The following is a 288,358-nucleotide window of genomic DNA, read 5'->3' as shown; positions in this document are numbered from 1 at the left end:
TTTACACAAAATTAATTTATCTTAATTTGAAGATGCATTTTATCTAGTCACTGCACTGACAATAGTGTATCTCGATTATCAAATGAAGCAACAAACCATCATTAACCATCCCACAATATAAATAAACATAACACTATAACAGGTCTTTCATGTTAATAAAAATGATTGAATGGCTGTTCACACCAAGAACTATAGTTATAAAGATAGTCCTAGCTATAATCATAAATACATGTTCTGTTCTGTTTCTATACAAGTTCTGTTATTATTAGTGCACTGCAGTTGTGTCATCTGCTACTTTAAATGTTCACAGTTGAATTCTGATTGGCTGTTTTTAACAAAAAAACATTCTGAAAGTTATTGATATCGTTCTTCTATGTCGTTATTTTTATAGTTGTGGTGTAGACTTACTTCTCACAGAATTAGAACGATTATTAAAACTTTATAGTTATCGTCTTTGGTGTGAATGGCGATCAATTCAGTCCTAATCATCCACCCATGCAGTTTCAGTTAATACAACAAAAATGTCTCATGTAGTCTCAAAACAAATTAAGTAAACTTCAATTTGGCATGTTTTATAAAAGTCATTTAACTAAGTACATTGAATAAGCAGCAAATTAGCTGGTTTTAAAGTATTTTCTCCAGCACTGAATGATATTTAGTGAGATCAGCTGAAGAGCAGTCAGAAGCGGAGGCTTTGAATCTCTGTTTAAAGTTCTGATTAGATGACTCGGAAGTCAATCTGTTTTAGTCACTAACACGCTGTATCTTTGGAGACCAAGGTCACTTTCTACTGTATTAATTCCTAGTGTGAAAATAAGAGCTATTCAGACACAGAAACACGTCCTACGTCTTTTTATTTATGATTTTTTTTTCAGGGTTACTGAACAGACACGCTCATTGAAGGACAGGCCGATAAGCTGTCACCACGTTTTTCAGGAGCTCGCTGCGTCAAACATGCCACATGACAGGATAAAGTGTGCGCTTTGCTTCTTTTACTTCCTTCCCAGCTAACAGGGAACATTCTCACAACTTTGGATAATATCCTGGCAAGGTTCTCTCAAATTATGACCAAACATTCTTCCAATAATGTTCATAAAAAGTTTGTTCAGAGCTATCTGGCTTATGTTCTCAAAATGATTAAACGTCTCACAAAACATTATTTATACATCAATCATGGAACATTTTTTACTTGTTTCAGAATGTTCAGTCGAAATCCAAAAGTGACATTCCATACTGTTTCATACTGTTCCATTCTGAAATAACTTATTTCTTAATTCATTTCTTAATTCTTAATGCATTGCTTAATGAACGTTTTGAATGTTCAGAGAATATTCTGAAATAACGTTTTCATAATTTAATGAACATTAGCAAAATATTTATAAAAATAGCAGCTCCTTCCTTTCAGCTTGTTTGAATGCTGAGAAATAATTCAGATCAGAATCCGCTTCTTCTCCTACAGACCTGATCTGAGATCAGCTTTGAGATTGTCGTTGACATGCTTCACATATCGGTTCGGATCTCAGATCAGCGTTTATAACAGGCAGAGCTCTCTGGGTCTCATAAGCAGCATGGAGCCGTTGTATATGCGCATGGATGCTGAAAGCTTTCTGGCGTTTCCGGAAGGAGGACAAAAGCGTTCCACTCCAACGCAGCAGGACTGGGTGCCCGCGGTTCAAGGAGAACATGACGGGGGACAATGACTGGCGCGCGTCTTCAGGTTCATATTTCTGAGGATAGCTGCGTGTAAAGCCAATCCTATAAGGCACTAAAACACAAATGACACTGATTGGACCTGATTGCATTTCACAAATCTCCTTGTATGATTGTTTCCTGCATCCTCACCTTTCATTAACTAATGCAGAAATGCAAAGAAAATGATTCCGTGTAATATTTTTTTTTCTTGTGAAACATTAAAGGAGAAAATTATATACAGTACTGCTGGAAAGTTTGTGAACCCTTTAGAATTTTCTATATTTCTGCGTAAATATGACCCAAAACATAATCAGATTTTTGCACAAGTCCTGAAAGTAGACAAAGAGAACCCAATCAAACAAATGAGACAAAAATATTTTCTTTGTCATTTATTTATTCAGGAAAATGATCCAATATTGCATATCTGTGAGTGGCAAAAGTATGTAAATCTCTTGGATTAGCAGTTCATTTAAAGGTGAAATTAGAGTCCATCTGTGCAGAGGTGTTTTCAGTCGGTGCAATGACTATCAAATGTCAGTACGTGACCTGTTTTATTCAAAGAACAGGGATCTATCAAAGTCTGATCATGTTTGTGGAAGTGAATCATGTCACAAACAAAGGAGATCACTAAGGACCTCAGAAAAAGAGTTGATGTTGCTCATCAGGCTAGAAAAGGTTACAAAACAATCTCTAAAGAGTTTGGACTCCACAAATCCACAGTCAGACAGATTGTGTACAAATGGAGGAAATTCAAGACCACTGTTACCTTCCAGAGAAGTGGTCAACCAAGAAAGATCACAACGTGTAATAGTCTGCGAGGTTGCAAAAGTTCCCAGGGTAACTTCTAAGCAACTAAAGGCCTTTCTCACATTGGCTAATGTTAATGTTCATGAGCCCACCATCAGGAGAACGCTGAGAAACCATGGTGTGCATGACAGAGCTGCAAGAAGAAAGCCACTGTTCTCCAAAAAGAAAATTGCTTGCTAAAGATCATGTGGACAAGCCAGAGGACTATTGGAGAAAGGTTTAATGGATGGATGAAACCAACATAGAACTTATTGGTTTAAATGAGAAGCTATTATGTTCGGAGAAAAGAACACACTGCCATCTTTGGCAGGCTGTCCAATTCTAAAGGAAAACGTCAGGACATCTGTTTAAGTACAGAGTCTCAAGAGAATGTGGGTCATGCAGCAAGACAACAACCCCAAGCACACAAGTCATTCTACAAAAGAATGGTTAAAGAAGAACAAAGTTAATGTTTTGGAATGGCTGAGTCAAAGTCCAGACCTTAATCCAATTTTTTTATTATTATTTGATATATTAATCTCTATTACCACTGAATCTAGATCTGTCTCTGTCAGAAGGAGATGCATTAATGAGAACACTAGTGTGCTATTTATGAAGGCTATATCTTTAACACCACACATTTCTGCAGACACTGTTGGATTCTCCTGGATTCATTTAACTCAAAAGTTAAGAATGTTATTAATGATATTGCTCTGGTAAAGGTCAGCAAAAAGACTGGCAGACAAAAATCATCTTGGAGAAAATAAACAGCAGTTCAGACTATGAAAAGACAATGCAGAAAAGCTGAGTGGATGTGGCGGAAGACAAAACTTGAAATTCACTATAGCATCTATAAAGACAGCCTTCATGCTTTCAATGTGGAACTAGACACAGCTAGACAGACCTTCTTCTCAAACTTTATAAACAGTAACTGAAACAACACTTGCAATCTTTTTGCTACTGTTGAGAGACTAACAAACCCCCAAAGTCAGATTCCTAGTGAAATACTCTCCGACAGCAAATGCAATGAGTTTGCTTCCTTCTTTTCTGAGAAGATCAATAATATCAGAAAGGAGATTGGTACGTCTTCTAGTCATGCAGAGGTCACACAGCTTCGACCGCAATTTAAAAAAGAAGTGACTATGTCTGTTTTTGAAGCAATTGATAGCAAACTTTTGGAAGAAATAGTACAGCACCTTAAATCGTCAACCTGCTATCTTGACACACTTCCCACATCTTTTTTCAAAAGTGTGCTTAACTGTTTGGAAGCAGATCTCTTAGAAGTGGTGAACACCTCACTTCTTTCTGGGACTTTTGCAAAATTCCTGAAAACTGCAGTTGTTAAGCCCCTTCTAAAAAAGCGCAATCTTGATAACACCATATTGAGCAGCTATAGACCAATATCAAATCTTCCTTTCGTAGGTAAGATTATTGAAAAGGTAGTTTTTAATCAGCTGAACAACTACTTAAACTCAAATGGATACCTGGACAATTTTAAATCTGGTTTCCGAGCGCATCACAGCACAGAGACAGCACTCATTAAGATAATAAATAATATTCGCTTTAATTCTGATTCTGGCAAAATATCAGTGCTGGTACTAGATCTTAGTGCTGCGTTTGACACTGTCGATCATAACATACTTCTAGAGAGACTGGAAAACTGGGTTGGGCTCTTTGGGATGGTACTCAAATGATTCAGGTCATACTTAGAAGGGAGAGGTTATGATGTGAGTATAGGAGAGCATAAGTCTAAGTGGACATCCATGGCATGCGGAGTCCCACAAGGCTCAATTCTTGCACCGCTCTTGTTTAGCCTGTACATGCTCCCACTAAGTCAAATAATGAGAAAGAACCAAATCGCCTATCACAGCTATGCAGATGATACCCAGATTTACCTAGCCTTATCTCCAAATGACTACAGCCTCATTGATTCCCTCTGCCAATGCATTGATGAAATTAACAGTTGGATGTGCCAGAACTTTTTTCAGTTAAACAAGGAGAAAACTGAAGTCATTGCATTTGGAAACAAAGGTGAAGTTCTCAAGGTGAATGCATACCTTGACTCTAGGGGTCAATCAACTAAAAATCAAGTCAAAAATCTTGGTGTGATTCTGGAGACAGACCTTAGTTTTAGTAGTCATATCAAAGCAGTAACTAAATCAGCATACTATCATCTCAAAAACATTGCAAGAATTAGATGTTTTGTTTCCAGTCAAGACTTGGAGAAACTTGTTCATGCCTTTATCACCAGCAGGGTGGATTATTGTAATGGTCTCCTTCCAAAGAAGACCATTAGACAGCTGCAGCTCATCCAGAACACTGCTGCCAGGATTCTGACTAGAACCGGAACATCTGAGCATATCACACCAGTCCTCAGGTCCTTACACTGGCTTCCAGTTACATTTAGGATTGATTTTAAAGTACTTTTACTCGTTTATAAATCACTCAATGGCCTAGGATCTAAATACATTGCAGATATGCTCACATATAAACCTAACAGACCATTCAGATCATTAGGATTGAGTCAGTTAGAAATACCAAGGGTTCACACAAAACAAGGGGAGTCCGCTTTTAGCTCTTATGCCGCCCGCAGTTGGAACCAGCTTCCAGAAGAGATCAGATGTGCTAAAACATTAGCCACATTTAAATCCAGACTCAAAACTCATCTGTTTAGCTGTGCATTTATTGAATGAGCACTGTGCTACGTCCCAACTGACTGCACTGTATTTTATGTATAATCATTTTTGATTCTTAACTGTTTTTAATTCATTTTAAATCAATTTTTATATAATTTCCTTGTTTTTATTGTTGCGATTATTTTTTTAATGACTATTGGAACCTCAGCCGAGGTGGTACTAAAAAAAGTACCAGGTACTGTACCCAGTGGAAAACCCCCCAAAAGTGAGCTGTACTGAACCGTACCGTACCGTACCGTACCATGCAGTGTAAAAGCGTCATTTCACTACCTTTTATGTAAAGCACTTTGAATTACCACTGTGTATGAAATGTGCTATATAAATAAACTTGCCTTGCCTAAAATGTTGTGGAAGGACCTAAGCAAGCAGTTCATAGGAGGAAACCCACCATCATCACAGAGTTTAAGTGGTTCTGCACTAAGGAATGGGCTAAAACTCCTACATGTTATTGTGCAGGACTGATTAGCATTTACAAGAAACTTTACCTTCAGTTACTGCAGCAAAAGGGAGTCACACCAGATACTGAAAGCAAAAATTCACATACTTTTGCAGCGCAGAGATATGTAACACTGGATCACTTTTCTCAATAAAATATTTTTCTCTCACTTGTTTGATTCGGTTCTCTTTGTTTACTTTCAGGACTTATATGAAAATCTGATGATGTTTTGGGTCATATTTATGCAGAAATATAGAAAATTCTAAAGGGCTCACAAACTTTCAAGCAGCACTGTATATGAACAATATCACACGAGTAACAGTGCAATATGGCTGTAATCACAGCTTGCCGATGTACAGCCATATCGCACGGCCACGAGTGTGATGTTGCATTTATACAACAGTTTGATGGCACAAGTGTGTAAATAGTTGACAGTTTAACAGCTGAGCCCAAGCCTCCATTACTAATTTGAAAAACATCACTTTAGAACTAGTAACGAAGGAACGTTGAGATGTTTCATTGAAAGCTTATTGTATTACTGTATAAAAAGCTCAATGTATTAAAGTATTATGAGAGAGAGAGAGCGATTGACTGAGCAAGTGTGATTACCTGAATCTTATACAACATTAATTCTTGAGCTCAATCTCATATTCACAATAAAACATTAGTTTGAATGTCCTCTGAGGAAAGCGATATCTTTGTTGTACTATCCTTTCATCTGTTAAGGGAGATTTCAGTGCATTTGTTGGCTGCATCTTACAAGGTGTTGCTGAAAATACAACCCTGTTTCAGTCTCTTTCAATATAAAAGTCTTTACTGTTGACTCCAAAAAAAACAGTCTCTTGTCACCTTCTAATGGTGGAATAATGTAACTAATCACCATCACGAACACACACACCTTTTTCCAATACTAAATACTATTATTAAATACTACCTTTATTTATATCAAAATTATTTATTGAATAAAAATATTTAATAAACAACAACAACAACCATCATAAAAGTTGCTAGGCAATTCAGTCGAAAGAACGAAGGCAGTAGTCTGATATCATTCAAGTTACATAACATATAATGTGATGAGATGTTGCCCTCAGACAAAACTATTTGCTCTTGAACAAATGATAGATTGAGTTTGTTGTTCATATCACAAATCTTCCTTGGTATAGGATGCACTTATCATTTATATATTTTAAAGATGCAGTAAACTATTTCTGACAAATACTCGATATTTAAAATGACCAAAACAAACATGCCCCTACCCAAAAAGATCACACCCGCGACTTGATAGACCCGCCATAAATTCACAAACACGGATGCAACAGGCACCTCCCCGTTATTAGTAGACACGCCCCTTACTTTTGATTGAATAAGTGTGTTCTGGTGCTTGGTCCGATCCACGCACCAAGATTTTTAGATCCAGACATTTCAAATTTTGCTAGTTTCTCCAAAATCCCGCCCTCTAAAGTCATGTCACACAATGATTGACAGTCACACCCCATTTCTGACTGGCTAATAATAGTGCGGGTAATTAAATTTTTGTTGTTTACGAAGCCTAAAGCAGTCACAGAGATAGGTATGAGTTCTCTAAATGTTTTTCTTTTTTTCCCACTGATATCTGTCAGGCATTAGCAACACTTTTTTGTGATATTGAAGAATCCCACGCAAATGTGTCTTTTAATTCAGAACTAGAGCGTCTAAGTAGGCGTATCACGTGTTTTTACGGTGAAAAAAGACGCCTTTTGCTTCTGCAAAAAAAGTTGTACATTCAAAATAGCTTTTTTTTCAACTAGAAAGTGAAGCTCTGTCTGGACCCTCTTGTGATGTGAAAAAGAAAAAGATTGATGTATAAAAACAAACAAAAAAATCTTTTGCTGGGTGAAATGGTCAGCAGTGCTTTTCAGTAGATTTTTATTTGTACACGAGTTACATCACATCTCTCTGAAGCTCATGTTCGTGACAGACTCACAAAGTGCAGTTCTGTGTTCAGACAGAAGGAGGCGCCAGGCACCGGTCACCGTTAATCACAGGGCAACAGACAATACCCAAGACAATACCGAGCAGCACCGCCCACAGTCAGATAATCATGTGAATATGTAAATTAGCCTGGAATTTAATCTGGCGTTATATTAATTGAGTTATCGTGAAGCCTAGCCTGTTAGTTGTGCTATTGCTTTATTAATACTCAGAGTCATAGTTTGTTACATTCCTAACCAGTTTTACAAGCATTTTTAATTCTAGTACACTTTCTCTCCTTTTCTCTTTTTATCTATTTCTAGTGCTGTATAATAGTAAAAATAAATAAAATAAAAAAGGGTGCAAATGGACAATCCTAATGCAATATATATATATATATATATATATATATATATATATATATATATATATATATATATATATATATATATAAACATAAACATAATAAATATATATATATATATATATATATATATATTGTATAATAATTTTTATTTAATGAAAACTGTTAATCTAAAATAATAGTAATAAATAAAATAAATAATAATAATGTATTTCTTGCAACAGCACAAATGTTTTATTTATTTATTTATTTATAGGGACATGCAACCCCATAATTGGCTAAATGATGTGATTTGGGCTGATTAGTTGTAGGTGTCACAGGTTTATGAGAATCTTGAAAAAGCTTTCTTTGGTGAAGGAGAAATGACTTATTGTATGTGAAAGCACAACATGAGCACGTGTTTATAATGACCTTAATGTATTGACAAATGTGTATGGTTACTGAGAGAGGGATTCTGGGTAAAAGATTATCTTTTGTTTTATTCTCTCTTTTGAATCTAGTCAGAGCTTGAAGGAGAGCTGCCTCTTTTTCAGTGTTCATTTGAAGATCTCTGCTCTTTGTTTCTTCTCATGCTTCATAAGAGCTTTCCATTCAGTGCTCTCATCCTTCCCTACCTGAGGCTCAGCTGCTATATTAATCCATTTCAATACCCAAACTACGTGTATATACGTCATACGTTCATGAGTCTGTCCAGCTCCAGCTCCAGAGTGGGTTGTTTTTTCCCCCATTTTGTTAAATACATATTAAACTGTGGTTCAATACATGACACAAATGTTTAGCTGATCAAACTGTACAAAAAAAAAAAAACCTTAAAAATCATAATTTATTTATGGTGACTTTATTAAAATATGTAACACTGTAAAAATGATTTTTCAAAGTTGTACATAAAACAAGGATTAATGAAGTACATTTTAAAAGAAAACATATCATTTCAGTCTTTCTACTTCAAAATTCCAAACATTTAAAATTTCAAAATGTAAGTAAAATTAATATTTTTGAATTCCTGAGCGAAAATAGTTTCTACACCAAATTTGCAGTCCATTTCCAGTCCATTTTTAATTTGTAAATATCTTTGTTACCATATGTTATATATATATATATATATATATATATATATTAGTGGGCAATTAATATAGCAGATCTGCTTTTTACCTTTCCAAAGATGAACACAAGCATGTTATTGTGAAGCTGCTTGTGTGCTTTTTCATTTATATTTGTGAAAAAAATAAAAATATGCCGGCCTTCATGTTGCCGTGGCAACGTGAGGCGACATGATGCATTGTGCGGTGTGTAAAAGTAAGAGAATGACAGAGAAAGAGGAGAAAGAGAGGCATGTGAGTCATAAAATACTGTGACCCTGAAACTTGAACAAAAAAATAAAATAAAATAAAATCTGCCTACAGTAAGAAAGAACCAAGGCTATGGAGGGTCAAGAGCAAGCTGCAGTCAAAATGACCTAAAATACAGACAATGGCCATTGATGGTGTTCGGTTAACTAGATGGTGAGTCACAGAGAAATGTAATCAAATTGCTGAAATGCCTGAAGTGTTTCAGTGTAATTTCTAAACGTGAGGAGGAGAGGCAGAATTTAATGATTTGAGAGCAGCGCGCTTGTGATTTGATCTTCAGCCGTCTTGTTGTTGTCACGTCTCAAAGAGGCCTTTTAGCCTGAAACTATCACTGGCATTGAGTGGGCAGCAATTAAAGCTGTAAACTCTTGAGCTCGGCCCTGTGGTGTTTGAATTCAATTACATAGTTGTTTATTGAAAGACATTCTATTCTTTCTGTCCATTCTCCAGCTTTGTGCTTTGGAGAAATGGAGAAATCAATGGAATTGATTTAATTCTTTTGTCTCGCATAAGAATTGCAGAGTGATTTTACCTAAATAATGGTGTTTTTGACTCTTCACACTAAATTACAGAGAAAAAAAGACTCTTTTCTTTGTAGAAGCTATTGATGTCTGTATAAATGACCTAAAATCATATTTCAGTCTTTCTTAAGCTAATCGCCGGTTGAGTCTTGACTAATCTATATATTAATTTGTTCAACTACAAATGACACCCATAGCAAGCCTTTTAGCAAAACTTTGAATGAGAAATGTCATAAAATTTGCTGAATTTGAGACTAAATAAAATAATAATAAAAAGAATCCACTGACAAAAATTGCAGTTATTAAGGGTTTTTTTAATGCTTTGAAACTAAAATAATTTTTTAAATAAATAAAAAATAAAATTAATAAAATAAAATTGAATGAAAACACATTTTTATAAATAACAACATAAAATAAATCACATCAGATTTAGAAACATATATAAAATTAATGTTTTAATTGATATACTTTTTTTATTTTATATAATTCTATAACTCCCATTTTTCCAAATATTGATGATGACAATGATGACTTTAAAAAAAAATAGGTTAACAGATATGCAAAAGGCTATACACACACACACACACACCATCATCTCAATAAATTAGAATGTCGTGGAAAAGTTCCTTTATTTCAATAATTAAACTCAAATTGTGAAACTCGTGTATTAAATAAATTCAGTGCACACAGACTGAAGTAGTTTAAGTCTTTGGTTCTTTTAATTGTGATGATTTTGGCTCACATTTAACAAAAACCCACCAATTCACTATCTCAACAAATTAGAATATGGTGACATGCCAATCAGCTAATCAACTCAAAACACCTGCAAAGGTTTCCTGAGCCTTCAAAATGGTCTCTCAGTTTGGTTCACTAGGCTACACAATCATGGGGAAGACTGCTGATCTGACAGTTGTCCAGAAGACAATCATTGACACCCTTCACAAGGAGGGTAAGCCACAAACATTCAGTGCCAAAGAAGCTGGCTGTTCACAGAGTGCTGTATCCAAGCATGTTAACAGAAAGTTGAGTAGAAGGAAAAAGTGTGGAAGAAAAACATGCACAACCAACCGAGAGAACCACAGTCTTATAAGGATTGTCAAGCAAAATCGATTCAAGAATTTGGATGAACTTCACAAGGAATGGACTGAGGCTGGGGTCAAAGCATCAAGAGTCACCACACACAGACGTGTCGAGGAATTTGGCTACAGTTGTCGTATTCCTCTTGTTAAGCCACTCCTGAACCACAGACAACGTCAGAGGCGTCTTGCCTGGGCTAAGGAGAAGAAGAACTGGACTGTTGCCCAGTGGTCCAAAGTCCTCTTTTCAGATGAGAGCAAGTTTTGTATTTCATTTGGAAACCAAGGTCCTAGAGTCTGGAGGAAGGGTGGAGAAGCCTTCAGTGTTTCCACAGTCTGTGATGATTTGGGGTGAAATGTCATCTGCTGGTGTTGGTCCATTGTGTTTTTTGAAAACCAAAGTCACTGCACCCGTTTACCAAGACATTTTGGAGCACTTCATGCTTCCTTCTGCTGACCAGCTTTTTGAAGATGCTGATTTCATTTTCCAGCAGGATTTGGCACCTGCCCACACTGCCAAAAGCACCAAAAGTTGGTTAAATGACCATGGTGTTGGTGTGCTTGACTGGCCAGCAAACTCACCAGACCTGAGAATCTATGTGGTATTGTCAAGAGGAAAACGAGAAACAAGAGACCAAAAAATGCAGATGAGCTGAAGGCCACTGTCAAAGAAACCTGGGCTTCCATACCACCTCAGCAGTGCCACAAACTGATCACCTCCATGCCACGCCGAATTGAGGCAGTAATTAAAGCAAAAGGAGCCCCTACCAAGTATTGAGTACATATACAGTAAATGAGCATACTTTCCAGAAGGCACACAATTCACTAAAAATATATATATTTTTATTGGTCTTATGAAGTATTCTAATTTGTTGAGATAGTGAATTGGTGGGTTTTTGTTAAATGTGAGCCAAAATCATCACAATTAAAAGAACCAAAGACTTAAACTACTTCAGTCTGTGTGCATTGAATTTATTTAATATACAAGTTTCACAGTTTGAGTTGAATTACTGAAATAAATGAACTTTTCCACAACATTCTAATTTATTGAGATGCACCTGTATATGCATGTATACTTGATTCAATAGGTTGATTGGATCAAGTAGTATGAATAAACACATATTGTGATGGAACAAATACAACAAAAACAAAGAAGCAGATACTGAGGAACAAAGCAACATAAACTGCATAAAGAAGCAGCCCCCTGATGTTGTCACGGTCTGTCCGTGCGTGCGGGAACATGCTGTACCGCACGTGCCTCCCTCCCTCTCCTCACGTGCAGACCCACGCCGCAGAGGACCGCAGAGCACCGCGTAACAACTCCCACCGATCGAGACGCTGTCCTTACATTTTTTCATCAGTTTATGTTTGCTGAATTTCACCCGCATCAATGTTTAATTCAGCGCAAATATGCCACTTCATTCCCCCACCCCAAAGGAGGAGTGCATGGGATCTCCCTACTTTGCATATTAATTACTGAATGATGCTGGGTGTTTTTATTATTTAATTAATTTGCTACTTTTGTTAGCTACATTTAATATACAGGAATGTAAATATAAAGGTGAAATAAGCCCTTTTTTTTTCTTTTTCTTTTTTTTTTTTTTTTAAAGACAGAAGTTCCCAAAATAATTATTGAAAAATACGACACCTGTGAAATGTGACTAATTGCAAACATCTGAATGTAGGCCTATTTATTTAACTTTATTTCTAGCTTTTTATTTTACATTATTATTATTATTATTATTAGCCTGTTATTATTATGCATTTTGTTTATTATATTGTAGGCTACTTCCTGGCTTGTAATTTTTTCGAATCAATAATAGCCTAAATGACACCACTGATTTATCTAATAGAAAAAAGGGCCCCATATGAATGTATAATTTAATAAAATTGTGGCTTAAATAACTTTTACCACATATTTGTTACGTTTATGGCCCGTTTTGGTTTTGTGTTCCTCATTTGTTGCCATGGTTTTTGATTAATCACTCCAAATTTATCATTTAGTCCTCATTTAGTTTAGTAGCTACTTATAGTCCCTTGTTTTGTTTGTTCAATGTCCTGTCTTAATGTATTATTGTTTGGAAACGTTGTTTCGATCTTGCTCTTTGTTATTAAAATCCATTTCCTTGAATTCCCGCGTCGTGTGTCCTCTTAAGAAGCACGTTCCGTTACAATATTAACGGTATTGTTCTTAACACACAAACAACATATAGTAGCCTATAGAAATCTAATTTAATTATGGTTTAAAAAAATACTTTTACAACATAGTATTACAGGTTTTGTTCTTAACACATAAAAAACATAGTAACTTACTATAGTAACTTTTATTTACCCCCCCCCCCCCCCCCTTAAAAAAAATAAATAAAAATACGAGTTTGTTCCCCATACTTATAGGCTATTATAGCTTTTATTGGACAAAATTTGATTTTATTTGATTTTATCCAGATGTCAGCCCATTTACAATCACACCCGCTCCCCTTATTAAAATGCTGTACAATTCTATAAATAAAAAACTATTATATATGACATCGCTATCAAATGAGTGTGACTTATTTTGTTGTCAGAAAACTTATGTGACCGTGGACCACAAAACCAGACATAAGGGAGAATGTTTTTGAAACTGAGATTTAAAATACATCTTCTGAAAACTGAATAAATAAGCTTTCCATTGTTAGGATATCACAATATTTGGCTGAGATACAACTATTTGAAGATCTGGAAGCTGAGGGTTTCCAAAAAAATCTAAATATTTTGAAAATCGCCTTTAAAGTTGTCCAGATGAAGTTCTTAGCCATGCATATTAGGCTACTAAACCAAAAGTGTTCTTATATTTACGGTGGGAAATGTACAAAATATCTTCATGGAACATGATCTTTACTTAATATCCTAATGATTTGTGGCATAAAAGAAAAATCGATCATTTTGACCCATACAGTGTATTTTTGGCTACTGTTACAATATACCTGTGTTACATGACTGTATTTGTGGTCCAGGTTCACACTTGGCTCGTGCATGATGGAAGGATTAACTTCTTACGAAATTTATAAATATTGGGGGGGGGAGAGATGGAAAAAAACCCCACCCTAAATATTATTACATTTTGTATTCGTATATTTAAATACACATTGTGCGAATAAATCGCTTAAATGGTGTTTAAACTAGGGAAAAAAGCTTAAAAATAGGTCGCATTTGTGACACGCCTCCCCCGTCTTATGAATGAAATGGAACAGGCCGCTGTTGCCACGCCCCCTCCGCGCTCTCTCCAGTTGATGTTATTATTGTTTATGTCAGTCAGATACGTTTGATGGAGGAAGTGACAAAAAACACCCAAACAAACCTGTCGAGTTTCCCCAAAAGCGACAACTCCCGCAGCTTTTCAGGGACGTTATGAAAAATAGGATTATTGCCCCGAAACATATGTTAACACAGGGGGTAATAAACTCATGGAGCTGCGCAACGGCACACAGGGGAGATTAACGCGCCTCCGGCGGAGCTGCAAGCGAGCCAAGCCGCCTAGCGCCAGCATGAGACGGGATGCCAGTAAAGTTCTGCGCCCGCTGCCTGTGGAGACCAACGAGGATGATGAGGAGCTCATGGAGGAGGAGGACTGTTTCTCCACGGGATTCCTCAAGCGTGACAGTCTCCATCCCGCGATGTTCCTCAAGACGCCCAGGTATAGCTTGATCCGGGAGGTGGGTCGCGGGAGCTACGGTGTGGTGTACGAGGCCATCGCCCGCAGGTCCGGAGCTCGGTTGGCGGTGAAGAAGCTCCGCTGCGACGCGCCAGAGAAAGTGGAGCTGGCGCTGGCGGAGTTCTGGGCCCTGGCGAGCCTGGAGAAGAAGCACGAGAATGTGGTGCAACTGGAGGAGTGCGTGCTGCAAAAAAACGGGATGGCACAGAAAATGAGCCATGGGAACAAACGAAACAAGCAGTATTTGAGATTAGTGGAAACTTCACTCAAAGGTAAAGAACCGTAGAGCGTTTGCATTGAACGCATAAGTTATGATGTGAACTGATATTGATCGATATCTGATTTATTTTTCTGTGTCAAAGTGGATTGTTTTGTGTTGTAGTACGTATGCATTCTGAGATGCATAAAAAGCAATGCAACTTTGTAAACATGATAAATTGCACGATTTTAATGTAACGCATGCATGTTATTGTGCATCTTAAATGCATGTCATTAAACGTGCACTAAGTAGGAAGAGAAGGCTTTCTGTGCGTGAGGGAACATCATGTTCTAGCGCCCATCATGCATTAACCCCTTCACTCCCATATAGGCCAGTTTGGATGTTCACCTCTGCTAGTCTTTGTTTGCAGTTTTTAAAGTTTGAGTCACTTTTTCCAGTAGATTTAATAATATTGTCATTTTCGTGTCATTTGTTGGCTTGTTGTTAAAATCAGATTAGATTAAACTCTACTGTCATTGAGCAGAATACAAGTACTTTTGAAGACATTTTTAAGTCATTGCAATCTCAGAAGTTCAATTTGAGCTCATTAGGTGTTTAAGAGTGGTGCATAACTTCAAAATGGAAATTGGAAATATAAATTTTTATTGGTTGTTAAAATTGGATTACTTTGTATTGTAGTAGGCCTGGAAATCATATTTTTTTCTGCTATTTCCATGCACATGTGAACCCTGAATATAGTTTTGACATGAATTATTTACACATACTGCAGTCTGACATGCCGTACTCAATCAAAAATGGTTTTAAATGGGATTTGTGAATATATTCACAAAAAAGAAATATATTCACACAATGTGTATAATTTTTCAAATGGCACGTTGGCATTTTGTGGTTTGTTGTGTAGAGGTTGCGTGTTTGTGGTGTCGTGTGAGTGCTATATTTGTGGTTGTGCTCAGCAGTAGCAGGATCTATTTTGTGCTGACTGCTGTTATGTAAGTGTCACCATTTAGTGGCCTCGGCCACAATGGAAAAACTAATCCACACGCGACAGGCTTGTTTAGAAATGATTCGAATATAAATGTTTTTGCTGATGCATTTTGGGTTGTTTAATGTTGTTCTACAAATATATGTTTGTATGAGTTTGGGAATTTCAGAATTTCAGGCCAGTTTTTTGTGTTTGTGATCAGTAGGTCATTTGGCTAATAAACACAAACACCACTTAGTTTTTCACAAGAATTCCTTTTTTTATTGCCAGCCAAACTCTTTGACCTAAAATATTTCTTCTTGATCACTGTTTGCAATTTGAGTCACTTTTGCTTTATTTTTCTAGTAGATTTATTAATATACTGTCATTGTGCAGAGTTGATGTACAGACATTTACAGGATCAAGATTCATTTTTAAATCATTGCATCAAAAAAACAACAAAAAAAATGTTACAGGGTGGTGCATTAACTCTGCAGTATGAAATGTCCAAATTTTTCCATGAATTTGTAAGATTTTGTTTATTACAGACCAGTCATTCTGCATTTGTGACCTGTAATCATACAGTAGGTCATTTTTGCCAGTAAACATATTTACAGCTCACTACTTTGCCAGTCAAACCCCTTTAACCTAAAATATTTACTTGAAGTACCCCCTGAAAGTTTATAATATTTTAATAATTTTACAACACATTCACATGTTCAGAGTTCATTAAGGATTAATTTTTTAGTCATTGCAAAAAACAAAAAAACAACAACAATTTTAGCAACAATTTTAGCAAATATTTATTTTTATAGAGTGGTACATAAATAGAAAAATATAAATTGGCAATGATTTTTAAAAGATTTTATTACTTCATATAATTTTTTTTTTTTTTTTGAGTCCTGGAAATTGTCATTTTTAAAATTCCCCAAAATGTCGATGGTCATGTGAACCCTGAACATAGTTTTGACATGAAGTATTGCATTTTTTAAAGATTTAATTTTTATAACAGAACAAACTAATTAAAGTATTTATTGATTTGTAATTGTTTTATTTTGATCGTTTGTTTTTATTTAAAATAAATAAATAATTTAAATTATTTATTACCTTTTCTTCAGTTCTCTGGGGCTTTTTTGTCCATGCTTTTTGTTAATGCTTCCTAATACAATTGTAATTTTTCCTGTGGGTTTTTAATTTTTGTCTTAAATGTATATGGCGACAAATGTCAAAATGTTTAATAACCCCAGTTGGAAGTTTGCAGCTTCATGACCTACATATGCTTTTTTTAGGATTATGGGAGATGCGCGTTCCCTAGTGTTTATACGTTTTTACAGCATTTGTATGGGTCAGAGTCCACCTGTTCTCCATGCATTTTCCTAACTCTTGTTTCCTGAAGTTAAGCTATGTTCGTTATCACAGAACGCAGACAGATTATCAGGGTTTACTCTCATACAGTGCTCTTTGGAAAGCCTCCAAACGTGCCGCTCAGCGGAAATCTGTGTTCAGCTAAAGTCTGATGTGTTTGGTGTTTTGATAGCCTGTCTGAGTTGGCTAAACCAACACTTTAGTTCTAAGGCTCAGAGTATGAACAGTAAAGCTGCTGTAGTTTGAACAGGACTGGGTTTAATCAAACACAACCATGTCTGCTTGTTAATGAGTCCGAAACAGCGGCTTATCAGTTATATAGTTATAGCCATTTCATCTGACTCAGCACAAATAACTCAATGAAGCACATGAGAAGATTATGGAGTGGGTTTGATCTGCCACCAGTGGTTTACACTAACCTCAAATGCTAGTTCTAACTAGGGTTATTAAAGTTAATTAAGAATAAAGCCATAAAAAAATCATTACTTGAAATAAACTACAATATATATATATATTTCAAATTTAACTGTCCTACTTGCCAAGGCAGCATTACTCACTTTTATTTAGTTTAACTTGATATACTAAAATAACTAAAACTGAAATAAAAATAAAAAATACAAATTACACAGACATAAAAAAAAAAAAAAAAACTAATTGAGATATAAAAACACACAACACAATTACTAAAACTTTAAGTAAAATTAAAAGGAATAAGGATAATATAAAAAATGTAATCAAAATACAGTAATAAATAATAAAATAGTTAAATATAAAAATAAATAAAAATATACTTAATAAAAACTATAGTACAGTGATATTAAAATAACACTGGTTCTGACATTTTCCTTTTAACAAAAATGGATCAATTGGAAAACATTGTTGTCCTCCGATATAAAAAAAATATAATAAAAATAAGTAATAAGTTGGGTTTTTACATTTAAAAAAGCCAAGAGTACCAAAAAATAAAACATATTAGATGCTATATGTTGGATGCTATTATTAACCATATTTATTTTTTTATACACATTTCTAATCTTATTTTAAATGATAAATTGGTGCACATTATTGTCTTTGTAATCTTTGTTCCGTCTCGGAAACTGCTTTCAATTTTGACTAACATAATAATTGACTGACTGATAATAATCAGAAATGTTTCTTGAGCAACAAATCAGCATATTAAAATGATTTCTGAAGGATGATGTGACACTGAAGACTGGAGTAATGATGCTGAAAATTCAGCTTTGATCGCAGGAATAAATTACATTTTACAATATATTCAAATGGAAAACAGTTATTTTAAATTGTAATTATATTTCACAATATTACTGATTTTACTGCATTTTTAATCAAATAAATGCAGCCTTGGTGAGCAGAAGAGTCGCTAACCACATTCTACTATCATTTCAGGTGAACGTATCTTGGGTTACCCAGAGGAACCATGTTATCTTTGGTTTGTTATGGAGTTCTGCGACGGCGGTGACCTCAACCAGTATATCCTCTCGCGGCGGCCTGATCCTCGGACCAACCGTAGTTTCATGAAGCAGATGACCAGCGCTGTGGCCTTCCTCCATAAAAACAACATCGTTCACCGGGACCTCAAACCAGACAACATTCTCATCTCGCAGAAATCCGGCGATCCAGTCATCAAGGTCGCCGACTTCGGCCTCAGCAAGGTTTGTGCGGGACTCAGCTGCATGGAGAGCGAAGGCAACAACCAGGTGAACAAAAACATGGTGAACATTAACAAATTCTGGCTGTCGTCAGCGTGTGGCTCCGACTTCTACATGGCGCCGGAGGTGTGGGAGGGCCACTACACCGCCAAAGCAGACATTTTCGCACTCGGCATCATCATTTGGGCCATGATCGAGCGGATCACTTTCATCGACGCCGAGTCCAAGCGAGAGCTCCTCGGCACGTACATCCGCCAGGGGACCGAGATCGTCCCGGTGGGCGAGGCCCTGCTGGAGAACCCAAAGATGGTCCTGAACATCCCACAGAAGACGCGGAGCATCATGTCTGAAGGCATCAAGCGGCTTCTGCAGGACATGTTGGCGGTCAACCCGCAGGACCGGCCTGACGCATCTCAGTTGGAGGTTAGAATGGACCAAGTCACATGTGCGGCGTAAGCTGAACCCATTGGCCGAAACGAGCACGCAAATTTTTCAGGTGGGTTGCAATTTCTTGGTTTCTTTTAGATGCTGTATTCACCATTTTTGTTCACCTCAGACCAAAATCTTCAAGAGTAGCAGTCAAGAGTGCAGTTTAGATCAGAGTTCGCTTTAACTGAAAATACTCCGTCATTGACAGAATTTTTTTTAGCAGTGACGGAAAAATCTGAAGGCCGTCCGTCACTTTGACAGATTACACTGAGGGTGATCTTTTGTAATTTGTAACTGTAATTCTCACCCCTGTCCAGTCGGTGGCGAGTGCGCTAAAGTGAGGCAGCAGAGCGTGGGAACATCAGCTCCAGAACAAAAATAAAACTGTCATGAGTCTTTTGCTATGTGTTTGATTACACACAGGCGAGTACCCACTAGTAAAGAGAAAGCTCTTTGCGCTGCCGCTTCGCTTGATCTGAGATGTCTACAGCGATCTATCAAGCCACATTAAAGAGCGCCAAAACGGTTTATATTTCTTGAATATCCTAAATCTGAGACTTTGTTTAATATCAAAAGTATCAACGCACAAAACGTAGCCTATTGTGATTTACTGAATGAGAACAGCATTGATTGGACTTAAGAATTGATATTGGCTCATAAAAATGAGAATTTTATTAAAAATTTTATTAAAAATTTTTTGTTTTACCCATCCATAGCATATTTTGTTGTTTTTAGTGGCCTCTATTGTCACTGCTGTGTGCGGTGTTGAACATCTCTGTTCACCCGTTCTCTTCATAAATAAATAAATGCATAAGCCTTTATGATCGTCCTGTAGCTTCATTATTAAAAATGAAAATGTGAACAAAAATACTAGCAATTAAATGTGTTGTTATAATTAAAATATGAAAATTAAAATGGCAGGTAATAATAGATTATGACTGAATTTTTATGACCCTGTCCGTCAAAACGTTAAAGTCTAACGCAACCTCTGGTTTAGATCCAATAATACATTAAAACAAGTCCTCTTGGGTTGTTGAAATGCATTAAGCATATACAGTGCTGATGTGATGATATATTCTCATATATATATATAGTAATTTCATGTCAAATCAAACAAATTTCAGAAACTTCCCTGACTCATATTTTTAGTTTTGCTAATATTTTTTCTGAAGACAAACATGAATAGTGATAAAAGCCAACATATTTAATGTCATAGATGTATATTTACTAGAGTAATCCACTATTTTGTAGAGAAACACCAAAATGACAAATTTCACCTGCGATTTGGAAACAAATTACATTGGGAAAAACTTTAGAAAGATGGCAGAATCATTATTTTATATTTACACAGAGATCGGTAGGTCTATTAGTAAAATTAGTTTACTTTATCAATCTTTGTTGCATTATATGCCAATGGTGATGGTTCAAAAATGGGGAAAAAGCACTTTTTAAGTTTTATTTTATTTTTTTTACACCAAAGTTTGCATGGCTGTAACTCACAAAGTATTAAATATATCTTAATATCCTTTTAGATTTTGCTTTTTAACAAACTTTTATTTTGGTATCCTTATTTTTAAGGTCCTATATGGTTCAGTTCCAGAGATATTGGCATCTCAATATGGCTCTAAGAGTAAATTGTTCAATTGTACACGTATTCATTGGTCAAAAACCAAATGTGGGTCACATTGCATACAGTTGATACTTATTGTATTTAAAGAGGAATATCTGAAGAACAAATAATATTGAAACTAGAAATGTATCTTGTTTCTCTCTATCAAAACAATTGCATAGAAAAATAGGTCCACAAATTATGTCATGTCTTCAGCACTCTATTGGCAGCCTTTAGTTCCGTAAATTTATTTATGTGTTAAAGTACTCTAAGGTGCCAAATTGATTTGAATCCAAGCTAGGCCGATCTTGAATTCTGATGATGAGTTCTTCTACTATTCAAGAATTTCTCATCGTTCCTGCTGCTTTGTATTTCTCGGATCAAACGCATGTATTTGGCCTCAGGGGCAGCATGTACCCTGCGAGGCCGCCGTGCCCTACCCATCGCTCAACTCACAGGCCTGTTTAGTTTTCTGACGCCACACCCTGAGCTCCATGAGTGATCTGATTAACAAGATCCGACACCTTTTTAGCAGCAGAGTGCACTCAGCCAGAGGCGATAGCGTCAGAGTTTAATACACGACATACTCCCAACCAGGTGCTGCATGTTTTGGCTAGGAACCAAAGGTTATACAACATCAGTTTATTGCATTCTTTTATGGGTTTTGCATTGGATGGGATTCAACTGAATAGGCCACGGGAAATTAATTGCATTTTAGAAGCTACTTTAGCTTTTGTATGTAAATAATACTGAAGCTCTGTTTATACAGGTTTAATTTAACACTTTTTTTAAGTAAATATATTCACACTTTTATATTTCACACAGTAATTCACGCCACGATGATATAAATATAATCTGTAATATTATGTAAATGTTTCATATTAATAATATTTAATTTCACCATTTTTATAATGTGTTTTATATATATATATATATATATGTATTTATTTATTTATTTTTCATGTTGTAATATTATAAATTTGCTAAATCAGTAATAATTAGTATCAGTAAATCTGTAAAATAATTTTGGTAAATCAGCAATATTTACGCTTCAGTATTAATTATAGCTGTATGTTTGTCCTCTTATTAAAATTTAGGGCTGTCAGACATTTATACATTTTAATTAAATTAAATAATATATGAATATTTTGATTAATCAAAATGTAGTATCCATATATATCATGGTTTTTAAAATATTTATATTTTATAATATTTCAATATTTTTTATTTAAAGTTTAAATATATTTAAATAAAACAAAATATAATACATTATTGTGGCAAGTAATTCACTGAATGGACAAAGTGCCACTCTAAGTCTATATATATATATATTGTGACGGAGGAGCCAACGACAGACACAGTGGGTGTGGCGTCAGGCCTCGGAGAGGCTTTTATTAACAAAATAAAGTGTCCAGGGAAGAAGTGTCCAAAATAAACAGGGGGTCTGGTGTCCTCGTGGTGCTGCGGGGCTTGTGCAGAGGGCAGTGTTCCAAGGAAGGGTCAGGAAGGCGGAGTCCGGCGGCCGCCTGGCGCTCCCACTCGGGTCAGGCGCGAGGCGGCGGCTTCATCACAGCGGCGGCTCTTACCGTCGTCCACGGCCTTTGGCAGGACTTATGCGGCCCGACATCCTGGTCCGGCGGCCGTGTCTGGTGCGGCTTTCGTCCGGACCGCGGGTTCGGCAGCTCACGTCTTCGGTGGCGCGATGTCCCTCGCACCCTTCCTGGACCCACGAGGTCACCAGCGTGCATGCGGGGAAGAGACCGGTCTCTCGAGGAGGCGCTGGGCATTTAACAGCGGTGATGAGGCTTCATTCAGTCCAGCTGTGCCTCATCACCGCCGCCAGCCAGCGTTGATCCGCCCCTCCTCTCATCCACCCACTCCAGTCGGGAGCCTGGTGAAGGCGGCGAATAAGGGGCGGGGTGGTGATGATAATGAGGGGAGGGCCACTGATCCGTCACATTCCCCAGCGACATCCCATCATCGGTCGCCGCCGCAGGAGTGCTACCTTCCTCAACCAGGCTCCATACGGTCGGAGTGGGCGGGGCAGGATTCCTCTCGGCGATCCTCCCTCTCGCACCCTTCCTGGACCCACGAGGTCACCAGCGTGCATGCGGGGAAGAGACCGGTCTCTCGAGGAGGCGCTGGGCATTTAACAGCGGCGGTGATGAGGCTTCATTCAGTCAGCTGTGCCTCATCACACGCCGCCAGCCAGCGTTGATCCGCCCCTCCTCTCATCCACCCACTCCAGTCGGGAGCCTGGTGAAGGCGGCGAATAAGGGACGGGGTGGTGATGATAATGAGGGGAGGGCCACTGATCCGTCACATTATATATATATATTGACTCCTTATGTTGCGAAACCAGGTGCTTCATGTTTTGGGTATAAGAACCAATTGTTATACAACATCAGTAATACAGGAATGGCGTTCCGCAGAGTTTATTGCATTCTTTTAAGGATTTTGCATTGGATGAGATTCAACTGAAAAGGCCAGAGGAAATTAAATGTATTTTAGAAGCGGCTTTATAGCACAATTTTAATCAAAACTCGCTGGGTTGGTGTCCCGAGGCGAGAACATACAAAAACAATGACTCGCTCAGACTAGCACGCATCTCCAGTGAAATGCAGTGACGGCGGCTTATTTGATGTCAGATGGGTTGAGCGTCGTGTGCACGGGCCGTATATACGTGACTCATGCGTCATTCTTTCAGCGAGCATATAGAGCAGTTATGCAACCCGCCTGGGTCCAAACCCTCCCTCCTCTCCCGGACGGCCTGAATGGAAGCAGCCATCCGTCAAAACAAGCTGGCTGGGAGTGAGCCGCGAGTCTGGCTGTTTGTCTCACAGGGGGCGTTTTAGGGGGTATTTTTGCGTATTGACACCCCGAGCGCTTTTCGTTCCCTTAGACTTTTAGCCTGGGACGAGGAGCTGATTGCAGCTGTGCCCAGAAGCCCTCCCTGACCCCACACAACAGCCTGTGAGACTCTTGAGTTGTCTCTGCTCACGTTCAGAACATTTTGTTCTTTGCCTGCCAGCCTGCAGCACCTCAATTGCTACTGTTTATATACTGCATATGCTGCATCTGTGTTACTGAGTACAGTACTCACATCGGAGGATCATAAATGTGCTGAATCGTTTAAATCTACAAATAAAATAAAAACATTTGAAATATAGCACTAATGATATTGTTTCTCCTTTTTTAATAAAATAATCACACTTTCAGTAATTTACACCACAAGAATGAAAATACATATTATGTGTAAGAGTATGTCAATTATATTCCTCCTTATCAATAATAATGTTTTATAATGTTTCCTAATTGTGTAATTAATTTGATCTATTTTAACTTTCATTTTAATACTTTGTTTGTTTATTTATATATTTTAGCGTTATTCTTAATACTTTTATTTTTAATATTTTTATTTATTTTTTACACCAAAGTTTGCATGGCTGTAACTCACAAAGTGCCACTCTAAGTCTATATATATATATATTGTGACGGAGGAGCCAACGACAGACACAGTGGGTGTGGCGTCAGGCCTCGGAGAGGCTTTTATTAACAAAATAAAGTGTCCAGGGAAGAAGTGTCCAAAATAAACAGGGGGTCTGGTGTCCTCGTGGTGCTGCGGGGCTTGTGCAGAGGGCAGTGTTCCAAGGAAGGGTCAGGAAGGCGGAGTCCGGCGGCCGCCTGGCGCTCCCACTCGGGTCAGGCGCGGGCGGCGGCTTCATCACAGCGGCGGCTCTTACGTCGTCCACGGCCTTTGGCAGGACTTATGCGGCCCGACATCCTGGTCCGGCGGCCGTGTCTGGTGCGGCTTTCGTCCGGACCGCGGGTTCGGCAGCTCACGTCTTCGGTGGCGCGATGTCCCTCGCACCCTTCCTGGACCCACGAGGTCACCAGCGTGCATGCGGGGAAGAGACCGGTCTCTCGAGGAGGCGCTGGGCATTTAACAGCGGTGATGAGGCTTCATTCAGTCCAGCTGTGCCTCATCACCGCCGCCAGCCAGCGTTGATCCGCCCCTCCTCTCATCCACCCACTCCAGTCGGGAGCCTGGTGAAGGCGGCGAATAAGGGGCGGGGTGGTGATGATAATGAGGGGAGGGCCACTGATCCGTCACATTCCCCAGCGACATCCCATCATCGGTCGCCGCCGCAGGAGTGCTACCTTCCTCAACCAGGCTCCATACGGTCGGAGTGGGCGGGGCAGGGATTCCTCTCGGCGATCCTCCCTCTGCGGAACAGGGACAGAGAAACCGGTATTAGTCGACAGCCTCAACCAACCACAGGGTAAGATGACAAGTGGGAAGCGTCACTTACCCCTTTGGTGGTTGGGAGGCCGTCTCCGTCGTTTCTCCGTCCCAGCGCTTCTCCACGAACTTCTGCGGGCGAGAGGGATGGCGTCTTCAGGTGTTGCCCAACTGCGCTGTCTAGGCTCCGCCTTGCCGCATTCTCCACCACTGTGACGGGAGGAGCCAGCGACAGACACAGTGGGTGTGGCGTCAGGCCTCGGAGGCTTTTATTAACAAAATAAAGTGTCCAGGGAAGAAGTGTCCAAAATAAACAGGGGGTCTGGTGTCCTCGTGGTGCTGCGGGGCTTGTGCAGGAGGCAGTGTTCCAAGGAAGGGTCCAGGAAGGCGGAGTCCGGCGGCCGCCTGGCGCTCCCACTCGGGTCAGGCGCGGGCGGCGGCTTCATCACAGCGGCGGCTCTTACCGTCGTCCACGGCCTTTGGCAGGACTTATGCGGCCCGACATCCTGGTCCGGCGGCCGTGTCTGGTGCGGCTTTCGTCCGGACCGCGGGTTCGGCAGCTCACGTCTTCGGTGGCGCGATGTCCCTCGCACCCTTCCTGGACCCACGAGGTCACCAGCGTGCATGCGGGGAAGAGACCGGTCTCTCGAGGAGGCGCTGGGCATTTAACAGCGGTGATGAGGCTTCATTCAGTCCAGCTGTGCCTCATCACACGCCGCCAGCCAGCGTTGATCCGCCCCTCCTCTCATCCACCCACTCCAGTCGGGAGCCTGGTGAAGGCGGCGAATAAGGGACGGGGTGGTGATGATAATGAGGGGAGGGCCACTGATCCGTCACATTCCCCAGCGACATCCCATCATCGGTCGCCGCTTCCTCAACCAGGCTCCATACGGTCGGAGTGGGCGGGGCAGGGATTCCTCTCGGCGATCCTCCCTCTCGCACCGCGCGGAACAGGGACAGAGAAACCGGTATTAGTCGACAGCCTCAACCAACCACAGGGTAAGATGACAAGTGGGAAGCGTCACTTACCCCTTTGGTGGTTGGGAGGCCGTCTCCGTCGTTTCTCCGTCCCAGCGCTTCTCCACGAACTTCTGCGGGCGAGAGGGATGGCGTCTTCAGGTGTTGCCCAACTGCGCTGTCTAGGCTCCGCCTTGCCGCATTCTCCACCACTGTGACGGGAGGAGCCAGCGACAGACACAGTGGGTGTGGCGTCAGGCCTCGGAGAGGCTTTTATTAACAAAATAAAGTGTCCAGGGAAGAAGTGTCCAAAATAAACAGGGGGTCTGGTGTCCTCGTGGTGCTGCGGGGCTTGTGCAGGAGGCAGTGTTCCAAGGAAGGGTCCAGGAAGGCGGAGTCCGGCGGCCGCCTGGCGCTCCCACTCGGGTCAGGCGCGGGCGGCGGCTTCATCACAGCGGCGGCTCTTACCGTCGTCCACGGCCTTTGGCAGGACTTGCGGCCCGACATCCTGGTCCGGCGGCCGTGTCTGGTGCGGCTTTCGTCCGGACCGCGGGTTCGGCAGCTCACGTCTTCGGTGGCGCGATGTCCCTCGCACCCTTCCTGGACCCACGAGGTCACCAGCGTGCATGCGGGGAAGAGACCGGTCTCTCGAGGAGGCGCTGGGCATTTAACAGCGGTGATGAGGCTTCATTCAGTCCAGCTGTGCCTCATCACACGCCGCCAGCCAGCGTTGATCCGCCCCTCCTCTCATCCACCCACTCCAGTCGGGAGCCTGGTGAAGGCGGCGAATAAGGGGCGGGGTGGTGATGATAATGAGGGGAGGGCCACTGATCCGTCACATTATATATATATATATATATATATATATATATATTGACTCCTTATGTTGCGAAACCAGGTGCTTCATGTTTTGGGTATAAGAACCAATTGTTATACAACATCAGTAATACAGGAATGGCGTTCCCGCAGAGTTTATTGCATTCTTTTAAGGATTTTGCATTGGATGAGATTCAACTGAAAAGGCCAGAGGAAATTAAATGTATTTTAGAAGAGGCTTTATAGCACAATTTTAATCAAAACTCGCTGGGTTGGTGTCCCGAGGCGAGAACATACAAAAACAATGACTCGCTCAGACTAGCACGCATCTCCAGTGAAATGCAGTGACGGCGGCTTATTTGATGTCAGATGGGTTGAGCGTCGTGTGCACGGGCCGTATATACGTGACTCATGCGTCATTCTTTCAGCGAGCATATAGAGCAGTTATGCAACCGCCTGGGTCCAAACCCTCCCTCCTCTCCCGGACGGCCTGAATGGAAGCAGCCATCCGTCAAAACAAGCTGGCTGGGAGTGAGCCGCGAGTCTGGCTGTTTGTCTCACAGGGGCGTTTTAGGGGTATTTTGCGTATTGACACCCCGAGCGCTTTTCGTTCCCTTAGACTTTTAGCCTGGGACGAGGAGCTGATTGCAGCTGTGCCCAGAAGCCCTCCCTGACCCCACACAACAGCCTGTGAGACTCTTGAGTTGTCTCTGCTCACGTTCAGAACATTTTGTTCTTTGCCTGCCAGCCTGCAGCACCTCAATTGCTACTGTTTATATACTGCATATGCTGCATCTGTGTTACTGAGTACAGTACTCACATCGGAGGATCATAAATGTGCTGAATCGTTTAAATCTACAAATAAAATAAAAACATTTGAAATATAGCACTAATGATATTGTTTCTCCTTTTTAATAAAATAATCACACTTTCAGTAATTTACACCACAAGAATGAAAATACATATTATGTGTAAGAGTATGTCAATTATATTCCTCCTTATCAATAATAATGTTTTATAATGTTTCCTAATTGTGTAATTAATTTGATCTATTTTAACTTTCATTTTAATACTTTGTTTGTTTATTTATATATTTTAGCGTTATTCTTAATACTTTTATTTTTAATATTTTATTTTATTGAACTACTACTAATAATAATAATTAACTAGTTAACTAATTAGTTAACTAATAACTAATAATAATAATTTTAATACTATTTAATAACTTAATAACACTAATTCACACTACATTAATGAAATGTACATGTAATGTTACATTAATGTGTGATGTTTCATAATTTTATATAATTATTTTATTAATTGTTATTTATTTGTAATTTTATTATCTTTATTATTTTATTTATTTATTGTTTCATATGTAATGTTATTTTTATGATACTTTTTAATGTTTTATAATATTAATAATCTTTATTGTTTCTTTTTATTTATTTATGTATTTAATGTATTATTATTATTATTATTTAGCTTATATTATTATTAATTTATTTATTATGTTAATACCATTTATTTATATTTAAATGTATTATTTTGAAAAAAAAAATCTCTATCTAAATATTTGCAAAGTAAAGCCTTAAATGAAGATAATTCAAATACATTACATTATTGTGGCAAGTAAATCACTGAATGGATAAAGTGGTTTTAGAAGTCAGTATTCCCAGACACAACTATTTCTGTGCTCAGATCATTCACAGACACCAAATTCAAATTCAAATTCAAATTCAAGTTTATTTCTAAAGCACTGAATAAAACAACAAGGTTGACCATAGTGCTGTACAAACAGTAACACAATGAACAGGAGACAACATTTAAAAGGGATCATATCCATCTAAATGAATAATATAGCAGAGACCTTAAAACAATCATAATACATTTTAAATAAGATCAGAAAAACCATATATAACACTAGCAACCTTCGCACTTATCTTAGATCGAACGCTATCATAAAAAGGTATGTTTTTAAATGGCTCTTAAACTGACCAAGTGTCGGTACATCCCTAATATAAAGCTGCAAGCTGTTCCATAATTTAGGGGCGGCGACCGCAAACGCACGATCCCCTCTAGATTACCAATATCTGTCAGATTTTAACAGAGCATTTGTCTCTTTTCAAAGCTCATTTCTTGTTGAAGCTCATAAAAGCAAGCATTGTTTGTTTGCGTTGTGGAGATTCAGGGTCCGTTGGAAAAGCTGGGGCTGGTTTAGGAGTGTTTTCCAGGATTGTTGGGGAGGAGCGAATGTTTATAGACTGTTATGTAAGCAGGAATAACATTTAGCTGATAATTGTAGAAAAGCATGCTGTTTTTCCATTTATTTAGCACACTTTTCCGATCAGAGGCTGCTTTTTTCCTTTTAAACTGTTGTGAAAAGTCTTTTTTTTTTTTTTTTTTTGGTTTAATCTATCATATTAAGTTAATGTATAAAATTTCATTTTATTTCAAGAAAAAAAAAAAACATTTCATACTATTAAATTAAAGGCCTAATATAAGATGTGAAACTAAAAATCTGTATCAAATATATATATATATATATATATATATATATATATATATATATATATATATATATATATATATATAATTATTTGTGACATTTTAAATATTATTTTTATATATTTCTTTTTAAATTATTTATTTATTTAATTGTATTATGTTTCATACTTTTAAAACATATTTTAATGTATTTGCATTATTATTATTTTATTAATATTTTATTTATAGTTATTTTTAAAACTATTTAAGAACTATGTAATTGACACCACAATGTAGTGGGTAACATTATGTAAATGATATTCATTCATATCAATAATGGTTTAGAATGTTTCATAATTTCATGTATATATTTTTCTATTCATTTATTTTTTTAAGTAAATAATACATTTAATGCTTAATTTTTTATTTAATTATTATTTCACATTAAATTATGGGGAGTAGAAAGACTGAGGACGTAATTTCTTGTAAAATGTATAATTTTTTTATAATATATATTTTTTCAGTGTATCAACTTCTGTGTGAAAACTGTACACCGATTCTTTTCAGTGTGTCTCAGAATACAGGCTAAAGGTGTCTATTTACCCAATTTTGTTTATGTAGTCCTTTTGTGAAAAATCTCACTGTAAAGTACATTTGATCAGGTCAAACTCAGAAAAACAATTGGACAGACGGCATTATTGATTGCTTGCAGCCATAGTTGGCTGGGGATGAAATCGGATCTGATGCAGGAACAGCTTGGACGACACCATGTTGCATCAGTAAATCATCTACTGGCCAGCTGTCCGACACATGGACGTGCGATTACAAATACAACAGAACAACAAGCCATGCAGTCTGTGATTATAGTGCGCTTGAGTAGAATATCTAAATTAGAAATATCATAGTCTCCATCAGAGAAACACTCTCAGGTTTGTTCTGTGGTGAAGAAGAAGTTTCCACGTGATGTTTGGAAGGAAGCCCACATGTACTTTACCACAGCTGCTGACTCAGATCACACATCCGTCAACACCTCCATGTTATTGTGTTCAGCTCAGATATCAGCTGTCTGCTGAACCGCTGCGATCAATAACCACAGTTCACCTCTGTCTGAATTCTAAATTATGACACAATTCAAAATTATGAGATGCCAAGTAATACCAAGTCATTTTAGTCATAATTATGACTAAAAGCCACAGTTATGAGATATGAAAGTATGAAATAAAAAGCCAAAATAATGAGATGCTAAGTAATAATTATGGTCTAAAAAGTAGAAATGATCACATAAAAAGTTAAAATTATGGGATAAATATGAAAAGTCATAATTATGACATAAAAAGGTGAAATAATGAGATACTAGATGATAAATACAAGTTAAAAAATACTATTTTTGACTTAATTGAAATTATGATGCTAAGTAATAATTACAACTTGACATAAAAAGCCAAAATAGTGAGATACTAAGTAATGATTTTGGCCTAAAAAGTAGAAATTATGACATGAAAAGTTACAATGCAATTATGATAAAGGAGATAAAAGGCCACATAATTATGACATAAAAAGTCAAATTTATGAGATACCAAATAATAATTACTTGAAATAAAAGATTTTGACTGAAAGGGTTAAATTATGATAAAGTCAAAATTATGACATAAATCAAAATTGAGATGCTAAGTAATAATTACAATCTAAAAAGTCATAATTATGACAAAAAGTCATAGTTATGAGATGTGAAAGTCATAATTAAGACAAGTAGCAATTATGAGATATGGAGGTCATAATTATGACATCTTATGAGATTGTAAGTAATAATTGCAACCAAATTATGACATACAAATTTAAAATTATGAGATAGAAAGTCAATTATGAGATATAAAATGCATAATTGTGAGATAAAAATATGAAATTGTGTGATTACTAAATAATACTTGCAAACAATTTGGTACATTTATTAAGTTGAAGTTATGGGATACTATGAAATAATTGCACCCTAAAAAGTCATAGTTATTAGATAAAGTCAAAATTATGACATTACATGACATTAAACTATTCCGACTTTTTATCTCCTAATTTCTACTTTTTCTGTCATAATTTAGGTTTTTTGTGTTAGAATTATGACTTGGTATGCCATAATTTCATTTTTGTTTTTTCATCATAATTTCATTCACCAAAGCAGGTTTGATATTTGATGAAAATGAGAGTATGGTTGAGTAACCGTTTTGTTTTTCTCTCTCTACAGGTTTGCCCAGCGATGGAAATGAAAAGGGACAGCGGATCCAGGAACTGTGAATTTCATTTTGTGACCGTTTCCAAAAAGCAGAAGTGAAATTAAATGACTTGATATCTATATTTAAACCCCCTCACAAGGAAATGCTATTTTATTAACACGCTCATTTTCTACTCCAGATCCTCATGCAAGTCTTCCAAACTGACCGTGCGTTTTCCTGCTCAGATCTCACCAGCAATGTTTTCACGTCCCTCTCGTGCTCTGCTGTGATTGTGCTGTTGTTTTGGACCAGATTTAGACACACACGTTGCACTATGTCCTCAAACAAACATATCCCGTCTGCACCTCTGTGAAAACTACCTAACGTTTACCAGACAGTACAGATGTAAATAGTTAGATGTTCGTAATGCAGCACTAGGATCGAGCGAATGTTGTTCAATGCTCTAAAATATTCACAGAACAACAGAGAAGGAAGTTATTATAAAACTCACAATCACATACTGTGAACGATATAATGTGAATGACTGGGTGCATAGTGACCCGTCTCTCCTGTAGGTGTGAATGTTTCTGACCCTAAAAACAGCACCTCTTTAAAAAAAAAAAAAAAACACACACACACCCTTTGTGCCTTATTTTTACATTTTTAGAAAGTGTTTGGATTGGTTCTCATTTTAAATTTAAATTTTTTTTTATTTGAAATGTCACCATTTTGGTTTAAGATTACAGTTCTCTCAAGCATTATATATATATATATATATATTTATAATATTCCTTTGACAAGATCCTGTGATGCATTTACAAGTTTTGTCAAATAACTTAATTTTCTTTAGTCCAAATCATCCCATTTTTAGCCACTTTGTCTAGATATAGATCGGGTATAAACAAAAAGCAGACTATTATTTGCACCAATGCCGTTGAACAGGAGATTATTTGATTTTCTATGCAGGCTCGACTGTTGACGTTGTGTAAATATTAATTTGGTGAGGGATCAAATGAGTTTTGTTGTCGTTAGCCTTGGTTTTCATCTGACTTCACATTGTTGTAGCAAAATGTCTGATTTCCTTTTGGCTCTTCACATCAAAAAAAGCTTTAAAACGGGCGTTACATTCACATTGTCTGGAGTGTTTTGGTTCGGTTGGAATGGACCAGTTTGAATTGTTTGAAATGTAGCGCCTCACATCGTGTGATTCCAAACGGAATGTTGCATGATTCTGTTTCTATGGGTGCCGTTGAGTCACTGTAGCTTGAATTCTCTTCAGTTCTGTTTGACCCAAACACACTACCACATACTTTAGAGCTCTGCCAGATCTCAGATACAGACCTTTGTGAAAAAAAATGTCTTCAGTATTTGCTTTAAATTTAAAGATGCATGTTAATTGTACTCACATTCAAGGTTGAAAGAATAGTTTTGCCGAAAATGTACTCACTTTCAGGCCATCCAAGATATAGATGAGTTTGTTTCTTCATCTAGCATTGCATCACTCTCTCAGCAGTAGATCTTCTGCAGTGAATGGGTGCCGTCAGACTGGAGTGGTGTGGATTATTGTGATGTTTTTATCAGCTGTTTGGACTCTCATTCTGACGGCACCCATTCACTGCAGAGCATTTCTCCAAATCTGTTCCCATGAAGAAACAAGCTCATCTACTGTACATCTGGAAAGGTCGATTTTTAAGGTGAACTACTTAAAATACCTACATAAAAGGTCGCAATTAGAAGCTAGTCACTATTTTTTCCTGTGAACTGGACATTTGTACCAGGTAAAGCCAGCGAGAAATAGTTTTCCTTCTGTTAGTTAGAAATCATTTCTATTCAGTGTTTTGGTTTACATACTCAGTGTTTCTACCTCACTTTTCCTCACTATCGTGCGTCGCATTTAGTTCGAACTTATGCCGTTCGCATCTTTTCAGTGGCAGTACTTTTATCCGTAGCATCTCAAACAGACTTTGCATTTCACTGTTATGTTGGTTTTTGTATTAACAAGTTGCAGAGCAATCTTCATTTATTATAGTAAAAGTAAATGTCTTTGCATTTATCGCACGTGATCTCTTTATTGATGGATATAGTTCCTGATATACCTCCTCTTTAGTGTTTCTTCAGGTTTCTTCACGAGGGAACTTCTAGTTGTTCTTTTAACAAGACAAAATCCATAGGAAGTTGATGTTTTTCAAAGAACGTTCGAGGTCTGAAGTTGTTAGGATTCTACCAAAAAACCTCATCGACTCGCAGTAACGTCATGTTTCTTGTCCCTCAGGTGTTCACTGAAAAATGTTTGCAGGTCAAACAAACGCGGCGACCGTTTAACAGTCCATTTTCTCTCAGAATACTAACCTAACCAGAGATACGCACATTGACTAATCACTACAGACACAGAAACCAAACTCTTATCTTTCTACTGAATTGTTTTCTTTCTGTCCGACTTTCACAGATTATTTTGAGATTACAGAGGTTTTATATTGTACAAATGTCTTCTTGTTAATATTGAACTGGGTTTGGTTTATGATGCTATGAGCCATTTGATGTTTTTGCAAAGCAATCTTTCTTAAATGTATGTAGCCTCTTGTTTTGTTGAAATAAAGAAATAGAAGTAAATATTGTTGTCTTGATTGTTGTGTATTATGAGGTTTTGCTTTATTGTCGCAGTTATGTCTTTTTATTCTATAATGACTAATTTGAGTTGACTTTATTTCTACTTTAATTAGACTTATCTGACAATTATTATATTTGTTTGTCATACTTTCTACATTTTATGCTGTAATTATGACTTTTTATCTCCTAATTTCTATGCAATTACCACTTTTATTAATCTCATAAGGACGATCATAATTTTGACTGTTTATCTGTATAGTTCTAATTTTTATTTGGCTTTTTAATCTGATATTTATTACTTCATATGTCATAATTTCTGCTTTTATCTTCTAATTTCTATTTATGTTATAATTACGACTTTTTATCTCATTAGGACTATCATAATTTTGCCTGTTGATCTATATTTCAAATTTTTATTTGACTTCTTATCTCATAATTATGACTTCATATACAGTATCATAATTTTTTACTTTTTATCGCCTAATTGCTATTTATATCACAATTTTGACTTTTATCGATTGTCATAATTTGACTTTTTAACTCTATTTCTGCATTTTATTTGACTTTTTATCTATTTTTGTTGTAATTTTAAGTTTTTATATAATTGACTTAATGTCATTAATTTTTTACTTTTTATCTCCTAATTTTATCTCCTCCTGCTTTTCATGATATAATTTCAATTTTGTCATAATTTTGAATTTTTATGTCCTAAATTCTACTTTTATGTCAGAATTTCGAATTTGTGTATCATAATATCATAATTTTAATCTCCTAATTTCTGCTTTTTCCCATTTGGTCTGCTTTTTATGTCATAACTTTGACTTTTGATCTCCTTTTCTACTTTTTGCCATAATTTAGACTTTTTACCTCAGTTATGGCTGTCGTAATTTTGACTTTTTTTATCTTTTTAATTTCTACTGTTTGTATCTCCCAATTTCTAATTTATTTCAGTCATTATTTTACATTTTCATGTTACTGTGATGATTTTGAACTTAATTTATGAAATAAATATTTCTATCTTGATTATTGTCAGTTTTGCTGTGTTAGGCCTGCTATTGCTTCACAATGTTAGCCATAATTATAATTACCCATTTGGTCACGTTTGGCACATTCGAAAATATAATCACTTTTAAAATTGCTGTTGGATTTAAGGTTGGCTTGACTTCTCATAAACATGTCACAGGAGATGTGTCAAACTTCCCAGCCTTTGTTTTTCACCGTTGGCCTGTATAAACACGTCTAATCACCAACGCAAATACTTGCACAGCATGCCGTGAGTTTGCGGTGAGCTCCTGTTGAAGACGTGACTGACTGAGACACCGTGACAGTGTCCTCACGTAACGATCACAGGACATGAGCAGAGTGAAAGGTGCTGTTTAAGGGTCTGTTAAAGGAGGTCAGTAGTGCTCGATGGATCATAATCTATTGTAATCAGTTTTGCGGTGACGGCTCAAGCACATGTAAACGCATTAGAGGTCAGTCGTGTAATGAAGTCGAGCATTCGTCCTTTAGCATTCATAACAGTTATTCAGCTGCTGCAGGTACTGCCTCAACTATACTGTAATGGTTTTTATTTATTTATTGTCAGAATACAACATTTTGGATGCTTTTTGGCAACATAATGCCACAGTTATGGAATGTTAACCAATTCTGCAATGAGAAGGAAAGAAAGAAACATACAAAAAACCCTAACAAATGAACAAATCAGCAAACAAAGATTTTGTAATTTCATATTTTTTTTTGCAAATAATTTACAGACATTAAAATGATTCTACTGTTTATTTTATTATACAATTTGTATGAATTTTTTAAAAAAGTTAAATGTTTACAAATTTTGTGTTTATATGATAATATAAACAAAATTATTTTCTAAAATTACTTTGACGAAACATTTCTGTTGAAAGCATGTTTTAAAAGAAAGAAAAGTTTTGTATAATTTCATATTATAAACAATTGTTAAATATATTTTCATGCACATTTTCATGCTCATTACAATGTTTCTATTCTCTCTTTTAGATCATATTTTACAAAACACAAACATATATTAGATATTTTGTGTAATTATATGATTTAAAAATCATTTTCACAAATCATTTCTGTTTAGATCATATTCTATACATTTATTCATACATAATTTCATATTTCATTTTTAACTTTCACAAATAATAGATCATTATACAACTTAATTTTAATATGAGAATACTTATGTATCATCTATATACATACACATTTGAAATTTTTATATACAATTTTCACAATATATATCTAAATTTCAAATTTGTATATACTTACAATTCTTCTACACTGTTTAGATCAGCTTTTTAATGTTATTCGTCTGGTTACAATGGGTTTGCATAGTTTAAGATGAAAAGTCTGAAATTAATGGACAAATAATCTGTACAGAAAATTAAAGACAAATGCTGGACACTGGACATTAGTTTTATTTTTAATAGTGTCTGTTTTTATCTGGATGCTTTTAAAATGCTATGAAATGTTTGAGCGTCAGAGGATTTGTAGACACTGAGCAGGTAAACACAAAAATCTTGAGCACGCTAAAGAGGAAGCGTGTTGTTTTTTCATGCCACATGCTCTAATCAGCAAAGACAGGAAGTGTTAGAGAGCTGCTGTGATTGGATGGTATTATTACCATGACGACTGCAGCACATCAGGACAGATGATGACCAGCGTGAATCAAACACTCGTCACTCTTGTCTTTCAGGGTCACGCTGCCCTCAGACACTCAGTGTTATTTATGCTCTTCAGGAGGTTTATTCGATGTTTCTGATGTTCAATTAAGGAATTCAAATGATAAATTAAAAAAAGATATTGACATATTTCTCATTAAATACACAATTTTGATTCAATTACACTACAGTTCTTATGTTTTTTAAAGAAGTCTCTTCTGCCTAGGCTATATTTTTTAAATTAAAAATACAGTAAATTCAGTAAAATTGTGAAATATTATTGCAATTCAAAATAGCTGTTTTCTATGTGAATATATTGTAAAATATATTTTATTTCTGTGATCAAAACTGAATTTTCAGAATCATTACTCCATCTTCAGTGTCACATGATCCTTCAGAAATCACTCTAATATGCTGATTTGCTGCTCAAGAAATATTTAGGATTATTATCAATGTTGAAAAAAGTACTGTTTCATATTTTTGTGGAACTGTGACGCTTTATTTTTCATGATTCTTATATAGAAAGTTCTAAAGGACAGCATTTATTTGAAATAGAAATCTTTGTAACATTATAAATGTCTTGATTGTCACTTTTGTTCAATTTATTACATGCTTGCTGAATTCGCTACAAAGTTATTTAAATGTTCATATACACTGGGGAAAATAATTATTTGATCCCCTGCTGATTTTGTAAGTTTGCCCACTTGAAAAACAGAGAGAAGGGTTTATCATTTTTATGGTAGCTGAAATTACGAGTATCTTCTTAAAGTGACAGGACCACATGTGCACATAATAACCAATCTCTGGGAGCCCAAATTCCTGCTGGTCGGTAGGGGATCAAATACTTATTTGACTTACTAAAATGTAAATATTTTTCTAACATTTGTATGCTGCTTTTTTCTGGATTTTTGGTTTGATATTCTGTCTCTATCAGTTAAAATAAACCTACCATAAAAATGATAAACCCTTCTTTTTTTTTTAAGTGGGCAAACTTACAAAATCAGCAGGGGATCAAATAATTATTTTCCCCGCTGTAGGCCCAGACGCAGAAACAGACTTTGATGGGGGTTTACATGGAAAATTTATTGTGATGTGATGCTAAATAATAAATTAGTATATGAGTTTATAAACACATTTATGGTTTGATGTCGATGAAGTATTACTTGAGCTGGTGCAAAAAGTCAGTAAAACAGAAGATGAAACGAACATATTAGATGATAAATGTGCTTCATCAGATGAACATCATCTTGTTGATGAGCGTGACTCTTTTGTTGTGTTATTCATCACTGAGATCCTCCGCGCTCTTCATTATCCAGCCAAATGTCAAATTAATTGGCGCTCATTGAAGATGGGGAAGGTTCATGTGAATCATTATCATGCGTGCATTATGAAGAAGCGGGAGAATCAGACTGTGAATGTAATTAATCTTATTGAGTTTAATAAATACCTCGGGAGACCCTTTGTATTCATTGTGAGTTAAGGACTACCGCGAGAAAGAGATGGAGAAGGTGGAGGAGACAGACTTTCTTCTCATGTCACCGTCACAAAGGACTCCATCAACACATCACGAAAATACTGTTTTTGTGCTTCTCTGTGACTAAAAGGACCAGCATTGATCTCGCTTATGGACGGACGTGGTTTGAAATGCACAAACAGCCGAATAAACAAACATCGGGCCAGCCTCCCTGCTAATGAAGCTGTGGAGCAGGACAGACAGACTTCAGGCCTGATCTCTCATGTTGAGTCACAAAAGAGCCGAAGCTTTGAGAGGCGCCAGAAGAGCGCAGAGCTGAAAAGGTAAAAAACTAATGGACGACACTTTATTGTCTGCAGCCTTTTCAGTCTGAGACACGCTGTGAGTCGGTGATAAAGGAGATCCATTAAAAAGTCGAAATTTCATTTGAACATCTATGTTTGAATTATATGTGTCTTTAGAACATATATTATATTATTATATGATGATTAATTGTGTGTGTGTGTGTGTGCATGTATGTATATTAATAGTTAGATATTAATAATATAATAATTACTCTTTATATAACATTAGTGGTTATTAATGTAATATATATATAAAATATTTTATGTAATATTTTGATGTATTTATATATATATATGTATATGAACATCTATTACAATGCATACAAACAAATTAAAATAAATAATACAATTATTACTTAAAAATTAATTGTTTTTAATTAATTTATAATATTAAACTTGATAGAATTGATTTAAAAATTAAATGAAACATAACCATATATATATATATATATACACACACACACACACACACACACACAGCCGTTCAAAAGTTTGGGATCAGTAACATTTGTAAGGTTTTTTTTTTTTTTAAAGAAGTCTCTTCTGCACATCAAGGCAGCAATTATTTGTCAAAATAAAAATAAAAATAAAAATAATGGCTTTCTATTTTAATATACTTTAAAATATAATTTATTCCTGTGATGCGCAGCTGAATTTTCTGAATCATTACTCCAGTCTTCAGTGTCACATGACCTTTCAGAAATCATTCTGATATGCTGATTTATTATCAATGTTTTGCTGCTTAATATTTTCTGGAGCCTGTGATTCTTTTGAACGGCACTCTATGTGTGTGTATATATATATATATATATATATATATATATACAAACTGTGTGCAGAATTATTAGGCAAGTTGATATTCTGGTCATATTTTTTTTCCAAGAACATTTTACCAATTACAAACCACATCAATCTTAGTAACTACTATCAATTTTGTATTTAATCATTTATAAGTGATATATAATTGCCCATGAAGGCTGAAAGTTAAAAACTCCTTATTTCAGGTGTGCAGAATTATTAGGCAGGTTTTCTTTTACAGATAAAATGAGCCAAAAATGAGATTGAACTCAAGAATAAAAGTAAAACAATTATTAAATGCCCATGAGAAGGATGCAATACTAATGCAATAATAGAATTAGCAAAGTTAAGGCATGACCATTGGGCAGCGAAATGCTCATTGGGTCAGCACGGTCAGAAAAAACAGGTGGAGAGGAAAAGACACATTAACTGCAAAAGAATTAAGAATTAAGGTGAGAAACAGAATCTGGCAGTAAGTTTTAGGAGCTCATTTTTAATCAATCCTGCAAGACAGACTTTTCAGGATAGGAGATGAACTAAAATCAGCTCCCAAAACTTACTGCCAGATTCTGGAAGATAAATTCCTCAAACTGTGGTACAAGAGGATGTGATGCTGGTCCTTCAAGAGTCACTCACAACTTATCTGTCCATAAAGCCTATACAAAATCAGTCTTCATGTATTTCACAACACTTCAGCATGTTATTCTTATTAAGTGAGGACCATTTTAAATAATTTTTTACCCAAGCAAAGTCTCTGAGGACCTGACACCTTGTAATTCTGGAGACTCCAGGAAGGTTGCAGTTCTGGAAAATGATGGTGCTGGAGACTAAATGGTTCCTGATGGTTTCTCACCTAATTCTTCACCTTAATTCTTAATTCTTTTGCAGTTAATGTGTCTTTTCTTCTCCACCTGTTTTTTCTGACCATGCTGACCTAATGAGCATTTCGCTGCCCAATGGTCATGCCTTAACTTTGCTAATTCTATTATTGCATTAGTATTACATCCTTCTCATGGGCATATAACCAGTATAACATTTTGTTGTTGTTAATGATACTGTACATTTACACCTGAGACACTTGAATAAAAAAAAAAATGCAGCAACTGATGCATTATGATGGTTTTAACCTAAAAAACATGCTGCAAAGTTTGTATCATTAATGTCCTTCAGTATTTACTTGTGTCCGGAAATAAAATATGAAATACACTCTAAATGAAAACTAGTGAAAAAAGTATGAAACCCAACAGAACAACCTGAAACAAAACTGTATCTGATTAATAACTAGTAATCTTGGTGTTCAAGATGACTTTGACTTGTACAAAGACCTGAATTAAACTTGCCAAACACATCTGCTGCTTCAACAAGAGCGTGAATGAGCAGAGACCAGCATGAGAGGGATGCAGAAAGGAAAACGTGAGAGATGAGGATGAGAAGAGAAGAGAGAATGCTCTTCTCTGACAGAAATGAGACAGTAATGGTCATTTTCTGGTCGTGACCTGACAGACACAGACAGACAGAGACGAGTGGGACACCATGTCCCAGAACAGTTTGTGTCGGCTGACAGATCTGACCCACTTCTACAATCCCAACTCGTCTGTCTCAGCTGGCACGTGACCTCGGCCCTGCGCTTCATAAAAACACAATTTTTTCATATATGGAATTGATTTTCATATATATATATATATAGCTGAGAGATACTGTATTTTGATGTAAATTATCACATACTTAAATGTTTTTCTTTCAGGTTTCAGGTCTAAATGCTTATATACAACGTGAAATATCAGTTACAACCAATTATGAAAAATATGAAAATAAATTTCAAAAAAAGTAATAAAAAAATTAATAAAATGCGAGTAATTGAAATGGATGGGTTTAAAATAATGATTATGTAAAATAAATGAATAATAATAAGCAAACAAATGTAATATTTCATGTCCAAAATTGATTTATATTCATTTAGAAATGTTTTGAATGTTGTGGCATCATTTCCATAAGAATGGACAGTTTTGCTCCCAATAAAGCTTTCTAAAACATTATTTAAATTGTTTCCAATGAGACAAAATTAACATTGACAAACCTGGGATTCATTTTTTTTTTTTTTGTCAATTAAAAAAAAAAAATAACTATGAAATGAACCTTTGCAAAATGTAGGAGTTTGGTATATTATTTCAACAGTGAGATTAGAAAGAATTTATAAAAATGACAATTGTTTTATATTCATGTTCACTGTTCAGCACTGTTAGTAGCCAATATAGAGTGTGAAAAGTATATTTATTATTCTACATTTTATAAATGTTCACTTAACCAAAACTATACTTAAAAAAAAAAATCATCCACAAAACTTGCTTACATATTTGTATCATCACAAATGCATGGAATGCACAGCAGTGTTTTTCACTAAAAGGTGATGACCTAACACTGCAGGACCCAGGTATCCCACTGACTGGCTCTTCCGATCCGTTTCCTCACGGCTCCTGACGGGGTTAATCCTGTTTTCTGGGAACAGCTAATCTGTTCTTGGCCCAGAGGAAAGTGACACAGCACAAAGTCAAATCAGACCACAAATACTCGTCTATAGACGCTGTGGGAAATACCATGTGTCATGCATGCAGAAGTGGCCCCCAAAAGTAGCTATTTGACACTTAAAGCAGCAATATAACCACTAGATGACGCATGAGAGCAGCGCATCTCACACCAAAACAAACTCTCAACATATCGAGAAAACGGGAAATACAATGAAACTGAGGTACTGTCACAGTTGACCTATCGGTAAGCCCCGCCCCCTTTGTTACGGTCGCTCCCTCGGACAAACAAACGGAGTTGCTAACTGTCTTACAAAGTGTGAAAACCTTGTCCCACGGTGTTTTTGCACAATTTTGGACACAGAAGGCCACCAAATGGGAATTAAATATTCCATGGAGGGATTTATAAAATATTTAAAAATAAATACGGCGGGTAACTCGAAGGAGGGTTTACAGATCACAATGCGAGCGGGAGAAGTCTCAGATTAAGGTCGGTCATCACGATCGCGGATGACGACATTCAGGATCAACACGATTCATGTATTAAATTAATGTACATTTAACCAGTTTAATATGGAGAGGCACTGAAATGCAGACCGTTGTTTATGCGTTTTTGACCTACACTGTACAAGACGCGAGAACAGTCCACTATTTAGGTTTGTATATTAACATGGACTCACTAACTTTAACGTTAGCTAGTTTTAGCCAGAGATACCTTGCTAAAGCACAAGATAACATTAACGTTCTGCTTGAGCAGATGAAAATTGTAACTTAATGAGTGTATGACAACCAGAAAAAGAACGTTTTTGTCTTCATTTGTATTGGGGTTGAATACTTTGTGACACTTTTGCTTGGATTCAGGAAATGTAATAAAATAAATTATATTGCCCATCCTCTCAGGATACCTGGAATCAGTGTTACAAGTACCCCAGGCACATCATTTTTCCATTTTTGAAGCATAAACCCCATAAAACCAATGCGATCTTCGGCTCTTCCAATGTTTCTCTATGGCGCTGAAACCTACAGATGTCAGAGTTCCACTCCCAGTGCAACTGATACTCAACTGTCATTGGCTAGTCTGTGTTCAGGGGAGGGGCTTACCGATAGGTCTGGTGTGAGTAGTGGCTGATGACTGTGGAGCTGTGACTGTGGTGACAGAGACTCCCTGACATTACCTCCCCCTCCCGGAAGGCACGTCCCGCGCCATAACATATCCACTGGGGGGGGGCCTGGAGGCTGGTCGGAGACACGGGAGGCCTCCAGGGTGGATCAGGGAGCTCGGGAGGCCATGGAGGCACGGTATGTGGAGGTTCTTGGCGTGGGGTGAGCTGGGGAGACGTGGCGCATTCCAGTGGGGGCTGGATGATGAGACTTAGAAGTTTCCTTTATTTCTTCTACTTCAAACTTGGAACAGTTGAGGAAAAGGACTAGATTGATCAGCTTGATCAGGAAAAAAAAAAAAAGACGGGAAGATCGCAGCGGATCGTCTCGTCATCCAACCCCAGCTGGAAGCACGCACCTAGAGTGGCATCATGCCAGCTCACCTGGTTGGAGAGCTCGAGAAAATCCTCCACATATCACTCCAACCTCTGACTGCCCTGCCACAAACCCCACAACGCGTCCTCAGCTGCAGTCATCCTTCAGGTCTGGTCTTCTGTCACAATTCAAGGCAGGAGACAAGGGGTTAATGCAAACACAGGTGGGTTTATTGAATGAGTTGCAGAGTGAGACGGAGGTAACGTTGAGGAGGTGAGTAGAAACACTTTGGGCAGTTCTTGGGTTCTTATCTGAGATGGCTGATGGTGTGTCCTTTGCAGGGAGATTCAGGATCATGCTGGAGTCGAGGAGATCAGGATCGGTGGAGCAAACAGCTAAACCATAGGAGAGAGACTGGTATGGTTCAGGATAGTGAACAGTAGATGATCTGTGACTGTGATTGAGTGGAGCGTGACTTTATATGTGGCTTGATTGTAGATGGCAGGTGCAGGTGATCACAATACAGGTGAGTGTGATCTGGTGTGAGTGGTGGCTGATGACTGTGGTGACTGTGGAGACTCCCTGACAGATACATTTGGCATTTGTAAATAATATAAAGTAATATAACGCCCAGCTAAAGTAGTTCCAGGCTGGTCTTCACCGTATTTCATGTATGTATCACTTTGCCAAATGATTTCAGTTATTTCAAAGGTCCTTGAAGCCTAAAACAGCAAAATCACCAAAACCCACAACGACACTGACCAAGCTAATAAAAACAAGATAAAAACGATAAATTAGTTCCATGTTTTTGCCACAAAATTACTCTGCTTTGCATTGTGGATTCATCTCTTCCTCGGTTGTGCATTATTTTCTAATAATTCAATGGCCCGTCATCAATTATTCATTATTTATATAAAAATGCATAAATATATAAAATGCATAAATGTAAATGCTCAGATGCAGAAACCCTGGATATAATGACATTCATAAATGTTTAAGCATGGTTCCAAAATGTTTTGGCCCAGTTTTTTGGATACAAACATGTGCAGATACTTGAAACAACAGATGGAGGCGGATGAGCTCAACACAGCTGTATTTCACATCATGTGGGAGAAAGTTTGGTAACACTTTACTTAAAGCCTTTACGTATAATGCATTATTAAAAGGTGTAATGCATTATAATTATTCATAATGTGCATTGTAATACATTATATCTTGTTGTAAATAATTATAATCAAATTTAAAATGCATAGTGTAAAAATGAATTGACAAGTGTTATAATGTATTAACTGTGGTTACAATTATTCATGAGATCATACAGTGCATTATAAGGTGCATTATGTGGCATAATTAATGCATTTAAAATACTTTTATAATGCATTATACAGTACGTAAAGGCTTTAAGTAAATTGTTCACTAACCTTACGGATGCTGAAAACTTGTGATGATAAAGGTCACCAATGTCCTTCAGAGACCTGTCTGTAAAGACCTTTGACCCTCTGATATATTTATATCTCATAAAAGAGCCCTTTGCATGCTGGCAAATTTTTGTTTTCGCTTGCATTGATGTTCTTTGTCATCCAGATATTTATGTTATTCCAAGTTTAAAGAGCATTTAGACCCAGAGGAGTCTGATGTGGGTAAACAAAAAGTGGCACACAGTAAAATATCGTTGCTGCACGATGACAGAGCGCCTGCAAGGTGTTGTGGTGGGATGTGGGAGTCGTTCCCACTCTGCGCCGGTGGCACCAGCACACAGCCGCCCACTAAGAGTCATGGCAGAGGCCAGATCTCCATCGCTCTGTGCTCAGTGCTTCGAGGGACATGAGCAGGTTAAAAACACTGTAGGAGGAGTGAAGGCTCTACAGCAGGGGTGACTGCTATTATAACCCTCGGACACCCAGCAGTGCACTGTGTAGTGGGCATGAGTTTATTTTTGTTAATACCTCTGATAACGTGTTATGACATGCTCTGTTGGTTTCAGGTCCTGGTGTATGTTCATGATTTACTCATCTCTCGACTTTTGGCTGTGGGTATATCAGGTACTGCTCTTTCCTGGCTCTCTTCATATCTATATGACAGGCAGTTTTACATTTCTTCTCGGGATTTCAGATCCCCTACTGCCCCCCTGAAACAAGGTGTCCCCCAGGGTTCCGTTCTTGGGCCTTTGTTGTTTATTATTTATATTTTACCACTGGGTCAGATACAACAGTGTCATGGCTTTAGCTATCATTTTTATGCTGATGACATTTAAATCTACACGTCATGCAGGCCTTCCCTATCCACCCAAATCGACAAAATGTCTGTTTGCGTGCAGGATATCAAAACTTGGCTTAACTCTAACTCTAGTCTAGATCATCATTATTGGTACTCCATCACTTACCACCAAAGTTCCCGCTGACTTTACTTGCGATATTACTGGCACTTTACTATAATTGCTCCATCTAGTATCGTTAGAAATCTCTGTGTTATGTTTGACCCATCTCACGTTTCAGTCTCATATTAACTCTTATGAGTTTTCATAAGAGTTTTCATTTTTTCACTTATGACGAATTGTCCAGCTCCATCCTTTCATAAGTACCAATGATGCAGAAACTCTCATTCACGCTTTTGTTTCATCTTGTCTCGATTACTGTAATGCCTTTTTCATTGGCTTGCCAGCTACCTCTATTGCTAGATTACAGTATATTCAAAACTCAGCCGCTCGTATTCTCACTCGCACCAAGTGTTCAGCCCACATCACCCCTATTCTAGCTGATCTGCACTGGCTACCAGTGGCCTATTGTATCAAGTTTAAAATTATCCTGCTTACTTTTAAAGCTTTGAATGGTCTGGCTCCTTACTATCTTTGCAATCTGCTCCTCCCCTATTCTCCACCACGTTCATTGTGGTCCTCTGATTCTCGCCTTCTCACCATCCCTCGATATCACCTCTCTTCCATGGGGGGCAGATAGTTCAGTGTTGTTGCCCCTAAATTATGGAACTCTCTACCCAGATCACTCTGTCTTGCCAATAGCCTGTCTGAATTCAAATCGCTGCTCAAAACTCACTTGTTTTCAGAATGTTATCTTTCTTAATTAACTTCTGTTTATTCTGTCTTATGTTGTATATTACTCTTTGGATTTCTGATGTTCTTTTCTTTCTGTTTACTGTTTGATGTTTTCCTCCCATTTTGGATGTTTATTGTAAAGTGTTCTTGAGCTCTGGAAAGGCGCTATATAAATAAAACGTATTATTATTATTATGAGGATATCTTGGGTTTTTTTCTGTCACACCAAATAATATATGATAAGACTGCTAATTAAGTTATTTTAATTTACATGAATTTGTACGAATACTAATATATAGGGAGAGAGAGAGAGAGAGAGAGAGCTGGGTAGTAACTGATTACATGTAATCTGGATTACGTAATCAGATTACAAAAATTAAGTACTTGTAATTAGAGTAAATTACATTTTAAAATGCTCGTAATCAGACTACAGTTACTTTTTTATGAATTACATGATTACATATTATTCACACAATAGCAATTTGGTCCCACTTTATATTAGATGGCCTTAACTACTATGTACTTACATTTGAATTAATCATTTGGTACAATGCACTTATTGTGTACATACATGTTTTTACATTGTACTTAAATTTTTAAAAATACCTATATGTAATTACATCTGTAATTAATTTCTGTAATTACATTTATAATTACACTGTTGACCCATCCCTTACACCTTAACACACCCTTAAACCTACCCAAACCACCAAACCTGTCCCTAACCTTACCCATATCCCACCTCAATAGCAGCAAAAGTGTTTTGCAATACAATATGAACAGAATAAGTACATTGTACTTATTTTTTGATGTAAGTACATAGAGGTTAAGGCCACCTAATATAAAGTGTGACCCAATAAATTATTCACAATTCATTGATTCTCCCTAATTTATTTTTATTCATCTTTTTAAATTTTCCTTTCTAAAATAGCCTACCGATTATATACATATTACATATGTATATATAGTCCAGTTTTGTGGACATTCACACAAAGATCAGTCATTAGTCAGGTGGCGACAGCATTTGAACACTGGATTTACAAAAATCATTTCAGGTTTAAGAAGGGTTTCAACATTGCATCAACTACTGATGAACACATTCATTTTTATTTGAATTATTACTCTGTAGGTTTTTTTAACCATGTATTATTAATTATAACTAATTAAAATGCACATATTCACGTTATTACATAGTTACATGTAATGCAAGCATTCCAAAACTTTTTTGTCATCTAAACCTTATTCACCAAATATATTTGCTTTAAGTACCCCTGATATAAAAAAAAAAAAAAAAAGTTTCAATAATTAAGCATCACATTTGAATGCTCACGGTTTCTTTGATGTTGATTAATGATCACATGGAATGCAGGTAAATAAAAATATTTAATCTTTTTTAGTAAGTTTTTTTATTTAAAACAAAGACTATAGAAATGCAAAGACAGTTCACTCCTATACTTATGAATGGGAGAAACTGCAATATGGAGGAATAATCCCGCCTTCTAAATGAAAGAGCCAAATTTCCCATAGAAACCTGACTAGACCAGCCAATGCATATGCACAGTAAGCACGTTATGACTCCGCATGTGCATTGGCTGGTCTAGCCTGAAAAATAAGCTTTTTAAACGCTATTTGAGCATATGAAACAACATTCATGGGGCAATACATTTCAGATTTTTGTTGCTGATTTGACATATAATTTAATTGTGAGTTCAGCGAGTAGTTTTTGAGATTTCAGGATTCCCCCATTCATTAAGATCGGTCTTGTACGAGCTGCCCGGAGGTGTTGCAAATATGGCCACCGAGTGAAGAGACTTTCCTCGAAAGAGAGTTTGTTTTAAAATGATTTATTGTCATTTAAATTTTTTATGATTTAATTAATTGTCAGCTTTTCATTAAACTCACAACCCCCCTGCAGTTCCTTTACAAACCTTAGTTTGGGAAACCTTGATGTAATATTATGTTTAATGCACTTCATGTTGTAAATTACAATGAATGGAACACATTTTCTTACTCTTGCACTTAGCAATGCATATTACTAATCAAAAATGACGTTTTGATATATTTACAGTAGTAAATTTACAAAATATCTTCATGGAATATGATCTTTACTTAATATACTAATGATGTTTGGCATAAAAGAAAATCAATAATTTTGACCCATACAGTGTATTTTTGGCTGATACAAATATACCCCAGCAACTTAAGACTGGTTTTGTGGTCCAGGGTCACATTTATAAATAAATTATTACATTTAAACATAATATAATTAATAAGATTATATACAGGTGCATCTCAATGAATTAGAATGTCGTGGAAAAGTTCATTTATTTCAGTAATTCAACTCAAATTGTGAAACTCGTGTATTAAATAAATTCAGTGCACACAGACTGAAGTACACTCTCAGAATAAAGGTACAAAAGCTGTCACTGGGGCGGTACCTTTTCAAAATGTACACTTTTGTACCTATTAGGTTCAAATATGTACACTTTAAGTACTAATATGTACTTACCAAAATGGACCCTTTAGTTACAAACATGTACCTTTTGAAAAAGTACCGCCCCAGTGACAGCTTTTGTACCTTTATTTCTGAGAGTGTAGTTTAAGTCTTTGGTTCTTTTAATTGTGATGATTTTGGCTCACATTTAACAAAAACCCACCAATTCACTCTCTCAACAAATTAGAATACTTCATAAGATCAATAAAAAAAACATTTTTAGTGAACTGTTGGCCTTCTGGAAAGTATGTTCATTTACTGTATATGTACTTATTACTTGGTAGGGGCTCCTTTTGCTTTAATTACTGCCTCAATTCGGCATGGCATGGAGGTGATCAGTTTGTGGCACTGCTGAAGTGGTATGGAAGCCCAGGTTTCTTTGACAGTGGCCTTGTTTCTCATTTTCCTCTTGACAGGTCTGGTGAGTTTGCTGGCCAGTCAAGCACACCAACACCATGGTCATTTAACCAAATTTTGGTGCTTTTGGCAGTGTGGGCAGGTGCCAAATCCTGCTGGAAAATGAAATCAGCATCTTTAAAAAGCTGGTCAGCAGAAGGAAGCATGAAGTGCTCCAAAATTTATTGGTAAACGGGTGCAGTGACTTTGGTTTTCAAAAAACACAATGGACCAACACCAGCAGATGACATTGCACCCCAAATCATCACAGACTGTGGAAACACTGAAGGCTTCTCCACCCTTCCTCCAGACTCTAGGACCTTGGTTTCCAAATGAAATACAAAACTTGCTCTCCTCTGAAGAGAGGACTTTGGACCACTGGTCAACAGTCCAGTTCTTCTTCTCCTTAGCCCAGGTAAGACGCCTCTGATGTTGTCTGTGGTTCAGGAGTGCCTTAACAAGAGGAATACGACAACTGTAGCCAAATTCCTTGACACGTCTGTGTGTGGTGGCTCTTGATGCTTTGACCCCAGCCTCAGTCCATTCCTTGTGAAGTTCATCCAAATTCTTGAATGGATTTTACTTGACAATCCTCATAAGGCTGCAGTTCTCTCGGTTGGTTGTGCATCTTTTTCTTCCACACTTTTTCCTTCTACTCAACTTTCTGTTAACATGCTTGGATACAGCACTCTGTGAACAGCCAGCTTCTTTGGCACTGGATGTTTGTGGTTTACCCTCCTTGTGAAGGTTGTCAATGATTGTCTTCTGGACAACTGTCAGATCAGCAGTCTTCCCCATGATTGTGTAGCCTAGTGAACCAAACTGAGAGACCATTTTGAAGGCTCAGGAAACCTTTGCAGGTGTTTTGAGTTGATTAGCTGATTGACATGTACTGTAACTATATTCTAATTTGTTGGGATAGTGAATTGGTGGGTTTTTGTTAAATGTGAGCCAAAATCATCACAATTAAAAGAACCAAAGACTTAAACTACTTCAGTCTGTGTGCATTGAATTTATTTAATTCACGAGTTTCACAATTTTAGTTGAATTACTGAAATAAATGAACTTTTCCACGACATATGTATATACAGTCATGGCCAAAAATATCGGCACCCTTGGTAAATATGATCAAAGAAGGCTGTGAAAATTAATCTGCATTGTTAATCCTTTTGATCTTTTATTTAACAAATTCACAAAAATCTAACCTTTCATTGGATAAGAAGAATTTAAAATGGGGGGAAGTATCATTATGAAATAAATGTTTTTCTCAAATACACGTTGGACACAATTATTGGCACCCCTAGAAATTCTTAAAATATCTCTGAAGTATATTCCCATTCATATTCACAATTCTGAGCACTCCAGGGTGATTATGAACATAAAATTATCCAGCCATGGCTTCCTGTTTCACAGAAATATAAATAGGAGGGAAAACAAAGCCCACATTTCCTTAATCATCCATCACAATGAAAAAACAAAACAAAGAATATATTTCTGATGTGCAGCAAAAGATAACTGAGCTTCACAAATTAGTGAAGTGGCTTTAAGAAAAGAGCTAGAGCAGTGAAAATTCCCATTTCCACCATCAGGGCAATAATTACAAATTTCCAATCAACATAAAATGTTACGAAACTGCCTGCAAGAGGACGTGTGTCTATATTGTCCTCATGCATGGTGAGAAGGAGAGTTTGGCTAAAGTGGCTAAAGATTCTCCAAGGACCACAGCTGGAGAATTGCAGAAAATAGTTGAGTCTCGGGGTCAGAAAACATAAAAAAAAAAAAATGGTCAAACGGCACCTACATCACCACATGTTGTTTGGGAGGGTTTCAAGAAAAATTCTCTTAGCTCATCTAAAAACAAACTTCAGCACATTCAGTCATCAGACAAATGAACTTCAAATGGGACTGGCTTCTATGGTCAGATGAAACTAACAAATGAGCTTTTTAGCAGCAAACACTCAAGATGGGTTTGGTGAACACAGGGATAAAAAGTACCCCATGTGTACAATGAAATACACTGCTGTATTTTTGATGTTGTAGGCCTATATTTCTGCTGGAGGTCCTGGACAACTTGTTTAGACACATCGCATCATGGATTCTATCAAACACCAATAGATAAAAAATCAATAAGTGACTGACTCTGTTAGGAATCTTATAATGGGCCATGTTTGGATCTTCCAACCGTACAATAATCCAAACACAAACCTCAAAAACAACACAAAAATGGGTCACTGATCACAAAACCAAGCTTCTGCTGACCATTCCAGTCCTCTGACCTGAACCCTATGGAAAATGAGTGAACTGAAGAGAAGCACCACCAACATGGAGCTGTGAATCTAAAGGGTCTGGAGTGATTCTGGATGAAGGAATGGTCTCTGATCTCTTGTCAGGTGTCTCTAACCTCATCAGGCATTATAGGAGAACATTTAGAGCTGTTAAACTGGCAAATGGAGGTTTCAAAAAGTATTGAATAAAAGGGTGCTGTTAATTGTGGCCAATGTGTATTAGAGAAAAACATTTATTTCATAATGATATTTTCCACCATTTTAAATTCTTATTATCCAATGAAAGGTTAGATTTTTGTGAATTTTTCAAATAAAAGATCAAAAGGATTAACAATGCAGAATAATTTTCACAGCCTTCTTTGATCATATTTACCAAGAGTGCTGATATTTTTGGCCATGACTGTATATATATATATATAATTATTCAAATGTATATCTTTATTTTACTTTACATTACTAAAATTGTAAATTATGTAACATTATATAAATACAAAAAAATAAATGCATCTCTCAAAAAAGATGAAAAGAACAAATGTCAAATAAAGGCACAAATTATTAAACAATTTACATATTCTGTGTTGATATATTGTTGTATTATATGACATAATGCACACACACACACACACACACACACACACATATATATATATATATATATAATATGATTTAACATATAATATATTATAATATTTAATGTATTAATATAAATTATATAAATATTGTAGAAATATCATATTAATAAGAAAGAAGAAGAAGAAGAAGAAAAATAAGAAGAGTCAAACATACAAATAACTTGCAAGAAAACTTTGGTTCTTTTTTCAGGTTTGCCTTTTGGTTAAAGAACACGAGCACGATTTGATCCTGAACTGCAGAGGAACGGACGCGCGCGCCCCCCAGCGGATCACCGACTGAAACGAGCAGCACAACAGCCGTGAATCACGGGAATACTTATGCAGGGCTGTGTAGTGCCTCATCCAGGGGCGGATCTACCGGGGTGGCCATAAGTAAAACCTTGCTACTCCTAATTTAGCCCAGTATAAAATATAAATGTAATAATTACATATATATGATGACCCCCGATAAAACATTTCAAGTTTCAAGTTGCCAGATTAGATTAAATATATTGCTATCAATATATAGAAGACATATTTGTTTCATTTGTCTTTTTCAAGATATTTATTATAAAAATTCTAGACATTTATTTACTATTGTGGCATGAATAATAAAACAAACACTTAAACTGCAAGCATAGGCTAATTGTAGAAATACATGAGAAAAGTGAAAAGAGCCTAGAGATAAAGGTTTCAGATAAAGTTTTGAGCTGCATATCATATCTTCACATTCTTTTGAAATTGACACCCTAGGAAATCTGATCCCGAAGTCCTGATCTGAATCAAATGATTTACGAACCCGCTCTGAAGTCCCGATCTGAATACTGATTCACAAACCATTATTCAGATCTGAATCAAAAGCTTTACGATACGAGCTCCGAAGTCCCGATCTGAATCAAAAGATTTGCAAACCAGCTCCAAAGTTCCAATCTAAATCAAATAATTCACTATATGTCTTTGCAGTGATCTGAATCAAAAGATTTTCAAATCTAAAAATGCTTTTAAGTTCCACTCTGAATCAAAAGATTCGGGAAGCATGCTCCGAAGTCCCGATCTAAATAAAATGATTCATGAACCCAAAGTTCCAATTTAAATCAAATGATTCACGATGCCTGCTTTGAAGTTCAAATCTGGATCAAAAGATTTGTGAACCTGCTCCGAAGTTTCAATTTGAATCAAATGACTCAGGATACGTGCTTTGAAGTCTGGATCTAAATCAAAAGATTTGCGAATCTTGCTCTGAAGTTTCCATCTAACTCAATGATTCGCGAACATGATCCGAAGTTCCAATCTAAATCAAATGATTCACCCATCACTAGGGCCTATGTGTTTTTAAAATCATTACAAGTGATGTTGAAATTTGAAAGTGGCTCTTTTGAACTGTTTTTTTGCTGGTGAATCGCTTGAAATGAATGATGGAAGTCACGAGTTTGAAGCAATCGGAGTACTTCCAACGTAAATGACTCACTCCAATGTTTCCGCTTTCCGCTTCTTGTTTATACTACAGGTCAGTACTACTACTGGCTTAGCTCGCTAGTTTTATGAGATTCCTTTAAATAAGCGAGGAAAAAATATGATGTTGTTTACAAATAAAACATCCATATTTCCATTCCGAAGATAACTGTTTTCCACAGAAACATCCAACACAAAACTATGCAAATATTCAGGTGAGATAACCGGTTTTCTGATAACTTGCAAAACACTCCCTGCTGAAAAAACAAACAAACAATAGAGTTATTGGGCTTCTATTGTTTTTTTTTTTTTGTTTGTTTGTTTTTTTAGCAGGGACTCTAAATACGTGTTTGATGGAAACATTGTGCATTATGATCGAGGTTGTAGCTTAATTATATCTGAAATAGTTTGACCTCTGCAATTCAGTTAAGTTGATAGAGATTTATATGCATACATTTCAATATGTTTTTTATCATTAACTCGGCACATCCAGGCTTTATGTGTGATGCATCTTCAGTCAATATGTTTGACAATATATTTGATGCACATAGTCTTGTCTCAACCAGTAGCCTACAATCTGTAAAGAAACGAGCACATTGCTGGAGTCTGAAGGCATATTTATGACACTGGATTAAAGTTCATTCTATGTAGAAATGACCAGAGGAAGAACTAGCTGGTGGTTTTTATGACTGCATCAATTGTTTGCATCTGTTGTCGCTGTACAATGTAATGGCTTTTCACTAAAGTGCTGTTAACATTTGTCTTGAGGAGCGCCAGAGCTCTTGATTTAATATCTGTGTGGATTTTCAGCCCTGGAGATCCTCAGCGTTCATAGTCTGAGGAAGACTCTCTCCGCTGGGGATCAAGTTGTTTATTTCTCAAATAAGATGCGGGACCTGGAGATCTCGGTCATTTTACGACTGTAAAGATTTTTGACTAAAACAAAAACACACACAGCCTGTGCAAATGAAGTACTTGCTGCAAGGCATGCTATTTCAACACACACAAAAAGATTAAAATGTATTATGATAACAGATATAACATAATATAATTTAATTTAACATCATAATGTAATATAATAATTGAATTACTTTATTTTTTCTTCTATAATTTTAATATAATATAATAATTATAATAATATAATGTAATGTAATAATTATGTTTTTTTCTATGTATAATATAATAATATATGATATAACATAATTTACATGAATTTAGTTTAATATAATGATAAAATGTAAATATGTTGTTTTAAAAACATTTTTTACATATCAAAAAGTAAGACTATTATGGAACAGGTTGTTATTATATTAAAACATTTTAAATTAATTAAATGTAACAATAACAAATAGAATGGAATAGAATAATAATACAAAAAAAATTAATCTGAAACTGAAAAATAATGTAATTGCAAGAAAACTTTGGTTCTTATTTCAGCTTTTCCTTTTTGGTTAAAGAAAAGGAGCACAATTGTGATCTACGTGAAACTGACACAAATGAATAACTAACCACAAATGAACAGGTTATTTGCATGCATACACAAACTGATTAACATATAATATAACTAATAGATGATTTCATGGGGACAAAGCAGAGACCTGAGACCGTGAATCTGTGTATCTCTTCATGTCTTTGTTCTCTGGTTCTCTGGCATGTTTTAGTGTGAGTATTAATGCCATTGAAGTTTAATTCCTGTCTTTGGTGATGAGTAAAGAGATTCATAAAAAAAAAAAAATACATTAATTAACACACACAGGGTCTGCCGTGCATCATTAGAGGACACACAAGACTAAAAACTCTTCCCAATGTCAGCCGAAGGCAAAATCAGTGAGCAGCGGATCTGAGCCAGCATTTCAATTCCAGAGTCACATTGTCTTCAATAAAAGCTATTAGCATCACAGACCTTTACAACGCTGTGAACTGAAGCTCTCAAAGACAAAAATCTCTTTTTGTCTCAGATTAGTAATGACGTCGTTCAGTGTAAAATCTTCAGCCGTTCTTGAATTTGTAGGGTTTTGATTTATTTGCTCTGTGGGACACACACACACACACACACATATATATATATAGAACGTATAATTTTAAAATTTGTAATCTTTCAAAGGTTACTGCTGAACTATGTATAAATGTGTAAATAATAACCATTTTTATTCATTAAATTATAAGTTATACATTATATATATATATATATATATATATATATGTATGTATTATACATTGTCATGAATCCGGTCTATGAACTTCCGTTCACTCACCACCAGAGGTCACTCTCTCATCACATGGACTCTTGCACCACACTGTTGTTGCACTTCACCAGACTACATTTCCCATCATCCATTGCACTGACGACACACACAGCTGATTGCACTGATCACACCTTCTCACCTGAGAACTATCGCACAATCACACACTCTATATAAACATTGGACTTCCGGTCACAGTTTGCTGAGTATTGATCTGCGTATCCCCTAGTGTTAGCTGTGATATGGAACATGTTTGTTGTTTTCTAGTCTGTGTTCCCTGTATTTACCCGTCTCACCATTTGGATTCCGTTCATGCCTCACCTGGATTATCTCTCTGTCTTGCCTTGTTGGATATTGTTCGCTGATCATCAACCCACACTTGTCCTAGGATTACTCTGTGTCTTGCCCTTGCCATACCTGCTTGCCATTGTTTGACCCTGCCTGTGTTTTGACCATGCCTTTGTTTAATAAAGCTTTGCACATGGATCTGCACGTTTCACGTCTCATTGGCAACGTTACATGCATATATAGTGCCTTGAAAAGGTTTTTGTCCCCTTCCTGTTTTTTTGCATATTTGTCACACTTAAGATTCAGATCATCAGACAAATTTTAATATTACACAAAGATATTGCAGGTAAATACAAAATGCAGTTTTTAAATGATGATTTAATTTATTAAGGGAAAAAAGCTGTCCAAACCTACCTACCGTGAAAAAAGTAATGTTAAATCATGAAAGAACTGTGATTAACCACATTATTTTAGAAAGATGAGTTAAATTTCACTAGCCAAACCCAGGCCTGATTACTGCCAGATCTGTTGAATCAAGAAATCACTTAAATAGAACCTGTCTGACAAAGTGAAGCATGCTTAAAGAGCAACACATTATGCTGCAATCTAAAGAAATTCAAGAACAGATGAGAAACAAAATAGTTGACATGTATCAGTCTGGAAAGGGTTATAAAGCCATTTCTAAGTCTTTGGGACTCCAGCAAACCATGGTCAGAGCCATTATCCACAAATGGAGAAAACTTGGAACAGTGGTGAACCTTCCCAGGAGTGGCCGGCCTACCAAAATTACTCCAAGAGCACAAAGACGACTCATCCAGGAGGTCATAAAATAACCCAGAACAACATCTAAAGAGCTGCAGGCCTCACTTGCCTCAATTAAGGTCAGTGTTCATGATTCAACAATAAGAAAGAGACTAGACAAAAACAGCATCCATGGGAGAGTTCCAAGGCAAAAGATATTGCTGACCAAAAACAACACAAAGGCTCGTCTCACATTTGCCAAAAAAAAAATCTTGATTATCTCCAAGACTTTTGGGCAAATATTCTGTTGATTGAGACAAAAATTGAACTTTGTAGAAGGTGTGTGTCCCGTTACATCTGGCGTAAAACCAACACAGCATTTTATAAAAAGAACATCATACCAGCAGTCAAACCTGGTGATGGTAGTGTGATGGTCTGAGGCTGCTTTGCAGCTTCAGGACCTGGATGACTTTCCATAATCGATGGAACCAGAAATTCTGCACTCTATCAGAAAATCCTGAAGGAGAATGTCCGGCCATCAGTTTGTGACCTCAAGCTCAAGCGCACTTGGGTTATGCAGCAGGACAATGATCCCAAACACAGCAGCAAGTCCACCTCTGCATGTCTCAAGAAAAACAAAATTAAGGTTTTGGAGTGGCCAAATCAAAGTCTGGACTTAAATCCGATTGAGATGCTGTGGCATGACCTTAAACAGTCCATTCATGCTCGAAAACCCTCCAATGTTGGGCCAAAATTCCTCCACAGCGATGTGAAAGACTCATTGCCGCTTGATTGCAGTTGTTGGTGCAAAGGGTGGCACAAGCATTTATTAGATTTAGGGGGCAATTACTTTTTCATGTAGGGCCAGGCAGGTTTGGACAGATTTTTTACCTTAATAAATGAAATCATAATTTCAAAACTGCATTTTGTATTTACTCAGGTTATCTTTGTGTAATATTAAAATTTATCTGAAGTGTGCCAAATATGCATAAAATGTAAAAAAAAAAAAACAGGAAGGGGGCAAAAACCTTTTCACGGCACTGTATATGTACACACACACACACACACAATTATGCAAATTGATATTCTGATCATGTTTGTTTCTAAACACATTTTACCAATTCCAAACCACGTCAATCTTAATAACTACTATTAATTTTGTATTTAATCATTTATAAGTGATATAGAATTGTCCATGAAGGCTGGAAGTGAAAAAAACCCTCCTTATATTCAGGTTATTAAGCAGGTTTACTTTATAGATAAAATTGAGCCAAAAAGAGATTAACCTCAGACTGAAAAGTAAAAAATTATTAAATGCCCACAAGAAGGATGCAATAATAATGCAATACTAGAATTTGCAACGTTAAGGCATGACCATTGGGCAGTGAAATGCTTTTTGGGTAAGAAAAAAAAAAAAAACTTGGAGAAGAAAAGGCACACGTTCACTGCAAAAGAAATAAGAATTAAGGTGAAGAATTAGGTGTGACACCATTTATTATTTTAATAGTGACTCATTGAGGCAGCACAACAACTCTATAATATATTATTTCAAAAAGTTGGCCTCATAAAGAACACATTATTCCTGTCATGTGTGCAACAGATTTCAGCTTTATGAAAACAGAGTGACCTTTCAGTGGTTTTATTATTATCTTATCGTTGAATGTCCAGCAATCATCTGAGCATTGGAGGTAAAGATCACTGAACTGGATATTTCTCAGTGGCTGATTTGCAGGTTTGATGAGTTCTCTGTCTTCATTCTCTGTGTGTAATCCAGCACCGGAGCGATGGGATGCTCCTCAGATGTGTGGGTGTTTGTCAAGCAGGCTTACGCCGCTCATGACGGATGTGTTGGTTTGCAGGACAAGGTAAAGCTCTCCGGCCCGCTGGAACACAATAATCCTGCAGTTTTAGACCGAGGCTTCATCATGATGAGGACCATCAATCTGAACATCAGGCCTGCAGAGACCTTGCGGAGACACCACTGCATCAAACACTGAGACCATGGGAATGTGTGAGAGACAGCCAAAGATGTGAGTGAGTGTGTTTTCTTAAACTTATAAGGGAAAAATATTAATAATAAGAACGGAAGCTTGTCAGTAAAAAGTTGTAAGCCAAGAACCAAACCCATCAGCCCTGAGATAAATTCACAAGTGAATCTCAAAGTTTAGGAAAGTTTAAATAATTAAATTAATAAATAAAAAGCAATAACAAACAAACCATCTCAATCAAATAATTTTAAATACATAAATGTAAATAATAAATGAATATAAAAATTAAAATAAGTTAATAAATACATTTTAAATATTTAAAAGAAATAATAAAAAATTTCTATCTATCTATCTATCTATCTATCTATCTATCTATCTATCTATCTATCTATCTATCAATATGTATAGTTATGTCAAATTATGTATAATATATTTTTAATATTTTGTAATCTTTGAAAGGTTGATTGAATATGTATTTATTTATAAATAAAAAGTAATAATAAACAAATGACCCATCTTAATCTAAAATAATTTAAAATAAATAAATGTAAATAATAATGTAATATAAAAATGAAAATAAGTGAATAAATAAATTTAAAATATTTAAAATAAAATATTAAATCTTTTTCACATTACAAGTAAATGCATTTAATATACAATGTAATTTAATTTAAATAACTAATTTTAAACATTTAAAACAAATAAATAAATTTAAATAATACATAATAAATCTTAAATAACCTTAAATAAATCATTTTAAATAATTAAATAAGCATTCATTAATTTGATATAAATTTGTAAATCTAATATAAATACAATAATAAATATAAATATTTACATTTATATAATACCTAGCATTAAAATATTTAAATGATGACTGATTAATATTATTAATAATAATTATATAATATATTAATAATATAAATATAAATAAATAATTTTAAACATATGACTGATTAATATTATTAATAATAATTATATAATATATTAATAATATAAATATAAATAAATAATTTTAAACAAATAAATATATTTTTTTTTAAATTGTATTAGTATATACTGTATTGTCTGCTCTTAATAAAACGCCAGGTATCTCGACTGAGACTTTTTCCTTCAGATCCTCTACAAAAAAGAAGGCACGACATGAACCCTGTTTGCTTTTACAATTAAGCTTGTTTGTTATGTCCTGCGTCAGAAAGCCGAGTGAACGTCACTCTCGGGACAGATTAACACGACACACGACGAGCAGAAAGTTCAAGTGCTGTTTGCTTCGGTGAGTGAATATCCCATCTGATGGATCTGATCTGGCCGCACAGATGAACTGTGAGATGTTGACATTTGCTTTGTGCTTTATGTAAATGTTAATCATTCCTGCTGAACAGTGTTGATATTATGAGGAGATTCTAGTGCTGGAGTATTTGGACAAGTGTTTTAATCCTATTACGCTGAATGAATAGAAATGAATCATTTTTGAGGCCCTTGACTTGAACACGTCAATACAGCATCTTCAGATTTGCATTTATGTTTTTTATTTATTTGTAAGTGTTAGTATCATTAAGAGAGTAATGTTTTTGTAATTTTAGTAGTTTTTATGTGTGTTTTTATATCTATATAAATATTTTATAGTTATTCTATATTATGTTTTTTATTTTTTATTTCAGGTTTAGTTTTAGTTATTTTGAATGAGATGTTTTTTTTTTTAGTATTTCATGATATTTTAGTTAACATTTATTATATTTCAATAATGATTTTATTTTATTTGTTTTTTTAATGGGTTTAATTTCAGTTTCAGTTTTAGGTATCTATAATAACCCCGATGGGCTGTGTGTATATATAATATAATATAATATAATATAATATAATATAATATAATATAATATAATATAATATAATATAATATAATATATAATATAATATAATATAATATAATATAATATAATATAATATAATATAATATAATATAATAAAGCTAGCAAATAATTAAAAATATTTAAAAAATAAAGCATTTTTAATTTATATGTTGCTCGCAAAATTAATAATTTTGTCAGAAAATAAAGAAAAAAAATCTATCATTAATAAAATGTCTGCTTTTTGTCATACATTGGTGTAGTTACAGCATCTACCAGCAGGGTAAACTAGACGATGTTAACCAGATAAACCTCAAGTTAATACTGTTGAACTTAAAATCGTATTAATTCTCATAACATAAGGTTTACAGCTGTATTAAACGTGTTGTGATGTATTTCCTGTTGAAACAGGAGGCCGAGGTATGACATCAAGGGGTTTTCCTTTTTTAAAATTGCCAAAGGCCTTTAGTTTACACACAGACCAGCAAAACTACCTTTAACAACACGTGCCATCACCAGCTTCACATAAAACTGCAGACCTGCAAGAATCTGAGGATAAGGATGATGAAGATGAACGTGAAACTGTCTTTGGTGCGTACAATCGGAGTCGAACCAAGATGGCTGCCAGTAATAAAGAGGCGCGCGATTTTCTATGCTAATGCTTGTTAACATTTTAACAGAAGACAACGGTACACAATCTAGAGTAAAATGCTATTTTGGTCTGTTTTCATCACTTTTTAAATGTGTTTATGTACTTAAACTGAATATATAGGACTTCAAAGCTAGACATAAAAGCCAAACTCCCATTTTATCTGGTTTTATTGGTCGTTGAACATACACTTATTGAGTCCATTAAAAACAATGCGATGTCAACAGATTTATTGAGTTACACTGCCATCTAGTGATGTCTGTTGTGTCCAACAGCTTTATAATCTGTGATTTATTATTGATGCAGATGATCAATAACTATATCTTCCATCACAACTGCAAACAAGTGTGCATAGAAGTTCTCACAGCAAAGATAAGGACAATAGTATACATTAACCGTAATCTATATTTATGAAAATGACCAACATAGGTCATTTTAAAATTTTCTAATGCATAAAACATAATCCAGTAAAACAAACAACAACAACAAAACATTCCAGTTCATTCAGGTGTTTCCATCCCAGTTTTTAGCATCACGTTTATATGAAGAGTTTGTACTTTAACACAATATAAATGACATTTAGCTTGCATATAAAAAGATATGTCATGTTTATGAACTTCACTGAGAGTATAGTCTACAGTATGTCTTTTTCTTAAATTGTTAATTACAACAAACGCTATACTGTAAATCTGGTAAAAAGCATGATTGTCATGCAAAAGCTTTATGCCTGCTGCATCAAACGCTCCAAAAAAGCAAATCATGAACATAATCTGCAGTGAAATAATCGTCCTTACTGTAAACTTGAGAAGACATTGAGATGAATAGATGATCAAAAACTGGCTATTTGCATGTGATTATCTTAAAACTTCTGAAAAAGGTTTTATTTCACTACAGAGGCCTACGAAGCTGGTTAAATTCAAAGAAAACCATCTAATGTTTTGATTCAGTTTTAATTTGTTAATGTGATGTATATTTGTCAATCATGAATAAATGAAACATATAACAAAAAGGTAAAATTTTCACACTCCAAAATTGTGGCATGGTTTGTAATTCAATATTTGCATCAATTTTTTACATTTAAATAATAATATTTTCAAAACACATTTATTTAAATTGTTTAAAATGAGTTTAAATCTGTTTATCGTGAAAACAATGACATTTATACAGTCAAAAGGTATGAACATTGTTCTAGTATGGAATAATTAGTTAAAATTGGATTAAAACAAATTGGATTTATTGATGATAGATAAATAAACCTGGTTGAAATCAGAATATGACAAATATGCATCACATTAAGTTGTTCATGAATGTTCATTTATGCTAAATCTGTAGTTTGTGTTAAAACTAATCCAAATGCAAATTTAATACAGCCCAATTTTTTATATGTAATTCAAATGCATAAATCCTAAATTTAGGTCTTATATATAATTTTTTTTTTTCTTCCATGTGAATAATAATGCCATCGCAACCTTAATTCAAGTATTTGGTTATAATGAGTCAGAAGTTTTATAAAAGACACAAATTTACATCGCAAACTCTGTTGTATGTCACTATAAGACATGCACAAATCCTACCAATGTCAAGATATGAGATGAATGATGTTTGCGAAAAAAGATATTTACACTCATTTGGCCTAATCCACAAAAACCTGTTCATTTATCTGTTAAGCCTCTCTGAGACCCGTGTAGACGTCAAAGAAAGTGTCAGAAATTAGGGCTCAGGGAAAAGCGCTTCTGAAAGTGTCAAAATGCCCGAGACATGTTGGTAGTGAATTGTTTTTGTCTTTTTTTTCAAAGTTAAAAGCTGTGTTGTTGTAAGAAACAAATCCATCAATTAAGATGTTTTTAACTTGAAGCATCACTTACAAGTCCAAAATACAAGTCCATAATAACCTTTCCTCCAGTGAAAAAGTTCATCCCCTGTCAAAATCCACACACATATTTGTTTAAAACAGTCCTTGGTCTGTGCACTTTTCTCTCCCAATTCAGACAAGAAGACTGGAGAAAGCGATATTATGGAAGTTAAAATGTCTTAATGATGGATTTGTTTCTTACAAACACACAGCTTTTTGCTTCACAAGATGTTAACTGATGGACTGGAGTGGTGTGGATTATTGTGATGTTTTTATCAGCTGTTTGGACTCTCATTCTGACGGCACCCATTCACTGCAGAGCATCCGTTGGCGAGTAAGTGATGCAATGCTACATTTCTCCTAAATCTGTTGAAGAAACAAACTCATCTACATTTTGGATGGACTTAGGGTGAATACATTTTCAGCAAATTTTCATTTTTAGGTGAACTTTTCCTTAAAAGGAATGTTTTGTGCCTCTCATCAGGTTCTCATCCACTTCAAACCTTCACAAAACAAGAGCCGCCAGCAGCCAGACCAGCATCACAAGAGAAGCAGAGACGCTTTCCGTCTTGGATCCATGGCTCCCTTTACTTTCCATGTCTCTCTCAATTTTAACGTGCACTTGAGTTGGCTCTTCAGGAGCAGCGAAGGGCTCTGTCGTCATTCGTGGAAGCTCAGGTAAGACAGTCGGAGCTTCGGTGTCGTCTGACTCGGGCTTCTCAGATGAATTAAAGAGATTCTCAGCCACTGTGTGGAAGAGAGAGTTTTCAGAGAAGGGTGTACAATAAAAATAGTCGTAGTTTAGTTTTTAATTTGATCTCATGTTGGATCTCAATTGATAAAGTCTTCACATTACCGCACATGTTGACCTCGCACAATGATAGATTATCTGGACACTTTGAGCATGGCTCTCCAGACTCATATGGCTTTTGTTCCTCAAAATTTCCTCTGTAATGAAGGAAAACTAATTTTGATCAGTTTCTCAAGATAAAAAAATATTAAATATACTTAAACAGCTAAAAATCAAGATGAAAACTGACGTTATATTTATTATTTTGTTACTTCAATTCATGTTATTTAGGAACCAGGGTTCTCACATTTTAGAAATCCTGGATATAATAAAGAATTTTTAAAAGTGAGATTTCTAGACTTAGAAAAATTATAAAGATTATACATTTTTAAGTTATGTCAAGCTCTAAATTAAAATAATTGAATTTTATTTTGCTGAGACAATAGCATTTGTGAGTTCAAATATTTGCCTCACATAAGCACATCACATAACAACAAGCAAGCAGAAAAAAACATGTGAATTCATTACTGAACCCTGAAGAACATTCAGTTCTTGAATCTTCCGAAATAAAATGTAATTATTTTGATTTTTAATATAATTGATTATAATTTTAGTTTGGTTATTTTGATGATTTTATATTTATTTTTATTATTAAATGTATTTTTAATAATTATTTTGATTTTAATATATTTTAAAATAATTATTATGACTACTTAATATTTACTTTTAATGTAATTTATTTTTATTTAATTATTTAAATATATTATCACTCCAATAGTTTCTGTAAATAAAAGTTTGACAACAAGCAGTTAATCAGAAATGTCTTGAATAATGGGGGACCTTGGAGTCAAAAAGTTTGAGACACTGCTTTAGATGGTTTTAAAGATGTATTTCATTATTAGCTGATTGTGCGGACTGTTGGATTTACAGTATTTGTATATGAGCCCATATGATGCTAAGTTGCATCTTATAACACAATAAATACTGTATAACTGTCCAGGTTGTGTTATAGAGTGAGGCAATGTTCAGTGTGGGTTTTTCAAATGCACTTACGAAGGGAAGTAATCACAGACAAGAAGAGTGGCCTTCTCAAAATCCAGACCCTCCAGAGTGTTGCAGAAATGAGTAGCACAGCCGATTCTTTTGCTGTCTGCCCAGACCATCTGTACAGCAGCAGAGAAACACATCATCACATCTGCATATTCATGCTGTGAAACCAGTCAAACACACAGCGAACGGAAACAGTGTTCACCTGAGTGTAATGGCCACACATTTTGTCTTCAGGACAGTTATTGGTTTCAAAGTCATAATCCATATGCTCTCCAAACCTGTGTGTGCAAAGGAATGAGTTGCAGATCTGCTTATAGATAATATTTCTGCATATGACAGATTTTTTATTTCTCATTTATGTTTTTGTGAAGGTATTTGTCATACCAGTCCAGCATTGCTTTGGTTGCATTAAATGGTCCAGTGCCTACAAAGAGGTTTTCTCCCATGCTGAGTTCCTCAAGTTGAGGGTTGTGATCCCAGATACATTTTGCAGCGTATGCTTCTGCCACCACACGCAGCGTCTCGTCCCACACCTCAAACGACACAAACAGGTTTGTTGATATTTCATTTTAAGGTTTTAAACTTTTAATTAAACCATTTAGAAGATTTTTGATTTTTTATATAAATCAGTCATTGAGTGAATCTTGCAATGCTTGGTCATATTTCACCCTAATATTCAAAGACGAAAAAAATATATTTTACATGTTTAATAAAATATTTTAGGAAATTGTAAATAAAACAAGTGTTATTGGAATATGTTTAACAAAAAAATACAATTTTAGTCTTTCAATTTCAAAACTGAATGTAAATTCAAAGCCAAGTTTTATTTTTTTTTATATAGTAGAATTATTATTTTACATAATTGTAGTTATTGTGATTAGGTAAAATGATCATTTTAATTAATATTTAATTAATTAAAAAATTAGTATCATAATATTTCACATGAGTATTAGAGCATTAAATATAATGCAAACAAAAAGCCTTGTTTTCACTTCCACAATGTAAGAAATGATAATTGTAATACTAAAGTATTTATATTGTAGTGTAAAGTATTTTTGTACTGTAAAGTATTTTATTTTTATGGTAGTGTTTGTTCTAGTTCCTTTAATTTATGAAGGAATGAATGAATAAACAAGCTTTGTTTTCTTTATGCAAAATAACTTTTTCTTTTCATTTTTAAATTTGCATTAAAATATAATGCAAACAAAAAGTAATGTTCTCAGTACCATAATGCAAAATATAATAAATGTAATAGTTTTGTTTGTTGCACTGCCTTTCATTTATGCTGGAATAAATAAATAAAACATATATACATAAGCAAGATTTTTTTAATCTTCATGCAAGACCTTGTTTTTCATTTCATTTTACAGTGAAATATGACCCAGACATGTTGTTTGTGCATTCCAACACATTGTTGTGTAAATGTAAGTGAACAAAATATGTTTCACAAGAGGATCAGAGGCTATTCCACTTTAAATCTTAGTTGTGTTCTGAATTTCACCTACAACACAAACCGTAAGAGACCGTAAGACCGGACGACCACATGGGGCTTTATTAAAACACTCACACTCAGCACAACATTCTTGCGGTTTCATATAACGTTCACATTCCTCAGCATGTCTCACACACACACACACACGTTGCGCAACAGTATCATTGCATCCACACACCCAAACACACTCCATCCAGTTAAACTCAAGCCGCTTCATGACTTCTGTTTAAAAAGTCCCTCTTTATCAGATAAAGGATAGTCTCATGCATTATAATACCAGCTTTGTGCTGCTGTGATTCTTGCATTCACATGGTAAAGAGGTATGTTTCACACAGAAACACTGTTTAAAGGGACAGTTCACCCAAAAATGAAAACTGTCAGAATTTACTCAAGTTGTTCCAAACCTGTATGAATCTCTTTCTTCTGCTGAAAAAAAATAAAAAATAAAAAAAAAATAAACGAGAGAGAGAGAGAGAGAGAAAAAAATGTTTTGAAGAATATTGATAACTAAACAATTTCTGGTCCACATTGATTTCCATAGTATTTTTTTCCATGCTATGGAAGTCAATAGCTACCAGCAACTGTTTGGCAACATTCTTCAAAACATCTTCTTTTGTGTTCAGCAAAAGAAAGAAGATTTGGAACAACTTGAGGGCGAGTAGATGATGACACAATTTTCATTTTTGAGTGAACTGTCCCTTTAAAGGAGACTAGATAATGAGCGAGAAGTTTTCATTTGGTAAACTATAATCATCATTACAGTATTACTTTGATTCCCTTGTGTTTCAAAAGGGATTGCGCCATGAATATGCACGATGACTCAATTACCATGGATATTAATGTGATAATTATTGTTTATAGCAGTAATGAGACAGTGAAAGATGTAATTCCAGTGATTGATGGCAGATGATGAGATGCTCTGACCTCGTAACTCACATGCAGCACACAAACAAGTGTGCAAAACCAGTAATAAAAACATTAACAGCCCTCGTGAGATGAGGGATCAGACACAGACTTCACACGCATGTGGATGGGAAAGATGTTTTCTATATATCATGTAACATTCAAAAGTTTGGAGTTTTGTTTTTTTGTTTTTTAATAAACTAACGCATTTATTCAGCAAGGATGCTGAATAAGTGATCAAAAGTGACAGTAAAGACATAATGTTACAAAAGATTTTTTTTTCTTTCTATTTATCAAAGAATCCTAAAAAAGTATCAAGGTTTCCACAAAAATATGAAGCAGCACAACAGAATTGTTTCTTAAGCAGCAAATCAGAATATTAGAATGATTTCTGAAGGATCACGTGTTACATTACATTACATTTACATTTTAAAATATATTCAAATAGAAATCAGTTATTTTGAATTATAATATTTTTTCACAATATTACAGTTTTTACTGTATTTTTAATCAAATAATTGCAGCTTTGGTGCAAGAGACTTAATTATTTTTTTTATTTTTATTTTTTAAAATCTTACCAGCCCCAAACTTCTGAATGGCACTGTAAAATAATTCATAGAATTTCTAGATCTAACTTCTTTTTTAATCTATGAAGGTTCACCTAAAGTAAAATGTTTGAATTCTGAAGAATATCCAATGCTGTCAAACTCCAAAACAGACACAAAAACTCAAAGATTCAGCAAGATTCCTTTCATTTTAAGTTCCACAGAAGAAAGAAAATCTTACCTGCTTGGAGTGACATGAGTGCCCTTAAATAATGACAACATTTGCATTTTTGCATATACTTTTCCTTTAACTAAGACGTCTTATTCAGTAGCTCAGAAATCTTACACCAGAAATCTAAAGCCGAATGTGTTGTGTTTCTCCAGTCAGGTGCATCTCTTACCACTTTCTGCATGAAGGCGGCTCTGGGCTGAACCTTAGAGCGAAGCTCATTGTGCAAGTCAATGATAGTTGATTTCTCCTGCTCAGTCAGCTGACCGGCGGCTAAACTCAGAATGACCCAGAGCCTGGTGCTCCAGAGGGCCACGTTCCAATACATACTGCCTCTACTCCCTGAGGAGCCTAAATAAGCCATCGGTGGTTGGATGAAACCTCTGGGCTGCTCTCAGGTCTGTCACTCGCTGTCCTTAACGTCTTCAGTGTCTGTCTCTGAGAGGGAGAGAAAGTTAATACAGGACTCACTCTGCACTCCCACCCTCTCGACTCTGTATTTAAGCCGCCCATGGTCGTATTACACATCTCACACACACATAAACTTACTCATTTTTCTTACCTCACCAGAAATCTTCACACAGCTCATTGCTAGCCATCTGAAAAGTCAAGCAAGGATCTCTAAAACACCAAAGATTTCAGATAATATGTGTTTTAGTCACTAGGCATGTCATACCCGTTCTGCTTGAGGAATGCTTGCAATAACAGGGATTTGATTTGACCTGTTTGTATTATCCATGCAGATCTTGGTCTCATTTCCTCAGTGCCAGGCTCTGCTGTCTCCAGCTGGGATTCACCCTTATATTCAGCCCATGCACACTACAGAGGGTCCCTCCCTGCTTCCGGTTACACAAATCCAGCTTTGGTTTACTGTAAGTGACGCCAGTGGAATTCTTTACCGCCTTTCTGGCTTAGAGGATCATTTGATTGGAATGATAAGGTCTGAATTATTGAAAATTATTAAAAATTATAAGCTGCTTTGGTTGCCCTACTTCTCAAGTTACAATATTTCAAGATTTTTTTCTGTAGAAAATTATTTAGATTAGAATGAGAGTGGTGTTTTTTCTTGTGCAAAAATCATCAGTACTAGAGTCCTGTGGGTGGTTGCTAGTGGATTCCTACGTGATTTCTGGGGTGTTGCTAAGGTGCCATGGTGTTCTGGGTGGTTGCCAGGGAGTTGCTGTGTGGTTTCTGGGGTGTTGCTAGGGTGTTCTGGATGATGGCTAGGGAGCTGTTACTGTGTTCTGGGTAGTTGTTGGGGTGTTGCTACAGTAAGTTGTTGCTAGGGTGTTGTGGGTGATTGCTAGGGACTTGCTGTGTGGTTTTTAGGGTGTACTGGATGATTGCTTGGGAGCAGTTACTGTGTTCTGGGTTGTTGCTGGGGTTTTGCTACAGTAGGATGTAGCTAGGGTGTTGTGGGTGGTTGCTAGGGAGTTTCTGTGTGGTTTCTGGGGTGTTGCTAGGGTGTTCTGGATGATGGCTAGGGAGCTGTTACTGTGTTCTGGGTAGTTGTTGGGGTGTTGCTACAGTAAGTTGTTGCTAGGGTGTTGTGGGTGATTGCTAGGGACTTGCTGTGTGGTTTTTAGGGTGTACTGGATGATTGCTTGGGAGCAGTTACTGTGTTCTGGGTTGTTGCTGGGGTTTTGCTACAGTAGGATGTAGCTAGGGTGTTGTGGGTGGTTGCTAGGGAGTTTCTGTGTGGTTACTAGGGTGTTCTGGATGATGGCTAGGGGGCTGTTACCATGTTCTGGGTGGTTGCTGAGGTATTGTTACAGTAGGTGGTAGTGTTGTCAAAAGACCCGGTACTTCGGTACCAAGTCGGTACTAAAAAAATTAAAACGTCACGGTACCAAGTTTCTTTAAGTACCGGTGGTACCGGTGGTACCGAGTACCCGGTCAACCCGGTTCTTGCTGCGCTATCTGAAAGGTGTGCAGATGCGCTCTCTTCATAAAAGGACTGAGACAGGGCGACCTCAAAAGGAGGAAACACAACAAAACACTTTAAAGACCGACACCTGGATCAAATGAAAGAGTTCAAGCAGGTAAGTTTCAATTTAATATTTAGATCTTCTGTTATGATTATTATTCCATATTTTAATTTGAATGTTGGGTTGAAATAAACATTGCCGTTATAGTGGAGTTAATCGTTAGCATAAGCACGGCTAACGCTAATACAATGAGCATTAGAATGAAGTTTCTTTATTAACTTAATGCTCCTATAACTTTTATTAGGGTAATAAATAAAAAAAACAAGAGGACATGATGGTATTTACTATTTTTGCACACCAGAGGCTTTTAAATGAATTGTGAATCTAAAATGTGTGTGTTAGAGAATGTACAAATGGTTAACAGTGTTATGTCAAACCAGTCCATCAGGAAAGCAGTTCTGGGCTTTTTTATTTTTAATTTTTTTATAGCTAACTTAGTTGTTATTCTTGGCTGGGTAACTCTAGCAGGTTTTGAAATTAAATATGTACACAGTTTGGATTAAAAGAAAGTACAGTCAAATGTTATCTCCTGTATAGACTTTACAATAAGATACCATTCATTGACATGACTTCATGTTATTATCTATCAGCAAATTACAGTGACTGAACAATACATTTTTACATTAATGAATGTTTTTGAATGTTATTTAATTAAAACACTTGCTCATTCATGTTTGTTCATTGTTCATTAAATAATTTTAACAGATGGAACTTTTGATTTTATGTATTAGTAAATTTTGAAATTAACCCTAAGAAGAATAATTGCTATATAACTGTTGTTTATTGATAGGTCATGTTATCTAACAAATGGAATCTTATTGTAAAGTGTTTTTAATACTACAGTTTCCTTCTATTTGATATACACTTGCCTTAAAATATATATAATCTTATCTAAATTTATCATAAAAGTCGAAGTTAATCTAATGTTGCATTTGGTCAGACTCAGCCCATTTCTTTACTTAAGTATATTATATTTTCCTTTTACAGCTGCAGGCTGAGGAAGATCATGAAGCACCAACAAACCCTAAAACAGACAACAGTGTACCATTGTTTTTTAGCGGCAGCAGAAATATGACAAACTTTTGGGTGAAACTTGTTTAACTTTTTTCATACTTTTATTACTTGTGGAAAAACCTGAAACAATTTTAAATAAGCATAAAAATGGCATTGATTTTTGTACAGTTTATTTTTGTTTAACTTTATTAATAAAAATAATGTTTTTTTTAATTAGAATGTTTTTGTGTTTTGGTTTGGTACCGAGACCTGTGGATTTTCACTGGTATTGGTACCGAATACTGAAATTTTGGTACCGTGACAACACTAGTAGGTGGTTGCTAGGATGTTGTGGGTGGTTAGAGTTGCTATGTGATTGCTAGGGTGTATTGGATGATTTCTACGGGGCTGTTACTGTGTTTTGGATGGTTGCTGGGGTGTTGCTACAGTAAGTTTGTTGCTAGGGTGTTGTGGGTGGTTGCTAGGATGTACTGGATGATTGCTAGGAGGCTGTTACTGTGTTCTGGGTGGTTGCTGGAGTGTTGCTTGGGTGTTGTGGGTGGTTGCTAGTGAGTTGCTATGTGGTTGCTACGGTGTTCTGTATGATTGCTAGGGGACTGTTACTGTATTCTGGGTAGTTGCTGGGGTGTTGCTACAGTAAGCTGTTGCTATAGTGTTGTGGGTGGTTGCCAGGGAGTTGCTATGTGGTTGCTAGGGTGTACTGGATGATTGCTAGGGGCTGTTACTGTGTTCTGGGTGGTTGCCAGGGAGTTGCTATGTGGTTGCTAGGGTGTTCAGCATGATTGCTAGGGGCTTTGACTGTGTTCTGGGTGGTTGTTGTGGTGGTGCTACAGTAGGTTGTTGCTAGGGTGTTGTGGGTGGTTGCTAGGGAGTTGACATGTGGTTGCTAACGTATTCTGGGGGATTAATAGTTGGTTTATGAGGTCTTCTGCTGGTTACTGGAGTGTTACTAGGGCGTTTCTTGGATGTTGGGGTGTTGCTATGTTCTCTGTGGTTTCCAGGTAGTTGCTCTGTGGTTGGTTGGTGGGGTGTTCTGGGAGGTCGCTATATGATTTCTGACATGTTTCGAGTTGTTGCTATGCTGTTGCTGTGTTGTTGCTATGTATTTCTAAGTGATTGCTACAGGATTGTTGAGTGGTTTCTAGAGTGTTCTGGGTGGTTGCCAGTGAGTTGCTGTGTGGTCGCAATGTGGTACCTTCAGTAGGCGGGTGCTACGATGTTCTGGATGATTCTTAGGCTGTTGCTAAGCTGTTGCTGGGTGTTCTAATTGGTTGCTGGGGTGTTGCTAGGTGGTTTTTAGGGTGTTCTGGATAGCTCTTAGGCCATTGCTAAGCTGTTGCTAGGATGTTGTAAGTGGTTGCTAGGTTGTTACTAGGGTGCTCTTAGTAGGATGTTCTAAATGATCGCTAAGGGATTGCTGAGTGGTTTCTAGAGTATTCTAACTGGTGGTTGCCAGTGAGTTACTATGTGGTCACTAGGTGGTACCTTAATGTCAACAACAAAGCTTGTTAGGAGAAGCTTTAGTGATAATGTCCTTACAATTATGGGGTTTTCTCACTAGCTATGTTTCCATCAACCTGTTTTTATGCGAATTTTGAAGTATCGCATCAGAAACGAGTGATAGAAATGCCAAATTAAAAAAAAAAAAAAAAAATCCTTAATTCGCAAAAAAAAAAAAAAAAATTATGCTCACTTGAGGTTGTTTTTGAGGTTTTGTTTTTCTTGTGCGAAAAACTGTTAATGTGAATAATGGGAGATGGAATGGCATTTGCCTAATAAATTCCTCCATGCACATCAAAAAAGTCATGCGGCATAACCTGAGTAACCAGCGGACCAATCTTGTTTTGGTCATTCTGAAATGCCTGAGTAAAGTCTGTCGTCAAATTATTATTGGCTCCCAGAACACGACTTACACGACTGTGTTCCTGAACAGCAGGCATCCACCTCCGAAAGCAATGACCGCATTCATTGTTTCATCTGCTCAGTCTGTGGCACAAGTCATTTATTATATATGACAGTTCTTATGTTCAGTGGCTTCTCTCACTTTTCTTAGTGATATTTAGTGCCAGTTTATCAGGAATCGTAAATGTTTTATGCAGTATACTTGCGCACAAGTTAAATTCACAACTTTGGATGAAAACCCAGATAATGACACATAGATGTGAGTCTTTTATTGTTTTGAGTGACTGGCATCTACATGTCAGGGAACTCATTTTCACATACCTGTCAGTCTCCTGGATGATTATATATAACGTGTCCTGTGTGAATGAGCTGACAGATTGTGTATAAACTAAACAAAATCCTTCTTTTATCAGTTTCAGTAGTAATTCACTTGTGTGTGGCTCTCCAGTGATCCGTTCATGTGAGTTGTACTATAAAGTTTGTATTACTGGTTTTGAAGTGGTGTTGAACTGGTTTATTTCTCTCTGTTGTAGGGCGTTGTTCAAAGGCGTGGACACTTTTGCTGTTCAGATTGTGATTTCCAGCAGCCAGATGTACAGGCATAGCAACTCCAGACTCCAAACACCATAACACTGCACATGTGTGCGGCTCACAGTCAATGACGTGTTGCAGCACTGTTCAAAAATGCACCAGAATCCCCTTGTTTTCATCTGTTTGGGTTCTGATCCTATTTTGTGTTTTAAAAATAATTTCACTTGTCATTCAACTCTAAGGGACAATAATGTTATTGAAAATCTCCAAATGGGTTACTTGGAAATAAAAGAACTGCTGTGTTCTGGATTTGATTAAAAATCTGTTAAATATACGCTCTGCCAATCTGTGACAACAACACATGCTCATATATATATATATATATATATATATATATATATATATATACAGTCATGGCCAAAAATATCGGCACCCTTGGTAAATATGATCAAAGAAGGATGTGAAAATTGATCTGCATTGTTAATCCTTTTGATCTTTTATTTAAAAAAATCACAAAAATCTAACCTTTCATTGGATAATAAGAATTTAAAATGGGGGGAAAATCATTATGAAATAAATGTTTTTTCTCAAATACACGTTGGACACAATTATTGGCACCCCTAGAAATTCTTATGAGTAAAAGATCTCTGAAGTATATTCCCATTCATATTCACAATTTTGAGCACTCCAGGGTGATTATGAACATGAAATTATCCAGCCATGGCTTCCTGTTTCACAGAAATATAAATAGGAGGGAAAACAAAGCCCAAATTCCCTTAATCAACATAAAATGTTACGAAACTGCCTGGAAGAGGACGTGTGTCTATATCGTCCTAATGCTCGGTGAGGAGGAGAGTCTGAGTGGCTAAAGACTCTCCAAGGACCACAGCTGGAGAATTGCAGAAAATAGTTGAGTCTCGGGGTCAGAAAACCTTAAAAAAAAATGGTCAAACAGCACCTACATCACCACATGTTGTTTGGGAGGGTTTCAAGAAAAATTCTCCTCGCTCATCCAAAAACAAACTCCAGCATATTCAGTTATCAGACACGACAGGAACTTCACATGGGACTGGCTTCTATGGTCAGATGAAACTAAAAAATGAGCTTTTTAGCAGCAAACACTCAAGATGGGTTTGGTGAACACAGGGATAAAAAGTACCCCATGTGTACAATGAAATATACTGCTGTATTTTTGATGTTGTGGGCCTATATTTCTGCTGGAGGTCCTGTACAACTTGTCTAGACACATGGCATCATGGATTCTATCAAATACCAATAGATAAAAAATCAATAAGTGACTGACTCTGTTAGAAATCTTATAATGGGCCATGTTTGGATCTTCCAACCGTACAATAATCCAAACACAAACCTCAAAAACAAAACAAAAATGGGTCACTGAGCACAAAACCAAGCTTCTGCTGACCATTCCAGTCCTCTGACCTGAACCCTATAGAACATGAGTGAACTGAAGAGAAGAAGCACCATCATGGAGCTGTGAATCTAAAGGGTCTGGAGTGATTCTGGATGAAGGAATGGTCTCTGATCTCTTGTCAGGTGTTCTCTAACCTCATCAGGCATTATAGGAGAAAAGCAGATTAATTTTCACAGCCTTCTTTGATCATATTTACCAAGGGTGCCAATATTTTTGGCCATGACTGTATATATATATATACTTATATTATGACATATTCAATGGTGGGTGATTTGTTTAATGGACAGAGATGCTTAGAGATGAGAAAACAAACTCGAGCAAAACACGAGCAAAACTCATCCAAACCACAGCTGAAACTCTGCTTTGTTTTTCCCAGATGTATATCACTCTTCCATGTGTTTGCTCATCCAAGTGGATCTTGAGAGACCCTGAGATCATGTGTGGAGTGAATTAATGCATTTAATGTTCAAAGGAGTAGAACAGTATGTATCAGCTGCTTGTAAAAAAAAAAAGGTGAATTCATTTTGATTATAATAATATTATATTATATATAATATTAATTATATTAAATATATGATTTAAAATAATTAGATAAAATATACAAATTTGAAATATAATTAGAATAGTAATTTGATGAACGATTTTAAGGAGTATGTTACTTACATTTTATATTATTTTAATCTATATATATTTTTTATATTATTTTATTATAAAATAATAAAAACAATATCTTCATATATGTGTGCGTGCATATAGATAAAATACTAATAAATAATATACATATTAAGTAATATATGCAGTTTATTTATTTATATTATACTGATATCACTGGTTTTATTTAAATAAAGATACAAAATGTTGACATATATCAAATGAACTGAACATTTTTTCTAATCAAATTATGAAAAGCTATTTCATTTTAATGTATATTTTAAATGTTCCAGTTAAATTGGAATATAATATAAAATTATATTTTCATATTTATAAGGTATTTACAATTATATTCACCTTGTTATATTCACTTTCATAAGGTGACATTTGTATTTTTTTTATTTTACCATTATTTTAAAATCATTAATATTTTAGCCTACTTTTAAAAAGTCCAAAAAGGAGAAAAAAAGGAAAAAAGTAAGGTTATCATTATCATATAAACCCAAATTTGTCTAGTACTTTCTAGTGTTATTTAAGAAATGTACAAACAAATAAACAAACAAACAATTTTTCTAGAATTTTTTGTTCTTTCAAATCAAACATAGAAAAGTTCCCTTGATAGCAGAATCACCCCGACATGAATTAGATGTGATCTGTTTACTAAACCACGTCAGAGCTAGACGTCTTTAAATGAAAGTGATTCTCATGGGTGGAGAGTGTTTTACCCAGCATCCCTCACTCATGAATCACATATTACATAAGTATGTCTTTAAACGACTTCACAAATGATGTTAAATGATCTCATGCACATGCACAATGTACATTTCATGTCAGATGACTTCACAGGTCATTGCCTGCTATTAAAAATGTCTGTCTAACATTATTTAACACATTCTGGTGTATTAACATTCAAACTGTGTTACAGAACTATTGTTATTGTGAATCTGGGAATGTTGCTTGTGCTGTAAGTGTAGAAATGTCCGAGAGCAGTTCCAGATGTGTTGGGAGGGGCGGTGGACGTCTCTCTGGGGCCTCCGTGATTTCAGCAGCTGCCCGTCCCGCCCTGAATATCCACCCTTCAACAGCCTGTAGTTTTTTTTTTAGTTGTTAAAAACTGGCATGATCTACAGTACTGTTTCACACTTTAAATTATATTCCAATGTTTTTAATTTTAAATATCCAATATATATTCTTTTGTAAAATATATTTATGTTTTATTTTATTTTAAATGGCAAAACAGTATATATTGTTAAAAATGAGGGTGTGAAGTATTTGAACATTGTCAAATGTGCACTGAAAAATTTTTTCCAGTTAAAATATCAAAAATCTTTTGAAACAAGATGCATTCACTTGGGAAGTAACACTGCACTAAGACATTAAATCTGAATTCATTCAAGTGTATTTACACTGTAAAAAAAAAAAAAGAAAAAAAAGTTCAGCCAACTTAAAATTTTAAGGCAACCAGGTTCAGCAGATTTATGAGTTTTCTCAACTTTTATACAACAACAATTTGAGAATCTCCCACAAAAATAAGTTGAGCAAACTCAAAAATCTGCTGAAGCTGGTTGCCTTAAAACGTTAAGTTGGCTCAACTGTTTTTTATTTTATTTTTTACAGTGATTTCTTCTCTTATAAAAATGCATTTCATCATATTCAAGAGTGTTGCTTCTCAAGTAAATTGATCTTGTTTTTATTTATTATTTATTACTGTAAAGTTAAAAACTCATTAAGTCTTTTTATGTTTATTGTTAGCCATTTCATCAGTATAATTTAAGACACTGACATTTCGTTATCTACTGTATGCAATGAAAATCAAAAACATTTTTAAGTGTTACTTAAGTGTCTAAATAAATAAAAGTTGTGTCAGCATCTTGTAAAATACATAAATACATACATAAATACATAAATGCATCTTGTCTAAATACATAAAAGTTGTGTCAGCATCTTGTAAAATGTTTACATGATAATTGTTAATCTAAACAATTGTCTATTGTCTCAACTGAATAATTGTTTTGACAATATATTTTTTGAAATATGATATTAAATATGATATATATTTGCAGTTTTACTGTATGTTACATTTTTATATTAATTTATTTACATTTCTATAAATGATGAATAGTTTAGCACTATCAGCCTACTTTAAAAATAATAGTTTAGGTAAAGATAGTTCAATTTAAAAAAAAAAAAAAAAAACATACAGAAAAAAAATCAGCCTACTATGCAGCTAATGATCTCCGCTGGAAATGTCCAATCTAATATTTTTGAAACAATGATTTACTGAGATATTCTTCATGCTGCTTTAATTTTATTCTTTCATTTCTTTCCCTCTAGATGTCCCTGTTGGGCTCATGGACTAAAAGGACTTGATGGCTTCAAACCCTGATCTTTACCATCCGTCTCAATGGCAGTTGATTCAGGAACCCCATGAATATGTGATCTGAAATCTGTCATCTTCACTCATTTGGAGCTTTTTTTTTTTTTCAGTTGCTTGAGTCGTAAGAGGGGGTGATGTTTAAAGAAGCTTGGTGCATTTCTAATGTAGTTGTTTCTCCTTTAACTGTGACTAATTAGAAACCCACTCTGATGAATCTGAATCTTTCTGATATTTGTGACTGTGTTTGTGCTTCGGTTTTAGCTGAATGACATTAACTTGCTACAGGTGAGTATATTAAGTTCATGTGTTGACGAAACACTAAAAACACAGCAGGCGGTGGGATTAAGCCACAGTTGGTGAGAGTGGATTGAGAGAAGTTAATTCAGGCTAATCTTTGCCCTTGGAAATGTAAGAGAAGAGTGTTGGGGTTAATCATGTTAGGAACGGTCTGACAAGAGATGTGCTCAATGAAAACACAGCAAAACAGTGTGAAGGATCCACGACGAATCACTGGACTGTACTTCCTTTTCTGATGGCAAACTCAATCCAAACACACCAGCAGTACATTTTTAAACATGATTTTATTTGTGGTTTGTGATTCATATTCATATTTTTATACCATCACAGGACAGTTTATTCAAGTCATGTCAGCACATTTTATGTCATTAATAATATTTTCCATATGAGCTTAAAGTTCTTGCATTTTTCAATAGCACAAAAGGACATTTAAAGGGAACCATCCTTTAATTGTCTGATCTTGTCCTTTGCTTTTTATCTGTGATGAAAACGATAGTGAGGTCACCTACTGTTACATCTATCTTTGATCTCCCTCTCATTGATCTCAGCTTATGCACATCATTTTTGAGTAGCATTTGTGGATCATTTTGTCAATTGTCATTCAAAAACAACTGAGGTGAATAAGCTCAGATCAACGAGGCCCACAATCAATCAGTTGCAAACATAAATACAAAACCTGTGCTAATTGAAAGAAAACAAGTTGACAAGAAGATTGAATCCAAGATTTGGTTAAAAAAAAATGTAATAAAAAATAGCATAATGAGAAATTGATAAGCAATTTTTGTAGGCTGGTCATTTTTGACTGAGAAACCACAGGTGTAACAAGGTGAGAAATAATCCAAATAAATATTAAAAGAATTTTGGATAGTCAACTTTTGAGCAGAGTCTGAAGGTTTTAGTCCACTGTGATAACATTAACTAACATTTTTGGGAAAAAGAAAATCCTCTCCAGGTCAAAATGACCAGAACACAACGTGAGGGTTAAGAAACTGACAAATAACATGATTGTTACAGTCAAAGCATTGCAAATGTTGTATAATGGTTATTTCCAGCACCTTCACACTTCAACAAAGAACCAGCCAAGAACTATTTCTGTCTGATATAACGTGAATTCTGATTACACCCAGAACCCAGGCAGGTTTACATTGATTACATACCATAAACGTTATAACCATAACCAAGTCAATGAATGACCAGGTGGAATGTCATCGGTAAACAAAAGCCATGAGCTAATTTCTCAGAGTTTTACTTTTGTTTGCTTTTGGTAATAGGGGACATTGCTAAATATCTGGCCTACCAATACCCTCAAAGAAAAGTAGGCCTACATTTGTTCAGTGATATGAAATGAAATGTATCTTATTCTACAGGTGATAAAACATGAATCACGAATCTGACGGTTAAGGGTGTTAGGGTAGAAGTCATCTGGTCTTTTAACAGCTTGTACAAGTTAAAGCTCGTTCACACCAAAAACGATAACTAATGCACGGTAAATTTCTGTTTATCGGGCACCGCAGTTTTGTCTCCTGCCGCAGTGTAAACAGCTTTAGATATTATTATGGCAGTTTTTGGGAGTGCTTGAAACTACTTTCTTTGCTCTCTTTTTGTACAATGAAAGTGTGTTAGGCTAATTAGTAACTTACAATGTTTTTATTAAATTCACATTAAATACAAAGTCAGTCGTATTAAAAGTATTTTATGGTATGACACCCATATCTGGTAAAGATGGGCTTTTATGTGTAGTTAATAGATTACAGTGCTACTTTGCCCATCACCCATTATAGATCAACTAACATAATCTATAAAGGTGCAAAATGCATTTATTTACACACATTTGAGAATTGAGATTTCATGATTTATTTTGGGGATATATTGAATAAAAATATTAATAAAATAATAATAATAATAATAAACCCCCTTCTGAAAAAACAACAGACACCATTACACAATTAGTAATGGTTTTACTTGTTATAATTGTTGTATTGTTTTTACTGGAAACTGTAATGGACCCTGTTGGTCTCTGCTGGTAACTGGTTGCCTTCTATTGGTGGCTTGTTAAAACCAACAAATCCTAATGGAATATGTCCCAAAACACACTAAAAAAACATTTTTTAATGGTTAAAAATGGTTTTGATGGTTTGTAATGGTATTTGTAGTGGAAACCATAAACATTTTCTGTGATGGTTTTATTGTTTTCTTTATGTTTTTTTTTTATTTTTTATTATCATTATTTTTTTCTTCTCAGTACGGACATAAGCCTATATCAGTTATTCAGTGGTATTGTGGCTGTTGTGTGTCACATGACAAGCATGAGAGCACCCCCCCACCCCTTCACTCATGCCCCCTCAAAAATAATGAGCGCATAATGCCTCTGACACTACAATACAAAATGATTTGTCAAATAATTGAAACAGGATGAAACATTCATTTTAGATGAAATTGTTATAGATTACTTCTAGAGATTGCTGTGATACATGACATGGTGAAAAATGACTGAATGAATAATACTTAAAGTAGGTTTAGATAACTTTTAAAATTGTGCCCCCTAAAAGTACAAGTGGCCCCCGTCTGGCCCCCAGTTACTGTGGTCTAGAACCACCCCTGTCGAGTGAAGGGATTTGTGGAAACTATGGTTCCTAATTATTGTGATCCAACATTTAGGCCGTGATTTTGCCAAGTAAGACATGTTCCTGTAATGTTGATCCAGGATCAACATTACTGTCTAAAAATATAGACTTAACCCAATCCCTACCCCTAAACCTAACCCTACCCATAATTTACTCCTAAAATCAGAGGGAAATGATAGCTGATTAACAATAACCCTGATCGTAAGCCTAAAACAGATATTTCCTGAAAAGTTATCTCTCAATTCTGACTGGTTGATTGGAATGTTGTTCCTGGATCAACAAGGATGTTGATCCAGGAACATGTTGTACTTACATTTCAGGTGAAGGATAATCCATAAAACCTCTGAGACTGTGTTATGATCTATATGACCTTATTATTTTTATTGTGAGTATTAGGCTTATAATTATTGCTGATCACTGTTGGTGTGATATGATATTGTAATATTTACCATTATATAATCAGAGGAGTATAGAAAAGTTTATGAAAGTGTCACTCCACAATACAATAGCAAAATATATAAATATGTATAGTAATTTTATGTTACATTAATCAGAGTGCTTGGACCCATTGTGCCAGCTGTCTCTTTAATATCGCGTGGTTTATATACATGTTGCTGCTGATTGGGCTGACATTTTTGACACACCCACCAAACAAGAGAAAACTTATCTCAAACCCCATTGCACACCGTTTCCAGGAAACATGTCTTCAACCCGGAAACCGTAGCAAAACATTACGCACCAGTTTGAGCTTGAACGTGCCCTAATGATTTGTGATCTGTGCTCTATAGTACCGATCTGAATAATAATTTGCGACAGTCATTTCAGATTGAGACTTTATTGGAGTCAAGTCAAGTCAAGTCATCTTTATTTATATAGCGCTTTTAACAATACAGATTGTGTCAAAGCACTTAACAGTATCAAATTAGAGGATAGAGTGTCAGTAATGTACAGGTGCTGGTCATATAATTAGAATATCATCAAAAAGTTGATTTATTTCACTAATTCCATTCAAAAAGTGAAACTTGTATATTATATTTATTCATTACACACAGACTGATATATTTCAAATGTTTATTTCTTTTAATTTTGATGATTAGAGCTTACAGCTCATGAAAGTCAAAAATCAGTATCTCAAAATATTAGAATATTACTTAAGACCAATACAAAGAAAGGATTTTTAGAAATCTTGGCCAACTGTATGAAAATGAAAAGTATAAGCATGTACAGCACTCAATACTTAGTTGGGGCTCCTTTTGCCTGAATTACTGCAGCAATGCGGCGTGGCATGGAGTCGATCAGTCTGTGGCACTGCTCAGGTGTTATGAGAGCCCAGGTTGCTCTGATAGTGGCCTTCAGCTCATCTGCATTGTTGGGTCTGGTGTCTCTCATCTTCCTCTTGACAATACCCCATAGATTCTCTATGGGGTTCAGGTCAGGCGAGTTTGCTGGCCAATCAAGCACACCAACACCATGGTCATTGAACCAGCTTTTGGTACCTTTGGCAGTGTGGGCAGGTGCCAAGTCCTGCTGGAAAATGAAATCATCATCTCCATAAAGCTTGTCAACAGAAGGAAGCATGAAGTGCTCTAAAATTTCCTGGTAGATGGCTGCGTTGACTGTGGACTTCAGAAAACACAGTGGACCAACACCAGCAGATGACATGGCAGCCCAAATCATCACTGACGGTGGAAACTTCACACTGGACTTCAAGCAACATGGATTCTGTGCCTCTCCACTCTTCCTTCAGACTCTGGGACCTTGATTTCCAAATGAAGTGTAAAATTTACTTTCATCTGAAAAGAGGACTTTGGACCACTGAGCAACAGTCCAGTTCTTTTTCTCCACAGCCCAGGTAAGATGCTTCTGACGTTGTCTCTGGTTCAGAAGTGGCTTGGTAGCCCTTTTCCTGAAGACGCCTGAGCGTGGTGACTCTTGATGCACTGACTCCAGCTTCAGTTCTCTCCTTGTGAAGCTCTCACAAGTGTTTGAATCGGCTTTGCTTGACTGTATTCTCAAGCTTGCGGTCATCCCTGTTGCTTGTGCACCTTTTCCTACCCAAATTCTTCCTTCCAGTCAACTTTGCATTTAATATGCTTTGATAAAGCACTCTGTAAACAGCCACACCTTTCAGTAATGACCTTCTGTGACTTACCCTCTTTGTGGAGGGTGTCAATGTTCGTCTTCTGGATCATTGCCAAGTCAGCAGTCTTCCCCATTATTGTGGTTTCAAAGAACAAGAGATACCCATAATTTATACTGTAGGGATGGTCATTTATTCAAACTCAAATGCAAATATTCTAATATTTTGAGATACTGATTTTTGACTTTCATGAGCTATAAGCTCTAATCATCAAAATTAAAAGAAATAAACATTTGAAATATATCAGTCTGTGTGTAATGAATGAATATAATATACAAGTTTCACTTTTTGAATGAAATTAGTGAAATAAATAAACTTTTTAATGATATTCTAATTATATGACAAGCACCTGTATAATGATAAGATTAAACACTCAATTTTCTCAATTTTCAGTTAAAGGCATTTCATTATTGAATTCAGAGATGTCATTGTCTAGCTCAGTTTAGTTTAAATAGTATCTGTGCAACTAAATCGACGATAATCGCTAGAAATGAAGTGTCCCCAACTGAGCAAGCCAGAGGCGACAGCGGCAAGGAACCAAAACTCCCTCTGAGACAGAATGGAGAAAAAAACCTTGAGAGAAACCAGGCTCAGTCGGGGGGCCAGTTCTCCTCTGACCAGACGAAACCTGCAGTTCAATTCCAACCGCAGCCATGTCAGATTGTGTAAAGGGCTTATCTTATCATTATTTGAAGTTTTTCAAAACATTTTTTGTTTTGTTTTTTGCTTGTTAATCGAGTTTGAATTTGAATGAGCAGTTCTAGCCGCTCTAAATGACTCACTCAGTTGAATCGGTTTGTCTGTTCCTGTTGAACGTTCATGTGAGCTAACTGGTTTACTGCTAACTAGTGAAACACTTTAATATGACGAGCCGCACCTTAAATACCCCTGCTAAAAAAAACAAAACAATAGAAGCCCAATAGAAACATCACAGAAATTCTAATGGTTTCCATTAAAATACCATTATAAACCATTAGCTTTTTCCAGTAAAACCATTACAAAATTCCTTTTTGTAGTGTGTTTTGGGCATTTTTCCAATAGGATTTAACATCCCACCAATAAAATCGTTCATGTTGTGAACGGCCCTTTACTTGCTTTTCATTTCTCAATACTTATTAAGGTGAATCTTAGATTTATATGTTTACTTATCATGTTTTTATATCACCAGTGGAAGTTTTGTTTAGAAAAGATGGTTTCTACTCTATTGTAAAGTCAAAATAGCCTACTGAATATAATATAGCTGGCATACGATCACTTTAAGATTAGATACGTTTTTTTATTTTCGCTATGACAGCTGGACGTTATTAGTTGAGTAAACATGAAACGTGATGAGGTTATGTGACAACAATGTATGTTTAGTATTGTGGCATTCTGCATATTGTTTTACATATTGTTATAAGCCTACATACTGTTATATATAGTTTCTACTGTGCAGCAAGCTAATATTTCATTCTGAACTGCAGTGTTTACTGTAATCTGATGATTATAGTCTGTCTCCGGCGTTCAGCCAATCAGCTGCGGCTCTGTGTGTAACGCATGCTCTGATTGGCTGAGAGCGCTGCGCTGGTGAAGAAACTCACACGCTCTGTGTGTTAGTTTAGAACTGAGAGTCCCGCAGGTGAGCGACTGCAATTCCTGACGAACAGGTAAGACTTTATCTGCCTTTTGATGGATCTTTGACGCGATTTTCAGACTCTTGTAACGACATTATGTTTCATACGCGTTAATAATCACATAATAAGGCTGAAATCGTAAAGTCAACAGATTATTGTAGTGTAAATGTAGGTAACAGGTTTCCTGTACAGTAAGTAGTAGTATTTCGTGTCTGCTATCATGGCAGGAGCCTGTGTGACAGATGTTAAATCCCTCCTCTTCACATACCCTTTAAAGACGATGTTATTTTTATGCATAATGTGTTCGTTACTTTTCAAAATTAAATGTAGAATTTAACTGAATTCAGTCATTTAACTGGCCAGTATATATATATATATATATATATATATATATATATATATATATATATATATATATATTTTTTTTTTTTTTTTTTAAATATTGTTTACAAATAACAAATTAATATTGAAATTACTACTAAATAATTGATTTGCAAGAAATTACAAAATTTACTTGTATACTTGTGTGTGTGTGTGTGTGTGTGTGTGTATATATACATACACACATATATATATATATATATATATATATATATATATATATATATATATACATATATACACTTGCTGGAAAGCAATTGCATATGGTGCAAAACATTCTTCTAGGATTATCAGAAGTCATTTTTGCAGTATATGTTTAATTAGTTTGATGAAGTTGAAAGCATGTTTTTTGTGGTTTTATTTAGTGTTCAGTGTTCAGTGCACTTGACACCTAAACAGCCGAGGGCTGGTCATAAATCCTTCATGGGCGAATTGTTCAGATATGAATGATGTATAGAGTGTATTGAATTATTCAAACAGAGAGGTTTGCTGCTTTAATGTGTACTTTGCAGATGGATGTGGACTATGTGTGTTTATTCTCTGTAAATGATTTGCCAGGAGCAGCAGATGACTGGCCTTCATGTCACAGGCCAAATAGTCTACATTTTTGTCACATTATGCTTGATGACCTTTGTTTAACTAGTGCAGTTGTCTGTGGCGATGGTCAATTATACCGGTCAGCATCATTAAACTAAAATATATGAGCACAGAATGCTGCTATTGTCCAATGCGAATAGATTATTCCAGAGAGCAGTGTGATATAAAGTTAGAAAATATTTTCCGTACACCTTGAATATTCTGAATGTACATGTTAATCTTTTTCAAACATGTTTATTTTGGTACAAAGTATTTCTTCCAAGTATCTTGATCATTGTTCAGAAATTAAATCAGAAATAGAAAACTCATTATCACAAGTAATGCAAGTAAAACGTTTTTGACCTCATCATCCTTTAATCAATTTCACATTCTCTGGCATATTTTTCAATAAATAAATGTAAACAAATGTGGAAATTTGGTGGTTCTACTTAAAAATACATAATTCATAAAACACAAAAATATCAAGTAATTGAAATGAGGGTTATTGTAGTTAACTAAACCCACAAATAAAACCACAAAACAATTTAAGTTACTTTAGTTCATCTCATTATCAAAGCAACATTTCTCATTTTCATTTTGTTTATATTGATGTACTAAAATAACTAAAACTGACACTAAAAAATGATTACATCATAGACATATTTTAAAAAGGAAAGAATGAAAAAAAAGACAAAAACAACAAAATTACTAAAATACTAATTCAAAATTATACTAAAATAACCCTGATTGAAATTGTAATTGTTTAATATATACTGGAAACAAAGAAACAAATTATTAATACAATTATTTAACATTTCATGAATAAAAAATAATAAAGAAATAGTATATCAAATAGTATGAATGAATTTCTTTGTATTCTTATGTTCATTTTATGTTATCGTTGAACTTTAATCAGTTTCACATTCTCCGGCGTATCTCATCCACATCACAAGCTGATGCTGACGTTACATTTGCTTGTTTTTTTTTTTTTTTTTTATGATGATCAAATATCAAGCTTTCAATTAAATGAAACAAAAGCAGATATCTGGTGGCTTCACTTTGACATTGATGTCCTGGTTCCTATTCTAGGTCTATTTTAAGCCACCACTCCCTCGAATAAACAGAAAACATGAAGACATTCATTTTATGAAAACAATAGCATGTGTGGGCTCAAGGGCAAGAGCAACGATACACCGTAGAACCTGATTGCTATTTCAAAGCTTCATTGAGCTCAGTTGCACATCAGATCTGATTTCACCTGCTTGCATTCTAGTCATAGTCAAACCACCCTGAAGCCAAAAGGCGAAGTGATTTCGTTAATACTGCATGAATCCAGTGAGCAGCTGGAATCTGCAGCAGATCCATCAGGCGCAGTTGCATTCCTGGGCAGACGCAGCTTTTCTAGGTGTTGGCCGAAGCCATCGCCTTCTTCGTTGCGTTGTTTCTCTCACAGAGTCACGGAGAGGTGTGTGTTTGTAATTACCTCACCTCAGCGAGGCACAGCACCTGAAATATGCTGAATGACTTGAAAACTTTGGCGCTAACAATGGCTGGCATTCACACTTGTTCACATTTCTCCAGGCAGTACTGTCGTCTGTGTTTTTCTGACTCTCTCGATATGTTCATTTTGTTTTTACATGTGGGCTCTGTTGTAGATTGACTAGGGGGACGTTCACATATTTTTACCATTTAAAAGTTTGGGGTCAGATTTTCCTTTTTTAAAAGAAAGCAATTAATACTTTTATTCAGCAAGGACACATTGAATTGATCAAAATGGGCATTTATGATGATTTATTTATGATTATTATGGTTTCTGTTTCAAATAAATGAAGCATCATAACTTTTTTCGGTATTGATGATAATCAGAAATGTTTCTTGAGCTGCAAATCAGCATATTAGAATGATTTCTGAAGGATCACGTGACACTGAAGAGTAATGATGCTGAAAATACAGATTTTATCAAAGAAAACAATTACATTTTAAAATTTATTAAAATAGAAAACAGTTATTTTAAATTGTAAAACTATTTCATAATACAGTTTTTACTGCATTTTTGATCAAATAAATGCAGCCTTGGTGAGCAGAAGAGACTTTTTTAAAAAATACCAAAAATGTATTATATTTTTATTATTGGTCTTTGTAAAAGTTCAGTAGACAAATTTGAATATTGTAATGCATTATGTTTAAAAAAAAAAAATTAATTCATAAAAAAATATATATATATATATATTACATAAAATAATTCATGATTAATTAAAAATACTTTAACCCAAACTTTGTCATGCAGTATGTATTTTTGTGTTATGTAATTATTTTTAAATATATATTTTTTTAAAGTTGATTGATTGAAGGTGTGCTATTTATGATGTATTTTTTGATTATATAATTCTTTTTAAATTTAGTTTTAATTTTTAAAAATGGTTGGTTGAAATTGCTAAATTGTATGTATATCCATTTTGTTCACCAAGATCTTAGCAAAGCACCTGCGATTCCCTAAAATGCTTCTAGGTTTCATTTGGTGATTATTTCACCCATAGATTAAATTCAGCTTTAGATTTCACCTTCAGCAGTTTCATTCTGAAATCAAACATTTTTCATCAATAATATCAGTAATCTGGGCACATTGTGCTCTCTGGGCGTAGGCTTTGAACTCTTTCATTTGGTGTGCTTTTATTTTGATTTGCTCATCTCAACAGGTGTGTCAGACATGCTTATATTCTTTCATGTCACACTGAGCTTGTGTAAAGGGTGGATGCAGATATTTACTGAACGTCTAGTCATCTGTGCTTAGACATTCATTGATGAACTAATCGATTTGCAGCCTGTGCAAACCAACATTTTGCATGCAAAAAGTGCAAATCATTGTGAGGGTCACCAAAAATGGGTCACGGGTCTGTCCTGATGGGTCATGGCCAGCAGGGACAAACAATGCTGCAAATCTGGTTAGCAAAGAAATAGGCTTCCCACATCTGATCCCAAAAGCTGTGTGTATTTTGTGATTTAAATTAATCCATTATTCAGTAGAGTCTATTAAATTTATATAGATGCAAACCAGGGTTATTATAGTTAACTAAAATGAAACTAATATTACAACTTTTTATAAATGTTTTAATTAAAAAATTATATTTTGTTACTTTCAGAAATGAAATAAAATACATTTACTGAATTATTTTATGATTTTATTTCAGCTAGGCTACATTTCTTATTTTAATTTAGTTTAATTTGATATATAAATAACTAAAACTGAAAGAAAAAAAATTATATGGACATATTAAAAAAAGGAAATAAATGAATAATGTAATAAGATAACCCGAATGAAGAAAAAAAAACCTCAGATATACTTAAAATTCATGTAAACTAATAAAAATTATACAAAAAAACAAAACAAAATTACTACAACTTTAAAAATAAAACAAATTCAAAATTTTAATAAAAACTGTAGCATCTCAATGATACTGATGCAAACATAGGGTCATCTCCAAAAACCATGAACAAAACTGTGCAAAATGAACCTTTACTTGACCCAGACTACTTTTAGTTTGTTGGCTTCTGAGTCTGTGCTAAACTCATATCTCATACATATCTGAACAGTGTGGCGTCAACAGTGTGACTTCAGTCATTTTTACCAAGATTATCATGATAGAGATGTTATCAGATGGGGAATACCGTTGTACTTTGAAATACACCATGCTATGATTAGCATATTCGTATAGTATATGAAACTAAGTTCTTCAAACTAAATCATCACGGTAGTGTCCAAAATACCATGTCCATCATATATTATCTGATCAAAGATCATATATATATATATATATATATATATATATATATTTATTTTATTTTATTTTATTTTAATTTTTTTAATTATTATTGTTGTTGCTTAATCTGGTTATTTGGTTATTTATGTTTATATATATATATTATAGGTCCTCTATTTTCCATCATTAAATAAGCTCCTTAAAGACCTGCACCAGTAACTCCTCCAATGTGCAATGCCAAAAAGTGACACCTGGCCCGGGGGCGTTTCCACTGAATCAGTGTCTGGGATGGACAGTGCAGGAAGCTGTGATAGTGTTCTCAGCATCAACTCTGGATTTGTGAGTATGACGCCATTCATTCATTTCCCAGAACATTAAAGGAACAGTGCACCCAAAACAAACACCGATTCACCATGTAATTACAAACCTGCTATTGCGGGTTTTTTTTTTTTTCATGGAACATGAGGAAATCTTTAAGAAGATTTTTTCCATGCAAAGACAGTTCATAGTTATCCTATCTGTTAAGCTCCAAAAACATTAGAAAAGTATCATAAAAATACTGCATTGTGTTTGGGCTTGATACAAGATTAAGTAAAATTTTCACTTTTGGGTGAACCATTCCTTTATCCAACATTCGATTTTTCAAACTCTTCTCTTTATGGAGTTAAAAAAAAATATATATATTTTTTTAATCAGTACTGCTTAAAAGAGGAACAAGGAAACATGGTGGGATTTTTATCTTCTATAAAAATACATCATAAATTACACACTTTCAATCTATCAACTTTAAAACGTTTTTATTTTATTAAATTAAATAATTAAAAATAATTACATAACAAAAATACATCATATATAACCAATTTTGGGTTAAAGTATTTTTAATCGATTATGAATTATTTTACATTACATTTTTGTTGGAATGTTTTCTTTTTATTATTGAATGAATTTTAAGTATATCAAAGTTTTTTTAGAGCACAATGCATTGCAATATTCAAGTACATTTGTCTAATGAATGTTTACAAACACCAATGATAAAATTACACTAGATTTGTATTTCTGCTCACCAAGGCTGCATTTATTTGATTAAAAATGCAGTAAAAACAGCAATATTGTGAAATATTATTACTTTAAAACGGCTGTTTGAAAACGTAATTTATTCCTGTGATCAAATCTGAATTTTCAGCATCATTACTCCAGTCTTCAGTGTCACATGATCCTTCAGAAATCATTCTAATATGTTGATTTGCTGCTCAAGAAACATTTCTGATTATTATCAATGCTGAAAACAGTTGTGCTGCTCTATATTTTTGTGGAAACTTTGATAAAGCACATTTTTAATGATTCTTTAATGAATGTAAAGTTTAAAACAGCAGCATTTATGTGAAACTGCAATATTTTATGGGGTTATAAATGTCTTTGTCATGTTTTATCAATTTAATTCAACTTTGCTGAATAAAAGTATCGATTTATTTTAAAAAGCACACTTTTCTTTGTGTGATAGAGTGATGATAGTCTGGAGCACCTTTCCGCTGAGGAGAGAGCCTGTCTCATGTTCCTGGAGGAAACCATTGAGTCTCTGGAGGTAGAAGATGACAGCGGTTTGTCTAACGATGAGCCTGATCGCACATCTAATGGCCCGAAAGGAAAAACTGCTCAGCGGACGTCCATCTACCAGAACAGATCTGAGGGTAAGCAAGTAACAGAATACATGAAAGCACCTTTAAAGATGGTCTGTGTGAGTAATGGCTCATAAATGTTCTCCTTCAGAGCTATCAGCCCACGAGGATCCAAACAAAGTGATTGGAAGAGATCACAAACCATCTCCGAAGTACCTTGTGCCAACTCCATTACTCCTTGCCAGTGGGAATGCCAAGATAGTCAGCAAACCAATAGAAATGTCTCCCAAAGAAGCACCTGTGGCTTTTATTGATGCACCTGATGGGTTTAGATCAAGCCCTGACCTTCAACAACCTAGACGGACAGTTCCAGAAGAAGTTACTTCAAAAGTAGCAACTTCCAAACCAAGCACTGGACAATCAATTGATGTGGTGGACTTGCCACCAACTTTCATACCCAAACCTCCAGTTAAAACAAGCTTGCCAAGTGACTCGAAAGCCAAAGATGGTGCACCTAAGAGTTTGGGTGTCAAGTCTCAGCCGAAGCAGGAGAAAGTTTCCTCAGAGGTGCCGCTGGAGTTCATTCCTCCACCCTCAGACTTCATGGATGAACCAGCGGAGAAGATAAGCCTCGCTTATTCGCCGACACCTCCGGTTTACGACGAGCCACCAGAATGGATTCCCGAACTCCCCAAAATGGAGCCCGGTGAATCCATCAAGCCAACGAAGATGACCAAATCAGACTCAGAATGTACATCAAGCGAGCCATTATCCCACAATGTGATTGAAAACCTACGCAAAAAGGCCTCCTTGAAGAAAGCACCTCACTTGACGCCGTTAATGGTTGCGCAACAGTCGGTGGCGGACAACCCGATGACGCCTTCGCCATCTTCAGAACACAGTCCTGCTGCGCTGAAAGAGTACGGTGATCCCAAAAGCCCACCGGCAGTGGCGCCCAAACCCAAGAAGCTCCCATCGAATATCATCCTCAAAAGCCACAAGGACCCAGGGACCACGCATTCATTACTTCCTCAAACCGAACGTGCTCAGATGGATCCACAAAAAATCCGAATGGAGGCTTTGAAAAAATTAGGCCTGCTGAAGAACGAAGAGACTGATACAGGGCACAGCGTGTCTCCTTCTCCTTCTCATTCGCCAACGTTCAAAGCTAAAACTCGTCCTCAGTCATTTTGTAACCCAACAGAACCCGTTCAGGAGCCATCCATACTTTCCAAAAGCCCCGTACCAGATGACGTGCATCTACTAGCAGACACAGTAAAGCACCAAGATGAAAAAAGGCAGGAAGATTTGCTTAAAAAGCAACTGACAAGATCCTACGAGATCAAAACGGCGTCTCTGGAGCGCACCAGGTCTCGAACGGCCGCTGACCCTGCGCTACAGATGACAAACCCTGAAAGGACCCAAGTTGAGTTGTCGCCAGGTCAGTTACGAAAGAGCAGAGCTCGACCTCCTTCTGCAGGGAGCGCAAAGGACTTTGGCATTGGCCATCAGGTTGAAGATGCAACCAAATCGCTCCAAGCTGCTGCAGTTCAGCCAGGAAACGACGGGCAAAAGTTGCCTCGCTCCGGAATAAGCGTGATGATCTCTCCGCACGGTAAAAATGGAGAGAACCGAAGGGAAGCCTTGAAGAAACTGGGATTACTGAGGGACTAATGGATGGTGCTACTGGCCTTTCAATTTATTCTGGAACATTAGCATTGAAAGGACGAATGCTGATAATATGGACTTTAACATCGTTTGTGATGCTTTTGGTTTCGGCTTGGTGGTCGATTTGCATCTTTAGGTACCTGCTTAATTAAGTAATAGACACAACGTGATATATGCACTTTCTTCTAAATTGTTTTGGTAAGGCTACTTGCATTTTCTGCTCTATTATCACTCACTGAGACAGTGTTGGGCGTGACACATTGCAAGTATCTCAAGTTACGTAATCAGATTATTTTTTTCATGTAACTAGTAAAGTAACAAATTACTTTTAAAGTTACAAAGAATATCTGAGTTACTTTTTCAAATAAGCAAAAGTTACTTTGATTTCCCATTTATTCACTGATACCTCTCCTGTCTCCATGTTGAGAGAAATTGGGAGAAAGTTGCTGAGACACATTCCTCAGCCCAAGGCTTATTCATTTCACTTTTGCTGTTGACAGTTGACAAAAATAACTAATGCATTAATGTATTACTTTCAACAGAAAGTACCTAAATAATGCAATTAGTTACTCTTTTGTGGAGTAATGCCATATTGTAATGCATTACTTTTAAAAGTAACTTTCCCCAACACTGCTGAGATGACACGAAGTTATCATGCTATTCTTCTGGAATGATCATTTATTAGCAAAATATCCCACCATTTGCTTATTTTATCTTGCTTTACACTTTCATAGTGTTGCAGTATAGTACCATGGTATTTTAACTGCTCCACATGACTATAATATATGCATCCTTGTTTTTGAATCCCTGACCGTAAATGGCATTTTCATTTTGAGAGTTATTTTCGTATAATATATTTTGGTATATTTAGAAAACAAATTTTGCCATATGGCTAACAAAGCTCTGTTTTTGCTGGACAAACAAGTTTTTTTTTTCTTTTTCAGTGTTGATTTGAAGACGTTTTCAAATTGATCCCAATAAAGTAGACGTAGCCTAAGAAAAGAAAATGTAAATGGATAATATTTTTCCATATCTTTAAGATAATTATGGTTTCCAGATCACTTTCACTTTTTGCGCAATGTAAAATGTAATGTTGCAGTATTTTCCTCAGGAAAAAAAGAGAAAGAAACAAGATTCCCACAAGGTGAATATTTCGTTAGCCTATTATAGATTCAGATGATATGTTGGCTCAAATCTCATCTCATTTCACATTTCTTTATTAAAAAGTGCAATTTCCATGATTTTAATGACTTATGAATAAAATAGGCTTATTCTTGTAAAATAACATGCTCTGCAGAAATATTAACACATGCCTGTAAATAAATTCATGTATTTATGAGGGATTCTTAATAAAGATTTGGACTACACTGAGGAGTTCAATCATCTAGATTTTGGAGAAGTTCTGTGAATATAATTCAAAATAAATTGATGTAAGCGGTTGGAAAATAGTATCTTGTTTGTATCCGTGAAACATTTTGAGTCAGAGTTCATTGTCCTAGTGTGTGACGCACGAATAGCGATCCATGTTTTTCTTGTCAACAGAGTCTTGCTGACTGAGGTAACATTCTGAGAGTTCCTTTCATAACATCAGCTGCTTCTATCAGACGAAGCGGGACCTCGTCCAACCTGATCTGAAGCAGCAGGGCTATGTGATCTGGGGTTAATGACCTGCTTTTCTTTGTCAGCAACCATTTGAGCCTGAAGCTGGGCTGATCAAGTTTTCAGCTCATTTACCTGCTTCTACAAGCGTAAGGATATCATTTATCATTTGAACAGGTGCAGGAGTTTGTATGCAGTTTGGCTTACAAAATATCATAACTACAATAGCACATCAAGGGCGATCAACAAATACTCAGAACAATACAGTACGATACAAAGCACTAAGGAACAAATTATAAAAGTTTAGAGTCGTCAAAAGTTATGTCAGGCTCTGGAATGACTGGACGTGCCTTTGAGAGTGAAAGCACGTCAGTAGAATTTGAATCCCATTTGACATGAGAACAGATAAAAACATACCTGAGATGTTTTGTGTGCTTGTGCTTTAACTAAGCCGAGAGACTAGATCTACTAGTGATGATTTAATTATTTATTAATTCACTCAAAGTTGTTATCGTTTAGCACAAGTTCTAATGTGATCATAGACGGCCATTAAAAAAAAAACTATTCTACTATCCTGAAAATAAACACACATGACTATAGCCTCTTAAACCTATGACGCCCTCTAGTGGAAATGTTTATTAAAATATTCATGTGCACAAAAAATATGGCTACTGGTTAAATTTTCATAAATGAACAAAACCAACATAGTTCTTGAACTTTTTGAAACTTAAATTTGTAATATTAATTAATTCGCTTTTTTTTTTTTTTTTTTATGTCAGAGTAAGTGTTTCTAGTTCCTAGTATGCTTTGTATGGGACTTGATCATCAGCATAACGTTTTTTGAGTAAACAAAAGATGTTAGACTTCAATGTTCAGTGTTGTTGGTGGTGACTTTATGTTGGTGTTTTTATCAAGGCTACATGAAAAACTAACATTTGGAGCTTTAATCAGTGAATTATATTGGATTGATATGTCACTACGTATACTCATATCACAGAATACATTTACTAAAAATTAAGTTGTATTTAGCTTGTTAAGATGCTAAGCTATTAATTACAGTAAGTAAAGAATTGTTTGAGATGATGATTGTATTGAGTTTAATTCAGTTAGGACAGAGCTGAAGTGTTTTCCTGTCTAATATGTTTTTCATCTAATATTTGTATTTCATTTAAGCTTTATTTCAAATAACAGTTTTTAATAGTTTTATTATTAGTTTTATTTGACAGTAACCATGTAGGATACAGTATTTTCAATTTTCATGTTAGTTTGTTTTAGGTTTATTTGCTATGCTTTTGCAGTTTTTATTTAAGTTTTAGTAATTTTAATACATCAACTTATTAATTTCAGTTATTTGACAAAGCACATTTTCTCATTTTTAAAATGTGTAACTAATTTTAGTTTACATTTTTCAAAACATTATTTTGATTTCAGTTTTAGTAATTTAATATTTCAGTAATGTCATTATTGTTTTCACAAATTTTTATTTTAGTTTAAGTTTAAGTCATTTCTAATATGTACTTTTGTCATTCTTAATAAGTGTTTTTAGTGTTTGAAATTGAACTCATATTTCAAGACATTTCTCATTTTAATTGTAACTTTTCATCAAATATTCATATTTTACTTAGCATACTATTTCTGCCATGAAAAAACTAGTACTCTATTCCAAATTCAGCCCATGTATGGAAAATGTGCATACTTTGATTATGTACCATAATCATTTTGAAAATTCGAATCATTTAATATGACAGTGGTATCAACACAGCAGGTGGCCGCAGACCCTGTGGAGAATGTAAATCAGTGTAAATCACTATAGCGCTGTTGTATAGACAGGGATGATAACCAAAGGTTGCAGGTTCAAACCCCCCAAAGACTGGTTTGTGAGCTATCATCATTGTGCCCTTGAACGGGACATCTCAGGTTACTCCAGTGGAATCGTCCTCGCAAAGTGAACTGTAAGTCACTTCAGATAAAAGCCTCAGCTAAATGAGTAAGCAGTAATTAAAGAGCCGCAGGAGGTCCAGATGGTCAGTTTCTAGGGGTCAGAGCTGTTTGCGGTCTCTTTAATGATGGATGAAGGGAGAGCAACATGCTTTTTTGGGTCTTTGGTGTTCAGTACACTGAAAAAAATAATAATAATTTTGTAGTTTTTACAAAATAATTTTGGCAGCTGTGGTTGCCAGAATCATTTTGTAAAAAATACAGAAAAACTGTACATTTTACAGTATAAAACTGTAATTTACAAACAAGAAAATTTGAATGTAAACCAGTATATTCAACAACGCACACTACTATTAAAATCTGTTTTGTACCTTTAACATACAACCGCTATAATAATGAAGGTGGTAAAAGAGAAAGCCACATGAAGAATCAAAGCTCATCACAAGTAGCTTCGCCACAAGCAGAAGTATATACTAATATATAGAAGGTGCACGGAGTCATTCATGCAAACACAAAACACCATCATGGTAACACACGATACTTAAATAATGCAATACACTTTCATTATACTACGGGGCCGTTGAATGCTTGAATCTGATTGGCTGCCGAACGTTCTAAGGTGTGCAATTATTTTCAGGGAAACGCACGGTGGACGTAGTTCCAGGCAGCTCTTGACCGCATTACATGACCATATCACTTCGCCAAATGATTTCTGTTATTTCATAGGTCTTACAACAGCAAAATAGCCAACACCCATAACAACACTGGCCAAATAAATAAATATAGTAAACAATATGACAAAAACGACAGATCATTTCCATGTTTTTGCCACAAAATTACCCTTTATTATGTACGGAAAGCACATACTCTATCTCTCCCACTCTCTCTCCCTCACAGACCGCACACACATAACACTTACAGTTTGCACACACACTAACATACATCGCGCTAATGTTGTTAGCGCTACTCTGACGATTTTATCAGTAAACAACTTAAAAACTACATGATTTCTCACAAGCGAGGTAACAACAACGGCGCTGTTCGTGAACAAAAGGAACTAAGTTTCACTATAACTAGAGACATTGCTGCCGAACACTATTGAGAGATGCACAGAGGTAATCTCTCTCTCTGGGTGTGTCTCAAACGGAAGGCTGGATCCTACCGAGGCTGCGTCCTTCCTAGTTCAGTCCTTCAGAGTCTTGTAGGCTAGACTTCTCCTCAGCATATAAACGCTAGAATGAGACGCTCTAGTAAGTGCGCGTGGCTACGTCACATATGTTCCCGCCCTTACCGCCAGGGCACAAAAACACTAATAAAACTTAGTTTTGGAAAAAAACCTTTGTATTACAAATCTTTATATTATTTGGCTTTCTATTAATGCAATACAATGAAAACCGCCATCTATGATCTCCCTGTGGCATAAATTATTGGCAGTTTAGCTTTTAGTAAGTAATTTACACCAAAACAAAAGATAACATCTATCCTTTCATGCCCGAAAACATTATTTTTGTCTTAGATTTCATAATAAATTCAGACAAGCTCAGTACTGACTCGTTTTTCGTCAGTTTATTTTCATGAAATGGAATGGGTACAAAGGATTGTGGGTGATTGAAGGTTGCGGAAGTTACATTCCATGCATCCTTCAAATTCAGCTGAAAGAAGGACGCGAAACGAAGGCTGTCTTCCAAGGATCCTTCCGACTGAGATGGCCTTCAGCGACGTTTGATGACGTGGCAGCCGAGATATGCAACCTTTGTAGGATGCAGCCTTCCATTTGAGAAACACCCTCTCTCTCTCTCTCTCTCTCTCTCTCTCTCTCTCTCTCATAACTTAGTTATTAACTGTATTAACTGCATTAGTCTGTTATTAACGGCTCAAGCCTACGTTACTAGGTTTAAAATGACGTTTTGGAATTAGCAACAGAGGCGTTGGATGAGATGCAGAAGAAATAATCCTACTCACAATAGTGATTTAAGTAGAAATACTGGACGAATGCCTTGAAATATATCATCTGATCGATGTCTTGAGGTGTGGCAACCGTAGTATAAGCGGAATAATTGATTTCGGTCCGTTGAATTATTAGAAAAATAATGCACACCCGAGGTGTAAGGGCCACTCCGCTTCGTGACTGCATCACCACCTCAGGTGTGCATTATTTTTCTAATAATCCAACGGCCCGTCGTCAATTATTCCTTACTTAAACAACAGAAGATGTAACATAAAGCCCAAATGTACATAACTGATAACAAAAACTATTAAAAAAACATGATTATTTAAACAAAATACTTTAAAATGTGGAGTGTCACGCAGGGAATTCTGGGAATATCAGTTTACAGTTTTTGACTGTAAATTTTACATTGATTTGTTATTTTTTACTTCTAAAAACTGTACAATTAACAGCATTTTACTGTAAAATTACATGGAATGTCTGGTTAGATCTTTTACAGTTTTTTCCTGTATATAGTACGAGAACTTACTGTTATCCTATGAATAGTTTTTTTCCCGTAGCGTTTTTACCAAATTGTACAGTTAAAATTACTTATTTTTTACAGTGTAACTAAACAGCAGAACAGACCATAATCTACCTGGAGAAAGCTGTTAGCAATCCCATTCATCTTAAAAGGTACTATGTAGAATTCAGTTACACAGTTACACATAAGCGCCTGCTCTGCTCCATACAGCCAGGGTTGCCAGGTCTGCGTGACAAAACTAGGCCAATGGCCAGTCAAAAATGGCCCAAAGTATAGCACAATGACCATATCCCAATGGCCCTATACAGTCACTACGCAAGTTGCATATAGGTCCCAGCCAATTACACAAGGCCCTTCCTCCTTCTAGCAGTCTGTTGGATAGAAGAGGAAAAATAGGAAAGAAAGTGAGCAAGATAAGGGTAAGTGATGGATTTTAAAAAGATGATGTTGAAATGGCAGTTGCTGCATCGTGTTTCGATTTGTGTGTCGATTTAATTTGGCATTTCATGAGTGTTTGAGGACGATATGCCAGTGTAACAACAGTGTCCGTGTTATCGTGAACATCTTCATTCAGAGTTGATCTAGACAAGTATATGGAAACTATCCAAAGTTCTGTTAATCCTAAAACAGTGAAAACTGCATCTCTATGTTCATCCTATGTGTCCTCTTAAGGTGTACATTTATTACATTTTTTGTTAACCTGTCAACACATCCCTTATGAAAATGAACCATGGTTTTACTACAAAAACAAAAAACACTGTGGTTATCACCAGGGCAGTCATGGCCTAAGAGAGTCGAACTTGCAACCTGAAGGTCACAGGTTCGAGTCTCAGGTCCAGCAGGAATTGTCGGTGGGGGGAGTGAATGACCAGTGCTCTCTTCTACCCTCAATACCAAGACTGAGGTGAGACTCTTGAGCAAGCCACCGAACCCCCAATATGGCAATATGGCTGCCCACTGCTCCAGGTGCGTGAAAAATAGAGTGTGTGGACATGGATGGGTTAAATGCAGAGCACAAATTATGAGTATGTGTCACCATACTTGGCCACACTTCACTTTATTTTATTTCTTTATTTTTTTAACTGTTAAACCATGGGTAACAAAAATGAACCATGGTTTTGCTACACTAACCATAGTTTAACCATGGTATTTGTAGTAAAACTGTGGTTATACAAATGGTAGATAATCAATACATCAGGGAAAAAACAAACAAACAAAAAAACATTTTTTTTTTTACTATATAGTTTACTATACATAATAAAATCGTGGTTAATTGTTTTAAGTGATTTGTATCTGTGCTATACTTTCTTTTTTCTGCATTTTTATAGCTACAGGGCCGCTGCTGGCCAAATGGGTGCCCTAAGCAGAATTATATTGTTGTGCCCCCTCCGTCAAATATTATGCAAGTAAAAAAAAAAAAAAAAAAAAAACCTACTACGGGTCAAAATAGAACATAGTAAATACATTGTAATTAAATTATATTATTTACAAATTACAATTGTAGCTCTAGACAGTTACCTATGGCTCTTTATTTTTCATTTTATTTAATTTAATTTATTAATAGGCTACAATTGTATGATTGATTTTATAGTCTCAAGCATTCAGAAATCACGCAAAAGAAAATTAAGCAGTTTTACTACGATAAAACCATGGTTCATTTTTGTAAGGGTTGTGATGTCCACAAGTTTTTGTTGAAGAAATTATAGAGGCTGTAGCATTTCTATCGCAAAAAAGTGGATTAAGTGGATATTTGAATTAGCCTAAGTGTTTGGTCAATAGCCTATTAAACAAGGATTGTCCTGTAAGTTTAACAGCAGCTATTACCAGGCCTTTGGCACCCTTTACAGGCATTTGTAATAATATGTAATGTACATAAAATGTTTATTTTGTATTACATTATGTATTTTAACAGTGTTATTCAATAAAACCATATAATTATTAATTAACCAATCATTATTGCCTCATTGTTTTTATATAATGCATTTTAAGTAATTTTAAAGGCTGTTGTTGGCTTAGGTCTGTTTTTATAACCACAACAAATATTATCCTAATACTTCTTTGTAAACTATTATTTGCAGTAACAAAACCATGGTTAATTTGTGGTTACCATTGCTACAAGAACCATGATTTTTGGTTTTATTCGTAGTAAAACCATGGCTAATTTTCGTAAGGAACATGGAGAGAATATTAGATGTGTTGTTGGCAGAGGCGGACAAAGTACACAACTCCATTACTTGATTGACAGATACTGCTGGTCAAATATTACTCCACAAGTAAAAGTTGTAATGACAGATTTTTAACTAAGTAAAAGTACAGAAGTACTTGCTTTTAAAAGTACTTAAGTACCAAAAGTAAAGTTCCTTTTTTATGTCAATGTACTGTTTTATTATTGTTGTTATGTAATGCTTGCAATACCTCTGAAGCAACTTACAATACATTACACCCACTGAATACATTGACTAGCTTGTTGCATCTTTGGAATAAAGAGCTTTTAGAATGTTAAAAACCTATGGAGGAAAGAAAAAACTAAACAAAAAAATTAACACCCCTACCCACCCCCACAAAAGCAGGATGGTAGTGATCTCACAGATCTGACAGTGTGTGCACACATCTATGTGTAGCCATTCATCCTCATTTGAACAGAGTGGACAGTGAAATTGCTGTAAATACAGAGTGATAAGGAAGAAGAAAAAAATCAAACCTGTTTTAAAACCCAGCAACACAACTAGCTGTATAACTTTACAACAGCAACACTGCTTTAACAGAAAAGCAAAACAGCAAGACTTATTTGACATCAAAACAAAAATGCTGTCTAATCGCTCTCGCAGTACTTTGATGTCACACACAGAACGGTCTGCGCAGTGCTGCTTCAAGTCCAACACCTTGTGTTTTATTAGGAGGCGCTCAACAGTTCTTCTGTGGCTTCATAGGTGATATTTTCACGTACACAGTTTAGCAAAATCAGACAATATTGTGTTAATATATACCACAATATTAGCTTATTATTGAATTGTTGTAAATAAATATCACATTTGAAGTTAAAGTCATACGTTTCCAGAAAACATAACACTCAAGTAAAGTACATATACTCAAAAAGTGTACAATACTCAAGTAAATGTACTTAGTTACTGTCCGCCTCTGGTTGTTGGTGTTAAATTATTACTGACATTAAAACACGTTATTAACATCAACAGCCAAAAAAGTTTCACAGGACTATAAATGTACCTGAAAGTGATGCACGGCCCGGGCTTCATCTTTTTTTTTTCTTGGCGCTGGATTGCTGATGTCTTTTCAGGGGTATGGTTGTCCATCAATTATTACTTTATTTATTTATTTTTTTAATGTTTTATAATGATATATATATATATATATATATATATATATGTTCATGTTTAGATTTTTATTGATGTATATGTACATGTTAATATTAATATAGAACAGAATTTTTTTTGAGCAACTGGGATGGTGCCCCCCTGGGAGTTGGTGTCCTACGCAAACTGCGTACTCTTCGTATAGGGAGCAGCGGTACTGTGTAGCATAATGTTTTGTACTGTTTAATAAAAAAGAAAGAAAGAAAGAAAGAAAGAAAGAAAAAAGATTGGCGATCCGTACTCCAAAGTACCGATCTGAATCAAATGATTCGCACTCCACGCTCCGAGGTCCAGGGTTGAAGTTCAGCCCCGACAAAATGCTTTTTAACGTAAACGGTGGTGCGTTGAACACCCTTTTCTGATGACGCAAGAGAAGGCTATGACTATGGCAGCTGAGAAGGCCATTCTTTGTGTTCTTGAAGAATTTTCGGAGCCTGATGAAATCTGTATAAATACGTGTTTAATACTGCACAATACGCTCAATGTTACAGTCACTGCCCTTGCCGTTCAGAATAAAAGAGAACATCCCAATCGAGTGAAGGGATTTGTGGAAACTGTGGTTCCTAATTATTGTGATCCAACATTTGCCTCGCATTTCAGGATGAAAATACAAACATTTCAGGTGAAGGATTATCTATATATGACCTTATTATTTTTATTGTGAGTATTAGGCTTATCATTATTGCTGATCACTGTTGTTGTGCTATGATATTGTAATATTTACCATTATATAACCAGAGGAGTATAGAAAAGTTTATGAAAGTGTCACTCCACAATACAATAGCAAAATATATAAATATGTATAGTATTTTTATGTTACAGTAATCAGTGACTAGCATTAGACTAGCAGAAGACATTGCAATTACTTCATGATATTTAGACAGACTTAAAGAAGTTCCAGATCTATACTTGTGCTCTTATTACTTCAGTTATTTTGTCTTTAATGTAAATAAACATGTGCAAACAATATACTTGCTCTTGTGAATTTATTTTGATGTTAATTACATTTACTTACAAATTTCCACTGCATATAGCAGTATGTGCATCAGTGTGTTTACAACAGCCATAGAAAGATTTGTATCAGCTTATTTACAGCATCATAAGGATGTCGAAACTTCTACCATAGATATTATTTTTATGTAAAGCATTAATTACCATTGTATATGAAATTTGGTAGGCTAGCCTATATAAATAAACTATCCTTGCAATCATAAAAATATAAACAACTACATCATGTTTATGCTACTGTTACTATAAAACTCTTACGACAAACAATGTCTTCTAATATCTTCAATTGTTGCGTATACCGAGCTGCAGCGGACACATTTATAAACGACTTTACTTGGACTCATTGTGCGAGCTATCTTTAATACCGCGTGGTTGGTTTATATACGTCAGGGTTCCTCAAATCTTTCCCTGGAGGGCCAATCTGCTGCAGAGTTCAGCTCCATCCCTGATCCTGTGATTTCCTAATGATCTTGAAGACTCTGATTAGCATGCTCAGGTGTGTTTGATTAGGGTTACAGCTAAACTCTGCAGGAGTGGGCCAGATTTGAGGATGCCTGATATACATGTTGCTGCTGATTGGGCTGACATTTTTGACACACCCACCAAACAAGAGAAAACGTATCTCAAACCCCGTTGCACACCGTTTCCAGGAAACATGTTGTTCAACCTGGAAAGCGTAGCAAAACATTGCGAACCGGTTTGACATGCGCCTGATCTGCGTAATGATTCATTAACCATATTTTCAGATTGGAGCACATATCACGAATCTTTCAATTCTCGAATCGACTTTGAAGTTTAATTCATTGAGATGCACCTGTATACATGCTTTTTTTAAAACATTTCAAGCGATGCCGAAAATCTAAATTGAATGGCTCTTTTGAACTGGTTTTGCTGGTGAATCGCTTGAAATGAATGATGGAAGTCGCGATTCGAGTTTGATTTTGAAGCAATCCGAGCGGTTCCAACGTAAATGACTCAATTGAATCGGTTTGTCTGTTCCTCCACGTTTTGCTCCTTTAGCCGTGTTTATACAACACTGTCAGTACTACTACTGGCCTAGCTCGCTATTTTTTTTTTTTTAGATTAATTGAAAAAAGCAAAAAAGTATGTTTGCAAATAACATCCATATTTCCATTCCAAAGAAGACATCCAACACAAATCTATGAACATATTCAGGCAAGGTAAACGATTTACTGCTAACTAGTGAAAATGCATGTGACCTCAAAATCCATGTTAGATCAGGGGTCACCAGACACGGTCCTGGAGTGCTGGTGTCCTGCAGAGTTTAGCTTCAACCCTAATCAAACACACCTGAAGCAGCTAATCAGTGTCTCACTAGGTATACTTGAAACTTCCAGGGAGTTGCGTTGAGGCAAGTTGGAGCTAAACTCTGCAGGACACCGGCCCTCCAGGATCAAGTTTGGTGACCCCTGTGTTAGATGAAATCATTGTGCATAGAAAAACCGCACACTCTTATTTTTAGTGTTGTTTTTTATCTTGTGGATTCCAGCTGGTTGCTTTGTACATTTGTTTAACACAAGTTAAAGAGGGTGAACTTTATCATTCAACTGAACTGTGCATATGTTTTAAACACTTTGGCTACCTTATGTTACGCACATGTATTAAATGAATCACTCTTAAAAGGGATGTGTTAAAAACAACACAACTCACGAGTCTAGTTAAGTACAACAAATTTTGTGTTACTTTTAACACAACCAATGTGTTATTCCTGCTAATTTCTACACACTGGTGTGTTATAGTTACACAATTTGTGTCAATTATGTACACAAAATGACACAAAATGTGTTAAAATAGTCAACACCAAAAATGAAGCGTACAGTTTTCTAGTGTATTTACTTTAACTTCTCAGGTAATATCAATGGTATGACCTATTTCAACAACAGTGATTACACATATATTTAATTGTTTCATCAAAATTATTGCTAGGGACAATTTTGTAGTCGCTGGATATTGGTCTCGAGCATCCCTACTAAATTCTATGCCCTTGATTTATTGAAATGCTTCAACTGAGTAGCTTTTTGCACATTTTTATTCCATTAAAGTATTTTATTCAGCCTAATTAGCAGAAGAAGAGAGCAGTCTGCAAAAGTAAGTACTTGGGCCTGCTTTAATACTCCTCCTTCACATCTGCTGCAAAAGAGGAAGCAACAAATTTGAAGAGAATGTCTTTTATTGCGACATCCTAGAGCGCTTTAACCACAGAGACCCGGGCCACACATCTGGATGAAGATGGTGAATCAGAGCCGCAGGATGGCGCGGTGTTACGCGTCCGGCTACCATCATGATCTCCTCAAACCCACATTACTGCGGCTTTCAACAACAAAGTTACGAAACCTTTGAGGCTTACCAGCAACCTCTTTAATGACCTCCCAGAAGAGCTCGCGCTAATAATGACATTTTCAGATATTTGGACATTTCTACTAAGAGACTGGACAATTAGGACAGATTCATAGCTGATTTATTTGGGCTTTTCTGTTTGTTTGTTGATATGGAAATGGAGACAGTGTCCCGGGGGGAATAATAGTTTGCATATTTTATTCAGAGTCAATGATAGTCTGCGTCAACAAAATTCCAACAAAATACTTTTCATGTGAGTGCATGCATTACCTACAAATTTTAATAACAGTGAAATTGTGCAAATAGTTTCATTTATATATATATATATATATATATATATATGTGTGTGTGTGTGTGTGTGTGTGTGTGTGTGTGTGTGTGTGTAATATTCATTACTTGACATTAACTGAAATAAAATTTAAAAGTGGTGTACTAAAATGGAAATAAAAATGAATAAAAACTATACTGACACTTAAAAAATAATTAAAATTATAATAAAATAACACTGGAAAATTATACATACACACACACACACACACATATATAGATATAGATATATGTAGAGATATAACCGAAAATCTATTGAATGTTAACTGAAGTAACAAAGTATTAAAAAAATGAATGTGACATACTAAAATAACTAAAATGAAGATAAAAATTAAATTAGACCATTAACAACACCAAAAACTAACAAAAATTATAAACACACAACTAAATTATTAAAATTTGAACTTGCTGAATTTTAAGTTGAAATGAAATTTCAAGATATTTTAAGTTGAAATGAAATTTCAAGACATTTTTAGCTGAAATGAAAATTGAAAAAGTACAAATAAATTCAAAATAGTACTATATTATTGGCAAAAACTAAAAAACACCAAAAAAACAAACGTCATATATAATATAATGCTTTTCTGTGATTTAAATTTGATGTGTTATTTTATCAAATAGCCCTGATTATTTTGTATGATGAAATGAATGGAAAATGGTGTAGTTGTGTCATCTACCAGCAGGGGCGCAATGCTGAAGCTACTCAGCTAAACCACCTTAGGGTTAGCTGATGTCTGTTTGGCTATCATATCCTTGGAGGGCATGGCTTTTGAAAAAAAATGGGGTGTGGTTTAATGCAATGGCTTCTTTGGGAAGTTAGCATTATGGCTAACTCCTCGTAGCTGCTTTTGTAAAAGCCATTAAATCTCACAAGAAGAAGAAGCTGCTTTTGTATTTAATAGTTCAAGGCCTGAGGAGAGACGTTTTGGCATGTACATGTACTAGAAAAACACCAGGTGGAGTGATGTCATGGGATTATTTTCATATTACGCCCGTATGATCTGTGTAGGCCCAAGTGCCTCATCCTGCAGGTAGGCCGAGACCTCATGAGAACCTGCTTACACGAGCTGATTACCAGAGCAATCAGCGCAGATAATCTGCTGAGCTCATATCTTCAGCAATTACCCTCACAGCTACTCCATACGAACACAGATTAAACCCAATCACCACAAAACAGCCCTAAGCGCCCAACACCGTTACCAGCAGGCTGTTTGTATATGCTTCCTTCGGTTTAGTGGCACATTTGAGCCCCTTCAGACATAAATCTGTCTCCTATGAGCTGGAGCTGATTCATTGTGTCTTCTAAGGGAGCATCTCATTGAAATTGAACCTAAGTGATTGTGTTAATATTTCGAATTAGATTTTATTTTTATATTTTTTTGTCTTCACTTTAATTTTTGTAAAATTGTGTTTTTGTTATTATTATTAGTTTTTTTAAACATGCGTACATAAGATTTTATTTTTTTTTTTTGTATGCCTACATTTTTTATTTTTATGTATTAGTTTTAGGTCATTAAGTTTGTTATTTCACTACTTAAACTAAACAAAAATGAGAAATGCTGCCTTGTAAGCTTATTTCAGTCGCCAGTTTTATATATTTTATTTTATATTAGTTAACGCTAAGTAACAAACAAAGTTTTGTTTATGGTTTTAAATTTAGTGTTAATACCAACATTAATAATCATATTTGACTTAAAATTTATTTGCCATTAGTGTTGCATAGCTAATATTTTATGTCTGTTGTTAATTGAATTAAACTTTAACAAATATTTATTTTGTTTTATTAATGTTTTTTTTTTTTTTTTTTTTACTGAACACATTGGATTCTGACACGGACTTGTCTGTAAATAATATGTGATGTAATATATCAAATTATTAATTAAAATAAACATTTTATTAAAATATTTTTCAATTGTTTAATACTATTCTTATCTTTATCCTATCTATTATGCAATTTGCATAACAACCTGAATTTATTTGGGTTGGAAAAAAAACTGACATGCATTTTGCAGTATTTTCATGTCATCTGTGTTATAATGCCAGCTGCACTCGAGCTGATTTTAGAGTCTAGGATGCATTAAAATGCTGTTTAGGTAGGCGGCTCACCAGGTTCTGGAACAGTGCCTTAATCTTGGTCAGATATTGTTTAATTACGTCCAAAGAGGTTTCCACCTGATCTCCTCAGCCCTGATTGTGATAGCAGACCATGTCGTGACTAAACTCCGGCCAAAACACGTCACATTATCTGATCAAAAAACAAACCCACATCCCTACATCATACCTGTGTCTCCAAACTCTGACCTCCAACTGATTTATTGTGGTTTAAATCCTGAATAAGTTTTAAAAGAATTCATATGGACATATATAGGCTTATTTTGTTTAGTTTTTTATCCTTTTGAGAGCTTAACAGTGTGGTCACACATGAACTGCCACACAGTAAAAAATAAATAAATAAAGGATTATAGAAGTACTAGAAAATACCTTTTCAATTGTTCTACTTCAAAATATCAAGTTTAACTCAGTGTTACTCGCAATTGAATGTTTTTGTCAGTGTAATTATTACACAAGTGAAATAGCTACTTATGATTTTATATGTAGTTAAATTGCTTTAAGTATGTATTTAATGTTTTATATTTGTTTATTATTATTATACAAAATTAATACATTTATTCTGAAAGGATGTTAAATTGATAAAAAGTCTGTAAAGACTTACTTTGCTAAAAAAAAAAAAAAAACTTATATTTGTAACTTATTTTTAACTTATTTTAACTTATTTTTCATTATTATATTAAGCAGCACCACTGTTTCCAACAATGATCATAAATCAGCATATTCGAATGATTTCTGAAGGATCATGTGACGCTGGAGTAATCATACTGAAATTTCAGCTTTGCTTCACAGGAATGCATTACATTTGAAAGTATATTAAAATAGAAATCCGGTATTTTGAAATAAATGCAGTCTTGATGAGCATAAAAGACTTCTAACAAAAACTTTTGTGTTCTAATGAAGTTTTGTTTGGCGCTTTTGAGAGCTTGAACAGATATGTTCACTATGAAGTACCAGCACTGAAACTTTGCAAGGACAGATTGTTCATCTTCATGTCATTTCCATCTGATGCTGTATGCTGTGCTGCTCCTCTCCACCTCTAGATGTCCCCAGAGCGCACCTGGACTTTCCATCAGGGTTCATAAATCTGCCTGATACTTTCCGCAATCTTCGAAATCTGTTTCTCCTTTGAAAGATTAAAGTCAGATGAGTCAAGCCCTTCAGAAGCCCATCGAGCAGATAAAGAGGGAATTGTGTCTCTCTCTGAGATGCAGCGAGACTGCGCTCGGTTTAGTCTAATCGCATGACTCAGACTCTAGTGTACTCAAGCACTGTGTGGGCAAATCCAGGTTGATGAAGCTTACAAGACAATCAAAATATCCTGCCTGATGTTACAAAACATCTGTCCGCTGGGTGGTCCAATCGACTTGTGTGACTAATGGGAAAATATGTGATAGAGACCTACAGAAGAGTCTACAAATCTGAAAATGTGTTCTTTTCTAATTTATTGTAAAATGTTTAGTTACAGTAACAATATGAGTTAGAATTTGAATATAAAGATTTGCGATGTTATAAAAAGTGCAAAAAAAAAAAAAAAGTGCAAAAAAAAAATGTCTACAAAATATAGAAATTTATGATTTATTTTATTTTTTTGTTAATAAAGAAATTAATACTTTTATTCAGCAAGGGTGCATTACACTGAACAAAAGTGAGAGCACAGACATTTATAATGTTACAAAATATTTCTATAAACCTTAATGCTGTTCTTTCGAACTTTCTATTCATAAAAGTATCCTGGAAAAACAAAATATCAGTTTCCACAAAACATATGAAGCAGCACAACTGTTTTCAACATTGATAATAATCAGAAATGTTTCTTGAGCAGCAAATCAGCATATTAGAATGATTTCTGAAGGATCATGTGACACTGAAGACTGCAGTAATGATGCTGAAAACTGTAATAAATTACACTTTAAAATATATTACAATAGAAAATGCTATTCTAAACCTTAATAATATTTAACTTTTTTTTTCATCGAATAAGTGCAGCCTTAGAGCATTTGCAAAAATAAATAAATAAAAATTTGTACTGTTTCTGAATGGGTGTGTGTGCGCGCATAACATAAATTGATATGAGCAGCATATTTAATATTCTACATTTTATCATCTTTTCTTTGTATTAACTCATTTAGAAGTTTATATTGCACCTGACCAACTAATACTAACACCTACCTATTCTTAAAAAAAAAAAAAACTAGCTACATGTAGCCTACTGTGCTGGCCTAACTGAGACTTGTCATGGCACTTGTATACTGCTGCACTCTCGATGGTCTGATTGCTTCTATTGTTCTCATTTGTATATCGCTTTGGATAAAAGCGTCTGCTAAATGATTAAATGTAAATGTAAAATGTAAATATTGGTAAAAACCTGCGGTCCTATTTATTGCTTTACTCAAACATATTTGTCAAAAGCTAAACGTACTAGCTTTAAAAGACTCATATTAGCATCATATCATCAGTTTTCCACAATAGCATGCATAGTATCTAAATTAAGCATGCTTTTACCAAATTTCAAGATGAATGTGTCCTGTGAGGACCAGAATATAGATTCAGTGTTGAAGGGAAGGTGTTTGAAAGCTTTGCACCGTGACCCAGTTCTCGCATTCAGGTTCACAACGTGGACAATATTACAGTGCAGAAAGCTGAAGTCGTGCGAATCAAGCACCGAGCAGTTCGTTTCAAAAAGGCGAAGCATAAAAACTAAACAGTAACTTCGGCGAGCGTGGTATAATGATGGAGCAGGGACAGGCCGAAGCTTGCCTCCATCTGCCTTTGTTGAACTGTACTGGGGCTTGACAGCAGGAGGAAGTTTGGAGAAAAACTGGAGCTGAATGTTTAATGACAGCATGGAATCTGTTATTCGGAGGACTGACCTCAAGTTATAACATGAGAGCCAGAGGAATGTCCCGAACAATTATCTGGTGATATTGAGTCTATTGTGATTTCATTTCGCTTTGTTTGGATGTGTGAATAATGAGGCCGACTTTCTCCGGGACAAAAGCTGCGGTAAATTCCCTGTTATGAAACCGGCAGAAAGGCCAAAGGTAAACGCGAGTTGCAATCGCACCAGATGTCTGAAGTCGTGAAGGACCCTTCAGACAACGGTGACTAAGTTTCCGAGAAAACTCCATCCAGAAGTTTCATTTTCCATCGTTCTTTTGGAGGTTTAAGCATGAAGTCACACCTCTGGCATGCTTTTTAATTGTTGCAGGGGTTAATTGTCCTGTGTAGAAAACCCTGAATCATTTTAGTGCTTGAACAGGCCTGTTCTGACACGATTATTCTGGCTGCCTACGATCTTTCAGTACGTGGGATGCGGTGCGCGAGGAGCTGGAAAGCAAATGCCTTCGGGATGCGAGTCTGCGAGACGGATCGACACAGCCGAAGTATGTAAACCGAGGATCAATTATCAGTTGCTCGACGTGTCTCGGCTGCACATGCTTTCAGGAGTTTGTGGCGAGATGAGAGGGAATCCATGAAATGCACGTGGCTCCCGGAGTGTCTGACCTCTGTTGCCCCACGGAAGCCGTTTCCATGGCAACCCCCCACTCACCCGCGATCCGTCCCGCTGCTGATTGTGAATTCCTGCAAGGTCAGAAAGAGAGAAACTCGTCTGTGCACTTGGTGAAGCGAAATGTGCTGCCGTTCATTCGAGAAACTGCAGTGATATGAAGGAATGGTTTACTCACCCTCAGGCCATTCAAAATGTGGAAGAGTCTGTTTCTTCATCAGATTTGGAGAAATGTAGCATTCTAACACTTGCTCTCCAAATGGCTCCTCTGTGAATGGGTGCCGTCAGAATGACAGCTAATAAAAACATCACAATAATCCACAAGTAATCCACACCACTCCAGTCCATCAGTTAACGGCTTGTGAAGAGAAAAGCTGCTGTAAAAAACAAATCCATTATTGCAACATTTGTATTAGTCATACTCCACTATATGCTTTTTCTAATGAAAAGTCGTCTTGTCTGAATCAGCAGAGAAATATTCACAGATCAAGCACCGTTTACAAGAAAAGCTTTTAAAAATGTTATATTATAAAATATTTATTTTTTAGCCATATTTTAGCCAGAAGCAACAGTTTAAAGTTAAAACGCCTGATGGATTTTGGCTTCACAAGATGTTAACTGATGGACTGGAGTGGTGTGGATTATTGTGATGTTTTTATCAGCTGTTTGGACTCTCATTCTGACGGCACCCATTCACTGCAGAGCATCCATTTGTGAGCAAGTGATGGAATGCTACATTTCTCCAAATCTGATGAAGAAACAAACTCATCTGCATTTTTTTTTGGGGGGTGAACTATTCCTTTAAAAATACCTTGCCTCCCAATTTGTTATTAAACCCCAGGTATGTTTAATCATTAAAACTAAACAACTTAAATTAATATAGGTAATATGCTAAACTTAATATAATGCAGGTAAATGAGCTAGTAAAAAGATTTGCTTTTGTCTGCAGCCAAATTTGAGCTTTTCAAGTTTGATAGTCTTTGACAGTATATTAAACTTAAAATAAATAACTTTAGGCAAAATTTATAATAATCTTAACTGACTGTATGATGTTGTAGAAATTATTTTTTTATTTAACGGTTCTTTAATGCATGAACACATTCACAGCATGATAATATCTGGATGAATAACAACCCTTTAGAAATAAACATGCAATAATTACGCCATTTATTTTCATATGCAGCCAAAAGCGTGTTTTCCGATTGTTAGTACACTGTAAAAAGTGATAAGTTGACTTAACTTTAAAAAATTGAGGAAACCCGTTGCCTTAAAATTATTAAGTAAATTATAATAAAAAAAGGTTAAGTGAGCTTGACAATTCACTTAACTTTTTTTTAATTATTATTTACTTTATTTTAAGGCAACGGATTTCCTCAATTTTTTTAAGTTAAGTCAACTTATCACTTTTTACAGTGTAGACTATAAGAAGTTGCTATTTTAGTTTTACAATTTCTTGTGTTTTTACATGTTAAATAATTATCAAAAACATTAACCGCAATTTATTATTTCTAGAACTTTTCGTTTATTTTAGGTTTACCAATAAAGAACCATTGACTAACACTTAGAGAAAGGAGAGAGAGAGCAACGGGCTGTTGTGTCTGTCTCTCCTCCCCTTCCCTCTCTCTCTCTCTCTCTCTCTCTCTGTGTGTGTCTCTGTCTGTGTCTCCTGCAGGACTGAAGATCATGAGCACTCAACTCGACCGTGTTTCTCCTCCTGATCTCCGCGCACGCAATCTCCGCAAGACCAAGAAATAAAACACACACACACACACATACACTCTCTCCCTCTTTCTCTCTCGCTCTCTCTCTCATTCAACAGACGCTCCGTTTCCAGCGCCGGGAATAAAGCTTCATCCACGCTCGGACTCAAAGTCTCGCAGTTGTCCGCTTTTATTTCATTTGCTCTCTGTGAAGGTTCAAGGTGTTTAACATGATGTTCATGTCTGTTCTGATGCGCGCTGGCTTTGGATTATTCAGCGTCGCTCTGATCGCCTTTGTCCAGCAGCCAGCCGGCGCTTCTGCCAGCAGAAACCCGCAAGGTAAGTTTCCCTTTCACCCTCCACATGAAATGTACCTTTTGGCTGAGGAACGACTCCGGGAAAAATAACTGTTTGATGATTTGTGCTCAGTAAGAATAACTTATGGGACGCAGTTTCTCCCCAAACAGCGCTGAAGTAGACTTAAACGGGTATTTTTAACATCTTTGACTGTTTATGCTGTGCAGGTGTATTTATTATAACGTGTGGAGAATTTATTTGCTCATTGACAGCAATAATGATGCACCAAACTGTAAAATATACCGCACTTTTATTACTTTTGCTAGATGTTTAAGAAACAGTCCTTTTAACGTCACAGTCTGTCTTTTTGCTCATTGCGCATGCATGGTGTCAAATGTTTGGAAAAATTAAGATATTTAGCTGTTAGGTGTTGTCAACCTTTGGAAAAGTGTCTAGAATTGCTCTAAAATGAAATGATTTAGAGTTCAGTCTGGATGTATTGTAGATGGGTCCCATTTTAAAATGGGGTTTTCACAGAAATGCCATAGAATAACCATTTTTGGTTCCTCAAAGAACTTTTTAGTGAACTGTTCTTAAAAAAAAAAAAAAAAAAAACATCATAAAGAACATTTTAATATTCTAAGGAACCTTTTGTGCAATGGAAAGATCCCATGGAGGTTCTACGATCAATGATAATAAGGAGCCGTTATTTTTAATTGAATGGATCATTCTAGAGTGAAAGGGCAGGGCCCGGTCGCAGCTCCTAAAGCTAAGACAACTCTTAACTCTAAGTTATAATGATAAACAAATGATCACTAAAGGTTTTCTTAACTTAAGGGGTTTGTCGCAGTCGTCTGCAGATCTTTCAAGCACCTGTAGAGTAAAGCAGTTTAGAGTTCACAGGGTCGTGCACTGCTCGAACACCTCTAGAATGATGCCATCTAGTATCCAAATGAGGCATCTCTAGAGTTTATATTTAGAGTTTATAGAGTTATTGCCATATATTATATTACATAATTTCTGACTGTTGTGTTTTGTTATGACATAGAGATGCTAAACCAGATGACTTTAGAAGTCTAAATATGTTCCAAACTCATAAAACTCAAATTCCTGGCACTTTTATTTCCCATGCACATCTAAAATAAAAGTTTGAATTGATTGATATAGATTCTATTAATTAGAACTCGCATAGGAATTAAATTACTGTGTGTTAAAATGTGTTTTCAAAGAACAGACAGCAATGCGATATGCTTGTTTGTAGGCAGGTTAATCATGTAACAATTATGCAACATTTGGCTGTCAGAACAGAATACCTTCTTAAAAAATAAAGGTTATTTGTTGGCATTGATGGTTCCATGAAGAACCTTTAACATCCATGAAGTTTTCCATTCCACAAAAGGTTCTTTCTAGTGGGGGAAAAAAAAAGATAATTAAAATCCATTTTTAAAAATAAAGCTTCCAAAATGGTGATACCTTGGAAGAACCATTTTGGTTCCCCAGAGAACCCTTCATTGAACATTTTGATTATCTAAAGAACCTTTTTCCCACTGTAGACTCTTAAAAATTTAGGTTCTTTATTGACATGTATGGTTCCATGAAGAACATTTAACATCCATGGAACTTTTCCATTGCACAAAAGGTACTTTAGATTATTAAAATGTTCTTCACACTAAGAAAAAAAAAATGTTTATTTTAAGAACTGTTCACTGAAAGGTTCTTTTGGGAACCCAAAATAGTTTTATATTTAAGAGTGCAAAAAAACCTTTTGTGCAATGAAAAGTTACTTTGAATGTTCAAGGTTCTTCATGGAACCATAAATGCCAGTAAATAATCTTTTTATTTTTTAAAATGGTTCTTTTAAGAACTCTTCACTGAAAGGTTCTTTAAGGAACCAAAATGTTTCTTCCAAAACTCCCTTTTGGAATTCTTACTTTAAAAAAACAAAACAAAATGATGGCACCTTTCCATTGCGAAACATGTTCTTTTTAATGGTAAAAGTTTCTATATGTTATTAAACTAGACTAAGAAAAAATAAATGTTCATTCAATGGTTCTTTAAGGAACCCAAAATGGTTCTTCTATGGCATTACTGTGCAAACTCCCCTTTGGAGCCTTTATTTTTAAGAGTGTAGAACCAAACCAGCATCTAAGAGGCGATGAGCAGCTCTGAATTGAGGTGTTTTAGGGTCTCTAGAACACCTTTAGAATGAAGACATCTCGAGTCCAGAGGGGCAGAGCTCTAGATCCCAGCTGAGCCCTCATTCACCTCCATTCCCCATCACTCACCAACATGCTCTCCGTACAAACAAACGTCAACAAATGGCGACTCCTGGGGCTCGGTCCATGCCGACCACATGTTGCTCAGTTCCATATGTGGAAAACAGTCTCATGGAGGCCATTTAAAGGTATTTAGCACCATAAAGTCAAGTATTTGACGTTCACCTGTGACTCTGAAAGCGCGCACTGAACCTCTGGGTATTTAGCAAGCTCTTGCACGAGGAGCAGAGGAATAGATGTTACGTTTGGAGGTCACGGCTAATGGATTGTTACGCAAGCATGATGCATTGATGTCAGCGGCCGCTCGTGTACTCATGTGCACGTCTGGTATGTGTGCATTTACGTTTGGTGATGCTCAAAAGGTTTCCTTTTCCTGTCGCGCTGACAGGACGGCTGAGAGAAAGAGACAGAGAAGGGGAGCGGGAGGGAGGGGGTTGGGGGTTGTTTTGCATCTTGGGTGGTCTGTTTCCCATTGTGGGAAAACTCAATATTTACATTTTGTAATTAGAACTACTTTCACTCTTTCATTTTCCACAACAAGGATTTACGCACATCTTACAGGGAAAGGTGGCAGCGTCGGGCCTAATGACCTGCACCTGTTCGTCACTGCGGGACGGGACGGGACGGTCAGGTCAGCGCTGGATACGTGTGTGTGTGTGTGTGTGTGTTTGAGATGATGTTGTGGAGAGAATGGTGATGTGGGTTTGGTGTCGTTTATGAAGGTTCTTCTGTGTTTTGAGTCTTGTGCTCCAGTTGTGATGGCAGAGTCATCGTAATCTGAAATCTGTCATAACAGAGTAGTTTCTTTCGCTGTTTCTTTTGTCCTTTTTTCGTCTGTCACATTTATTTGCTTTTAATTTCTTTTTTCTTCATTGTTTTTGTTGTTGTTGTTATTTGTTCATTTTTCTTTCTTAGTTTGCTCTTTCTTTTGCTTTTTGTCTTTTTCTGAAACTGTCGTTCATTTATTGTTTTGTTCTTTCTTTCATATTCATTTTTTGCTTTCTTTTTTGCTCTTTTGCTGTCTTTCACTCTTTTGCATTCTCGCTCTTTCTCTCATTCTTTCATACTTTTATGCTTTCATGCTTTTTTTGCTCTTGCTTTCTTTCATTCTTTCTGTTTCTTTCACTCTTTTGCTTTTTTGCTCTTTCATGCTTTCTCTCTTTCTTTCTTTACTTTGTTTTGTGCTTTCTTTCACTTTGACTTTAGGTTGGTCTTTCATTCTCTCCTGTCAATTTTATTCTTCGCTTCTTTCTTTTTTTTTTTTATTTTAATGTTATTTCTTTTTATTGTTGCACTCTCCTTTTAATTTTTTCCCCTGTATGTTCATTCTTTCTTAATTTGTCCGTTTGCCAGTGCCCTTTCATTCTTCCAGTCTTTTTCATTTGTTCCCTGTGTTGTCCTTAGTCCTCTTTCTGTTGTTTTGTCACACTTTCATTCACTTGTTGGTTCTGTCTCCATTCATTATTTGTGTAATTAGGTACAGTTAGTTGTTGCAGTGTTTATTAATCTTAAAACACAGTTGTGCATTGTTAGTTCATGATAGCTCAGGTTCATTTCTTAAAATGAACAGATCTAACTTTTGCTTTTAATAATGTATTAGTAAATGTTAAAATTAGCTTAATTAGTTCATGTTAATGTATTTAATGTTAAGAAATGGAAAGATAGTTCTTTATTTTCATCCAGTGTTTCTTTCTGTCTTAATTACAGTTGAGTTGTTTCTGTCTGGAGCGTTTTGTCTGTCAAACGCATCAGTAGCATATAAAACAGACAGTGAGTGATTAAAGGGTGCCGTTTTTGTCAGGTCAGTATTTATTAAACGCAGATGTTCGCCATGAGCGTCTTTGTCCTTCATCAGCGTCGCCATAATTGCAGGTTACCAGCACCGTGAAATGTTCATAATTCCTTTATAATAATCATAATTCAGAGTAAATGGGATAAGGAGGCTTTTAAAAACCCATGTGTAATAAATGACTTGGTGTAAAAAAAAAAAAAATCCTGATGTTCTCGAGGTACAGAAGGAGAGCAGCTCGGTTTTGCTTTTTCCTCTCCTGGCCCAGAGCTGCTGGCTAACAGCGCCAAGGCAACCGGCGGTGAGGATGTGACATGCCGCAGCGGTGTGTGTGTTGATGTAACCTCTAGTCCGTCTCCCCGTTCACCCCGAGGCAAAACCCCTGCCGGGCAGACCCTGCTGGACAACTCCAGTGTGGGAAATACACATTTCCCTTGAATAGCGGGAGCTGAGAAGGAGGGGAGAGCAGCGGAGGCCTGCCGGGGAGGGGTGGCGTGACAGAGGTTTGGGGGTTTGTTTGCTTTGTGTTGCCTTTCACTCAATGAAGTTGGAGTATTCTTTTGTGAGTCTGGAGCAATGGCCTTGTCAGAGGCGGGGACAGATGATCTCTCAGCGCTTCGATTTAGAGAATATCTGGAATCGAACAACCTTGTACGAAGGAAAAGTTGTGAATGAGATCTTTTTAGTAAATATATTGCTGCTACAAACATGCTGTGAGATTAAATGGAGATTAAAGAGTTTTTGCTTAAGTTTCATGCCTCTCAGATAAAGACCCCATATGTGTCTCCTTAAGATTTTAGAGGAAATTTTAATGACTCAACTGTGCTTATATTTGTCTAAATGTAATTTCAGTGTAAACTTTGAGTAGTTTTTATTAAATTATTCCTAAACAAATGATCTGAGCATGCATTTAAAAAAAAAAAAAAAAAAAAACTAAACAAAATAAAACATTGAGATCTGATTAACTTTGTAAATATTTCTTCTAGACTCCCAATATATTAAATGGAAAGAAAATGATGAATTTTGAGTTTCATGCTTCTCAGATGTTTCTCTTGAGGGCAAAAGGCCTTCATATGTATCTCCTTTTGAGTTTCAGAGAACATTTAATGTCTCAAACTGCTCAGATTTGCCAAAATCTAAACACAGAGGTGTTATTACCAAGAACTTCAAATGTTTATCATTAAATTCTCACAAAAACAGATGATCTAAGCATGCATTTGGACTGAAAAACACTGTGATCTCTATAATATCTCAATTGTTTCTTCAAGACTGCCATGAGATTAAATGGAGATAAAAATGTGGAGACTCGAGTTTCATGCTTCTCAGATGTTTCTCTTGAGAAAAATACTTCACAATGTATCTCCCTAAGATTTTCAGAGGACTTTTAATGTCTTAAACCGTGCTCTGATTTGCAAAGACATCAAAATCGATGATCAAACGTCATTTCAATGTGAATTTTGTATATTTAACATCAATTTCTCCAAAAAAAACAAAAAACAAATGATCTGAGCATGTATTTGGACAGTAAAAACACTGAGGTCTCTGTAATATTTCAGCCGTTTCTTCTAGACTGCCATTGCAAATGGAGGGAAAAATGAAGAATTTTAAGTTTAATGCTTCTCAGATGTTCCTCTAGAGAATTTCAGTAATGAAATTAAATTGACAGCAAATGAAAACATTTTCTGCTTCTCAAATTTTCCTCCTGAGAAAGATCTCAGTATTTCTCATTAAAACATCTGAGCAGCTATCATCATTCATATTTATATCTCTTCATTTTTATGACACAATTTTTTACTTCTTTCTTTCAGAGGCATCTCAAGTTAATGCTTTTAGTTAATAATAACTATTCCATTAAGTCTCCTGTGCAATGACAGAGGAACCTGTCAAAACAAATCCCCACTTGAAGAAATGAGAATTTGGTGGCTGTTGTAAGGTATTTTATATATAGCTGTCCTGTTCTACGTTTATATTTCATGCATGTAGATGGATGTTTCTCCAGTCGTTTTGTTATTTAAAGGTTTCTCTCTGTTCTTATCTTGGTGTACGTCTTTCTCACAAATGTCTCGCTTTCTCTCCATTTAACCCACAATCCAGAAAATCTCTCACCAGTTTTCCTCTTTTATTTTTGTCCCAAAGTGGAGTGCGCATTTTTGAGGCAGGAGTTGAAGCATTTATAGTCGGCCACATGGCGAAATATGTTTACTGTTCAGTCGGATTCTAAGTGTACAAAACCCATATGAGTTTGCCACTCTGAGAGTTTTGTGAAGTTTTTATAGATAAGATGGATAATACATGTTATAACTTGGAGAAAAAAAATCACCATGTTTTCTGTCAAGGTCTTCCTATGAGTTTTCAATGGGGTTGAGTAAAATAATGCTCTATAACATAAATTACATGCACCCATACTGCAGTATGTTTGTAATACTGTAAGTAACTACATAAGAATGTTTGGTGTGCGAGTGTGTGCGGTTTATGTTGTTCAACAAAACGTCCAAGTAGTCAAATTATATTTACCACAGACCTTATTTTACTCATGAATTGAAAAACCCCATTATAAAAACCCATAGGAAAATCTCAAGGGAATCCATGTCGAATTAGTCCTCTGGGTTTTAAAGTCCTGACATGGCATTAGGAAAGCGAAGCTTGTAGGTTTGATTGCCAGGGAATGCATGAATTGATAAAATGTTGAGTGCAATACAAGTACCTTGCATAAATGTAAATATATTTTGATGTACTCCATGGTACAGAATGATTACCATATTCAAAACATGGTATCGCCATTTTAATAAATCTAGCAAAAGCATAATTCACAATATATTTTCTAAAATATCTTTATTCTCTTAAATCCCTATTTTAAAATCCCCTCTCTCAAATCAGGCTGTTCTGAGATTCCTGTCAGAATGATGTAATTCTGTACAGGCCCCTCCCTCGATAGTTGATTGACAAGGACGTCTTACCTTAGACCCGCCCTGAGTGAGCTGATTGCTGTCTGCCATCGTGTCGACTCCGGTGCAGGGAAGACAAGAATGTCTCCGATTAAGCGATTGAGGTGTTTTGTTGTTGGATGTAATAATGAATATAGCAGTCGTCATTTACTCCCGACATCTGAGCCACTGCAGACACAGAGGATTAACGTTACTTTCATTTTTGAAGGGAATGCACTGATCCCGATCTTCCTAAATGCGTCCATGTTCGCACGAATCATTCGTGATCCAGCTTCATCTACAGAAGAAGGTAAAAAGGGTGTTTTTTACACTACCATTGAGAAATCTTAACCAAAGTATGTTATAGACTTTTCATTAAGACCCTAAAGAATCAAATCAACTTGTGGAAAATGGGCATCCGATGACCCCTTTAATATCTTACGCAATATAGTTTTAAATGTTTATTTTTAGATGTTTAGATATTTCTTAGTGAAAAACAAGACAAAATAATAACTTAAAAGAACAGTTCACCTTGAAATGACTATTTGCTGACAATGCATTCACCTTCAGGCCATCCAAGATGTAGATGAGTTTGTTTTTTCATGGGAACAGATTTGGAGAAATTTTGCATTTCATCTCTTGCTCACCAATGGATCCTCTGCAGTGAATGAGTGCCATTACAATTAGGGTTGGGCCAATAGATGATGCCATCCTCCATAGACATCACGATGTTGATCATCACGATTGACATCGTGCCCCCCATACCCCCCGCAATCCGCCGCATCCCAAGACCATGTTCAGGAAAAAAATGTGTACTACAGAACCCCTGAAGGGAATAAATACGAGATGGGAGGAAGATATATATTTCAATGGCCTACTTTCTCTCGCTGTTATATAATTGGGTAATTATACTGCATATGCATTCCAGGCATTAGGGAGCCGCTATTATGCCTGGCACTGAAACTGCTTTTGAATGCACAATCGCCTTTTAGTTTCACTTTCACTTTCGAGATTCACGATCGCACGTACTCTGTACTATGGAGTGACAGTACTTGCCACACATTTTACAAGATTATATGTTTGTCAGTGGTGCTCAGGATCTGCAAATCATTCGCCATTGTCCTCAGTCATCTCTCCTTACTCTGTTTATGTGGTAAGTGAAATTGTATGTATCGTAATGTAACAGGCAATCGTTATTTGTTTTCCGTGCCTTTCTGAATACGGATTCATGGATTCACCGCCTAACTTAATGTCTTGAGAAGCCAAAATTGTGTTTGTAAGAAACAAATCCATCAAGTTTTTAGGAGTCATAATCCATAATATTGCTTTCTCCAGTGAAAAAGTCATCTGGTCTGAATCATGAAAGAAATATGCACAGATCAAGCACCATCTACAAGTAAAAACATTCAAAAACACAAATGTTTAAAGTTAAAATGTCTTAATGATGGATTTGTTTCTCACAAACATGAAGCTTTTCACTTCATAAGACATTAACTGATAGACCGGAGTGGTGTGGATTATTGTGATGTTTTTATCAGTTGTTTGGACTCTCATTCTGAAGGCACCCATTCACTGCAGAGCATCCATTGCTGAGCAAGTGATGTAATGCTGCATTTCTCCAAATCTGATGAAGAAACAAACTTATCTACATCTCGGTTGGGCTGATGGTGAGTAGACTGTCAGCAAGTTTTCATTTTTGGGTTAACTATTCCTTTAAGAAACTATATCATGAAGAGCTAAGGGTTTATATCTTAAAATGAAAGGCAGTTGGAGTGGAACAGCTTTTCTGTATAATTTAATTGTTGGTGACTGTTAGCAGGCAAGAGTGGCAGTAAGGGCTGATTTTTGCTCTCTTTCTCTCATCGCAGGCATCGTTAGGAGGCAGAAGGAAAGCAAACATGCCTCAGCTAATTAGCGGGTTGGGCTGGAGGTATATACATAGCCTGTGTGCGCTTTACGCTCTAACGTACAATTACTAAGCCAGAAGTGACACTGCTGGGTTTAGATCATTAGGAGTTTACACTGATGGTGCGGTCAGCTTCAGAGGAAGTGTGGAGACCACATCTGTAGGTGTTAGCGAGAGCGCGTGAATGCCTTCCTAGTTAAACGTGTGAATGTCACATGAAGAGGGAGGAAATACATCTTAATTGAAGGCTTTAATGGGGAAATCGGTGTTGGATTAATGCATTAAATGACCGTGTTTTGTGTTTTTAACACTGTGTCCTTATTCTTTTTAGGAGTTCAATTTAGGAATGTTATTTATGAAATACAGCATGATAATCTGAAAGTGTTTGACAAAACCCGTCAGTGTTGTACCTTGTGCTTTCCCAAATACTCACATGCATGTGTAAAATCCAGAGTGTCTTAGAGAGGTGTCTATTTTAAGCGTGTCAGTGGCAAGGGTGGAGTTGACACGAGGCATAGGTGAAGGCCTCGTAAACATATGAACGGAATTTGTATTTATGCTAAATAATGTACACTTGAAACGTGCAATTTCAGTGAAATTGCACACTTGAACTTTAAAAAAAATAAATAAATACTAGGGCTAGGTGTCACAAGTACAGTATAGAGTGCAAAAGAGATAATGTATTTTTGTAGGCCAAAACCCAGAAACGAGCATTTTTGCTCTCTGGTTTTTTGAATGGGTCTTTGGTTAAATGCTTGAAATAAGGTCTATGGTGGACACAAGCTTAAGATACTTTAAACATTTTGTTCTATGACATAAAATACATTAGTAAAACCTCCTTAAAACTTTACTTGTCTTGAAAAATGCATTAGTGTCTAAATGGTACTATAGAGGTTGTCAGTGACATTAAACTTCATCATGTTGAACAGGTAAACTCATCTACTCACTAGCCGCTTTCACAGCCTGTTTGTTTGTAATCGCACTCTTGCAAACTATTCCAACTCAAACTTTAAGGGAAAATGTTTTTAAATTAAGACTGAAAGAGCCTATAATGATGGTGATGTTGAAGTCATGTGACTGTGCTGTAGTTAGTTTATAGTCTACATTTTTACTTCTGGCAATTGCATTTAGGCTTCAGCTGTGTTGATTTTATCATATTGTTGAAGATTATCATGATGAACAAAATGTGTAAGAATCGTACACTTGTCGTTCACAGAGCTTTTTTTCTGCAGTAATCCAAAAGCCAATGGAATAATCCAATTGGATTTTTATCGATGGAACCAGGCAGGGTGATGTTAATGTTCGGGTTGGAATACAAAAATAAAAATCACTGCATAATTAGTCATAGACCAATCAGTCAGGTTGACCCATAACCTATTGGTTGTTTAAAATGGAGACTAATTGCTATTTTAAGCTTTTAAAAGGCTCGGTTTGAGAGGTTGTTAGCTTTCTTCACATATATGACCCTGGAGAAAGACATTGTTTGAATCACTTGCAGGTCACCTGGACACTATACAGTAGGTTTGAGTATTTTCAGTGTATTTTATAGGGTTTCAGTTGAAATGGCTTAATAAAGAAAAGCTCAGATCTTTTATTTTAGGTAAAGACCTCATGGGAATCTCATGGGAAAACAATTATTTTGTGTTTTTGTATGAAAAGGTTTAATGACGATTTTGAAGTAGTTATGGCCACTAAACTTTGTCCAGTCACTGCAGGTGTGGCAGAAAGTTAATTCTGGATCCTTCCTGTAAGAGTATCGTGAGAGAGGCTTCACATCTGCTGAAACAGATGGCAGAGAGCTAGTTGAGAAACTTGATGTTGAGATGATCTGACCACAGCTTCTAGACCAAAGTGAGAGAACAACCTGAGTCCGCAGCCGCTCTCTTCACCCTACAGGAGAGATGTTCAAATATAGATATTTTATACTATATATGAGTATGAATTCCTATTATGAGTATGAAATCAGACTGTATGGAGCCTTTGATGATAAGAGTAGCTGAAGTCATCTGAGAGTCGGGTAAAATTAAGTTTAAGTGATGCTGAAGAGAGTGAATGGACCTGTGTCTGTCTGTCTAGTTATCGAGTAATTATGTGAAATAAGCAGTTTTGTGTCTTATTTGCTTTGGTCAAATTGCATTATATACACTACTATTCAAAAGTTGTTGTTTTTTTTTTGTTTGTTTTTTAAGTCTCACCAGGGCTGTATTTATTTGTTTAAAAATAGAGTAAAAACAGGAATTTTGTGAAATATTTTTGCTATTTAAAATCTTTTTTTTTTTTCTATTAGAACATATTTTAAAAATGTAATTTATTCCTGTGACGTAAAGCTGAATTTTCAGCATCATTACTCCAGTCTTCAGTGTCACATGATCCTTCAGAAATCATTCTAATATGCTGATGTGCTGCTCATTTCTGATGATCAATGCTGAAAGCTGCTTGATATTTTTGTGGAAACCATGAAGCATTTTATTTTTCAGGATTCTCTAATGAATATGAAGCTCAAAATAACTGCATTTATTTGAAACGGCAAAACTTTTGTAACATCATGAATGTCTCTACTGTCGCTTTTGATCAATTTAATACATCCTTGCTGAATTAAAAATTAATTTATTTTTTAAAAACCTTACAGACAATTGAACAGTAGTGTGTGTGTGCTCACTCTTCATTAAAAACAATGCATTGAAACTGAAATGGTGCGCTATTCAGTTACAAGGCTGTCAGTACATTGCATGCTGCTGAGAATGACCACTTCAGTTCTGTTTAGTCTCATAAAAATATCAAATCTATTCTTAAAAACTAGCAAACTACTGCAAGATTGAGTAGCATCTACCATATGTGCATAATATATGCAGGTAATACACAGTTCAAAGTAGCAGAAGTGTGGAAAGTAATGTGTTTTGGTTGTCAAAATCTTTAAGCCGTGAACAGAATTAAAAAGGCGTTCACCTTGTCTCAACATCCCGGCCTGATTGGCTTCATTTTGCGGTGTACATAAACTCCCAGCCGGAACTAGTCACAACCCTGAACGGATTTAAGTGAAAGTGACTGTGGATAAGAAACCCAGCCTCATTCTCTTTAATTAGGCTTTCTTGCCTGCAATGGATGGCCGTGTCCTCAGCCGAGCCGTCAGAGCCGTGCTGGAATCTGAATTGTCGTGGGTGTCCGTCAGGTAACGGCGCTGTTTGCACAGAGGTGTTTGAGATAATCCGACTCCTGTTAAGAAAACACAAGCAGGGCCGCCGGAGCAAAGCAGTGACGTGAGGCACCGAGTGGGATTATACCACAGCAATGTCAGACATGAGGAGAATCTATATTTAACAAGATTTTCATATATATTCCTGTTGAGACTTTTTCTTATTCCTTGAACGTCAACATTTCTAGAAGTGGCAGCACAATGGCTTGTTGTATTCATTTTAATTCTGTTGGTCTGCAACACATTGTTCCCGCTCAAGGGAATTAATTCTTTTCATGAGACTTCCTTCCATTTGTTGTGGCGTGTTTATCGATATCAGGACTCAGATGCCGAGGGCTGAGCAGCCACAATGTCAGTATAAAAACCTCTGACTCACATTTTCCTTCATGACATTGAATTAATGCCATCTCCGTTCCCGAGAACACGCAAACCATGCAAACCATGCACACATAGGACAGAAGTCCTGCGTTTTGAATTTCTTTTTTGCATTATTTGTAACTGATAGTGGTTGGTTGTTTTTGCAGTTGAACACTTGCAATGTTTTATTGAATTAAGGAATGAATGTTACCAGTTGATTTGTTGATGTAGACAGTAAATCGTAATCACTGATTATTTGCTGAGGACATGGCGTACATTTGTACAATGAACGATTTAGTCATTGGGTTTTTTGAATGGGTTTTTGGTTTTTATTGAACACAAGCGTAAGATACTTGCACGTTTTATTCTACAACACAAAATACATCAGTAAAAATCCCTTGAGATTTTTAAAAAAAGCTTTATTAGTCTTTAACAAATGTGGTTGCTAGGAAGTGTCTAAAGTAATCCAAAAGCCAGTGGAAAAATCCTACTGAGTTTTTGTCGAGGGAACCAGGGTGATGGAAGGTGATTGTCAAATTTATCAAATTATGTTAATGTATTATATACAGTGCCATTCATTAGCTGGGATCAGTAAGACTTTTAATGTTTTTTTGTTTTGTTTTTTTAAAGAAGTTTCTTATGCTCATCAAGGCTGCATTTATTTGATCAAAATACAGAAAAAAACTGTAATTTTGTGAAATATTATTGCAATTTAAAAAAAAGTTTTCTATTTTAATATTCTCTAAAATATCATTTATTCCTGTGATCAAAGCTGAATTTTCAGCATCATTACTCCAGTCTTCAGTGTCACATGATCCTTCAGAAATCATTCTAATATGCTGATTTATTATCAACAGTTGTGCTGCTTAATATTTTTTGGTACCTGTTATACTTTTTTTTCTGGATACCCTGATAAAGAAAAAGTTCAAAATGGAAATTTTGTGTTACAATATACACTACTATTGAAAGGTTTGGAGTCAGTATTTTTTTTTCTTTTTTTTTTTTGTAAGAAATTAATACTTTTATTCAGCAAGGATGTGGTAAATGGATAAAAAGTGATAGTAACGACTTATATTGTTAGAAAAGATTCCTATTTTGAATAAATGCTGTTCTTTTTAATTTTTTATTCATCAAAGAATCAAAAACAAAAAGTATCACAGGTTCCAAAAAATATTAATCAGCACAAAATTTTCAACACCGATAATAAGTCAGCATATTAGAATGATTTCTGAAGGATCATGTGACAATGAAGTCTGGATTAATGGCTGATGAAAATTCAGCGCTGTGTCACAGAATTAAATTATGTTTTAAAGTATATTAAAATAAGAAACCAATATCAGAAATTGCAATAATTTTTTTTTTCTGTATTTTTGATCAAATAAATACAGCCTTGATGAGCATTAAAAACATTACAAATCTTACTGATCTCAAACTTTTGAACGGCAGTGTATGTGTATATTAACTTAACACTATACTATTATATATTATATTAGCTTGTGTTTCCATAAACAATAAAGGTAGTAGATGTACTGTAAAGTCAAAGCAATATTCATCCACAATGGCTGACAAGCTCATTTTTATCTCGTCTTTCTCTCTTTTTCACCTCATTTGTACTGTAAGCATCAGTGAATGCACACAAGCATGGAGTCTGGATTCTTCCCGCTGACCTCGACCTCTCCAAGAGCACATTTATTTATTGGGTCGTAATATAAACAGCATGCCTCAGATTACGTCCACAGTGTAGCTCTTCTGGGATCCAGAAGTCTTTTGAGTGTACCCACTTTTTTTTTAGGCCAGATGGAGCTGAAAACTGAGACCTTTGGAAAGAGATTCAGTGATGGCCTGTTGATGGTGCAAAGCATTTTGGGAAGGTCAAAGCTTAAAATATCCTACTTTAGTTTAAATAAACTCAGCTAGTTTAGCTTCTTCAGTTCGGTACTGGGAATAACGAGTATCAGATGATAACACAATGGTACTATTTGACACAGAATACCATAATTGAAGGTTTTCAAAACAGTACTTTGTATCATTATTGTATTGCCACTCTAGGAAGGAATTGATGTAACCAAATTTGAGTTTAATAAAATTGACTGCATCCTCATTCAAGGAAATACATAAATGTAAGCACATGTTGGTTGTTTACGTAACTCTGCATCAGTAAAACTGATCAGAATTGATATGAAACTTCAAACAGACTTGTTGTGTTTTGGAAAATTCTACTAACTAAATTGATCAGCATGACACTGTTTTTATTTGAATTAGGCCTGGATATTGACACAGATTTCACAAATCAATTTGATTCCAATTTCGATTCTTTTGGATATACATCAGGTACGGTGCTTATCCATTTTTTAACTAATGCTGTAAACTGTTAGTTTATATGGGGAAAACTGTAAGTTGGTACAAAATTAAAGGGTAATATTAATCTTAACAGTCCAAATATTATTTTTTTTAGCTATAATAATGAACACTCAAATATTACAGACATTTAAATAACACACAAATCACTTTTTTAAATCAATTTTATAATAAGAAAATTGTTTCTACTCCAGTTTGTTGTTGAAATATAAACATTTAAACAGTGGTTTGTGGCTGTAACGTGTTTTTGTGACATAGCTCTGCTGACAAAAAAACAATAGAAACCATCACAAATTCTAATGGTTTCCTCAACAAATGCCATTACAACCATCAACTTTTAACCATTAAAGCCATTAAAAAATGTTTTCCTGTAGTGTGTTTTGGGACATAGTCCATTAGGATTTATTTGTTTTAACAAGCCACCAATAGAAGGTGACCAGTTAGCAGTAGAGACCAACAGGGTCCATTACAGTTTCCAGTAAAACCAGTACAAGTCCCATTATAACCAGTAAAACTATTACAAATTCTGTGATGGTTTCTTTAGTTTTTTTTTTTTTTTTTCCAGCAGGTAGGCTATTTATTCAAACATATAAGAAACATGACATGACTAACATGTTAACTAAAAATATGATAATGGATACGCAGTGCATATATTTATCAAAATCCTCCTTTCTATAGTATTTTTTTCTAGCTAGCTATTGAGTTTATGGTCATTGAATGTCTTTCCGGAGGTAAACGTGACGCTACGACATATTGTTTACAAGACGATTTATTGACAACATTTTCCGCATTTGAAACGGATTGAGTGATTACATGAGACACGATACATTTCAGTAAGCTGCGCTTTCTCTTTCGACATACCTTCCGATGTTCATTCATGTGTATTTCTTGATATTACTAATGGTAAATCGCAAGAGATGATCGGGTCACGTGAGCTCCGTGCTGCCGCTTGAACTGAATCACCTACAGTGATCAGTCATGGAACATCAAATGGCGCCAAAACGGTATTTATTGTTTGAATTTTGTCAAAACAATTGACAGAATTTGAAAGCTCAGAATTTGTTTCATATCAAAAAATAACAAAACACAAAGCCTATTGCAACTGGACAGCAGGCACTACAAATAATGTTCAGTGGAGTTTTGTTCACGCATCAACTGAAAACGTATTGCGTATTTATTATCATTTGTTGGTCTATCAAACATTTTTTAAAGAAAGGGTTAGGAGTAAACATTAAACCACCTCTATCTATCTATCTATTGTTCTGTCTATCTATCGTTCTGTCTATCATTCTATTTATCATTCTGTTTATCTATCTATCGTTCTATCGTTCTATCTATCGTTCTATCTATCTATCTGTCGGCCATTGTTTATAGGTATGTGAAGAAGGGACAGGAAGTGATGCATGAGGATCACGCATTAACTTTATGGTCTGCACCTCTGACTTACAGACCTCATTTTTACAAGATGTTTGTTTAGAAGACAAATCAACATCGTTGAACATCTTTAAAACTACTACATCGTCCAAATGCATATCTTATTAGTTCATCGTGTTAGGGCAATTCAGATGGCCAACGCAAAACAGCACAATGCAGACAATGTTGTTGCCGGACAGCAAGATGGATGTGTGTGTTTGTGTGTGCATCTCAGCGAGTGTGTGTTTGTGTGAGTCTGTTTACAGACTGCATGTGTTTACATTCCGGGGAGCCGGTCCAAGCTTCAGAGACTGCAGTAAATGAATGAAAGGAAATGCTTTATTCTGCTCGGTAATGGAAAAACACTCCACGAATTCAGCTGTGGTGAAAATGAAGCTGTCGTCTGCCAGCTCGCACCAAGATGGCACGATGTTCCCCTGACGCCATGAGAGGAGATCCTGGGAAAGGCCGGGAAACTCTTACTAATCTAGTTAAATGTGTCCTGTGTTCTGACTCCATAGGCGGCGTTTTAAGGCATCATTACTGCTAACAGAGATCATTCTCAAAATGTTGCGCTTGGTTTTCTCAAAGTTATGAACCTACAAATTGACTATACATTAACGTTCAACATTAATAGAACATTAAATGTTGGCATTGTTTATGCATCGTTCATAGAACATTTATTCCTAAAGCGTTTTAGTTGGTTTTTTTTAAATGTTACTACTTGTTTTGGAATGTTTAGAGAACATTCAAAAGTAACGTTCCCAATATGCAATATGATTTGCAGTTTGATCAAATGGAATGTTCCCTTAACATTCTCAAAACCAAGAAAAAAACGGGTGTTGTGAATGTTTTCTAACTTAAGGGGAACGCTAGTAAAACATTTATTCTTCAGTATCAAAGATTTTTTCTGTTTTATCCAAATTCTAATGATCTCATTAAAAAAGAAATTAAAAATGACAGTTTAACTACACAAAAAGACTATTTCATCCAATATCTGTGTGTTCTATATATGTATTATGTCTATAGAGTATTTCAATTTTAGCTTAGCAACATCTAAAACAAAAAGGAGTAAAGTGTTGACAAAAAGTAGTTTAAAATAATTTAATAGTAAATATTGTATGCTTATTAGAATACTGCGATACTGAATATGAATTAAAAGTTACTTTTAAACAATATTTGTGTGTTTTACGTATTGTTGGTTATTAGAGTACTGCAATTTTTGCTTAGCAAAATTGAATGTCAAATTCTATTGGAATCAAGTGTTGGTTTGAATATAGACAGTATTTAAATAAGTAAGTGAATGAATCACTGATTAGATTGAATTGAATACGTTTAGTTTGCATATGGGCAGAAATTGTGAAATTGTTGGATGCTCACATCTTCACTCGCTTTCTTAGCGCATCTTACCTGTCGAAATCATATGTTAAGAGCTGAACATTTATTATGGATCTATAACAAACTTTAGTTTGCTTTTGCATTCTCTTTCACCCTGCGAGAATACTCTGATGGTCTTCTGCATGCACTTTTCTTGTATGCATTGTATTATCCGATGGATTATTAGATTCATACAGTGGAGGATTTTATGCACACATTATTTGCATGTCTTTTTGTACAATTCAACAAAATCAAGTGCAGACTATTTTCTCATTGCATATCCTGTTTCACTCAGAAATACATACGATGTGGAAGTGAAATTGTTTGTGAGCTGGGTTCAAGTGTAGCTGAAAGGACTGATGCCTGTCGACACGCCTCGACTCATATACTCTCACCTCTCAATTCTTTCAGATCAAAGACAGTCACGTGACTCTATTCCAGCCGAGCTTTTGCACTCTGTGATCCACTCAGTTTGTCTGGATGCAGTGCTGCACCTCTGATGGAAACATCCTCTGGCTCCTTCAGACATGGACTCTTTTCATGTCTGGGTTTTGGCATTGCTCGTCGTTGTCTGTCAGATGAGCCTCGAGGCCCGTGAGATAGTGATCAGTGATTTTGTCAAAGATGGCGTTCTTCAGACACTTGGAGATTGTCAAAAGAAAGTCAGACTTTTGTTGCCTGAGCACGCATTAAACATCAAAGGTATGATGAAGTGATAAATGCTCTCAGTTTATGTTATTAGTATGATGCCACGGCTTATGAATGAACTGAAGAAACCACAGGAATTTTGTTCTGAACAATGATGTGCAGCCTTACAATACTAAAAATATAGACATTTTATTTCAATTGCAATTGGTTATTAATGTACATTTTTATTTGTTTGTGCATCTAAAGCTTAAATACATAACCTGAATACATCTGCAATGCAGAATGCAAACTTTAAAAGTGACTATTTTAGCCAATATTTACATATTCTATTTATTTAGTACTTGTTAATGTCAAATTCCGCTGGAATTAACGGATGTTATCTTAGAAAGCAGCTGCCTGTATAGGCAGTATTTAGGTAAATGAATGAATCAGGTTAATGAGTTATATGCGTTAGTCTACATTCATTAGGAAGCATATTTGTTCTAGAATGGTATTAAAAATATAAACAATTTATTGAATTGCTCTTGTTAACTTCCAATCATTATACAACTTTAATATATATTTATGCATTCAAGACTTTAATGCCTAGCATAAATGCTTCTGCAATGTGAGATGCAAACTATGGTGATGTTAAATATTATTATAATCTCAGTGCTTCAGTTTGCTCTCAAATAGAGGTCAATTTGCCGTAAAAGCTTGATGGTACTTGGAAAGCCTTAAGAGTCCAAGAACAACTGTTTGAGAACAAGATATCACCTTGATATCAGATTTCAGCTGTCCTTGAAGTCATTGCAGTTACTTTTTAAGAAAAACGTATTCACGTCAGCAGCTCAACAATTTATTTGAGGCACACTTTGATTTTACAAGTCATATTTGAGACCCTCACAAGTTATGTGCAGGCTGTATCAAAATGTTGACTTCCTGAAGACCTCCTGAAATTAAAATTGGCATTAATTTGGTCTTTGAGGTCATTTCTAGGGCACTCCTAAAAATTTAACTTTTTGCAAATGTGCACATGTAAAATAATGATAAAAAACTAACATTTTAGTTACTAAAGTCCACATTGCTCATTTTCATTTAGTTTAACTTGATGTACAAAAATAACTCAAACTGAAAAGCATTAAAAATGTAGACATGTTTAAAAAAAAAAAAAAAAAGATGAAATCCCAAATAATTACTAAAACTTTAAAATGAAAGTGGAAGATTTAAAAATAAAAACCAATGTAAAATATTAATAAAAAACTAGTATTTCAAAGTGCAACGCAGGGTTAATACAGTTGATGGAAACTAAAACCATAAAAATCATTTTCATTACTTGAAATAAAATAAGTAAAATAAAATAAAGCAAATGAAAAAATACAAATACCAAGTTACCAAGTCCACATTGCTCATTTTCATTTAGGTTAACTTAATGCACAAAAATAACTTAAACTAAAACTGAAATGCAAAAAGATATTTTAAAAATAAAAATGACAAAGTGCAACTAAAATTAATCAAAACTTTAAAATGAAAATGGTAATAAAAGATATAAAAATAAAAACTATAATAGTATTTCAATACTAAAACAACATTAGCTCAAACAAAATATTATTTTTTTAAAAAAATAAATAAATAAATAAAATTAAAAATAAATAAATAAATAGAAATCAGTAATTCAAAAATACACTGTAAAAAAAAAAAAGGCTTAAAAATCTTATGTATAATTCAATGTTGGTGTTTGGTGTTTCTTTGTAATTTATGAAATATAGTAGTAGTTTTAAAGTAAAAATCTTTTTCAAAGTAAATCCTTCAACATTTTAATGCAACGTGCAAAAAATCATTATACTAGATGCTTCACCAGAAACCAGTTGTGTGAAATACTGTGCAAGTGAGATACATCCGTCCCAAATTCCTTATTTAAATAACTAATGTAGCAAACTATTTCATGGGGTCTTTCATAACCGAATGTTCTTGGAGTTCGACTCGATGTCGTTTAACAAGTTGAGCTCCGTCTGGAACCGTCTGAGTTATTCCACAGCGGGCCAATGGCACTGGGTGCAGTTTTATGAGGTGCTGAAAAGACGACAACCTTTAGCAGGTCTTCTGCCAGCCCTGAACCTCCACCCGACCGACTCGTCTGTTAGCAAACTGCTTTCATTCTGACTGAAAACCTTGATCACAACCCGCACTGGAGCTTTGCCTGTCTGTGATTGAAGGTTATGAACCGTCACATCAGCATCACGTCATTTGCGCTTTGCATGCAATGCAACATTTTCTCTGTGCGTGTGATTTCTTTGAACCAGATTCCCATTGACTGGTTTTGGTTTTGTCTACTTAGTCTGTCTAGACTAGTCTTAGATGACTAAACAATATGTGTGCCACATCTTTGGGTTTCTGTTGCAAAATCTTTATGGAGCACCTCGATGGAATGAACTGGAGATTTATGTGGTTTTCAGTACAATGTGCTGATAAAGTGGTACAATTGGATATTATTCTTGTATGGGCTGGAATGAACTGAGACATTGCAAAGCATTTTTCTCTCCCATTTTTTTGCATTTGAAAGTGCTTACAATGTGACGCACACTGGAAAAAGTGGTGTACGCTGAAATGTTTTAAAAACAAAATTCACTCAAAAGAATGAAAAAAGAAACGGCAAGTAACACGTTGAATTAAACATGAAATTTTGAAATGGAGAAACAGTAATAGTATTTTCTTGTACTCCAATAATATTTGTTTTATTTATAAGTTTATTTAACGTTTTATTTAAATTTCACAAATAATTACAAAGAAATGGCGAAATTTTGAAGTAGAAAGACTGAAATAGTATGTTCTTTTATTTTCTTGCCCTTGGATGGCATTTATTTATTGACTGATTGGCTAATTGATTGAGTTTTATTTTTCAAATATTTTATATATTTAATTTAATTTAATTTTTATATTTGTTTTATTGCATTATTTTATTTATTTATTTATTTATTGGGGGATTTTATTTTAATTTAATTGTGTATATTATTGCATTTTTTAATTTTTTGCTCATTTAATTTGTTTGTATACTTGTATATGATTTGTATATTTTGTATATATATATATATATATATATATATATAAAGATCACTGGAGTTCATTTTACAATCAAATAAAATAAAATGGTAAAATCTTTATTATATATATATATATATATATATATATATAATAATAATAAATAAAATGGTAAAATCTTTAATATATAAAAGATTTTACCATTTTATTTTATTTTATTGTAAAATGAACTCCAGTGATCTTTTTTTAATTCAGAAATTAATAATAATAATAATAATAATAAAATAAATAGTTTTTTTTTAGTTATTTTGTATACGTTATTTAGTTATTTACCTAAAACAAAGTTATTTTGACAAACATTGAGGCTCAAGTTTCTCCAAACGTGTATGAGTTTCTTCTGTTGAACACAAAATAAGATATTTTGAAGAATGTTGGTAACCAAACTATTGACGCTAGCCATTGAGAAAAAATGCTATGGAAGTCAATGGGTACCAGCAACTCTTTGATGACCAACATTCTTCAAAATATCATCAGAAGAAAGGAACTCATACACGTTCGGAACAACTTGAGGGTGATTGGGTAAAATGATGACACATTTTATTTTGGGGTGTACTGTCCCTTTAAGTGAAGGGTCAACTGCACTGCAATTTGGGCAGTTCATAAACTCTGAGCTTTAAATGAGTGTGGTTGTTGTTTGAAGATAGCCACCATCACTCAGCGCTTACAGTAGCGCTCACTAAGGACGCCGGGCACAAATAGAAGCAGGCGATATTTCCTTTACGAGCTGTTCGCAGGACAAACACTGGGTTCCTTCATTAGACGTAGGCGATCTGGAAAGAGACGGCGGGGGGAGGATGCTAAATTCTGCTCTAATGTTGACGTCTGCATTTCATCAACACCCTTTTTTCTTTCGTCCCGTCTGTGCGTCGCCTAATAGCCCATGAGATGAAGACTTTGTGCTGGCTTTGCATGTGACGGCCTGCCAGCTCGCACAACCAACACCTCTCTCTCTCTCTCTCTCTCTCTCAAAAGCGATTAAACATCGCTGGGCCACATGCTAATGGATGTTTGGCCAGAAACGAGAGGTTGTCTCGCCGCTACTGTATCTGGCTTTCCACCAGCACATCAGATTGCCTGCCAAACTTGTGAGGGCAAAGTTAGACCCACTTGCTGGAATAATATTGATTTAGTTGGAGGAACTACCTGAGAGTGAGTGTGAAGTGGTCGGGATGCTTTTGGATTTTGCTCTGCAAGATTTGGATCGCTTCTTCTGAATATATTACTGCATACATTAGTACAGTATTACTGGCAGTTTATCAGGTGTTGTCGAACAGGTTCACTGGTTTTGCTGCACCATCTCCGGCCCATAGCGCCCTCTGTGGAGAAATGTTGATGCAATACATTTATTCTATTTTTCCATATATATTTTATTTTATTTGTTTTGATTTAATTTCATAATTTGTTTTAAATATAATTTTTCCCACTGTTTATTTGATTTTAAAACAAATTTTTAATATTTCATTTTTTATCATTTCATGTTAAAATTATATTTTATTTTGTTTGATTTTAATAGATTTTTAAGGAAGCAATTTTTTTAATTTGATTTGATATTTTTTAAATATTTTTATATTACTTTTTACTTTTTATTTTATTTTATTTTATTTTTATTATTTTCTTTCAATATTTTACTTAATATATTTTTCTATTTTAATTTTCATTTTGTTATCTTATTTCATATTTTTATTTCATTTGATTTAGATGTTTATTTTTATATTTTGTTAAATTTATTTTATTTGGTTTGTTTTATATATTTTATTTGATTTGCATTATTTTATTTTTTAAAGATTGTATTGTATTATATTAGATTTTTTTAAGATTTGAATTTTTTATTTTATTTTATTTTCCAGTTCAATATAAATGTATACTGATTATTTACATTGATTTGCATGTTGAATTAGCAGAATGAGAAAATGCAGAGCTTAGAGTTTGAACTTAATATATCACAGGACTCTTATGACATGGACTTCTAAATAATCACCTAGCAAATACCTAGAACACCCTAGCAACGCCCTGCCATCCACCCACAACACACTAACATTGTTTTGGCAATTTTTGCAAAGGCAAAATTTAGTATATAAATATTTTTTTATTTTAATTCTTTTAAAAAATTTCATTAAGTTTGTTTGCTGAAAATTTTATTTTTGTCAGGGTTTGACTCGGCACTCAGGCATCAGGGTTTGACTCGGTTACACGACCTTGTTGCTCTCGCTGGTGGATGCCGTTACTTCATCTACACCGTTTTCCATTCGCAAACATTATTCTGATGATTGGATTGAAACCAGCATGAATGCAACTAATATAGTATAGCTCAAACAGTCAAGCATACAGCTAGCAATGCCAAGGTCATGATTTCAATTCCCAGAGAATGCATAAAGTAAAAAAAAAAAGGATTAGCTTGTATGCAATGTTAGTCACTTTGATGAAAGCATTGCAAATGCATAAATGTAAAAAGCAGTATTTTATTACATTAGTAATTGTTTTACCAGTTTCCATTTTTTTGGGTGGTTTTTTTTTTAGGCTCACAAGTGTATGAAATGAAAATTTTCCCTCTGAAATATTGTGCATGAGTTATGTGGGCCATTTTATTATACATTAATGGTGCTCTCTTTTGTGGTAATTTGCAAACACCATTCACACTCACGCACTCTCTCTCTCTCGTTTGATTTTTGGTTATTTGTTTGTAAATGTATGTTGTGAATAATTTCTATTTTTGAACCATTAAATTGTTTTAAATAAAAGTAAAAGTAAAAAAAAAATCTCTCTCTCTCTCTCTCTCTCTCTCTATATATATATAATTACAAAATAGGTGTTATTATTAATATTTTGCATGAGCTTTTATATTTATGTTTTTGTTAAATCACAAGATTCTCACAATATTTTTGTATAATATTGTATTTTCATTTCAGCTTTATTTCAGTTAATGAACACTAGGCTGTTAAATGTGTGCTATTTTAGTAGCTTTCATTTTTTTTGTTTTCATTTTAATTTTAGTTTTAGTACTATAACTTAATTCAGTTAAACTTATTTTATTTCAGTTACTTCCCAATGCAACATTTCTAAACAGTTTTTTTTTTCATCTAATATTAATACTTTATATTTCAGCTTTATTTCAGTTAACAAAAACAAGGCTCTTATGTGTGAAATGGAATTTTCCCTTCTGTCTTTAACATTACAGATCCAGATTTCAGGATAATCCAGGATAACATGCTAGCATGCTACTAGATATGTTAAAGATATGGGAGAAACAGAAGTAGTAATATGTTAATATCTTCAGCCAATCAGCATCAGCTTTGTCATGACATCATGCAGCTCTAGAGTGATCAGTCACATGGTATTTACAGCTCATGTGATTGGCTAATGAGAGCCAGCTGAGAAACTGCTATAGAGAATGGTAATGTTAACAGTTAAACAAAGAAAAAAACACGTGCCGAGTCGAATCCTCAGATGGGTTGCTAGTAGAAACAGACTCTCACAAACAGAGAGTTGAGTTACATAGAAAGATTACAGCAGCCGTGAATACTTTATTGAGGATTCTTAAAGGTTTATGTTTCTAGGTCAACAGGCAGGAAAGTATTCATGAAGTCACTTTCATTCTAGCCAAAGTAATAAAGACATTTTATGTTCTGCCGGAGCACATAAATCTCTCTGAAGTGTGGGGAGATAATGTGGATCTTCAGAACGTTTGACATGTTTGGAGATGTTTTTGACATTGAGTTTGGTTTTCTTGTGATGGAGTAGCTGAATCTGAACACACACAAAAAAATCAGCAAATATTATTCAAACATATTCGGCTCTTTAAAGGGATAGTTCATCCCAAAAATGAAAATTGACTTTACTTTTTCTTTTTTCTTTTTTGTGCAGCACAAAAAGTGAAACTTCTGATTGCTTTGTGTGAGGAATCAGTCTGACGGATCAGTCAGATTCATTAACAGATCACTCAGTCATGAACCACATTAACTGACTCTTTTAAAAGATCAAAAAAAAAAAAAAGAATTATTAATGAATCTAACTTCTCTTTAACTCCCGTAAACATCTAGAGGGGTATGAAGGTTTTCCAGTGAATAATAACTTACATTTTGGTCTGCTTGTCACATAGTTTTATCATATGGCTTTAGAAGACTTTATATTATATGGTTATATGGATCACTTTTATGAGAAAATGAATGTGCTTTTCTGTCATTTTGAAAACTCATTAACTTTAATTTTCTTTAAAAAAGAAAAAAAGCAAACAGAATCTTCTTTAAAACTTATTTTTATACTTTTATGGTATTTATTTATTTATTTTTTCAATTGGAAATTTCATTTTAATTGTCTTTTAATCATTTTTATTATTATAATTTTTTTTTTTAAATACTTCTATTTAGCTTTAATTTATATTTTATTTCAGTTTTAGTTTTAGTAATGTTTGTACAAATTTTCAGTTAGTGCCAGAACAACATTTCTCATTTTCTCTGAAGTTTTTAGTTTAAGTTTTTCATCTAACATTTATATTTTACTTTGTTTCGGCTTTTTCAATTAACAGAAACAGTATTTCATAGTTTTGGTTTTAGTTACCACTTAACAGCACTGCTTGATTTCAGCTTTTTCAATTTATAAAAACTTTTTAGTTTCAGGGTATGTTTACATGACAGTGATGTACTAAAAATGGAAAAGTTTTGCATACAATGACAATGTTGTGAAAATTATCCCTGTTAAACATGGATCTGCGAAAACCACTAAAAACTTTGTATTATGCATGCCAGGCCAGCAGTTGGCGATACCACTTTGTAAGGAAGCACTGTGTACCTATGAACTCAACATGTAATATGCATGCGCAAGATGTCACTATTTTCACAAATTCCCGTTTTCGTAGTTTACACAGATATGATAACATTATTGTTATCAAAAACTTGAACTTTGAAAGCCTTTTTTTTTTTTTGCAGTTTGCATTTTCAAGCCCCCAAATTGCCACTGCTGAACAGCCAAAATGAATAAAAAATGTTCCATTTTTAGTTAAAAATGGTGTCGTGGAAACAACCATTTAACACTGCTTTAAAAATTCTCTGTTTGTGTTCTATGGAAGCAAGAATAAGTTACACAGGGTTTGAACAAACATAAATGGTGAGTAAATAAAGGCAAACTTTTCATTAGCCCTTTAAAAATCCCCTCAACCTACATTTTCCCTTTATATCCATCAGTGCAATCAGTGTCTCTTGTTTTAATCTCAGCCTCAGTGTTGTTTCCAATTTGAAGCACAAAAGAAAGAACAAAACAGCAAGAAAAATAATTTGGCATCTCTTAAAATATGCCTCCCTCCCTTCTCTTCCAGAGGTTCTGTAAACTCATAGACAGATTAAAAGTGACATGTTTATTTTCTCTGTAAAATAGCATTTGGGTTTACAACCACCCGAGCACTTTGGGTTCATGGTGATTGATTTAGCAGTAATAAGGAGTCTGTTTCGCCCATTTTATTACATGAGAAATTGTTTTCTTTCTTCTGGGACTGAATGGAGACGCTGATTGTTTTTGCCGTGCGAGCGTGATTGCAGCTAATTGGTCTCTTTGGTTCTGATGTGCGACCGTGATTGTGGGTAATGGGTCTGATTGGCTCTGTTGTAAAAGTGCGATTGTGGTCAATGAATCTGATTGATTGTGATTGGCTAGAGTTTTCACAGGAGCCAGAGTTTGCCTCTGCTGGTAGAGTTTGTAACTACACCATGTTGGACTAACTTGACCAAGCTAACCAGCTGGTAATCTCATTAGTTCTGTTGTATAAAATGGCTAATTAATCTGATTGTCTGTATTACATAAGCACGATTATGACTAATGAATCTGATTGGATTGTGGGTAATTGGTTTGCATGTGGAATTCAGTTGCATTTTTTCTTTGAAATCATTAAGCAGTTTCCAGCCTTCCTCCTTTAAACAAATACTTCTTATTTTCCAGCTATAGTATAGTAGGGTTGAATTGGTCTGACCTTTGTGTTAAAGCCTGTTTTCTCATTTACTAAAGTGTAAAGACTCATCGTTCTTTCGCACTGAACTTTAGCCATGGCTAAATGAACATTTCCCAATAAAAGAACTTTTATTGGCATTCATTTTATCAAACCAAGCAGTATTGTTAAACTGCAAGTGGTTTTTCCATGTTTTTAAGTACATTTTAAGATCTGATCCTATATCAGTCCATCTTTTAGTAGGAATAGTTCACCTAAAAACAAAAAAAGCAGAAACATGCACTTTTCTAAGCATGCCTTTTCCAATGAGAAGACAAATTTATGCTGTTATCCAAAACCTTCTGCAAAACTTGTATTTGCATCAGTGCTGAGATGAAGAAAATGGTGTGTCCAAGTGGCTTGCCATATTTGATGTTGTTGATGCCAAATTGCATCGATCCATGCATGTGTCGTTACTGGACTGAATTGAAAAAAAATACCTTTTAGTACTTTGAATAATGGATTAATGTCTTTAATTTCAGTCTGTTCCTCACACGAAGGTATGGAAGCCCATTTCCTCCACAAAAAAAAAAACAAACAAACAAACAAAAATTTAAATTAAACAATTTGGGCTTTTTTTCTTGCAATTGCGAGTCTACATCTTGGAATTCTGACTTCCAAGATGTGCAATTGTGAGTTATAAAGTTTTTCTGGCAAATGTGAGTTTGTATCTCGCGCTTCTGACTTTTTCCCCACAAATCTGACTTATTTTCTTCAATTCTGAGAAAAAAATTGCAATTTAGACTTCTCATAATTTTGAGTTTATATCTCGCAATTCTGACTTCATAACACGATTGCGACATTATATTGCACGATTCTGAGAAAAAAGTCAGAATTATGAAATAAAAAGTCGCAATTACCTTTTTTATTCTGTATTCAGTGGCGGTAACAGGCTCTCATACAAAACTCTCATATAGATTAAAAAGGCTTGAAATATTGTGCTTAAGTCATATAGACTGCTTTGAGGGTTTATTTAGAAGCTTGTGGGAATTATGAGAAGTCATTGCACGTAAAAATTGTGTGAAGATGCATCTAAATTCATCTTTTTGTGTTATGTAGAAGTTAGAAAGCCATTTAGAATGACTTGAAGTCGAGTAAATGATGACAGAAATTAAATTTTGGGTCTTCATGACTGGGCATTCAGACAAATGGGTTTCTGACTTTAAATGTTGTTGAATGCATCATTTTCCCTCCTTTCACTGGCCTCAGCGTGAGATCTGATGAATGGTGTGTTTTATAGTGTTAGGGCTCTTAAGAAAAAGGACCAATTCGTCGTCTTTTCTCCGCAGCGGGGACACTTCAGTAATGAACAAGCACTTTGGGTGCCATACTAAACTCCTAAAAGCTTTGTACTGTAAACAGCATGAGAGTAATTTAATGGCTAATGCCACCATAAAGAACGTCCACCGCTTTCATGCAGCATCAGCAGAGAGACTCCTGCATTTGTAATGAAGTAGTGAAGGACGTCTGTGGATTCTAGAGTGAAAACTAAGGTTTCAGCTTCATTAGATGTCGGTTCGAGTGTTGGCTGACAAGTGTTCAAATGAAACGTTTGCCATTTCTTACCAGCAGCATTGAGGAGACTCTGTGGAAACTGGCTCGGAATTGCTGGAGCTCTAACCCTGTAATAAGCTTTAGTCTCCTGCTTTGATGGGCATCTGTTTCCTCACAGCAGTGAGACAGAACTGTACTGTGAAGACAGATTTCACTGTTCAAACTGTGTGGAATCACAACCGAGGCCAAACAGTTTTGTAGTTATTTTGATTTTGCACAACACACCCTCATGTTCAACACATACTTGCCAAAGAGCTCTTAGAATTTACTGCATAATTTGATTTATGGCTGGGCTGTTTGACTTGGGCCTGTAAGAAACCACTTAATTACCACCCAGAGCTCCCTAGCAACCACTCAGAACACCTTAGCAACTGCATAGCAATGCCTTGGCAACCACTCAGAACACCTTAACAACTGCATAACAATACTCTGGCAAATGTCTAAAAAAGTTTAGCAATTGCATAGCAATGCCATGGAAACCATCCAAAATACCTTAGTAAATGCACGAAAAGTCTCTGGCTACCACCGAAAACGTATAGCAATGTCCTACATAGCTACGTCCTGGACACCTTAGCAACTGCATAGTAATTCCCTGGCAACCACTCTAAGCATTAAATCAAATGCATAGTAACGCCCCGATAATCATCCCAAACACCTTATCAACTGCAATTTAACTCCCTGCCAACCAATCGAAACACCTTAGCAGTGCCCTGGAAACAATTTAAAACACCTTAGTAACTGCATGGCAACACCCTGGCAAGCATCCAGAACATCTTAACAATTGCATAGCAACACCTTGGCAACCACTCAAAACACCTTAGCAACTGCATATCAAAGCCCTGGCAACCAGTCAGAACACCTTAGCAACTGCATAACAGTGCCCTGGCAACCATTCAGAGCATCTTAGAAACTACACAGCAACACCTTGGCAACCATTCAGAACATCTTAGAAACTGCACAGCAACACCTGGCAACCACTCAAAACACCTTTGTAGCTCCCTGGAAACCACTCTAAACACTTTAGCAACTGCATAGCAACACCCTGGCAACCATTCAGAGCATCTTAGAAACTGCATAACAGCACCCTGGAAACCACTCCAAGCATTTTAGCTACAGCACAGCAACACCTGGTTAACCACCCAAAACACCTTAACAATTGCATAGCAACACCCTCGCAACCATTAAAAACTTGTTGGAGTAACCATGACAACCTCATTGACCTTTATCAGGACAGAATGTGTTTTGTTGTCAGGCTAAAGCGATACGCAGCAGCAGCTCGACTGCAGGAAATGCCAGAGCGCTGCTGAAGGATCCTAATGTTGAGTTTGGCTTCGGTCCCAGAGGTCACAGCAATATGAGATGCTGAAGGCCTCACAATTACGTCTGAACTGGGATCAGCTCTGCCCGTTTGTCGGCTCTCTTCCTCTGACCAGGTTATGGATGGAATTGTGAAATGCGTTTGCTCTGCCATGCTGGATCAGCAGCTTTTCGCTTGACTGTTTCTATTTACTCGCCCGAGGCGAAAACATGTGTCGGTTTTTCTCCAAATAGCAACTCGAAGACTCTTGATTTCCTTTTTCTCAGCAGATGTGGACGAGTGTGCAGAGGCCCTGGACAGCTGCAGTATGGATGCCATCTGTCAGAACACCCTCAAGTCATACAAATGCATCTGCAAATCAGGATACAAAGGCGACGGGAAGCACTGTGAAGGTGAGAAACACTTACTGAGAGATGAAGATGCAAAAACATGCATGACAAATGAGGTCAGAATACAAATGCTTGATTGCTGTAACTGAATTACTTTTCTCTTGAAAAAATAAGGGATTACTAATTTTTTTGTAATTTAATTACAGTTACTTCTTATGTAATTGCATTAAATACAGTATAGACTATAGAACAATTCTATATAAAACTAGTGAATTTATCATTGAAATTTAACGTCTAATGCTAAAATCAGGGTTTGAAATTAACCAGGGCTTGTGGCAAAAATGCCACAAAAATGAACAAAAATGCCCCATAAGTTGAAGATAAAGGTAATATGATAATTACAATAAATCTATTACAGCTGTTGCGATAAAAATGAAACACAAAAAGTGTTAATTAATTACATTTAGAACTGTGCATGTGCATCAAATTGTTTTCTTTTTTACAGCGTTGAGTCTTCTAACCAATCACACGTGTTTCTGTTGAGCTTATGAATGCGATGGCCAATCACAGGCGTTTAGATTAGTCAACGCTGAAAATGCCGGAGTTTTGTTTGAGTGCTTGCTCGTGAATTGTCATCATAAACAACAAAGTGCAGAAAAGATGTTAGATTCAGTGATTATAACGTTAGTTAACTTGCGTTAGATTGTCATATTTGTCTGTGTAGCTAGAATGTGATGTGCAGACGTTTAACGTTGTATATGTATTCTATTAACAAACATTAATAATCATTATTATAATATCAAGAGCAACAATCAATAACAATGTTTTTTTGTCACAATATTACAGCCTTATTAGTTCTGTATTCTGATTGATTGAAGTAATTGGTTAAATTTAAGTAGCTGACATTAAACAGAGATGCAATACAATATCTAAATATTCTTAAATCAAGATACATTTACCTGAGAATCAAAATAACGTCACGGGTTACTTATGTAACACATGTTCTCTGAGTAGGGAACGAGGCGCTGCGTAGTTTACGCAATGGGAACACCCCCAGGTGTGACAATTGTCTAAAGCCCTTATAGAATCACGCCAATTCATTGGTTGATGGCGTGAGATACCGCCCCTACATCACACGTGTTTGACATAGCTCGCGCCATCTTACCCCTCAGATTTTCCTGTCGAAGAAGCAGGTCAACAGCAAGAGGTGCTTGGCAGTGGACGCAGCATCTCGTTCCCTACTCGGAGAACATGGGTTACGTAAGTAACCCAAGACGTTCTCTTTCATAGGTTCACTCAACGTTGCGTAGCTTATGCAATGGGAACGATATACCACACATGCCAAGCTAACGCGCTACCAGGTCTGGCCCATTACAGACCAGAACACTAAAAAACAAATCACAGCTGGCTCAAACAGAAAGAACCTGGGAGCCAGGAGCCGTGTTCACATCAAGGTAATAGAACCTGACAAAAGTATGGGGAGAGGACCAACCTGCTGCCATACAAATGTCCTCCAGGGGTACTCCTCTAAACAAAGCTTGGGAGGAGGCCACCCCCCTGGTGGAATGAGCTCTGATGTCTAGAGGTGAAAGCAGACCGCGCACCTCGTAGGCCAACGAAATAGTATGAAGATCATCGCCCTCACTCGAAGAGGAGGGAGAGAAAGCCTGCAACACTACCACCTGTGAACGAAAAGATGTAGAGAGAACTTTGGGAACATAACCAGGTCTAGGTCTTAAGAATGCCTTGACCAGACCAGGAGCAAACTCAGTGCAGGACTCGCTGACAGACAGAGCCTGCAAATCCCCACATGCTTAACAGAGGCCAACGCCAACAAAAGAGTAAACTTTAGTGTCAGAATCCTCTCGGATTCTAGAGCTGACTCTAGAGGTTCAAAAGGAGGCTCCAGCAACCCCTTCAGGACAACAGAAACTAGGAGGACGAACCGGCCTCAAGCACTTAACCCCACGCATAAAGGAGGAGACCAAACGATGTCTACCCAGCAGGACATCGTCCGAGTCCCTTCGAGCAGCAATAGCCGCAACGTAGACTCTCAGGGTGGTAGCGGCCGCTCCAGCCGAAAACCTATCTTGTAGGAACTCCAGCACTGAACCAACTGGGCAGTTAACTGGGTCCACAGCATGAGCCGAACACCAGGATTCGAAAACCCTCCATTTGGAGAAATAGAGTCTCCTATTGGAAAGGGCCCTGGCACTATTAATGGTCTCACGGACTCCATCTGAGAGATCAAAGGCTATGGGTGACCTCTGATCGGCCATACCCACAACTTCCAGATCTCTGGAAGTGTGTGCCAAATTCTACCCTGGAGCTAACACAGCAGGTCTCTCCTGATTGGAATCTCCCACGGATCGCCCTCCAGAAGGGAGACCAACTCCGAGAACCACGTCTGGGAAGGCCAGAACGGGGCTACTAGGAGAATGCTGACTCCACACGTCTTCACCCTGCACAAGACTGCTGGGATGAGCTTGACCGGAGGGAAAGCATACAGTTTCATGTCCAGCCAGGATTGTGCTAGCGCATCTATCCCCAGAGGGGTAGGGTGAGAGAGGGAGAACCAAAGGGGACATTGGGTCGACTCCTGAGACGCAAAGAGGTCCACCTCTGCCGTGCCGAATCGTTCCCAAATCTGAGCCACCGTGTGGTGATTCAGCATCCATTCCCCTGACCTGAGTTTCTGTCTCGACAGAAAGTCCGCCGCTAGGTTCAGGACCCCTGTGACATGGACCGCTCTCAGGGACAAAAATTTGTCCTGTGCCCAAAGAAGGAGTTGGCGCGCATGCCTGTTTAGGGTGCGCGACCGTGAGCCCCCCTGGCGACTGATGTGAGAGACCACCGCCATGTTGTCCGTCCTGACAGTGACATAAGTGTGCGCCAGGAATGGAACAAAGTGAATGAGAGCCAGATGAACCGCTCTCAACTCCAGGCTGTTTATGTGCCAGGCGAGGTACTTGCCCAACCAGACACCACAAGCCGGCCTTCCCTCGAAGACTGCCCCCCACCCTGAGAGGGAAGCAACCCCCATTTCCACTCCTCTCCGGAGAAAATTGGGGTCCCGCCACACTAAGATGGCATGGAGACAGACACCTGACACTCTTAGTAGGCGGAGGGATGGCCAAGAGGGGCGAATACCCATGGACTTCATCCACCAGAAGAGCGGTCTCATATGGAGCAGCCCCAAGGGAAGAACCAGGGAAGCCGCTGCCATGAGGCCTAAGAGCCTGCGACACAGGTCCAGTGACACGCGGCGACCCAGCCTGAAGCGGACCGAGCACAATTGGATGCTTTCAACCCGAGCAGGGGCCAGATGGGCCTGCATCGAGGTCGAGTCCAAACAGACCCCCAAAAATGTGGTCTGCTGGGCTGGAGCGAGCATGCTCTTCTGGCCATTCAGCCGGAAGCCAAGCGCATGAAGGTGGAGAAGGAGAGAGTCCCTGTGACCAATCACCTGCTCCCTGGAACTGGCTAAACTGAGCCAATCGTCCAGGTAGTTGAGGATTCGGATCCCCTGAGGGGAGAGCCTTGTATTGGTAAGCCTTTCCCCCAAAGGCGAACCTGAGGAACTTCCCGTGTCTCTGAACCACCTGAATGTGGAAGTAGGCATCCTTCAAGTCGACAGTGACGGACCAGTCCCCCTCTTGGACTTGGGAAAGAATGTGTCAACATCCTGAATTTCCCTCTGTAGAGGGAGTAATTCAGCCTGTGCAGATCTAGTATAGGATGCAGACCCCATCCTTCTTCGGGACTAGAAAGTACCGGCTGAAGAAGCTGCGGTTTAGGTCCGAAGAGGGGACCTCCTCTATAGCCCCTTTGAGCAGAAGAGAGGAGACTTTCTGTTGTAGGACAGAAGCCTCGTCGGTGCTGTTCACAGCAGTAAGAAGAACCCCGTTGAAACGTGAGGGTTGCAAGCAAATTGGAGTGTGTAACCGAACTGGATCGTACGAAAAATCCAGGGCGACACTCCCGGCAGGTAACTCCAGGCATGGAGGAAGGCCAACAAAGGTAGCTGAGTGGAACAGTTCAAGGTATTACCAACACGGGGTCCCCGCTCTGAACGTCCCCCTGAAGGGGCCGTAAAGGCAAGGGCAGGAGATACTGACGCCGGCACCAAACCTGCCATACTGCGCCCAATCGCCCGCGCTGTATGTTTAGTAGCGAGAAAACTCGACGAGAGAATTCACGCGGTGACACCCAGGCAATGGAGGGAGAGAAAGTGAAAACCGCTCACTCTCCATAGCCTTGATCTCCGCATCCGAACTCCAGGCCACGGCTTCACGGAGGGAGGAGACCTCTGGAGCGGTGTGGCGGGGGAGAACGGCAGATTCTCGATGAAAAACCGTGAGTCTAGCGCACAAGGTTTTTAGAGTAAAATTCTCGCTGTACTTGCAGTTAGAAATGCCAAAGATAGCGTCTCGTGCATGAGCCAGGCCCATACATCTGACGCACTTACCGTGCTGGTCGTCACTTGCAATGAGACGGGAGCACTGTGGCTGGCACCGACTAAAGTCCATTGCACTCACCGTTAGGAGAAGAATAATTCCACACATGCGGTCGCTGAAGTGGAAAGAATCCAAGACTAAAACGTCGCCGAGAAATGGGCCAGAAAAAGGATAAGGGCTTCAGACTATCGTCACACCTGGGGGTGTTCCAATTGCGTAAGCTACGCAGCGTTGAGTGAACCTGAAGCGAAATGAAGTGAAGTGATGAAAAAATAGGGGTAAGGAAAATAAACTTAATTTAAAAGGGAAAACAAGTGTGTTTTTCTTACATCTTGTCATTTTTGCAGCATTAATATGCAAAAACCAGCAACAGGCATTATAAACTAACAATAGACATAATAAAATTAAATACAATTTCCAAGCTACCCATTTTAAAATCTCTCTTTTCCAAGCACAAATCTAGCCAAACTTGAGGTTTAAACCATAAGAAAACAATTTGCCATTAGGGAAAGATAAATAAATGTGATTCAAATCTTAATAGCTAATGCTTCTCAAATATATTTATCTTGTTTAAGCATGGTCAGATATTTTTTCTTGGAAACAAGACAGGATTACTGATTAAGAAACGGTTGTTTTTGCCATGTAGTCTATAATAAGATCACTCTGGTCGATACTCTGTGTGTGTGTGTGTTCAGAATCTTCAAGGTCTTCTTCTCCATGTCTTATTTCTGCAGTTCCTTGGCTTCATTTTCAGACTTACCTGAGGGAAGGGAAATAGGTGTTCAAATGCAAGATTAAAAAGATGACAGACTCAATTCTTTACCCTTTGGACGTTAAATAGAGCATGAAATATCTTACACGTTACCAATAACTTGGACTTGGCCTGGTAATTACAGCACAGTCCCAATCACATCAATGCAGGGCCAGAAATTCATTTTTCTATTTCTGGAATTGATTTTAAGGGTAATTTTTACCTTCATGAGGGAAATGTTTGTAATTACCTCATTAAAAGTGTCTTTGTTGTCTTTTATGTCAAATAATTACAGGGGTCATGAACTGAAAAAACTGAATTCCCTTGATCTTTTAGCATATAAGAGGTCATTTTTAAGAACTCAAGTTTTAGAACTCAAAACGTTCTCATTTGTCTAAAAACAGTTTATATTGAAGGCAGTTTGCTGAAACGACAGTTTGTGGAATGTTCCACTCTATAATGTAATAGTGTGGATAAGTGCCGCCTCTGCAGAAATAGATCAATGCCTGCTTTTACATCGATGCCTGTTTAGCCCCGCCCACCGATTCTACATCGCTGCCTGTTTAGCCCCACCCACTGATTCTACATTGCTGCCTGTTTAGCCCTGCCCACCGTTTTGCGCATGTAGCATTTACAAGAGAGGTGAACGCACAGGTCTATGCAGAAATCAAACGATAAAGATTCTCCGAAGACAACGAGACGCTGTCCAGTGCCAAGTTGTGGAAAAAAAACCGTTTGCATTGCCTTCCTTCTGATCCCAACGTTAGGAAAGTGTGAAAATACTCTGGACTGTCGCCTGTAAAATTTTATCAACAACAGCAATCTTTACACAGCAACAAACTGAAACATCTGACATGCCATCATGTTTATTTACACCGACTGTTTAATTGCAGTTTAAAGGCGGCATACGTGTATTTACACAACAATTGCATAATGTATAAAGCCTACAGTAAAAATATAAATTGTTATAAATTATAAATATATAAATTATTAAATAAAACAGGAATTTATTACACGGTAACTGCAATATTTAAAAAAAACAAATACATTTTTAATTGCATAGTAATAATGACTGTTAATGTTAATTATTAGAAAATATACTGTAACAATGCTTTTGTGAAACAGCATGTCATATTCTGGCTACACAGACAAGACAAACTAAGAACTGTTTATGAATTCATTTAATGCATTTTACGAATTAGAAAAGACAAAAGCCTTCCAAAGGCATAGTAATACATAGTTAAATAACCCACTGAATGATAATTAAAATACAAATTAATGAACTGAAATGTTGAGAAAACACTGCTTAAAACCCAGTGTTGAAATGCTGTGTGGCCTCTCAATTTTCGGTGTAATTATAGCCACCTGACTAGTGACTGGTCTTTGTGTGAATATCCACAAAACTGGAAGACTTTCTGAATTTATATAAGCAGTAGGCTATTTTAGTAATTTAAATGATGAAAATGAAGAATTAAAGATAATAAATACATTTCTATTACTGTATGTTGATATGTATTCATTAAAAAAGTAACTGTAGTCTGATTACAAGTATTTTAAATGTAATCAAATTACAAGAACTTAATTTTTGGAATCTGATTACGTAATCCAGATTACATGTAATCAATTACTACCCAGCTCTATATATTGTATACAGAAAGGGACCAAAGATTATTTGCTATCATCTATCTAGCAAGAGTTTAAGCACTCTCAAAAAAACTTGTTATAATCACTGAAGCTGTCTTGTATATCTTACTTGCATCGTACGTTCATCATTGCGTTCATTGGACATTTTGTTTCTTTAGGACAGTTAGTTCATCAGTGTCAGTGGCTCTCAGCACACAGATGCTACACTAACTATACTGGACAAAGATGTGGTCATGTCTTGTTTTCTCGTGGCCGTTTGCCTTTAGGGGAAGTTTTTGCAGCTCAATTGTATTTGGAGAAGTGTATGCTGCTTTTGGACCCACTTAGCCAATGTGATCCTTTCTGGATACAAACATCGTAAGCCCAGGCAAAACATTGGAAAGTGAATGCGTTTTGGAATGTTTGCGCTGCGTTAAAACGGCACTCCTGACTGAACCGGGATCAGTGGCGTAAAGCCCTTGATATGGTGCGGAAACACAAATGTGCGCTGGGGAGATATGAGCATCGCTGTTCAAATATACTTCACCACGTGCAAAAAGACAAGCAGCAGAACCGGATCCTAATCCTCTGAAAGCTATTGCAAAACTCTTGATAGCTATTTGCTACAAATAACGTGGGTTTGGGGTAAATAACAGGCCTGAGCCTTGAGAAAGCAGCGCTCGCCTGTTTGGCTGGTCACACTTCTTAACTAGCTTAACCAGCAAGGGTTTTATTTCTTTATTTCTTTTTATATTTATATTTAGGCACAGTTTATAGATCTTCAAAACTAATTTCATGCATTTACGCATAAAGCTTTAGATCAAAAGGTTTTTAAGATCACAAGGAACATAAATGCGGTCGAATATGTTAACAACTTTTGACTGGTTGTGTATACTTGTATGTAAATATAATAATAATGTAATTAGATACAAAATGCATTTTTGCTTTTAGCTCATTTGCAGTCCTGTTAAATTGTCATGTGGTGTGATTAATAAATTTTTCACATTTTCATCATACAAATAATTGCATTTTGTCTCTCAATCAAAAATGCATGAAAATATTATACAAGATATCATATATATGCTAGTTTATAATATTCATATTTTAATGGGATATTTTTGCTTACCATTTCCTGCTTTTGGCTTAGTTGTTCTGCGGTGTGACAAATGAATTTTTCACACATATTCATATTCAATATACAAATATTCCATTTGGTTTTAGAAGTTTGTATTAGAATTATAAAATCATACATAAAATATTTTATTAAAATATTTTATAATATTATATAATAGTGTATATATATATATATATACACTATTCTTATCTTACATAATAGTTTTAAGGTCACAATCACTTGCTTCTAGTTTATTTGCAGGTTGCTTAAATTAATGTACATTAATTTATCATACTGCAGGACAATGTACAAATATTCAATTTTGTCTCTTAATAAAATGTAAAAAATAATAGTATAAATTAAAAATATATATAAATAAAAAAATTATAATATTATATCTTATTTTATCTTTTATTTTAGAATACTTGAACGTCATGCTTTTAGCTTATTTGGATTACATTTTAATTGTCCTATGACAAATGAATATTACACACATATTCAGTGTATAAATATTGCATTTTGTCTGTCAATAATAAAAACCCGCACACAAATATTATACAAGATATATATATATATACTATTTTATAATATCATATAATATTTTAATAAAATATTGTAAGGTCATCATTACTTACTTTTAGCTTATGTGCAGTTTGTTTAAATTTTCATGTGGTGTGACAAATGAAGTTTGCATACAAATAATGCATTTTATCTTAAATTATTACAAAATAATAAACTTCATCTTATATGAAGTATATCACTGATGGACGCTGTTGTCTAAGTTATGTCAACCCTAAACCAGCCTTAATCAATTGTTGGTGTTTTCAGCAAAGTCCATCCATGCATACAGTTCTAGATGTTTTCAGGTTCATTTTGCATCGTTCAATCAATATGTCCACAGTAAAGTCCATCATCCGAGTCTTAATAGGCTATTTATTATGTCTCTTGGATGCAGAATGAACGTTTATTCCACATCTGCAGTCTCCTCAGCTTGAAACGAATGACCCGTAAACAATACGACCATAATGAATAGTGCAAAACGCTTTTTTCCTCCACTTCTCGAAATTGCCTGTGCCGTAGATCGCTCGGCCTCATATGGAGACGCATTAGCCGAGGTAAAATAGTTTGTAATTCGACGGAGTGAAGCTGGCGCAGAACCGAAATAAAAAGCAAAAGTGCAAAGACTTTGTACTGTGTTGGAGGTGGGATAAAAAGCATTCAGGAATAAAGACAAATAAAGCGCTGTACTCCAGACAGCGAGCGTCTCTCTCCATACTCACTGAGCCCAGACGACTACAAAGCAGAGCAGAGGAGTCTGGGTAATTAGTGCTCAATTGGGCGTCAAATGAGAGGGGATGGCCTGCGTCCCCCTCCACAGACATCCACTTCTCTCTCCGGCTCAGAGATGTTTATTCAGCTGCTCTCGCCATCCAAACATGAGGCATAATTCACTATAATCATCGCAGTTACTGGCACACAGAAGCTCATATTGAGCTAGATAAATTAATTAGGAACAAATTAAAGATGTTTGAGCAGATGCATTTTAAATGGGTGATATTCTACTCTTTTTGAAATCAACTTAAAATGTTAGTCAAGGTTTCATCAGCAAAAAAGGATTTTCAAGGACCTCAGAAATAAACAGTCTGTTTTGGTACTGTACCTTTAAGATTATGTAAATGACCTCTGTTGTTGTTGGCTAAACTCCTCACAAAAGTTATTGAATACTTATTAGCTGTTGATATGCAAAAGTGCATATCTATCTATCTCTCTCTGTCTGTCTGTCTGCAACCCGATCTCATGAAATTGAGTATAATATTACGTCAAATAAAAATGAAAACTCGTGGTATTGATACGCAAAAATGGACTTTTGCATGTATATGCTATGCGATGGGTATGATTAGGGTTGTGGGGTAGATGTGTATTATATGCATGCGAAAACTGCGTTTTATATGCATAGTCGTATCATATATACACCAAAGTCCATATTTGCGTATCAATACCACGAGTTTTCGTTTTTATTTGGCGTACTATTTATATGCATTTTCATGAGACCTCGTCTGTCTGTCTGTGCATAGCTATGCATAGATTTAGACATTTGTCACACTGCAGGACAATCTAAGCAGACTGCAAATAAGCTAAAATTGTGCTAAATATTCTTAAAATGTTGTATACAGTAATATAAAATTGTGTGTGTTACGGTGTTTTACCAAAAAGTGCACGAAGGAGGAGTGTAAACCAAAACAGTGTCTTTCCAATCAGAGATAATCCAGGAGCGAGGGGTAGCAAAACACAATGATCAAATAATAGCAGACAAAGTTCATAGGGCCAGGGTGGAGTCGATGGAGGAAGGAGCCAGGGAGGAGCCCGGAGCAGGAGGAGCCAGGTGGCAATCCAGAGGCCAGCCAGGATGGCAGCCCACAACGGAGTTGACGGCGGGAGGTGGAGACCCAGGTGGAACGGAGCAGATGGAGAGCCGGGGCGAAACTGAGGATCTGGAGGGCCGAGGCAGAGCTGAAGGCTCAGGCAACTGAGGCGGGGATCCGAAAGGCCGCGGTGGAGCCGGTGCGACTGAGGATGAAGGTGGAGCTGGAGGAAAGTAGGAGCCTGACAGAGCCGGAGGGATGGAGTGACGAGGCAAAGCCAGAGGAGTGGAGTCCCGTGGCGGCGGATGGTCGACGACTGACCAAGGCGGAGCCGGAGGGACGAGGGAGCCCGGTGAAGCCAGTGGGATGACGGGCAACGGTGGAGACGAGGGAGCTAGGAGCCGAGGCGGAGCCGACGGGTCGGAGGACCGAAGTGTAGTCCAAGGCTCGGAGGCTGGAAATGGAGACAGGGGATCCGCAAGTCTGGGCGGAGCTGGAGAAGTCCCGAGGCGGCGGAACAGAGCGCATGGCAGGCACTGACTGAGGGTGAGCTGAGGGACTGACAGGCATCAGCGGAGATGGAGGCGAGGAACTAGCTGGTTTGAGAGGAGGCGGGAGAGGGAGGCTGGGAGGGAACACAGGAGGACTTGAGCTGAACGGAAACAGCAGAGACACAGGAGATTCAGGGCTGGACGGAACCAGCGGAGACGCAGGAGATTCAGGGCTGTACGGAACCAGCGGAGACGCAGGAGATTCAGGAGCACAGGTTAGTACTTCTCCAAACCAGACTATCAGGTCCATCTGGAAGATGTCCATTAGTTCCTCTTTATAACTCCCAGAAACCAGATGCAGCTCACCCTGTGTGGGCGGAGCTTCACTCCAAGCCCTCGTGCACCACCAAAACTCCCTCGAAGACGGACGATGTTGCCGGCTCACGCACTTGGTCAGAGGATGGTTGAGGCTCAGTCGCAGCGGGCTCAGGCTCTCCATCTGCAGTGGGCTCAGGCAGTATCTGCGTATAGCGGGGTGACGGCTGGCTGGTATGTGGTTCGGAGTGGGGCTGGAGATATCCTCATCTGAGGGGCTGGCGGAGAAGTCCATTATTCTCCAGCACCCACTCCACACAAGCGGCGAAATCCTCTTTGGGACCGTTCGCTGGCAGGTGTGCCTTACACCGCTCGCTCAAGCTGGAGATGTAGAAAACACAGAGTGAGCGGTCCGGGAAGTTGGTAAAGCACACCAGATCGAGAAAGTCCCTGGTATGGTCCTCCAGCGAACGGTCCATCTGCTCCAGGCACAGGAGTTGGACGGCTGACAAGGCCATTCCGGGAGAGGAAACAAAAAAAAATGTAATAAAAAAAATAAATAGAAAGAAAAACGCCGCTTAAAAAAATAATTCACTTTTTAGGTCTGCTATTCTGTTACGGTGTTTTACCAAAAAGCGCACAGAGGAGTGTAAACCAAAACAGAATTAAAAATATAAAAAATATTACAATTTAAATTGTATTAAATATTATATTAATAAATAAATGTATAATCTGATTATATTTGTGTACATGAATATTTAAATGTATACACACCAGCATTCAAAAGTTTGTAGTTGATTTTGTTAATGTTTTTGAAAGAGTCTCTTATGCTCACCAAAGCTAAATTTATTTGGTTAAAAATTCAGTGAAATCAGTTAAATTGTGAAATATTATTACAATTTAAAATAACTGTTTTCTCTGTGAATTTATTGTAAAATGTGATTTATTCCTGTGATTAAATCTGAGTTTTCAGCATCATTACTCCAGTCTTCAGTGTCACATGATCCTTCAGAAATCATTCTAAAATGCTAATTTGCTGCTCAAGAAACATTTCTGATTATTATCAATGTTGAAAACAGTTGTGCCACTTCGTATTTTTTTGGAAAGCGAGATACATTTACTTTTCAGGATTCTTTGCTGAATAGAAAGTTCAAAAGAACAACATTTATTTGAAATATAAATCTTTTGTAACATTATAAATGCCTTTACTGTCACTTTTGATCAATTTTATGCAGCCTTCCTTAATAAAAGTATGAAGACCCCAAAACCTTTGGCTTCAAAAGAGCAACAATTATCCATGATATATGCTCTTTAACATTTAATGTGATTGTTCTTGCAGATATCGATGAGTGTGCCAGTGAATATAATGGAGGATGCGTTCACGAGTGCATCAACATCCCTGGAAACTACAGATGTACGTGCTACGACGGCTTTCGCTTGGCCCACGACGGACACAACTGCCTGGGTAAGCCATCGCTGCTTTACATATGGAACAAACATATAAAGTGTGTGTGATGATCTGCGTCCTCTCAGGACTTCATTCCACTCAAGACAAACAAACATTATTGCTGGAACCCAACTTATAACGGTTGATAGTCAGGCGTGCCTAATCAAGCTCCGCTCAGAACGCGTCACTCTGTCCTCCGAGTCAAAACCAAGCGGTTTGTGTGGTTAACCGATAGAAGAGGGCGATAAATCTGTCAGATTTGGGCTGTGACTGCTGAGCACACAGTTCTGTGGTATTAATTGTATTTTCAGACTGCGTGAGCTCACGTTTTTGACATTCGGTGGCTCTTATGCCCAGCCGTTCCAGGTCAGTTGAGTCAATCTGAGGGGAATGTGTGTGTACGGGGCGTTTGTGTGGGAGATTTACATCGGGTTGCAGTCTTATACTGACCTCGGCGCTTTAACTCAAAACAGATGTCCGGCACATCGAACAATCGGCCCAATAAAGTCATGAAATTACTGCTTTGCTGTGATCGGTGGCTTTTCTCGGAGTGTTTGTGTGGGTTATGTGGGTTTTACTCGCACCGCACGGTGCAGAGCACTGCTATTTCAGACCTTCATAGACATATAAAGATCCCATCTGCCATTTTTTAAAACACATTTTCGAATATTGAGGTTTTCTCTGGCAGAGCTCGAAGCAATCTGATTATTATCTGAATGACAGTTGAATTCGAAAACCAACTCCAATTTTGATCATTTTTATTCTCAAAATGCAAAAAGACTAAATTAATGATGCAATTATTAATGTTTTGTCACAAAAATGTGAACATTTAAAATGGTATAATATAGTTTAGAATTTATTTTTGTATTTTATTTTTGGGAATAAATTGGCATGATTTGTTTGATAACTTTATAAAAATAAATATTAATATTAAATTTATATTTGGGACAAATATTAAATATGCTAAAGGGCAATTTGGGATAATTTAGATCATTAAGGCTCATTAAAATTACTAGTCAATGAATGTTACATTTAATCACATATATAAATGAACTTCAAGTATTGAAGTATTGATTAGTATTGAAAATATATACTGAAAATAAATATTTCTAGAAATATGAATAGAATTATTAAATATAATATTATAAAGTGACATTTGCAATACAGTATTTTAGTATTTTACACATATAGTCATTTTTTCCCTGACAGTACCCTATATGTTGTGTTAATGATAACATGCTTTTCCAGTAATAAATATTGAAAATATATATATTGCATACTCAGATTGCTCTGAATTGCTCTTGCTTCATCTCGTCACACACACGACCGTTTTGTTCCAACCCATTTAGCGTGAGTCTCATGTTTAGCCGTGGATGGTTTGCGCAGCTGTATGGATGAGCTGTACCGCTGTACGCGCCTCTGATCGTCTATATCTGCTCTTTTGATTTCCCAGCCTGTCTGTTATCTCTCATACACCCTTCACTAACTCTTTTGTAACTCTGCGTTCTGTTCTTCACAAATGAACGCTTTACACAGATGAACTGTGGCTAAAATAAACAACCCACTTCTGCAGTAACTTTAATCTATCGACTCCCATCTCTCTCCTCCTTCCGAGGTTTCTTTAGGATACTAAGTAACTTTTGCTCCAAGGTTAGTGTGTTCTTGGTTTGAAGGCTAAAAATAACAGGTCGCTTTGTTTCCATGGTGTTTTCAGTGGGAAGGAAAGTCAAAAGTCTTGTAATCTATGCAGAAAAGACACTTTTGTGTGGACTTCGCTTTATTCGTGAGGGTTTGGATCTTATTTTTGCTTCCCTTTAGAGCTCAGATTGTAAATGACATTTGAACTTGCTCTTTGCTCACATTTCTAATTATTATTCAATAAAACAATTGTACGCTACTGTATGTACTTGATTTGAGTATTTGTCTTGTTTTCAGTCGGTAACGGAGTGATGTTATGGGGAATGCTGATGAATGAAGACAGTGTTGATTTTGTCTGTTTATTTCATGCGATCAGTGCGCAGGTTGTGTCTGTATGGAGCTTTTAACATTGATTTACAGAAACTGTGAGAAACAGCTGGCTGATTGCAGTGCTTTTATTGATGTTCCTCCTGTTTTTCTTCAACTCAAACAGCCTCTATTCAAGCTTTCTGTAGATCATTTTAGCCTTGGCTGTGCTTGCTGTACTTTTTTTTTTTTTTTTTTTTAAAGATATTATATGATTAGATTTTGAAAATCTCCCACTCAGGGTTTGTTTATGCTAAGCATTTAAAATTTGATAATGGGATATTGAATTGCAATTGTTCTTCTTATCATGTATTTTACTAGCTTATTTTATGTTTTAGCTAAAAATGACATATTTTGACATTAATATTTATTAAATAGAGTTTATTTGTTAATTTAAATTTATTTTGGTGGGTAAACAATGGGACACAAATTCAAAATTATTCATCAAATTAAAACTGCATAATATTTGCATATTTAATTGCGATTCAATTATTTTCACTGTAAAACCTGAACGCTTGAATGTAAATTATAATAATATAAAAATGTATTTTTAATAATAATATATACATTATATTTATATATATTTACACATTTCTGTATTTTCATAATATGTATCTTCTTAACAATTTTCAAAAATCTAGTTTTTCATTGTGCATTTCAATTAATCTCAATCAAACTGCAGCTGGGTTACTGCACTGTGTGTGTGTGTGTGTGTGTATGTATGTGTGTGTGTGTGTGTGTGTGTGTGTGTGTGTGTGTGTGTGTGTGTGTGTGTGTGTGTGTGTGAAATAGAAAGCCTATATAATTAAATATACAAAGCATTAGATAGATAGATAGATAGATAGATAGATAGATAGGTAGATAGGTGCAAAAATAAAATTCTCCAAAGTATCTTAAATAGAAAGCCATAAATACAAGTACTGCTGGAAGATTGGGAAATAACCTCATAAACTGATTTTGAGTGATTGATCGTCTTGAACATTCAGCGAGTTGCAGAGGAGGGAAAGAGTGAGAAAGGGGGAAGGAATAGAGGACGAGGAATAAGAGAAGGAAAGAGAGGGAAAGAGAGGGAGAGAGAGGTAATTCTTCAGCACAGGAATCCTCTCAGGAGATTTTTTAAGAAATGTTTTAAGTGCAAATAGCATGAGCTCTGCTCCGGGTTTCACCAGAATCCTGTTCCTTTTCCAAATATTTGCTTTGGACGCGAGCCGCGATCTGCGCAGAACACATGTCGCTAACGCCGTCCGCTGACCGGCACAGCTTCACCAAACTCAGCGGCGGCAGGAAATCAGGGGTTTGTTTATGCTGCGGGAGCAAGGTGTTTGGGGTTTGAAGCGCGAGGCTCTCGCACATGCAAAGATACTAAAGCAAGCTCTGTGCAAACAGACCGCCGTTACCATAAATGCTTTCCAAATGCTTAGAGCCGACAGATACGTTAGTAGTGAATGTGGATGCTTTTGATGCTCAATTTCACTCGGTGTTCTGAAATGTCAATACACAATTTATAATGCAATGCAAGTGCGCATTTCATTCTTAGCATTGCTAAATTGCTTTCTGTTTTCTTTCATGTCAACTACTAATATTGAGCATATTTGTTTCCTTAAAAAATAAGATAATAACTGAACAGATTTCTGATCAAATTAATTACATGACATCCTGTTTAATTAATCTATTAATCATTTGTTTATTTTGTATTCATGATGATTTGTTATTAATTTTATATCAATTTATTATTAGTAGTAGTATTAGCAGTAGTAGTAAGTTGAATTTAATCATTTAATCTATTTATTCACCAGACTCACACACACGCACACAGATATTGATATATATCTCGTGAATAAATAAATACACTGTTTTTTTGCTCCTCCCAAATATTCAGTGTTTAAAATGTACTGATACAATTTCACGTTATGACAATGCATTTTCTTTGCATGCTTGCATGGAATACATTTCTGGCCTTTGTAATTTTTATATGTTTGGTAGCCACGCCCACAATAACATCGGATTGGTTCAAAATCCTGCATGTTTCCATTATTTCATACGGTATTTTCACTTTCAGCAAGGACAGAATTTGATGCTGATAACTTCGTCGCAATTGTCCAATGGTGGGAATGTGAGTCTGACTTTGAGTGAGTGTGTGTGTGTGTGTGTGTGTGTGTGTGAGAGAGAGAGAGAGAGAGAGAGAGAGTGAACATGAGTGCTGGGAAATGGTTATATTCCCCCCTCGGCTCGGCTGAAAATGGCCTAGATTGGAAACTCTATCCCAAGGCCTCAGTGCATTGGACAAATAGACAGAAAATTAGTTTCGCATGAGGGTTTATTAAGCGTGAGCTTGTGTATACAGCAGCCTGACTCTGATGAGACGTTATCTGAAAAGAGATCAGGTTGCAGTCTCATCCTCAGAGAGGCAGACGACACACAGACACGTCTCGAATGAGAACAAACACTCACACATTTGTCAGTTTGACGGCTTGTGCCCTCATAGGACAGAGTTTTAGTGTTAAGTGGGTTAAACTCGACTCAACACCTGCTGTTAGCGATACTAAAGTCTCTCATCATGCGTTAGACAGTGTGTGCGTCTCATCGGCTTGAAATCAGCAACCATTTATGTTACGTACAGTATGTTTCAACCTCAATCATGTCACATGCCTGCAGCATCTTCTCAATGTCCAAGTTTCTGTTCATATTTATATATATATTATTATAGTATGATAATATTAAAATAATTGTACATTGTATTGTATTATATTTTATTGTTTGTTTGTTTTCTAATCAATTTTACATTTTATTTTATTTATTTATTTATTTATTTACAGAAAAAAACATTTTTACAGTTTTGCAATAATAACTGCTTTTTATTTATTTAGTATTTTGAATAATTTATTGTTTATTATTATTATTATTGATTTTTATTTCAGTAAATGTATTTATGCACTAAACAATTCCATGTATTATTGTTTATATTATATATGTTTGTTTGTTTTCTATTTATTATTATTTTTATTATTATTAGAGTTGATTTTATTTATTTATTTATTGGAAAAAGGCAGAAGGAATTTTTGAGAAACATTTTTAAAAATAATATTATTATTTATAATTTAAAATAATTTTATATCGTATTGTATTATATTTATTTATTTATTATTTATTTATTATCTTCAAAAATGAAGATTTTTTATTTGTGTAAATTATCCTTTACAAAAAAAAACAAAAAAACATGGTAATTACAGTATAGTTTCCTAAAACACTATACAGATACTGTTACCACAATAAGACTGCTATAGCCTAGTATCAACCACCAATGTCATCGAAAAATAAAACAAAATGAAAGGAGGATTCAGCAGAGTCTGACATTATTTAAAGAAAATCCAGGATTCATTTATTATGATTTTACAGTACTAACTAATATTTTGGTGATATCATAGTAACCACGGTACAGTTTTAAAATAGGCTTAAAATCTGCATCAATCAAAGACAGACTAATCTCTGACTCAAATAATTCAGATGTCATGTTGATTTAGGATCAGTCTGAGTTCAGGAAAGGGCCCTGATGTCATTTAACAGCATACTGCAGGTTGAAATGTATTGGCTTTTAATCAGCCGTTGAATGATCAGTTTGTGTAATGATCCATAAATCCCAAAAGACGATGAGTCTATCAACACAAGCGGCTTTGTTTTTCTATCATGGTGAGACTTTGCATTGACTTCTAATTTTTTATTCTGAGCTAATAATATGTTCTGTCCCCTAACCCTCATGCTAAGCTCCCTGCAAGTGTGCGTTTTAAGACATTATTTAGTATTTCTGGTCATTATTTAGAGACTGGCAGAATGAGAGACTGCATGAAATCACCAAGATGTGCTGATTAATGATCTAACGGCGTCTGTTTCTGAGGCTAGTCACATATCAACATCACAAAAGGACATCAGAGCTGTGAAAATGTAGCTGTGGACTGTTTAGATTGAGGAAGAAAACAAACAGCGGGAACGGGAGGTTCAGATTCATGAGGTTATGCCCTGTAATTCGCTTTTTATTAAGGTGTTGTGCACAAAAGTGACCATTTTTCACTCTACCTTCTATATGCAAATGAACTGTCTTATGATTGGCTGCTCCCTTTGTATGCGAAATGAGTAACAACACAATCAAATTTGTAGTTGTGATGATTTCAGAACAAGCCATTTTTGCAGTTTCGTTTCAATAAATGTTTTGTATTGTTAAAATTTAAATATTAGTTACTGTATACGTCAGTTTTTTTTATTTTTATTTTTTTTATAAGAAATTAATACTTTTATACACCAAGGATACATTACATTGATCAAAATTGACAGTAAAGACATAATGTTACAAATAATTTTATTCCAAATAAATACTGTTCTTTTGAAATTTCCAGGGTTGAAAAAAATATTCAAACAGCAAAAAAACGTAAAGCCAGAATTGCGAGATGTAAGATATAAAGTCTAAATTATAATATAAAGTCAGAATTGTGAGACGTCAAGTCACAATTTTGAGATGTAAAGTCTAAATTATGATATAAAGTCAGAATTGCGAGACAAAAAGTGAGAATTGCGAGATGTGAAGTCAGAATTTTGAGATGTAAAGTCTAAATTATAATATAAAGTCAGAATTGCGAGACGTAAAGTCAGAATTGCGAGACAAAAAGTAAGAATTGCAAGACGTAAAGTCTAAATTATAATATAAAGTCAGAATTGCGAGATGTAAAGTCAGAATTACGAGACAAAAAGTAAGAATTGCAAGACGTAAAGTCTAAATTATAATATAAAGTCAGAATTATGCGAGACAAAAAGTGAGAATTGCGAGATGTGAAGTCAGAATTTTGAGATGTAAAGTCTAAATTATAATATAAAGTCAGAATTGCGAGACGTAAAGTCAGAATTGCGAGACAAAAAGTAAGAATTGCAAGACGTAAAGTCTAAATTATAATATAAAGTCAGAATTGCGAGACGTAAAGTCAGAATTACGAGACAAAAAGTAAGAATTGCAAGACGTAAAGTCTAAATTATAATATAAAGTGAGAATTGCGAGACAAAAAGTGAGAATTGCGAGATGTAAGATATAAAGTCTAAATTATAATATAAAGTCAGAATTGTGAGATGTAAAGTCAGAATCACAAGACATTAAATCTAAATTGCGATGAATAAAGTCAGAATTGCGAGATGAATTTGTGAGATTAAAAGTTGCAATCACTGTACCTTTTTTATCCCATGGCAGAAACAAGCTTCCATACATTAGAGACTTCTTTCAGAACCAAATCATACAACCCTAAACTTTGAATGGTAGCGGTATTGTATAGATATGTACATATTATTAGGCATACTTGTAATCCCACAGTTCTAATAATATGGCTATATTTGTACTCATCTGTTTATCTGTGTCTCCGTCAGATGTTGACGAGTGCGCGGAAGGAAACGGCGGATGCCAGCAGGTCTGTGTTAACATGATGGGGAGTTATGAGTGCCGGTGCCGCGACGGATTTCTCCTGTCCGACAACCAGCACACCTGCATCCAGAGACCCAAAGGTGAGCGCCTGATCACAGCACGCCGCTAACATGCTACTCTTACTGTCTCTGCAGGATATAGTATGTATACTGGGCACAGTATGTGGATTTTTAACCACATAATAGATTTGTTTATTGTGCAGTATAATTCAGAGGACACTGCTGGATATTTCATAATGCAATGTGCTCAACTTGATGAATGATCTGGAAAGTGTTTAACATCTCTATTTTGACTCATTCATTGATTGGAATATGAAAACTTCAGAACTTAACTTTTATATTATAATCAAAACAATATTACATTTAAACAATTTAATATGCCAATGTACAACAACAACTATTTATTATATTTGCAATATTAAATAACTGGATACCACTTATAGTCAATGAGGCCATGTGACAACCAGTGATATTTTAATATTATTTATATACTATTATGGTATTTATTAATATTTTGAGTCAACTTTTATTTTTATGTAAGTTTTTTTTTTTTTTTTTTTTTACACGTTTTGTCTTTTGTCCTTTTTATTGTAAATATTTATATTTTTTTATATCCTTTTTTTAATTTAGGTTTTAGTATTTAAATCTACTTTATTTCCACTATTAAAGATTGATTGATTGATTTGATTGGTTGATTGATGGATGGATGGATGGATGGATTTTGGAAATACGAGAATAATTATTTATATATATATATATATATGTATATGTGTGTGTGTGTGTATATATATAGTGTATATATATGTTATTTGATTGGAATATAAAAATGTAGATCTTTCTACACAAAATTAAATCAAATTTGCTATTTACTAACTATTTACTGTGCTTAATTAAATAACTGGATGCCACTCATATGCAATGTGATGGGGTCATATGACAATCAGTGATATTTTAGTATTATTTTTATATTATTATAGTATTTATTAATATTTTGAGTTTACTTTTTATTTTATGTTGCATTTTTTTAAAGTGTAGTTTTGTTTTGTTTTTTTTAGTAAATTCTTGTGATTTTATAATTTTTATTATAAATATTTATATATTTTTTATAGGGATGACCCCAAATAGTCGACGATTCGATGCTTCCATAGAAGGAGCCTGATTCGACTCCCAATCTCACAGTCGAATATTTGCGTGGTGTTATGATCATGCCATTTTGGCAATATGGGGGGGCTCAAATGTCTGATTTCTCATAGAACTACCGGTTTTCTCCGAATAAGTTAATATAATACTATTGTTGAATGAGCACTATTGAAATACTATTGTTTCACTTGCTATTTTCGAAAGAATAGTAGTCTATACGCAGTATTTACTGCATAGTACTCAGTTAGTAATAGGAACGTGTTTCATTCTGAACGCAGTAGTTATTTCTGTGCCGTTTACACCGTGATTTAACAATGTCAGCGGAACAGTGGAGTTCTCTTCAAAGCCCAATCTCAGGAGATGCTTTTGGCCGACTGAACTCGTCATTGTTTGCATTTCATAAGCACACTGTTATTTGAGTCGTGGACCGTATGTTTCATTTATTGTTTCTTTTATTGTCTTTTTTTTTTTCCCATGTTGGAAAGAGTTTGATAAATACCATCATAATCCCTCATATTTCATGTTAATATTAGTTTTATTGCTACCAGATTAAAACCTCTTGGACTGAGAGGTTCAGGCAGCATAAATCCACAAACGCTTCGATGTGGAAACGCTGTACACTTCTGTTTGTGATCGGCTGCAGATCTGTTTGCCATTACGTTATTGTTGCTTCAGATATCTGCGGTTTAGGAAGAGACGATGTTGGACAAGCCGACAGCGAGAGTGACGTAACTCATCGTCCCAGTGCGATGAGGGATTGACGGATAGCATGTGTAGACGACAACACATGAGATGAGAGGAATCGGGTTTCTCCTGCTTTTCATGAATCTTGTACACCGCTGATTTATTTCGCATTAAAGCAGGGTTTTAAGTTTAGAGTTAATAATTGGTGCTCATTCAAAGATTCAATTAGATTTTAACATGACATCAGAATGGTTCCTATTTGCTTTTGCTTTTGGTCTTTTTATGCAAAAGATTGTTATTATTTGGCAAAATCTAATTATTTTATGATTGGGTTCCTTCTTCAATGTATGCGGTCTAATAATCAATTAAATGATAAATATATGAAATGAAAATTATTTCACCATGAACAAATGCAAATGTGTTGTTAAATTAAATATTAATATTACTGATATTTTTACTTTTATTATTAATGTTACTGAAATTAATACTATTTAATATTATTATTTTTTTTATAATATTAATAAAAAACTTGAATGTTAAATGTTTTGTGACCATTAACCTACATTAGAGAACCGTAAACATGCAAATATGTTCTTTGAAATATTGATATTATTGAATATTAATATTACTGAAATATTAACTTTTAAATATTACTTCATTTTAATACTATTTAAAATTAATATTACTTTTAATATATTTTTTAATTTACATTTTTTTAAAACTGTTTTTAAGGAAATCAAGCACATTTTAAAATAAAATCAATCAAAATAAAACACTTACTAAAATTATTAATGATGTTTTAATTGTTTAACTATGTGTCATGTGACCATTGACCAACATTAGAGAGCCGTAAACATGGAATATTAATTTAATAATTTAATGTTACTTAACTTTTTAATATTAATATTACTTCATTTTATTCATATTTATTTAATATATTTATAATATTAATAAAAATCTTTATTATCTTCTCTTTTGACTGTCATTATTTAACTAATGACTGTTTTATGTTAATATAGTATTTAATAACTGACTTTTTAATTTGAGTTCATTTTTAGTAGATTTGCCTTCATTTTCTATTGTAAATTTATATTTTTATTAATATTATTTTTGTTACATTTCAGTAATTTTATTTTTTTATTTTTTTACAATAAAAGTTATTTAAAATTTTTAATTGTTTACCTGCATGTCATATATTACCATTTATTTAAATTAGAGAACTGTGAACATGCAAATGTGTTCTTTAAATTTTTTAAATATGAATATTATTCAATATTATCACTGAAATATCAACTTTTAAAAATATTAATATTACTTATTAATTTAATATGAATAAATATAATTTTTTTAAATCGTTAAAAAAAAGTTTGAACACTATATAATTCCTACATGAATTGTTTATTTAATTCAAAGATATTTACATAAATTCGTAAATGCTTTAACCTCAGATGTTGGAAGGAAATACATTGGTTGCTATAAGTCCATGTCTAGTTTCTCGCTCATGCTCATTATGTCAGTGATCTTTGTGCTTTGCAGCACAGATGAAATCCAGACGTTTAGTTGCATGTTTGTTTTGACTAGTCACTGTGACTCAGTCGATACCTGCGATGTCTGGTTGTCTTCACAAACACTTTCTTAAACAAGCGCTGCAGTCTCTCAGATGGACGCAGAGCCGGTGGAGAGTGAAGCAGGAGGAAATGAAGCGGTTTTCCGCCCGAGGCTGAGCACTCATTTCATGGGAAGTGCTTTCTAATCAAACAGGCGAGCGCTGGAGAAGAGGGTTGTGCTGCAGGATTGGGGTCTGTTGTGTCACAGACAGCAGGGGAATGCGTCCTGCAGCTTTTGTTGTGGCTGTCAAAGGTCGTGAGTCCAATCAAACTCATCTGAACTCCACCTTCAGCCTCACGTCTTGCTCAGCATCCACTGCAAACTCTCAAAATACCTTTCCTGTGAAAATGTCACACTGCAGAAGTAAAATGCCCGACCCGTTGTGTTGATTTTAATTCCCATCAGTTTTGGATTTGTCAGAAATACCTGTGACATTCTTTTGAAAACTTAGTGGCATTTTCTCATTTAGGGTTGTGAATTTGATTACTTGATGTGCAGTATTTTGCTATGTCACTTTCTAGTCTCTGAGGGCGTTTGCTTTGACATTTATGACATTTATGCCTTTGCTGAAATGTAACTTCTTTCCGAGGCATTTTCTATGTTGATAGCATTTTGTGCATGTAATTTCACTGGGAAGCAAACCTGTAGTAATTAATAGTCATAATGTTTTAATGTAACCATTAACCAACATTAGAGAACATGCAAATAAATTGTTAAATGATTGAAACATTAATATTATTCAATATTAATATTGCACATATATTAACTTTTTAATATTAACATTACTTAATATTATTTTAATATTTGTATAATATTAATAAAAACCTTTAAAGGAAATCAGTCGTTTAATATTAATTTGACTTAATTTAATATGAATTAATATTAATATTTGAATGTTTGTATGATGTTAATAAACACAACTATTTTAATTGTTACCTACATAATGACTGTTTGTTTTTGATTTTGCTTTGACTGTTTGTTACTTTAATTCCTAATATATAAATGTTTCTTTAATTCAAACATTTTTATTAAAAAAAGAAAAAAGATTAATGATCACCATTAGAGAACTATTAACATTCAAACCTGTTGTTAAATTATTATTATTATTAAATATTATTGGAACATTGAACATTTTTAAATATTAATATTTCTTAATAATGATAACGTTTTTATATTTATTTAATAATATTAATATTTAATCACTAAACAATTCCTATATAATTTGTATTTAATTCAAAAATGTTTGCAATTCAAATAGTCTACTGTGTGAAAGAACAGAAAGCACACTTCTTTTATTTAAAACGTTACATTTTATGTTAAAATAAGTTAAGTAAATAAATATGAATTAACAAATAAATAATTTATATGAATAAATATACTAAAACATACTAATTTGTGAGAATATGTTTAAAAACAGTTTTCGTTTTAAAAACCGTTTATTTGTGAGAAGTATTAATAGTGTGTGTGCGTGTTTTAAGGTTGAATCAAAAGTCCAGTTAGGCTCAATATATCCTTCATCAAATCTATACGCAGAATTTGAGCTGAATATAAGGGTTAAGTGTAGTGTGTAGAGTGATTGTGGTAGTCTGTCAGCTCTGATGGGTTTAGTTAGTAATGCATCACAGTCGCGGTTACGAGTCTCACTGCGCTACCCGTTTTCCTCACTTTCTCACACCTGCACAGTACAAATAGCTTTTAAAGTTCATGAATGTCAGCCCATGTGTTTTGTGTTGCAGTGCTCTGGAAAATGTTTACTTAGTAATAAAAGACTGCTTCCTTCGTCTTAAAGTGTCGTTTGTTTGAGACTCAGGTGACGCAGAGGCTCTCGCTGGACGGATGACTTACATGAGTATTAACACACACACACACACACACACACACACACAGACACACAGCTCTGGACTATGCTGTTTAGTGGATGTTTTTCCAGCGTAGCAGGAATGTGAAGAGATTCAGAGACATTTTGTGCTCAATTTATGCTTTTTGGAGATTTCATGTTGATGTTAAGTCACATATTTACACGCTGATTAAAACGTCTGTGCATTTGCAATGTGAAACAGCATTTGTGGCATATTTAACTTCTGTAATGTGATGTTTTTTGAGTAAAAAAAAAAGTATTCATTGGTGTTTTGAATGGAGAGGAGAGGGTGAGGGCTCTGATATAGTGATGCAAGCTGGCATAATTTGTCCTGCATTGTTTGAACTACACATAAGATCCTTCAAACAATGTGTGTTGTTGAGAGATGTACTTTCACCTTTGTAAGTAATACAATTTATGATTTTGAACATTAATGAACATTTAACCCAATGGACTTGCATTGAAGAAGAGACCTGGGCCATAAAATTATTGCATTTTGCCAAATGTCTTGCACAAAAATGTCTGGTTTTATTGTGTTCAATTTCTGGCATGAAACGACAAGGGGCAATTAATGCAAAAGCAAAAAATCTTGAAATCTGATTAAGGTGATTCAAGCAATTGTATTTTTTATAATAATAATAATAATAAGAATTATTATTATTATTATTATTATTACTATTGTTGTTGTTGTTGTTGTTATTATTAGTATTAGTAGTAGTAGTAGTAGTAATATTACTTACAACTTATAAAATAAATGAATATATATTTTCAATTTACAAATTAAATTTAAAACTGAAGTTATTATTTTTAGTAATATAATTAATGTATATAATATCAATTAGTAAATCATATATTAGCATAATATTAATAATTTGCATATTTCACACTTTCAGATTTAATATTATTATAGCATCAAATAATTTTAAATTATGACATTGGTTTCCAACAATAATGAAAGATAAGTGAGATAAAATGCCTATAGTGTTGCTTTCTTTTTCGTAGTTTCATAGTTAGAAAGTGCACTACAAATACTTTTAATATCATTTTAATAACTATAGTAATACAATTATTAATACTACAATTCATAGTTTTAGTAATAATTGTATTACTTATACTAATTTATTTTATATTGCTCTTATTTGTTTTTATTTTATTTTGATATAATTTTTATATATGTATTTATTTTGTTTTGTTTTATGTTATTATTTATTTTATATGTACAATTTTAGTTATTATATAATTTATTCATACATTTTTGTTTTATTTGTCTATAGTTTTTAAACTGTAAGTCTCTTTTTTTCACCCCCAAAGTCAGTGAGTAAATAATTGTAATCTCACTATAAACCAAAATGACCATGATTTTTGGCATAATCAAGCATGTCTGATGCACGTGCAATGTTTATACACATAGCCAATTTGATAGAAACCCCGGAGAGCGTTTGCGAGGAAAACATGTCTAATCTGGTCATTCCGATCACAAGTATCCCAGCGACGCGAGCTGGAGTTCACATTATTACGAAACCATGCAAGGATTGTTTCTAGAACGCATTCTGCACATAAATAAATGCATAATTGCTCGGCATCAAAGGTGCTCGTCACATGCAATTACAGCATTTCCAGGATTCCGTGCTGAAGGCCTGCAATGACCTGAACCTCAGTCCAGCCGCTGGAAACCTTAGACTGTTAAAGTTTAGCTCGATCCCTGAGGTGTCAAACATCAGATGCCCAACCTCATCAGACTGAAAAAGCTGTTGCTTTGGGCTGGAAAGAAGAGCAGACGCAGCTCTGCCAAAGTTGAGATGCTTTTGATTAAATGCAATTCTATAACGGAGCCTAATCAAACTGAAATGCAAATGAAATATCTGTTTTCTCCTGTTCTATCCTTTTGGCCTTGTAGAATCAGATTTGCTGGTGTATTTGTTGAACGAACATAATTTGGGGTGGATAAGTGGTTTTGTGCTGTCTGGATAGATTACGCTCATCCGAATGTTGTTTCTGTGTTTGGTTTCTGTGGAAGTGCTTGTGGACAGCAAGCCTCCAGTAACCGCTGCTTTGTTTCCACTCGTTGGCGTTTATATCAACTTGTTAAATTTTTAATGCTTCGTTAGAATTGTTTAATTGTCCCGCGGCCTTAAAGCCTGTGGTTCGTGCGCAGATTTTGACCTTTGCGGCTACCTTCACCTTTTCCGCCGGATTACAGCGACTGTCGTAAACTGAGACGAGTGTTTTCAAGCGTTTTCCGAATTAACATGTTTGGGAAATAAGTTCACTAATTTGTCATTTAGCATGAAACACATGTTCTGCATTAACAAAAGTCTTTTCTTTTTTGAAAAATGCTCAGTGAAATGAGGTGTTTTTGCTGGTTGTCAACCACGAGGTCTTTAGTTCTGTATTCATTTAGTCATTTTTACAATCAAACATTTGCAATCAAACATTTTTAAACATATCTAAACAGAGTTTAAAACCCATATTTGTGTGATGATGATTATATTTTTAGCAATTTTGTTTTCATATTTTATATTTTATCTCATTATGTTATTAAAAAACAATAATTGATCATTTAATATTATTATTGTTTAAATAGTAACTAGTTCAAAACCTGTTCTTGTGTGTGTGTGTGTGTGTGTGTGTGTGTGTGTGTCTTTTATTATTTTTTAATTACTCCTTGTTGCTGTCTTTTTTTGTCTTTTTTTCTTTTTCATATTTTATTTCATAATTTAATATAATATAATATAATATAATTGGCGATAGATAGAATGGATGCCACCTTATTGGGACAATAAAGCCCTCCCTACACCTACCCTAACCCTACCTGATACTTTATTTTCAACTTTTTGATTATTTCCTTAATTTTTATTGAAAATAAATGCCTTTCCGATGCGATATGAGATATGAAAAGGGAGAAAAAAGTTCGGCAGAAGGCAGGTTCGAACTCAGGTCGATCGCTTCAAAAAGCACACACCTTATCATCTATGCTACTGACACTGATGTTGAACAAATGTCTTTTTGTAGTGTTGACTAGCCCGATCACACGTTGGTGGGCGGAGTTAGTTTAAATAGCAGATAGATAGATAGATAGATAGATAGATAGATAGATAGATACAGTGGTGTGAAAAAGTGTTGACCCCCTTCCTGATTTTTATTTTTTTTTGCATGTTTGTCACACTTTAATGTTTCAGATCATCAAACAAATTTATATATTAATCAAAGATAACACAAGTAAACACAACATGCAGTTTTTAAATTAAGTTTTTATTATAAAGGGAAAACAGAATCCAAACCCACATGGCCCTGTGTGAAAAAGTGCTTGCCCCCTAAATCTAATAACTGGTTGTGCCACCCTTTGCAGCAACAACTGCAATCAAATGTTTGCGATAACTGGCAATGAGTCTTTCACATTGCTGTGGAGGAATTTTGGCCCACTCATCTTTGCAGAATTGTTTTAATTCAGCAACATTGGAGGGTTTTCGAGCATGAATGGACTGTTTAAGGTCATGCCACAGCATCTCAATTGGATTTAAGTCCAGACTTTGATTTGGCCACTCCAAAACCTTAATTTTGTTTTTCTTGAGACATTCAGAGGTGAACTTGCTGCTGTGTTTGGGATCATTGTCCTGCTGCATAACCCAAGTGCACTTGAGCTTGAGGTCACAAACTGATGGCCAGACATTCTCCTTCAGGATTTTCTGATAGAGCAGAATTCATGGTTACATCAATTATGGCAAGTCGTCCAGGTCCTGAAGCTGCAAAGCAGCCTCAGACCATCACACTACCACCACCATGTTTGACTGTTGGTATGATGTTCTTTTTATGAAATGCTGTGTTGGTTTTACGCCAGATGTAACGGGACACACACCTTCTAAAAAGTTCAACTTTTGTCGCATCAGTCCACAGAATATTTGCCCAAAAGTCTTGGGGATAATCAAGATATTTTTTGGCAAATGTGAGACGAGCCTTTGTGTTCTTTTTGGTCAGCAATGGCTTTTGCCTTGGAACTCTCCCATGGATGCTGTTTTTGTCCAGTCTCTTTCTTATTGTTGAATCATGAACACTGACCTTAATTGAGGCAAGTGAGGCCTGCAGTTCTTTAGATGTTGTTCTGGGTTCTTTTATGACCTCCTGGATGAGTCGTCTTTGTGCTCTTGGAGTAATTTTGGTAGGCCGGCCACTCCTGGGAAGGTTCACCACTGTTCCAAGTTTTCTCCATTTGTGGATAATGGCTCTGACCATGGTTTGCTGGAGTCCCAAAGCCTTAGAAATGGCATTATAAGCCTTTCCAGACTGATACGTGTAAACTATTTTGTTTCTCATCTGTTCTTGAATTTCTTTAGATTGCAGCATAATGTGTTGCTCTTTAAGCATGCTTCACTTTGTCAGACAGGTTCTATTTAAGTGATTTCTTGATTCAACAGGTCTGGCAGTAATCAGGCCTGGGTTTGGCTAGTGAAATTTAACTCAGCTTTCTAAAATAATGTAGATAATCACAGTTCTTTCATGATTTAATAGGAGGGGGCAAGCACTTTTTCACACAGGGCCATGTGGGTTTGGATTTTGTTTTCCCTTCATAATAAAAAACTTCATTTAAAAACTGCATGTTGTGTTTACTTGTATTATCTTTGATTAATATTTAAATTTGTTTGATGATCTGAAACATTAAAGTATGACAAACATGCAAAAAATTTTAAAATCAGGAAGGGGGCCAGCGCTTTTTCACACCACTGTAGATATAGACAGACAGACAGACAGATTCAATTTAATTCAAAATTGCTTTATTGGCATGACTGTAAAAAATACAATATTGCCAAAGCTTGAAATATATGTGGAGAAATATAATAACAATGAAAATATCAAAATAATAGGATAAAAACATTATAACAATATAAACTTAAATAAACAGTGTAACAAATAAGAACTTGTGTGAACATTTCATACCACAGTGTTTAACATATAAACACACAGGCTGAGGGTCACTGTGGTAGACAGGGAAACACACTGAGGTCAGACATAATACACACACATTATACACATTCACCTGTTGTCTCTCAGGCTGTGGCACGTCCCTCTCCTAGTATTATCTTTATTTGTTCCTCTTCGGTCATAGCTGTACATTTCTTTATAATGTTTGTGAATTTGGTGATGTATATGTCTCTGATTGATTTAAATTGGTGACAGTGAAGTAGGAAGTGTGTCCCTGTCTCGATCTCTCCTGTCTCACTGCGAGCATACACTCTTTGTTCACTGGGTAACCAGCTCTTTCTGTGTCTGCCGGTCTCGATGGCTAGTCTGTGCTCACCGAGCCTGTACTTGGTCAGGATCTGTCTCTGCTTTGTGTCTTTGACACTCTGGAGATATTCTTCTATTTCATATTTTGATTTTATAGTTAGAGTTATTAGATTAGAGTTATTAGAGTTGTAATTTACTTTGTGTTTTGGTTTCTTAATCCCAATGTTCCAGATATATATTTTTAGATTGTTTGATGATTTGATTTATTTTGATGTTTGGGTGAGAAGCAGTGCTGGTCTGAGACTGGTTAGTGTTAGTAAAGTTAGTCAGGTTAGTAAGTCTCAGAACCAGCTGACTTAGGGGACTTTTTTCGGGGTTCAGTTCTTGGGTTTGTAGCGCTTTAAAATGTAGCGATTCTGTGGGACTTGATTTTAGATGCATCCAGAATTTGAGGGATCTTTTTTGTATATTTATAATCTATGGGAATCGGCCTAATTCTGCCCTACATGTATTATTGGGTGTTCTCCTTTGTAGTTTTAGAATCGTTGTGCAGAATTCTGTGTGTAGGGCTTCTGTTGGATGTCTGTCCCATCTAGTGTAGCTCTGTTCACTGAGTGGACCTCATGCCTCACTTCCATACAGCGCTATGGGCTGAATTACACTATCAAAGATTTTACACCAAATTGGAATTGGTATTTCAGTATTTTGGAATTTTCAATTAATGGCATATAGAGCTCTTCGAGCTTTATCTTTGAGAGCATTCACTGCCATACTGAAACTCCCCGATGATCAGGCCGAGGTAAGTGTACTGCATCGTGTGTTCTAGGGCGGTGCTGCCTAGACTGGACTAGCATCTGTGTTCCTGACATCTGGGCTTTTTCTGAAAGACCATAATGTTGGTCTTTTTTGAGGTTTACAGCCAGGGCCCAGTTCTGGGAGTAGTTCTCCAGCAGGTCTAGGTGTTGCTGTTGTTCCTGTGGGGTGGATGACAACAGCACCAGATCATCTGCGTACAGCAAAAGCTTGATGTTTTTTGTCTTGTAGAGTGAGTCCAGGGGCTGTAGACTGTTCCAACTACACCACTAATTCATTAATGTAGATGTTGAACAGTGTTGGACTCAGGCTACAGCCCTGCCGCACTCCTCTCTTCTGGGTGAAGAATTCTGTATGTTTATTGCCAATTTGTATGGCAAATTTGTTGTTTGAATACATTGATTTAATAATGTCATAAACTTTACCCCCTTCACCACTTTGTAAGTGATCTAGATACTGTACATAGATAGATAGATAGATCTCGTTAGTAAAGCCGGTTCAGTGATTGGCTGTAAATCGCCATCACCTGCTTTCAGATAGAAAGCAAGGCAATATCGCATTCGATTATGAATGCGATATTGCCTTGCTTGTCAGTGAAAGAAGGTGATGACGAATAACTACTAATCAAGAAACCGGCTTTACTGACGAAATGCGCATGATAATCGAATTGGATTAATTTCACAGCCCTAATAGATACTGTAGACAGACAGACAGACAAAATATAATTTAAACAAGAATATTAAACAAATTATATTATAAATAAAATAAAATAATAATAATAATTATTATTATTATTACAATATCAAATCACACAAATAATAATTTTGATAATAGTATTTAAAGGTTGATCTTGACACGTAGTCAACACTACAATATTTATGTAAAAATAGTTAAATGAGCACTTTAATATTGATTATGATGTCTTATATTAGATAGTAGTTTATGTAACATATTTATTAGTTTTTTCTATGAAAAAAACATTGTGAAACTTGTTCCATTAATGCTTTAAAAAGTCCCAGGGAACCACACTGTACTCTGGCCTTAATATAGCAGACGTTTTATAGTAAACACTCCATAAATTACATTTTATATGCTTCAGGAGCAAGTGTTGGGCTTTAATTGTTCACAGGTAGCAGTATTTCCTTCATGTGTTAACCAGTGAAGTGAACAGAGGTGGCAGCCGCAATATGTTATATTTATTTGCTCTTTTCTTTGTGTTCTAGCTGCATAATAGGTCAATGAGAACATGAAACATTTTCTGTGCCATTGAGCGTGCTTTTGATATGGCCTTTTATGTTTGTTTGGAAACAACTCTGTGTTACACAAGGCACACAAAATGCTCCGCAGGTTTGCTGTTTGGCTTGTGGGAAAAAGCACGTCAGTAAATGAAGTCTGTATGGTTCATGGGACGTGAGAAGAGAGTGTTTACACATCAGCCAACGACCAATCAGTGTGGCTTTTTACTGCGCCAACTCTTCCAGAAAGGTGCTAAAAACATGAAGATTACTTGTAAATACAAGGACGTCAGATAGCATCCTTCATGTCAGATCGCTGTTATTGTTGGCAAGCCGATCTGAGACCCGGATCCTTCAGGTTCCTGAAGAAATAACTTTGATATTACTGTGGTGTTTTTGCCTTTGCTTTGTATGAACAAAATATGCCTTAGGCTCCTGGTAAAATATTGCAGAGAATATTCAAAGGGGAAAAACTGAGCTGCTCTGAGTTCAGTTAAAGGAAAGGCCAATATTATGTATTTTGGATAATTTGATTGTTTTTAACTACCAATCAGAGCCATTTAACACATTATGGTGTTTAAATCCATTCACTAGATTTCCTTCCAAATTTCATCAGTCACTCCAGTTTTTCACTTGCTCACCAATGGATGCTCTGCAGTGTATGGGTGCCGTCAGAATGAGAGTCTAAACAGCTGAAAAAAAACATCACAATAATCCACACCACTCCAGTCCATCAGTTAACATCTTGAGAAGTGAAAAACTGCGTGTTTGTAAGAAACGTTTTAACTTCAAACTATTGATTACGGCTAAAATGTGAGTTTATAATCCATAATAACACTTGCTCCAGTGGAAAAGTCAAGAACGAAGAAGAAAGCAATATTATGGATAGAGGACTCCTAGTTGGAAGCAACAGTTTGAAGTTAAAATGTCTTAATGATGGATTTGTTTCTTACAAACACACAGTTTTTCACTTCTCAAGATGTTAACTGATGGACTGGAGTGGTGTGGATTATTGTGATGTTTTTATCAGCTATTTGGACTCTCATTCTGACGGCACCCATTCACTGCAGAGGATCCATTGGTGAGCAAGTGTTGTAATGCCACATTTCTCCAAATCTAATGAAGAAACAAACTCATCTACATCTTGGATGACTGGAGGGTCAGCAAATTTTCAATTTTTCCTTTAAGCAGAATAAGTGAAAGAGAACTCAGTGCTTGTTTAAAAGTTATATGTTATAAACTGGCAAGACACAAAAGTGAACAAGCTTTATGTATTTTTTGGTAGTTTTTATTCTGTCATGTATGACTTTTTTACATCTAATGTGGTATAATGTGCTAAATGTGCTATCCTAATTAAAGAAAGAAAATAAAAAAAACAGCTAAATTCTACAAATTATTGCTACAAAATCAGTTAAAAAACAAAAAACCTATCAATCAGTCAATCCTGGTGGGACTGTTTCATGCAGAAAATGTGAACAAAAATAGTGCAGATTCTGTCTGGGCCTGAAAATCATTGAGTCATTGAGAATTTGAATCATTTTAAATAATTGATCGGTACAAAGTCAAACTTGAGATATTTTTTCAGGTCTTTGACACATTAGTGTTTAAATCCATTCTGCAGACTTCCCTCCCATTTTATTCAAGAAAATGTGAACAAAAAGTTGAGTGGATTCTGGGCCTTATAATGACATAGAAATTATTCTGAACCACTGAATCAGTGATCATTTGAATAATTCTCACTGACTGAACAGTACAGAGTCAATCACAAAAAACGTCAGTGTTCTTCCACTCAGAATGGGATTTCAACCGTTAACGTTTGATGTGTCATTTAATTATCTGATGCACTTTCTTTGTTCTTCAAGACTTTAAGTATTATAATTACGGTAATTCAATCATGATGTAAGATGCAGCATTTTAGAGTTTTTAATGTTCTATAATTGGAGTGAGTGCATTAAGATCGTTTGATCTGAGAAAATTGAATTAAATGCTATTTTTAGTGCTCCACCACTAATTCCTCTTTACTTCACCTCAAACTCGCGTCCCTGGCCGTCTCTCAGTGAAGTGTCTCGGCGTATTTCGCCGTGTAGACGGGTTTAACAGGCTTGTATTTGTTTTAACAGGCCGGGGGTGATATGGCAGACCCTAATCGTCCACTTTTTCATTCCCTTCAAATGGCTTTCCCATCGTTTTTCCGAACGCTTGTGTGAATTTCTTCCTATTTCCGATCATTCAGCTCCATTTTTCTTAAGCCGGGAGTCTCAGGAGAGATTAGAATAACGCTCGTAATGATAAAAACTGCAGGAATTCGGCAGGGAGTTACGGGCCGGCCTCAGAGGGTGGGCTACACCTCGGCCTGGAAAAAAAGGCTCATTGTATCAGCACTTGAGCAGTTTACTGCTCTTTTGGGTCCGTTTCTTAGCCCGGACCTGACCCGGTCGTGATGAATGGGTCTGCAGTCCCGAGCAGAGAGGGTCTTAGACCCTCGGTAAGTGATATGACTCGCTCTCTCTGGACTGTTTTTGAACTCGAACATGATCTACGTCTCATTTTTTGAGGTCTACATCAAATGACCTTCGGATTTTATACAGCTTTTCCCAAAGCTTCGTTCTCAGTTTGCGCTGATTGCTCCCAACAAGGCCTTTAAAATGACTTCTCAATGCAAGCGTCATACGCTACTTGTGAAAAGCTTGGAAGATTCAGTCATGAAAATGTGGATTTATGAGATTTAAACTTTGAAAATACATATAATTAGTAGTATGGTTTTTTGAATGTTTTTCAAATAAGTCTTCTGCTCAGCGAGGCTGCAATTGTTTGATTATGAAATTTTAGTTTGAATGTATTTCAATATATAATTTAATATATATTAACCTCACCTCCAAAAAACCCCTAATCTTATTATTATCAACTATGCAAGCCTGTTTCTGTGGCATGAAATAAAAAAAATAATAAAAAAGTTAATTGCGACTTTTTATTTTGCATTTTTTGCTTTTCTGGCATTTTTCTCGCAATTGAGTTTATATTTCACATATGTGCATTTGTCACAATTCTGACTTTTTTTTTTTTTTTTCTTTCAGAATTATGAGATTACATTAATGAGAAAAGCCTTAGGCTGATGATACACAAAGCAACTTTTTGAGCAATTTTGTTGGCCAACGTTTTTGAGCTTTGTTGCTTGGGCACTTTTCCATTGAGAATGGGTAACAAATTTCTATCTGGATACTTTAGATCAGTCGTGGGCCCTGTGTCTCACCTGGTTGCCTGTCATACCTGTCAACACTCCTGTTTTTCACAGGAGTCTTCCGTATTTCACACCCATCTCCCACCCCCCTCCCGTTTTGTTATTTCTCCTGGGAAACTACCGTAATTTGTATTGCCCAAATCTCATTATATGAATAATCACATCAATATTTTATTCCAAGGTTGTACAATTGCCAGATCTTGTATGAAACGCATCACCTCCCACAAGCGACACAATACACAAATTTCAAACCATTTGTGACCTCAACCCGGAAGAATTTAATTTCTTGTCTCGAAGCCATGTAAACAACGCCCACGCCTTTTGCAAAGTGTGTCACACTAATTTTAATATCGGACACGGTGGGAAAAACGACATATCTCAGCATCTTAAATCACAGCGGCACATTCGTGCAGCCGAGGCACAAAAGGGCAACACGTACTATAAACACACAATGTTAATGTTATGTACAATGTTACAATGTAATTTGTTCCACTGTGTTTAACAGTGTTTCTGTTTAATTTCTAAAAATATATATATATATATATATATATATATATATATATATATATATATATATATATATATATATATATATATATATATATATATATATATATATATAAATGTAACTGTTCTAATATTTATTTATTAAATATTAATTTTTATTTTATTAGGAATTATTTACTATGTATGTACTTATGTGTACCCCAACCCAGGCACCCCGTCCACCAATTCCTGGATTTTGGTACCCAAATGTTGACCGGTATGTTGCCTGTTGACAGCAACATTGCTCAAAAAGTTGCCCCGTGTATCATCAGCATTACTGTATGTGCAAAGTTGGACATTGTCATGCAAACAAACAAAAAACGCATGCCATTTGAATGATCCCATAATTGACTGTTCTTTGAAAGGTCAGTAGTAAAGCGGTTAAAGCTGAAATGATTCAAACTCTGACGGGTTAATGCTTCGCAACATTAACGTGAGTCATGTGAAAAGACCTTAAGTATCTGGATTCATGGGGTCGGTGGTTTACCAATGACAGAAGTTTCCTCATCTGTTTGTTTTTCAGGGAATTGTGCAAATATGCATCACGTCGAGCCCGAGGCATTTATTCTTAACACTCAAAGTTTGTCAAGACGTCTCAGCAAGGCGATGGCGTTCAAACATCATCATTCACGACTGCGGCAAAGAGATTTAAACCCAGAGAATGAATTAGAGAAATTGGAAAGTTCCTCACACAAATTGGTTCCCAAGAGCGCGAGAATAAAAAATGGTCTGATTTTGTTTTCTGGCAGTAGAAATGGAAAACAAAAGGTTCTAATTAATCAAAGTGATGCGGGCAGATGTGAAAGGTTGTGAATTACTAAGTGAAACCAAAACGTTCAGTCCTGTCGCCCCTCTGTCCACATTTGTCAGCGGTTTTCATCTGTGGAGGGGAAAGGTTTCCTGTAAAGCCTCTGCTAAAATACTGCCCTCAGGGTGGGTGTGTGTGTGTGTGTGTGTGTGTGTGTGTGTCTAAGTTTGTATTTCTGCCCTCAGTCCTGTTATTTGAGGCCTAAACTGCTACATTTTATTAGCAGCATTTTGACTGACTAAACCTGTGCGGAGATGGGCTGCTTGAAAAAGTTACTCCTAAAAGCTGACTGAAAAACTTTTAGCAGATATGCACATTTAAAATGTACACTAATTGGCTATGTTGGGAATAGCATGCTACTTTACTGTTTTGACTTTTCTGTAGTATGTAGATGTGCTATTTTCTGTATGCATGGAATACATTGAAGGCATTGCATTGTGGGATACAACACTGCACATTTGACCAATTCCATGTGATGAAATGAAATTCGTATATATGAAATTTAAATTCAATTTAAAATGTAATTTAGTTTGTGCATTATTATGGGCTTTAATTTTTGAGCTCTAATTTATTTTAATTTAAGCTTATTGCAATTAATGAAAATTACTTTTCATAGGTTTAGTTTTAATTAACAATAACAACACCAAATTGGATGCCGCTAACATCATTATACATGCTCATGATGAGGTCATGTGACAACAGTATCTCATACTTACATTTGAAATATCATTGCATAATGCATTTTGTTTCACATACTTTACAAAATAGTAGTATGCAACAAGCAGTAGCAAGGTGACATTTAGAATGTTACTGGTATTTTTCTATTTAATTTTTAATTGAAACACAATTTTTCATGTTTCTTTCTCGAAGTTTGGCTGCATATATACGTGACCCCTGTCAGATAAATGTGATATAAGCTGTTCTCTCGTATAACCTTGGATACAGACGCTCCCTTTAGCTCCCCACGGCTCTTTCTGCTGCTTTCCCAGGGTGCCGTGGGTCTGTTGACACAGATGCGTCCTGGGGTCTGAAGTCAGTGGGGTGCTTTCATTCTCTTCTTACTGTTCAAACACTGCTGAACATGATTCTGATCTGGGGTCAGGCAAAGAAAAGCAACACTCACCCGGTTTTGGGCTGGTTCTCTGGTTCTGAACGACTGGTACTTTTCTCACCGAGCAGAACTAGACATTTGAACTCTCTTAAACTGAGCTGTGAGTCTTGTATATTCTGCAAACCAAACTAGTGTGTATATTTTAGTATACTGTACGTTCACAGGAATGTTTGTGTACTGTGTGTGCTTAGGCTCAGATTTGTGGGTAAACTCAAGGAAATCCCAAAGCTGCTGTTCCTGAGAGTAGCTTAAATGTTTCCTAACGAGAAGTGACAGAAGTTTAAAATGTCCAAGTTTTTCTGTTTTGAGAACAGAAAATGTTGAGCCAATCAGAATGCGTTTCATTTTTTATATGCATATGCTCTACTACTGTTCAAAAGTTTGGGGTCAGCAATATTTTTGATTCAGCAAGGGTGCATATTTTCCTCTTTTTTTTTGTTCTGCAGTGCGTTTTAATGGAACTAAAGATGTGCCCACCTGCATGGATAAAAATCATGGCTGTGCCCACATTTGCAGAGAGACACCCAAAGGAGGCATTGCCTGTGAGTGCAGACCTGGATTTCAGCTCACCAAGAACAACCGAGACTGTAAATGTGAGTCAAATCACAGTTCATCAGCAAGAGAAATTACATACACACTCCCCATGGGAATAATAAAAGCATTTGAGCATTTTTCTACTTTTTATGGGTGGGTGGATGAATGAATGGATGATGACTGGATGGATGGACAGAATAATGGATAGATAGACAGAATGATGCATCATTGGATGGATGGATGGATGAATGAATGGATAGACAGAACGATGGATGAATAGATAGATGGATAGATGAACAGAATGATGGATGGATGGATGGATGGATGGACAGGATGGTGGATGGATGGATGGATGGACAGAACGATGCATGGGTGGATGGATGAATAGATGGATGGACAGAATGATGGATGAATGGATGGACAGAATGGGCAGAATGATTATATAATAATTATTATATATTAAATTTGGTTAATGTATCATTAGCATAATAATAATAATAATAATAATCGGTGGATGGATGGACAGAATGATAGATGAATGGATGGAAGGGCAGAATGATGCATGAATGGATAGATGGACAATGATGCATGAATGGATGGATGGGTGGATGGATAAATGGATGGATGGATGGACAGAATGACGGATGGATGGGCAGAACGATGCATGAATGAATGAATAGACAGAACAATGGATGGATGGACAAATAGATGGATAGATGCATAGATAGATGGATGGGCAGAACGATGCTTGAATGATGGATGATGAATGAATGAATGAATGAATGGATGGACAGAACAATGTATGGACAGATAGATAGATGGATGGATGGATGGACAGAATGATGGATGGATGGATAGACAAAACGATGCATGAATGGATGGATGGAAAAAACAATGGATGGATGGATGGACAGAAGGATGCATGAATAGATGGATGGACCAACATGATCTCACAGAATTCTGTGTAATGTTCACGGACTTAATTAACCTCCGAATCTGTGGTGGCATCACGGAATCGCCGAAAATTCCGTGATGGGCTCACAGAAAAAATCCATGATGGGCTCACAGAAGTGATACCAATGTAAGTCAGTGACAGGCATCAGCCGTGCTCCACGCACGGAAACCCTTAGCATTAATATGCTGACGCAATACTGGGAAATTTATCGTCATCATTATTGTTCAGAACTGGGTAGGTTTAGGGTTGGGGTGGGGTCAGGTACTCCAGTGAAAGTATAACTGCATCGGAGTCACTCTTTGTACGTGGTCTGATGCAGCGCTGGTGTTGAACCAGTGAATCCGTGCATGGACCACGGCTGATGCCTTCTGTGAGCCCATCACAGAATTTTCGACGATTCCGTGATGCCACCACAGATTCGGGGTTAATTAAGTCCGTGAACATTACACGGAATTCTGTGAGATCAGGTTGGATGGACAGAATGATGGATGGATGGATGGATGGAAATGGTTAGTGATCTCTAATCCTGCTGTTGTTCTGGTTTAGTGACATGTAACTATGGTAACGGTGGCTGTCAGCACATCTGTGAGGAGATGGACCATGGGCCCAGGTGTTCGTGTCATATGAAGTTTGCGCTTCACTCTGATGGGAAGACCTGTGTAGGTGAGTTACACCCTCTACACCACCACAGCACTCCACCTGGCCAGCTGCTGCAACTACACTCAACACTTCTGAAAGCCTTCACCAGCTTTCTCCAGAGGACACTGATTAGACTAGGAAAAGACAGAAAATAAGAGCGATCGGTGACATCAACCAAAAAGAAAATAGTTTCAGAGATTATGTTTCGCTGAAAAAAATAATGTGAATTGATGAATTGCTTAGGGGTTCATATAGTGAATAGGGTTGATTTTGATTTCACATTGACTTCCTAGTGAACTCCAGACACTGTTAAAGCAAAAGTGTTGGCTTTAAGAGACTTCTGATGGAAACTCTAAACTTAATGTTCTGTGAAGTCCAGAGTTTGGCTTGAGTTTATGCGGTGGAACCAAATCTCCGAGCTTCATGCAACGTTCAGAATGTACAGTGAGAAATTACTGTTCTGTGCATCTCTAGTGTTTTACAGTGAGCACATTGTCCTTTAGTTACGCGTCATTTACATGCATATGTTGGTGTTTCCATTAGTCTAGTCACGGATGAGGATTTGCAGGCGTCGTGGGAGCTATAAACCGAAAGTTGAGCGCAAAAAGACACTTACGCATGAGATATAAACTTGATGTATTTGAGCATATATCAAACTTATCAAGATCACTGAATGTGAAGAGTTATGTGCTTTCCTGCTCTAGCTGTCTTTTTTTCTGCTTAACCTTGCTTGCTTGATTCACTGAACACGTTTCCCGTCAACTTTTCACGTTATTAAAAAGCACTGATTGGTCATAATGCTGTTTAAAGCTGCAGTGTGTGATGTACGAGCCGTTAGCATCACCAAATGAATAAAGATTGTTTCTTTATAGTTGAATTATTTTAGTGTTTTAAGATCCAAAAAATGACACACAACAGCTTTATGGCCTGAATAATACATGTGTCTATGTGTGTGCCAATCATAGCTGTTCTGTGCGCCTCTTTAGCAAATTGCAGCTTTGCTTTGTATTTCTTCAGCCAATTACAGCAGACTTCTATATTACTGATCACTGATTTATGAATGACTACCTGTAGCAATCCACAGCAGACTTGTATCTGTTTGCACCAGGTCTGAATTACACGTGATGCTAAATTTGAATATCTAAGAAAATACCAAAATATTGCAATATCTTAAAAGAGAGAGAGAGAGAGAGAGATTATATGATGATTCATTGTTGTGTATGTTTTATTTAGAGAGTAGAATGATTTTCCAACTGTTTGAGATGTCAAACCACAAGCAATGTCTTTTTTTTTATGAGAACATTGTCCCAATCTATCTATCTATCTATCTACATTGAACAAAATTATAAACGCAACACTTTTGTTTTTGCCCCCATTTTTCATGAGCTGAACTCAAAGATCTAGGTCTATTTCTCTCAAATATTGTTCACAAATCTGTCTAAATCTGTGTTAGAGAGCACTTCTCCTTTGCCGAGATACTCCATCCACCTCACAGGTGTGGCATAGCAAGATGATAATTAGACAGCATGATTATTGCACAGGTGTGCCTTAGGCTGGCCACAATAAAAGGCCACTCTAAAATGTGCAGTTTTATCACACAGCACAATGCCACAGATGTCGCAAGTTTTGAGGGAGCATGCTGACTAAGGAATGTCGACCAGAGCTGTTGCCCGTGAATTGAATGTTCATTTCTCTACCATAAGCCGTCTCCAAAGGCATTTCAGAGAATTTGGCAGTACATCCAACCGGCCTCACAACCACAGACCACGTGTAACCACACCAGCCCAGGACCTCCACATCCAGCATCTTCACCTCCAAGATCGTCTGAGACCAGCCACCTGGACAGCTGCTGCAACAATCGGTTTACATAACCAAAGAATTTCTGCACAAACTGTCAGAAACCGTCTCAGGGAAGCTCATCTGCATGCTCGTCGTCCTCATCGGGGTCTCGACCTGACTGCAGTTCGTCGTCGTAACCGACTTGAGTGGGCAAATGCTCACATTCAATGGCATCTGACACTTTGGAGAGGTGTTCTTTTCACAGATGAATCCCGGTTTTCACTGTACAGGGCAGATGTATGGCGTCGTGTGGGTGAGCAGTTTGCTGATGTCAACGTTGTGGATCGAGTGGCCCATGGTGGCGGTGGGGTTATGGTATGGGAAGGCATATGTTATGGACAACGAACACAGGTGCATTTTATTGATGGCATTTTGAATGCACAGAGATACCGTGACGAGATCCTGAGGCCCATTGTTGTGCCATTCATCCACGACCATCACCTCATGTTGCAGCATGATAATGCACGGCCCCATGTTGCAAGGATCTGTACACAATTCCTGGAAGCTGAAAACATCCCAGTTCTTGCATGGCCAGCATACTCACCGGACATGTCACCCATTGAGCATGTTTGGGATGCTCTGGATCGGCGTATACGACAGCGTGTTCCAGTTCCTGCCAATATCCAGCAACTTCGCACAGCCATTGAAGAGGAGTGGACCAACATCCCACAGGCCACAATCAACAACCTGATCAACTCTATGCGAAGGAGATGTGTTGCACTGCGTGAGGCAAATGGTGGTCACACCAGATACTGACTGGTTTTCGGATAATAATCAGTAAATTATTATTATTTTTGTTGTTGTTTTGTTTTTAGATCAGTGATTAATTTTGATAATTTGTCCTTAGCTTAATAATAATAATAATAATAGTGCTGTCAAACGATTAATCGTGATTAATCACATCAAAAATAAAAGTTTTTGATTACACAGTATATGTGTGTGTACTTTTATTTATTATGTATATATAAAACACACCCATGCATGTATATATTTAAGGAAAATATGTTACGTTTATATATTAAATATTTATATATATTATAAATTATTTGAATATAAATATATGTAAATACATGTAAATATTTTCAAAATATATACTGTATGTGTGTGTATTTATATATACATAATAAATATACACAGTACACACAGATATATTATGTAAATAAAAACTTTCATTTTGAATGTGATTAATCGCGATTAATCATTTGACAGCACTAAATAATAATAATAATAGTAATAATAATAATAATAACATGCTACTACTAATAATAATAAAAACAATAATAAATAATTTTAAAAAATGCATTCTAAATATATTGTTTAGAAATGCATACGATTTTAAAAACATTATTAGATCTATTAGCATTTTTATTTAAATTGATTAATTTTTAAAAATGTATTGATATTTTGTTTCTCTCTCTTTTTGTACTATGATCTGGATATTTGTTGTGAGGTTCACCCATCATTTTTGTTAAAACAAAACAAAGAAAAAAAATTATACTTTGTTGTTTAGTCACACTTAACTCAAATGTCAGAATTAGTGAGCAACAGAAACTGATGCTCATAAAAAAAATAAATAAATAAATAAAAAATATTTTTATCTGTGTTTTTTGCACTCTGAAGCTGAAAATGGATCTTGGGTGCGTCGGCTGTAATAGCTGGAAAAGTCATAAAACAAGCTGACCCGCAGACTTCAGGGATGGCATTATGAATCCTGAAGTTAGCAACCGGCTTCACATCCGGCCACATCCAAACAGAAACAAACATGCACACGCTCTCGAAGACAGAGCTTTAAAATCAGCATTTCAGCATTCAGCCTCAACGTCAGGGACCTTGTTTCCTGAGCGAACGGCGGTTAGTTTGGTTTCTGATGCGTTTCTTGCACGCCTCTTTCACTCTGGATCCAGCTCTTATGTCAAGGTCTCACTCAGAAGCCCTATTATTACCCCTCCGTTCCCCCCGAAACCTGCCAGCAGCGCCGCAAATGAGACGTCTGGCTTGTCTGACAACCCCCGAAGACCAAACCGAGCGCTCTGCTGAGTAAAGTGCAGGCCGCAGAGGCCAGAGGGCTGCGGTGAATCTGTCAGGGTCGCACATTTCCCCCCGCAGGAATCCAGATCGAGCCGCTTGCCCAAGGCTGGGCTGCGGTCGCCGGGTCGCTCTCTCACAAGCTCTAATAGGCCAGAAAGCCACAATAAAACAAGCTGAACTTATTAATGAGCCCCTGTTGAGCGATGGGCTGGAGTCACGGAGTAATTGATGTGGCCTACCCACAATCCCCTGAGGAGATGGAAACCGTTCGCATGATAAGAGAAGGTGAGGAGAGAGGCTGGATGGATGTTTCTTCAACAACAGGCACTTTAATGTCCTGGAGGTCGAGTTTTAGAAAACAGACTTATGAAAGTCATATTTAAACTTTCTTGGAAACATTTTACTTTTTAAGCGCAATAGTAGAACATATGGTGTTAAAAAAAGTATATGTCTATACATTATATACTTGAAGTACGAAAGATTTTGATGTTTTTGAGCCTTTTATGGTCACCTAGGCTGCATTTATTTGATCAAAAATACAGTAAAAACAGCGATATTGTGAAAAATTATTACAATTTAAAAAAAACTTTCTTATAGTTTAATATATTTTGAAATATACTTTATTTCAGTGATAAATAGCTGAATTTTCAGCATCATTACTAGTCTTTAGTATAATAGTAATATAAATCTTTGTAAAATGACAAATGTCTCTACTGTTACTTTTAATCAGTTTAATGCTATTTAATTTAATAATATTAAGTTAATAAAATTAAATATTAATTAATTAAATAATATTATTTATATTATTATTATTATTATTATTATTATTATTATAAAACAAATAAGAAACAAAACAAAACAAAAGATATAGAAAATATTTCTGTGTATTTATGGCCTAATAATAATAATAATATATCAATTTATACAATTTTGGTTTTGACCTGTCATAATTTTTCAATAATTTCTCATTAGCTTAATTTGTTTAATAAAATATCAAAAATAATACTACTACTAATTATGAAATAATTATTTAATAATTATTTCAAATTAAAATATAATTAATAATACTATTACAGTTATTAAACATCATCAAAATATTTTTTATATTGTAAATATGCGTAAATAATCTAAATATTATGAATTTATTCGATTTTTTAAAATTGTATTTTTAGATCTATTATAATTTTTATTTAAGTGTATTATAGCAACAAGAGGACTAAGAATTAGAAGAAAATAAGAATTCTTCCTAGTTGGTGATACTTCAACTAGTCAGAGTGTATTTTAGAGAGTTTATTTTCTAAACGTCCACATTGCCAAAACTGTCCAAGTTGAAGAAACATTCAGCACAAGTTTTCATTTTTAATTCTTTTTAAGTCTTGCCATCTCACTGTGTTTCCCCCCTCACTTTGTTTACAGCATATTAAGAATGAAACGGTTCAGAGGACCAGACGTAGCATGTGTTAAAGACATTTTCAGATGCCATTGCAGTGATTTGGTCAATGACTGGAGTCTGACCAACACTTCAGCATCTCTGGTTGGATTCGCCCCGACGGCAGAAATAGCTCAGCGTTTGCATCAATGAATCAGATCGCCCGTATTTTCGTTAGTCAGACCTCATTAATACAATAGGATCCTTATGAACAATTTAGCTCAGAATAGCTTCTAAGTGATCTCTGCTCATTTTTTAACCGAACATCCTTTGATTCGCGGCTCTGCGGAATAGCTCTCGGACTTTAATCTCGCAATGGCACATTGGTAGAGTAAAATCAATCACTCTGATCTCACTGGGTGGCTTTTGTGTGCCTTGAGCTACTTTATCTATTCTCTTCCCCTCTCTCTTCATCCTCGTTGACTGCTTTTCTCCAGTGGTGATGGATTTCGGTTGCTCTGATTACTTTTGCACTTTATACGGCTTTCATCCTTCTCAATCTGTCACTGACGTTTTGCTTTGCCAAATGGGTTTGGTTTGAAACCGCACAATGAGCGGAAGGGATGGCAATAGAACAAACACTATCACGCATCCATAAGTATTGGCAAAAAATACCTGAAGAGAGCAATGCGTTAGCATTCCCATTCATCTCAATGGCAGTTTCAGTCATACACGCTCCAATTAGAGACTTTGCTAAGTGGTGACGAAATTGGGTGCTGGTAAATATGATAATATAATGAAATATTTGTGGTTTTAATGTTATTTGTACTCAATTTATACAGTCAGAAAGCACAACTACTTTGGTTGTCAATGTATAATGGTGCTCTTTGGAGCCAGATTATATCTCTATATTTTACTTTTTGAAATTATTTTGAATTGCTCTCAAAGTTTGGAATGGTTAAGATTTTAAATGTATTTTTAGGGAAATCTTTTGTGCTCAGCAAGGCTGCATTTAGTTGTTAAAAATACAGTAATATTGTGAAAAGCTATTACAATTTGAAATAACTGTTTAAGATTTGAATATATTTTAAAATGTAATTTATTCCTTTGATCAAAGCTGAATTTATAGCATCATTACTCCAGTCTTCAGTGTCACATGATTCTTCAGAAATCATTCTAACATGCTGATTTGCTGCTCAAGAAACATTTCAGATTTTTAGCAATGTTGAAAATAGTTTTGTGGAAGCAGTCATCTATAGTAGTTATGCCTTGAGCCTTTCTCTTCGTAGCAAGTAGTAAGTGATGCTCACTTTCCAGTGGAATTCACTCTTAATATATCCAAACAGAATGTGAAAACGCTAACAGCTAACACCTAACCGCTAAGTGTTTTTCCACATGGGTCCAGGCATCTTCATGCGATCCTACAATCAAACGACATACCCAAGCCCTCCGCATAAGCCAGCGGATTTGCACGAACATTTCCGCAGAAGTAAGACACTTAGCAAACAATAGGGTTGTGGAGATTCTTAGGCTGAGAGAGATGCTAATCTGAAACAGATGCTCACATCTGGTTGGTACACACAATCCCCAGGCATCATATTGTTAAAACCATTTGTTTCATAAGCAGTTCAGTTCAATGGGCTTTGTTATTTGGTAGTTTTCAGTTAAACTGAGAAGTCACAGCGCAGGTAAGTGATTGAATGTCTTGGATGAACTGCAGTGGGAATCATTGCCACAGTTTATCTCTGTATGACACCAATTCACGCCTTCCTGCTCATTTCGAATGTTTCCCCCGAAGGTTGTAGTCCAACTCACTTACACTAACCGGTCTGCATCTATCTGCTCTGTGTTGAGAGTGTTATCTTGTCGATGCATGAGAAGACTAACACTCTGCCTTGTTGCTCTGTAAGAAAGTGTACGAAGCTGATTTAACATCATGTTGGACTGCTCAGGCTCACCTAGTTTGACGGTTTAAGGGGCTCTAAACCAGCTTAAACCGACTACAATCAGTACACAATCTTGGGTTGGTTTAAGCTGGCCTTTTGACAGGGAGTTTATGAACTCAACTGCTCCTGTAGCCTCATAAAAGGTTCATTTTGAGTACTAGGGCAACTAAAAACAAATTTGACTGGCCAGGGTGTTTTATTCAGTTTCTAAAGTCAATCTTGGAAGACTAAGCAGTGTTTTTGTAATGTGTGTGTGTGTGTGTGTGTATGCAGAGGAAAGAAGTACCCCTCATCAGCCACTGCAGCCAGAGCTGTTACCCAATGGTAAATATGTCCATTTCTCTAGCTTGACTCCTATTGGCTACTTCTTTCAATAGTGGGCGTGGTTATGCTGGAACTCTTACTAACCTTTATTGCACCAATTGCACCAATTCTTGGCTAATTTCTCCATTCTGACAAGTCAGGAGATCACCACAATGCAGTTTACCTCCATTAAAATAGTTTACCCAATGGTAAATATGTCAGTTTCTGTAGCTTGTTTCCTATTGGCTACATCCTTTAATAATTGGCGTGGTTATGCTAGAATGCCTACTAACCTTTATCACAGCAATTTCTACATTTGCACCAATTCTTGGCTAACTTCTCTATTCTGGCAAGTCAGGAGATCATCACGAAGCAAATTACCCCCATTAATATGGTTTACCCAAAGGTAAATAAGTCAGTTTCTCTAGCTTGCTTCATATTGGCTACTTCTTTCAATAGTGGGTGTGGTTATGCTGAAACTTTTACTAACCATTATTGCACCAGTTTCAACATTTTCACCTATTATTGACCAGTTTCTTCATTCTTGCAAGTCAGGAGGCCACCACAATGTCACTTACCCCCATTAAAATGGTTTACCCAATGGTAAATATGAACATTTCTCTAGGTTAATTCCTATTGGCTACTTCTTTTCATAGTGGGTGTGGTTATGCTGGAACCCTTACTAACCTTTATTGCACCCATTCATGGCCAGTTTCTCCATTCTGGCAAGTCAGGAGATCAACACAATGCCATTTACTTCCATTAGAATGGTTAACCCAATGGTAAATAAGTCAATTTCTCTAGCTTGCTTCCTACTTCTTTCAATAGTGGGCGTGGTTATGCTGGAACTCTTAATAACTTTATTGCACCAATTTCAACATTTCCACCAATTATTGGCAAATTTCTCCATTCTGGCAAGTCAGGAGATAAACAAAATGCAGTTTACCCCCATTAAAATGGTTTACCATCTGGAAAATAAGTCAGTTTCTTTAGCTTGCTTTCTGTTAGCTACATCTTTTAGTTGAGGGCGTGGCTTTGCTGGAATCTTTATTAGACCAGTTTCACCAGTTGCACCAATTCTTGCCCAATTTATCCATTCTGGGTAAGACAGGAGATCACTACAATGCCATTTACTCCAATTCATATGGTTTACCTAATGGTAAATTGGTCACTTTCTCTAGCTGGCTTCCTATTGGCTACTTCTTTCAATAGTGGGCATGGCTATGCTGGATCTCTTACTAACCCTTGTTTCACCAATTGTAACAATTGCACCAATTCTTGGCAAATTTCTCCATTCTGGCAAGTCAGGAGATCATCTCAATGCATTCTACCCCCATTAAAATGGTTTACCATTTTGAAAATAAGGCCGTTTCTCTAGCTTGCTTTCTATTGGCTAATTCTTTTAGTAGTGGACGTGGTAATGCTGGAATTCTTACTAACCTTTATCGCACCAAATTCAACATTTGTACTAATTCTTGGCAAATGTCTCCATTCTGGCAAGTCAAGAGATCAGCACAATGCAATTTACCCCAATTAAAATGGTTTTCCTCTTGAATTGTCTGAATGAAACTTTTCTTTGGAAACCACCCGTTCTCTAAGAAAGCAAGTTTAATGAGGTTTTAACAATGAAGTCTCTGCTATGAGAAAAATGGGTCAGATTTGGCCCAAGAGTGTGAACTGTGATAAATTCTTGTAATGGAATTCAATTGGACCTGTTATAACACGTCACCGTACTTCGTTTTTCAAAGTGCGTCACGCATGACTTCAAATTTTGAAAGCGCTTGGGTGTACACTTTTGATTGCACAAGGCTCTGAGATTATAAATGAGACTCATCAGTTTCAAATCTGCATGCTGGCTATCAGTGAAACGCACTTGTCTTGGGATTTTGTTTATTCGGCCTGAAATAAGCACACAGCAAATACACCAATGTCCAAGGACAACGTTTGTCCCAGTACCAAAAACGCGTCTCGCTTTGTTTCTCTTTCTGTCAGCTCATGCTATTTTCTCGACTTGGAAAGCATTGGCGTTTTTGAAAAACGAGCTTGTTTGCATGTCAACCTGTTAACATCAGAGTGGATTTAATGGGGACCGATGTGTTTGGTTGAGGTTGAGAGAGACCGCTGCCAACAGCTGTCATATTTACCAAATAGCTCTACCTCTGGCGGCATGTTCCTGACTTGTTCCAACCCTTTCAGAAACTAATTGTGCCAACATTTACAATTGTGAGCGGATTCCTGAGCGCTAGCTGAATGTCGGCGGATGGTTTTGCTTAAGTAAGGTGAAACGTCCAATTACAGTGATGGCGGTACAAACATGCCAACAGACTCTGGGGTTTACATGTATTATTGCACAAAATAAACATGCAAATCAGACGGAGACTTTCTTTTTTTATCAGCTGTCTTCTTCGGTTAAAGTTTCAGTCAGAATGGCAAGAACAAGAGCAGGTGAGATGATCCGATCTCCTGGGAAGCCATTAGATGACCTAATTGCAGTTAATTGAGAGCAGTCTAGAATTTTGCCTCGGTAGAAAATCCTTCTCCCTGAATTTTTCTTGGAGGTGGTTTTACATTAGCAACGGGCCTGCTGGGTACTAGTTAATGAGTGTGTTTTACCACTCTTAACATTTAACTTCTCTCAAAGAGTGTCCTATAGAGACAGCTTATGGAGATAATGGTTGCATTAAGTGTTGGGATGCGACCAAAGCCGAGATGTTCATTGGAGTGTTTCTGACACAAGTGAAAAGGGGTTTGAACGGGTCTCAGCACGTACAGGTGCCTCAAAAACCAGCCGCTGCTTCGTCTATGTTGCCTGAGGAAGGTGTAAGATGCTTGATGTTTGAAGTGCATGTTTGAAGTCTGCAGAGAAGGTCTTAACATAGTTTATTTGTAGCTCTCTCCTGCAAGAGGAGCATGATATCTTTGGCAGCAGACATCGATCTGAAGCTACTGTTTAGCTGGATTGGAATGATAATTGTATCTCGATGAGGTCTGCTTTGGTGCTAAATCTGTAGTTTTATATTTTGTCAGGAGCATTTTAATGGTGCTTGTCTGTGAAAAATATGCTGCTGTAATGTTGGAGTTGACCTGACAACTTTCCCAGTATTTGCTAATCTGCTTCTGTGTGGTTGCTTGGCGGTTAAAAGTAAAAACCGAGTTATTCTACAGAGCTTTGTTAATATAAAGATAATTTAATTATATATGTATGTGTGTGTGTGTGTGTGTGTTTAGTTTTTGGTTAAATTATTACTTAAACGTTGCATGGTAAAACTTATTACAGTGATTTACTGCAAGATATTCTGCACAACTTCGTCTAGTATTTATTTATTTATTGTTAAATTATCATTTTTTTGTGTGTTTCATATTATTTTAATTTTAAAGTATTAAAATGTAAGGACATAATGTGCATGTAATTATAAGCTGTTTTAATGTTAATTAATCATTTTATGTTAAAACTGATTACAGTGGTTTACTATGAGTTATTTTGCAGAGCTTTGTGCAGTAAATCTTTAGAGAATTTAACGTAATACTAATTTATTACTGATATTATAGATTATTTTGTATTATTTTTTTAAGTTGATCAGTTTTTTTAGAATTAGATTTGAATGATAAATAATTAAAATATAAAATTTTTTGGAACATTAAAAGGTAAGGTTTTAATACTATTGAATCATAGAATGTCATAGTTAAACTGATTAGAGTGATTTACTGTATCAGAGGATCAGATGAATGTTGAACTGATGCCATTCAGCGTATCGTTGACCCGTGAAAGAGGGACTCCTTCAGACAGGTGGCCGAATAGCACAAGAGTTTTGGTTTGATGGTTAACTCTGCTGACTGCACGGATCATTAGCGTTCAGTGGAAAGCGAGCTTCAGTCAGCTCACAGGTGTCTCCCAGTGAATCAGAGACCGCTTATCATCTCCTCTATCAAAAGATTATATTTATATCCACTCACACAGCTGAATCAAATCTTTTCAGATGAGAGAATTTACCCTCACAAAGGCAAGTGTTTTGTGTGTGAGGGTGTTCCAGCTCTCAAAGCTGTAGATGTCAAGCGTTATAATCAGAGATTGATGCAGTTCGTGAATCTCGAAGCGTTTCAGAGGCGTGTTGTGACACAGACCTGCACCCTGGCACACAACTCCAACATCTCGCTCGCTCTCTGTCTCTTTTATAAAGTTGTTCTGATGAATGCCAGCAGAGCTTTGTGGTAAACCCTTATTCATGACAGTTATTGTGCTTAGATTATTAAGCGAGCAGTATAAGGAAAGAAAAAAAATTGTTGCTTTTTTATTTATTTATATCAATATACAGTAGATTAAAATAGTCTTTTTTGTTGTTTTTCATGTATTGTGACTATGCCAAACACTAATAAATGAATAATAATAATAATAACAATAACAACAACAACAACAACATTATGTATGTTACTTACTCACTTACTTACTAGCCCAAATCCTAAAAGTACCAAGTACAGTTATTATTAATAATAATAATAATAATTATTATTATTATTAATATATTTCTTTATAAGCGTCATGTACAGTAGATTATATATAGATATAAATAATTGTTTTAGTTGTTAATGTATTAATACAATTAAAATAAATGAAACAATAATGTATTGTTATTTATTAATAATAATACAACTAAATGAAATAATACAATTAAATAATGATGTTTGTTTATTTATTTATAAGCATCAATATATATATATATATATATATATATATATATATATATATATATAAAATAGTTTTTTTTATTGTTGTTCTTTGAGCATTGTTATCTTTATTGACTACCCCAAACCCTGAAATTAACAAGTAAATAAATAAATAATAATACTAATTATCATTGTTGTTGTTGTTGTTACCATTTAAAGGGGTGTTTTATTTGTACAAAGTGACTGGAAGACATTTTATTTTTCATGAGAGTTGGTGATTTGAAACTTACTGATGCAACAAAGTTAAACGAAGTTCAAGTTTATGCATATTTGTAATGTAGTGTCATGGTCATTGTGAAATTTTAATCTTCTGCTTAACAGATGCTTTAGCTGAATGCTGAACGCTGAACTCTAACCCCCCTGTTGAGCGACACTCATACACTTAATAACAAGTGTTCGACAGACGTTTGCTGCTCGCTTGCATGTGCTGTGTTCATGACTAGACTAATCAAAGCTGTTCAGAGTGTGCAAGACGAGATGCTCATTTGGTTTGATATCCACATATGTTCCTGTCCTGACTGCTGCTCTGTGTGTGTGTGGTTTTGTGTCTGTGTCTGTGTCTGTGTCTGTGTGTGTGTGTGGTTTTGTGTGTGTGTGGTTTTGTGTGTGTGTGGTTTTGTGTGTGTGTGGTTTTGTGTCTGTGTCTGTGTCTGTGTCTGTGTCTGTGTCTGTGTCTGTGTCTGTGTCTGTGTGTGTGTGTGTGTGTGTGTTTTCAGAGACGTGTGCAGTTAATAACGGAGGCTGTGACAGCACGTGTCATGATGCTGTGACTGGAGTTCGCTGTAGCTGCCCGGTGGGATTCACCTTACAGTCGGACCGCAAGACCTGCAAAGGTACGACCATCCTCTGATATCACAGACAAATGTGTGGGATGCATGAGGCAATAAAATCCCAGCAGATTATAAAACAGGTTTTGAAGGGTCAATGAGAAAATGTAGTTTAACCTGAAAGAGATTAAGATGGATAGACAGATGGGTAGATATGTAGATGGATTGATGGACGAATGGATGGATAGAACAATAGATGGATGAATGGATAGATGGAAGGATGGATGGATTGATGGAGGAATGGATGGATAGAACAATAGATGGATGGATGGATGGATGGATGGATGGATGGACGGGCGGACGGACGGACGGACGGACAGATGAATGGATAAATGGAAGGATGGATGGATTGATGGAGAAATGTATGGATAATCGGTTGGATGCATGGATAGATAAATGGATGGATAGATAGATGGATGGATGGATGGATGGATGGTTAGATGGATTGACAGATGGATGGATGAATGGATGGATGAATTGATAGATAGATGAACAGATGGACACATGGTCAGATAGATGGATAGATGGTTGGATTGGCAGATGGATGGGTGGAAAGATGGACGGACGGACGGACAGACGGACGGACGGACGGACGGACGGATGGATAGATAGATAGATAGATAGATAGATAGATAGATAGATAGATAGATAGATAGATAGATAGATAGATAGAGAAGTGAGGTTCAATGGGCAGAGGACAAATTTTATCATATCTTATTACTTTGCAAAAATGTCATTTCACATGGATAAGGTTTCACATCACGATCAATCCTGGAGCTTTCAGCAGATTTTGAATTCAAAGACAAGAAATCAGAAAACTCCCACTCAGACTCATTATTGCATGCCGTCATTTCTGAATTACCGTAATTATGAGTTCTCAACTTGTAAACAGCGTTCACGTCTTTTGAAGATCTCGTAATTACAAGTTGGGAGTGTTTCATGAAAGCTCAAAGTTCTCCAATGTGACCGCTTTGACGTCATGTAAAAACCTCCAAACGCTTCGGCAGTTAGCGACCGCTACACCTCTATTTCTGTTTATTTCCTATAGTAGAGGATTATTTATTATTTTTACTGCATAAATTGTTTATTTCCTTACATTTCTTTATTCTTAATTCTTTGTTGATATATAGATATAATATATAAGTTTGTATTCATACAAATTTAAATACATTTTATTAATTTCTTTTCTGAGTCTTTTCTTACTGTTACTTTTTATTGTGGGTGAAGCAAAATTATCGGTATTTTAGCTATATTTAAGGCACATATTGCTGCTAGGATGTTTTTTTACAAAATGACAAGCAATCTGATTATTTTTTTATTAAATCTGTGGTCAAAGTGAATTCTTAGGTCAAATTAATTAGTAATAAAAATTATTTTAAAATTAGGTAAATTTTGTTTTGTTTTTAAATTGAGAATTAAATTTTGTAATTATGTGATTGTTTTTGTCTTTTGGTCTTTTGCAGATATTTATTCTTCCTGTGTACGTTTTTTATATATATATATATATATATATATATATATATATATATATATATATATATATATATATATATATATATATATATATATATATATATTTATATATATATATATTTGTATTTATATATATATATATATTTGTATTTATTTATTTATTTTATATGGTTCCTCAATTTCTATACATTTCTATAAAAATGTATATAGAATTTCTTTTGTTTTATTTTCTTTCTTCATAAAGTTAAATGTTTTTCTTCATGATCTCGTAGCCCAGAAAAATGTCAGAAAAAGTGTATATAAATCAACGAGGGAACACGAAAGGGTTTAACGAAGAATAAAAGAGTTTCCGAAAGGGTGAAAAGCAACTGGAAGTGCAGGCTTGTGGGTTCGTGCAGCCAAGACTGGGAGCCTTCGTCGCCTCTAGCGCTCATAACGTTACGCTAACAAGAGCGATAAAAGAACATTGAGTTTTATTAGTTCTGCTGTAGAAGAAACAAAGAAAAACATCCCCAGACAGCACTGGCACGAGAAGACACGGAGCCTCCTTCAGGCCCAGAGCGAGAGTTTCTTCTGCTCCTAATGCCATTATTTTCTCCAGATGATGCAGCCTCTCTCTGAGATGAACGCCTCATTTACTCGGATGATTCAGCTGTAATCAGAAACATCCAGTGCAGCTCAATCAAAGCCCATGGAAAGCAGGACAAGCTGATGATATATTGATCCCCGATTCCGAGAGAACGGGCCTGAGGAGACGCGATCCTGAAAGACTTCTTCCTGTCGGAGTCCCGCAGCGATTCTGAAGCCGCACATTCGCTCCATGTGTGTCCGGCACAATCCACTCGTCCTCTCGCTTTCGCTCCTTTCTCTTATTCTCTCCTCATTTCTTGTCCGCGTGTCTCATTTTCTCATTTCTGTAGCTCAAACGATGGAGATCGGCGCTAGCAATGCCGAGGTCATGGGTTCAACTCCCAGAAAATACAAAAACTGATGTAAACCCGATGCAATGGAAGGATAAAAGCATCTGCAAAATGCGTAAATGTAATCGTCTTAGATTTTAGAGGATTGCTTGTTTAATATCACAGACTTAACATTTGGACTCAAATATGTTGCTTCATAAAATAGTGAATTTCTCGGCTGAAAGGAAATGAACAATATTTAAGACACTTAACGCTCCTAGGATTCAAGCAGGGTCTGCCTTTTACAAAATGACAAGCAGTCTGATTATGTTTAATTAAGTCTGCGGTCGAGGTGAATTCTTAGGTGAAATTTATTAGGAGTAAAATGTGTTTTAATTTTCTGATGACATGAAATTACTTTTAATAGTTGCTTTTTAAATTGAAGAGCTAAATTATGTGATTATGTGGCTGTTATTGTTAAGTTATTTTCTGTAATTTATAATTTTTCTTATAAATCAAATAAACTAAGAATTATTTGATTTTATAAGTTTCTCCGATTTGTATACATTTCTATACACTTTCTATAAAAATATATTCTTTTCTTTTCTTTTCTTTCCTTTTTCTATAACTTTTTTAAAATGGAGAATACATTTATTTGATTGAAGTCTTGAAGTCTTTTGTATTTATTCATTATTTTTATGCTATAAACAGAAGTTTTTTTTAAATGTGAAATGTGTTTAATGTTGTAAGGTTCCCCAAATTGTTAAAGTTTCTGTAACGTTTCTGTATGAAAGAATTTTTTCTTTTTGTTTTCTCCCTCTCTTCTTCTGATTCAAACGGTAAGCTGATAGTTTAAGCCCAGACAAATCTGTCATGTTTATGGTCAGTCACCCCTTTTACCTTTTGATTACTTCACATGAATCCTCCGCTGCTGGTTTGAATCACGGTGAACTGAAGGGAACAGGACTAATCCAGTGCATGTGTAACTCTCTCTCTCTCTCTCTCTCGGTACAGACATTGACGAATGCCGCATGAACAACGGCGGGTGTGACCATGTGTGCAGAAACACGGTTGGCAGCTTCGAATGCAGCTGTAAGAAAGGATACAAACTTCTGACCAATGAGAGGACGTGCCAAGGTAAACTAACCAATGAAAATGTCTTTGTTAACGCATAAACCTGTACAGAACATTGACCAATCATATCGTTTGAAGAAGGTTTAGATTTTGTTCTGCTGGAAAACAAGACAAAAATGCAAAAGAGGTTCTGGTGTGCTGGACTGTTTCTCTGCTGCTGGACTGTTTGTGATCCAGCTGGATTTATTAGGTTAGTTTGGTCATCCCACCGGGAACATTTAAGGTAACACCAGTCTTATAAACGCACACCTCCAGACACCCCTTGCTGGTGTTTGAAACGCTCTCATCGATCGACACTGTTACACACACCAGGCCTGGGAATATTTCTGGAAACAATGCTTTGGTGTCAGTCTATTCGGTTTCTCACTATAGAGATCTCATCACAGCATCAGTTCAACCGTATCTGAGCCAAACACACGTGTTTAGCTTCCATAATGTAGTGTATTTTAGTTATAAAATATACATATTACACAGTTTTGGAATTGAATATACACATGTGGTCAGAATTGTTGGTACCCTTGGTAAATATGATCAAAAAAGGCCTTGAAAATAAATCTGCATTGTTAATCCTTTTGATCTTTTATTTTCAAAATTCACAAAAATCTAACCTTTCATTGGAGAATAAGAACTTAAAATCTTTTATTCAATACTTTTTGAGACCTCCATTTGCCAAAAGAATAGTCCCGAGTTTTCCTTCATCCAGAATCACTCCAGACCCTTCAGATTCCCAGCTCCATGACGGTGCTTCTCCTCTTCAGTTCACCCCATGGCCGTAGCCAGGCTTTGAAAATTTGTGAGGTCCGGGGTGGTGTTGAAGAATTGTGCTATAATAACCCCTACAAATACAACTCATTATATACATTATAAACACTTTAAAAGAGACAGACATGTAGATGTTTGCGAAAGATAATTTCTCTGTTTTAGAGGGACGATCATTTTTAAATCATATCCTATTTATTGCATCAAAAATTGTTTACTGTGGGGTGGATAATTTTATCAGTTGCTTATTATTCATGCAACAAATACATATTACTGTTGTAGTTTTAATTAATAATCATTGCTGTAAAGATGATAACTTTGTCTAGTGCTCTTATGAATGTTTTTAGCATAACTTTGTGAAAATGTAGGTTTAGGCGTAGGGATACGGTTAGGTCTATGTTTTTGGGCAGTAATGTTGTTCCAGGATCAACAAAAGATGTTGATCCAGGATCATGTCTGACTTGGCAAAAATCAAGTGCCGGTGATGCAGTGTTGCCAGATATTGCCATTAAAACAAACAAAAACAGAAAAATAGATAAAAAATAAACTGAAATTATTTCAAATATTTTGCAAATAAGATAAGATAAAGAGATTGCTGACCCTAAACTGAAATTTCCCACTTTATTAACTTTTTAAAGTGTCAAATTAAGTGGAGAAGACAAGTCCAAAAATGCTTATAATAGCTGGATCTGGCAGCATCTGCGCCCGCGCCCTCAATCTCAGCTCTCTCAAGTCTCGTTCACTCCAGTAGTGTCTGGCAGCGATCATTTTCATACCACGGATGCTAAACATTCTTGCAAACAGTCTTTAAATTATACATGTCGTGTAGACATTCATATGAGGAGTTTTAAACAGCAAATTAGTCATTCGTAGAACAAATTTCATTTGTGAACATGAAAAATTTACCGAGGTCCAAACCTCGGTAACCTCATAGCTGGCTACGGGCCTGTGTGTGATCCTTGAAGAGTCTTTGGCCACTCAGACTCTCCTCCTCACCGTGCATTAGGACGATATAGACACACGTCCTCTTCCAGGCAGATTCATAACATTTTCTGTTGATTGGAAATTCTTAAAGGGTTACTCCACCCCAAAATGAAAATTTTGTTATTAATCACTTACCCACATGTCGTTCCAAACCCGTAAAAGCTTTGTTCGTCTTCGGAACACAATTTAAGATATTTTGGATGAAAACCGGGAGGTGACTGTCCCATTGACTGCCAAGTAAATAACACTGTCAAGGTCCAGAAAAGTATAAAAGACATCGTCAAAATCAACCTGATCTCACAGAATTCCGTGTAATGTTCACGGACTTAATTAACCCCGAATCTGTGGTGGCATCACGGAATCGCCGAAAATTCCGTGCTGGGCTCACAGAAGGCATCAGCCATGGTCCATGCACGGATTCACTGGTTCAACACCAGCGCTGCATCGGACCACGTAAAAAGAGTGACTCCGATGCAGTTATACTTTCACTGGAGTACCTGACCGCACCCCTACCCTAAACCTACCCAGTTCTGAACAATAATGATGACGATACATTTCCCAGTATTGCGTCAGCATATTGATGCTAAGGGTTTCCGTGCATGGAGCACGGCTGATGCCTGTCACTGACTTACATTGGTATCACTTCTGTGAGCCCATCACGGAATTTTTTCTGTGAGCCCATCACGGAATTTTCGGCGATTCCGTGATGCCACCACAGATTCGGAGGTTAATTAAGTCCGTGTGAGATCATGTTGGTCAAAATAGTCCATCTGCCATCAGTGGTTCAATCTGACTATTATGAAGCGACGAGAATACTTTTTGTAGACAAAGAAAACAAAAATAATGACTTTATTCAACAATTGTCTCCTGTGTGTCAGTGTAGCGCCATTTTGGAGAGTATCCGCTGGACGCAAACTGCGTACGCTGTTCTGTGTCAGCCGCAGCACACGGATATGTTTTCTACATTTGTTTACACTTTGATTTGAATGAAAACAGCGTATCTGTGTGGTGCACTATTTTGATGATGTCTTTCATTCTTTTCTGGGCCTTGACAGTGGTATTTATTTGGCAGTCAATGGGACAGTCACAAGCCTCCAGGTTCTCATCCAAAAAATTATTTTGTGTTCCGAAGACGAACGAAGCTTTTACAGAAATATTTTATATAATTACTGAAATAAATGAACTTTTCCACAACATTCTAATTTATTGAGATGCACCTGTATATATATATTGTTGAGTCTGACTTCATGTGATGTTCCTTTTCTGTGTTTTTCTTTTTCTCATATGGGCTGAGTGTGGGAACAGTCTTTGCTCAGCACTTTGGCTGCAGCGTGGGCATCTCCTCCTGTCTGCTAAAATGCCATAACCATTGTTGTAAGGAATGTCAGAATGTCAAGTGATAAAATAATCCATGACCTTTTGCCCTCGTTTACAATACACTCCAGAACTGGAGAAAACTGAACAGTCTGGCTGCTTTATACTGGAGGTTTTCATCACTGTTATTTTTGCTCATACTTATTTGTAGGAGTTTGTTCAATTATCTTAAGCACTTTAGCAAGTCAAGTCACCTTTATTTCTATAGCACTTCATACAATACAGATTGTTTCAAAGTAGCTGTATGCTGATAAACAGCAAAAAAAGAAGAATCAATGATGGAAACTTCATCAAATATGAGACAAATATTCAAAGTCAGCTGTAAAGCAGCGCTAAAAAAAGACAGTAGTGTTATTATTCAGCTTAATTCTCATCCAATAATGTCAATGCTATCAAATCCATAATATTACTTATGTATTAAGTATTATTAATATTAAGTATCTAAGAGTGCATGTGACATTATGTGCATGAATTATTCATTTTTACTTTCATGTTATTGATGAACTATAAAGCAGTAGAGATCTAAGACTCAAAGTCTGATATTATAATATGATCTCATGAATAATTGTAACCTCAGTTATATTATTTAGAAAGTATAATGCATTAAAACACATGACTTTAAATATTATAATGCATTTTAACTACAATTATTTATGAAAATATATAATGCACTACAACATAGTGTACATTATGAATACCTTTTATAATGCATTAAGCACAAAGGTTTTAAGTAAAGTGTTAGAATTGTTTTTCTTATTTAAAGCATAAAAACAAGACTCCTGTCATTTTGCTTCTCATGTAAATCGCTTTAAGAATCTTTAGATGTTTACAATAAAATCATTTTTGCATTGTGAGAGCTCTCGATGAATGGCAAAGCATACATAGCATGCATAGAAATCCCTTTTGGTGTGGAAAAATCTATAACCTGTTGTGCATTTGCAAAATAATCATTCCATCAGTCCTATAAATCAGACTGCGTAGTCGTCTATGCTTATCCTCCAGGAAACGAGACGCTGGCGCTGAGTGAGTGCTGAGGCTGAAGCGTGTAAACAGACTGTTTGTTCTATCTGAGGATTAACAGCCTCAGTGTTCCCCTGCTGTCATCAGCCCAGTGACGGGACGCGTCCTTCAACACCTCTCCGAAAGCCTGGAGACATTCCTGGCTCTCCTAAGAGCTTTCTGAGGTGTGTTTAGGGGGATGTGTTATCAGATCCCCAGTATTCTGGAGGTGGGAGTCGCTGATAAAGCCTGTATCTGCGCTCTATAAACAGAGCAGCTGTCATTTCGCTCTCACAATGCCATTGTTTCAAGCTGTGAGATTAAGTGGGACCTGCATGCCCGGGTCTATAGGGGTGAAAAAGTCAGAATATCTCACTTGTTGTTTTGTTAGGGGGCATTTACTTTTGCTCATTCTCGGGGTTGGCTCGTAACTCGCAAATCATGCCGAGACGTGTGCTATTATTTGTCTAAGTGATCGGACTTATGATTTTCGTCAGGCAGATGATAAAACTGATGTCAAAACCCAACAGAATTGTACTGAAAGAAGGACCAAACCTTAATAAAGACCCTGAACACCCCAGCAACCAAATAGCAATGATCCAAGACATTTAATAATATTATTGATTTGATGCCACTGGCAATATTGGATGAAAACAAAACTAAGCTGAATAATGACACTGTTGTTTTCTGTAGAGCTTCTTAAAGCTGAATCAAATGAAGATACAATTACTTGAGAAGTAAAATTACATGGAAGAAATACATAAAAATAAATTACATTTAATGAAAAAGATAACAAAATGAAGTGACTTTTATGTTTAAAACAACAACAAAAAAAAGTCTGCCAGTTGCATGTTTTTCTTACTCCATTGGTTGATATGAAGCATAACATTTTGATAACATTTTCAGAAAACAAGTTTATTTTCTTAACCATCTGGTGCTGTTTGGTCACACACACACACACACACACACACTAATATATTTATTAGGGTGGCCCTTATTTTTGGACTTTGACATCTTCTGCTCTCACCCTCCCACTCAGCTCTCCTTAATGAGAAATGGAAACAAACTTGGACTACGTTTGAGGTGTGCTCAACAAAGTTGAAATTCTTAATATAGTCTTAATGACCATAACAGCATGTAATTAATAATTATACAACACCATTAGTAAAGTCTGAATTAGGTTAAAAACGAGAACACAGAACAGTGTTGTTAGTCTTAAAATGTTAAATTACATTGGCACCGATAGCTTTGTGGGCAGCGTGCTGACATGTACTGCAGGTGTCCCGAGTTGGCTGTACTCTTGGATACACCTCTTTCTTGCATTTTCATTGTTTGCCCAGGTACCAGGATCTTCATTTAGGAATGAACACTGTTAACGAAGAAGATACGATTGTTCTGCCATTGTCGTGACGTGTTGCCAAGTATTGTGACCCATACTTAATTAATTTCTGCTCTGCATTTAACCCATCTAAGTGCACACAGCTGGGGATTCAGTGTCTTGCTCAAGGGTCTCACCTCAGTCGTGGTACTGAGGGTAGAAGAGAGCACTGATCATTCACTCCCCTGCTGATACCGAGACTCGAACCCATGACCTTCAGGTTACAAGTCTGACTCTCCAACCATTAAGCCACAACTGCCCCTCATCTCTGATATCAGAAACAGACAGAATTTTATCTGTGAACAAAAACTTTGCTAATATCACCAATCAGCTCTTGAAGTACCCGTTGATAAAAAGAGCACACCCTAAATCACAAATTATCTGGATGGAATTTTGCATACATTACTTACTTCTAGTGGAGAAACAATTGAGGAGGTGAGAGAATTTTTTTTTTTTTTACTTCAACGGAATGGTAAGAAACTTGGTAAAGGTTTTGGCACTTGCTGTATGAACAAAAATCTTTAAAAGATGCCATGGTCAAAATCATGTATTCAAGAAAAAATAGTCACACTTGTAGTTGTACTGCATCGGAAATGAATGGGAAGCAAATTTCATCTAGTGGAAACGTTTGGTACTGCACTCAAACTAAATCTTACTGAAAGCTCATTTTTTGAGATATCAACCTCAAATTTGGAACACAACTTGTTTAGATGGCTTTGATTTTCATGTAGTTTTAGAGTAAAACATGCTTTTGAAAAAAATTACATTTAATATTAAATTTAAAATTGTATTTTTGTGCAATTTTATTATAATAAACTTTTATAACTTTTTGTCTGTCTTTTTTTTCCACTTAAACACTAATCTGCCAAGTGCCTTCTTTAAAAAGGGACCAAAATTAAGTCTGTACTACAAAGCATTTAAGATTTACAACAGTGCATTTAATTTTCAGGCCTACTGCATGCTCAAAAAGTGGTTAACAGGCAATAAATGGATCATAACTATTTCATAAATATAATTTAGCACCATATAATCCCCTAAAAATAGAAAATATTAAATAAAAGCATTATTGAACTAAAATATAGTACATTCATTTAATTGAAATTCACTATATTTCATTGAAAAATAATGAATTATTGATGAATTTTGCCTCTCAAGTAATTTTTTCGTGATTTAAGAATGTTTAGATATTTGTACTGGAAAACCAGTTAAAATTGCTGAGAATTAAAATGATTTCTTGGAGTGCAAGTACCAAATCATGAGTCTTAGAACTTTCATCAATAATTTGAAACTAAAAAATAATTAATTAATGAGAACAAAACTTGAACTGAATTGAGCTGGATAATGAAACTATTGTCTTCTGTAGAGCTGCTTTATAGCCGGATCAAATTTGTTTCATAATTATTGAACTCTGCAACAATAAATGTTATTAAACTGAACTGAATCAACATTGAACTGAGCTGAAGAACAACACTATTACATTCTGTAGAGCTGCTTTATAGTTGAAATGAGTTTGTTTCATAACTAATGACCTTTGTATTGACACTTGTTCTTGTTCTTGTTCGTTTATTTATATAGCACAATTTAATACAACACCAGGTTGCCCAAAGTGCTTCACAATATCACAGCTAATTTACATAAAAACAACCATAATCACAAATGACAACACACATTACATAACAATATAAACACATTTCAAATAACTAAACCTGCTCTACAACAACTCCTCATTAGTCTTTAAAAGATGTGCTTGACATGACACTGATGAGCTAAATTACTGTAAAGCTGCTTTGAAACAATATGTATTGTATAAAATGCTGCATAAATAAATATGATTTCACCCTAGCAACTGCATAGCAACACCCTTGCAATCTCTTGGCATCATGGCAATGGATTTGCATGGACAAGCACCGCTCACTTATTCCTTAGAAAATCTTGTTAATGTTTCTAATATAAATAACCCCCTTGATTCTGCTCTTTCTGTTGACTATTCCAAGTGTTGTTTTTTTTTTTTTTGTTTTTCACGGTACCCACTTAGCACAGAGAACTGAAATGTGTGATGAAAGAATGAGGGAATGCAGCGCTGCACGTACACACACACCTGCTGTCAGAGCCGCATACTAACGTCCCAAACACTCTAAAAATACACTTCATGGCATCTTAGCAACACAGCCTGACCTTCAAAAAATACTTTTTTATATTTAAAACCTGTTGTTTTAAATCTGAGGTAAGAGTATAATTGGGTAGTTGGCAAATAACATTTTATTCAGCACTCTATTTTAGGTGCTAAAACTGGTCAAAGTTTCTTTTTTCCATTTATTTCTAGTCACCTTTTGGTGACTCAACCTGTCAAAATTCTGGACACATTTACAATAAGAAAAATGCTTAAAATAGCTTTAGATGAAATATAGCTTGTCACACTGACAGCCCAAAAGTCCATGCACTGCAAAAAATGATTTTCCTCCGTATTTTTGTCACGTTCCAGTACAAAAACCGAATTTTAAATCAAGATACATTTACTTGAGAAGTAAAATTACTTAAGATATTATGTAAATGATGTCACTTTATGCTTAAATCAAGAATATCTGCCAATGGGTTCAGAAAACATAAATTTAATTTTCTGACCCCACTGGCAGATTTTTTTATTCATGTTCAGCACAAAGTCACTTAATGTTGACCGATTTTTCTGAAAACAAGACTGTGCTTCTTTTTATTTTGCCTCTCAAGTACTTGTTACTTAATTTAACCCCCTGCTGCACGCATGGCAGTTAGAAATGACTGAAACATTTTTATGTCAATGAAATTAGTGTACTATATTTTAGTTTGATAATGTTTTTTATTTAAAGTTTTGTATTTTTAAGGGATTTTATGGCACTAAATTATATTTATGAAGCAATCCATTTATTACCTGTTAACCACTTTTTGAGCACAGATAAAAAAAAATGTTATGCTTTGGAGCAGAGACATAAGTTTGGTCTTTTTTTAAAGAAGGTACCTGGCAGATTTAAAAAAATAAAAAATAAAAAAATAAAAAATTATATAGGTTTATTCTTATTATGAAAAATGCACCAATAGTATATGATATGAAAAATGAAATATGTATTTTTCAAAACATGTTTTACTCTAAAACTGTGAGAATATCAAAGCTATAATTTTAAACAAGTTGTGCCAAATTTGAGGTTTATATCGCAAATATTGAGCATTCGGCAAGGTTTTGTTTTAGGCACAGTACCAAACATTTCCACCTGATGAAATTCACTTCCCATTTACACTGATGAGCTACTGCATTATATGACCACCTATCTAATAACTTGTAGGACCTCATTTGTGACCCTGCACCACAAAACTAGTCATAAGTCGCACATATATATTTGTTGTAATAGCCAACAATGCATTGTATGGGTCAAAATTATCGATTTTTTTGTTGTTGTTGCCAAAACTCATTAGGATATTAAGTAAAGATCATGTTCTATGAAGATATTTTGTAAATTTCCTACTGTAAATATATCAAAACTCTGAAGCATGTCTAAAGGACAACTCAAAAGCATGTCTAAGGACTTCATTTAGACAACTTCAAAGGTGATTTTCTCAATATTTAGATTTTTTTTGCACGCTCAGATTCCAGATTTTCAAATAGTTGTATCTCAGCCAGATATTGTCCAATCCTAACAAATAGGGATGCTCAGATCAAGATTTTTGCAGCCGATACAGAGTACTGATTTCTTTTCATGGTGATCGGCCGATACCGATACCGATACCGATGCCGATTCTGATGCTTCAAGCTTTATGTAACATATGTAATAATGTCTTTTAATATTAATTTAAATGGTGTTTATGCATAATATCCTCTAATATTTTTATCTAAAGCCAAACGCGCTTTATTCAACCGTGCCCTTTCTCTCTCTCTCCGGACGCGCCAAGTTTAAGAGCTGCGATGATGCGGTTATTCTAACAACAACAGAAACACGGTGAGCAGCAAAAAATGATAGATTACTTTCACTAAAACACAGCAGAAAACAACAATGCTGCAAATATAGTTATTTTTCTTTCTTTCTATCTATATTTATCTATTTTTTTTTAGGTTTTGTTCTGTCCTCCACGCTGGCAACTCACAAAAGACTATTTTTAGCCAAGCAGCGCGGAGAGCCGTGGCTGGTATAAACACAAGCACTGACTGCGGCCACGATCAGCTCCGGCGTGCAGTGATGCACAGATCAGCTCTAACGTCACTGAATCTGCTGTTAAAAAATATGCATTCAATCATCATGCAAAACATACACGACAAATAACAAATTTTTCATTGTTTCTCAAAACATTTTCACACCAGCAATGATATGACTGCGGCGCCAAATCATTTATGTTCTCACGCATTGACGTCATCAAATTGCGATCGGTACGTGAGATTGGCCAAATTATGACCGATCGAGTCAAAAAATGTAATTATCGGCTGATACCGATCTCCGGCCGATCGATCGGAGTATCCCTACTAGCAAACCCTACATCAATGGAAAGCTTATTTATTCAGCTTTCGGATGATGTATAAATCTCAATTTCAAAAAATGTACCCTTATGACTGGTTTTATGGTCCATTTAGCCCACAAAACCGCATCCACGCTGCGAGGCATTGATTCAACGAGGTGGCAATAGGTCTCCTGGGTTATCTGGTACTATAATGTCAACAGCAGGTCCTCCAGTTCCTGTAAATTGTGGAGATATGGTGATAGCCTGAATCTATTTCTCGATTGGGTTTACGTAAGGTGAATTTGGAGGCCAAGGCATTAACATAAATTTACGATCATGTTCCTCGAACCTTTCCTTGACGATTCTGGCAGCATTATCCTGCTGGTAATGGCTATCACCGGCAAGGAACACAGTTGCCGCAAATGGGTGCACCTGGTCTGCAATGATGTTCGGATACCTGACAGCTGTCAGGGATTGTGCTGTCGGGATAATGGGGCCTGAGAAAACATCGCCCACAGAATAACGCCACCTGTATCTGCCCCACAATGCATCCAGGTGCCATAGCCTCTGTTGGTAATCAGCATATCCACGCTCAGCCATTGACGTGATGCACCAGGAATCTTGATTCGTCACACCAGGCCACTTTCTTCCAATCATCCACAGTCCAGTCTCAATGATCTTGGGCCCCATTTCATGAGTTGTTGGTGATTGCGTGCAGTTAGCATGGGGAAGGTGGGCTATGAGGGCTGAGATGAACTGTGTGCTGTGACACATTGCCCTGCAGTTGTAGCTGCTGGTGATTTGTCGCACTGTGGCCCAACGGTCGCTGTGAACAATGGCTGGATGACGGTTCGTCATTTGGCCATTCGTGCACCACTTTTGAAACATACTCACTACAGCAGCACGTGAATTACCTACAAGGTGTGTCGTTTCCAAGATCGAAATTTCGACGTGCCATGCCATCACAATTTGTCCTTTATCAAACTGATAAATTGGCAGCTTGAATCAAGTCCATGATTTATTTTATTTTGTGTATGTGTGTGTGTGTTTGTGAGTGTTTTACATAGCAAGTGCCAAAACCTTTACCAAGTTTCATACCATTCCGATAAATAAAAAAATTTTTTTTATCAAAAATGACCAAACAGCATATTATGAATGTTCTGATATTTCTACTGGAACACAAGACACAAATACTAAGATAGAACATCATTTTTGCAGTCTGCTGATTGTTTTGCCTTCAGTTACCATTGGAAAAGAAATTAAATCTGGCTTTTTACACTAAATCCTGGCAGTGTTGAGTCTCATGGGTATCAGAGGATGCATGTTGGGTTATTCATTGTTGTCTCTGGAGTCTATAAAGTCCTTCAGTGTTATTCTCCTGCTGAGGCGTTGAGTGATATCCCCCCCACTGCACTCGCATCCAATCCCAGAAGTGATGTTCACCAAAGGCAAGAAACAGTGCAGACATCAGCAGGGCGATTTGTTAGATTGAACAAGAGTTTCTGGGGCATGTATTGATTGTGTAACCTTCATTTATGGAGCTGTGCTGACTGATGAAGCTGCTTCTTGATGCCACACTTTGAGGTAACCTGAGGACGATGTGGCCTGAACTGATCCACCAAAATGCTAAAAGCTTGTTAATAAGCTCATTCACACACAAACTGTAAAAAAAAAAAAAAAGTACTTGTCAACAGAAATGGGAATCCGTGTTGACAAAAACACAAAATTTAAAATTTAGAAAAATGAAAACATTTTAAGGTTGAAATATGAGCTGGACAGAGATGAGGTGTACAGGGAACTTCTGCAGTAATGAGTGAAGTGGCAGTCAACAGAATCCAGGGGCCGACCCCAAATGGTCTTAAATTACAACACATTCCGTAATACGGCAGACGGGGGAGCGTTTAAGGCTAAATCATTCCCATATGTTCTGAGGAAATAAGGATGAGGGGTTTAAATACCTCAGCTCTAGCCAGGTAATGTGTGTTAATGAACAGCAGAAGGTTTATTGAGACCTAATTGGGGATTCCACTGAAATGATTGACGTCAGATGGAGCACCACATGGTACTGTTCATCATGGCTTCCAGTTTTCCACCTACAGTGTGAATTCAATAGTTCTCATGTGAATAAATGTGTTTGTGTTTCTTGTTTCTGCAGATATAGATGAGTGTTCATTCGACCGGGCGTGTGACCACACATGTGTGAACTCACCTGGAAGTTTCCAGTGCTACTGCCACAAAGGTTACGTCCTGTACGGCGTGGCTCACTGTGGAGGTAAGCCATGCATTATGGGAGTTTCTGTGTTGCAAGAACAATGTCCATTTCCTCTGCAGTAAAGAAACGTCTAATAGAAAACTCATGTTGGTAAACCCACTAGCTCTTCTTGGTAGGACCTTGGGCAAACACATCCAATGAAAACTGAGACTTTCCTATATAAATGCTCTCCAGTTTCCTCTGGCAGCAATCGGGACCCTAAACAAATCTGTAAAGGTTATTCTGAGGTTTGTATCCACCTTATTTTGCAACCAAGCTATTTTCTTTGAATGTGCAAGACTTCCGATTCATTAGCCGCTATAGAAGCACAGTAAACTGTATAAACCAGTGTGTTTATGATTATGATAATAGTTTATAAAGCAGCACAACAGACTGTTTTTGTAAAGGTAAAATAACTAGAAGTGAATGACAGTGGAAGTCTTGCACATTAAAGTTACAAATAGGCTTGCACACTTATGTTGTGGTGGATAAGGCACTAGCTGGAACCTAGATGTTTCAGGCATATCTTTGAAATAATGGGTACTTGTTACTTTTGGATATCCAGGAAAGTCTTATAATAATATAATCAATTTCAGCTAAACCCAGTGCTAAAAGCCATGGTTATCATGTCAGTCAGATGGTTTCTTCCCATCTAAGTGCGGCTCTCAGCCAGAATAAGCTGCATCAGTGAACCTTGTTTCAGGGTTGATTGAGCAGATGAGGACTCATTTAGTGGTGGGTGTGTCTAACTATTGTTGAGAGGACCAGAAATAATGAATGTATCTCTTTGTCCGTTAGCACTTAGATAACACCCAGATTTATGGAGTTCTCTCTTTTGTTTCCAGAGAATGGTCATCGGTTTCCCATTGATAGCTTATCTGCCAGAAAATAGAAGTTAAAGGCTCTGATATACTCAGAGCGAAGTTCTTTTTCGTTCTTTGCTTAGGAATAAAAAGAAGTTTAAAATATCTTTGCATTAGTAAACTTTTACAACTTCAATTTCTACTATAAAGCAGCTCTCCAGTGTGTTCATGTGTTTACTTGTGATTGACCTCGATGGACTAAACAGAAGAAATGAACCGGAGAAGATTTACAGAGCACAGCATCATCAGCATGGACCAATGGTAGCCAAACTGCTTTGAACTCCTGAAACAAACTTTGTTTTGGCTTGATTTTGTTCAAAATGATGCCACACCAGTTTGTTCTTCAGATTTGCTTGAGGTACATCAGAGCCTTAAAGCTGCAAAAGGCCTCGGGTCAGAATTGATTGTTGCCGAGTTTATGTCAAAGAACATGTAAACTCTTTGGTTTAGGTCTTTCTCCATTCAAGTAGATTGGAGCTAGACTTGCACGACTTGAAAGCAGCTGCCTGAGGGTGTCATCAAGTGGACTGACTTGCCATAAAATGGACTTTGACCAAAGTCTGTAGCTACAAGAGGTTAACAGAAGTGCCAATCTAACATTGGTTCTCTCTTCCCCCGTCCCCTTCCTCGCTCTTTAGATTAATGAAGGCTCGGGATCCAGACAGGGAAAGGAAATGTGAAAGTCAAAGGTTTAGCCTGGAGCCGGTTCAAATCTGATGGGGAACAAAAGAACGACAAAGAGAAGGAAAACCAGACTAGCCTAGCAAGCGAGCTCTGTATTCCTTAAAGAAACACACACAAAAAAAAACCCTGCTCTCCCACTTCTCAGAAAATGAATTTGTTGAGAAACACTTTTTCTTTGTCTCTGTTTTTAATCCGCTCAATGAAACTTTTTTGTGCCAGTGTTTGGGAGTAACTAGCTAAAAGTACTGATGATGCTAAACTGTCTAATTTGTTAACTTAGCTTTTAGTCCATGTTAAGTGAAGTGAAGTGAAGTGAAGTTCGCTCTGTATAAAGTAAATTTTCAACAGTTGAATACCCATATTTTTCTATTTATGGCCTTTTATAACATAGATACATCATTTGGAATTGTCTGCTTTGTTTTATAGATATTGATGAGTGCAGCATTAATCGGGGTGGCTGTAAATTCGGATGCGTGAACACTCTGGGCAGTTACGAGTGTACCTGCCCTCCTGGTTACAAACTGCACTGGAACAGGAAGGACTGTGTCGGTATGTGGGCAAGAGTGCCACCTAGAGGCCATTCATATGCCACTAAAATACTGCAGATTAATTCCTTATTTTTTAAATTATAGATTTGTATTAGTTGATTGTCTTTGAGATTCAATCGCTTTTGATGCATATTAACATAATTCAGTGGATTTGCTTGGAGTCAAACTTACCATTTCTGCACAGAGATCGTGAAATGTACTTCCAATCTGGTGGCCCCCAAAGCCACCCTTACTTGCAGTAAGACGGGGAAAAAAGAGAGCTGCTCTCTCACGTGTGCATCCAAAGCACATTACCTATCAGGTACAAACCAATACCCCCCAAAATACTTCATTTAACAAGCTTGTGCATTCAACTCTAATGCTGGCGATCAATTTTCATTTTACGTTTCACAGAATCAGACAACAGCTATTCTGTTAGCTGTGGAATACCCATTCTACGAGGTAAATCTCAGAGCAGATTAAATGCAAGCAGCATCCAGAGCTGCATAGGTAAGATCATACATGCGTCCCAACACCTTCCTTATCTCATAGGCAGTTGAATCATGGCAAGTAATGTCTTTTAGGTCGTCACTGACTTGACTTGAATCTTGGCGATTAATGGTGTGCACTTTCCACAAATAGGGTAGACTTTGATGGCTAATTTGTATTTTACCATCATAAGTTTCCATACGGGTAATCTAATTTTTGTTGTGAGATATGTTACAGAAACCGTTAAGCATATTAACTATAAATCAACATTTGGACATAAACTAGCAACCCTGTCACCCATTTAGCGTAGTGTTTATTATTTATCATAATTTATTCATCAACGTTTTAGTGTGAAGGATTCCACATACAGTATAAACTAACAGAAAATCAAACGGATCATATATTATTAAATTTGATCTCCCGTGGTTAACGATAAACATTTTCTTAATGCTAAGCCCCTCAATTTCACTGATCATTTGTTGAAAAAGACTTAATTTTCTAAGACATTTAGGTCCTATTTTGTACCCTATTTGTTGAAAGTGCCAGCAAACAGAACCTGGAAAGCGATGAGACGTTTCTTTTGAACAGCTGCAGTCGATGATTCCGAGAAACATAATGACAGATACATCGCAGCTGTCCAATTACATGATCACTTGATGCGCTTGGCAAATTAGAAACTTATTTACCATGCCTGATGTTTGTTTTGATGTCAAACTTGTTTCACATTAGGATGCCTGTCACGGAACACTATAATCTCAAATTGCTGTTCCTCATAAGCGTTCAGAGTGAGCATAAAGCTAACACGAATCTGCTTTAAATGTTCACAAACAGCCCAGCTGGTTTTGCTTTTTCAATCAAGCGCGTTGCATGTAGCGAGCCAGCAGCTGTGAATTAATGTAGTTAGCTAGCAGTTGTCAGCAAGGACTTTATATGAATCATGTTGAGCTGCATGTCAAGGCCTCTTTGTTTGGTTGTAGAGACTCAGGCTCCTCCAGTGAAGCAGACGGCGTCCTTCCGGATCAAGAACGCCAAATGCCACCTGCACCCGAAGCATAAGGGGAGGGCAGAGGACAACGGCAGACAGATCGGGCCAGGTCAGAGGTCATAGGGGCCAGGAAATGAAGGGTACCATGTCATTTTGATGGTCCCTGTTGTGGAATAAGGTCATAGGACTGTTTGTTGAGGGAGCTGCATTCTCGTCTTGCTACATAGACAGCAATAATTGGGATAAGGGATAGTTTACCCAAAAATGAAAATTCTCTTATCATTTACTCATTTATACTTCATCCCAAACCCATAAGACTTTGGTTAACATTCAAAATATCCCTAACATTTATAATGAAACCTTTGAAGTTTCGAAGCAGTTCTAATATTCAGTCTTTCTAAACTAGGGCTGCAACTAATGTATACATACTGTATGGTGAATATATCTGTATCTATGCTATACAGTACATTATGTGCAAAATGAGTTATAAAGCAAATGGAGTGTTTAAATAGACAAATGGACAAAGGACAGTTTAAATCCCTACACTAAAAATAGAGATAATAATGAAGATAATAAAGGAAAGCACAAACTCAGTGTTAACAGATGAGAGGAATGTTCTGCGTCAACACACAAATTCACTCTGAATACATTAACCTGTCATTTCTTTATACTGTAAATGTAATGAACGTCTTAAATATGTATTTAATTACACGCTGTTATCCCTTTACAGTTACTATCATAACATTCTTGAATTGCATGTTGACTTTTAAACCTAAATTTAACATCCAATAACAGATATTTCAGCAAAATTAATATTTTTGCACTGCATATTAATTTTCTCCCTTTCTACTGCAATCAGTCTGTTTGAAGCGCCGCTGCTCGTTTAACGCAGACTGTCAGGGTGAGCCTTAATGCAAAATAAAAACACTTGCATGAATATGTAACATTTACAGATAGAGATTGTAAACTGTAAAATGAAAGTTTTTCAGTGAGGAATCATCACACATTAAATACATGCATCTGTCAAATCGCCTGACAGGATGAGCAATGTTAAACGTTACGCTACTGCATTAGTTCGAATTTTAAAAATAAAGCATTCGCATGTTTTGGGCAGCTTGGATCATGCACCTTTCCTGAAGCAACTCACTCTGTTTCTTCCACTATTAGATTCATTTCGTCCATAGAAATGCGTTATTCAGTGGTATAATTTGACACGACTGGCAGAAGTTTTCCGTGCTTGGTGGGTAGACGCAACTAATCAATAATGATATTCGTATATAATGACTATTTTCATTTTTGGGTGCCTTTAAATCCCCATTATTGCAAATTTCATGCTACATATTTAAAAGAGAAAGTAAGTTGACTATCTAATAGTGTCGTTCCAAAAAATGTGAAACAATTACATTTACAGTAAGTGCCCTCTTTGTGTGAATAATGACTTGATTTCCAGGCGGCCAACCGTGCAACAACTGCCTGGTCACGTTCGTTAACCTGAAGTGCGATTCGTCTAAGAAGGCCAAAGGTCGTCGGGCACGTAACCCATCAAGCAAAGAGGTCACGCGCATCACTCTGGAGCTGGAGGCTGAAGTCAAGCCAGGAGACGCCACTGGTGAGTCTGACATCCTCCACCTAAAATAAACCCTCTACCTACCTACAGAAAATGCAGGATGAGCGTGGAAATGCGGTGCATAAAGGTCATGACGTTCATCTTGTTCTCCTGTAGGGAACTGTAACATGATGTGTCAAAGGCAGCGCATGGAGCAGCAGATGAAGTCGTACATTAAAGCCCTGAAAAAATCCATTAACCAGGAGCGTTTCCTCATCCGTGTGGCTGGATTGGAGTACGAGGTGGCACAGAAGGTCCCACAAACTGGACAGAGGCAGGAGAACTGTGGACCGGGCCGAGAAAAAGACAGCGGCCGCTGTGGTAAGAACGGAAGAGTGAGTGGGGTTTGTTTTATATTAACCCCCCTCTCCACTGCAAATTGATGCGAGAGAGCTATCTTAAAACAAAGTACCAACTGTTAAGAACGAATGAGAGCATCTGCTAGAGACGGTCTGGGACGTGCACTCTGTCATAAAACAGTTGACTTGTAGGCTTTTTTTTTTTTTTTTGGAGATTATTATGACGCTGATACTTTGTTGAAAATGTGGTGTTGTTTGCTTTTATATTCCATAGCAGTTTTTCCCAAGAAATACCTAGAAATGATACATTTTATATAAATAAAATATGTGAAATATGAAATAAATTGTCCTGCAATAAGGTTCATAAAACTAACCTGCAGCATATAGAAAAATGTTGCTGAAAGAGATTTGGCTTGGACTCTGATAGCCTGACTGATGACTCTGATTTTTTTTTTTTTTTGCAGAAGTGATGCAAAATGTGTAAAATGAACAGAAGTTATACCATTGCTATTCTTTGACAGTGATAGTTATCTGAGTTTGCTTGAAAACATTTAGAAAAAAAAGGAATTGGAAAATACTGACAACAAATGCAATGGAAACAAAACTGATTAAAGCAAAATTCGCAATTTTTCAAGTCTTGGGTTATGAATTATAGCATTTTACACTGATCCCTTAAAACCACAAGGTTTTTAGAGTCAAATTTCAAAGTTGCATCTGTCAAAAAAACAAAAAAGAAACAGAGCTCAGAATTTCAGCTTCCTCACTGCTGCCCCCTGCTGGCTGCTCTCTCTTAGTCAGATGTTTGCCTGGGTCATACTACCATGGTGAGCAGGAACGCTGTGTCCAGTGCCCACCTGGAACATTCCAGGAACGTGAAGGTCAGCTGGCTTGTGACCTTTGTCCTGGAGGAGACCGCCATGGCCCTGCAGGGGCTCGCAACATCACGTCATGTGCAGGTAACTAGACTTAATCAGTGTGTGTTCTACTTGTAATAGATGTAAATGTTTGCTGCACTAGGCACTTATTCATATTTCTTTTAAGAGTACATTTTTAACCATTCTTGGTCATTTTTGTCTGTTTATAGGTCAGTGTCCGCCTGGTTATTTCTCCAGCGATGGGTTCAAGCCCTGTCAGCTGTGCCCCGTGGGAACGTACCAGCCCGACCCAGGACGAACACTCTGTTTCCCCTGTGGAGGTGGGCTTGGAACCAAAAGAGAGGGCGCCAGCTCCTTTAATGACTGTGAGGTCAAAGGTCAGACATTTTTAAACTTTACAGTGCAGTGCATTTACATAAAGCTAGACAGTGGGCACAAAATAATGTTTGGAGCAAAACATGGTGCACAATTTGTATGTTGTTTACACCAGTGTAATTTTGCCATCATACTATTATAGGTTTTAGTAATATTTCAAATTAGTGTTTATTTTTTCTGTTTTAATTTTTAGTTAACGTTTATTTATTTATTTATATTTCTATGTATTTTGTTACTTTTTATTTCAATTTTATTTTATTTTACTATATCATAAATATCACACAATAAGTTAAATAAAAATGAGAAATATTCTGGGAGGAGAGTAATCATGCAAGGTTATTTACTAAGGGTTGTGGTAGTGAGTTTACTGATATTTGTGCCATTATTTAATGACCAAATAAAGCATGTCTTAACCCATTTTGTGCCTGTGTTTAGTAGATTGCTTGCACCTGATTACCATCAACTTTGCTTGTTTGCGACCCTAAACTAATTTGCACTGCTTTTTGTAGATTGCGTTGATAATTACGGAAATGATCCAGCTGCATCTGTATTCTTTAATTTGCACGTTGATCAGTTGCAGTTCTTTCCTCTCCCATCGCACTTTTATAGGATTGCTGTCTCGCACTAATCTGTTCTGTTTAGTAAATCTGGCGCTTAGACTCTCGTGGTCCATGTGTGTGCTAAGGAAGCTTCATGCTAAATCAGCCCATGTGATACTGGTGTTTGTGTGTGTAGTGTTGTGTTCTCCAGGTCACTATTATAACACCTCAGTTCATCGTTGCATCCGCTGTCCTCATGGAACCTACCAGGCTGAGTTCAGACAGAACTACTGCATTTCCTGTCCTGGAAACACCACCACAGACTTCGACGGGGCCATCAGTGTGTCTCAATGCAAGAGTGAGTCCATTCATTCTTAAGCACAACTTCTATTCAGTCGATTAACCAGGCTAATTTGAAATCTGAAAATAAAAGCAGTATCAGATCAGCAAATAGCATTTTGAGTGAACTGATGTGTAGGATAAACCTGTATTTTGGCTCTGGGAATAAAAAGCACTTTAAGGAATGAAAAGTTATCCAGGTCTAGAAATGTTACATTTTACCATAATGTTATCTTGTTGTTTGTGGTGTGTTCAGATCGGGAATGTGGGGGTGAAATAGGTGAGTTCATCGGGTACATTGAGTCCCCCAACTATCCAGGAAACTACCCAGCCAATGTAGAGTGTATCTGGACGATCAACCCTCCACACAAACGCAAGATTCTGATCGTGGTTCCGGAGATCTTCCTCCCGTCTGAGGATGAGTGTGGAGATGTCCTAGTAATGAGGAAGAATGGTAAGTGTTTGTGCTCTGCTAGGCTTAACCTTCAAAAATGATTTCACACTTTCAGTACAACATGCTTAAAGTAGCGAGCTAGCGTTAACACGTTCAAATGTTTGGGATCAGAAAGCTTTTAATTCTTTTTAAAGAAGTCTCTTATGCTCATCAAAGTTGCATTTATTTCAAAAATACAGAAAAAACCCCAGTAATGTTATGAAATATTATTGCAATTTAAAATAATGGTTTACTATTTTAATATTATATAAAACATCATTTATTCCTGTGATGCATCATTACTCCAGTCTTCAGTGTCACATGTTCCTTCAGAAATCATTCTAATATGCTGATTTATTATCAATGTTGGAAACTGTTTTTGCTGCTTAATATTTTTTTGAAACCTGTGATACTTTTCAGGATTCTTTGAATAAAAAGTAAAAAAAAAAAAAAAAAAAACATTTATTTAAAAATTAAATATTTTGTAATACTATACACCACCATTCAAATGTTTGGGGTCAGTAATAATAATAATAAAAAATAAAAAAAGAATCCTGAAAAAAGTATCACATGTTCCAAAAATTTTTATACAGCACAACTGTTTTCAACATTAATAATAAATAAGCATATTGCTAATAAATCAGAATAGGCTTGTTCGAGATGAACTCACTAGCCGAGAGTAGCCGCTTGCAGTCGGGGAGACGTCAAGTCACTTTCTGCTCCCGGTAGTGACGCTCGCACAGTGTTTGCATACTCTATCACAGAAGAAGTGAAATAAATGCAATATTTGTCAATTACACAGATGTTTCTGTAATGTTATGTTTTCATGAGCAACAGAAACAATTTTATATACTGCTTACTACAGCACCCTCGAATGAAGTTCAACATAAACGTATACTATTTAAATACCAATAACGTGTGGGTATATATGCTTTTATCAGTGTTTTTTGATAAACGTGACTCAATATAACTGTGACTACACTAAAAAAGCTTTTACTGTTATAAAAACACAGATTTGTGAATTGAATTGGAATTGAATTGTTAGAGTAAACATGCAACACACATCATGCTTGTTAAGTCGTGACGTATTGTCAAGTATGGTGACCCATACTTGAAATGGTGCTCTGCATTTAACCCATCCAAGTGCACACACACAGCAGTGAGTAGTGAACAAGTGCACAAACACACACACAGTGGGCAGTGGGCAGTGGGCAGCCTTGCAGTTAGGGGCCTTGCTCAAGGGCACCTTAGTTATGTTCATTCACAATCCCCACCTTCAATTCCTGCCAGCGCGAGAATCGAACCAGCAACCTTCAGGTTACAAGCCCGACTCCCTAACCATTAGGCCACAACTACCCCCTTTTTAATCTTTGTCATCATAGAATCTAACCCATGAGAATAAAGTGTGTCGTCATCAAGGCTTTCACATCCAATTTTGAGCAACTGCAGCGCCTGACCTCGGCAGCTGGTCTCGTTTTGCTCACGCGGTATTTCGATGGCGCATGTGATCGCAAGGCTGCTGCAGCGTCAAAGTCGGACAAACGTTCTAACCAGAATGCATTGCGTTTGTCAGGCGGCAGCCAATCATTGCAGTGCCGCATGAAGTCGAACAAGCTTAATGATTTCTGAAGGATCATGTGACACTGAAGACTGGAGTGATGAATGATGAAAATTCTGCTTTGCATGAATAAATTCAAATATTAAACATTATTTTAAATTGTAATGATATTTCATAAGATTACTGTTTTTCTGTATTTTGATCAAATAAATACAGCCTTCATGAGCATAAGAAACATGTTTAAACACTAAAAACCCAAACTTTTGGACAGCAGTCTAGGTTTGATATTAGTGTAATAAAATATTGACTTACCAGTGTGTCTGCGGTCTCTCCATGTTAGTGGTGATAGTTTGCTTCTAAAAATAGGTTAGCTTTGATTTGAATGCTGACATTTTCTCTTCTTAGGGTCAGCGACCTCTATCACCACTTATGAAACATGTCAGACATATGAGAGACCGATTGCATTTACAGCCCGATCGCGCCGCCTCTGGATCAACTTCAAATCCAACGACGTAAACAGCGCTCGCGGATTCCAGATTCCATACGTCACTTACGATGGTAAAGTCTCGAGATCAGCCCTAGTCTATACACATACACACAGAAAAAAAAAATAAAGCTAAAACTTCTCAGGAGAAAGATTTGTGATGAGTTTCAATACATTCTTAACTTTCATTGTCACTAAAGTGTGTTTGATTTTCTTTTATTTAGAAGACTATGAGCAACTGGTTGAAGACATTGTAAGAGATGGAAGACTTTATGCCTCTGAAAACCATCAAGAAATACTTAAGGTCAGTTTTGCATTAACTGCACTGCAAAATTGTCTGCATTTTTTTTTTGTTTTCCAATTCAAATATCTAAACATTCTTAAGATACATTAACTTGAAGTAGAATGACTTAAGATGTAAGTCTTTTTTTTCTGAAAAATGTATCAAAAGCAAGTTTTTGTTTAAAACAAGGAAAAGTATCTGCCAATGGGTAAGAAAAATAAGTGTTCCCCTTGAAACAAGTTTACTTTTCTGTCCCCACTTGTAGATGTATTTCTTGTTTGAATGGGTTACTCCACCCCAAAATGAAAATTGTGTCATTAATCACTTACCCCCATGTCGTTCCAAACCGGTAAAAGCTTTGTTCGTCTTCGGAACACAATTTAAGATATTTTGGATGAAAACCGGGAGGCTTGTGACTGTCCCATTGACTGCCAAACAATTAACACTGTCAAGGTCCAGAAAAGTATTAACACTAGAACCGCCACGGGGTAAATTTTACCCGTAGCTGTTTTTCAAATGTACATAACAGATTTTCAAGAAAACATTCAAGTCTCCCAGTCATTGACTTTTACTAAAATTATGTAATTTACAACCCAATATTGTTAAAAATTATTTAGATAAAACCAGATCAAAAAAACGGAGCATTTATACCTATAAGCGCCACGCGGGTCAAATTTTCTTGCCGCTTATGTTTTAACATTGTACATTTCTAGGCAACGCCTTTCACTCACTGATTTAGCGGTTATCAGTTTCATAAATAGTCAAAATCCGATCTTTTTTTTTTTTGATTACCCTAAGTTTATTTTTGTTGTTCTCTTATTCAAATTATAAATTATATAACTAAACAAATTAATAATTAGGCCTAGGTGAAGCTGTGCGCTTGAATTTGTCATAGCATCATCCTATGCAGAGAGGAGAATTATTATTGCTTATTATTGTCTATTGGCTATTTTAGTAATTTAAATAACATGGGTTATCCTAATATATTGATTAATGACACTGTATTATGTTACACCACCCAAATATTTACTACCTTCTAATTTTCGTTGTCAGTGCAGGCTTTTTTTTTTAGCTTAGCCTACTGACCATTATGGATTAGTGTAGGCTGCATTAAAAGTCTTAAACATAAAACAACAGGGTAAAAATATAGTTGACGACTAGACATAATCATTTCATGACTCTAGACACTTCTTTGTGAAGAAAGTGGCATAATACAGTGAAATAATATGTTCTTTAGCCATATAAAAACAGTTGCCATGTGTGTGGGTAAAATTTACCCGCTGGCGCTTTTAGGTATACAGCGACCTCTGGCAGGTCTAGTGTTAAAGACGTCGTCAGAGTAGTCCATCTGCCATTAGTGGTTCAACCGTAATTTTACGAAGCTACGAGAATACAAGAAAAACAAAAATAACAACTTTATTCAACAATTCATCTCCTGTGCGTCAGCGTAGCGCCATTTTGGAGAGTATCCGCTGGACGCAAACTGCGTACGCTGTTCTGTGTCAGCCGCAGCACACGGTTTTCCACACTGCATTTCTACATTTGTTTACACTTTGATTTGAACGAAAACATCGTATCCGTGTGGTGCGGCTGATACAGAACTGCATACGCAGGATATTCTCCAAAATGGCGCTACGCTGAGGAGACGAATTGTTGAATAAAGTCGTTATTTTAGTTTTTTTACAAAAAGTATTCTCGTAGCTTCGTAAAATTACGGTTGAACCACTGATGGCAGATGGACTTATTTGACGACGTCTTTCATACTTTTCTGGACCTTGACAGTGTTAATTGTTTGGCAGTCAATGGGACAGTCACAAGCCTCCCTGTTTTCATCCAAAATATCTTAATTTGTGTTCTGAAGACAAACGAAGCTTTTACAGGTTTGGAACGACATGGGGGTAAGTGATTAATGACACAATTTTCATTTTGGGGTGGAGTAACCCTTTAAACTCAATTTTGATACTTCTAAAAAATAATTTTGTTTTTCGCTTTTCCATTTAAACCATCTTCAATTAAGAATGTTTAGATATTTGTACTGGGAAAACAAGAAAAAATGAGGGAATTTTTTTTTATTTGCAGTGTAATGAAGTCTAACTTTGCAATAACAGCAATGAATGTGTTAAGATGCTTTTTATGCATTTTCCAAGACACAAGTCTCATTTACTACATCTCTTTATCGAAAACCTGCAATTTGCTTCAAGTGTGATTTTTGCTTAAACTATATAGGCAGCCATATCACCCTGCAGCCCAAGACTGGTTGCCCACTGAAGCTAAGCAGGGCTGAGCCTGGTCAGTACCTGGATGGGAGACCTCCTGGGAAAACTAGGTTGCTGCTGGAAGAGGTGTTAGTGAGACCAGCAGGGGGTGCTCACCCTGCAGTCTGTGTGGGTCCTAACACCCCAGTATAGTGACGGGGACACTATACTGTCAAAAGCACTGTCTTTCAGATGAGACGTTAAACCGAGGTCCTGACTCTCTGTGGTCATAAAAAATCCCAGGATGTCCTTCGAAAAAGAGTAGGGGTGTAACCCCGGCATCCTGCCCAAATCTGACCATCACGACCTCCTAATCATCCCATACACTGATTGGCTGCATCACTCTGTCTTCTCTCCACCAATAAGCTGGTGTGTGGTGGGCATTCTGGTGCACTATGGCTGCCGTCGCATAATCCAGGTGGATGCTGCACATTAGTGGTGGATGAGGAGGACCCCCCAAATATTATTATTAATTAAACTGTGTTCAAGTAATAGAAAGATTGTTTAAACTGCTTGTTTCCATACAGATGACACAGTTTATTACAGGTCTCATTCTATTTCTCTCTTTTGTTTCTCGCCAGGATAAAAAACTGATTAAAACTCTGTTCGACGTGCTGGCTCACCCAAACAATTACTACAAGTACTCAACTCGGGACTCCACGGAGATGCTCCCACGTTCCTTCATACGCCTCATCCACAGCAAAGTCTCCGCCTTCCTGCGTCCGTACAAATAGTCAAAAGTCTGCCTCCACACCCCTCCAGTCACCTGGCCTCAAGTCAATGGGATCCTACACACACACACACACACACACACACACACACACACACACACATATACATACACACATATTTTCAACGGCCACACTATGCAGATGTTTCACTTTACCTTTTTCTTTTCTTTTTCTTGTCAGTCATCTCTGAGGGGGAAAAAAAAGCTTCTGTGTAGTCTACATGTAACGCAGTCGTATCGAGCCAAACCGAAGTGTTTCCTTTCTCTACGTGTCGGTCACCGTTCTGTGCTGTCGATGTTTGTTTGTTTTTTGTTCTGTGATTTGCACGCTCGGTCCTGAGGCATCTCGTAGAGGAAGACGATGGTTTGGGTGGTTCCCACAGCCCCCGTTAAGAGCGACGTGAGTTTAAACACGCCTGATTGAGTTGTACAGACTAAAGTTGTAGCATGTCAAAGAAAAGAACAGCTTTTTGTCGAACTGGAGCTAGCTGTGATCGTGCTTTAAAAATAGGCTTTTTCCCCAAGTCCCAGCTCTCGTAAACTCGTAGTTCTCAAAATAAATGTACAATCTTTTGTATATCTGTACTTTCAGTGTGCTCTTGGTAAGATCTAATTCATATCAAGCATTTCACAATGTTAAAGCATTATATTTGAGCTCCTAGAGCATACATATAATCTCTAAAGGTCATGCTGTTAAAACAGTAATGTTTTATTAAGGTCTGCCTGTTTGGATTGTATTATTGTCAGCTGCATATTCTTCTATTTCCTAATATTCAAGTTAATTTAAGGCATAAGAGATATAAGTGGGTTATTGGAAAGGCTCGGGTGATGAAAAGGTCGGTTGGTATTGTAAAAACTGTTAACACTCAGTTCTGTGAAGGTTTTTTGCAGGACATTCAATTGCTGCTTCTTCAGAAACGTCACTTTAAACCTTCGGTTTTACCTTATGCGATTCATGAAATGTCCTATAGAGAAGAGCAGTCGAGGGGCCCAACTCTTTCACAGGTTGGAAGTAATGTTTTCATAATCCAGACACGAATCACTGATAAACGTAAACCACAGGATGAACTCGAGTAAAAAAAAAAATAACAGCACTGCTCCACGTTTCAGGATGAAACGACAGTGTTTTGAGATTGTTTTGCACATTACGTAAGGACACAAAGACCAGCAGTGTTCGGGTTACAGGTGTTGGGTTTCACCGGACCGTGGTAAGTGCCTGAAGTGGAAAAGTGTCGGGATAAACCTGTGGATGTTGACATTTATGAGTGTTTCTTGTATGAATTATGAACCCGTTAGTATTCGCGAATGTGTTGATAGGTAAAGCCCTTCACATAAAGTGAGAAAAGAACGAGAAGGTCAAACCATACCCAGTTTTGACATGTAAACAGAAAAGGACTGGTCAAAATGGTAGCTTACTGTTCTCTTTTTTTTTTTTTTTTTTTGTATATTGTAAATATGAAATAAACATAGACTAATTGGAGTGTGAGAGAGAAGTCCAAACACCAGTTGTTCTCCTGACCTTGTATTTACCGTTGTGCTATCCTTAATGTCCAAGGCTGATGCAAAAGAGGGTCCAGGGTCCATTCGAACTTTAAACATTATCGCCAGATACATACTCTATGCAAGTATGCAAACGCTTGGCCAATGTGTTGCAAGCACATGGTCCTGGTTGTATATAAACATGCACTCTTGCATTCATGCAGTCTTTGGGAATTAAGGGGGGGGGGCGATAGTTACTTTTTGAAATAAACAACAGAAAGCTAGCAATATACATCAGCTTTAACTTGCTCAATGAGATTCTCTTCACCATCTCAGTTGTTCATCTAAAAGACAAATCTCACTGTAGTTTACGCCAATGCAAAGCTCAGAATGCAACACAGTACTTGCACATTTCCGAAAACAGCGATTCATTAAATCAAGCTAAAAATGTTTGCATTTACATACTTGCGTAGAATATTTTGGGACTATTTCTGTTCTGGAAAAAAAGACAATTTTGTGGTATTGACTTCGCTGGCTCCACCTGGGGTCAAATGCATTTAACCGTAACCTTCGCATTTAATCCAAACCTCTTCTAATTAAAGTTAGTCCGTCTACAGACACACATGGTTGTCCCACTCAATTTTTTTTTTTTTTTTTTTTATGTTATGGATCGAAAATGTTAACCTTGAAGACTACGTCATAAAATCCAGAACTAAAGAGAATGGAATGTGTGAGATATTTGCAAGGGTTATTTCATGAAGCAGTTATTGACTTTTTAGGTATTTTGTACATTTGTCAGCTATTACATGGGTCACTAATATAATTGTTTAAATGTATAAATATGATAGTATAGAAAGAAAAAGGAAGAAAAAAATAAAAGCTTGGATTAACCCAAGAAGTGAAATGTCAATATTGCCCCACTCGCAGAAACCAAACTCAAGTTTAACTCACCGTCTACTACTAAACATCAGTCATGTGTTGCAGCACTGCAAGTTGGATATTTCCGTGAAAAAAGGGATGGGTCATATGTGAAATAGCCACAATTGCCATGAAATGAAAAGTTTGTGGCAAAGTAGTCAATGTTTTGTTGAATGTTCACTAAAAGAACTTCAGAGTATTAGCTACTCTAACTAGTCGATGTCATTAGCGGTCTGTGACTGCTGCTTTATTTTTATAATTTACTCTGTCTTTGCTCTACCAAACCCATTTCAAACAATGTTAAATGTTTTGATCAATCCATGTTGCTGTTTTATTTTTATTTTTATTTGTTTTGTTTTATTTTTTCCTTCATTTGTCTTTTCCCCATTTTTCAAAGTGTCTTTTTTTGTTAGAGAAAAAAATTACTTTGCCACAATGTTTCATGGAATTGGAAATGGTATTTGCACTTGAAATTTGTTTATGCTCATGTAAAGATGTCTGGATTTTGTATTGTCTTTTTAAATGAAAGAAATTGGTGTTCTTAAAGTTGTCTATTTTGATTTCTTTACATGTATACAGAAAAAAGTCACCGGAACAGAAGCAAAAAATATAAGATTTAAATAAAGGTAAACAATAATAATAGTAAATAAAAGTATCCACAATGCAGTAGAGTATGTAAATATAGCTAAACTTATTCCTTCATTATTTCCAAATATTTTATTTTGGTGTTAAATGTTTTTATCCAGATTTATATAGGCTACCTGGGAAAAATGACTAAGACTTATGTTATTATTTGTCATTACTAATATTAAATGTGATTATAAAATATATTTATAGTGATTTATTATCTTACATTTTACAAGGTCGTTGTTATACTCACCTGCAATCTCATCAGCCGTGATTAGCTGAACAGCCTCAGGGATATTATTCATAATTATTTAAATAATTCATTACGTTACGAGAGTAAAATATTAAGGACATTAATTAATACATCTTTTTACTAAGCAGATTCATTAAGAATAGATCACCCTTCTAACTATGGCTGACTTTCTTCCATGGATTGTTTACAATCACTTTGCATGTCATTAATATTAATATTTTGCTGCTTGATATTGAAAATTGGTGTCTTATATTATTTTAATGTATTATCTTATGAACACACTGGTTTGTAGTACAAACAGTTTTACCGTTTACTGCACGTTGTTATTCTCCTCGTTATTTACCTAGCGGCTCATGAACCGGAAGTCTCATCCATAGGCTTACTTCCGCGTTGAAGAAAAAGGTGGATACATTTATTTTTTTAACGGGATTGAAATACTGAAACATTCAAACGCTGGCCACTTTCCATTTTTATTTAAGAGTTTAGGGTAAAGCACAGTAAGATACTTCATTACAGATAGAATATCCATACAGTATAGCCTATGTATTATTATTATTTTTATTTTTTGTGTGTAACAAATTGCTTACTGCCAATTTTGCGCAAATTAAATTCTCATTCTCATTTTTTCTCATCACACTGAATGTTCTCTCTTTTTCATATATATATAAAAAAAAAACATGAAAACAAGCTATAAAAACAGTATCCATAATGATGTAGAGTAACAGAAAATATATAAATATAAAATATTATTTGTAAAAAAAAAAAAAAAAGAATCGGCAACATGGACTGCTACTTTTGCAACAATAAATAGTCCGAGTAAATACTAAATAGCATTCTGCTCATTTTAATGAAATGCAGTGAAAAGAAGAAATAAGCTTCATTATGAGTTTGAGCCAGCCAGCTGTATTGCTTCTTTCTGTTGAATATTTGTTTGTTTCATCGCTCCATGTGCAGATTTCTACACACATGCAGGAAGTTTTGGAATCCATTCCCCATCTTGGCCACAGGTGACAAAACTCTCTCCTGTAAGCTTTAAACCAGGATTACAGGCGATTGTCACTGTGTTCCCGTATTTATAGACCGCCCTAAAACCCCTCATTCTTGATCCACCTTGCACATGTGGGTAAGGACAGGCAATGTCTGAAAAGCACAGAAAATTGTCTGTTAATTCATTTATGCATTCATGTCTGACAATTAATTTGAGAGAACAAGAAACCTTGACCACAGAAATATTTGATTGTACATACACACACACACACACATATACATATATATATATATGAACATTGGTTTTTGTCGACAACATTAGGCATTTTACCTTCTATGTATTATATTTTAGAGAAATATAAAGTAAATAAATAAACAGTGAATAAAGTAAATTAAAATAAAAAAACTTAAAATAAATAAAAGGTAGATAAATAAAATAGTGCTGTCAAATGATTAATCGCATCCAAAATGAAAGTTTTTGTTTACATATATACATATATATATATATATATATGTGTGTGTGTGTGTGTGTGTGTGTGTACTGTGCACATTTATTACATATATATAAAATACACACACATACAGCATATATTTAGAAAATATTTACATGTATTTACATGTACAGTGGGGCAAAAAAGTATTTAGTCAGCCACCAATTGTGCAAGTTCTCCCACTTAAAAAGATGAGAGAGGCCTGTAATTTTCATCATAGGTATACCTCAACTATGAGAGCCAAAATGAGAAATAAAATCCAGAAAATCACATTGTAGGATTTTTAAAGAATTAATTGGTAAATTCCTCGGTAAAATAAGTATTTGGTCACCTACAAACAAGCAAGATTTCTGGCTCTCACAGACCTGTAACTTCTTCTTTAAGAGGCTCCTCTGTCCTCCACTCGTTACCTGTATTAATGGCATCTGTTTGAACTCGTTATCAGTATAAAAGACACCTGTCCACAACCTCAAACAGTCCAACTCCAAACTCCACCATGGCCAAGACCAAAGAGCTGTCAAAGGACACCAGAAACAAAATTGTAGACCTGCACCAGGCTGGGAAGACTGAATCTGCAATAGGTAAGCAGCTTGGTGTGAAGAAATCAACTGTGGGAGCAATTATTAGAAAATGGAAGACATACAAGACCACTGATAATCTCCCTCGATCTGGGGCTCCACGCAAGATCTCACCCCGTGGGGTCAAAATGATCACAAGAACTGTGAGCAAAAATCCCAGAACCGCACGGGGGGACCTAGTGAATGACCTGCAGAGAGCTGGGACCAAAGTAACAAAGGCTACCATCAGTAACACACTGCGCCGCCAGGACTCAAATCCTGCAGTGCCAGGCGTGTCCCCTGCTTAAGCCAGTACATGTCCGGCCCGTCTGAAGTTTGCTAGAGAGCATTTGGATGATCCAGAAGAGGATTGGGAGAATGTCATATGGTCAGATGAAACCAAAATAGAACTTTTTGGTAAAAACTCAACTTGTCGTGTTTGGAGGAGAAAGAATGCCGAGTTGTATCCAAAGAACACCATACCTACTGTGAAGCATGGGGGTGGAAACAGGGACCAGGACGACTGATCCGTGTAAACGAAAGAATGAATGGGGCCATGTATCGTGAGATTTTGAGTGAAAACCTCCTTCCATCAGCAAGGGCATTGAAGATGAAACGTGGCTGGGTCTTTCAGCATGACAATGATCCCAAACACACCGCTCGGGCAACGAAGGAGTGGCCAGTCTCCAGATCTCAACCCCATTGAAAATCTTTGGAGTCCGTGTTGCCCAGCGACAGCCCCAAAACATTACTGCTCTAGAGGAGATCTGCATGGAGGAATGGGCCAAAATACGAGCAACAGTGTGTGAAAACCTTGTGAAGACTTACAGAAAACATTTGACCTCTGTCATTGCCAACAAAGGGTATATAACAAAGTATTGAGATGAAATTTTGTTATTGACCAAATACTTATTTTCCACCATAATTTGCAAATAAATTCTTTAAAAATCCTACAATGTGATTTTCTGGACTTTTTTTTCTCATTCTGTCTCTCATAGTTGAGGTATACCTATGATGAAAATTACAGGCCTCTCTCATCTTTTTAAGTGGGAGAACTTGCACAATTGGTGGCTGACTAAATACTTTTTTGCCCCACTGTATATATTTATATTCATATAATTTATATTATATATAAATATATTTAAAATATAAACATAATTTTTCTTAAATATATACATGCATGTGTGTGTATTTATATATACATAATAAATGTGCACAGTACACACACACATATATATTATGTAAACAAAAACGTTTATTTTGGATGCGATTACAGTTGTTCTCGATTGCTAACACACTGAAACTGATTCATTTGGCCCAATTTTCCGAAACCATTCATACAGTTCTTGAAACAAAGACCCTTTTCTCAAAACTTTTAACACATTCCACCTGCTTTCACACATGCTCCAATTTGCTCAGTGTTTTCTGCAAAACTCTACACAAGAACAGCATGAAGGAAAATGAAGGGGATGAGGTCAAAGGTCATTTGTTCCTGATGAAATGTAAAGCACTATAGTTGAGCATGTTCTTGTGCAGGGATGATCATAAGGAAAGCTGCCTGCAGGCTCATCTACTCACATTATAATTACAGTACATAGTAGCAGTTCTTCAGATGAGAGGACTTTCACTGTTCTTTGTTCTGTAAATACAGTAGCACACTCCCTCAAACTCATAACTGTTGAATTGATTTGTAGCAAAGTACCATTTACATGTATTTGTGCAGAACTGAGAGTCGACTGTCTGCAGGGGAGGAAGAGGAAGTCTTTTCTCAGAAGACTAAGAAACTGTTATAGTATAACAAATAAGGATATTACTAATACTGTAATGCAGCTTGGCTGAGGATGCTGAATTTATTTATTTATTTACTGCTGTACAGAAACTGACAGTATATTTCAATGTGTGTTTACTGTATATTCAGTAGTTTGGTTTTTGTACTTTTCTCTTCTAGTGCTTTTCATCTACTGTAAGATAACTTTACAGTAGTGTAATGAAAGTAAACTTTTCTTAAAGTTTATTGCTGTGTTTGACTGTATCTGCACCGCTCTATTTATGCTGCATACTGTAACAGACATTGACTTGCAAGATGTCTCCTGTTTCCCAAAAGGAGGTTTTTGAATCGATCTCACTAGTGTTCTCTAGTCAGGAAAACAGTCTGTGTATTTGACAGCTTTGTGTGTCATCTGAGGCCAAAGATTAGATTCTGACAAAAGAGAATGTTTTTGACTAAAATGTTTGACTTTGACCTGGAAGTTTGAAGTTTGCACGAGTTGGTGTGTAGTTTTGAGATTGTGTTTATAGTTGTGAGAAAATGGTCAATTGTTTCATGAATTGTGTGTTAGCAATCCAGAAAAACTGCAATCGTTTGACAGCACTAAAATAAAATCAAAGTAAATAAAATAAATAAAGAAGTAAAATATATAAAATACAAAAATAAATTTAATAAAAACTGAAAAGTAAATAATAAAAATAAAAAAATACAAAGTAAATACATAAAATCAATAGAAAGTAAAAAATTATTACAAATTAAACAACTAAATAAAATTTCTCCAGAAAGTTCAAAAACGATGAGCCCTTTATGATTATGGCCACCAAATCAACATTGTGCACAGCAGAAACTAGTTATAGTTAGTAGATAATTTTAACCTATCTTACCCTACCTGAAAACGTAGAATATCTTGAAATACACAACTATATAGTCTTATGGTCAATATTCAAAGATCACTCTTTATATGCGTACCTGTGCACTTAGGAGGAGGAGCGCTCCAGGTGCCGCTCTTGGTGCAGTAAATTTCTCTCTCACCGATCAGAGTTCCAGTGCGGCAGTGATAGGACAACACGTGACCGAAGGGAACATGGTCATATATGGGGTCAAACATCTCGGCGTCCTTGACCTCTGGAGGTGGAGGACAGTGCACAGCTGCAAAACACACATATATCATCCATATATGAGACAGATGTAGGCTGCAGTGTCCATGTACAGTAGCAAGCTAAATCCATAGGCATTTGGTTTGCAATATTTGAAATCAAGCTATACAACATAAAAAAACCCAACATGAACAAAATCTCAGAAAACAGTCATACGTTCACACACGGGGCTCCTTCCATCCCAGCCTCCATCCCTGCAGATCCGCACTTTTGGGCCGATCAGCTCATACCTAACGAGAGCCATAACAAAAATAAAAGGTGGATGAATGTCTAATAACATGACACCAGCATCCTGGCTTTTGCCATTTTTTAAAACGAGTTTCACAGTGATGCCATAGAAGAATCATTTTGGTTCCCCAAACCAAACAACTCCAGTGCATCAATTAATATCTTGTGAGGTGAAAAGCTGCATGTTCTTAAGAAACAAATCCATCATTAAGACAGCTTTTGACGTCACAATGATGGACTGGAGTGGTGTGGATTATTGTGATGTTTTTATCAGCTGTTTGGACTCTCATTCTGACGGCACCCATTCACTGCAGAGCATCCATTGCAGACAGTGATGCAATGCTACATTTCTCCTAATCTGATGAAGAAACAAACTCATCTACATCTAAAAACAGAACTAAGAATGCACTTGTATTATAACCGCTGCTGTATCTCACCCTTCTTCACAGACGGCTGTAGCTGAATCTCCAAATGACACGCCTGTGTACTCGAACTGGCCGTAGGAAATCTCTCCAGCAGATCCACATTTCTTCCCTTTTGATATAAACAAATTGTTAGATTCTTCCAACACATCAGGAAAGCCAAGACAAAAAAAAAAAAGACTGCTTCACAACATCATCTTTTGATGTCAATAACCTTGAAAAGCAGACATTCTCTCTTATCTCTAACTCTAGAAGACAAATATCCCTTAAAACCACAAAATCTTAAGATTAGACAATAGCACACTTCAAAAATGATTTTCTTCCTCAGTACAGTAAAAAAAAAAAAAAAATCTTGTTCCAAAATGTAAAATGCAGTTTGAAAACATTCAATGGGTTATAATGAACTCAAAACAGAAATCTGTCATATGTGCTGCATGGACAGATCATTTTCCCAAAATAAACAATTTTTTAAAAAAAAGTTACATATTAATATGCACCCTTCTTGGAGATGACTTTAACCATTCTCTCATCCATTGAACTTGTAAGTCCATGTATAGTTTCTGGCAGTATTTCATTTGAGGATGCCAGTATTGCCTCCCAGAGATGTTGTTTGGAGGTATACTGCCTCCCACCCTCATAGATCTTCATTTTAAGGATGCTTCTCAATAGGATTGAGGTCAGGGGACGATGGTAGCCACACCATGATTTTTTTCTCTTTTTATGCCCATAGCAATCAAGGAATCAATGGTGTCTTTTGCAGCTTGGGATGGTGCGTTATCCTGCATGAAAATCATTTTATTTCCAGAAGCTTCAAATACCTGTTTGCTGCTCAGCAATGGATTTTTTATAGCTGCCCTTTTAAAGGGATACTCCACCCCAAAATGAAAATTTTGTTATTAATCACTTACCCCATGTCGTTCCAAACCCGTAAAAGCTTTGTTCGTCTTCAGAACACAATTTAAGATATTTTGGATGAAAACCAGGAGGCTTGTGACTGTCCCATTGACTGCCAAACAATTAACACTGTCAAGGCCCAGAAAAGTATGAAAGACGTCGTCAGAGTAGTCCATCTGCCTTCAGTGGTTCAACTGTAAAGTTATGAAGCTACGAGAATACTTTTTGTACGCAAAAAAAACTAAAATAATGAATTTATTAAACAATTCGTCTCCTCTGGTTCAGCATAGCGTCATTTTGGTGAATCCCCGCTGGACGCAAAGTGTGTACGGTCTTCTGTGTCAGCCGCATACCGGATACACTTTCTACGTGTATTTACGCTTTGATTTGAACGCAAACAGCGTATCCGGTATACGCTGTTTTCATTCTAATCAAAACGTAAACAAACGTAGAAAACGTATCCGTGTGGTACAATTTTCATTTTGGGGTGGAGTATCCCTTTAATAACATTAATTTGTCTGGCAGAAACCTTTCTTAATAAGCCTTTATCTGATCAAATTCTTCTGTGCTGTGAATCACTCACAAATCTTTTGACAGTTTGATGATCTCTTTTCAGTTTTTGCAACATATCAATTATTTTCATGTTTTCAGAAAGATCTTTCTTCCTCCCCATATAGCATGAGAACTGAGACTTGCTTAATAATGTGGTACAACCTCTTTAAGTATGTTTCCATTTGACTAAGATCACCTGGCAAACTAATTAACTAAAGTCTCTAAGATTGATACCAGTTATCTTAAAACATGAGAAATAAAACAAACAAACATGTTCTTTGAAAAATACTAAAACCTGAATATTTATTTTAATGAGATCCTACTGATATGTTACTTGCATAATTTGGAACACGGTGTAAACATTCTTAAATCAAGATACATTTACTTGAGAAGCAAAATTACTTTATATTAAGTCTTTTTTCTGAAAAATTCATCAAAACACTTGAAAAAAATTAAATTAAATTAAATTTATTTTTCTGGCCACATTTGCAGATATATATTTTTTTCTTGTTCAAAGCAAAAATTCACTTAATTTTGATTTATTTGATTTGATTTTTTTAAGAAAACAAGACTTAATATTTTAAGTTATTTTGCTTCTCAAGTAAATATATCTTGATTCCAGAATTTTATGTACTGAAAAACAAGATAAAAATACTGAGAAAGAAATAGTTTTTTGCAGTGCAAGCATTGCAAGAACAAGGAAATAACAGATAAAACTAGGTAATATAATAAAAATGAATAAATGATGAAATTATATGTGACCCTGGACCACAAAACCAGTCTTAAGTCGCACAGGTAAATTTTGTAGCAATAGCCAACAATACATTGTATGGGTCAAAGTTATCAATTTTTCTTTTTTGCCAAAAATCATTAGGATATTAAGTAAAGATCATGTTCCATGAAGATATTTTGTAAATTTCCAACCGTAAATATATCAAAATTTAATTTTTGATTAGTAATATGCATTGCTAAGGACTTCATTTGGACAACTTTAAAGGCGATTTTCTTAATATTTTGATTTTTTGCACCCTCAGATTCCAGATTTTCAAATAGTTGTATCTCTGCCAAATATTGTCAAACCATACATCAATGGAAAGCTTAGTTATTCAGCTTTCAGATCATGTATAAATCTCAATTTCGAAAAACTGACCCTTATGACTGGTTTTGTGGTCAAGGGTCACATATGTGATAAATGAATATATTGTTCAATGAATTACATAATGAAATGATTACTAAATAAAATAATAAAAGAAAACACCACAAATGTATGGCTGCCCTCTCTACAACTAATAATCCTTAGATTTAAATGAAGCAAATTGAAGTTAAGAGTCCTCTGGCGTACTTTCACATCGGAGCTGCAGGTTTGTCCACTGGCCGTTCTGGCAGCGTATACTGGTAATTCCTCTGACCCGCCTGTATCCTATACTGCATTTGTAGAGAATGCGAGCACCGGACGGATACTCTCTCAGTGTGGAGGACCCGTCTCTGGGAAAAGCGTGAGGGTATGATGGAGCTGGACCACATTTACCTGTGAGAGAACCAAGCTGTATTCAATATGCAAAAGTTCCATATTTATTTCTGACATTATATATACATACACACACAGACTTTTAATGTACCTGTAATCTTTTTCAGCCGACACTCAGGCAAGGCCTGCCATTGGCAGTCTGGTCCACACGTGACCTGTTCTGGGCCAATCAGATCAAAGCCCTCGTTACAGGCGACGTCTACAGTGTCTTTGGGTTTGTACACCCTAGATCCAGGTCTTATCCTCCCGTTTGCCACAGCAGGTGCTGAACAGGTGATCACTGAACATGAACAGGAGTAGAAAATATTCTTATTGCTTTTATTTGGAGTGAAATACACAATTAGCATTCATATGTACTGTATGCATGCAGGCATTCTTATAAGCATGTGTCTTTATGTGACATTAAAGGTTTTAAAGTTCCCATTTGGAGGGTTCATGAATTGAAAGACTGAACTGAATTTTTACACAATACGTTTAAAGAGATATGGGTAACACTTTAGAATAGGGAACACTTATTCACTATTAAGTTTAACTACGACTTTTCCCTCAATAAATTCCTAATTTGCTGCTTATTAATAGTTAGTAAGGTAGTTATTAAGTTCAGGTATTGGGTAGGATTAGGGTCATGTAGAATAAGGCATTAATATGTGCTTAATTTCTACTAATAAATGCCTAATATTCTAGTAACATGCATGCTAATAAGCAACTAGTTAAGAGACCCTTAAATTAAGTGTTACCGAGATATGTTTTAAGATAACAGAAATTAATGTGTATACTATGAACACATATATACACAAAACCTTTATCTCAGTCCAAAAAAGCATTTAATGACACTAAACTGCTAAAACTGCTAAAACATTTCACATTCAATCACAAATGGGTTGTTTCTTTAAGAAGCTGCAGTAAATAAAGGTCATAGAGAGGGTAGAACATTTTCATCCAAACTAAATGAGGATCTCAGGGGGGAATATAAATAATAAAAATATATGATATGACTCATTCAAAAACAAGTGCTCGTTTTTCACCCATTTTATCATCAGTTAAAAAAAAAAAAAATCATTAGATCGCATCTGTCCAATGGAATGGAAGATGATATAGATCGGATGTTGGGTTTTGATGTCAACCCAATTTTCATTTCAAACCAAAAGTCAACGTCTGTCCAGTGGTGGAAGTTTAAGTAAATCCAACGTTTTTGACGGCAACTGTATTTTTTTCTAACCAAAATGCGACATCTCCCCAACGTTGACATTTGACATTGAGCAAACGTTGAGTTTTGACGTCAACCCAGTTTTCATTTCAAACCAAAATTGAACATCTATCCAATATTAAAAGCCAACACATCTGACATTTAATTAGCAGTTAGAAGCAGAGTTAGAAGTTTAGTGCAAGGAATGCTTTTAGCGAGCAGCATTAACTCTTTGTATCTGTTGAAATGCATCATTGGTGGATTTGAAATCAGGTTCAAACTAAGCATTCAGACCAAGTGTGAAAACAGCATAAAATACCTTTCGAGCACACAGGCAAGCCTTGCCATTGGCCGTCTGGTCCACATGTGACCTGTGGCGAGCCGATCAGATCAAATCCCTCACTGCAGACGATGTTTACAGTGTCTTGGGGTCCGTACTGTGTCCTTTCTCCAGGTTTTATCTGTCTGTTTGCCACAGCAGGTGCTGAACAGGTGATCTTTGACACTAAACCAGAAGGAAAAAAAAACAGCCGATTGTGCCAAAATCATGACATCTGATGATCAATTACAAGAATCCACCACGAGAGGGCAACATTAAGCTGCAGAGCCAGTTTGTTTTCTACAAATCTTGGAAAACCAACCTTCAGAGGGATTTACTTACTGCCATACAATCCTCTTACATCTAATACACTGCTGAAACGGCTACTGCATTACACTTCTTCACAGTATTTTGTATTTTGATGAGCATGAACGTTAGAAACTTTGGAGTGTTATAATAAAACTAAGGTAAATCTTTGTGATGATTTTAACATGACAAAGGGTTAAACTCACCCTCACAGATGGGGTCCATCCCATTCCAACCCTTTTCCATACATATACGGACTCCTTCTCCTCTCAAAACATATCTGCATGAGAAAACAATTATATTAATGAGCAAAAAAAGACATTAACATCATTTAAGGGAAACATTATTGGCCTGCTTTAGTAAACCATTAAGTAGAGGGAGATCTAGAACAATATATTTGATGCTGAACCAAGTCAAAAAGAAAAGCAACTCTCTACACTTATTCTACCTTTTCTATTTATTATCAATGAACCATGTTTTCTCCAATTTATGGACTGCAGACTTAAAAGAAAATAAGATTCAAATACCCTTCATTACACACAGCAATGGCCTTATCGCCAAATGATCGCCCTTCTTGATAGTATTGCCCGTCCTCAATGTCACCCAGCGCATTGCACTTCATCTCTGAGAGAATAAATGAGAAAATATGAAAACGTGGAGTACAACGAATGAGTAAAAGAGATATTTTAGAGACAGATAAAGAGATGCATCTTACTTTCGCATTTCAAGGTCAAGGTTGTCCATTGTCCTCGCACACACTTTGATGTTCGACTTCCTGCTGATGGTGTGTAACCCAGGGCACATGTATACCTCGCATCTCCATTATTTAATATTTTGGACAGCTGCTTGTCGGGATATTTTGTTGGTTCGCCACATCGAGTGAGACTTGCTTAATAATGTGGTACAACCTCTTTAAGTATGTTTCCATTTGACTAAGATCACCTGGCAAACTAATTAACTAAAGTCTCTAAGATTGATACCAGTTATCTTAAAACATGAGAAATAAAACAAACAAACATGTTCTTTGAAAAATACTAAAACCTGAATATTTATTTTAATGAGATCCTACTGATATGTTACTTGCATAATTTGGAACACGGTGTAAACATTCTTAAATCAAGATACATTTACTTGAGAAGCAAAATTACTTTATATTAAGTCTTTTTTCTGAAAAATTCATCAAAACACTTGAAAAAATTAAATTAAATTAAATTTATTTTTCTGGCCACATTTGCAGATATATATTTTTTCTTGTTCAAAGCAAAAATTCACTTAATTTTTGATTTATTTGATTTGATTTTTTAAGAAAACAAGACTTAATATTTTAAGTTATTTTGCTTCTCAAGTAAATATATCTTGATTCCAGAATTTTATGTACTGAAAAACAAGATAAAAATACTGAGAAAGAAATAGTTTTTTGCAGTGCAAGCATTGCAAGAACAAGGAAATAACAGATAAAACTAGGTAATATAATAAAAATGAATAAATGATGAAATTATATGTGACCCTGGACCACAAAACCAGTCTTAAGTCGCACAGGTAAATTTTGTAGCAATAGCCAACAATACATTGTATGGGTCAAAGTTATCAATTTTTCTTTTTTGCCAAAAATCATTAGGATATTAAGTAAAGATCATGTTCCATGAAGATATTTTGTAAATTTCCAACCGTAAATATATCAAAATTTAATTTTTGATTAGTAATATGCATTGCTAAGGACTTCATTTGGACAACTTTAAAGGCGATTTTCTTAATATTTTGATTTTTTTTGCACCCTCAGATTCCAGATTTTCAAATAGTTGTATCTCTGCCAAATATTGTCAAACCATACATCAATGGAAAGCTTAGTTATTCAGCTTTCAGATCATGTATAAATCTCAATTTCGAAAAACTGACCCTTATGACTGGTTTTGTGGTCAAGGGTCACATATGTGATAAATGAATATATTGTTCAATGAATTACATAATGAAATGATTACTAAATAAAATAATAAAAGAAAACACCACAAATGTATGGCTGCCCTCTCTACAACTAATAATCCTTAGATTTAAATGAAGCAAATTGAAGTTAAGAGTCCTCTGGCGTACTTTCACATCGGAGCTGCAGGTTTGTCCACTGGCCGTTCTGGCAGCGTATACTGGTAATTCCTCTGACCCGCCTGTATCCTATACTGCATTTGTAGAGAATGCGAGCACCGGACGGATACTCTCTCAGTGTGGAGGACCCGTCTCTGGGAAAAGCGTGAGGGTATGATGGAGCTGGACCACATTTACCTGTGAGAGAACCAAGCTGTATTCAATATGCAAAAGTTCCATATTTATTTCTGACATTATATATACATACACACACAGACTTTTAATGTACCTGTAATCTTTTTCAGCCGACACTCAGGCAAGGCCTGCCATTGGCAGTCTGGTCCACACGTGACCTGTTCTGGGCCAATCAGATCAAAGCCCTCGTTACAGGCGACGTCTACAGTGTCTTTGGGTTTGTACACCCTAGATCCAGGTCTTATCCTCCCGTTTGCCACAGCAGGTGCTGAACAGGTGATCACTGAACATGAACAGGAGTAGAAAATATTCTTATTGCTTTTATTTGGAGTGAAATACACAATTAGCATTCATATGTACTGTATGCATGCAGGCATTCTTATAAGCATGTGTCTTTATGTGACATTAAAGGTTTTAAAGTTCCCATTTGGAGGGTTCATGAATTGAAAGACTGAACTGAATTTTTACACAATACGTTTAAAGAGATATGGGTAACACTTTAGAATAGGGAACACTTATTCACTATTAAGTTTAACTACGACTTTTCCCTCAATAAATTCCTAATTTGCTGCTTATTAATAGTTAGTAAGGTAGTTATTAAGTTCAGGTATTGGGTAGGATTAGGGTCATGTAGAATAAGGCATTAATATGTGCTTAATTTCTACTAATAAATGCCTAATATTCTAGTAACATGCATGCTAATAAGCAACTAGTTAAGAGACCCTTAAATTAAGTGTTACCGAGATATGTTTTAAGATAACAGAAATTAATGTGTATACTATGAACACATATATACACAAAACCTTTATCTCAGTCCAAAAAAGCATTTAATGACACTAAACTGCTAAAACTGCTAAAACATTTCACATTCAATCACAAATGGGTTGTTTCTTTAAGAAGCTGCAGTAAATAAAGGTCATAGAGAGGGTAGAACATTTTCATCCAAACTAAATGAGGATCTCAGGGGGGAATATAAATAATAAAAATATATGATATGACTCATTCAAAAACAAGTGCTCGTTTTTCACCCATTTTATCATCAGTTAAAAAAAAAAAAAATCATTAGATCGCATCTGTCCAATGGAATGGAAGATGATATAGATCGGATGTTGGGTTTTGATGTCAACCCAATTTTCATTTCAAACCAAAAGTCAACGTCTGTCCAGTGGTGGAAGTTTAAGTAAATCCAACGTTTTTGACGGCAACTGTATTTTTTCTAACCAAAATGCGACATCTCCCCAACGTTGACATTTGACATTGAGCAAAGCGTTGAGTTTTGACGTCAACCCAGTTTTCATTTCAAACCAAAATTGAACATCTATCCAATATTAAAAGCCAACACATCTGACATTTAATTAGCAGTTAGAAGCAGAGTTAGAAGTTTAGTGCAAGGAATGCTTTTAGCGAGCAGCATTAACTCTTTGTATCTGTTGAAATGCATCATTGGTGGATTTGAAATCAGGTTCAAACTAAGCATTCAGACCAAGTGTGAAAACAGCATAAAATACCTTTCGAGCACACAGGCAAGCCTTGCCATTGGCCGTCTGGTCCACATGTGACCTGTGGCGAGCCGATCAGATCAAATCCCTCACTGCAGACGATGTTTACAGTGTCTTGGGGTCCGTACTGTGTCCTTTCTCCAGGTTTTATCTGTCTGTTTGCCACAGCAGGTGCTGAACAGGTGATCTTTGACACTAAACCAGAAGGAAAAAAAAACAGCCGATTGTGCCAAAATCATGACATCTGATGATCAATTACAAGAATCCACCACGAGAGGGCAACATTAAGCTGCAGAGCCAGTTTGTTTTCTACAAATCTTGGAAAACCAACCTTCAGAGGGATTTACTTACTGCCATACAATCCTCTTACATCTAATACACTGCTGAAACGGCTACTGCATTACACTTCTTCACAGTATTTTGTATTTTGATGAGCATGAACGTTAGAAACTTTGGAGTGTTATAATAAAACTAAGGTAAATCTTTGTGATGATTTTAACATGACAAAGGGTTAAACTCACCCTCACAGATGGGGTCCATCCCATTCCAACCCTTTTCCATACATATACGGACTCCTTCTCCTCTCAAAACATATCTGCATGAGAAAACAATTATATTAATGAGCAAAAAAAGACATTAACATCATTTAAGGGAAACATTATTGGCCTGCTTTAGTAAACCATTAAGTAGAGGAGATCTAGAACAATATATTTGATGCTGAACCAAGTCAAAAAGAAAAGCAACTCTCTACACTTATTCTACCTTTTCTATTTATTATCAATGAACCATGTTTTCTCCAATTTATGGACTGCAGACTTAAAAAAAGAAAATAAGATTCAAATACCCTTCATTACACACAGCAATGGCCTTATCGCCAAATGATCGCCCTTCTTGATAGTATTGCCCGTCCTCGATGTCACCCAGCGCATTGCACTTCATCTCTGAGAGAATAAATGAGAAAATATGAAAACGTGGAGTACAACGAATGAGTAAAAGAGATATTTTAGAGACAGATAAAGAGATGCATCTTACTTTCGCATTTCAAGGTCAAGGTTGTCCATTGTCCTCGCACACACTTTGATGTTCGACTTCCTGCTGATGGTGTGTAACCCAGGGCACATGTATACCTCGCATCTCCATTATTTAATATTTTGGACAGCTGCTTGTCGGGATATTTTGTTGGTTCGCCACATCGAGTGAGACTAGGCATATGTCTTTGAGACACTGAAATTGACAATTTCAAGGCACAGCTCAACAACAAAAATAGCGGTGAACAAAAATGCAGTTATATCATTTTCGTCAACAGTTTTGTTCATTATTAAGGATTTTGGCAGTCATGCTAAAAATAACACATGCTTGCAATTAAATCACTTCAATAATTACCAATATGATGCTAATGATAGTCTGTGAAAAGGAGAATTATCCATAGAGTATTTTGAATGTAAACTGTGCAGTACGACCTGAAACTTGAAGGTATTAAGCAAGCATATGACTCCAGCTGATAGGAAATCTGTTTTAAACATGTGTTAAGGAAAAACTCTAGGCATTCACAAGAAAACAACTCCAGTTTATATGAACTTTAACATTTAACTTTATGCCTATATGAATCCAACTGCATGCATTTTGTATCTTCCAGTAGCACTGAATATTGCTCAAACTGCTTAGAAATAAGGGATTACTTACTAAATGAGCCAGCCTGTCAGTTAATATAGTTTACTGGTCTTAGACTGACAAACTGGCAAGTACCCATCTGGACCACAAAACCAGTCTTAAATTGCTGGGGTATATTTGTAGCAATAGCCAAAAATACACTGAATGGGTCAAAATTACGGATTTTTCTTTTATGCCAAAAATCATTAGTATATTAAGTAAAGATCATATTCCGTGAAGATATTTTGTAATTTTACTGCCGCAAATATATCAAAACGTCGTTTTTGATTAGTAATATGCATTGCTAAGAATTCATTTGGACAAATTTAAAGGCGATTTTCTCAATATTTAGATTTTTTTTGCACCCTCAGATTACAGATTTTCAAATAGTTGTATCTCAGCCAAATATTGTCCGATCCTAACAAACCATACATCAATGGAAAGCTTATTTATTCAGCTTTCCGAAGCTGTATAAATCTCAATTTCGAAAAATTGACACTTAAGACTTGTTTTGTGGTCCAGGGTCACATATTAGCGTCAAAAGAAGACGTCGTACGTCAAATAAAGACGCGACGTGCCACATCGAGCTTTTGGTGATTATACGATCCAGTTTTATAGCGTAGACATTCAATGACAAAGTTAAAAGTTACTCACCGACAAAGTGCGCGAACACAAGTATGAGTATATTCCTCCAAACAAGCGCCATATTCACGGACAACTGCAGATGAATTGAAGGAGTCTGTCACCAAAACAAACTCCGTTTCGCGCAAAATGTTTTTAACAGAAGCCCGCTGTCGTCACGAGAGCTCCGCCTGCCTTCGTTTCAGTCAAACCCACAGAAACACCTCTGCATCAGGTACGGTTCTTGTAAAATAACAATAAACGACTGATTCGTTCAAATAATATCAAAATGCAAGAATTGCGTTTAAAAACAACGGAGCGTTTCTGTGGAAGAGCGCAGATTCATCTAGACGCCCTTTGGCACCCTTACTAGCTTAGAACATATACTAATAGCTATTTTTAATTACTTTCTTAATTATGAACTCAGTAGTGACAAGCGGGCAATATTATTCAATTTCTCTAGTATTAAATTAAGGATGCCTATTATAGTATTATCTACTGGGGCCGGTTGCATAAATAAACTGTTAGTCATCTAATTTTTTTCTTCTTCTTCAAGACTGGTCTTTTCTGACTTTTGTGTTTTTCTTGTCCTTCCGTCTCTCCCTCCCTTTGACTGGACTTTGAGATATTGAGTATGTGTCTGTTGTTGTTGTTTTTTTTGTTGTCTTTTATTATTATTTTGTATTTTTTATTTATTTATTTGTTTATTTATTCATTGATATATTTTTTTGGATGTTATGTATGAAAAATAAAAAACGTTGATGATAAAAAAAAAAGACTGGTCTTTTCTTCTTTTTTTGCTCCAACTAGTTCTTAACAGTCTTAACTTGGTGGATAAGTTTATGCAACTGGCCCTACTGTCTACTTTTTCCTTTGCTGCTAGTTTGCCTTGTTTTAATTTGAAGATGGACTATGAATTAGTACTAGTAATCAGTTAATGAATAAAATGTCTGAGACACACACACACACACACACACACACACACACACAATGCATTCTAAACTAATTCATTGTGTGTGTGTGTGTACACACAATTATTTTAGAATGCATTATACATTATATACAGGTTTCGCTGAAAATGTAAACATAGAAAACAGAAATGTTTCATTTTATTTCTTTTAAATACTTTGTTTTTCTTTGATAGCAATCGCTATAGTTCAGAACTGGTAAAGGTTTTGCAACATATCATTACAGCAAGCTCATACACGCTTCTTTAATGTCTGTAGGATTTACATGTCATACACTGTATCTTCATAGACAAGATGTTAAAATAATACTAGGAGAAAATGAGAGAAACTCAATCAGTGTCAATATACGGTTTTAAAACGATAAAGGGAAGTTTTATTTTACTTGCAACAGCCTAAACATTTATGTTATCGTTTGTCATCCTTGAGACATTTTGGATTCACAGATGTGATCTTGGCAACACAGATTTTTCTTGGCGTCATCCTTGATCGAGCGGTCCTAACAGAGGCACAACATATTTACAGTCTACACAAAACTTCTGATATGACTATTATTATAACAATAATCTCTGCAATAGAGATAAGGCAAGCAGGCATTTGAGGTCAGGCCAGTAAGACAGGTCACATCACTCACACCCCAACTTAAGAAAGACATAAACCTTGCGCCATCCGTTGCGGGTGGAGTGCCATTTAAATACATGATGTCACAGTTTCTGTCATTCATCCCTGGCAGATCCTTTCCATCTTCAGGTTTTGATGAGCTTACTGTGGAGACGAAATGCGCCACAACTTTGATGTGTTTGCAACCTTGTTTTGCCTAGAACACGATTGGATCAAAATGACAGGAAATGATTTTCTTAGGAATTCAACATCCTCTAATCAGAGTACAGCCGAAAACTAAATGGCAATATTTATTTTCCACCCATTTATCACTTCTTAAACATAGTATTAACAACTATTAACAATATTAATGACTCACTTGACGTTGTTTCATGACAAGCTACAAATCTTCTATAAAAAAGAAAACATTACTTATTTTCCAGAGCTGTGGGAACAAAACTGTCCAGTGTTGTGGCTGTGATGCTTAAACAACCTTCCCTTTCCACATCATGGCAGACCAGTCTGAACCAGAGCTGTTTGTGCGACTGCGGCCACTAGGAAGGAAATTAAAACATAAATCATTCCACAACGTCAACCAGCCATTAACCACAGGAAAGAAAAATAAATAAATAAATCTTAAAACAACAAAATAAATAAAAAATAAAATTCACTTTATTTTCAGTGTCTTTTGTATCATTTTCACCAAAAATGCTTGGCTATATTAAACAAAAATAAATAATTAGAAAAAATAAATTTTAAAAAAGCATGTAAATTAAATGCATGATTACTTCATGTAAAAATGTTTGTTACTTAAAATAAAATAAGTTACTATATATATATATATATATATATATATATATATATATATATATATATATATATATATATATATATATTTGGACACAGGCACAATTTTTGTTATTTTAGCTGTTGACCAAAACATATTCAAATTACAGTTATATAATAGATATGAGCTATAAATATATATTATATTATTTTATTTTCAGCAACATTTCTCATTTTAGTTTAAGTTGAAGTACTAAAATAACTAAAACTATATAGACATAAAAAAAATATGAAGTGAAAGCTGAAAATATAATTTGAAATGTTAAAAACTATCAATCAAATATCAAGGGAAGTAAAATAAGTTTAATTGCTATGTAAATGATACAAAATAATAATAATAATTGTATTTGCATCACAGACTGTTTTTATTAGATCACAGAATGTTTATCAATAGATGCATGACATATATATTTAGTCATAACTATAACAGCGCTCTAGATATTGTGATGCAATGAAACCAGAACAAAATATATTTTCAATAACACATTACATTAAAATAAAGGGCTTGGCTCCGAGGGAAATGTGTTTTTTGGATCTAAGAATCTGCACTCACACAGATCTGTTGTATTTTTTAGGCTTTGATTTGGTTACACTTTGGTTGCAAAGCAAAGGCACTTACAGATCTAATCATATCCAATCATGCAATCACACTCATTTACATTCAAACAGAACAACAAGCTGCAAGAAGCAACAGCAATGCAGCCTCTGATTGATAGGAACATGTTCTTAATAGGCCATCATATTCATAACATTCAACATACTTTGTGCGTATTAAAATCAGAAATGTAAAAATCTGATAACTTGAACTCAAATGATTACAAAACAATTTAAAATACCCTTTAAGAACACCCTTCCAGATCTGATGCAAGATAAAAGCATGTATAAATAACATTTTATAATGAAAGATAATCTAAATGACAGTATGAGTTTCAATATTCTCAGTAGTATTAAACGCTCTTGCAGATCCATTGAAAAACCACTGACAAGATACCTCTATAATTAATGATTCTGTGCGTATGTTTTAAGGAGGAAACAATGAAAGGATACATCCGTTAAAGACTGAATCGAGTTATAATAGAGTTATCTTTTATAAATAAAAGAGTTATTTATAAGAACTACCCTGATGTTCCTGTCCAAAATTTTGAAAGTTTGTCAGGAGAAAAAAAACAGCATAACATAAATTTCACAAACCTTTCCTCTGTCACATGACCTATGACATCATACGACCGCAAGACATTCATTAAATTCAATATGACATTCTGCACAACAATCAAAACCAGAAAGCAGAATGTAAATACACGAGAAAATAACGACAGCAAGAACACCACAGACAATTAACAGCTAAAATCATAATTATACAATTATTTACACAATATCTAATCAAGTTTGGCCTGAGTCAATCAGTACTATGAAGAAAATAGCACAAAACAGATGTAACAACAATCAAAACAAGTGCTTGAATGTTCCCTTCTTTCTTACTTCAGTGCGCTGTGTCTTTAAATATTCTAATCAGCTTAACTGGCACAAACCACGCCCACTCAATCAGTTAATCTGCGCTCTAATTGGTCCCACGAGCAGTCAATCTGCTCAACAGTGTGAGTGAATCTTCCTTGCAGTAATTGTTGCGTGTTGTGATTTTACCGTACTTCCAAGCGCTTGTGGACGGATGAGGGTTGAGGAGAGCGGAGAGAGGCGTCGCCGGTGCTGTTAACGTTACATAAAGCAGCGTTCACATGTGCTGATTTTGAGCGGGTGTCAAGAGCTGAATCATGTCTGGAGAAGGCGTTTAATCTGTGACGGGCGTCACTCTTGGATGGCGTCTTTCGAGTCTGACGGGGTGAAGCAGTTCAGTGTTTCCTATAAGACAGAGCACAAAGGTTACTTTGTTGATGTTACAACATAAATAATGCTTGAGAGACTCTTGACTAACTACTCATACTTCAGGTACTCCTATCGTAGTGTTACATCCCGGCTCAAGGAAGCAACAAAATACAGAGGGTTCTGAGTCCAAATATCAGATATTTATTAACTTAGGGGTTTAAAAAGGAGAAAAAATTTACAATAATAAAGAAATCATATAATTAACAGAATTAAACTAAAATTGACAAAATGGCAAAAGGTCCAGCCAAGCTCAAATGCAGGAGCCTCTTCACAAATAAATACCCAGTTTGTGATTGATAACAGGTGGATCATTTAACCTATTCAAATAGAAGAGAACAACAACAGAACCAAAACAAAACCCGTAACAGTAGTTTCTATCATAGTTTCCAATTATTAAGCAGCACAACAATAAACAGTGTAAACACTTCTTGCTGCTTAATATTTTTGTGGACGTTTTTTTCAGGATTCTTTGATGAACAGAAAATTAAAAAGAACAGCTTTTACTTTAAGATTTCATTAAAATCTTAAATCGCGTTGTTGTTTTTTTTTTTTTAAAGAAGTCTCTTCTGCTCACCAAGCCTGCATTTATTTGATCCAAAATACAGCAAAAACATTACATTTTGAAATATTTTCACTATTTAAAATAACTGCTTTCTATTTGGATATATTTTAAAATGTAATTTATTCCTGATTTCAAAGCTGAATTTTTAGCATCATTACTGCAGTCTTCAGTGTCACATGAGCCTTCAGAAATCATTCTAATATGCTGATTTGCCGCTCAAAAAACATTTATTATTATTATTTTTTTTTTAAATTATGTTAAACAAAACAGCTATAGATTTTTACAGGTTTCTTTGATGAATGGAAAGTTCAGAAGAATGATATTTATCTGAAATGGAAATCTTTTGTAACATTATAAATGTCTTTATCATCACTTTTGATCAATTTAATGCATCCTTGCTAAATAAAAGTATATTCCTAACAATTTATTTTCCAAAGAAAAAAAGAAAAGAAATACTGACTCCAAGCTTTTGAATGGTATAGTGTATAATGTTACAAAAGCTTTTTCTATATTAGATAAATGCTGATCTTTGGACCTTTCTATTCATCAATGAATCCTGAAAAAAAAAAAAAAAATTGTTTAAATATTAATAATAATAACAAGATAAAAATGTTTGTCAAGATGTTTGAAAATTTAGATAGATGGATTACATATTGTTGCGAGCATGTTTTTAGCATGATTAGCATGTTACTAGCATATTGCTAGCATGACTAGCAAATGACTAGGATGTCGCTACCATGTTTCTAGCATGATTAGCATGTTGGTAGCATGATTAGCATGTCATTAGCATGTTTCTAGCATGGTTAGCAAGTGACTAGCATGTCGCTAGCATGTTTCTAACTTGATTAGCACGCTACTAACATGTTTCTAGCATGATTAGCAAGTGACTAGCATGTTGCTAGCATGATTAGCAAGTGAGTAGCATGTTGCTAGCATGATTAGCAAGTGACTAGCATGTAGCTAGCATGATTAGCAAGTGACTAGCATGTTGCTAGCATGATTAGCAAGTGACTAGCATATTGCTAGCATGACTAGCAAATGACTAGGATGTTGCTAGCATGGTTAGCATGTTACTAGCATATTGCTAGCATGACTAGCAAGTGACTAGCATGTTGCTAGCATGTTTCTAACATGATTAGCATACTACTAGCATGTTGCTAGCATGACTAGCAAGTGACTAACATGTCGCTACCATGTTTCTAGCATGATTAGCATGTTGTTAGCATAATTAACATGTCATTAGCATGTTTCTAGCATGGTTAGCAAGTGACTAGCATGTCGCTAGCATGTTTTTTTAACTTGATTAGCACGCTACTAACATGTTTCTAGCATGATTAGCAAGTGACTAGCATGTTGCTAGCATGATTAGCAAGTGAGTAGCATGTTGCTAACATGATTAGCAAGTGACTAGCATTTAGCTAGCATGTTTATAGCATGATTAGCAAGTGACTAGCATTTAGCTAGCATGTTTATAGCATGATTAGCAAGTGACTAGCATGTTGCTAGCATTATTAGCATGTTACTAGCATATTGCTAGCATGACTAGCAAATGACTAGGATGTTTGCTAGCATTTTTATAACATGACTAGCATGTTACTAGCATATTGTTAGCATGACTAGCATGTTTCTAACATGATTAGCATGCTACTAGCATGTTGATAGCATGACTAGCAAGTGACTAGCATGTCGCTAGCATGTTTATAACATGATTAACATGTTGCTAGCATGATTAACATGTGACTAGCATGTCGCTAACATGACTAGCTAGTGACTAGCATGTCGCTAACATGTTGCTAACATGATTAACATGTTGCTAACATGATTAACATGTGACTAGCATGTCGCTAGCATGTTACTAGCATGATTAACAAGTGACTAGTGTGGGATTACAAATTTATTTAAATGTTTAATTTAGATTCCAATGTAATAGTGTACAAACTGAAGAAGTTATATACATTGTATTTAGCATTTATGGTGAAGATGATGACATCAGATGAACGATTCAAGAGGTCCCTGCCAGTTCCTGTTCTCTTATTGTAAGTCTAATGAGCCAGACGACAGAGACTCTTGCCTTTTGTTTGTAATTGCTCTTGATGCCCCTGCCCCAATCTTTGGGCAGTTAGGCTGATTAGATTAGGAGTGGTTAAATGGGGCAGGATTCTATACCTGAATACCTCATTTGCATGCTTAAAGGTCGTCACCCAGGTGCTTTGTTTTCACTCCTAAGCACTGCCCCCTAAATGTATTTAAAACTACAATGTATCACTGCTTTTAGTTAGACTTGGATGACTACAGCGACGTGCAGCGAGTTCTCAATAAAGAGTAACTTCTGTATGAAAGATATCCCAACGTCTCCTGGTCTTCACTTCTGAGTTGCCTAAACTTTAGAAGATAAAAGTTCACAACACTAGCATGTCACTAACATGTTACTAACATGATTAGCATGTTACTAACATGATTAGCATGTTACTAGCATGATTAACAAGTGACTAGCATGTAGCTAGCATGATTAGTATGTTACTAGCATGTTTCTAGCGTGATTAGCAAAGTGACTAGCATTTTGCTAGCATGATTAGCAAGTTACTAGCATGTTGGTAGCATGTTTCTAGCAGGATTAGCATGTTGCTAGCATAGATAGATTAGAAATATTAGACGAGTTTGAATGGATTAGAAATAGTACATAGAAGTGAAGCTTGATTGAGTCTCAAAGGATTCTGGGAGTTTAAAATTTGTATTTTGACAGTTGGAGTTTGAATAGTCTTGGCTCATTTGAACATTCCGTCATTGTAAATCTATGGGATTTTATGATTTTTAATCTTCAGTTTTATGAAAACTATAAGTCCAATCAGTTAGAAAAGATATAGTACACTAAGTGAGATCAGTCTGAACAGCTAGGCTGAGTTTGGTGGTTCTAGCTTGAAAGCTCTAGGAGGAGATGCATTCAGAAATTTAGTCTAAGAAGAATAATACTAAGAAGCTTAAGTAGCAGATCAGTATCCACCTTTTTCCTGGGGGCGCTGCTGTAAAACCGATTATGGGTATAACTTCCGCCGGAAGTAGTAGCAGCGTTAACTGAGTTGCGCCGACGGTGAAATGTTTTGTTTATGAGCGGTTTGTTTTTCAGGCGGGAATATGTAAAATGGCATTACAACGCTCTGGAACAACCTGTGCTGTTCGTGGATGCACTTATAACCAGACGAAGCTTAATTTGTGGCTTAAAGAACAGTGTTATATTCACAAACTTAAAGTTAGAGCGGAGTGCACTTGCGAGAGAAGGTACAGTTTTCATCGCCTTCCTGTAGAAGAGGAAGCTAAGCGAAACTGGCTCAAAAACCTGAACTTAAAGAAGCCCCCAAAACGCTGTCGTATGCTCTTTTCACTTTGTGGAAAAAAACCAACGGAGGACAACCCATACCCTACTCTTTTCCTGGGTTATGAGAAGCCTCCAGAAAAGAGACGCCGACTCCTCAGGAGGGATGATAGTTCATTCTCAACAGGTAAGTTTACTCACCAAGCGTTACACAAATTTCTGCATTTTACTGGAAAACATGATTAACAAGTGACTAGCATGTCGCTAACATGACTAGCATGTCGCTAACATGTTGCTAACATGATTAACAAGTGACTAGCATGTTACTAGCATATTGCTAGCATGACTAGCATGTTGCTAACATGATTAACATGTTGCTAGCATGATTAACAAGTGACTAGCATGTCGCTAACATGACTAGCATGTTGCTAACATGATTAACATGTGACTAGCATGTTGCTAACATGATTAACAAGTGACTAGCATTTTGCTAGCATGATTAACATGTGACTAGCATGTTTCTAGCATGGTTAGCAAGTGACTAGCATGTTTCTAACATGATTAGCATGCTACTAGCATGTTGCTAACATGATTAACATGTTGCTAACATGATTAACATGTGACTAGCATGTTACTAACATGATTAGCATGTTACTAGCATGTTTCTAGCAGGATTAGCATGTTGCTAGCATGATTAGCATGTTACTAGCATGATTAACAAGTTACTAGCATGTTTCTAGCAGGATTAGCATGTTGCTAGCATGATTAGCAAGTGACTAGCATGTTGAAGATTAAGTGGAACCTTCACTGTCCCTATAGGCCACAAGCATCAGGACAGGTTGAACGATCAAACAGAACAATCAAAACCAGGCTAAGCAAAATGCATCAGGAAGGAGTACCATGGGTTGAAGCACTGCCCGCAGTACTGTGTAGTATGAGAGCGTCACCTAACAGATCAGTAGGACTGGGTATAACTTCCGCCGGAAGTAGTAGCAGCGTTAACTGAGTTGCGCCGACGGTGAAATGTTTTGTTTATGAGCGGTTTGTTTTTCAGGCGGGAATATGTAAAATGGCATTACAACGCTCTGGAACAACCTGTGCTGTTCGTGGATGCACTTATAACCAGACGAAGCTTAATTTGTGGCTTAAAGAACAGTGTTATATTCACAAACTTAAAGTTAGAGCGGAGTGCACTTGCGAGAGAAGGTACAGTTTTCATCGCCTTCCTGTAGAAGAGGAAGCTAAGCGAAACTGGCTCAAAAACCTGAACTTAAAGAAGCCCCCCAAAACGCTGTACGTATGCTCTTTTCACTTTGTGGAAAAAAAACCAACGGAGGACAACCCATACCCTACTCTTTTCCTGGGTTATGAGAAGCCTCCAGAAAAGAGACGCCGACTCCTCAGGAGGGATGATAGTTCATTCTCAACAGGTAAGTTTACTCACCAAGCGTTACACAAATTTCTGCATTTTACTGGAAAACATGATTAAGTTAGTAGAAAAGGGTTGTTTATACTTGCTGGCTAGCTAGCTTATCACAAATTAGACTTTTCATACTGTATTGTAAAGTGACTACCAAATTAGTTTTATCAAATACAGGTATTCATGTAAATTACATGTATTATGCATTTGTAGCATGCGTTTTTTTAAATTCAGTTTTATCTGTATTTGCAAATTTAATATAGTGTGCCAGCCTAACACCACACACAATACATTACTCAAATATATCTTATGGTAAAATACATTACACATGAATGACTGATTCCTGTGATCATTTGCGTAACTATTAGTCATTTATGTGTAATATATTACAAAGACAAAGCTAGAAATTTATTTTAAGGTTATAAATATTTTTTCCTAAAATACATTTCTGGCTTTTTCTTATTTTTTAACCACAGCAACAACTCTTATTGAATTCTCAATGTGCAATTGTTTTGTTACCTGTAGGTGAGCTTGATACCATGGATGTGGAACAAAGTCCTACTTCCCTCTGTGATGCCCAAACGCAGTGGTCCGATCCGTGGTTGGATGACCACACGTATTCGAAAGGACCTACCATCCCATGTGGCTCAACACTCACACCACCCCCTGAGTTACAGCCAGCTGCAAGTTATACATTGACAAACGATGCAGACTGCTTGTTGTACACAGGAATTCCACATGGTCAAGTCAGCAAAACAGTGAAATTTTGGATAGATGCTTTGTACAAGCATACCAAGGATCTTATTCCATGGCTGCCCCGTGAAACCATTAAGGCCACTCTGCCACAGGCTTTTAACGATCATTTCCCAAACACTACTTATATAATTGACTGCACAGAAACTGTTCTACAGAAGGCTAAAAATCTAGATTCGAGAAGTGAATCGTACAGTCACTATTATGCCAGTAATACTCTGAAGTATCTGGTAGCAACTTCTCCATCTGGATTAGTCATGTTTATTTCAGAGGCTTATGGTGGCAAATGTAGCGACAGGTACATTGCACAGAACTCAGGGTTTCTGGACTGCCTGAGACCCGGAGATGAGGTGATGGCGGACCGTGGATTCACTATCAGGGACTTATTGGAGGAACGCAAGGTGAACTTAGTTATGCCAGCATTTACACGCAAACAGTGCCAGCTGACTAATGAGGAAGTCACCCACACACGACGCATTGCTCATGCCCGCATTCACATTGAATGGGCAATAAGGCGGCTAAAGGTGTACAAGATTCTCTCACAGACTTTGCCTATTAATTTGGTCCCCGAGTTTGATAAAATACTAAGAATTTGCGCTGCAACACTGCAACACTGCAGCACAAGCCACTGAATCAACAAAGTAGCTAAAAATGCAACTGTAGGTTATGCTAGGCCACTTTTTTAAATTGTCCTCCCATTCCTCTATTAAGGAAGGGATGGGTATGCTGATGTTGTCCTTTATGAGTTCTGTCAGCGTGTGATTCCACATCTTGCTATGAATGAATGAGTGAGTAGCGGCACTATGACTGCAGCGAAAGATTGTTTACGTCGTAACGGAAGTTCCACCCATAATTCGCGCAAAGCATCATGGGGCGTAGGAAAAAGGTGGATATTAGAATGATTTCAGAAGGATCATGTGACACTGAAGACTGGAGTAATTATGCTGAAACTTCAGCATCAAATATATTCGAATAGAAAGCAGTTATTTTAAATAGTAAAAATATTTCACAATATTACTGCTTTTGCTGTATTTTGGATCAAATAAATGCAGGCTTGGTGAGCAGAAGAGACTTCTTTAAGATTTTTAATGTTTTTTTTACACTGTTCAAAAACTTTTGACTGGTAGTATATACGTTTTCTTTTTAAAACATAAAAGCAAATATCTGTCAGTATTTGGGTGCCTGTTTTTTGTTTTATATTGTCAGTATGTGTTTGGGATCTAGATCTCAGTGTTGTAAATCACATTAAGAGCTCAGACACACTGAGTCCAGCACTAACCGGGCTCTCGCTCAGCTCCTCGCTCTCCTGCGCCTCAGGGAATCGCGAGGTTGATAAGGCAGGAACGCTTGCTAAGCGGGGTGGGTTGCCGACACTGAAGAGGCGGGGCCGCTTGACCTGATCCTGACTAGACAGTGGTGTAAAGCTGTTCCTCCTCAGCAGAGTGGGCGGCACTTCCTGTCTGGAGCTTCCCTGATAACACACAACATAAGTATCAGGTACAGCATGTGGCTATATTTCAAAGTTTCTTGCATCATAATGTATTTCTTCAAGACAATTTCCATATTCTCCCTGAGCCTTACAATGAAGCAGGCTGTTGTGGCTATTATAGCTCTTAGACTTCTATATGTAAATGACATCTGTTGTGATTGGCTAACGGCTTTGCATGTGAAATTAAAGCGTTGATGTGTAAAATGTTCTTTTTTTTGCTGTACTGCATCCTACTGATCATCATCATACGTATTATCTTTTCTTGTAATTCCTTAAAAATATGTTAAACCAATTTGTTATTTTTATGATTACTTTTCGGTTTATTTTTATATTTTCACATTTTTTAGTTTTATGCTCCTGATTATTAAAAAAAAAAAACATTTTTATTTAAAACACTTTGAATTACCAATGCATATGAAATAATATTTATAAATAAACTTGCTTTGCCTTAATGTGTTATGATATCATAACGGTGACAATTTCTGAGATTAGTTTCTTAAAGAGTCTCAAAAAATACAGAGTAAAAAAAGAAAAACATCTGCAATTCCATGGTTTAGCCACTAGATTCCTATATAGCTCTTATGTAAAAGGCTAATAAACTCTCTAGTGGTTTTTATGCATAACGACTCATTTTTATTAAGTTGTGGATCTGGATATATATTTAGACATTCTCAAAGACAACTTTTTGTAAAAGTTTATATTTTGTTTGTTTGAAATTTTGGTTTGAAATGTTAGTTTTTGCATTAATTTTACTATAGTCAAACCTGAACACAGAGAAAGGCATTTTGTTACACATAACATCACAATTCAACAAAAATGTAACAAATGAACAGGAATGCTTTATCAGAGATTAATCAATCTGATTTCAACCTCTTATTTGAGTCTTCTGGCTCAATTTTGTCATATTGTTATAGCCATTGTTATAGCCACACCAGTTCATTTGGGTGTGTATAATAGTGTGTTGTGTGTGTGTGTGTGTGTGTGTGTGAGAGAGTGTGTGTAGTCTTAAAAAGCACCACCAGTAATGTTTTTCTCTAAGCATATTTATAAAAAATTACTTAAATGTCCTAATTGAACTATGGCCTAATCCTGGCTTAGTCTAAGCCCTGTCTGTGAAACCGGGCCTTGATGTTTTAGTGTGTAACCCCTTCTTTGGTGTCTGTGTTTTGACTGCATTTTTGGCCGAATTATTGATTTTATTTCATGCATTTGCAGAAACATGCTTTGTGTTACAGTCACACTAGTTCGTATGTGTGTGTCTGTGGGGGGTGGGCAGAGTGTCCATTTTGCACTCTTGACATTTTAGTGTCACCCCTTTATTGCTGTGCTCTCTTTTTCTGCATCGTGAATGATTTGTAGATTGTACACACAAAAAAATTCTCTGTATTTTCGTATTTCCCATTCATTTCCAATGGCGGTAATTTTTGACCGCGAACAACACAAGTGTGACAATTTTTTTTTACAGCCATTTAGCTTTTTCGAATCAAGTCCACGATTTTTTTCTTGTGGTCACATTGCAACTGCCATAAGCGTCAACAAGTTTCGTACCATTCCGATGAAGTAGCGATTTTTTAAAATTTGAAACTTTTTTTTTTTTTTCGGTTTAAAATGACTGAACAGCACCAGAGGGTTAATGCATTATTCTTTCTAAATAAGTAGATAATTATTATAATGTGTTATAACTGTGGTTACAATTATTAATGAGATCATTAATGAGATCAATAATTAATACAAGGCATAATTAACGCATTAAAACTACTTTTAAGATGCATTATACATAAAGGCCTGAAGTAAAATGTTACCAAATTACAGTAGTGGTCAGAATTATTGGCACCCTTGGTAAATATGATCAAAGGCGGCTGTGAAAATTAATCTGCTTTGTTAATCTTTTTGATATTTTATTTTAAAAAATAATTCACAAAAATCTAACCTTTCATTGGATAATAAGAATTTAAAACGGGGGGGAAATATCATTATAAAATAAATGTTTTTCTCTAATACACGTTGGACAAATATTGGTACCCCTAGAAATTCTTATGAGTAAAATATCTCCCATTCAAAGTACATTCCCATTCATATTCACAATTTTGAGCACTCCAGGGTGATTATGAACATGAAATTATCCAGCCATGGCTTCCTGTTTCACAGAAATATAAATAGAAGGGAAAACAAAGCCCAAATTCCCTTAATCATCCATCCCAATGTTACAAATTTCTGATGTGCAGCAAAAGATAATTGAGCTTCACAAATTAGTGAAGTGGCTTTAAGAAAAGAGCTAGAGCAGTGAAAAATCCCATTTCCACCATCAGGGCAATAATTAAGAATTTCCAATCAACAAAATGTTACGAAACTGCCTGGAAGCTCATCCAAAAACAAACTCCAGCATATTCATTTATCAGACACGACTGGAACTTCACATGGGACTGGCTTCTATGGTCAGATGAAACAAAAAAATGAGCTTTTTAGCAGCAAACACTCAAGATGGGTTTGGTGAACACAGGGATAAAAATTACCCCATGTGTACAATGAAATATACTGCTGTATTTTTGATGTTGTGGGCCTATATTTCTGCTGGAGGTCCTGGACATCTTGTTTAGACACATGGCATCATGGATTCTATCAAATACCAACAGATGAAAAAATCAATAAGTGACTGACTCTGTTAGAAATCTTATAATGGGCCATGTTTGGATCTTCCAACCGTACAATAATCCAAACACAAACCTCAAAAACAACACAAAAATGGGTCACTGAGCACAAAACCAAGCTACTGCTGGCCATTCCAGTCCTCTGACCTGAACCCTGTAGAACATGAGTGAACTGAAGAGAAGCACCAACATGGAGCTGGGAATCTGAAGGGTCTGGAGTGATTCTGGATGAAGGAATGGTCTCTGATCTCTTGTCAGGTGTTTTCTAACCTCATCAGGCATTATAGGAGAACATTTAGAGCTGTTAAACTGGCAAATGGAGGTTTCACAAAGTTTAGAATAAAAGGGTTCCGTTAATTGTGGCCAATGTGTATTAGAGAAAAACATTTATTTCATAATGATATTTCCCCCCATTTTAAATTCTTATTATCCAATGAAAGGTTAGATTTTTGTGATTTTTAAATAAAAGATCAAAAGGATTAACAATGCAGATTACTTTTCACAGCCTTCTTTGATTATATTTACCAAGGGTGCCAATAATTCTGACCACTACTGTATATCTCGCATGAAGAAAATAAAGCTTATTTTTAGTACGAATAATACATTTGTACAATGTAATTATGCTAAATTTTAATGAAGGTAGAAAAACAAATAAAGCAACATTTCCTTCATGAGATTCACCTATAAATATTTTGGGTGGATTGGGGTTGTTTAAGTCAACTTATTCCATCATCAACAGCTCTTTTTTTTTTTGTTCTAAAATGCAAAAAACATGTGTTTTCTCATGTTATATAAGCTCTTTAAAAATCGTAGAGGAAACTAAACATGTTGATGCACATTAAATTAAAGGTCAGGCTGGAGGGAAACTCCCCTGACTGCCGCCCGACAGAAGATGCTGATCTCATCCTAAAACTACTCATCCAAAACAATATCCAGCCGTAAGCCAGAACTATTCTGAGACGGGACGAGAATCTCTCTGACCACAGACCTGTGGTTTGTGTTTTTCAGGCAAACTCACACCTACAGACTTACACTGCAAAAACAGACCACTCCGCCAGCCTTTAGCGTTCTGTTAAAAGAGTTCAAGAAGTTATTCTTGCTTTGAGGCTCCTCCACTGCTGATTTACTCAAGCCATTTGTGCTGGACAGACCGCGAGATCACAGGACACATATGATTCCAAAAATACCATAACAGAATAAACATCCAGAATCATTCTGCACAAATAAACTTGTGTGACGTTTGAGAACTTATTTTCTGTTTAAACAAAAACACATTTCCCTAAAGAAGAGAAACGGCATGCTACTAATAATTACTTGCTAGTAATAACAGTGAAGCCTGTTTTAGCAAACAGCACAAAAACGGTTAGTCTGGTAAAGGTTCTGCTTCTCCTTACGAGTGGTCTGTCCCGGTGTGTGTTCACAGCTTCTACTTTCTGGTCAAATATGTCGACTTTACAGCCTGCAACAGAAAACAAACAGGAAGTATTGAAAAAAAAATTATTAGTATTTAAATCTCTTAAAAAACATTATATAATTAATATAAACTACTTCATCATATTAATAGAAATATTGTCTTTATTTTAGGGCTGTCAGTCAATTAAAATTTTTATCCAATTAATTACATGATCTTTCGATTAATTAATCAAATTAATCGCAAACTAAATTTGACTGTGAAAATACCCACAGAAGATTATTTAAAGCTATGTTTGTGTTAAATGAAAAAAGTATTATGTGATATATGCAAATATGAGACAAAACATATATAGGGGCATTTTTTGCACCAATATCTTGAATTTTATGGTATAACTGCATTTATGGAGTTGTTGACCTGTATCATATTTGTCAACAGTCAACTATATGAAATATAAGATGACGTACCGATCTGGGGACGGTGCCCTTTTATTAAATATATATTTAAATAAGTATAGATTTCAACAAATTTTATTTTGATGTCAAATTTTGTCTAATTTAAATACATAAATATTTGTACTTTAAATATATATACTGTGTTATAATATAATATTTTATTTTATATATATATATATATATATATATATATATATATATATATATATATATATATATATATGGGTAATTCTAGAATTGGGGGTACATTTTGCGTCTTTTAAAAAAACAAACTTCACTGAATCAGTTTTTAAAAATAACACAAATTATATTAAAGGTGCAGTAGGAGATCTTGGAAAATGCTAACTTTAGCCTGATAGCACTGAAAGCGCACGTCCCACCCATCGCCGTCCAAAGCCACACCCCCTGCACGCATATACGCTCACAGACCAGAACACCAGAAACAACATTACTACAATAGGCTACATCAGCGGTTCACAATCCCAGTCCTCCCATGATTCCAGTTCGAAGCGAGCGTATATATTCCATACAAAGGGCATTAAAGTGTGCTTTAATTTAAATAGTATTTATTTACAGAGGTGTATTATGTCACACTTCTCTAGTAAGTTTCTTCTGTGTGTGAAGACAGATCCGTGAATGAATGTTCCGAAGTGAAATAAACTTCAAAGGATTTTCCCTGCTCAGGGTGTAGGGAGCAATGAACACTGTGTTGGGAGCATGTCAATCGGAACACAGTTCATGCACGTAGCTCTCTTCTAACGAGCTGATGATCTGAATCAGGTGTGTTAACAAAAAGAGACATGCAAAATATGCAGAGCGGGGGGCACGAGGACTGGAACTGGGAACACCGCTGGGCTACATCATGTGTCATTCACCGGTGAGAAAACTTTATAGTTCAGTTAGTAAAAGTACTACAATACCAGGAAGGAAAATCGGGTTGTTGATGTTTGCCTGCCATTCTCGCTCTGTCTGCACAGTGTGCGTGATCGCACTGATGACATATCCTGTCTGCGTGAACCAGGTGCGCAGAGGTATGCAAATACATACGTTGACAGGCAGGTAGGAAAGCAAATTAAAACACTCGGACCGAGTGTTTTGATTGGACGAACATTTCTTGGTTCTATGCCTTCCACAGAATATATAAATACAGATAAATACATTTAGACCACTTAACTTAATGATTGCTATCGGGATGTGAAGAGATTTTCAACCAGCATAACAAAAAATGTTTCTGAAGACAATCACCTATTGCACCTTTAAGCTATCACCAAAACAATGCTTTTATGTATATTAAGGGACATTTTGTCTTGAAAATAATAACTGAAAGACCTATTACTGACTGTCTTTGCCTCCTGATTCATACATTCAGCTTGAATTATCATGAAATAATTCAATCTAATTTTCATATTTTTGTGTTTACTCTAAGTTACACGCACAATGGCATAAAATATCAAATTTTTGTAATTTCATTTATTAAAAAAAAAAAAACATTTTGTGTCTGTCCCTACGTTCTGGTCAACTCTGTTACCTCGGTTATAAAAAGACATAAAAATCTTTAAAGCATTCATAGAAAAAAAATGTGACTTGCACCAAGTGTTGTCACTTCCTCTGGTAGGAATCTTTGGAAGGCATTGATGTATGTCTTTATTCTCATTCATTTGTACAAAATGTTTAGGATACACCAATAGTAGATTAATTATTTGTCAAATCTGTTATTTTGATTTTGCAGTGAATCTCTCATTCACTTTTTTTTTAAACAAAATTATTATGGAAATCCATAAAATTCTGTTTTAGACATGCCATGTGGTATCTGGTTTGAGGGTTAGCATCTTAAAGCACAAAATGGTGGAAAATGTCAACTCTGTTATTGGCAATGAGTAACAGAGTCAAATATTCCCAATTACATTTAAGTATTTTGCATTATTATTTTTGTGTTTATTTTGGATTCTGGGTCATTTTACTGTAAATGATACATTTGTTTTATATCATTACAGGCTAAAGAAATTGAATTGCAGGTAAAATAAACTCTCAGCAGCAGAAAGGCAAGGGCAACAGAGGGCACAGCGACATGCTGACCCTGTAAGGAAGGCAGAAAATAGACAGATACACGACACAAAAGGAAAAAAGCACCACTATTCAAAATACAAGCTTGTTTTGCTCTAATGTTTATAAATACTAATGTAAACAAATGGTTTCAAAGTAAATCTAAAATTCTTGCAAACTGCTATTCCTTGAATCAAGAGCTCTTATAATCTATAAAAAAAAAAACTTGCATAGTGCACATTTACATACTAAATAAAGACATATGGGCAGAAATTGCCAATAACTGATTTGCATGCCCAGGGTGAGGGTGCAACTATGTCGTTTTATTTTCCAGATCTGTAATGCATGAGACACATGCAGTTAATTTTCAATTACTTGAAAGATCTGTAATTTGCATGTATTTAATAAAATTATATAGTTGTTACATTTAAAATGGTTTCAGTTTCAGAATCTGGCAGAAAATCATTCTGTTTTTGGTCTTTTAACTGCAGGTGGTCAACTCTGTTTTCTGATGTCAACTCTGTTACCATCAATGTCAACTCTGTTTGTTTAAAGTTTTGCTTTAAAAATGATAATTATATGTGTTTTATTGTTAACAAATTGATCAGAAGCTAATTAGCCTGATTAGTACTACTACTACTACAAGAAATTATACATTTCATTCATTTTTAAAGCTATGTTTAAAGCAAATGCACACCATGTTGGCAACTTTTCAGTTATACGTGTTGATATTTTTACTCTAAAACAAAAAGTCTATATTATTGGGTTTAAAGTTGAATTAATGGATTAAGAGACAGATGTTCTCCTAGGGAGGACAGGGTTTTAAATTGTGTTACATTTGTTAACTGTATATATGTTTGACACACACAATTTGTCTATAACAGAGTTAACAGATTCTTCTGTTAGTACACAGATTTTCAGAATAAATATTTAAAATTTTACATGTTTAAGATCAGCAAATATAGAAAACATTACATTTAAAGTGTGTTCTATCAAAATAAAATGAAAAAGTTTAACAAAAAAATATTCCAAATATTTTTTGTTTTCTTTCTCAGCTTGAAATGTACCTGCAAACCAGAAAACATTAAAAATTATTGCTCTTTTAGATGGGCCTAAGTGAATGAAATGGCACATACCATAAGCCACTGGGGTGAGTTTCAGGACCACATGGAGGGGGCACTTCAGATACGGCAAATCGTCTGTACAATACAAGCACACTAAAATATGAGAAGATCCACTGACATTATGAACACATATTTGAATCAAAGCTGTCATACATGCTTTGTCATACATACATTGTCATAAGAGTTTTGCAACTTAATCTCATAGAGTTTGTCAGAGGATCTTCTTAGGACACTTATTACCTGAACACCAGCCGTCAGAAACCTACATACTCGTGTCTCTCATTATCTCATTATAGTCATCAGTAAGTCACAAGAGGCCTGATATGATTTGAGTGTGTGTGTGTGTGTGTGTGTGTGTGTGTGTTAGTGATGCGCGGATGAGCTAAAATGTCACCCGAATCCGCAGCTTCAAAAAAAATTATCCACCCGCCAACCTATATTTTTGTCTGATTTAGATAACCGCACCCGATCGTCACATTCAGGGTTCATACGGTCATGAAAAACCTGGAAAAGTCATGGAATTTTAAAACAGCAATTTCCAGGCCTGGAAAGTTTTGGAAAAGTCAGGTTTCACAATTCTCTGTACAATAGAACTATGTTTAATCAGGTCCTGAATTTCGGTGCGGTATTGCGCATATATCACATTACTCATTCCCGCAGCTTTCGACTTTAAAATGAGGGCAATTCCTGCAAAACATTTATTCAATATAGCGTGTAGGTTAGATGAGTAAATAAATTCACACAAACCATCAGATCAAATCAGTTATTTGAAAACAGCGTGAGTGATTCAGCTGTACCGCGTCTTCTCTCTTTGACCTTCTCTTCACATCGGTGCATCTAGAGCTGAACGCTGCGATACAAGACTTTAGCTCACGTTTCGGTACAGTTGACAGAATTGTCAATTGACTAATCGGTCATTGTTGCATCGTCACAAAAAATTTTTTATTTGCATGTATTTTTAAGCTTTTCGGTACTCGCGCGCTCCAGAGGTGCTTTTCTGTGTGCTCACAGTCACATCCAAAGTGGCCAAATACACACAAAATGACGTCAAAATGGTCGTCCTGGCGAGTATCCTCATAAGCACTGTCGGTTTTGTCTTAAGTTAATGTAAACAGTTGCGAATGAAAACATGTATCAGTATTGGATCCGTGAAATAGGTCATGTGACAGCAGCCTAATAAAGTTGTGCCGTCTGTCATTAATGTTAATCAAACAACAAAAGACAGTTTATTCAATTTCTTTAGCCTATTTAACACACGTTCATATTTTAGAAAATGTAGTTAATATTTGCATCATTAATGATTTATCTTATCCACCCGCAAATAATCAGAATGCAATTTTTTATTACCCGACCCGCGGATTATACCCAGTGCCGGCAGATATAACCTCCATCCGCACATCACTAATGTGTGTGTGTGATGTACCAGCGCTCTTGTCCAGGAAGTAAGCAAGGAGGCAGCGCATGACAGCCTGGTGGCAGATGACCAGCACGTTGCCTTGTCTCTCCAGCTCCATGATTACTGGCTCTAGCCGCTGCACCAGATCCTGATAGGACTACAGCAAAAGAAGTAGGACAAAAGTCACTGCTAGATATGAACGTTTTTTTGGTTTTATTTTTGAAGAAATTAATACTTTTATTCAGGAGGGATGCAGTAAATTCATCAAAAGTCACAGTAAAGACATTTATAATGTTACAAAAGATTTATATTTCAAATAAAAGCTGTTCTTGACATTTCTATTCATCAAAGAATCCCGAAAATGAAATGTATCACGAGTTTCCACAAAAATATGAAGCATCAAAACTGTTTTCAACATTGATAATAATCAGAAACGTGTCTTGAGCACCAAATCAGCATATTAGAATGATTTCTGAAGGATCATGTGACACTGAAGACTGGAGTAATGATGCTGAAAATTCAGCTTTGATCACAGGAATAAATTACTTTTTACAATATATTCACATAGAAAACTCTCATTTTGAATTGCAAAAATATTTCATAATATTACTTTTTTTACTGTATTTTTGATCGAATAAATGCAGCTTTGGTAAGCAAAAGACACTTCTTTCAGAAAATGGGAGTGAATTATTTTCAGTGAATCAGTCTGAATAGTTCATTAGTCGATCAGTCTAAATCTGAATCATTAAAAAAAAAAAAAATCAACTGAAAAAGTCATGAACAGTTATTATTAAACGTGGGAACTCTAAATGGTGCATCAGGTGTTATAACAGTACAGAAAATACCTCTCCTCCTGGGTATCTGTAATGGTATTTGTCCTGGTCTCTGAGAAAATATTCATCCGGGTATGTTTCTCTAATCTTTTCATATGTCATTTCCTCACAGATGCCCTGATACAAAACATAACCACACATTAAAAATAACAATGCACAAACAGCACAAATGTTTCTCCATCATCAATTCAGATGTTTTGCAGTAATGTGAAATTCTTTTTGCAATATAGAAATAGTTCACCCAAAAATAAATATTTGCTGTTAATTTAGTCATTCTCAGCAGGCCATCCAAGACGTACAGTAGACCAGTTTGTTTATTCATCAGAACAGATTTGGAGAAATGTAGCATTGCATCACTTGCTGACCAATGGATGCTCTGCAGTGAATGGGTGCCGTCAGAATGAGAGTCCAAACAGCTGATAAAAACATCACAATAATCCACACCACTCCAGTCCATCAGTTAACATCTTGTGAAGTGAAAAGCTGTTTGTAAGAAACAAATCCATTATAAAGATGTTTTAACTTGGTCACTTCTGGCCAAAATACGAGTCCATAATAACGCTTCCTCCATCTCCTGTTGTCCTCTCACATCAAAATCCACTGATATATTTGTTTAGAGCTGTTTTGGACTGGTTTCACTTGTAAACGGTGCTTGATCTGTGCAGATTTCTCTCCTGATTCAGACCAGATGACTTTTTCACTGGAGAAAGCAATATTATGAACTCGTATTTTAGCTTAAAGCGATGATTTGAAGTTAAAAACATCTTAATGATGGATTTGTATCTTACAAATCCGCAGCTTTTGGCTTCTCAAGACATTAACTGATGGACTGGAGTGGTGTGGATTACTTGTGGATTATTGTGATGTTTTTATCAGCTGTCATTCTGACGGCACCCATTCACTGCAGAGGATTCACTGGTGAGCAAGTGATGGAATGCTACATTTCTCCAAATCTGATGGAGAAACAAACTCATCTACATCTTGGATTGCCTGAGGGTGAGGACATCTTGAGCAAATTTTCATTTTTGAGTGAACTGCTCCTTAAAAGCATAAAACATCTACCTTGTTTCCCACTTATGTGGAAGCAGACTTTTATTGCACTCATGGCAAAGTTTTCCCAATTATATAGCTGAATTCATTTTGGTGTGGTAAACGAGTTAAATATGATACACCTCCATTAAACATCTGACTCAAATTGACTAATTGCGTGTTAACAGAAAACACCTCTGTTTTATCACAGTAGGTAATGAAGAACAGCCCAGTGTTCATATGAAAACCAGAGGCTGCTGCTGTAATAAAAACAGCGGCAGGAAACTCACGGCATCAATCTCGTTGAGTATTTTCCACTGCTCGTACGGGACACCCAGCTCCTCGGCCGTCTGGATGGTGCGTCTGAGCTGACTGGTCCACACCTTCAGGTCTGGGATCTTCTGGTTTTCCAGGAACCCACGCAGGGCTTCAGAAAACTAACACAGAGCGGGAAAGACGTTAACAAGCCCACAAACATTTCTCACCCACCTGTGGTAAAGGACTGACCCAGAGCATGCTGGGAAGCAACACAGGGTGACTGTGAAAGTGGCTTTACATGTGCTCCAGTAAAAAAAACATGATTAACAAATGCAAACAACTCTCAGTTTTATTATAGTTAACTTAAACTAAAATCTAAAAAATTCTAATTAAAAAAAGAATGCATGAATGAATGAATAAATAAATTAATAAAATAAATAAATAAATGTTATAGTAAAAGAGAATATTAAAAGACATACATATGCATATGTTGCCAAGGCAACATTTCTCATTTTCGTTTAGTTTAACTTAAATTTTGTACTAAAATAACTAAAACTAAATGACAATAAAACATTATCAAAATTTTATTAATAAGAATATTATTTTTATAATAATAATAACAAAAAACTATAAAAACTATATAGTTGTACCTAAAGAAATCTAGTAAAAAAAAAAAGAAAAAAAAAAAGCATAAATGTTATAAAATGCATCATATTTTGTAAGATAGTGTGACGTGCCATTATTTTTGGAATCAGCACCTCAAAATGAGTAAGGAACAAGTATTGGATTTCATTCATCAAATATGATGCAGGACGGTGTTCCAGTATATCAGTGATACTGAAATAAGCCATATTCTATGAAGTGCACCTGTTTTCCTCTGCTGGAGAGCTCTGAATCTCCTCCGATGCAGCCCTGGACGTTGTGCTGGCTCTCGCCGTGGCGGCACAGGTAGATGGAGTGCTTCTGAACGTGAATATTCATGAGGTAGTAGACTATCTTGCTCTGGATGTAATCCTGAACGTGGTTCACCAGGAAACGCTGGCCCACGTTGATCACCTGGATGAAGGACAGGTCCCTGAAAGAGTCCAAGAACAGCCATGAAATGGCTTTACGGATGCCTTCACAAACTGTTACACATGTGTTTGTGGCCTAATGATTTAGACACACACACACACACAATATAATCGCAGTTGTGTTTTATCACTATTGTCCTCGAGTACAGAACAATTAACAGGTGACTCCAGAGGAACCGTTCCTGCATTTAATTGTGTGTAAGACACATTCTGAAAGAAAAACATAATCATCATTACCTTCAACAGTCCCTTCCCTTTTTTAAAACGCATTCATGTTTCTGAGCAATCTGTTCCCCAAAGTTAATAAAAGAGTTGAAAACTCAGTAAATGACTCTCCACAACAGAGTAAAAATAGGTGGTTTTCATTTGTCAAGGATAAAAGATTTTGCTATCTGCTTAGATGTAAAAATGCTCAAATTAAATCGTATATGCTATAGTATAGGAAGTAGTATAATGCTAGGATTACAGTATATGTTTTAGAATTCATATCTGTAAATTAGGTGGCAAAATGATTATTTTGATTAACAGTGTTGTTATTAACTAGAACTTTAAAAAACATTGTTAATTAAAATAAAACAACAATCAAGTACAAATACTGGATGGAAAAAAAAGTAACAGACATTTTGCCTTGGCATACAACTAAACTAAAATAAAATAAGTTTTAAGGTGAAGTACTACAATAAATAAACTAAAAATAAATAGTAACAAAAAAATAAAAATGACAAAAACATTAAATAAAAATTAGAAGTGCTGCTTTAGCAGCTAATTGAAATATATACATTTATGTTGAAGTACTAAAACTTAAACTGAATTAAATAAACTATAAATAAAATATAAATATTTAAAAACTTAATAATTTTGTTGTTTTATAATTTTTCTTAAAGTAAATTTAATTTTCATTTTTGAAAATATTCATAGATACTAGAATATTGTGCATAAGACTGACATGACACCTACATAATCATGACATGTCATGAATATGAAGGGTTTTTATGCATGTTTATGACAACTGTCATTAAGTGTCATTCACTCAGTTAATGTCATTTTTAATGCAAAAATGACATTATTTGACCTAGCCCTAACCTAATCCTACCCCTACCCTTACCCCTAGCCCATAACAAAGACATCTCAAACAATGCCTTCTTTGCATTAACTGAGTGAATGACACTTAATGACAGTTCTCATAAACATGCATAAAAACCATTCATATTCATGACATGCACACCCCTTCAAGTAAAGTGTAACCAATTGAACAGTTTTCTGGATGTTGTATGAGCACTTTCACAGCACAGAATAAAAGCTTGTGGAAGAAATCTGAAGGCAGCTGTGTCTGTAACCACTACAATGGGTTGCAATTTTCCAAGCATCGGCAGATTATTCTATGATCAAAGCCAAAAGCTACTCCTGAGGAATCAGATGTCCAAGACATCCTAATAGATTTTTCAGAGATTCTAGGTTAATATTTGAATATCCACATTATTTTAACACAAACGTAATCGGAATAGAACACTTAGAAAGTATTTAGAGGCATTTGTGATAGTATTTTCACCAAACAAAACCAAGGTGCCAGAATATTAACAAAATATATTCAGTTCTGTACTGCTCTCTGCTGGAGACTGAGTGACATAACAACAGGAAAGCTAAAGATGGTGTTTAGGTCACAGATCAACAGCTGAAATTAAATCCTATCATATAGTCTCCCCAAAAAAAAAAAAAAAAAAAAACCACTAAAATATAAAAAGCTGTAGTAATAATAAAAACAAATCTTTGTTTAAAGGACAAGTCTTGCCAAATGTCTCCTGCTCAGAGATCACTCGGCTAATAGATGATGTTTTGGAAAAATAATAAATAGAAAAAGATACTTTTAAAATGAAAATAAAATCATACTTGTCATGGTCGTCTGGGTCTAACGGCTGATATGTGACTTTATAGCACTCGATTCTCTTCAGGAAATCCTCCATCACGCTCTCGCGGCCTCTCTCAGGATAATCAGGGCTGGAAACCTTCACGTCCTGTGATGAAAATAATGATGTGTTGTGTGTCCAGTGATATTAACTTTTTACATTAACATTTGTATCATCATAAAGATATATGAGTTTATGTATAACTTACATAAATGTGTGCAATGTGTATATTTCTTTACCCTAACATTTTAAACTGCTCAATTTAAAAAGCTCAAATAGTTCCTGTTGTCTCTCAATTCATTTGAGCTACTAAAAGCTGCATAATTATAATAAAATGAAGAAAAAACAACAACTTTTTAACATTTTGTTATCTAACCTTGACAACTTATTCAGATATAACAGCAGTGATAAATATTAACGGAGACACTCACCAGTATGTTGGCAGCAATGACTTCTGGGTCGTCACAAAGCGACTCAACAAAAAACACCTGGAAACAAAACCAAAAATAATCCCATCAAAGACTGCAAGGTCTCTTTTCAGGTTTATGAAGGGCAAACTAGGCTGGCAGAGGAGCTTTATTGATCTCGGGATGCTGTGAACACTGCTTGACGACTGCTGCATGAAGAGCTGCTAATATTTCAGTAAGCGAATCATATTCACACATCCTCTGACCTTATATGAGTTTTCCTTCGCAAAACTCAGGATGAGGCTCCTTCTCTCTCTGGTTGTGTTTGTGGCATCAAAGACCTGACAAGACAAATGATCACATCACACAATTTGCTTACGTCACAAGTGCAATTAGGTGTCATAGAAGCCACTAAAGCATTTTTAATTGATTATAACGACATTTATTTATTTTATGCTCTTTTTTTGACTTTAGAAATTGGTATGGCAAATATTTATGAAATGAAGGTATGGATTTGAATTTTTCTAATGACAATGTGACATGATGAAATGTTTAAACAGCATCTGGGGCAGTGATATTTTAATTTTATTTATATATTATGGTATTCATTAATCATTTGAATTAGCTTTATTTTTATATTTTCATTCTAATAATTTTTTCGATTTAATATTACGTTCAGTAGTAATTTTATTTTTTTAATATTTCAGTTTAGCTTTAATTTATTTTTAGTTTAGTTTATAGCAGTTTTAATCATTTTAGTACTTTAAATTATTTTAGTTAGTTGTCAACACAGCATTATAATTTATTTTAATATTTACATTTAGCTTTTCATTCCAGTTTTTAGTAGTTTTAATAAATTTTAGCACTTGACCTTATTTCGGTTAGTTGCCAATTTTAATATTAATTTAAATTGTAGTGATTCTATTATGAACTTCTGCCATTTTAATATTTTTTTTAAACATTTAAATTTAACTTTAATTTATTTTAATTTGACTTTTTAGAAGTTTTAATAATGTTAGCACTTCAAATTAAACTTATTTCAGTTAGTTGCCAATTTTATTTTTAGTTCAAGTTGTAATAATTATATTATGTGATTGTCATTTTTTAATATTTCTATTTAGCATTAATTTATTTCCGATTTCAGATTTTTTCTTCTTCAGTTTTTAGTAGTTTTATTTCAGTTATTTGCCAAAGCAGCATTCCTAATTCTATATTTTTCATCTAATTTTATTTTATTTCAATTAACAAAAATCATTTTGATAGCAATGACACCACTGATCTGATGCAACTATACACTGTGAAACAACTAACACTCCAGCACACAAGTGATTAATATTTGAGCTAATAAACAAAGAAATTTGAGTTTCAGTATGTGTGAAGTCCAAAGATAAATGTGTCCAAAGAGCAGAACTTACCGCGATCTGCCCTCCCTCCTCACTCAGATAAGATTTCACATCCTGTAGAGCCACGATGGCACACTGTCTGAGAGAAACAACAGACGGCCAATCATCATCCCAGAACCAGAACCACCACAATCACATTAAACTCAACAGCACCAGCAGATGATGCCACTGATACCGACTCGACTCACCAGCACCAATCAGAATCAATTAAAAGGCGTTTATTCTTGCTTATTTGAAACATAATTTGATGTGAATATGACATTATGTCTCATAGTGCAACTCCAAACTTCCTCCTGATCATTTCCTGAAATGGCTGAAACAGACTGCTGTAGAAACATCCTCTTGTGTCGGAGGTATTTGTGTAATGTAGGTGTAACGGTGTGGATACTCACCTCCTGATTTTCATGGCCTTTTCATTGTCGTGACGGAAGAAGTCGTAAGACTTGTACGACTGCACCGCCTCACGTCGATAAACACCCAGGTTAAAAACTGACAGAAACACACAACTGTTACCAACATACAGGGAAAGCAACAGGGTTTTTGGAAACTTCAGAGTGAAACACTATAGTAGAATATTTTACAGATCCAGTGCCAATGCTAGAAACATGCCAAGGCTAGAAAGTTATAAATTCGTAATTTTGTATTTACATCTTGCAATTGTTTTTTTTGTTTTTTCTGTGATGGAATAAGAAATAAAAAAAGGTAATTGGAATATTTTTTTCTTGCAATTCCGAGATTTTATCTCACCGTTCTGACTTTGTAAGTTATATCTCGCAATTGCAAGTTATAAACCTGTAAAATTGCTAGCTTACACCTCTCGATTCTGTTGTGTTTCTGCGAGGGAATTAAACATTTTAAAAAGTAATTGCGACTTTTTAATCTCACAATTCTTACTTTTTCTCACAATTGCAAGTTTATATCTCACAATTCTTACTTTTTCTTGCAATTTCAAGTTTATCTCATAATTGCAAGTTTATATCTCACAATTACTTTTTCTCGCAATTGCAAGTTTATCTCATAATTGCAAGTTTATATCACACAATTGTTAGCTTACTTTTTCTCGCAAATGCAAGTTTATATCTCACAATTACTTTTTCTCGCAATTGCAAGTTTATATCTCACAACTGTTAGCTTACTTTTTCTCGCAAATGCAAGTTTATATCTCACAATTACTTTTTCTCGCAATTGCAAGTTTATATCTCACAAATGTTAGCTTACTTTTTCTCGCAAATGCAAGTTTATATCTCACAATTCTTACTTTTTCTCACAATTGCAAGTTTATCTCATAATTGCAAGTTTATATCTTACAATTCTTAGTTTAGTTCTTATTGGGAGTTTATAACTCACAATGACGACTTTTTTTCTTTCAATTTTGTTTTTGTCTTTTCTCAGAATTGCAAGTTGTAAACTCAATGCTAGTTTGCACGTTGCAGACCTATTTACGCCATGAAATAAAAATTGTATACATATCTCACAAATCTGACTCTTTTCGTGTCACAATTCAGAATGAGAAAAAAAAGTCAGAATTGTGAGATATAAATTTAGAATTCTAAGGAGGAAAAAAAATCTGAATTGTTCAATTAAAAAGTCGCAAATATACCTTATTATTTCAATTTTTTTATAATTATTATTATTTGAATTAATTCAGATTATTTATTCTTTCTGGTTTCATTTAAGAAATAATTTTGGTGTTTCATCCCCAGGTATAATTACATAAATAATTATAATAAATACAGAAGTATGTTGAATGAGCTCCACTCAGAACAACTCTCATTTTTCTCTCACCTTTCGTGGGAACCCCAATCCAGTTGAGGTATCGCGTCAGCTTCTTAGATATGTATGTCTTTCCTCTGGCAGGAAGGCCGATCAATACAATGACAGTAGGGGAGTTAGTCATGTATGACGCCCATGCTATGAAAACAAAAAAACAAACATTATTTACTTTTAACAATTTCCTTCTCAGTGCAGGACAAACCAGTGTGATGATATCAGACGAACATTCTGTTCCCAGGTCATCATATTTATACTCATAACAGCTACAGCTTTCAGATGTTTCTCATGCCTGGAATTAAGTGACGTTCATGAGGATTTCACTGAGGGCATGAAGCTTTCATGCTGCTTATTGACATCATTTCCTTATCAATTATGCATGAGAGTAGCTTGAGGCTTATTGTATTTAATAAATGCCAAGTGTTTCTGAGAATGAAACAGCAGCTGAACAGCAAACCCATATACCCACCATGCATACATATCATATTATTTCTATATTATTATGGTATTTATTAATATTTTGAATTTGCTTTCATTTTTAATAGTCAATTTTAAGTTTTAGTAATTTTGTTATAAGCTTTTGCACTTTGTAGTTTTTTTTGGTAATATTTCTATATAGCTTGCTTAATTTTATTTCAGTTTTAGTTTAAATAATTTTAGTACATCAGCTTAAACCTACATATTTTAGTTAGATGCCAAGGCACCATTTTTAATTTTATTTTAATATAAGTTTCATTTAATCTAATATTTTTATTTTATTTTATATGATATTTAAAATAAATTGATTTTATTTTTACATACATTAATATTTTGAGCAACTCATCAGCAAACCCATATACCAACCATGCATACTTCAGCAAATCAGTGTTATTTTAATATTATTTATATACTATTATAGTATTTATAAATATTTTGAATTAGTATTTATTTTTATAGTTTCTGTTTTTATGTGCTTTTAATATATATTTCTATATAGCATTAATTAATTTTATTTCAGTTTTATTTGAAATAAGTTTAGTATATAAGTTCAGTAAGTTGTGAGGGCAATGTTTCTTATTTTATTTTAATTTAGGTTTCATCTAATATTTATATTTTGTTATATTTAAAATAAAATATATTTAAAATAAACTATAATAACAATCATAAAATAAAATATGTTTATTACATATTTTTAATATATATTTTCTCATGTACATTATTACTTTATTTCAATTATTTATTCAATTTTTTTTTTTTTTTTTTTTAGTTAGCAATAACACATCTTGCAAATTACATCAATTATATATTTGACTTGGTTGCTATAGGATTGCTAAGGTGACAGGATAATTGCAAGGGCGTTGCTAGGTGGTTGCTTATTGGCCGTACACTAATTCTCTATGATGTTCTTGCCTGTGCATCAATATATTACTCTGCACTGAAGAAGAGAAACAGGACCCGACACGCCTCTTAACAGGGCTTTACATTCCACAAAAACCCCGTCTGGACGCAAAGCTCAAATTCCAATCTGATTTAGATTTCTCTTTCAGCTTGAACGAACATGTTAAAGCTCAACTCTCTGAATGTCAGATTCATTTTGAAAAACTACAGCATGTCTTGAAGTGCAAAGTTCCCAGACGGCCATCACAAGCACTGCCAACTAAAACAAGGGGCTTCTTACTATACAAGGAAATAAGTGATGTTTTTACACAAAAACACCTTCATAACCACATCAATACACTCTAAATGAGTCATTTAATAAGCATGTATGATGTTGCATATATTATAAGATCTTACATCTGTGACCGCCTTAATGAACATAAAGCTAACTGTATTTGCATACTGATAGATAGGGAGTGCTGAAGTCTGTGAAAAAGAGAAACGTATATGTATAATGTATAAATGTTTAAATATGTAAAAAATAAAATGTATAAATAAAAGTAAAATAAATAAAACCAGATTAAAATAAATTAAATAAAACATAAAATAAATTAGATTAAAAAAAATGAATTAGGTTAAAATAAATTAATTTTAAAAATGTTTAAATTAAAATTAGATTAAATAAACAGATTTGATTAAATAAGTGCTTAAACATTTAAACAAACAAACAAACTCTGTAGTGAGTTATAAAAAAAAAACAATAGAATCTATTATTATTATTATAAATTAAATACTAATATTTAAATTAGTATAAATGGGTCTCTTGCACGAGGATGATCATATATCTTTGATATTTGCCATCTAAAAGATTGAAAACCCTTGATTTACAGCTCAATAACTGTACTCATCATAAACACGGAGTAACCTGATGTTAAATGATCGGGGTTTGAACCTACAACCTTTCAGTTATATTTAGCTACATATGAGTGCTATAGCAAGCCTAGATCTAAGCTGGTAACTAAAAGGTTATGAGTTTGAATTCCCACAAAGGTTGATCCACCATTGAGCATTGAATCAATACACTGAATCTCAAAGTATTAAAATGAGCATAAATAATAACAATAACTCACAGCATTTCTTCTCATTGACTCTGGGCTCCGCCTTCTTGCTGTCGTTTGAATTGTCCATGACTTTAGGTGCAGATTGACGATCTTGATGGACAGGTGTGAGGGTCACCAGAGGTCAGTCCACCTGCGCAGGTATCACGAGACTGAGATTAGGTCATTACTGGCCTGGCATTTTTGCACATATGCTGCTTTATTAGCCTCCAAGACAGGAATAAAAAATCAAAGCTGCATTTACTCACTCCGCCGCGGAGAGAACACAAACACGCGGACCATTTCCCATTCAAACGCAGTTAAAACTGTTTTTCCATTAAATCTCTAGGACAGCGCAGTCTTGATGTGACCGCTGTGTTTCAGGAAGTGTTTGTGTCTGCCGGAGATGCCCACGAACATCCAACCCATAGAGAAACAATAAACGCTAGAAGAGAGATTAGCATCGCCTGAGTGACAGAATGGGCGGAGTTAGAGGCGCGAATCTTGTCTACGATCAAGGCACGATCGGTATAAATAATAATTATTTTATTTCTACTTTTCATTCTGTGTTCTTTCAGTTTCATAATATTAAAGTTCTCAGTATGATTACAGCAGGTTCAAAAAATATCCAAATCGTTTCTGGGAGAAAAGCATTGTCACGTGATACCTGTTACTTTTCACAGCGGTGTATTAATCAGATGAGGCTTTTAATAACAATTTTGTTGTAGAAAATTGTGCACATTTTTATTTATATGTCAGGTCTTAATTAATGAAAGTATTTTTAAAATTTGTATTATATATTGTATAGTTTTTACACATATCTTGAATGCGGCTCAATGAGGATTCAGACCGGAGAGCCGCGAATCGCCCCCTGCTGGAGGAACATCTCCGCGTCTCAAAGGAAACAGTAACAAGCCAGTCACTTTTGCCGCTCAACGGTCTGAACCAATCACGGTCTGAAGAGCTTTGGGGGCGGGGTTTGTTGCGCTTGCCTGATTGGACATACTTAACATCAATCAGAAAAGTATGAGGCGCATGTAAAAACTAACAACATGCATAACAGATCAGCTCTATCTATCCATCTATCTATCTTTCAAAATAAAACGTTTTCCCTAACGAACCTCTTTGGATAAACATTTAGATTTAGATAAACATGAGAACAATTATATTCTAAAAAGTACTCCAATCAATTTTGAGACCTGTGTTCCTTAACAGGTCAGCGACAGTGTATTAAATATTTTGTGGAATTAAAACGTATAAAACCTTTGGTTTTATGTACGATATTTGTTGTATATTGAATTTTGACACATTAATTGATATGAATGCTAAACTTACATTGATCTACAAGAAATGTTGTGCAAACAAAACAAAACAAAAATAAATATATTAAAATGCATAAATAATAAAAATGTTTAAAATAAATATGCATACAATAAAAATTATATTAAAATAAATGTAAATAAAATAAATTAGTATAAAATAAACATTTGATTAAAATAACCGAATAATATCTATATAAAACACTTAATCGGATTAAAATAAGTATACAATAAACATTTGAAATAAATCAACATCTAATAATTCCTTACTAAATAGAAAAAATAAAGTTAACCTTAATAGAATCTCAACCTTATAAAACATGAATAGAATTTAAATATTTTCCAAATAATAATTAAATAGTATACATTTATTTATTTAATAATTACAAATATTAATATTATTGAAATTGTGTCTTTACACAAAAATATATAAATACACATTATGCTTATGCACAAACATGGAAAATCTTGTGACCTTTTCTATAGAAAAGATGCTACAAACATCCAATACACATCATCATGCTATTGTTTAATTTATGCAATTCATGCATCTACTTTTTACACTTTTTTTACCATTTAAACAAACACTGCTTGCAGCACAGACATTTCTACAGGTCTGGATTTTTTAATGGGAATGATATAATAAATTCATTCATGTATATAAATATTTGAGAAAAAGACGAACGTGATAACTATATATCGCACTTTACCAAGCCAGCAGCTCATAAATTTGCATCGTTTTTCCTATAATGCAAAACCCTCAGCCGGGCTGAGCTGGCAGTCTTGTAACCTGTAGAAAGCCTTCATCTGCGCTGCCTGCCAAAGGAAATGTTTCTTTTGTGCTGCATACTCAGTCATTGATTTGCTAAATAAGGCCTCCTTCTGGCCATTGTGAAAACGCTCTGCTGTTTCTCAGGATATGTGAGGTCTGCCGCTCTCAGATTCCTTTGCCTTGTATGGCTAAAGGCTCCAGACGCGCCCGGCTGCGGGACGCTGACCTTATTGGCCGGCTCAGGAACAGGGAGGTGTGGAGAAAAGCCTGAAAAACCAAACAAACTTCCCTTCAGCCCAGCGCAGGAACAGACCCGACGCACACAGACCTTATTCAACCCTTTTCAACTTAAAAACAAGGTAAGAACTCCTAATCATTGCTGGCTTTGTTAATGGTTAACGGATATAATACAGTTTCAGTTTTAACTTCTGAACAGGTTGATTTTGTAAATGTCTGCAAATGTACTATAGTTTCAAAACAGTTTATTTATATGATATTTTAGTAAAGTCTATCATTCAACAGCAAGGTTTTGGGTTCCTATATGTATAAGTGAACGGGTATATTTTAGGTTATGCAACATTTCACCATTTTCAGTCTTTTGCGCGCGCGTGTGTGCGTGTGCGCATTTTTTCCAGTACAAACATTGTATGTTCTATAAAATAGGTATATTATATATCATAAATTTTACATATTTCTATATATTTAATTATCATATATATATATAAATATATTAATTACTTATTTAATTATTTTTAAATAGGTTTCATATCACATATTTCATTTAAATTATTAATAATGGGATTTGGCATAAATTATTTTAATTATTTTTATAAATATTCCTAGTAGTCCCTTTAATTCTGTACTTTTAGAAAAATTACAAAAAAAAAAAAAAAATTGTTTTCGATGAATTATAGCATGTCACACCACAGGATGCTGCTGCTTGAAAATTCATGTCCATTTCATTTTGACAGCATCAAATGTGCCTCTAACTATTATGATATAAGACTGAATGCATATACAGAGTGTTTTTTCGTGTAATTTTGTACCGTCGATGGCATTGCTCCATGGTATTGTGCGTTGTCCTCCAGACTGCGATAAGTGGACTCTAATGAATTTAATCTCTTATCTCTTCCTTCTACAGAAGCAAACCCTGCGGCCAGAATGTCTGCAGCCAAGCGTGCCAAAGGAAAGACCACAAAGAAGCGGCCGCAGAGGGCCACGTCCAACGTCTTCGCCATGTTTGACCAATCACAGATCCAGGAGTTCAAAGAGGCCTTCAACATGATCGATCAGAACAGAGACGGATTCATCGATAAGGAGGATCTACACGACATGCTGGCCTCTCTGGGTTATCTATCTATCTATCTAAATATTTATGTATTTAATTATAGGCTTCATTTTTTATTTTGAGCTGAAATATGACCTTATAGTTTATAAAATTAAGTTTTGTAAGATGATGTTTTTTGTGTGTGTGTGTGTAAATTATTTTTTTTGGCTTCATTTTTAGTTTTCATTTTGTACTGAGATTACTTTAGATTAAATTTTGTAAGAATGAACTTTTTTTCATGAATATTTTATATTTTTTTAATGTAATACATATATATATACACAGTCATGGCCAAATATATCGGCACCCTTGGTAAATATGATCAAAGAAGGCTGTGAAAATTAATCTGCATGTCGGTGCTTCTTCTCTTCAGTTCACTCATCTTCTACAGGGTTCAGGTCAGAGGACTGGAATGGCCAGCAGAAGCTTGGTTTTGTGCTCAGTGATCCATTTTTGTGTTGTTTTTGAGGTTTGTGTTTGGATTATTGTATGGTTGGAAGATCCAAACATGGCCCATTATGAGATTTCTAACAGAGTCAGTCACTTTTTTTTTATCTACTGGTATTTGATAGAATCCATGATGCCATGTGTCTAAACAAGATGTCCAGGACCTCCAGCAGAAATATAGGCCCACAACATCAAAAATACAGCAGTATATTTCATTGTACACATGGGAATATGCTGGAGTTTGTTTTTGGATGAGCGAGGAGAATTTTTCTTGAAAGCCTCCCAAACAACATGTGGTGATGTAGGTGCTGTTTGACAATTGTTTAAGTTTTCTGACCCCGAGACTCAACTATTTTCTGCAATTCTCCAGCTGTGGTCCTTGGAGAGTCTTTAGCCGCTCAAACTCTCCTCCTCACCGTGCATTAGGACGATATACACACGTCCTTTTCCAGGCAGTTTCCTAACATTTTATGTTGATTGGAAATTCTTAATTATTGCCCTGATGGTGGAAATGGGAATTTTCACTGCTCTAGCTCTTTTCTTAAAGCCACTTCACTAATTTGTGAAGCTCAATTATCTTTTGCTGCACATCAGAAATATATTCTTTGGTTTTTCTCATTGTGATGGATGATTAAGGGAATTTGAGCTTTGTTTTCCCTCCTATTTATATTTCTGTGAAACAGGAAGCCATGGCTGGATAATTTTATATGGGAATATACTTCAGAGATATTTTACTCATAAGAATTTCTAGGGGTGCCAATAATTGTGTCCAACGTGTTTTTGAGAAAAACATTTATTTCATAATGATATTTCCCCCCATTTAAAATTTTTATTATCCAATTAAAGGTTAGATTTTTGTGAATTTTTTCAAATAAAAGATCAAAAGGATTAACAATGCTGATTCATTTTCACAGCCTTCTTTGATCATATTTACCAAGGATGCCGTCTATTTATATATATAGACACACACACATGTATTCGAGTAAATATTTAGGTCACACTTTATATTAGGTGGCCTTAACTACTATGTACTTACATCAACAAAATAAGTACAATGTACTTATTGTGTTCACATTGTATTGCAAAACACTTTTGCTGCTATTGAGGTGGGATATGGGTAAGGTTAGGGGCAGGTTTGGTGGTATGGGTAGGTTTAAGGGTGGGTTAAGGTATAAGGGATGGGTCAACAGTGTAATTATAAATGTAATTACAGAAATTAATTACATATAGGTATTTCTAAAAATATAAGTACAATGTAAAAACATGTATGTACACAATAAGTGCATTGTACCGAATGATTAATTTAAATGTAAGTACATAGTAGTTAAGGCCACCTAATATAAAGTGGGACCAATATTTAATTTGTTCATTTAAAAAAAATATGCTTAATTAATTTTGGGGTGAAATTAGAGAATGAATGACTGACTGAATGAATGAGGATTCATTTTTCTTTTAAACGAAATATGACCTTAGTTTGGAAGATAAGGTTTTGTGAGATTCATCCAATAATATCCTTGTTTTTACTGAATTATTTTATTTATTTATTTATTTAGAAAAATATATATATTTATTTATGAATTAATTTGACCATCCAATAATATATTTTGCCAATAATATTCTGCAGGCCAAATAACATGAGATATCAACCATTTCTCACAACTACACTGGAATGTAGCCCTGCATCTGAGGGTTTATTCATGTTTCTCCAGGGAAGAACCCGTCTGACGAGTACCTGGAGGGAATGATGAGCGAAGCTCCAGGTCCCATCAACTTCACCATGTTCCTCACCATGTTTGGAGAACGTCTGAACGGCACCGATCCTGAAGACGTCATACGAAACGCCTTCACATGCTTTGACGAAGATGCTTCTGGTACAGCCTTAATCCTAGTGAACATATAATATGTTTATGTGTTAATTAACTGCATTGTGCCATCTCAAGCTAAATTAATAGATCTAAATGCATGTTTTGGTATAATTATGCCCTCATGAAGGTAAGAGGATTGACAGTTTAAAATGACATTATAAGCCTTGTTCTCAAAGTCATGAAACTACAAGCTTCTTAGAAAGAGCAACTTTACTGTACAAAATCATGGGAACTGTTGATATTTAAGATTTTCCCTTGACAAACATAACAAATGTAAGATAAACCGATTATAAATATATATTTCTGAAATAATTCATTACATTACAATTATAGTTATAAAACATGTTATTTTAGTTTAATTTCATTTACTAAAATAACTCAAACTGAAATGAAAGAATTAAACGAAATAAACACTACGCTACTATGTTTTTAAAAAAATTATTATTATTACAAAAACACAATAAAACTACTAAACATTTTACTAAAATTAAAATATATATATATATATATATATATATATATATATATATATATATACCATTTACCTCACATTAAAAAATTAACTACCGTATTGACCCGAATATAAGACGATGTTTTTTCCTTGGAAATACATCTGAAAAAACGCGGTCGTCTTATATTCAGGGTCTAGACTTTGACATGTCAATAATACACCCACAACAATAGGTGGCGCCAAAAACGCATAAAACTAGTGTGCGATGAAATATGTAATGTAATGTGTGTTGTAAAGATCGCGAATGAAAACAAATGAAAAAGAAAAGCTTACAGCAGCATGATCATGACTGTCATGTTAGCCTGATGGGACCAAACTTCCTCTGTAAGTGATTTTAAAACATAAGACAGTACCCAGATTTGAAGACTACAATAAGATTTCACTTCTACTGATAATAACGTTTTGGTAGGCTACTATGAGTTGGATAGCCTAATTGTTATATAATTCAGATGGGCTACCTGTTATTTCAATGGTATATCAAAATTTTCCAATGTCATTGTTGGTACATTTTACCAGTATTAACCATACTTTCAAAACAAAAATTAGAATTGGAAAAATATGCAATATGAAAATAATTTAAGAACAAATGTGTTTTACAGAGAGAGGAAAAAAAAAGAAGCAAGATTTGGTTTTCAAAAAGCCTTTTTCCAACAGGTACATCTGGAAAAAGGGGGGTCGTCTTATAATCAGGGTCGTCTTATATTCGGGACAATACGGTAATTCAAAATGTTAATTAAAAACTATAATAGTATTTCAATGATATTAAAATGACACTTACCTTAAAGGACATACCAAAATAACATTCTCATGATATACGGGGGAAAAAGCATTCAAAATAATATGTAACCCTGGACCACAAAACCAGTCTTAAGTCGCTGGGGTATATTTGTAGCAATAGCCAAAAATACATTGTATGGGTCAAAATTATTGATTTTTCTTTTATGCCAAAAATCATTAGGATATTAAGTAAAGATCATGTTCCATGAAGATATTTTGTAAATTTCCTACTGTAAATATATAAAAACTTTCTCAGACGATTTTCTCAATATTTAGATTTTTTTGCACCCTCAGATTCCAGATTTTCAAATAGTTGTATCTCAGCCATTGTCTGATCCTAACAAACCATACATCAATGGAAAGCTTATTTATTCAGCTTTCAGATCATGTATAAATCTCAATTTTGAAAACCTGACCCTTATGGTTATGTGGTCTATGGTCACTAATATATTTATTGGATTTTTGTTGATCTGTTTAGAAAATTGTTTATATTATCATAATAAAAACTCATCAACTGTTCATTGTCAGAAATTTTTAACCATTTTTGAAAGACACAAATGGCACCTGATTTTCTTTATAATGACTCAGAGGTTGTGATCTTCACATATAAGTAACCAGACAGCCTTATGTGACGCCTGTAACAGGTTTCATCCATGAGGACCATCTCCGCGAGCTGCTGACCACCATGGGTGATCGTTTCACAGATGAAGAAGTGGACGAGCTGTTTCGCGAGGCGCCAATCGACAAGAAAGGAAACTTCAACTACGTGGAGTTCACTCGCATCCTCAAACACGGGGCCAAAGACAAGGACGACATATAAAACACAGCAGCAGATTCATATGTACCTCAGGATCTAATGATACTGATGATTCAACAGTTCAGTCTTTTCACTTCAGACAATAAGAAACCACACTGCAATGCACTAGAAACCACTCAAAATGCCTTAGCATATATTTCACATTGTGTTGCCGAGTGCTGCATGTGCGAACATACTTTAGAGCCTGTATTCGTTTTTTCTTTCTTCGTCTCTCCAGATGAAATAACCTGTTGTGTGTGAGACTGAAGCAGATAATTATACTCATCGTATCTACAGAAGCCAATTTAGAAGTCCAAAAACATCCTTTAACATGAAGATAGGTTTGAAGTTCAAGATATTAAGAAGCTTCACAATATAGTTTTGCTGATTTCATGTATTAAGAATAAAGTTTGTACATTTCAGAATAAGTCCTATAAGAAATTGAATTAATTAGCAATTAGCATCATTTTAAAATAAAGACGTTTTTCCACTTTACCGTTTACAATTTCTGCTCCATCACACAAAATGCAGACAAATAAAAAGGCCAATCCTGGTTTCTGGCTTTTAACAGCAAAAGTTCACCCCAAAAAATGGAAACTACCTGACAATTTACTCACCCTTAGGACATCCAAGATGTAGATGAGTTTCTTCATCAGACTTGGAGAAATGTAGCACTTGCTCACCAATGGATCCTCTGCAGTGAATGGGTGCCGTCAGATTCCAAACAGCTGATAAAAACATCACAATAATCCACAATCCACACTACTCCAGTCCATCAGTTAATGTCTTGAGAAGTGAAAGCTGCGTGTTTGTAAGAAACAAAACCATCACTAAGACATTTTAACTTCAAAGTGTCGCTTCCGACTAAAATATGAGTCTATAATCCATATAATGCTTTCTCCTATAACCTGAACAATATAAAAGCATCAAACAACAAACACCACATCCGTTGCTTGCCATGTTCTTGTTAAATAAAACTTTATTTTGATTGTAAAAGAAATATTTCCCACAACAATCCTACAATCTACAGAGTGTAACGCTGTATATCTATATTACTTTAAAACATGTCAGCTCTGAAAAATAATAGCCATCAATGATATCTATTGTAAATCTCTCTTTCTCTGGACTCTGTCTGGAGATGCTAGAATGAGATATTGGCCTGTATGCATATTGAATTCACTGATCCATGATCAGATTCCATGTGTTTTTATATTGGTCACAAAAGCACTCAAAAACAGAACCAAACTCACAAGTGTTTGACCAGTGTTAAACCAACAGCTTTCTAGATCATCATAATATGGCACTTTCCACAAAAACGGTACAGAAAAGGCTATGAACTTTAAAAAGTCACGCCTAAGAAAAACTATACATTACCCAATATGAGCGGTTTTGTTTTCTATTCATGGCATAATTGGTTTGCAATTTGAAATCATCTTGCCAATATTTAGGCAAACCCTGACGTAATTCTTTAATATTTTTTAGCAATAAACGTGTCAAGTAACGTACTTTTAGAGAAAAGCGTAACGGTCAAATATGATCACGTGATCCTTGATAACCAATCACACCACGGTCTTGAGTACCATACCATAAAAAACCATTACCATAAACTGAATCCTAAATGTCGCAAATTTGTCCTTGACTTCTCTTATAAAAACTTTCCGTTGTAAACTTAAAATAGATCAATCCAAAATGAACGTTTGTTCAAGATTAACTGACAGGCTGTCGATTCATTAAACGATACACTGTTTTCCCACAAAAGCAGTTTATTCAGCTTAGTGAAGCCTCTCCTCCATTGACATCCATTCAAAAAACTGCATCTTATCGTACCGCAGCGAAGTACGCTTGTTTTGCTAACATTGTTGCCGTAAAGCGATCCGCCTTTTTCGCGGAATTTCGTACCCGCGTACAATAAACAAAACAGCGAACCAAGAATGATTTTGAAAATGACATTTAAAAGGTAAAAAACTTACATACAGCTCCTGCAAACTGCTTGATTTTGACAAATGCTGTCAACGTTATAATTTGTGTAAAATACTATAATGGAATGAAATGATTTACTTTTTTTTTCTTTTTCTTTTAGGCTATTATTTACTTCTCTTCCCACCACTTTGTCCAAATGACGTCACTTCCTGTGTCACATTTGTATTGGGGCAAATCAAAGTAATTTGAGCTACACTGCTAAGTTAAATATATTAAAACATCCATTAAATGTATATATTTTTTATCTATATTAAATGC

General features: G+C 35.8%; 7 protein-coding genes and 1 long non-coding RNA gene across 20 annotated transcripts; 4 read left to right on the top strand and 4 right to left on the bottom strand.

The window, feature by feature from the left end:
• Positions 1-14,119: 14,119 nt before the first annotated feature.
• On the top strand, positions 14,120-32,125 carry stk35 (serine/threonine kinase 35). The gene is made up of 3 exons (XM_058764040.1): positions 14,120-14,836; positions 18,518-19,276; positions 31,558-32,125. Exons 1-2 carry the CDS (start codon positions 14,317-14,319, stop codon positions 19,234-19,236), a joined length of 1,239 nt encoding a protein of 412 aa, XP_058620023.1. The 5' UTR covers positions 14,120-14,316; the 3' UTR covers positions 19,237-19,276; positions 31,558-32,125.
• Positions 31,555-34,374, bottom strand: LOC131532413 (uncharacterized). The gene is made up of 2 exons (XR_009268892.1): positions 33,129-34,374; positions 31,555-33,026 (listed from the first exon to the last, which is right to left on the bottom strand). It is a non-coding gene; the product is annotated as an uncharacterized LOC131532413 (long non-coding RNA).
• A 29,278-nt stretch (positions 34,375-63,652) lies between these two features.
• On the bottom strand, positions 63,653-69,096 carry LOC131531511 (peptidase inhibitor 16). Of its 2 annotated transcripts, none has more exons than XM_058762311.1 (8): positions 69,057-69,096; positions 68,897-68,955; positions 68,507-68,772; positions 65,550-65,698; positions 65,368-65,443; positions 65,169-65,278; positions 64,182-64,273; positions 63,653-64,072 (listed from the first exon to the last, which is right to left on the bottom strand). In XM_058762311.1, the coding sequence occupies exons 3-8, from the start codon at positions 68,696-68,698 to the stop codon at positions 63,831-63,833; spliced, it is 861 nt and encodes a 286-aa protein (XP_058618294.1). In that variant the 5' UTR covers positions 68,699-68,772; positions 68,897-68,955; positions 69,057-69,096; the 3' UTR covers positions 63,653-63,830. The 2 variants fall into 2 exon arrangements, with proteins under 2 accessions (XP_058618294.1, XP_058618295.1); XM_058762312.1 differs by having other exon boundaries at positions 68,897-68,933; positions 69,011-69,087.
• Positions 69,097-84,861: 15,765 nt separating this feature from the next.
• On the top strand, positions 84,862-94,291 carry LOC131531500 (specifically androgen-regulated gene protein). The gene is made up of 4 exons (XM_058762294.1): positions 84,862-84,936; positions 89,787-89,957; positions 91,120-91,306; positions 91,386-94,291. Exons 2-4 carry the CDS (start codon positions 89,853-89,855, stop codon positions 92,906-92,908), a joined length of 1,815 nt encoding a protein of 604 aa, XP_058618277.1. The 5' UTR covers positions 84,862-84,936; positions 89,787-89,852; the 3' UTR covers positions 92,909-94,291.
• An 18,977-nt stretch (positions 94,292-113,268) lies between these two features.
• scube3 (signal peptide, CUB domain, EGF-like 3) lies at positions 113,269-229,503 on the top strand. Of its 7 annotated transcripts, none has more exons than XM_058764218.1 (23): positions 113,269-113,633; positions 144,020-144,145; positions 156,536-156,661; positions 164,048-164,182; positions 182,812-182,958; positions 184,401-184,517; positions 191,949-191,999; positions 197,429-197,533; positions 200,914-201,036; positions 213,141-213,257; positions 215,210-215,332; positions 215,516-215,632; positions 215,725-215,820; positions 216,777-216,893; positions 218,235-218,393; positions 218,508-218,711; positions 219,484-219,645; positions 219,774-219,941; positions 220,675-220,836; positions 221,074-221,271; positions 223,214-223,366; positions 223,517-223,596; positions 226,412-229,503. In XM_058764218.1, the coding sequence occupies exons 1-23, from the start codon at positions 113,525-113,527 to the stop codon at positions 226,562-226,564; spliced, it is 3,048 nt and encodes a 1,015-aa protein (XP_058620201.1). In that variant the 5' UTR covers positions 113,269-113,524; the 3' UTR covers positions 226,565-229,503. The 7 variants fall into 7 exon arrangements, with proteins under 7 accessions (XP_058620201.1, XP_058620199.1, XP_058620204.1 ...); XM_058764216.1 differs by having other exon boundaries at positions 197,417-197,533; XM_058764217.1 differs by having other exon boundaries at positions 113,270-113,633; positions 144,023-144,145; positions 197,417-197,533.
• Positions 229,504-230,586: 1,083 nt separating this feature from the next.
• si:ch73-217n20.1 (sushi, von Willebrand factor type A, EGF and pentraxin domain-containing protein 1) lies at positions 230,587-246,997 on the bottom strand. Its single transcript, XM_058763769.1, has 17 exons — positions 246,307-246,997; positions 245,035-245,226; positions 244,847-244,943; positions 244,524-244,597; positions 244,012-244,197; positions 242,598-242,786; positions 242,303-242,506; positions 240,948-241,121; positions 240,760-240,856; positions 240,439-240,512; positions 239,927-240,112; positions 238,513-238,701; positions 238,236-238,421; positions 235,463-235,559; positions 234,954-235,027; positions 234,610-234,789; positions 230,587-230,977 (listed from the first exon to the last, which is right to left on the bottom strand). Exons 1-17 carry the CDS (start codon positions 246,356-246,358, stop codon positions 230,796-230,798), a joined length of 2,433 nt encoding a protein of 810 aa, XP_058619752.1. The 5' UTR covers positions 246,359-246,997; the 3' UTR covers positions 230,587-230,795.
• Positions 246,998-247,409: 412 nt separating this feature from the next.
• pfkfb2a (6-phosphofructo-2-kinase/fructose-2,6-biphosphatase 2a) lies at positions 247,410-280,602 on the bottom strand. Of its 6 annotated transcripts, XR_009268886.1 has the most exons (18): positions 278,576-278,773; positions 278,340-278,460; positions 275,869-275,994; positions 274,476-274,572; positions 274,096-274,162; positions 272,947-273,021; positions 272,705-272,761; positions 272,257-272,381; positions 270,164-270,371; positions 269,329-269,475; positions 268,022-268,126; positions 267,204-267,333; positions 265,793-265,855; positions 262,142-262,206; positions 257,890-258,081; positions 250,326-250,541; positions 248,271-248,392; positions 247,411-248,055 (listed from the first exon to the last, which is right to left on the bottom strand). XR_009268886.1 is itself a non-coding variant. In XM_058763982.1 (16 exons), exons 2-16 carry the CDS (start codon positions 278,395-278,397, stop codon positions 250,488-250,490), a joined length of 1,569 nt encoding a protein of 522 aa, XP_058619965.1. In that variant the 5' UTR covers positions 278,398-278,460; positions 280,476-280,602; the 3' UTR covers positions 249,245-250,487. The 6 variants fall into 6 exon arrangements, 4 of the variants coding, with proteins under 4 accessions (XP_058619965.1, XP_058619964.1, XP_058619966.1 ...); XR_009268885.1 differs by having other exon boundaries at positions 247,410-248,392; XM_058763982.1 differs by lacking the exons at positions 247,411-248,055; positions 248,271-248,392; positions 278,576-278,773 and adding an exon at positions 280,476-280,602 and having other exon boundaries at positions 249,245-250,541.
• Positions 280,603-280,608: 6 nt separating this feature from the next.
• Positions 280,609-286,615, top strand: myl9a (myosin, light chain 9a, regulatory). Its single transcript, XM_058763985.1, has 4 exons — positions 280,609-280,756; positions 281,539-281,745; positions 283,881-284,042; positions 285,969-286,615. The coding sequence occupies exons 2-4, from the start codon at positions 281,559-281,561 to the stop codon at positions 286,142-286,144; spliced, it is 525 nt and encodes a 174-aa protein (XP_058619968.1). The 5' UTR covers positions 280,609-280,756; positions 281,539-281,558; the 3' UTR covers positions 286,145-286,615.
• The last annotated feature ends 1,743 nt before the right edge of the window (positions 286,616-288,358 follow it).

This window comes from Onychostoma macrolepis, chromosome 23 (assembly GCF_012432095.1).
Source record: "Onychostoma macrolepis isolate SWU-2019 chromosome 23, ASM1243209v1, whole genome shotgun sequence".
Lineage (NCBI taxonomy): Eukaryota > Metazoa > Chordata > Actinopteri > Cypriniformes > Cyprinidae > Onychostoma > Onychostoma macrolepis.
Note: the sequence above shows the minus strand (reverse complement) of the source record. Positions and strands in the feature narration are given on the sequence as shown.

Bases quoted from the DNA above. Each gene is read 5' to 3' on its own strand.
- LOC131531500 (XM_058762294.1), top strand. From the start codon at position 89,853: ATGCCAAAAAGTGACACCTGGCCCGGGGGCGTTTCCACTGAATCAGTG. The intron at 89,958-91,119 runs GTGAGTATGACG...TTTGTGTGATAG, and splicing joins TCAGCATCAACTCTGGATTT to AGTGATGATAGTCTGGAGCA. The intron at 91,307-91,385 runs GTAAGCAAGTAA...GTTCTCCTTCAG, and splicing joins CTACCAGAACAGATCTGAGG to AGCTATCAGCCCACGAGGAT.
- myl9a (XM_058763985.1), top strand. From the start codon at position 281,559: ATGTCTGCAGCCAAGCGTGCCAAAGGAAAGACCACAAAGAAGCGGCCG. The intron at 281,746-283,880 runs GTTATCTATCTA...ATGTTTCTCCAG, and splicing joins CGACATGCTGGCCTCTCTGG to GGAAGAACCCGTCTGACGAG. The intron at 284,043-285,968 runs GTACAGCCTTAA...CGCCTGTAACAG, and splicing joins CTTTGACGAAGATGCTTCTG to GTTTCATCCATGAGGACCAT.
- si:ch73-217n20.1 (XM_058763769.1), bottom strand. From the start codon at position 246,358: ATGGCGCTTGTTTGGAGGAATATACTCATACTTGTGTTCGCGCACTTT. The intron at 244,598-244,846 runs GTATTTGAATCT...TTTCTCATGCAG, and splicing joins ATTGCTGTGTGTAATGAAGG to ATATGTTTTGAGAGGAGAAG. The intron at 240,857-240,947 runs GTAAGATGCATC...TTATTCTCTCAG, and splicing joins CTTGACCTTGAAATGCGAAA to AGATGAAGTGCAATGCGCTG.
- stk35 (XM_058764040.1), top strand. From the start codon at position 14,317: ATGGAGCTGCGCAACGGCACACAGGGGAGATTAACGCGCCTCCGGCGG. The intron at 14,837-18,517 runs GTAAAGAACCGT...CTATCATTTCAG, and splicing joins AGTGGAAACTTCACTCAAAG to GTGAACGTATCTTGGGTTAC.
- pfkfb2a (XM_058763982.1), bottom strand. From the start codon at position 278,397: ATGGACAATTCAAACGACAGCAAGAAGGCGGAGCCCAGAGTCAATGAG. The intron at 274,573-275,868 runs GTGAGAGAAAAA...TGTTTCTGTCAG, and splicing joins GATTGGGGTTCCCACGAAAG to TTTTTAACCTGGGTGTTTAT. The intron at 268,127-269,328 runs GTGAGTTTCCTG...GTTTTGTATCAG, and splicing joins TACTCAACGAGATTGATGCC to GGCATCTGTGAGGAAATGAC.
- scube3 (XM_058764216.1), top strand. From the start codon at position 113,525: ATGATGTTCATGTCTGTTCTGATGCGCGCTGGCTTTGGATTATTCAGC. The intron at 144,146-156,535 runs GTGAGAAACACT...TTGTTCTTGCAG, and splicing joins CGACGGGAAGCACTGTGAAG to ATATCGATGAGTGTGCCAGT. The intron at 223,597-226,411 runs GTCAGTTTTGCA...GTTTCTCGCCAG, and splicing joins ACCATCAAGAAATACTTAAG to GATAAAAAACTGATTAAAAC.
- LOC131531511 (XM_058762311.1), bottom strand. From the start codon at position 68,698: ATGGCTTATTTAGGCTCCTCAGGGAGTAGAGGCAGTATGTATTGGAAC. The intron at 65,444-65,549 runs GTATGACAAATA...TTGCACACACAG, and splicing joins ACCAAAGCAATGCTGGACTG to GTTTGGAGAGCATATGGATT. The intron at 65,279-65,367 runs GTGAACACTGTT...GCTGCTGTACAG, and splicing joins TGTGTGGCCATTACACTCAG to ATGGTCTGGGCAGACAGCAA.